A 229,167-nucleotide genomic window follows, 5' to 3' on the forward strand; every position below is an offset into this window, starting at 1 on the left:
CTTGTGCCTGATTTTAGGGTAAAGACTTTCAGTTTTTGGCCATTTAATATTATGCTAGCTGTTGGTTTGTCATAGATGGCTTTTATCATATTGTGGTAAAGACCATTTATTCCAATTTTCTGTAAGGTTCTTATCATGAAGAAGTGTTGGACCTTATCAAAAGCTTTTCTGCATCTACAGAAATGATCATGTGATTCTTACTTTTGGCTTTATTGATATGGTGGATTACATTTATTGATTTACGTATGTTGAACCATCCCTGCATTCCTAGGATGAATCCCACTTGGTCATGGTGAATAATATTGATGACTTGCTGCATTTTGTTTGCCAATATTTTATTGAGAATTTTTGCATCTGTGTTCGTTAGGGAGATTGGCCTGTAGTTCTCTTTTTTTGGTTGGGTCTTTCTCAGATTTTGGTATTAGAGTAATATTTGCTTCCAGGAATGAGTTAGGGAGAATTGCTTCCCTTTCAATTTCATTGAAGAGTTTGAGGAGTGTCAGTATTAAATCTTCTTTGAATTTCTTTTTGAATTCTGCAGTGAATCTGTCTGGACCTGGGCTTTTCTTTGTTGGTAAGGATTTAATTACACTTTCAATTTCATTAATTGAAATTGGGTTATTCAGCAGATTTACATCTTCTTGACCAACTTTGGTAATTTGTATGTTTCTAAGAATCTGTCTATTTCTTCTGTGCTATCAAGCCTATGAGAGTAGAGGTTTTTGAAGTAGGTATTGATAACTTTCTGTATTTCCTCAGGGTCTGTAGTGATTTCACCCTTTTTATTCCTTATTGCATGAATTTGAATTTTTTTCTTTCCTTTTTTAATAAGGTTGGCTAAGGGCTTATCAATTTTATTTATTCTTTCAAAGAACCAACTCTTTGATGCATTAATTCTTTGGATTGTTTTCTTAGTCTTTATTGCATTGATTTCTGCTCTGACCTTTATAATTTCTTCCCTTCATTTGGCTTTGGCCTTGACTTGCTCTTCTTTTTCTAGATGTTTGAGATGTAGCATCAGGTTGTTTATTTCTGTTTGTTCTGTTTTCCTGATGTGGGAATTCACCGCAATAAATTTTCCTCTGAGGACTGCTTTCATTGTGCCCCACAGGTTCTGGTAAGATGTATTTGTATTTTCATTTGCTTGTAGATATTGTTTAACTTCTTCTTTAATTTCCTTTGAGACCCACTGATTGCTCAGGAGTATATTATTCAATTTCCATGTATTTGTGGGGTTTTTGCAGTTTCTTTTGTTGTTAATTTCTAGTTTCATGGCACTATTATCTAATAACATGCATGGGATAATTTCAATTCTTTTGCATTTACTTAAGCATGTTCTGTGGACTATTATATAGTCAATTTTAGAGAATGTTCCATGTGCTGCTGAGAAGAATGTATATTCTGATATTGTTGGATGGAACACTCTGTATATGTCCACCAAGTAAGTTCATTTGTTCACAGGTGTGATTATGTTCTGTTATTTCTTTGCTGATTTTCTGTCTAGTTGATCTGTCCCTTTGTGTCAATGGCATGTTAAGAGTTCCTGTTATAGTTGTGTTATTGCCTATTTGATTATTTCTCATTTCTGTTAGTATTTGTTTTGTATAGCTGGGTGCTCCTGAATTTGGTGCATATATATTTAAGATTATTATCTCTTCCTCTTGAAGTTTTCCCCTAACTAGTATATAGTGACCTTGTTTATCTCTTTGGATCATTCTTGGTTCGAATTTCACATTGTTTGCAAACAGAATAGCTGCCTCTACTTTTTTTTGGCGGGGGGGGGGGATCCTGTTCCATGGAGTATTGTTTTCCATCCCTTGACTTTCAGTCTACGAGTTTCCTTTTGGGTTACATGGATTTCTATATATACAGCATATTGTTGGGTGTTGTTTCTTGATCCATTCTGCCAGACTGTTTCTTTTAATTGTTTTCCTTTAGGATCTGAAATACTTCATTCCATGCTCTTCTTGACTTCATTGTTTGTGTTGAGAAGTCTACTGTTGGGGGCTGGGGATTTAGCTCAGTGGCATAAGCACCTGCCTTGCAAGCAGACAGTTGTGAGTTCAATCCCTGGTACCAATAAAAAGTTAAAAAAAAGTAAAAAAAAAAGAGAAGTCTGCTGTGATTCTGATAGGCTTTCCTTTATAGGTCTCTTCTCCCTAGCAGCTTTTAATACTCTGTTCTTATTTTGGATTTCTAGGATGTTGATTATTGTATGTCTGGGTGTAGTTTTATTTTGATTATGATTATTTGGAGTTCTAGATGGTATGTCAGTTTCCATTCTCATGTTTGGGAAATTTTCAGCTATTACTTCTGTAAATAGCCTCTTGTTATCATTTGTGTTGTCACTTTTTTTGTTTATATCTATCAATCTTTAAAAAATTTTTTTTTATTATTTTGAAGGTAGTAAAATATGAACAGAACAAGACAGGGCAAAGCCAACTGAGACAGTGCAGTGAAATTGGTACAGGACTTCACAGCAGGTTACTGAGATAATAGTAATAGGTACTACAGTGTATCTCATTATCCTCACAATAGTTGTTCTTTGAATCAGGTATAACAAAATCAACCCAAACACAGAACACTATAGAACTTATCAAAACAGAATGTTAAATAGAGCAATACAATTAATTGGAACAAAGCAAAACAATGATAACAATATTTGCCTTCAAAGAGATGGTAGAAGGAAATCCCCCATATGATCAACTCCCAAGAGATGCTCAGACCTCTGGCTCCCATTTCATAACGGAGGGAATGGGATGTTTGATTCTCAGCCCATGCCCGGTAGGTTCATGGCTGCTTACCAGGGAGGCGAGCAGGTTGCTTGGTTTCTCAAAGCTGTAAGTCCCAACATGGTGTGGATCTTGGAAGATGCTAGGTGGTTCTCCCCTGGGGTGGCCGCAGCTTGCCTGAGCCATGGCTGGTTACCTATATCTATCAATCTTATGTACAATTCAACAGCTGCAAGATGATGTAAAGAAAAACAACATATACCTATAAATTCTATATTGTTTTTCTTTGCATCATCTTGCAGCTGTTGAATTATTTCCTGATTTCTTATTTTATTTTTTGTCTTTTTCGTTTTTATTGGTACCAAGGATTGAACTCATGACCACCTGCTTGCAAGGCAGGTGCTTATGCTGCTGAGCTAAATCCCCAGCCCCTTAATATGGTTTTTTTTTTTTTCTTTTTTTTGTCTTTTTCTTTTTTATCGGTACTGGGGATCGAACTCACAACTGCCTGCTTGCAAGGCAGGCGCTTATGCCACTGAGCTAAATCCCCAGCCCCCAATTTCTTATTATTTTTAAAAGATCTTTCCTTTCCTGTTCACTAGCTGCAATCTTATCTTCAAGGTCTGAAATTCTATCTTCACTTTTGTTGAGGTGGTTTTGCCAACTTTCAATGGAATTTTTGATTTCCTGTATATCTCTTTGAATCTGCTTCATACATTCTGTTTGTTTCTTATATTGTTCATTCAGGATTTCCATCTTTTTGCATTCTTCCTCTAATTTTTTTAGCTCTGTCTTCTTTAGATATGTTCAGCGTTTCTTTCATTACATTTATCATTTCTTCTTTTACCTGGGAGATTATTTCTGATATAAGTTCATCTGAGTGTCCATGTCTCATAGGCTTGCTTGGGTTGGGCTGGAAGCTTGAGATTGCATTTGCTGTTTCATTTGGTCATTTTCCTGTATTTTCAGGTTTCCAGTGATGTTCCAAAACTTCCCCTGTGTGCTAGGAATCAGCTGGCCCACTTTTGGCTACCAGGACAGACTGTAGGCAACTGCTAGTGCCTGGAGGTTGCTAGGCATGGTCCAGTTAGTCCTGAGGTCGGGACCTCCTGTATATCCTCTGGTGATTTGGGACACTGGGTGTGGTCTTACCAGCAGGGAGCCATGTTCCAAAGCCCACCCCCGCCAATCAACTCACGCATGTTCAGCTCCCAGGACTGAATTCAGGCCCCAGCTAGCTGCTTGGAGGTCACCGGGCATAGACCACTTAGGCCCTTGGGGACCTCCTGTGTGTCCTCCAGTGATTTGGGACACTGGGTGTGGTCTTACCAGCAGGAAGTGATGTTCCAAAGCTTCCCCGGTGCGCTGGGGATCAACTTGTGTACGTTCAGCTACCCCGGGAGTCTTTTTTAGTTTTGTCTTGGTGACTTTGGCTAGGGGCTTATCTGTTTGATTTATTTTTTCTAAGAACCAGCTCTTAGATTTTTTATTTATAGTTTTTTGTTTTAATTTTATTGATTTATGCTTTCATTTTTATAATTTCCCTTGGGGGCTGGTTTATTATTGTTTCTCAAGTGTCTTAGGATTTCTCATAAAGCTATTCATTTGGGCTTGCTCTATTTTCCTAATCTGAGTATTAATTGTGATGAATTTTCCTCTTGAAACTTTCATAGTGTCCCTCAGTTTTATTAAGTTGTTCAGTCACTGTAAGAAGAAATATTTCATTCACTGTAAGAAGAAAAATTTCATTTCTGAAATTTTTACATTTTTTAAAATTTCTTCTGTCACCCATTAGTTTGTTAGGTTAGGTTAGGTTTCCAGGAGCTTTTGCCTTTTCTGAAATTTTTTCAGTCATTGATTTCTGTTTTCATTGTATAATGGTCTGTAGTATGCATGGGGTAATTTCAATTTTTTAATATTTACTTAAGCTAGTTTGCAGACTGGTATGTCACCTGTTTTGGAAAAGGTACCTTTTGCTGCTGAAAAGAATGTATACTCTGTTGTGAAGGGGAGGAACACCGTGTATATGTATCTATAAGTATATAGGTTCAAGGCTGTGGTTCAACTTTGATTTCTTTTTTTTTCTTTTTTTGAGACAGGGCCTCACTATGTAGTCCACACTGGCCTTCAGCTCACTTATGTAGCCCATGGTGATCCTCCTCTCTCAGTCTCCCCAGTGCCAGGATTACAAGTGTGCACCACCTTGTCCAGCCAGCTTTAGTTTAGTTATCTATGTCTTCATAGAAGTGGGGTAGTAAAATCTCTCACTATGATTGTGTTAGTGTTTATTTGATCTTTTAATTTCAGTAGTTTTTGTTGTATGAAGATAGGTACTCCAGTATTCAGTGCATATGTGTTTATCGATGTTATTTCTTCTTATTGGATTATTATTCAGAGTAGCTAAGGTTACAGGCATGCCTCATCACATCCAACTTTTGTCTTGTGACAGTTGAATACGATGTGTCTAGCTGTGAATCTCTTTTTGTTTATTACACCTGGAGTTCATTGAACCTTTTGGGTATATAGATTAATAAAAGTATTTCATCCAACTTGGGAAGTTTTCAGCCATTATTTCTTTAAAAAAAAATTTTTTTTTTGTCTTTTTCCTTTTTATCGGTACCGGGGATTGAACTCACGACTGCCTACTTGCAAGGCAGGCGCTTCTGCCGCTGAGCTAAATCCCCAGCCCCTTCTTCAAATATTTTTATTCCTTTTTCTCTTCTATTTCCAAAACTTCCATTATTTATGTTACTTTGCATGGTAGTATTTTATAGGTCCTATGGGCTTTGTTCATTTTTCTTCATTTTTTTTGTTTTCTTTTGTTCCTCAAATTGAGTATCTTCTAGTTCACTGACTTTTGTTCTGCCTTCTCCATTGTGTTCTTTTTTTTCTTTTATTTTAAAGAGGATAAAACCAAGGAAAATAAAACAGAATAAAACCAATAAAAAAAAAACAGTGTAAGTGATACAGGACTTCAAAACAATACAAAATCAACAATAGTTACCACAGTGCCTCTTGTCCTCAAAATAGCTGCAGATACTTTCAGGCATAGTAAAAATCAAACAAAACAGAACAGAATAGAACCAAGAAAAACCAAAACAATGAATGCAGTAAAGGACTTCAAAACAATGAAACTGACACAGGACTTCAAAAGAAGATAATAGGGAATTAACAATAGCTGCCACAAAAGAAGATAATAGGGAATTAACAATGGCTGCCACCTTCAGAAGGGGGAGCTATCCCACTAGATACCCCACTGCATACCCTATCCTCTGAATAGATGATCAGACTCCTGGCCCCAGACGTGCAACGTCAGTGAAACATCAAAATACCACAAGCATCAAATTGCATTTCACCTCAAAGCTATCATGGTAGTCTGTGTTTCTCCAGATCAGCTGGTTGCTTGGGCGGGGGGGGGGGGGAGATTGGCTCTTCTTGTCTGCCAGCCTGCGTGCTGGAGGAGGCTGCGGTCTGGCTCTTCCCCTGCCAGCAACAAACCCACGTGGTACTGGTTCCCAGGGAGGACTTGCTTCTTGGTGAAGCCTTGTTTTCTCTCCTCACAATGTGGGAATGGTGCAGAATCATGGGTAAAGGCTGGAGTCTGGCTGTCCCCAAGTCTGGTGGTGACCCATGCCTGGTGCAGGTTTGCGGGGGGGGGGGGGGCTTGCTTCTTGATGAATCCTTGTTTTTACAAAATTTTACATTTCAGATATTGTACTTTTTAACTCCAGAATTTCTGTTTGGTGATTTAAAAAATATTATCTTTGTCTCTGTCTTTTGTGTGTGTACTGGGTATTGAACTCAGCGGTATTCTATCACTGAACCACATCTCTTACCCTTTTATTATTATTATTGTTTTTTCAAGGAATTACTAATTGCCCTAGAGTAATTTGAACTTGCAGTCCTATCTATCTATGTATCTATGTATCCATCTATCTATCATCCCTCATTTGTGTATCATCTATCTACACGTCTACCTACGGCTATCTAGTTATACCTATCAATCATCTGTATCTATCATCTATCAATTATCATCATCTATTTGTCTATTAATCATCTATCTATATCCTTCTAGTTCTCCTCCTCCTCCTCCTCTTCTTCTTCATTTACCTCTCATCTATCTTTAACTATCTCCTGAGATTATCAGAGTCACTGCGGACAGGCAGGATACCACAGGTTCCCAACTATGGTGGAACCCTGAAGAGAAGCCAGAACAGCTACACAGTCCTTAACAGCTCCAAAATTCAAAACCTTGGGAGCCTCAGGGGACCATTTATAGCAGAAATGGAGTCACCTATTCTTGAGTTTTTCTGCTTGCTGCAGAAGTAGACTGAAAAGTTCTGAGTTTTACTCTTTGTAATACAGAGGTCTTAGGAAGCATTTAGTTTTTCAGCTCTCAACTTTTCTTTCTCTTCCTTCCTTTCTTTGGCATTGCTTAGGATTGAGCCCATGACCTTGTACATGCTAATAAGCCAGTGCTCTACCACTGAGCTATATCCTAGACATTCAACCTGTTTCAGCACAGCCTGACCTCATGGGACTTTATGCCACTTTCCATGTTTCCAAGAGAATTTCTGTAAGCAACAATATTTAGAACCAACTGGAGTATTGTCTTTAAGAAATTCATGCAACACTTGTGAGCTATGGTCTTCAGGCTCCAAGAGTCTCTGGAATGCATGCAACCTCAAGACTCTTAACAGAGACATCTCAGATAAGAACAAGGATAGAGTCTCATGGCCCTCTAAGATGTCTGTAGACTAAAGCAGAAGGGATCTAAGGAAGAGTTTGTTGGTGACTCAGGCTTCCATGAGAGATGCCTGGCAAAGTTCCAGCTAGACTTTCCAGCTAGTAAAGTCTGAGGCATAGCCTGAGAAAGGACTCCAAGGCAGTCTGCCCATCAAGGAATTTTCAGGTACCTAGGTTTTGGGGGTTGATTCTTTAGATGAGACAACAACAAACAAAACAAAACAACAAAGTTCCCCAAATAAACAGAATTACTGAGTCCCTTAGATAGTGGGTCATGAAATGAGTTATAAATGTGCTCAGGAGAGAACCGAGACCAAAATTACACAAAGGCGCACGTGCATACACACACACACACACACACACACACACACACACACACACGAACGAAATAACATTCAGGGTTTTGTTGAGGTAAGAAAACCCAATAAAGACCCCACCCCTCAGGACTGGGCACTGGGATGAACCAGTATTTCCCCCAGCTCCTTTACCCTCTTGACTTTCAGGTCTATGCATATGGTCTTTCTCCCTTTTCCTCTCTCTTTCTCACCTCTGCTCGCACCCAATATGGACATTCAAGGACCAGAAATTCTTGTGTACCTTCTAAGAAGGAAAAGATTCAAGTTCCAGGGGAAGTTGGAGAGCCCCAGGCGTCACACTGAAGGACTGCTTGCCTCAGATGGCCTGGTGTCTCATGAGTATGTACTTGAGTCAACTTCTCAAGTCTATGTGTCCACATAAGTGCCAGAGGGAGAGGCCTAGGCCACCAGACCCAGATGCCAAAACTTCAGGCCTCTGGGAAGAGCAAGGGCAAAATTTTAGCCCCATTTTGAAAGATAGACTACCCTAGGCACCCCAAAGTAGGAGAGTGTGGAGCAGGGGATGCAAGGTTGTGATCCCCCAGGCCAGAGGATTAGCAGATACCCTTGTGCATGAAATCCCCTAGTTTCCGCCTTAACGGGAACAGCCTCTGGCAAAACATACCTCATATAAGGACAAGACCTTTTTTAGTGTCTCTGTCCTGGCATGAAAAGCAAACAGGAAGTCTGCTGTGAAGCCCAGTCAGTAGGCACGGTCTTCACTCAGAGCTCAGCAGGGCATGCCTGCAATAGCCTCATCCTGGGATGCAGCTGTCATGCGGGAGGAAAGTTGGTCCAGGAGGAAGGCAGTCTGAAACCCCAGGGCTCCTTCCCAGCCAGGCCCAAGGGAAAGGATGGAAATCACAGTGCAGAATCACTTCCCAAGGGATCTCAGCAGAGGGCCAGATTTATCTCAACAGGGACAAGCAGGTCAGGTTCCAGAGTAGCTATCCCCAGAAAAGTGTGTTCAGCATCTTGTTCAGTGTCTCCGGGAGCTCAGGTTCCCATTCAGGCCCTGGACTCTGAGCCAAAGATGTTACTAACCTCTAGCTACTGTCTCTACTCCCATGCCTGGCCTTTGAGGGTGTGTCAGCCAAAAAAAAAAAAAAAAAGAAAAAGTAAAAATTCCTCTTCTAAGAAGAAAATGTCTTTAACTCAGAGAGATGCTTTAGACAAGAAAAGAAAATCTATTACAACAGATCTCACATTGACACGTTTTCTGAAGAAGATGGTCTCTGTCAGGACCAGGGTTATGTTTTCTCCCACATGGCCTGTTTATTCTAATAGATGAATGGTGTTGCTGGTCTTGGTCATATTTGGATGCTTTTGGATTCCAGGAGTCTGAGCTTACAGGAAAGAGTCAGCTTCTCCTTGTAACTGAGGGTCTGCTTGGCTTCTTGAAGGTGACCAGGGTCCCGACCGAGGCTGGGAGCAGCACACACACCACCCCTCCTATGTTCCAGGTTTACTGTTTCTGCTTAGATGCCATATTTTTAAAATACTTTATTTTTGATAATACTGTCATTACAAAAAATACAAAAAAACTACTATAAAAACATTCAGGGGCTTGTCAAAGTGAGAAAACCTAAAGACCCCACCCCAGGACCAGCTGAAGCAGTCTTCTCCCAGCTCCTCCACTATTGACTTACACAACTGGGGGAGTGGGGTGGGATCACACAGGCATAAAAGGGCTGGAAATTCCCCACACAGCCTCCAAGAAGGGTAAGAAATAAGTAGCTTCACATATCACAAAAGTGGGACTTGGAAGTTTGGGGTGGCTAGGCCCTGAGTTCAGAGGTGTGGAGAGAAACCTGTGACCCTGAATCTCTTGTTGGGGAATAGCTGCCACCTGACCCCAAAGCCCTTTCCCTTCTTGATGAGGGCTGGGAGATGGGCCCTGGCCCACCCTTAGCCTTAAAATCCCAAGCCCTTCCTCCCTTTCTCCACCCTCGAACATTCCTCAGAGCAGCAGAGAAGGCAGAACCTGTCTGTGAGGTGTAGGCTGGGGGCAGCTGTTGGGGAGATTGCTGAGGGTCAGTTTATCTCCCTCCCCCAAATGAAAAGTGTCTCGTGCTCAATGGCCCTGTTCGAGGGTTGCGGACTTCCCCTTTCTGTCTTTGCCTCTCCTGCCTCCTGGAGAGTACACATAGCTCTGGATGAGTGCTTCATGTACGTGGATATGTGTGCGGCAACCATGGACACTGTGGACCAGGGGTGGGGGTGGAGACCAGTGTCCTTTGTATCCTCTTCCTCCCCCACACAGGAGGAGCTCAGAGGGAAGGGAAAGGAAAGGTATCAGCAAGGCTGAGGGAAGGAGGACATGCTATTTACAGGCACAGACAAGGGATCTATATCTTCAAGTAGCACTCAAGTCACTCCCCAGCCACTGGAGTGGAAACTGGATTCAAAGCTAGTGACAGAAACACTGACCCCTGGCCTGGGCTGGCTCTCCCCACCTCCCTCCCACTCCCCAAGGCAGCCCAGCTCTGAGAAGGGTCAGGGACAGGAACGTTATCCTGAAAACCAGTGGCTTTTTTTGCGTTTTAGAAAAAGTTTCCAGTGTCCAGTGGATGTCAAGCTGGGTGTACACTGGACGGGTGAGTGTGGGGTATTGCTGTGGTAGACTCTGGGCTGGCTGGGGCAGCGCCTAGGAGCAGGGCAGGTGCTGCTTCAGGATCTGTCGAGTCTGTGGTGTCAATCTATCCGGGAAGCGGACCTTGAACTCCACAATGAGGTCTCCCCGCTGCGTGGGGACCTTGGGAAAGGGAAGGCCCTCCCCTCGGAGTCTCTTCACTGTGCCAGGCTTGATGACATCATTGCAGGGCAAAGGAATCACTCGGCCATCAATGGTGGGAATGTTCACGGTGCAGCCGCACAGCGCCTGAGGAAAATGAGGCAAAGAGTGAGGGAAGGGAAGCAGAAACGGGGCAAGAGTGTGCCAGGAAGGAAGGAAGGGGTGTTTCCTATCACCCCTCCAACACACGTTCACCACACACACCACACACACCCCATACACATACCCGACACATACACCTCACACACCCCAGGCAGCCCCACCTCCTTGAGGCTGATCAGGGCGCTGTAGAGCACATTGGTGCCATCCCGGCGAAAGTGTGCATGGGGCTTGTCCTTGAGCACGAAGACGATGTCGGCAGGGATGTTGTCAGGTGTGGCATCGCCCTCTTTGGGGAAGGTGATCTTGGTGCCTTCCTTCCAGCCACGCTTGATGACAATGTGCAAGATTTTGTCCTCGGTGCGCACAGTTCGCCCGTCAGGGTTGAGGCGCCGCCTTGTGATCTTCATGCGCTTGGTAGAGCCGTGGTAGATCTCCTCCAGGGACACCCGCAGCTCATGCACCACAGGTGGGTCCTGCACTTTGCGCCGGGGATACAGAGGTTCTGGGGCTCGCCGAGGACCCCTACTCAGCCCATTGAAGCCAAAGCGGCCAAAGGCACCAAATGGGTCCTCATCTTCATCCACATCCATGTCATCTGGGTCAAAGCCACTGAAGGGCCGAGTGGAACGGCTGCTGGCAAAGAAGATATCGAAGGGGTTGGAGCCACCAAAGAAGGAGGCAAAGGTGGCGTGAGGGTCCCCATGAAAGGTGTAGTGAAAGGAGCCACTGGAGCCACCTGACGTGCCACCGCCGGTCTTCAGGCCTAAAGGGGAGGAGAAGTTAGGGGCAGTGTGGCACATCTTGGAGCCACCCCAGTGTCTCCCCCACTGCCCTCTAGTTTTTGGGTTTGGGCCTGAGAAGGAAGCAACCTTTAATTCCCATGGAGGGACCACACTAACAGAACATGGAAAGCTTCTGGGGGGATTGATTTCCACTCTTAATTAATTACATATTGGAGCACAATGTGAATCTTGGTCATTACCAAAAAGCTGGAAAAGCCAGGACCAGGGGATTTACGGGAGGTAACTTCTGGTCCTGTAACTTTTTCCACATACTCATGGCCCAGAGATGTCTCACAAAGCCTTGAATGACTGGTTGGGGTCACACTGCAAGTCATAGCTGGCTCCGCTCTTCCTCAAAGACACATAGGACAAGAGGCAATGAGGCAGGATTTGACCATACAGAGGGCTGTGAGTGACCTCTCCGGGATGGGGTAACATAGTTCAGGAGGAAGCCCACTGTTTACTTTGCTTCTAGTAATCCTTCTTCTTTCCCAGATCCTTCCCAAATAGGAATCAGTAGAAGCAAAAGCAGCAGAGTTAATTTGAAGACAAGGAGCTATTTTTCTAGGAAAAGTTTTCAAATAAGCTGTGCACAGTGTGGCACGGTCTCAGTGAATGTCACTCACACTTTGTATCGACCCAGCCTGCACACTGCTAAGCTGTACCCCCACACCTAATGGTGAGCAAACACCACTCATGACCAGGTGGGCGCAATGCCGGTGGTGCGCCCGGCTGTTTGCTTTGCAGCCCAGTCCTGTCTAGGAGAATCCCACTCCGGGATGTTGCCTCCAAGGGGCAGCGGTGGTGATGCTGGAGGTCACTAGGGTGGGGTGAGAGGGGATTCATTCAGAGTGGATACAAAACTTGTAGACTCAGGAGTGGACCCCTCTCTCTAAGGCCTTTGATCTAGAATTTTAATGGGCTATGAAAGCCTGAGCCTACATCAGCCTGCTACTTCTTGGGGCTGCGAAGCTGGATCTGGGTTTCACCAGTGAGGCCAAGCAGCCCACAGCTCAGGGACCTGTGCAGCTGCCTCTTTACCCTCCCCCACGCCCTAGGGTCTGCTTTTTCCTTCCGTCCAGGGGTGACTGTCCAGAGCTCGGGGAGGGAGGGAGCGTCGACTAATGACAGGAGGGAGTGACTCTCACTGGGCATCCTGTGCTACCACCACCACCTTTTCAAACTGGGAACAATGGGTGTCCCAAGCCGGAGAAGCCCAAGCTGGAGAAGCCAGGGAAGTCTGTGTGCACCATTGTTCTGGCTGTGTGCACCATTGGGGAGGAGGCAGGGTGGGCCAAATGTAACCGTTTCCAAGGCTGCTTCTCCCTCCCGAGCCTGGAGGCCTGGAGAAGGCTGTGCAGCACCAGCAGGGCCTTCTGGGTGAGGGTCTGTGCCTGAATCCAGGGTCCAGGCCCAGGGTCTGAGAGGGACCCTTTGCAGAGTGGGGGTGCAGTGTCAGGGTAGCCCTCCCTGTCCTGGCTTCTTCCTGAACAAAGGGGAGGCTGAGGGGAAGAATGAGTGCAATTCCAGTACAGGTCACAGGGTGGCATGGTGCCCACACTGCTTTCTGCTTGCCCTGCCGGTCCTTCCCTCCCATCCCTATATCCCAGAGAGAAAATGCTGGGGCTAATGCTGGGGATTCCAGCAGGTTCCCGGTGAATCTGGAAGGCGGTAAGAGCCAGAGCGGACAGGAAGAAATGGAGGGAAGAGAGAAAGAGAGGGGGCTGGGAATATTGGGGTGCACAGGGGACCGGGGAACACAAAGCAAGGGCTGGGGGAGAAAAGGACAGACACCTTTTGACTCCTGCTTGGTGTCCAGCACGGTACACACCATGTTTCATTTTGAAGACACGGTAGGCAGGGTAAAGTGGAGGATAACGTGAAAGGAAGGTGGATGTGTTGGAGGAAGGACAGTTCTCCCAGGAAGGAGAGTCCTCAGCCATGACAGCGTCTCTTAATATAGCCTGACAGGTGCCTGTGGCTGGCGGGTGGCAGGCGGCCCTGAGGGGCAGGCCCAGAATTAGCAGCTACATCATGCCTGTGGGATGCAGGGGGAGGGGCCACCTCTCAGAGGCTTTATTTGGGCTTTTCCTGCCACCCGCCCCATGCTTGGCCACCAGCTGCCCCGGGGAGGGGTAAGATGCCAGCAGCAGTTCCCCAGCGGCCTTGGATCCTTGCCATTTTCTTGGTGAGGCGAAGCTCCTTCTCTGTGCTGCCGGCCTGAAGGGGCAGGGGCAGGGGCAGCAGGGGACAGCCACTTCCACTCAGAGCTACCGCCCAGGGCCAGACTTTTATGCTGATGAATGTAAATGCCCTGTCCTCAGTCATCGGGATCCTCTCCCCAACTTTCCTCACCAACCAATGGGGCAGCGGGGCCTGCAGGCAGGACTAATAAGGCTGGGAAGGACTGGCTCTGACTTCAGAACTTCTTAGAGCCTGAACGTAAGAGGGCCAGGGGAGAAAGGCGGGAGGACCCCAGCAAGCTGAGGCGAGGCCCAGAGGCAGCCCAGGTGTCCGCCCTGCTCACCTCTCGGCCTCCATGCCCTGCTGTGACAGCCGCGTCCCCAGAACTCCAGACAAGCTTGGAGCTGGCCTGGGCTCTCTTACTCTCTTACCTTCCTCCCCATACTGGTCATACAGGCTCCGTTTCTTAGGGTCGCTCAGCACATCGTAGGCCTCTGCAATCTCTTTAAACTTCTCCTCGGCGTTGGGCTCCTTGTTTTTGTCAGGGTGGTACCTCAAGGCCATCTTCCGGTAGGCTTTCTTGATTTCATCTTCATTGGCCCCTGATGGGATCCCAAGAATCTTGTAATAATCTTTGCCCATCACAGCCACTGGACCGGTGCTGGTCTCCTTGTTTCTGAAAGAAACCCACGGCCAATCCTTGGTGCCCCAGTCTCTATTTCCCAGCCCTGTTCCTGATGATCCTACAATTCTAACTGATACCCTGTGTGAGCTTCAGTGGGTCATGCCTGTTCTGGGGGCCTCTGTCTCCCCATCTGTAAAATGAAGGTTCAGACTAGATGATCTCTTCCAGCTCTGACATCCTGGGATTCTGTGATTCCTTCCTCAGCTTCTTGGGGTCAGACTGGGGACTTCTGAGAGCCCCTTCTGAGGGAGGTGGTGGCACCGTGGACTGACAGACCCACACACAAAAGCTACAGAAGGTCGATGGCCTGGTGAGGTCACCTGAACATCATGGCTCCTACGCCACACCTCAGGCATGGTGCCCAGGCTGAGGGCAGCTGGGGCAGTGCCTAGGGCTGGGAACAGGTCTGGGTTTTCAGTCAGCTGTCCTGGCCAGCCAGGCTGAGTCAGGGTATGAATGCCTGGAGTCCTCCCTTCCTTTGGAGACCCCAAGCCTCCCTGCTCCTGCCCCCTAGACGTGCTAAGCTTCACATGTGACTCAGATCACAGGGTGACTCACAGCCTCGCTGTTCCAACGCCCTCATTAACTGGGGGTGACACTGTCCTTCCCCCAATCAGGGCGAGAGTTGCCTGTACTCGTTTTCTAATGTCTACACACAAACTGTGCAGACCTGTCTGTAGTGCTTAACACTGTGCAAAAGCTTCCCCAGGAGAGGGCCGTTTTGAACCCTAAATGTTGGGAGACACCTGGACTCTAACCACCATTCCTGAGCGCTTTCCCTGCAAGCCTCTCCCTCTTACCTGTCCATGTGGCTTAGGATCTGGCCCAGCCCACACACCCCGACAACCCCTTCTAAACAGGTGCTGGGGCATCCAATACAGGAAGAAGAAACACAGGCTCTGAATCTTCACTGCCCCATCCCTGGCCCTGCAGTGCATCTGTGAGGGGTATGAAACAACAGGGGCCTTCCTCTGTCTAGAGCTATTTGGGGGGATGGCTAGGAGCCATTCTCTGGCTCTTCTGAGGCTCAGCCAACCCCTGCCGAAGCTGGGAGAACCAAAGTCTTTCTAGCAATGTCCTGGGCTGGCAGCCACAGTCAAATCCTGCTTTTTTGCTATGACTGCTTCAAACCAGTGAGGTGTACAGTGTGTCCTGGCAGGAACTGGGTAAAGGGGAAGTGTCCAAGGCCCCAGGTAGGCAATGACAATGACCCTAGATCCTGTCCCCCCCCTGGGCCTGATGCAGTAGGTTGACTCATGGTGCCAGGAGTCACCTCATTCTGACGAAGACAAGGTGCCATAAAGGCAGGTACTCCCTCATCTCTCCACACCAGCATGTCACGCCTGTGGGGGAGATGGGCTGGGGGAGGCAGAGAAGAAAGAGCATCTGGAGGAGGGCAGCCATTTTCGGAAGCAGCGGTAGAAGCCGTCTGAGAGGGTGCTGGGGGTGGTCTGCCATCACGGCCTCAGCCCACATCTTTTTTCCCCTGGGACTGGGAAGGAACCCCAGCACTCCATGGGTGCCCCAGGGAATGCTAGCAGCTCTAACCGCAGCGGGAGTGGAGCTGCTCACCATCCACCCACCCGCCTTTTGTTGTCCCTGCATCACCTTCTCTCCCAGCCAGCTTCCTCCCTGGCACCCACCTGCTAGCTATTCTAGACCCACATCGCTCTTGCCTCCAGACACAGGGCAAACTGTTTCAGGACATGCCTCCTTTCCTTCTCTTTTCCACCCGCCCTCCCCTCCCTACCCGCAAGCAAGCCACGTGGTGGGATGACAAAGGAACCCCATGGCATGCCACTGCCTCAGATGGAGCAGAGTGACAGGGGATGTCAACCCGTGGCAGGAATGAAATATGGGAAGAAATGGCAAGAGGGACTGTTGGGGCACAGGGCTGGGGACGGCTGATGTGGAAAACAAAGTGCTGATGGAGGGGCTGAGAGACGACAAATAGAAATGGCTGAGGTGGAAAATGGGGCCCTGAAGGGTCAAGGGGGAGAGCTGGAGAGAAACCTGAAATATTGGGGGGATGGAGAAAACAAGGTTTGAGAGATGAATGATAAGAGGTGAGCTCATTCACATGTCTGGGAAGGAGAGGACGCGAGTACTCAGGCTGAGATGAGGTGGGATGGAGTTGGGTTGGCCATGGAGGCGATGGCTGATGTGGGGGTCTGACTTCGGATGAGAGTGAGTGCCCTTCTCTGGAGGGACTTACCGAAACTTTACAAACCCATTCAGCGTCCACGCTCGAAGTTTTAAGGGCTCCAGCTGAATTTTAAACATCAAGCTGGCTAAGAAGTCTTCTCCCCAGAAGTGTGGGAAGCTCCGGAAAGCTCCTCGAGCCTGGAGTGGGGGTGCTGCTGGGGGTGGGCAGGAGAGCACTGTGCGCTTAAACATGCCCAGCCAAGCCCCTCACCTCTGATCGCTCCACCGGAGCCTGCCTGGAAAGCTGCTGCTCTGGAAGCCACCTCCTCAGATTCTCGGAGGCCCTTGCCCAGCAAGACCTGTCTGGTGTTGCAGGAGCCAGACCTGATCCTCAGGTGCCAAGAGTGAAGAAAGAGGGTCCAGTAGCCACCTGCTTGTGCAGGTGCAGCAGTGTCTGGAGGGTTGTGAGTGGCTGTGTGGCAATGTGACAGCGAGGTGGCGGCCGCAGCGTGTGCTGGTGAGTGGCAGCGTGTGTACCTGTGAGTGGTGTGACAGTGAGGGGTGCGAGGCAGTGAGCTCCGTTCGCCTGCGTGTGGGGAGGACCCAAGCCCAATCCCCAAGAACCTACTCAATGAAGTCACTGACGGAATCTCCTCCTCCGCAGAGGGCGGGGAGAGGCGGGGCAGAGCGGAGCCCGGCGGCCGGGACAAAGGCGCGGCCAGCGAGCAGAGGAGGGGGTTTGGGCGGGAGGGGAGGTGATGTCACCCCGCTGGCTGGCTGGCCTGCTCAGAAACGGTTCCGCCTGGCGGACCCAAGCCCACCTGGCCCACCCGGCCCACCCGACGCTCAGACGCTGACTGCCCTCTGTGAGACCCACGCCTGTGCCGCGGACCTACTCGCAGACCCCGAGTCCCCAGTCCCCGCATTTCCACAGCATAACACCCGAGGGGTCCTCTGTGTCCCAGTCCCCCTTCCCCCCTCCCACCGACACCGAGATCCCTGGCTTCGCGACACCCCCGCTCCCGGGACCCCCGAGCCCTAGCTCGGCGCCCTCACCAGTGAGGAGCTGCGGGCGCCGCCGCGGTCCGTCACACAGCCGCTACCCCCTCCCCCGGCTCCGGCTCCGCCGCCTCCACTCGGGACAGGAGTCGCCTGCCCGCCGGCCGCAGACAGCGGGACCGGGAGCCCGCCCCCACGGCTCCGCCTCTGCACCGCCCATTGCGCCGTCGGCCCGTCACTCATCTCAGCCTCGTCTATGATTGGCCCTTTGTTGAGGAGCGCCTAGGTGAGAGCCACCCCTTCTCCGCCTCTGTCACCCGGCCACACGCGCACACATTCCGGGCACTGATTGGTGTGGCTCTGATTGGTGCCCTCTAGGATCAATCAACCACGCCTCTTCTCCATCTCGTCTCGTCATTGGTGAAAAGCACAGAAGGTGGCAACTCCTTGCGCCCTTTGATTTTATTGGTTTGTCTGTGAGACTCTGACCTGAGCGGGAGGTGGGGGGTGGTGGTGGCAACTATATTAGTCCAATCTCCGGTTTGCGAAGGTGGGATGGACTGGTAACCGCTCGAATCCCAGCAGAACCTTCTGGAACCCGTGCAACGTCAAAGGCAGCCTTAAAGGAAAATTACACCTACCAGTTGGCAGTGACAAGGGGCATTCTTCCTTTTCTTCATTTAGTTGGGAGATAGAATAGTGTACTCTGGGAGATGTAGTCTCTGGACCAGAGCCAAAAGGTCACCGTTTCTTAGCTGACTTCCGCTGAACTGTGAACTAACCTCGATCTGACTTGATTTAGCTTCACTTTACCTTGATTTAGAGTTGATCTGACATCACTTAATTGGATCCCAGAACAGACATTAAGTGGCCTTCCGTTCCTCCGTCTGTAACCAGTGTCGCTCTTCCCAGGAGTGGCACCTTCATGGTTCTCCTTTCCAACCTCTTTCCAACCTCTGAATAGTACCTTCAACCCAAATCCCTCATGAACAGACTTTCACCATTTCTCTCACAGCTCCCATTTAGAGCTCCTCATAACCAACCTTTCGTTTTACTTCAATGTGAGTTCCTGAACATTAAACCCCTCTTGCAGTGATCTCCTCTACACCCCAATCTTTTCTTTTCTTTTTTCATTCTTTTTTTTCTTTTCTTTCTCTTCTTTCTCCCTTTTAAAATCCGGTCCTGTTCTTTATCTTGTGCATCTGTGGTCTTCTCTATTATAGCCCCCCCCTTACATTTTCATTACATTTCCCCCTGCACTCCTTTCCTAACACCCTCAGACTCTTTCATCTCAGCTGCCCCCCCCCCAAGTAATTAAATCTCAGCCCCAGTGTCCCCGATGCTCAGAGCAGGCGGGGCTGCGGAGGCGGTCGCCAGCGGAAGCCGCCGCTCCAGCAGACACGGAGCCTGGCGCCCACGTTACTGTCTCCCAGGCCCATCTGTGCTTCAGGGAGCGGGGGTGGGAGGGGGTAATCTGGGGGTGAAGAGGGGGAAGGAGTTCTTGGGGAGTTCGACGACAAAGGAAGGGCCTGGGAAGAAGTTCTCACCTTTTTCTTTGCTGTTTCCTAGAGACAGAGTTTAGACACCGTGAGGTCAGGCAAGCTGAAAACTGAAGCTTAGAGTACTTAGTCCACAGAGTACAGCAGGACAGAGGCCCAGGAGCCGAGTATTTCTGTGTATTCTTGATTAGCTGCCTCCCTTCTGGTTCTGTCCTTGGGGGCACTCTCACCGCTCGTGTAAAGGGTGTGAGTTTAAGATCAGAAAACGAATTAGGATGAGAGGAGGATGGAGAAGTGCAGCTGGAGGGAAGAGGGGGTGCCTTGGTCAGTATGGAAGACTGAGGTAGAGATGCTGGGGCCAGAGGGGAGAAGGTGGGCAGTAAAGCGGGGGAGGGGGGATACAGGGATGAGAAGGGGATGGGGCCTAGCAGAGATGGAAGATGGCACGAACAGCGACCTGCTGGGACAGAGCTGGTAGGGTGAGGGAGAATGAGGAGGGGAAGAGATGAAGAGTGGTGTGGACATGGGTAGGGTGGGATGAGGGAGCCTGCATTGGTGCTGGCTCCCCAGATTTCGAGGCTCACACCCCCCACCTCATGACTCGTGGGGGCCTGGGTTGTGGGTGGCTCTGCCTCTTCCTATTCCACTTCTGTCTCTTGCCTCCCCCAGCCTTGCCTGTGCCAACATAGAGGCAGGGTTTAGTCACCAGCTCTTACCTGGCCCCTGCTAATGCCAAAGTGTAGGCTTGAACCCACAGGCATGCAGGGTTATGCCTTAGGTGTTGGTGGCTCACATTGTCGTGTTTCTAGACCACAGCTGCTGCCTGTTGTCTCACTGTCCTGGCATTGGGTATGTATCATGGGAACCAGGGCACACAGTGTGGTGTAGACTGCTAGAATGTGGGTCTTAGAGTCAGGCTGTCAACACTGTGGGGCTGTATGCCATCCTAGGGCCTCATTTGTCTTCTATAAATGCAGAGAGGCCAAAGCAGTTACCTTACAGAGCTGTTGGCAGGGATAAATAAGGTAATGCATGTAATGTGATTAATTATGAGATTAGTATATAGTTAATGCTTTACCAAGTTAACTAGTGCTTTATATTCACAGGTATCTGGGTGTGTGACTGCGTCTGTAATTGTGTGTGTCTGGGATTGGGAGTTATGTGACTGCTATATTTGCAATTCAATTTGTGAGTGACAGTGTGTCTGCATAATTGATTTTGTATGGTAATGTGCTTGCTCTCTTATAATGTGGTTGTGTGTCAGTGTACATGTGTGATTAAATGTGTAAGTATGTGTCTACCTAACGCAATGTGGGCGAAATATGTGGCTGCTGAGACACTGATACACTGACACTGAGACATGTCTGCCAGTGAATGTAGGGATCTGTGATCATGCCAGCCCCAAACACCTCCGCTCACCCTCCCTCTACGTGGAGACGTCATAACCCTAGGCGTCCCTCATTTCCTCACCCTGAGGGAACCGGAACTGGTGGGCAGGAGTAGGGGTGGGTGCCACTGAGGAGGCGTTTAGACAGGACACATGTCCCCTCCTAGACTGTGTATGGGAGGGGAGCACCCTATCTTGCCCATATCTCAAAGCCTCCAGAGGAAGTGCTGCCCCCCTCCTGTTCTCAATTCCCCGACTTGTCACCATGGCAACAGTTGCCAGGGGCTCCCACGGTTGCTAAGATCTGGGTGTGGGAGGCTGCCAGGCCCAGTTGCCAGTAGAAACAGAGAATCCTGGAGCAGGGAGAAAGACTACCCCCACAGCTGTCTGCCATTCAGTGACAGGACTGGACCTTGGGTTTCTCCTCTCCCTAAACTGTTTTTTCCTTTTCTTTCTTCTTCCTTTTCTTTTGGGAGGGGGGATACTGGGGTTTGAACACATGACCTTGCACTTGCCAGGCAAGTGCTGTGCCACCGAGGTGTATACCTGGGCCCTCCTCCCTACATAGTATCTATGATTTACTGTGTGGTAGTACAGGGCAGGAAGCTTTAACAGGAATTTGGAGCTAGGATACTTGAATCCACTTTTGAAGAGAAAGGGGATGCTCATTCTGTCCCTGCCCCTCCTGCCTCTCCCCTGGACAGTATGTCTTTGTGAATCCTCCAGCAACTGGGTGCCTGTTAACTGGAATGCTATGCGAACCTATTAACTCGGACGCAGGCCAGTTTTTTTTTTCTGTGGTTATGCTCAGCATCACACCTGATTTATACTTCCCACAGACACCTGGCCCTAGGTTTTGATTTCATACTGAGTCCCAACTTCAGGGTGAGTCTGCGTCACGGACTTTGGTTATGAGGAAGTCCTGGATGCAACAGCTCCCCAAATCAAGCCATGGCCTAAGCTTTTTCCTTACACATGACCAAGCCCTAATTTTGATACCAGACACACTAACTCACTCAGGTTAAATTCTGATCCTGTACTCTGGGCACTGGTCAGGGTCTAACTCCCTGGTACCAGTGGCTCTGTGTGTGTTCTGAATCTACACAAATCAGTTTCTTAAGAACTTTGATGTGTTCTTGCTTTGGGATGAAATGGCAGTGCTAGACCAGCAGAGGGCATGCAGTGCCAGGTTCCAGAGGAAGCTTCCAGAGCGCTGCTGTGGATGAAAAAAATTGAAGTTTCCACGTGTTTGATGCCAAAACATTATGGTCATATGGTCCTTGAAGTTAGGAGACTGCTTCCAGTTCAACCAGGGTCTGGCATTTTAACACTCATGTGCCAGGGTTTGGCATTTCAACACTCAGGAGGACTCAATCCCCGATAAGGTATTTTCCTCTGAACACAATGTTTCTGTCATGTTTACCCAGATTCACTGCCATCCCCGGTATCCAGTTGTCCTTTGATCCTGTTGAGAAGAAGCCTGCGTCCCCACAGTGTTCCCCTTTTGTCTTAGCTCTCTCCTTGAGACCACCTCGACCTCAACCCCTTGTGCCATGTCAACCCTCTGCATCCCTCATGTCTGTCCCTCTCCGGGATGCCTGATTTCATGGGGTTCCCCTCTGGCTTAATCCCAGCCACTAGAACCACGTTCTTCTTTACAGAGTTCAGCTTGCGGTACCTTCTTCTCGGGTGCTTTTGCAGTGTGTAAATGAGCTAGCCCGCCTCCCTTTCTGACTCTGAGCTTCTCTCCACGCAGCCTCATATCGCACCGGTTACATTAGCGGTAGCCACCTCTGCGGTTCTCCCATCTCGTTAAGACTTCATGCTCTTCCCGAGCTTCTGAATCACTTGCTGCCTGTACTTGCTATGGATTTTGAAAAATAAAAAAATGAAATAAAAATTTTGACAACTTCTGAATTTTAGGGCAACCTTTTGAGCTTGAAAATTTCTGCCTTTGATGTTTACTTTAAAGGTGGGACAAAGACAGACTGCAGGTACTCTGCGGGCTTTGCTGTGACTTCAGCACTGTGGACAGAGACCACGGGCCATGCCCCCCCCCCCCCCCATGAGGGAGTGGAAGGCACAGCTGGAGATGGAAAGGAAATCCTTGTGCTCACTCAGTGCCTTACAGTGTAGTGAACTCTTTCTCTCTCTCTCCCTCTCTCTTAAATTTTGTTTTGTGTTTTTGAGGCAGGGTCTTGGTATGTTGCTCAGGCTGGCCTCGAACTTAGTGTAGCACTGGCTGGGCTTGAACCTGCACCCATCCTCCTGTCTCGGCCTCCCAAGTGCTGGGGTTACAGGTGTGCATCACCACACCCAGTGTAGCTCTTTCCTCTTACCAGTCTCATTCTGCCTTTACTCAACTACCAGCTCTGGAGGCAGATAACACAAGGGCAGTTTTTCAGATTTTCAACAGATTAAAGCAAAACCAAAAAGAAAGCAAACAAATCCAGATCCAGGAAGGGCAAACTCTAAACAATCCTTGGACATGGTGGGAGAGAGAACACTAATTACTCCATGTTTAGCAAACTTAGCGGCTGCTGTGTCCCTTTGAGAAATGAGGTTCCCTGGGCACAGAGGAAGCATACTTGGACCAGTGCAGGACAAGCTGGTGGAGGTGTGTGTGAGGCTGAGGCTCTGACCAGCCATGGGAGTAGGTGACAGCTGGTGGGACCAACAGTCCCAGGAAGACACAAGGGGCAACCAGGATTGCTGGCCAGAGGGTGGTGTAAACTTGTTCTACTCTACAGAGCCTTAGTCTTTATGTACCTTTTTCTGCCTTGATGTTCAGCTTTCCTGGAGACAAGAGGGCAGTGTGATGTCACCAAGCTGCCTCTAGGTCTGATGGATTCCCCACCCCACTGGGAGTATTAAGATCTTCGACATCACTACAGGCTTGGCAACTGTCCAGGTCTGTGTCCAGGCATGATGAGGGAGGTGTGGGTCATACTGCAGCGTTTCCTTTGAGGGGTACTTTGACAGGCAACACAACAAAGTGGCTAAGAACACGGGTAATGAAGACGGATTAACCGGCTCCCCACTTCTTATGTGATCTGCAGGACAAATCTTACAAGGGTTTTTGTTTGTTTCCTGTGGCACCAAGGATCAAACTCAGGACCACATACATGTTGGGCAATGTGCCACTGAGTCGCATTTCCAGATTCTTTATAGGGTTTTTCTGAAGTTTACTTTGTGAGCCACTTAGGACCACCAAGTTAACAATGTTAGCAATTGCTTGTACCTTGTGATTTCAGATGTAATGCCAGGATCTGATCTATGGAAGAAATGCTTCACTCTGCAGGAACTGGCTGTGTTCATGAGGTAAAGGTATGAATGGAAGCTACACAGACCTCCAAATGCTCTCTGTACATGAGTTCTTCAACTCTGTCAAATCACGTTAAAATGGGTAAAAGTAGGGAGAAAACTCCCTAACCAGGATGGTCCCAGAGATCAGGAGAAAATATCCGACTTGCTTCCCCACTTTGCAGCTCACCTGGAGCTAAGAGGAGTCTCTGAAACTGGTCCTTCATGAGGGTACAATACATAGCAGATGGGTTGGGAGACCTTATTCCCTCTTCTCAATTTCCAAAGCTTGGATTCTCCCCTTTACTCGCTCCCCCACTTCCTTTCTGTACATGCTGGAATGATCTTCATATCACCCATCTGCTGCTGACACACGGCCATCACTGGAGCCTTGGGAAGGTCAGGGCCACTGTATACTGTGTTCCTCTTGGAGGCTACTGTGGCTCCTGTCTTATCCCAGAAACTGGGCAACAGTGGGAAGCCACAGATAAATGGTAGGTTCCCCAAACAAAAGGAAGCAGGAAGCTTAAGTAGTGTCACAATCTTTATTATGGTTTCTGTTGTGCTCTGGGAGCTCTTCTTGGGAGTGCCATGAAGGCTGGGGCAGAGGGAGGCGCATGCAGCTACAGACGGGAAGACAGGGCTTGGGGATGTTCTCCTCAGCTGTCAAGTTAGCTTCTGCAGAAAGTGCACAGAAAGGGCATGAGGGATTAGGGGTGTCAGATCCTCCACTGTTACCCAAGTGCTCCCCTTCTTGTGTTTAGTCGGGAGACAGATCATGGCCATCCCTTAACAGTGGGAGGGAAGCTTGCAGGCCTTTGCCATAATGGATATAGAAAGGCCAATCCAGTGCTATACAAACTGGAATGTGATTTGGCTCCTTAATTGTGAGTCCAAGTGAGACTTGACCCCCTCTGTGTCTAGGGCAGGTGGCCTAGAGAGAGACAGCTTTTCCTGAGTGCTGGTTGCATCTAATGGAAATTCTGTAATCTATTCATTTTCTTTTCCTTTTAAGGTTGCCAAAAATAGGGGCAGCAGGAAAGCAACAGCAGGGAAATTGCCCAGCCCCACTCCACTCCAGGGTTGAGCTGTTGGGAACAGGCGTGATGCACTCGAGGTGCCCACTCAAGATTTCTGTTGTCTGGGTTGCAGCTGGGGGACCAGAGATATATTAGCAAACTCAAACGAAGTGGCAAGAGAATAGCAATTCTGGCCCCCTGTAAATAGGGAGGATAAAAAGGGATGGTTACAGACACTGAAAGAATGTCCTTGAAATTCTACCATCAAGGTTTATCGAGATTTTAGTGCCAAGTACAGATCAGTCATGCAGTATGTAATGATCAAATCCCACCAAAAGTGCACTACGTGGTCCCGGAGGACTGTCTGACCTCGTCATGTCCTGTAGCAGTGCCTTACAATGTTCATACTACAGAGAAGCCACAGGGACACGGTTCACAGGATGTGTGCTCACTGTTAAGCAATGCCGGACTCCAGTGTGCCTCTGCCCTTATCCTGCAGGTCTGAAGTACACATGCTTGCCGGAACTCAGAGAGCCTGCCGCCAGTTCTCAGTCCTGCCTAGAGGTTCCTTTTGGCTCTGGGGTGTCCTGGTTGGCCTAGCTGTTCTGTTGAACCTTTTGAGATTTGGGGCTTCCTGACCCATTCTTACCAAATTCTTGGTGCTTGCAATGGTTGAAGTTGTGCTTTGGGTTAAAAGTCACTGGTAACAACTCTGGGGCTCATTGGTTGGCGAGGAGCCCTCTTCTCAGGCAGTCTATGGGCTTCCCATACTAGTACAGAAACAGGGGAACCGTTATCCCTGGCCACTCAGATACAGCTAGGGTGACATTGCATAGGGTGCACCAGGGCCCGAAAGGTGGGCATCTTCCCTCTCAGTCCATTTCCTGGGTCACAGGAAGAGGCAACATATTCATGGCTTCTGCTGCAGCTGTCCTCGAAGAGCACTTGAGAATTGTACCAGTACCCAGGAGTTAGAAATGCTCCCTCCTTGGGGTACCACAGGAGTCACTGCTCAAACGTTTTGCTAGGAAGGGCTGCCAAGGGACGGAAGCCAAGGCGCAGGCCTGGGGGGACTGTGCGGCCAGAGCCACTCCTTCAGTAACCATCTATCCTGCAGCCCCACACTGTCGCTTAGACGCCCCTTCATTTAAATCTGAGCATGGAGGTCTTCAGGGTGAAAACAGGTTTAGGGGAAGTGGTCTTCAGAGGAGTAAATCACAACCCAAGCCTCTCATGGTTGGGATTTGGGATGGGAAAAGCACTGATCTCAATTTTAGGTAGCCAAGAGTAAAAAACATTGAAATATTTTTATACCCTTAAGGGGCAGACATTAAGTTTTGTATCGGGCAGAATTTCAGTCACAGTGATGGAAGGGCTGGAAAAGGGAATGGGCTTCATGGGTCGATGGAAGTTTGGGTATCTCTACACATACTGCATGGAGCTCTAGGGATTAGGGCACTGCAGGATTTGGGCTGGGGGCTCTGAAACTCTGGACTGGGGAGCAGTGGATCCTCCCTTTGGTAAAAAGCTGGATGCTTACACAGAAAAGGCTGGCTGCCTGTGTGCTTTTCCACAGGGAACTGGGAACTCTCTGATTTTCTGGGCACAGTGTCCTCTGGGCCCTCTACAGCAGAATCCCCATCAAGGAAACTTGCTGCCCTGAGACAGAGAAAAGAGTGACCCTCCGTGGGTCTGCTCCCACCATGGAAGGACTCGGGCCTACTCTGCAGATCCTGGGACACAGCCAGCCTGGTCTGACCGATGGTCTCTTACCACTCACCCACACAGAGCCAGCAGCAGCAGCTCCAGAGTGGTAGGCATCGCCTTGATCTGTGAAAGATTAAGGATCAAGATGAGGGCCTTCCAGTCCCTGTGATTAGGAAAATGGCAGGAGAAAAAAACAAAGCTGTTCAGCTCTCAAAACTCTGATCTTGTTTCTACTCAAAATCTACCGTCTCTGAGATACAGCGGCCCACAGCTGCTGGTAAGCAAGAAGCCTGTGTTTAATGTTTCAACCTTCTCCATGTACCACCTCAGGCCTGGCTGCTTCAGACGCAGTGCTTAGGCTCAAGAGTATGCTTTCTTTCCTTTTTTGTAAATTATAAACTGAAGAATGGACTCTCTTACTGATCTGTCCTGTGAATACGGCTAAGGAGAAGCCATGGGTTTTGAAATGTTCAGAACCATACATATGAATGCACACGTGCCTCCCATTTCATTTCAGTCCTGAATAATCTCTTCTGCACAGTCTATCATCCTCCCTATGCCACTCTTACAGAAAGAGCGCACAGAGGGCTCTTTCCAGCCTCTGGCCATAGCTCCTCCCTCTTCTCTGAGGTTATGTCCTTCTGTAAGTATGCAGGCCTCACTCAATGGAGACACACTGGCCTCTGTGTGGCTGAGCTCAGGTCCCGCCTGAATAATTCTTGGTAGTCCTACCTGCCTGTATCTGACTAAGTCACGTGCTGGAAACAAAAACACAGAACCTGGAGCCCTGGGCCAGGGCTGACCCCTAATACACCAAGTTGAGAATCTGATGGAAACTTGGGAAGAAGGTGCTCACAGGCCAAGCTTGGCACCAGTGGTGCCCCTAACGTCCCTCACGTCCGGCCCAGGCCCTGGGCTGGAGAGTGAGGCCATGCAGTGAACAGGGAGAAGCAGCGAATGAGGCCTCACGGTGATGGGGGAGGGCTAGATTCTTCTAGGTGATTTCCCTGGGACCTTTTGTGCTTGAGGCAGTGAGATGAGACCTTCTTCAGACGCCCAGATGTTTCCCGCCCTTCCTGTTATGGCTGAACTCGATCCCTGCTCAGGGCCCTCAGAGCTGCTCTGTCTTGCGATGTGGAAGCTGGATTTCTTCTCTGCACAATGGCATACTTTTCTAGGTCTGTGGCTGACCTGGAATGGTGGAGGAACCGGAGTCCTCTCCGCTTCTCTTCCATGCACAGCTTGTTCTCACTGGTCTCTGTGGTAGTGGACTCGGGTTGAAGTCTAACTCAAGAGGGCGTGGACGTCTGCCAACATTATTTGTTCCATTCAGGTTGTTTGGGCTTGGGGACATGAGCTACCATCTGGGAAACAGGGACCAGGAAGGTTCACCCTGGTTTTTGGCTACTTTGCTGAAGACTTGTGGCTTGGATGACTTGGCTGAGAGGTTCCTAGAACCTGGGTCTCTGGGACAGGTTGCCTCCCCATTGCGGGTCAGCATTTCATAAGCTAGCTTCTTTCTCTGTCATAGGGAATCAAAATTTGAATAAATAACAGGTGAGGAATAAACCGCCTGCACTGTTGACTTCCGTTTCCCACCCCGCACACTTGAGGAATACAGCAGACACCCAGTAGCTCACTGCTGAGGGGGCCCTCAGTGTGGGCAGGAGAGGCCTCTCAGCATTTCCAGGAGACAAGGTGAGGCTGACAGGCTTCCTTCTGAAGAAGCAATCATCAGAGTCTTGTCTACTGGAAGTCAGAACTGAGCAACAGAAGAGCTGAGCAGAGACCACCTCATCTGCCTGGGTTATTTTTTTTTTTTTTCCACAAAAGGACTTTGGTCCTTTTCAGCTATAAAGAACCAGGCTTCTACAGGCGTGGACAGCCAGGCATGTGTGCGCACATGCACATGTGAGCATGTGGTGGCAAGTTTGGTCTCTGATGTGAGAGTGGGGTTGGTCCGGGAGTGGAGTGGGTGCTGCCACAACTCTCGGGCCTTTTCCCGGTGGCAGTGCACTTACTGCTTCTGCGGTAGGGGGAATGGTGACTTCCGTGCCACGATGCTTAATGAGAAATTAAGATATTGGCAGTGCTCCATCCCCGTGAGTCTTGGTGTCAGAGGTTGGTGGAGGAGAGGCAGAAAGGAAAGGAGGGAGAGGAAGCCACTGTCCTTGAACCACGGCTCTCTGTTCCACACTATCCCGGGGGCTTTAGGTGAATGGCCGCACTATTGGGGCGAGCGGCCAGGATGTAGATGATACTCTGCCGCAGGAAGGTCGGCCAGTCCACAGACCTACAGCAGAAGACAGATGTGTGCTGCTAAGTGCAGAGCCTAAAGGGGCTGGACAAAACTCAGAGAAGAAAAACTCAAAACAAAAACAACAATAGCTTATGTCTAATTATGGCTGGCTGTGTTACCAAGACTGCAGATCAGCTGCCCAGCTCTATTTTGGAGGTGGCAGTGGGGAATGCCCTTCCCTCCACATGTGTGATTTAGGGGAGCAGAGAGTGCAGACACCAAGAAGGGGTCCACTCACCTGGACTCCTGCTCTGCAGGCAGCAGGGCCTTATCCTGACTCCGGCTGCCGCTGCTGGCTGGGCTTCTGTCTGCTATAGGACCGACGTGGCTGATGCTGCTAGATGTAAGACCATGTGATTAGGAGGAGGATGGTGGAAGTCCTTGTCTCTCTCACACTGTGGTTTATCCACAGCTTGGATACACCTGCCAAGACTTTTCTGACATGGGGCAACATACGGTTCAGAGTAGAGGCCACCTATGCCCTCGCTAAAATAAATCAATGTCCTCTGCCTTACACACAGGAGGGCCCTCTCCTGGCTGTTGGTAGAACCAGGGAGATACCTTTTACACCAAGAGCCACTTGCATGGAAAAGGGGAAAGAGGCTGGGACTGGGAAGGCACGGACCTGACGTTGCAGGAAGCAGGCTCTGCGGGGTGTTTGCAGAACCAAGAGTGCTGGGCTTGGCGACACTGTGCTTCACTGATGGCGTTCCCACTGCCCAACGCCAGGAAGGCAGCTCGGGCTCGTTCTCGCTCCTTGACTGTCAAAAGCCTCAACAGAGAGTTCTGGGGAAGAAGAGCTAAATTAAGATCTTAGAGGTAAAGAGACCTTGTAAACTGTCAGCCACAGAGACCCCTACTTCTAAGACCTAACCATTGCAACCTCAGAAGTTGCCAGAGCTTTTCTGATAGCACTGTTCTCAGGGGAGTGCAGTGTAAGAAGACCGTCAGTGGCAGCCAGTTGGGCACAGATCAGCTGTCACCACACAGAAGCTTCACCCATTCCTGACAGCTGGCTGCTGTTCAGAAACTATTTCCTGTTCCCCAACCTGTCCAGTACGTTTCCCAGGCCTCTTCTTCCCCCTGCCATGCACAATCATCCCAGCTGCCTCTTACCTGAGGGCGCAGCTGCTGCAGAAGTAGGAGGGACTCGTGGGACAGGAAGTCAGGCCACTCTACATGGCCTTGGTGTTCAGGGTCTAGGGCTGCAAACTGGCGAGCTGCCTGCTCCTCCTGCTCATCACTCAAGGCTCTGTTACGCTCGCCCCGCTTTGCTGCTTGGTGGCGGTAGCGCACGAAGTCCTCCAGTGTCAGGGAGCAATCTGTGGGAGGCATCCCTTGCTGGCCATGCCCATGCTTCCTCAGCCCTGGACACCCATACTCACCTCCAAGGCCCCCTGGGCACAGCTCAGGGTGTGATAAAGGGTGGGTGGGTGCCCCTCCGGCCAGCAACTCAGGAATAAGCTCCTTTTACACCTCATCCCACAGTCCCAGAACACTCCTTCCCAGCTGATCCTCAAGAGAAGGAAGGAGAACTCTGCTCGTCCCATCCCATCCCATCCCGTTCCGTCCCCCTCCCGGCAGTGCCACTTAGCCTTACCAGGGATGACTTTACACTGCTGGAAGGTCTCTGAGAGACTGTACATTTCCTCCTCAGTAAGCAGCAAGTTGAGATTGTCCTGAAAAAAGAGCAAGGGCTGGGGATATAGTCAGTGGTACAGCACTTGCCTGGCAAGCATGAAGTCCTGAGTCAGATTCCTGGTACCCAAAAAAAGGAAAAGTCGGTCAGTGACCACACAGGCTGGTAAGAAGAAAAGAGGAGGATGGAAATAATATTTCAGCTGGAAGGCAATTCCAAGACTGTCCTATCCTAGCCTTCAATTACCAGGTAAAGAGACCAAGGCCCCAGAAAGGGCAAAGGTTTTGCTCCAAGTCTCCAACTCCGAGGTAAACTCTCCCCTAGAACCCAAATATACTGACTCTAGCTGAGTCCCTTTTACTAAAATACTGGTTTTTGGCAGTATGTGGTGGCACACTCCTATTCTGGGAACCGAAGCCAAAGGACTGAAAATTTGAGCCCAGACTGAGCAATTTAGCACGATCTTGTTTTTAAAAAAAGGACCTGGGGATGCACTTCAGTTCAAAGGTCCTGGGTTCAATTCTCAGTACAGCAAAAAAAAAAAAAAAAATCAAAATAAACAATAACAGAACACAATTGGTTTTCAAGTTCTCCTCTGAGATAAGGAGCAATTTCTCGGGACTGCCTCAGCAAGCTGCGGCAGAGGACGAGATGGTAGTGAGTGGGCTGGGCCGTCTCTGGCACCCACAGCAGCTCTGCCTTTGTATATTTTATGTGTCTGCATTCTGTGTTAGGCTATGCCCAAGAGTATTTTAGTTAAAAAGATTAACTCTAGCTCTGCTCTCAGTGGACTGCACTGCTTTAAATGACTTCAGAATGATTTTGAAAGAGATGCTATCCCAAAGCCAAATGATTTTTTTTGTAGTACAGTAGACATTTTAATTCCAAATAAGCATTGCTATCTTCTTTCAATGCTATCTTCTTTCAATACTATTAATACAGTCTTTATCAAAGATTCTAATAGTTAACTTTTTTCTTTAAAATACCAACCAAGAACACAAGCATGAATATTTCATGAATTTTCATTTTTAAAAGAACTGAAAGCATCCTTTCAACAAGCTTACTGAGAGCCTTGTAAATGCTGAGTATCACTGGGTTGTACATGCAACCCTGAATGATAAGAGGGAGGGTAGGTAGTCTGTGAGGCACCTGAAATGTTCTTGATTGAGCTCTTCAAAATGTTCTTGATTGAGCTCTTCTTTGGGCCGGAGATATAGCTCAGTGGTACAAGCATCCGCATGGCAAGCGCCAATGGCAAGGTCCTGAGTTCGAGTTCTGGTGCCAAAAAAGAGACCTTTATTCTGAGAGCAAAGGGCAAGCACCAAAAAGCTTTTAACTGGAGAACACCTTGGTCAGATTTCTGACTGCTGTGAAAAAAAATGGATTACAGTGGCAGAGACTGGAGTCATGGGGAGCCGTTATATGGCCGTTGCAATATGCAGATAAGACAGGCTAATTCTGATGTAAGAACAGAGACACATGATTGTAATCCTAGAACGCTGGAAGGCTGAGGCAGGAAGATGACAAATTCAAAGTCTGCCTGGGCAACTTGGTGATTTAGTGAGACTCTGTTTTAAAATAAAAAACAAAAAGACCTAGAGATACATCTCAGTGTGAAGGCCCTGGGTTCAATCAGCAGCAGAGGAAGAGAGTTAACAGTGTGAGCACAGAAGGGAGAGACAAGAGAACTGATGACTTACTGCATGTGAGAGGTGAGGCAGAGAAATGCCCTGGGACTGGGGTGAGGGGAGGAATGAGGGATGGAGGAACAGCAGGTTCAGAGGGAAAGAGGCATTCATCTGGGGGCAAGGTGAGCACGAAGTAACTGTGAGACAGGATGCGAAGTCCCAGAGACAGGAAGCTTCAGTCAGCTGTGGGAGTCACTAGTGTTTAGATGGTGGCTGAGGGATGACGTCGTCCGAAGAGAGCGCACAGTGAGAAGTTTATCAGTGACAGAACCCTGAGAAACACCAAAATTTACGACTAAGACGAAGATTAAAGGCACTAAGGAAGAACGGTCAGAGGCTTGAGGAAGGTTAACAGAGAAGAGCATTTCCAACGTCAGCAGAAAGAGAAAGTCGCACCAAGTGGGCCATGCTACCAGTGGTACCACGAGTGTGGAGGGATTTTATATGTTCTCTAGTTTCCACGTCTTGTGTAATAATTCGCTAAAAATACTCAAAACCTAACAACAGAAATAAAAAAATGCTAAGTACTTCAGAAAATCAAATAAGATGCTTAAGAGAGAATCACTGGACTTCATTAGGAGGGCACTGGTGACCTCAGGAGGAGCCAATTCAGTGCAATGATAGATACGGAGGTCAGGTTGTAAGTGGCCAAGAAGGTACAGGAGATAAAGAGGTTCTCTCAAGAAGCCTATGGGTGAAAGAGAAGAAAAAAAGCGAATGAACTTGAAAGAGGCCTTTGTGAAACATATGGCAGACAGCTGCAGTGGTGATGGTAAGACCATGATACAAGCTAAGAGGGAGCAGTGCAGTTCTGGGGGACAGAATGCAGACTCCTTCAACTTAGTCCAACACTGGCAGGAAATGGCAGCAACAGAGTTGGAAAGGTTAGCACTCTGAGTACCTTAGTACTAGGAAAGCTGTCTGTAGAGCAGGTTCTCCTGCAACAAACCCTACAGGAAGGACATTTAAGTGGCTGAAAATTAACTGTTCTGTACTTCATTTAAAGGGCAAGACAGAGACAGACAAGGGAATGTGTCTCTGGTGTTTTTCTAGGCAGTAGGGAGAAGAGGGCAATCATCAGATGTCCCTTACTCCGAAATCAGAGAACAATGACATTATCTGAAGGACAAGGTACCAGGAAGCAAAGACTTGAATCCATTCAGGTATGGCAGGGAGAGAGAGACAGAGAGAGAGCAGAGAGAGAGATAGAAATAGAAAGAGAGAGAGAGAGAGAGAGAGAGAGAGAGAAATGAATCTGGATTTCAATGAAAATCTTAGATTCTGTGTTTCAGTAAAAGATGGAAGGCATTTATAAGTAATTTGCAAAGTTCTGACTCTACAGTTTTGTTATTTAAATCACATGGCGATCACTTCAGAGATAAACAAATGTTTCTAAGAGTCAGGAGATAAATCAAACTAGGATCAAAGGTTAGATGGTTTTTCAGGGATAGAATCTATTACTATTGGAAAAAAGTTGGTTGGTTTTTCAAATGAGTACCATACGTGACAAGTAAGGACAGTCAGAGAAACTTCAAGTTACTTCTGAGTACTGAGGACCATTCTGTCCAGCTTAAGCTCAGCTCTGTGGCTTTCCACTGGGGATGATTTTGCTCTATCCAGGACATATCTGGTAACATCGAGACACAATTCTGCTTATCACAACTTGGGATACTGGCATCAGAGACCAGAGATGCAGCTAAACGTTCTATAATGTCCCCTCACACCAAAGAATGACCTAGCCCCCATACCAACAGGACAGAACTGAGAAACCCCATTCTAGTTCCAAGATCTTTGTGAGTACTTAGAACACTCTGTAGGCCACTGCCCAAAAAGCAGTGTTCTAACACTGGGCCTCTGGGAGAAGTGCCAAGGCCTCTGTCTTTTCTGCAGCCCACTGTCCCTGCAGCCCATGCTCACGCAGTAGTGGCAGCTCCAGCCTGTCTCCGTGTGGGCCATCTCCATCACTGCTGCTGAACCATCTTCTTGGAGGTAGCCCATGCGGCGCAGGCAGCCGTCATGGAAAACCCTGGTACAGACCCTGCATGGGAAGAGGCTCTCGGCTGTCCAGACCTCACAGATGTCGCACATCTCATCGTTGACAACCTGGGGAGAGATGGTAGAAGGGAGCTGGTACGTGGAAGATGGTGGGGGTAAACAGGCAGATGGCAGGAATGTGCAAGCCCCACGGCTCCTGAGCAGAGCTGCCTGCCTAGGGCAGAGGCTCCCTGAAGCCAGCATTCAGGTGACAGAGCTTTCTTCCTGGTGGGTGAGGACCAGGAGGCTCTTCTAGCTGCTCAGGCTTGGGGACGTTTCTGAACAGGAATGCTATCGGGGGTTTAGAAAGGACAATGTGCTGTAAGTGCTTTCTCAGGCACTGGAGTAAACTTAGCATCCCTAGTTCTCTTGGCATTGAACACTAGTATGTTCACTAGTATGTTCAGAGTGGGGAAGTGCTCAATCCCTGTGACTCCCTCCTCCAGATTTCTATTCCAACTTTCCAATGCATTCTTTTTTTCTGTCTTTTTGAGACAGGGTCTTGCTATGCAGTACAGGCTGGCCTTGGGTTCCCTTTGTAACTCAGGTTAGTCTTGAAGTTGCGAGTCCCCTGCCTCAGCTTCCCGAGTGCCGGGATTACAGGTGTGTACCACCATGCCCAGCTCCAAATGCATCCTCTAGGGGTTTTTACTATCCACCATTGAGAACCTGCGTGCAGGCGGGTTGACAGAAGACCCTCACTACCTATCACCCTGAGTCTTTCACTAAGTCAAATCCAAGGTGTAATCTGAACTCAGCTCCATCTTTGTGGTTTTGGGTCTCACTTAACCGTGCCCAGGTTTCCTCTGAAAGCTTGAGACTGTAGGACCCTGCATTCCCTGGACACTTACGGGTTCTCGGGGCTCCAAGAGGATTTCTAGAGGCTTGTCGTCGTCCAGCTTCCGGGTGGGGCGGATGAAGGCAGGCGGTGTGAATCGACTGGTCTTGTCGAACTCTTCGGGCTCTACTCCACGCCCGTCTCGAAGCCGTTCCCAGGCTGCGCGGTGGACACTGCTCTCTTCCTGGGTCACTGGGGTGCCTGCATCTGGTTCTTTCTCCTCTTGCACCTCCTGGACAGAACCCTCTACAGTACCACGGCGAGACTGTGGTAGCTCAGCTGTACGTCGGATGGAAGGCCTGTCCCGCAGCCCATCCTTGAAGGCAGACACAGCCAGGCTCACTTTCTGCACCTGCTCCACAGTCTGCCGCTTGGACATCAACACCCCCATGGCTCTGTGGACAGGAAGCAAAAGGCACAGACTCAGCACAGAGGGCCATGGGTTCATCAGAGTGGGGAAGTGCTCTTCAGTCATCTTTTCCTCCTGTGGAACTCAGGGGCACAGTAGGAAGGAAGGAACATGCAGTAAGGAACTGGAAGAACTTGGTTCTACTTCCGACCGGCCTTGTGACTTTGATTTTCCCGTTTTGGGGTGGAGATTACCTCCTCAGCCCACCTCGTAGGATCATGGCTAACACAAGAAAGTGCACTGAATAGTGTGAAGCATTCTGCCTGTGTTAGTGATGCTTCTTCTCACTCCAAAGCCAATCTGGTTCAGGGATCGCAAGTCTCTGCCACTCTGAGGTAGTTGAAGATGTCAGAGCTTAAATTTTTCCTGTGCTCCACAAGAGGACTCACGGGTCATAGCAAGCCTGCAACCACACATTTCGGGCCTTCTGATGCAAGGAAAGTAACTGCAGTAAGCACTGTGCGCAATCCATCCTTGGGTCATCCTCATCAACCCCCGGAAGACACCTGCATCAGCTGGGAGACTCTGCCACCCTGTGAATATGGTCACGACCACAAATAACCTCCTGCCTCTCCTGGTAGGAGCCACAGCTCTGTGAATCTCGTCCCTCACAGGCCATTATATGCTCTACAATGCACTCTACTATTCTAAGACTTCACTACGTCACCCCCATTTTCAGCTATAATTTTCTGAACTGTTCCAGAAAGGTCCACATTCTTCTACAGGTTAAAGATGGACGTTTCCCTTGCCCTTCTCCTCAAAACCAACGTCCAACACTGGGAAGTGAGTGTATAACACGGCACATTCAAGCTCTTCTGCAGCCTCCTAGCCTGAGGACCCTTAAGGAAGTGGATTGGACAATTCCTGTTCTAAGGGCAGCAGAGTCCATGTTACACTCACTCCATTTGAATCAAGGTTCACCGAGCAGTGTTCTCCGCAAGCTGCTAAGTGCAGTGCTCATCATGGGAAACAGACAAAGGAAAGCAGGATCTCACCATGCAAACTTTTTAATATCAGAATTCAAAAAATTCAAATGAAACGCTGGGAGGGCGTAAAGGAGGACAAATCTACATTGCAGGCAGTGAGAGTGGACCGGGGGTATGGATAAAAGTTCTCAGTCTAAGGGGAAACGGTGACAGTGGGGAGGAAAAGAGACTGAGCCAGCTAGAAAGCTACCACAGCAGTCCAGGCAAGAGGCAGAGGGCTTAAGCACAACTCTCTTGTCTCAGCCTCCTCAGAAGCTGGGATTACATGTCCCCTCTATTCTTGGGACCTCTGAACATTCCTCCACCCTCTGTTCATCTGTTGAGCTTGATCCCAGTGTGACTTTCTTGGGGAAGTCACTGCTGACTCCAGTCCAGGAGGAAGTGCTCATGATATCATGCCCTTCTGTTCTGGAGCATCATTAAACATTTCATAGTATGATTATCTGATCAAAAGAAAAAAAGAAATTTCCTCTAACAGATTGTTTCTAGTACCTACCTCTAACAGACTGCTCTAGTGCCTAGCAAGGTATTGGAACAAAATAGATGCTCAGTAGACATTTTCAATTAATTAATTATGGAGAAATCTTGCCTTTTAACATAAAACCTTAATACACAGCACAACTGATGATAGCCACATATTTTTGCTAGAAACACTGTTAGTATGCGCTGCAGTGGTACAAATTTCTAGTCTACCATTATTGTTACCAGGGAAACTAACAGTCTTAAATTTCTACACTGATAAGAAGGAAAGACACACCTCCCCCATTTGTAGGTTTGTAAAACTGACCTATATGACCAAGCAATATTTACGTTGAATAAATAACTGTGTTACAGGGTGGTGGCAAAGATTTAGTGAGCAAATTTAGTAAATCATGCCTCAGTGGACAATTTATAATAAACTATCATTAAAAATATTTTCCTCCTCAATCAGAAATAAATGTTGGATAACAGGAATAAATAATAGTACCAGGAAGACTAAACAACATGAAAACACTGAGGCAGAAGTGCAATTACTGGTGAAGAAAGATATTCAAATGTGATGAAAAAGGCAAGTCACAAAAATACTGTTATGAACTAACTTTAATGATCTAATTTATTTATCTTTTTTTTTTTTGGTGCCAGGGATTGAACTCACGACTGTGTGCTTGCAAGGCAGGCGCTTATGCCACTGAGCTAAATCCCCAGGCCCAATTTTTTTTTTTTATCTTTTTGTTATTCTTTTCTTTTTCTTTTTTTTTTTTTTTTTGTCTTTTTGAGACAGGGTTTCAATATGTAGTTCAGGCTGCCCTCGAACTCATTTTGTAGCCCAGGCTAGCTTTGCCCTTATAGTGACTCTCCTGCTTCAGCCTCCCAAGTGCTGGGATTACAGGAGTGTGCCACCACACTCAGCGTGTATTTTTTTATTTTCTAATTTTCCTACAATGCAAATTAATTACATTAAAAAATCCTAGAGTTGCCAACCAAGTGATTTGTTGCTTTAAGATATGCTGACCTATGACCCAGAACATGTTGCTTTTTGCTTTAGGGTAGGGGCACACTTATAATACCAGCCCTCAGAAGGAGGATCGCTGTGAGTTCAAGGCCAGCCTGGAATGCATATTGAAATCCTGTCTCAAAAGAAAAAAAGAAAAGAAAAGAAAAGAAAAGAAAGAAAGACCACCTTTGTGGGGATGTGGTTTGGTGGCTGAGTGCTTGCCTAGATTACTGCATGTAAACACCTAGGTTCGGTCCCTATGACTGGGGGAGAAAAGATGGCATCTATAAAGACAAAGTTACAGGAAAGCTCTGCCCTGAACAGTTTCATGCAAGACAAACAGCTCACTCAGGCATAGCCGAGGTCTCTGTCACTGGAGGCTTACAAAGGTGAACACACCTTTCACTAAAGAATACCTGCTCTGTGATGTGAGAAAGACTTGAGCTCTACTGCTGGCTTCCAAGGGAGAGGAAGGGGATCTGAGGCGCAGGTGGACTCTGTCATCAGAGAGGCCAGGAGAACAGACTGGCCTCTAAAAAGGAGTGCAGCTCTGCACACGCTTTGAGTTAATCCCGGTGAGGCTGGACTGGACTACTGCTCTCCAGAACTGTAAGATAATGGGAGCAAGGGAGGAGAAAGGCAGGAAAGAAAGGCAAACCTGCTCTACAGAAGCGTCTGCGTTTCTTTGGCCTAAACCTACAGACTACTCATTGCTCTCTTTGTGGCTGGTGATCATCCTGCCCTGACTCTTTCAGCGCTGGGATTCCAGGCATGTGCCACCATGCCACCCTTATTCCATCACTTTTTAACAACGATAAAAAGATGAAAACATTCTCAGTGGGGAAACTACTTCATAATTTATGATATATTCAAGCCATGAAAAAGAAAAAAATTAATTTTTAAAACATGATGACCAGAGGAATGATTTTCGAGTGGTCATCTGGCTAGACCCCAGGGCAGATGTGTACGAGGGGTCTGTAACAGAAACTCCACAAGGAACACAACGTGAGTGTGTCAAACATTTCATTGAGAATATGTTTATACGTGGAAAACAAACATCAAAAGCCAACGTTTTTAGTATAACGGCAGAGCTTGACAGTACCATCTTGTATTCTGGGGACACAAAGAAGGTATTAGTTCTCCAAATAGGTAAGGCAGCCTCCTCTCTGAAGTATCAGAAGTTTTAGAAAACAGTCATAAGACCTTTATGCTTATCAGAAAGAAGGCATAAACTGAAAAAAGTTCAGAAAAGAGTTACATGGAGATCTGGAATAAGTTTAATAAATTCACTTTTCTCTTTTTTGATTTTGAGACAAGGTCTCTCTGTGTACTTCAGACTGGTCTTGAACTCACTTTGTAACCCAGGCTGGTCTCAAACATTGACAATCTTCCTGCCTCAGCCTCCTGAGTGCTGGCATTACAGACATGTGCCACCACACCTGGCCTAAATTCACTTTTTCAAGATTGATTCAAGAATGGAGGAAAAGCAATAATATGCATTTAGTTCTTATCCCTTTTTCAGATGATGTAATGACAGTTACTAAACAAAGGCCATCAAATCAGGATGCTTATTCTCCAAGAGAACGGATCCAATAGCATACCAAGAGACTAACCACACAGACACCCTCTGACACATTGTGGTCCTGTCCAACCCATTATTTACCATGAGGATACCATTATTCTCTCCAAGGGTACCAGGAACTACCATTAAGCTAGCTCAGTTGTTAGTGATGTCATCACAATGACTGGGGAAGTTGATCCCTTAAGGAATTTCTGTGAAGACTAGAGTTGACACCCAATAGAACTCACAACCTCATGCTTGCCAGGCAGGTGCTTATGCCGCTGAGCTAAATCCCCAACTCACTTTCTAATTCTGACCACAGACTCTTTCAGCACTCCTATTCCTTTAAGTTGAGATGGTTCAATTTTCTAGACCACTTTATGCTGTAAGAACAGAAAATGTGGAGCCATTAAAAAGAAATCATCAAAATCCAACAAGGGCCTGAGTCTTTTTAATTGTTTTTGTCTTGTCATTTTGAACTGATAAGGTTTTGATTCCATCTACAAACTGTGAGGACACAAAACAGAATTAAATCTTAAAAGTGAGCACAAATCCCTTAATGCTTGAAGGAGGGGACTGAACCTGTACACGAAGACACAGTGATGGAGAGTGAGTGTGCTGAAACAGCCACGATGCCTATCCGGGTCATCTGAAAAATTAACACAATGGGCTCTAATTTCTAGAGCTCAAGTAAACCTGATTAGCTATGAGTAAACATAATGCCTGCTGAGAAACCCTGGCCTTTCCTCTGCTGAAAGAAGTCCAGAAGAAGAGCAAATTAAAAGGAAATCAAGCTGCAAAGACTCCACAAATCATTCCTAATGACTATTTCCTTGACTGGTGTGTAGAGCTGGGGTTTTGTGCACTGTAACAAGAATGAAAAGGGGACAAAAAAGATGCTGTCCCTAGACAGGTGTGGTGGCGCATTCCTGTAATCCCAGCACTTGGGAGGCTGAGACAAGAGGATTGTTGCAAGTTCAAAACCAGCCTGGGTTACAAAGTGAGCTCAAGATCTGTCTGAACTGCACAGCGAGTGAGACCCTGTCTCAAGAAGACCAAAAAAAAAAAAAAAAAAAAAAAAGGATGTTGTCCCATTTATTATTAATAATTTGTGGTATACAGGGAAAGCTGGGGGAAAAAACACCTTGGAGAACCGAAACAGATTGTGGAAAGTAACAGTGGCAAAGAAGGTAGAATATATCCTCTGACTATATGAACTGGAAGAAATTAAAACAATAACCTGAATTCATTTTTCACTAAAAGAAGCCTGTCTAGATGTATTTGTCAGGCAGTAAGACATATGTGGGCAGCTGGAGATGTGTGTGCAGGACACACCCATTCCCTGCACAGCACTGCTTACAATGCAATGAGATTATTTATAAGAGTAAAGTCGTGGGAGTGAGGAGGAGGTTGTTCCACTGCAGGAGCTGGTGGAGAAATAAGGAAGACAAAGGCAGCGAGGGAACCTCCATTCGCAGGCTTTCTCCACACAGATTTGCAGTGTGGAGAGCCTGAGGAGCAAGCCTCATAATAGGCAGGGGTTTCCTCATTCAGCGTGCTAAATGCAAAAGACATTTACTCGCTTTAATCTGATCCTTGGTACAAGAATGACAGTTGTTTGAAAGGCACAAAAGTAACTAAAAGGGATTTTCCTAGAGGTTACGAGGGCTTTCCTAGGCAGAAACAAGAAAAGATACCTTCTGAGTAGGAGCGTAAAATAGGAAAACTATGCAAGAGTAGGGTTGGCAGATGGAAAAAAAGATCTCAGTTTTCACTGAGGTCAAGAGGGAAAAAATCTAGATGGTTCTTACTGACTTCCTTCGAGCGTATGTTCTGCACGTCTTCGTTAAATGAATGTTGCAGAGATAATGAACAACATGAAAAGTATACTCGAGATCAAAACTGGCCAGAAAATTGACCAGACCAAATCCTTGGAAGGCAGTTTTAGAAACTATGCAGTCATCTCCTCTTATCATATCTGTTCTGATGCCCTAGAAATGGATTCTGAATGGTGAGCAAGGACTTGCCAGGATGAGACTAGGGATCATAGTAACTGGGGATGATTTCTCTGTCTATAGAGGAAAGCTATAAAATTTTTGGAATTTACTTGGTTTCCACAACAGTGCAAGATAAGTGTCCACTGTTACCAAAACCAACAGTCCTCTGCATTTATACAGTGTCCTACATACTGCAGCCTGGCCCACAGTAGGTAACTGTCTTAGAACACAAGCAGGAAGCTTAAAAATTCATCTTTCTCTCTTGGATTTGAGATGGAGAAATTTAGCACAACCAGCATTTGCACATACAAGTGAAAACTTTCAAAGTGGTCAACAATGGGCTTCTGAAAGGAGGTATCTGAAGGTCTAGGAGCCTCAGAGAAAGCACACACTCAACACAGAAGGTGACCGGTCCACCAGAGCACAGCAAAGCAGAACCAGGGCGGGCAAGAAAATACAGAACGCACAGCAGACCCTGTGCATTCACATCTCACTGTGTACATCAGTATCAACTCCCAGACTTTAAGCACAAATATCAGAAAAAGCACCCTTACCCTCTGCTATCTTTGAGGAATTCACACCCAAGCGGTCCAGTTGTTCTCCACTCACTGACTGCTGCTGTAGGAATCCAACGCCTCACTACAGTGTTCTTGAAGCCTGTTTGCCCACTCGGCCATTCTGGTGCCTGGCAGTAGACTATGTACTATTTTTAGTTTTCATGCCCATATTCCCTGAAGGGGTCCACCCAGGAACCTCTCAGCCCCCTGTATTCATCCTAACTACACAGAGCCTTTCTGGGGTTTCCAGGGAGCAGTCAGCAAAATTATCTTCTGCTTCTGCTCAAGACTACGAGGCATAAGGGAGGTCCTGCTGTGGTTTAATATGTATTGGAAGCTTACACAGCTCTAATATACATGAGAAGAAAATTATGGCGTGATCTTTAGCCTCTAGGGGTCTGGGCTGAGTCTTCATTAGAAGCTACTGCGCTGACTTCCCACAGAAGCAGGGCAACAGGGAAGGAACATCACGCCATCAGTGCCTGGCTGATGTGATTGCACTTAGCAAGCACGGCTTTCGGCAGGATGTGAGGCACTCCCCGTGTTCTGCTCTAGGTCCCCAAAGCACAGACTCAGCCTCATTTAATGCAGTTATTATATTTTAATTATCACCATTTACTTGTTTATTGATTCTAAAAACATTTGCTGAGCGCATTCTCCTGTGTTTCGGGCACAGATCAGGTACTAATGACTTAGCAGACTGAACAAATGGAACCTCCCAAGTGAGAACGCAGTGAGTATGTTACATGTGTAGGGGGCACGAGTGTGGGACTTAAAAAAAGGTGTTGCTTGAGCTAAATTTTGAATATGAGTGGGAGTTACCCTGGTGGATTAAAAAAAAAAGGAAAAAAAGCATTCCAGGAAGAGGTAAGAACGTATGCCAAGGCATGCGCTATCTGGGGACTCCATCATGACTTGGATGGTATGAAGCCGGCCTGGCTGCATGGTAGAAACAGTAGAGAAAAAGCTGCTTTCACATATGCATTAGCATCAGCCCCAAGAACTGGTTTGAGGTAGAATGCTTAAAATATTTGTTGAGAAAAGAATTTTCATTTGAATTTCAGGGAGATAAAAACTCAAATAATTGAATTTCCTAAGACCAGGAAGAGGGATAACCCTGATAACTCCCAGCACTGATCAATGAATGCTTTGTTAGGTTTATGATCCAAGAGGAAACTCTGGTGGATGTGGTGACACAAGCCCATAATATCATTACTTGAGAGGCTGAGGAAGGAGGACTGCTGAAAGTTTGAGGCAGCCTAGGTTACAGAGTTCAAGGTCAGCCTGCACTACAGAGCAAGACTTTGTCTAAAAAATAAAAAAAACAAACATACAAAAACAAAAAACCAGGAAACTCTGCTTTACAAATTAAGAGCTGGTTAAGTAGATTGTAGTAAATGAGGCTTTCTCTATGCGAGACTCATACACCTCAGATGCAAACAAACAACAAAAATTAAAAAGGAGGGAAGATTCCAGTAAAAGGAAATATTTTTCAACATCAGAGAGCTCATATCTGTAAAGTATAATGTTAACTTTGTAAACTAGTAACATGCCATCCAAATGTATGGCTGTGTGATTGCTGTCACAGGGAAGCAAAGGGTGCCAGTGCACCAAAAAAGCACATGGACAAACTAAGTTGGGCAGAGGGGCCAGCATGTGGCTGCATGAGGAGGGACAGAATAGAGCAGCTTTCACTGATGCCTCTACTGACTGCTTTAGCTACCCGCAGAGCTCATTCCCTTCCTTTCCTTTCCCGTTCTTTACAGCAATGACTAGAGGAATACAGACTGATGCTAAGGGCAAGAGCGCTCCTATTTATGTAGCTAAGTGCTGTCAAGTAAGTGGCACTTAGTATGTATGTGGGTCCCTGAGGGGACTGCTGGAGTGGGTGTGGAAAACAAAGACGCTATAATGGAAACGATAATCCTGTCTCCAGCTGGACATGGACAGTTAGGTTTCTTGGCCCAAAGATGGTAGGTAATTCCCATCCGAACTTGGTCATTAAGATTGAAGGGTGGAGTATAGGATGATATTCCCATCAGAAATGAATGCATCTATTTAAGAAACGAAGATAGAAGAAATCAAGCAGCATTTCTGGGGAGATGCCGTGGGGCTGAAAGACAACAGATTCTGTAACTAAAAAGATGGGAAACTGTTTGCATAAATAAGATCCACTTACGAACAGGTGTACTGGGAAAAACTGCAAGGAGTGTGGGAAATGGGCCTGGGAAAGTTTTGCCATCCATGTTTGCTATCCAGTGGAATCACTGTGAAAAACACAGCAAATGTCGGAAGAAGAAAACCTAAGAACGTGTTCACAGAACATGTGGAAGATCAAAGGCCAAGCAATTCAGAGTAAATGCAGACACATTTCCACACACTCAAGTGAAAATGAGTGAGCCGGTCTTTTCTTTCCCTTTGAAGAGAACATTTCTTGAGCAGATTAAGGCCACCTGGTGACATCCTTCACGCGTATTATGGAATGATTTGATTTGCAGACTCATACTGTGATTACTGGAGAGGTAAGCACTTAGAGAAGTTTTTAAATCTTAAATGTTTACCCTATGCTAGACATGAAATAATATCTGAAATCCAAGACCTGGGGAAGCATCTGAATTAGTCAAGTGATTTTTTTCAGGGCATGAGGTGGTGTGAGTTGAACAGCCGTCAAAAAAAACACAAATTTAGGAATAAAAGACAAACCTCTAAATTAAGAGAAACGATCATACTTGCAGCTTGGTATTTCTGATTTTCCTTAAAAACAGTACATACTCTTGTGTATTCTGACCTGGTAAACTGATAAGAGGGGTCTGAACTGAGAGGGTCATAAACAACTTTATAATGGAATACGCAAATCACCATGAACCTCTGTCGGAGTTTAGTTCACCGAGTTCATGAGGTACCACACCCATCCCTGAGCAAGTTATTAAATCCAACACGCAACCAACAAATTGGTAAACTAGGTTGTTCTGTTTCCTCACTAGCTTCATCTCACCCTTTCACTGTGTAATCCCAGGAGCCAGGGAAGCCAGTTTTATTAAAGAAGGATGCTACTAGGTGGCTGTGTGGGAAGGAGAAAGGGGATGGCTTTGTGGTAAATTCTACTACTTGGCCCACTCATCGCTCTAGTTTTTGACAAGAAACCAGTGTATCCTTGGGTCCAATCTTAAACTCTTGGGATTTAGCTTGAATGAAAACACTGAGGGCATGAGCCAAGATGGCATCACTATGTCAGATATAGAGTCTTTGCTGTTCCCGGATGACAAACTCCCTCCCAATACACCTCCCCTACTCCACCCCCACCCCCCAGAAGCCCTACTTGGCAGGTGACCTGAGTGAGACTTACAGACCACCTTCAAGGTACACACAGTCAGACAGCCACAGGGATAGTGTGGGTCAAGCTTTCCTAAAAGTGATCATTTCTTTCCTCCTCCTCCCTCAAGGGTTCTGTAGCAGTGAAGGTGGGCTCAGAACACTTCTGAAAGGTTTCTCTAGTTTCCCTAAGTGCTGTTAAAGCCCATACCAGAGCCTGCTTCCAGATCCAGCTGTGTCCAGAGGTACTTCCAGTGAGGGACCACCAACCAAGGAAGCAATATGTTGAAATATGGGACTAAATCTGTTCCTGCAATATTCGCATCTCGAGTTAAATAATCCTGCCCTATTTGTCTGATCATCACACTGCCTGAGCATGGATTACTGTAAAGTCCCATGCAATTTATTAAGGAACATCCATTCTTGTTTTTCCTTGACACTTCTTCCCAAATAAAACTTGAAGAACAGGTTTCATGATTCCAAGCTTGTGATCATGGGCAAATTGCTGTACCTGAGTCTATAGTACCTTATGTTTAAAAGGGGGGTGATTTCAAAAGGCTGTAGGGATTGCAGGATATGTGTAAACATACCCAGCATAGCGCCTGGCACTCTGGGGCTCAACAGTCCTTTATACTCTTTCTTCTTCCCAAGACATCCCAAAGTCAGTTATTCCAGCTCATCTTAGTGCCTCTGAATGATCAAGGTTCTTCTATGTTCGCTTGAGGTCTCACGGTCCTCCTCTCCTTAGGCCCTGTGCTTACAGCAGTTTCTACCTCACCAGAGTCAAGCTTGGAGCCAACTGGGCTATTACAGAAAAAAATTCTAATGTGGGAGGATGGGGTACAAAGTGAACACCGGCACCACCCCTCTGGAGTCTCCTCTTAACCATGTTGGAGGCGAATATAGGGAGCCAAAGGAGAGCACACAGAACCCTGCAGGAGGTCAAGGCCAAAGTCCTCTGGGCCCCAGGAAGTCACTCAGGGATCGGACAGGGTGAGTACCCTCTCCTCAGTCACAGGTTCCTTGAGGCAGCTCTAGGACACCATCTCTCGTCCCCTCTGGGATGCACCATCATGACAGTTTCCAGAGGCGCCCCTTTGCTCCCACGTGGTCTTCCTGGGAGCCACCCTGGCTCTGGCTTCCCTAAAGACCCAGAAGATCCCCCTGGGGATGGTGCACCCACACCGGGGCGCCCCACGGCGGCAAGGACACAGCGCTCTGGGCGCATAGGGGCTCGGTCGTGGGGCGGCTCCCCACATGGCCAGGAACTCTCCCGTGGGGGTGGAGGCAGCGCCCACTCGGGGCTCACCCACTTCCACCGGGCACCTCGGGGCCCCAGAACCAGCCGGACCCACAGACCCGCCCTCTGGTGACGGCCTGGTCCCTGCCGTCCCCGCCCCGGCTTACCGGGACCGTCCGGGTGCGGGGCGCGGGTCCGGGGCTGGCGGACTCTGCCCACGGCCGCGCAGGATCCGACGCCGGGAGCAGGCGGCGCTGCAGGCGGAGCGCGCACCCCGAGCACACCCAGCGCCCCGCGCGTCTGCGGCGCGTGCGCCCGCGCCCGGCGCCCTGGGCCGACGGTGGACGCGCCCCGCCCCGCCCCCTGCGCCTCTCTCGGGCCTCGTGGCTCAGCGGGCGCGGGAGGGCGCGGCTCTGCGGGGCTGGTGGCCCAGGTGCGGCGTCGCCCCCTCGAGCCGCGGGGCGGACCAGGATGCGCCCCAGGCCGCCTGCGGCAAGGTCAGGGCGCTCCCGCAGGAGGCTGCCCGGGGCGCGCTGGAGGGGCCTCTCGGGGCGCAGGCGGGGTTGCGGGGTGTCGCACCAGTGCTGCTGGGGAAGGGAGGATGACAACGCACCCGCCGCGCCCTCCGCTCTCCAAGCTCAAGACCCTGGAGCTGGGCACCTGTGTGGTGGCCCCCAGCGGCGTCCGGAAACGGGCAGATGAGGCTTGGCAGGGCCCTTGGCTGGCCCGACCCACCCTGCACCCCGTTTCCCACATCCAACACCAAAGCTGAGCTGTCATGTAACCCACTTTATGCCGCAGCATCCGCGTCTCTCGGTGTCTCCAGACAGCCAGTGTCAGGAGGCCCGCAGTTTTGAGGGCTATCATGTGCATTACAACAAACTCCATCCGCTGAAGAGACTAGGACGACATCAAGTCATAAAGAGTGCAGCAATTAATTATAGGGAAATAGCAGAAGATATGCATACATGCTGAGAACCTTTTTAACTTATTTATAACACCTCCATTTTCTTGTGCATTCAATTTATAGTTATCAAAATATACATATCACCATTTTTGGATCGTATAATATTTTTCCCAGGTCCTGTGTGTGTCTCTGTGTGTGTATCTGTGGTGGAGAGGAGATAGGAAAAGAGCTCATTTTGTCCTTACGGTGCACCTTACCAAGAGGGGATAAAAGCTGGTTAATACATTCATTTAAAAGTGTATTGTGCAGCTATCAAGGTATTTATAGTGCTATCCATTGCTATCGCTTTCGAACACAAAGTACCAGGTACTGTTTTAAACACTTTATGTATCATCAATAATTTTTATATATGTTTGAGGGATAGACTGTTAGTGTTTACATTTTTCTGTTGATGAAACTGAGGCAGGTTTACTAATTTGACTGAGGCCACATAGCTGCACGTGATGGAGGTGAGACTGAAATCCGGATATTCAGCCTAAGACCTAGCCATTTTACCGAGCTGTCCCTGAGAAGGGAGAGGCTGCTAACCATTAGTATAGGGAGTTCTAAAATTAGCGCTTTTTTTCAGGAGCTAGGGTTCTTGTTTGTTGTGAAGCTAACAGTAAAGAGCAGATTGAGCTTTCCCTTGGTGGGGTACTTCACCTTCTTCAGAATTACATCAGGTCAGCAGTTTCACAGATAGGGCAAGACTGTTCTCTGAACTGTTCTTTGAAGAGTTTTCTTTGTGGAACGGGAGGCAGTAATAATATCCAATATGGTCTCTGTTGGTAACACATTCATTTAAAAATGTGTACTGTGTAGTTATAATATGCCAATCGTGGTGAAAACTAGAAGTTGTGTACTTTCCCTTGAGGATCTATAATATCAAACATGGGGTCCAACTTTAATAACTATCTAATCTTAAACACTTCTCCAAACCCTGACCTCTAAACACCCTAGTCAGTTTCCATTCCATTAATATCTTACAATGGGAATTAAATTTCAACACACAAAGCCTTGGAGACAATATCCAAATCATAGATCTATTCTTTCTCTCCTACCCTTCCCTCCCCCTCGTCTTGCCCTCCCCTCCCCTTTCCTCACCTCCTCTCCACCTCCTCTCCTCTCCTCTGCTTCGCTCCCCTCCCCTTTTCTCCTTTTCCTTCCATTCCCTTCTGTCATGCAATAGTTGAGATTAATCCCAGGACCTTGCATATGCTAGGCAAAAGCTCAACCACTGAACTACACCCTAGGCTCCCATAATAGTACTCCTGCCTACCTACAAGTGTGTGTGCCTGTGAAGATAGGCAATTATTATTACTTTTGACAATACATGTAAGTTTTCTTAAGTAGTAAACTTCAGCATCTCAATAAACTTGAGTCGTTTGTAGGAAAATGCATGCACCTGGAGACCATAATCTTAAGTGAAATAAACCAGGTACACAAGATGTTTTTATTTTAAAGAGAATAAAGCCAAACAAAATAAAAACAGAGCCATTCAAAACAAATCAGTGAACATAATATAGTATTTCAAAACAAGATAATAGGAAATCAACAATGGCTACCAAATGTCTCTTATTATCCTCAAAGTAACTGTTTATACCATAGGACATAGTAAAATCAAACACAACAAAACAGTATAAAATCAATCAAAAGAAAGCAATGAAAATGATACAGGGTTTCAAAACAAGATAATAGCAAATTAACAATGGCTACTACCTTTCCCTTTTATTTATTTTATTTTAAAGATTGTAAAATTAAAAAAAAAACCCAAACAAAAACAAAACCAAGCAAAACAAAGCCAATCAAAGCAATACAGCAAAATTGGCACAAAACTTCAGAGTAGGATACCAGGAAAACAACAATAGCTACCATAGTATATCTTGTTATCTTCACAATAGTTGTCCATTCCATCAGGTAGAGCAAAATCAAATCAAAAACAAAACACCAATCAAAACAGTGCTGAATAAAGCAAAATAGTTAATCAGAACAAAGCAAAACAGCACAAACAATATAGGCTTTCAAAGAGAAGACAGAAATCCTCCATATTTGCTGTCATCCTCCCAAGAGATGCTCAGACCACTGGCCCCAGGTCAGTGCAATCAACCCAACAATACGAGCATTTAGTTGCTATATGCACCTTACTTGCTATCAGCTCAGCCTGTCCTCTGCACCATCCAGTTGCTTGGGGGCGACTGGAGGGAGGGGACACACGAACTGTGTTTGATTCTCAGCCATATAGGGTCATGGGACACCTCTCTGACCTTTCTCTTGCGTGGCTTACCAGGATGGATGGCTAGTTGATTTCTTGGACATTCTCTTTTTAGACATTTCCTCCTCTTTCACTTTCACAATATCTATTGCACATTTTGAATCTTTATACTAGGGAGACAACACAATGTTCACCCATGTGAGTCCAAACCATTTCACCCATGAACATGATCTCCAGTTGCATCCATTTACCTACAACAACCTCATAATTATCCTGCTTTATAGCTGAGTAGCTTTTCTTTGTATAGAGATGCTGTATCTTTCTTCTCCGTTCTGCAGTTGATGGGGAAGCTATCCCTGCTTTTTTCTGCTTCCCTGTTGCATGGAGCATTGTTTTCTCTCTAACTTTCAGTTCATGAATTTCCTTTCAAGTTAAATGTGTTTCTTGTGTACCACACATTGATGGATCTTGCTTCTTAATCCACTCTGCCTGTGTTTCTTTTTATTGGTGACCTGAGGCCACCTACATTAATGGTCAAGGCCAACGTGTACTGGCTCATCTCGGCCATGCTATTTTCCTGCCGTTGCTGCCTACTTCCCCCTCTGTTCTACTGCCTGCCCAGCTCAGCAGTAACCCTCTGATGCTGGCCCTGGAACCATGGTCATTTTTATCTTTCTTTAGCATGTCCTTCAGCACTCTTTGTAGGGTAGATTTGGTGAATTCCTTCAGTTGTTCTTTGTCATGGAAGTATCTTGTTTCTCCATTAATTTTGAAAGATATTTTTGCAGAGTGTATCAGTCTGAGCTGGAAGTTGTTTTCTTTCAGGACTTGAAATACTATACTCCAAATTCTCCTTGACTTCGTTTGTGTTGAGAAATCTGCCATGATTCTGATGGGTTTTCCTTTATAGGTGATCTGTTCCTTTCTCTATCAGCTTTTAATGTCACGTTGTTTCTCTTGGGAGAGAAGCCCAAAGTGTAAACAAAGGAAGGCTAAAGGGGAAACGGAGGGGAAAAGGGGAAAAGTAGAGAATAGAAGGGAAAAAGTGGAAACAAAACTTTTGTAAATGTGGAGGGGAAGAAGGGTTGAGGGAAGACAATGAGGAAAAAATAAGAATTGAGAGGTATTATGTACAGGTACAAATTCTCTACGATGAATGTGATGTATGTATGACAAATATGTACTAGTAAGTAATATAAAATCAAAAAATAAACTTTGGATTCTTGTGTTATTTTGTAAAATCATTTAATAAGTTAAAATATGAAAGAGACAGTTTTGTTGTTTATGTACATTAACTATAATACATATTTTTTATGTGACCCAAGACAATTCCTCTCCAACCCAAAAGGTTGGATGCTTTGCCTTAGCCTGAGGAGTAAAGGCAATAGAACTCTTTCATTTAGAATTCTTCTATGTGAGAAATTTGCCATTTCTACTTACTAAAATTACTCTTAAATCATGTATGTAGTGAAATCTATTCTTTTTTGTGTTTTCATTGTTGTTTGTTTGTTTTGAGACAGGATCTTACTATGCAGTTCAGGCTGGTCTGGAACTCATTACACAGCCCAGGCTGTCTTTGAACTAACAAGTGATCCTCCTGCCTCAGCCTCCTAAGTGCTGGGACTACAGGCGTGCACCACCACATCTGGCTGAAGTTCATTCTTCTTTGGGTGTGTTTCTATGAGTTTTGACAAATGAATTCAGTCATGCAACTACCAACCAAATCAAGATGTAGAGCTGTTTAATTATCCCCAGAGACTTGTATTTGTTTCTTTGGACTCAGCTACTCCCCTATTCATGACTCCTGCTATGATAATTATAATGTGTCAGCTTGACTTCAGTAGGAACCAACCAGCAGGTTAGGTTAGCCCCAGCCAGCAGGCTCAGAGTCCAAATGGAGTAAGAGGGGAAAAAGAAGGAAACCTGCCCTTTTTTTGGGGGCGGGGGGAGTTCTTTTCTTTGTGCCTTCAGAGGTTGGCCTGCAGTTCCTTCAGCCTTCGCACTGGTGGCTCTGAAGTGAGTGTTCAGGCCTTCGAAGTGCATTGCTGAATCCCCGGCTCTATGCGGTGCTCAGGCAGCCACTGCGGGTTCTCTTACCTCTGATTCTGAAGATGACATTGAGGCTCCGGCCCTTCACAGCAGTACCTAATGAATCCCTTGTAAAACGCTACATTTTTAAATGAAACTTTTATATTGAGTCTATTCCTCTAGTGAACCCTAAATAATACACATTGTAACCTCAAAACGATTTTCTGTTCCTTTTATTTTGCTTTATCCAGAATGTTCTCTATGTGGGTTCATTCAGAATGTAGCATTTTGATTCTGGCATCTTTCATTTGTAATATTTTAATTCATCTGTTGTGTGTATCAGTACTTTATATCATTTTAATGAGGGAGTAGTACTGTATAGATAAAGTATAATTTTTCCATTCAGCACTTGGAGGACATTGGGGCTGTTTCTAATTTTTGGTGCTTATGAATAAATGTTTATATATGGATAACATGTATGATAACTTGTTTTAGAGCAGATAGGGAAACCAAATTTTGCCTCTGCTATGTATTTTTTCTTTTAATTTTATTGGTATATTTTAAAGATATGAAGTGATAACATTAATCATAGGGAATTTGTACCTATACCTGGTATATTTTGCTTTCTCCCCCCCCCACCATTTTCCTCCCCTCCCGTTCACCCTCTTTCCTTCTTTACTTACAGAAGCTTTGTTTCCATTTTTACCTTCTATTCTTTTTATCTTATCTCTTCCTTTCTTCCCCCCTTTCTCTTTCTCCACTTCCCATTTGAACATTATCTGTTATACATTTTGGTCCTTATTTATACTTTCTCACACTACAGAAAGACAACAATGTTTAAATGTACGTGTCAGGTTTATTTCACTTAAGAGTATGGTCTCAAGGTGCATCCATTTAATCAGAAATGTCTCAAGCTTTCTTTGTGACTGAGTAGAAATCACACCTCTTCTTTATTTGCTTGCCCGTTGATGGGCATTTTGGGCTGTTTCCAAGATTAAACTATTACCAGCTATGCCGCTTTAAGCTTGGGTGTGCATATGTCACTGTGGTAGGACGGTTTTCATTATTTTGGGAAGCTACCAAGAAGGGGAATGGCTGGATCAAATAAAACCTCTAGTTTTAGCATTTTGAGGAATCTCCATGCTGATCTGCACAGTGGTGGCAAAGTGTCTAGACTCCCACCCACTGCAGAGAAGGGGTCCCTTTTCCCCAGAGCCTACCCTTATTTGTCATTGGTTGGTTTCTTGATAATACTCGTGCTTTTGTGGTGAGATGGAATCTTAATGTTATGTTAATCCGCATTTCTTGAATGACCGCTGATGTTGAACATTTTTTTCATATACTTATTTGCCGTTTCTATTTCTTCCTCTGAGAAGTATCCATTCACTTCAGATGCCCATTTTTTGATTAGGTCTTTAAATTGGGTGGGGGCAGGGTCTGACATTTTGAGTTCTTTATCTATTCTAGATGGTAGTGTATTGTCTGGGGAACAGCTGCCAATTGTTTTTCCAGAGACACTATGGGTTGTCTCTTCACTCTGTTTGGTGGTTTCTTTTGCTGTGAAAAAGCTTTTTAATAAGAGGAAATCCAAGTTGTTGATTACTTGTGATAGTTCCTTGCATACTAACAGTTCCTTGCGGTACTGTTAATAAAGTCTTTGACTACAGCTATGTCTTCAACAGTTCTACCTTCCAGAAGACATAGTGTTTCTGTTTTAATATTTAGATCTTTGATCCATTTTGATTTTAGTTCAGTGGATGGTGAATGATATGAGTCTAGTTTTAGTCTTCAGCATGTGAAAAGCCAGTTTTTCCAGCACCATTTATTAAAGAGGCTGTCTCTCTTCCAGTGAAAGTGTTTGGCTTCTTTGCAAAGATAAGGTGACTGAGTGTGTTTGCAGTTGATTTTGCATCCTCTAATCTGACCCATTGACCCTCAAATTTGTTTTTTTTTTTCTGCCACTGCCATGCAATTTTTATCACAATAGTTTTGTAGTATGATCACAAGGTCAGGGATTGTGATGACCCTTACCTTGTCTTTGTTCCCCAGAATTGCTTTTGCCATTCTAGGTGTCTTCTGGCTCCAAATGAATTTTAGGTTTGTTTTCTATAATTCTGTGAGATATGCTATTGGAATTTTGAATTGGATTGCATTAAATCTGTTTAGCAATTTTGGAAGTATGGATATTTTCACTATATTGGTTCTTCCTACTCACAAGCAAGGGATATCTTTCCATTTTCAGATATCCTCTTCAATCTTTTTTTCAGAGTGGTGTAGTTTTCAGTATAGAGGGCTTTTGCTTTCTTCATTACATTGACTCCTAGGTATTATTTTTTTGGATGCTATCACGAAAGGTGTGGCTTCCATAATTTCTCTCTCAGTGAGTTTGTTATTCGTATAAAGGGAGGCTACTGATTTTTGAGTGGTGACTTTGTATCCAGCTATGCTGTTCATGTGGTTATTAAATCTAGAAGTCTTTTGGCAGAGTTTTTGGGGTCTTCTGAGTACAGTGTCATGCCATTTGCAATTAAACTTCTTCCTTTACTATCCTTATTCCTTTTGCTTATCTAATTTCTCTGGCTAATATTTCCAGGACTATACTGAATAAGAATGGTGACAGTGGACATCCTTGTCTTGTTTCTCATTTTAGACTGAAATCTTTCAATTTTTGTTCCTTTAGTATGATGTTGGTTGTTGGTTTGTCATAGATAGCTTTTTATCAGATTGAGATAAAGATTATATATTCCAATGTTCTACAAGATTTTTCTTTTTTACCATGAATGGGTGTTGCACTTAGGCAAATACTTTCTCAGCTTCTCTTTAGATGATCTTATGATTTTGTCCTTGGTTCTGTTAATATTGTGTATTACATTTATTAATTCATGTATGTTGAACTGTTATGGTTGATATATTGTATTAACTTGAGCAGTTTAGAAATTTAATTAAGAGACTCAGCGGAGAACCAGGGTTCTTACTTTGTAAACATTCTCATCTTTTGCAAGAGGAGGGCAAAGAGATTTTGGGAGTGCTACACTCATCCTGGAAGAGGAGATGGCCTGTACACAATAAAAGGAGGAAAAGATGCTTATCCTCTCTCTTTTTGCTCTGGCAGATTTTGCTGGCTGTTGCCTTGAAGTGTTTGCCTGGTGCCATGCCACCCTGCCTGGGAGCCAGCTGATTATGGACTAAAACGTCCACAAATTGTAAGTGAAATAAACTTTTTCTTCCTTCATTTGAGATACTGGGTATTTTGTCCCAGCAATGAGAAAAGTAACCAAGACGTGAAGTATTCCTACCTCTCTGGGATGAATCCTATTTGATCTATATAATCTTCTTAATTTGCTGCATTCTACCTGCCATTTTTTTTTTGTCTTTGTCTTTTTGAGACAGGGTCTCACTATACAGTTCATGCTGACCTTGAACTCACTTTGCAGCACAGGCAGGCCTTGAACTTGCAGCAATTCTTCTGACTCAGCCTCCTGAGATGTGAGATTACAGACATGCTTTGTGATGCCTGGCCCAGAAGTATCTTATTGATGACTTTTGCATCAATGTTCATTAGGGAGACTGGCCTGTATTTCATTTCTTTGTGGGATCCCTCTCAGGTTGTGGTATCAGGGCAACGCTTGCTTCCAGGATGGACTTTGGTAGTATTGCTTCTCTTTCATTTTCATTAAAGAGTTTTGAGAAGTAGCAGGATTAGGTCTTCTTCATATTTCTTGTAGAACTCATCAGTGACTTTATCAGGACCTGGGATTTTCTTTGTTGGTAAGATTTTTTTTTTGAGACAGTCTATGTGTAGTTTAGGCTGGCCTTAAGTTCACTGTGTAACACAGGCTGGCAGTTTTTAATTGCATATTTAATTTCATTGACTGGCATTGGTTTATTTAGGATTTTTATATCTTCTTGATTCAGCTGTGTTAATTCATTTGTATCTATAAATCTGTCTATCTTCCATGTTTTTCATCTGATCAAAATACATGTTCTTGGAAGTAGATATTGATGATCTGGATTTCTTCAGGATCTGTTGTGATTTCACCTTTTTTATTCAAAAGTACATTTGCTTCGTGTCTTTATTTCCCTGTTTTTGATAATTGGCTAAGGGCTTGTCAATTTTATTTAATTTTCAAAGAACAAATTCTTTGATTCACTGATAGTATTGTTTTTGAAATCTCCGTTGCATTAATTTCTACTCCAATCTTTATAAATTCTTCTCTCGTGCAAGCTTTGGGCTTGACTTACTCTTCTTTTTTTATTTTTATTTTTTAATTTTATTTAAGGAGAGAAAAAAAAGCAGAGAAAGGGTACAAGTTATACAGATTTACAGAAAAAAATAAACAGTAGGAAATCACTAGTTAATGGATTACATATTGTCATCTTAGAAATAATTGTTCAAGTCACAAAATTAAAGCTTGTAAAGTGGACATTCCAACATGAGACTGCAAACAGTTCTGTTCAATGATCCAATAAAACTCAGTGATATCATTTTCTATCTTATACACTTAAATATACATGCAGTTATATCGTTTAGAGCACTTTCTTTTCCTCTCTTTTGTACAATGACAATTACACATTTTGGGTTTTGTTGCTCCCACAGTTCTTATTACTTTTTTGGAAGGGAGTAGAACCAAATGTGACCTAACAGAACATACTCTTCTTTTTCTAGAAGCTTTCGGCTCAATATTAGGTTATTTATTTGAGCTTACTCACTTTTCCTGATACGGGTATTGACTGCTGTAAATTTTCCTGCTAGGACTGCTTTCATTGTGTCCCATAAGTTCCAGTATGCTGTTTTGGCATTATCATTTAATTGTAGAGACTGTCTAATTTATTCTTGAGCTTCATCTGTGACCCATTGGTTGTTCAGGAGGGTGTTATTTAATTTCAATGTGTTTATGAAGTTCTTGTGGTTTGTTTTGCCATTGTTTTCCAATTTCATTGCACTATGGTTTGATAACATGTATGGAATAATTTCAATTTATTTATTTATCGTACTGGGGATTGAACTCAGGACCTCACGCTTGCCTAACAGGCATTTATACCGCTGAGCTAAATCCTCAGCCCCATCCTTTTATTTATTAAAGCTTGTTTCTATGAACTAGTCTATTTTGGAGAACATCCTTTGTACAGCTGAGAAGAATGTGTATTGTGATGTTGTGGGTTGGAACACTCTGTAGATGTTTACTAAGTCCATTGGTTCAAAATTTGGTTCAGTTCTGATATTTCGTTGTTGGTTTTTTGTCTAGATGATCTGCTTATTTGTGACAGTGGGATATTGAGTTCACCCACTGCAAGTGTGTTAGTGCTTATTTGATTTTTCATATATGATAATATTTGTTTTATTGTTTATTGCTATATATGCATTGGTATTTGGTGCACACATATTTATGATTATCTCTTCCTCTTGGATTGTTACCTTTACAAGGATGTAGTACCCTTCTTTGTCTCTCTTAATCCGTCTTGGCTTGAAAATCACTTTGTCTGCATATAGATAGCTACTCCTCCTTTTTTTCTGGGTGCTACGTTTTGTGTCTAGAAGTCCTCGCCAAAGCCTCCTGCAGTTATGGGGGCAGGCTTCTAGAGTTTGTGATTGATTTATGGTTCAATGCTAGGATTATGGGTGTGAGTGCTGCACCCACCCGTGGGTAGGCAGCCTATGCACAGTATATGGGACAGAAAGAGCCTTCTTGTACTCTCTTCCTATTTTTCTCTTGCTGATTTTGCTGTTGCCCACTACCATGAGCCACCCTGCTGTGGAGCTAGCTGAGTATGAACTGAAACTTCCACAAACTATGAGCAAAATAAATCTTTTGTTCCTTAATTTTGGGTCAGCAATGAGAGAAAAGTAACTTAATATACTGGGTTTCTATCACATAGAGTATTGCTTTCCATCCTTTGATTTTCAGACTATGACTTTTTTTGAATTAAATGTGTTTCTTGTATGCAGCATATTGTTGAATCTTGCTTTTCTTTTTGGAGGCAAGGTTTAGTGAGAAGATATCTTTGAGAAGTACTCATTCCTGGAGATCCTAAATACTAGTAATAAAGCTACTTCCCATAAGCAATTTATGAGCATCTACCCAGAAAGGAAACTAAAAAAAGTAGAAAGTGAGAAGACACTCAAATGAGGTGCAACCCCAGACAGCTAGTTAACCAAAGGCAAGGTCTAGCTATGCAGTTCAGACTGGCTTTGAACTCACTATCTAGCCTGTGCTGGCCTCAAACTTACAGCTTCCTGGGTGCTGGAATTACAGGCATGTACCACCAAGCCTGGCAGGATCTTGCTTCTTGAACTATTCTGCCAGTCTGTTTCTTTTGGTTCATGAGCTGAGACGTTTAACATTGACCTTGAGATTATAATTTGAGTGCATTGACTTATCTTTTTTATATTATTTTCTTGTGATACTTCCTTCCGCTCCCTGTTTAACTTTTACCTTTCCTGGTGATACATTCTTTTGAGTTTTACAGATTTGTAGTCCTATCTCTTTCTAGAGTATCCTTCAGAACTTTTTTTTGTCATTTTGAGACAGTCTCGCTATGCAGTTCAGGCTGGCCTTGGGCTCACTAAGCTGGTTTTGAATTTGGAATGATTCTCCTGCCTCAGTGCTGGGATTACAGGAGTGCGCCACCATGGTTGACTTGTTATGTTACTTCTGCTAGTCCCACTCCAGAGAGTCCAGGTTGGAGGCTTTCACAAGTTGTTTGAATTCAATGACCTCTGAGTTTGCCTTTGGCTAACCAGATGCCTGGGGTTGCATCTTGTTTGAGTGTCTTCTCATTTTCTATTTTTTCGTTCAATTCCTGGATAGATGCTCATAAATTGTTTATGGCGAGTAGCTTTATTGCTAGTATTTAGAATCTTCAGGAAATGAGTACTTCTCAAAGATATCTTCCAGTTGTAGCTGGCTTTTGGGTTTTGAGTCTGTTGCAAGATATTACCTCTTAAGTTTATGGGGATGAGAGGTTGCTGTTCTCTGATTCTTCGGCGCTGGCCTATAGTACTGTTTATGACCCTTAGGCAATCTTGGTCTCCGTGTACCAGAAAGAACCACTGGTTAGAACAATTATGTCACTTTGGTTAAAGTAGTAAAATCAGCAATACCAATAACATCAAATACAGGCTGGAAAATGACAAACTGTGGTAACTATGAATTTGCCACTTTTAACCATGTTAAATAGATTTGTAGGGGTGTTGGATTAATTAAGGGTCAACTTGTAACATGCAACTGAACTGAATCAGCATAGTTCTGAATGTAGAAGACCCACCTGAGGATTGTTGCCAATAGCATAAAAATGAGAGCTGGAGAGAAAGAGGGTAAGCTGTTGATTCTCCTGGGGAAGCTCATTGTACTGGCTTTCCTGGTATGAACTCAGCTGTTCTCATTGTCAGAAAAGCTCAGCTCCTTACTATCACTGAGGATGACTGTGGTTCTATTTGGAGGACCTCTGGTCCTTACTTTGAGCATCGCTTCCTGGCTCCAGCGCAGATCCCTCAGCCTTCTGGCACAGATCCTTCATCCCGCTGGTGCAGACTTTCTAGTTTCTACCACTGACCTTTTGGGCTTCCCCAGTGCAGATCCTTGAAACAGACTTGCATGAGACACTGTTGTGGGCTCTAGGCCTCCAGCTGCCACAGCCTGTAGATCTTCAACTGGACTCAAGCAAGATATTGCTTTGGGATCGACTGTATTCTTTGGGTCTCCAGTATTTGGCCAGATCTCCCGCATTTTTTGCATTTGGCTTTTTGGGTGAATATTATAATATAATCCTATAAAATTTGTGAATTGTATTAAATATTTTCCCTTGTAAACTGACTACAACAGTGATTATAATAACAAAGTCTAAAATGAAACATATATATATATATTTTTTGGTACCAGGGATCAAACTCACAACCACACGCTTGCAAGGCAGGCGTTTATGCCGCTGAGCTAAATCCCTGGCCCCAACAAAGTCTAAAATGAACCAGAAAATTGTGTACAATAAATAAACATTCAATATGGTAATTTTACCATGAGGGGAAAACTTCAAAGGCGTTGGAGCAAAAATAGAAAAATAAAAGAAGAAGAAGAGGTTAGAAGTAAGGCTGGAGGATAAAGTATGAATTATGCAAATTTGGGGAAACTGGTGATGAAGATAGGAGGGAAAGAAAAAGAAGAAGTAAAAGGATGTACAGAACAGAGTAACAACAGTAACAAACCTGTGTTCACACTCAACGAAAAAGAACAATCAAGAAAACAAAACAAGCAAAAACAAGACAAGAAAAAAAAAAAAAGAAAAAGCCAAAAAAGGAAAAAAGAATAAAAGAAAAAAAACAGTCCACTTGAAGATGTGTCTCTGCTGTCATAGGTAGATGCCCAGATCTAAGTAGATTAATCCCAGAAATTCAGCGGTAGCATTATGCTGGGGCAGTGGATAATCCCAGCAAGCCTGCATTTGCAGTTCTTCGAAGTCCAGGCTAGCTTCTGGCTGTGAGACTGGAGCCCAAATTCTTCAGCCTGTCACACTGTGTGCCCCTCCTACCGACTTGAACTCCATAGCCTCATCCTCACAGCTCAGTTGGCCCCTCTCCAGGGTGGCTACCACCCACTGTTTCTCCGGGGGACCTCTGCACCCAAATAACTCACCATCCACTGCAGCACTGTGACCACTGCTGTGCTCCACAGCAGGCTTCTGAGGCTGTCAGCAGTCACTTTGCTCCTGCAAATTCAAGCTGCCCCTGCCACAGAGTCCAGGCTCAGGGAGAAAGTGCTGTCTGAGACCTTTCTTCTTCACTGAAGTCTCTCTCTTCCGTCTCCCTGTGGGCTTCAGCTCGTGCTTCAGAACCTTCCTGGGTCCCAGAGACTCACTCCCTTCCTTCACATTGCTTCATTCTGGAGTCCGAACACCAAATCTCGGAAAGTTGCTTTCTCCGATGCCTACCACTGCTCATCTTTCCAGCAGTGCCTGATAACGTTTCATTTCACCTGGGTGTGATTTCTTGTGTGGTAGGTGTATGACTGACATTAGAAGAACTTCAAAATGTTTTCCAAAGTGGGTGTATCATTTTGCATGCCTTACACCAATGTGTGTATGTTCCAGTTGTTCTGTATTCTCTCTAGCATTCTCTAATATTTTGTTTTAAATTATTATAATAACTGAGTATAGGTTTATCATTGTCTTTCTTTCTTCCTTCTCTTTCTTTCTTTCTTTCTTTCTTTCTTTCTTTCTTTCTTTCTTCCTTTCTTTCTTTCTTTCTTTCCTTCTTTCTTTCTTTCTAATTTGAGACCAGGTCTTGCTATATAGTCTAGGCTTGCTTTGAACTATGTAGCTCAGACTTGACTTGAACTCACAGTGATCCTGGGCTTACAGGCATGTGCCACCATGCCCAGCTAGGTTTGTCATTTTCATTGAGTTTTTTTCTCTTAGTACTGAGAATTAAACCCAGGGCCTGTAGCATACTGGGCAAGAGCTCTACCACTGAGCTATACCCCAGCCCTTGTTGAATATTTATAGTGATTAAGAATGCACATTTTTCCTATGTGTCACATTTTTAACCTTTTTAGTAAAGTGTTAAAACTTTTTGCCTATTTTTAAAAACTGGATTGCCTGTCTTTTTATCAATGAGTTTTGAGTTATTTATATACTTTAGAAACAAATCCTTTTTATTCTGTTTTGTTTTTGTTGTTTTTTTGAGACAAGGTCTTGCTATGTAGTTCAGGCTGGGTTTGAACTCACTATGTACCCCAGGCTGGTCTCATACTCACAACAATCCTCCTGTCTCAGCCTCTGAGTGCTGGGATTATATGTTGTGTCACCATGCCTGGCACAATCTGGTTTCAATTGTGTGATTTACCGTTTTTCCCTCCATCCGTGGCTTGTCTTTTCATTCTCTTGACAGTGTCTTTTGCAGAACAATATTTTAATCTGATGAAATCAACATATCAATTTTGTATTTTACATTTTGTGTTCCTGGTATCATAGCTAAGAACTCTTTGCCTAACCAAGATCACTAGAGATTTTGCCTTTTGTTTGATAAGAAAATACATTGTATAGTTTTATACTTTACATTTAGTTCTATGACCTACTTTGAATTAATTTTTGCATAAGGTATGAGGTATGGATTACTGTTATGTTGTAGTTGGATACTGTACTGAGTTGTTCTAGCATGTTTTGTTGGAAAGACTTTCTTCACTGAATTGGTTCTACGCCTTTGTCAGAATTCAATTGGATATATGTTGGTGTTTGCATGTATGCAACCTTATCACATTGTACAATTAAGTATGTGACGTTCTGTTTACATAAATTATACCTTAATAATGTTGTTAAAAATCAATTGATGGCACATGCCTATAATCTTAGAGCTCTGGGAGGCTGAGGCAAAAGGACTGAAAATTCTACCCTGATCTGGCCCACTTAGAAATATAGTGAAAACTTCTCTTAAAATTAAAAACTAAAAGGTCTGGGGATATAGCTTAGCATGAAAGTCATTAATCCAATGCCCAGTACTGAAAAAGAAATTAACTGACCTGTTTTGTGTGAATCTATTTCTAGACTGTTACAGAATCATACCTGTGATAGAATCATACCTGAAGGTGGTTTTGACCACATTTCCTGGCTTAAACTTCCTCTCCATAAGTGAGTCATAGAACCTGTAATTGTCACCTGCCTTTAGTTGACTATGAAGAAATTCTCTGACCTACTTTGTTTGATAATAAGACCTTCCACATTCCGAAGGGTCCTGCCCTATACCCTGGAGGAGGGAATGCTGCACAAGGAGCCCAGGAGGACTCTGAGCAGATTAGCCTTGTTGGGCTTCTCTACCCACTCCCTGAATAATCATGCCTATATTGTGAAGTCTCCCTAAAACCCCAAAAGAGCGGGGCTGGAAGAGCTTCTGGACAGTACATGGAGGCTGAAAGAGGGGGTTGAATAAGGACTTGTCGTGTGCTAGGAGTATCATTTCCTCAAGTCCATGGGAAACCCCTATACTGAGATCCTCTTACACTTCCCCTTATGTACCTCTTCATCCGGCTGCTTAGTGTAGCTTTTAAAATATCTTTTATTAGAAACTGGTAAAAGGAAGGATAGAGTTTCTCCGAGTTCTGTGAGCCAGTCCAGCAACTTAATTGAACCTGAGGGAGTCATGGGAGCCCCAGTTTGTAGCTGGTTGGCCCAGAAGTTCCAGAGAGCTGGATTTGCCTCTGGATCTGAAATGGAGGCCACATTGGGATCTCAGCCTTTACCTGAAGAGTGTCAGAACTGACACTGCTGGTGCCTTAGGGTCACATAGTGGGATGGGTAGGAGAGCATGTGCTTAGCTGTATTCAGGCTCCAGTACCAGGAAGAAAGGAAGGGAAGAAGGAGGGAGGGAGGGAGAGAAGGAGGAAGAAAGACAGAAAGACAGAAAGAAAAGAAAAGAAAAGAAAGAATAGATGTACTATTGATAAGTGATTGGAAATTGAAACTATAAAAACTATACAAAAATATACAATCAACCTCTAATAATGTCATATTCCGGGAACAAAATGTTTAACACACAAGCCGAGAGATCTTAACCTAACAGTTTCCAATCTCTGTGTTGTTAATTTCCTTTTCTCGTGGAATAGGGCTTTTAGCATGATGTTGAAGAAGAGTTGGTGATAGCATACATTCCATGTTGGGGAAAAGCACTCTTTTTTCAATGTTAAATATAGTGATAGCTGTAGAACTTTAAAAAAGAGACTCTTCATCAGATTAAGGGCCTTTGGGAGCTAAAGGTGGCCTCTAGCCAACAGTCAGGAAGAATTCAGGGTCTTCAATCTTACAGCCACAAGGAACTTAATTCCTCCAATAGTGTGAATGAGTTTGGATTCTTCCTTATCTGTGATAGTTTCCTAATGCTCTGTGACAGGTTACCAGGACTTAGTTGCTCAGGGCTCAGAAATCCAAAGCTCTGCTTACGGGAATAAACTCAGGGTGTCAGCAAGGCTGAATCCCTTCTGGAGGCTGTAGGGAAGAATCTATTTCTTGTCTTTTATAGCTTCTGGGACCACCAGGATTGTGTAGTGAAGTCTTTCTCATATCACATTGTTGTGGCTTCTTTCACCATCAGCTTCCTTCTCTGCATCTCTAGCCTGATTCTTATATAAAGATTCTTTGGATTACACTCATTCAGATAATTAAGAATAATTCTTTCATTAAAAATCTCTAATTTAATATCTGCAGAGGCTCTGGTATGGTTTGGATTTTAAGTGTCCCTGAAGGGTTCATTTGGTTAAAGTCTTGGTCCTTAGCATAGTACTGTTGGAAGGTGGTGAAATATGTAAGAGGTGGAGCCTAGAGGGAGGATTTAAGGTCACGGCGGGGGGCGGGGAGGGATGGCAGGGGAGGGGGAGATGTCCTTCAATGGGAAGGAAGGACTGCAGAAACTCCTCTCTCTGTCACCTCTTCCAGGTGGTGAGCAGTTTTAATCTGCAATATACTCCCTGATGACAGATTCACAGTGTCAATGGATTGATTCTAATATTATTGCTTAGATTCTCATGTGGGTACAGAGTCTGGTGTAAGGGCGTTGATTCTGGTATGAATGGATTGATTTTCATGCCTGTGGGTAGACTGTTACACCAATGGTTGATTTCCACAATATGTAAATTCTTGTGCGAGTGGGTGTGCACACTCAGTGGTTAAAAACACAGCTTTCCAGTCACACAAGATGTGCAGCTACTCCTATTTCATTAATAAGAACTGTTAGGTAGTAGTATTTGGTCTAGGTCATGATAGTACTAGCTATGCTAGAGATTCTGTAGGGAGCCGTTGAAGCTGGAGATTGATCACGTGTGTGGGGTTAAAGCCAGGCCAAAGCAAGCTATGCAAACAAGCTGTCCCAGCACCAAGAAGGCAAGGGGCCAGGCCTGCCAGGCAATGGGTTGCTAGGCAGAGGGGCTGAAATTGACATCATCTTTCCCAGTACATAAATAAAGGGGCTACAGTGGTCGACCAGTTTCTTCCCTCTCATCAGGAGGATGAGGGCTCCACCTGACCCCAGCTCTGTCTCTTTATTTTTCTCATCCTCTCGCTGGTTCTTAATCCCAAGAACCTCAGGAGCCACAATGGCAAGATTCTACACTGAAAGTAATTTAATTTTATGAGAGAGTCAGATGTCATAGTAATAATATATTCATAAGTAAAATGTTCCATGACTCAATCAGCATATCAAAAAAATAAAAAAACAAGGATGTAATTAGAGCACAAAAACATAACAAATTTTTGCTTGAGATAATCCAGCAAAGATTCACAGGTGAGCTACCATTTCACCTGGCTGCTACAAGAGGAGACATGGTTTGCAAAGGGAAATGAACAGGAAAGAGGGAACTTCCCTCCAAAAGTACATGTGCGAAAAGCTGGGGGTGGCGATGCACACCTGTAACCTAGCGCTCGGGAGGCTGAGGCAGGATCACTGAGAGTTTAAGGACAGCCTGGGCTACAAAGTGAAACTCTCAAGCAGCAAACAAACCAGAGTATGTGAAAACAAGCACAATTTGTCAAAGGAGCACAGTAGGTTGGGAGAATGGTTAGAAATTTGTTATTAACCCATGGAGGGCTGACTTGACCTGACGGGGTCAACTGATAGGACTGGGAGCCTCCCAGGGGATAGTAAAGTGCACTTTGTGTGTGTGTGTGTGTGTGTGTGTGTGTGTGTGTGTGATGGAAACATGACCTTGGGAACTGTGTCTTGTCCCTGGCCCCTTCCTCTCTGCCACTGTTCCACTAGTCTGCTTCAGGTTGCCATGAGCTAAACATGTCTGCTTCCCCAAACCCTTTGACCACGGAACTTCTTGGAGCCAGCCAGCCTTACCCTGAAGACCTTGAAACCAGGAGTCAGACCAAACCTTCCTCATGAACACGGTGGGTGTTTGGTATTTACAAATCGGTTCATTAGTTCAGCGATGGGAAAGCAGAGAATATAGGCAGGATAACTGACAAAAACACCAGATTAGAAAATATTCAAGGTTGTAATTTAGAGTGAAAACTCTTAGTAATCGTAGGCAAAAACTAAGCAATGAGACACAAAGTACTTATTCGGAAGTCAAGTCATGAATCTGGTGAATTAATTTTAAAAAATTTTGTTAATGATCTACAAACAATAAATAAAAGCTCAACACTCCTTTCTGAATTCATAATTTGTTTTTATCATCATCTAAATTAGTTTTCGGTAGAAAAAGATCTTTGAATTAACCTATCCCAGTTTTATTCTTAGTGCCATCCTGACAGATAATTTCCTAGCTGATATTTGGGGACTCTCAGGTGAAGCTATTCATTTTGTAGACAGTCTGTTGCATATTTGTTTTTCCTCATATTGTCACAGAACCTATTCCCAGGAGCCTTGAGCAATATTAGTCCTTCTCTGTGGAGCTTGGTAGACTTAATGGGCCATCTACATAGCTGTCTTCTGGAAGTCTATGGGTTGCAGGTATATTTCTAGCAACTTCTCACTTTTTCAAGTGAGAAATTTTCAACGGATATATCCACTTATCTTAAGCCTGTTTGCCAGAAATGCTGGTTTTCTACTTCAGCTCTTCTATACATTTCTCAGTATGTTCTTTGCTTATTAACTTTTACAACTTGTATCTGATATGTTGATCACAACAGAGATTTTAATGTACGTGGTGTTTCTTTTACTATTTACTCTATTAGTTCATACTTACTTTTTCTTTTCCTTCTGTCTGTGGTTCTGGTGACTAAACATAGGACCTCATTTGTGCAAGACATGCGGTCTACTGCTGAGCTATTTCACCAGCACTTTTTACTTTTTTATTTTGAGACAAAGTTGCACTAAGTTGCCTGGGCTGGCCTTGAACTTACCGTCCTCCTGCCTCGGTCTCCAGAGTAACCAGGAAGACAGGTGTGTACTCTGCAGCTGGCTCAACATTGGCTCCAAAAAAGGAAGGAAAGTGATACTTAGTTGCATCTGATATGAAAAGTGGTTTTTCCTGCAATCTTTGTTAATTTTTAATTCCCACAATGTTTACAGATAATGCAATGAGATCTCAGAAAGAGTGAGGAAGCAGTAGGAATCCTGATACGGCTCTTCATGACTGCAGAGTTTATGTCGTCTTCATTATGCTAACCTCAGTATTTTTATCTCAGATATTAAATGTATAGTCAACTATAACTTACTAATATTTTGGATTATTTTAGAAGTCAGATTTCTTGAGATGATTTTAAGCAAATGCTGAAAACTTAGGCTTTGCACTTCAACTTGATGTTATATTATATAATACGTCAAAGATTTTTTAAGCATCAGTCATTGTTCATATCCTGAATTTAATCAGTATTATCTGCTAATTTTGTAGGTAAGTATTCTACATCTACATAAAAAGTAACTAAAATATACTTCAAAATAAGTTTAAATCAATAACTATATTTATGTTCTCCTTAAAAATCAGGTTTATCCCTTTAACAACATATTCATTAATATTGATTAATAATAAATATGTTGAATATAATAATGATGAAATCATAAGTAATAAATCCTTTATTCAACCATTTTGCATATATTAATAAGAACTGACACACAGGCCAAATTCTTGAATAGTAAATAGAGAATGGCTCAGCATTACAAGACCAACACAACAAGTATAAACATTCTGTTGCTTATAAAATATTTTCTCTCCAGCAAAAATAATTTGTGCCAGGCATGGTGGTGCATGCCTGTAATCCCAGCACTCGGAAGGCTGAGTCAGGAGGGTCTTTGCAAGTTCAAAATCAGTGTGGGTTACAAAATGAGCTCAAGGCCATCCTGAGCTGCAATGGCAAGCCCCTGTCTCAAAAAGATCAAAACCAAAACAAACAACAACAAAAAGAATAGCTTGTGCTTGGGCTGGGGATGTAGCTCAGCAACTCAGTGCCTGCCAGGCAAGCACAAGGTCCTGAGTTCAATTCTGGTACCAAAAAACAAAGGCTAATTTGTGCTCGCTGTTATTTTCTCTCTGAACTAATGTATAGCCTCTTTGAACTCTTCTTCAGAGTCTTTGGAAAACAAAAGTAGCTGTGCCAGACCCTGCATGCTTGTAAGCATGCCCAGTGCTTATTCAGGTCACTGAGCTTGCTTGATTCAATATGCTGGTCCACAGGCATTGCATGCTATTGCCTTTTTAAAGGACAAAGTCTATTCTCATAAATAATTCAGTTTAAATGTTTGGTGATTATGAGACAGGAAATATTGGAAATTAAATTATTTAAAAAACAATAGAATAAGTATTTTTACTGGAATAATCCGAGCATTTACTCGTTTAAAAATGCAATTCCTCCCTTTAGTGCTTGCTTGGCTCACATGAGATGGAAACTGCTCCAGAAGCTTTCAATAAACACAATTCATTTATTTGAGTGGATGTTGTTTGTACAGTAATTTACAACATGTACAGTATTATTTGCACTTCTTTTCTTACTCTTTGCTTCATAGTTGATCCAGAGCTTTTGAAAGGTAAATATCTGGGCTTTTTTCTGCCTCCTTCCTGGGACTTAAATGCCATTGTTCAAGCATTTATTCCTGTTAGGACTAATTCAGTTTCCACTGAAGAGTTGAAGGTATTAGTGTTTAATTGCTATGTCTAATGCAACATCTACATTGAGATCACAGTTATCTTCCTAAAAATTAAAAGGTGTACGAAAAACTTAGATTGTGTAAAACTCACACAGGACCAGGATGGCAAAGCAAAGCTTTATGAATTTCTTCTGCGCTGTTTCTCTTACTGTTCCTCATACTCCTTACACTCTTGTCCTGTGTGTGAGGGGACATACTTGCACACAGGCAGTACTTCCCTGCTCTTCGCGTCCCTGCACAGAATTCTCCCCATTCCGGCTTCCATGGGAAGATATAATTAAGATATAATTTAAACTCCCCCACTTTGGCTGAAAGATTAAATTATTTTCTCTAGACATACTAACTAAAACTCTTCCTACCATTATTGTAAAAAAGTCTTTATTATAGTTAAATATTAATGTGCTTCTTTTGTCAGTTAAACATTTAATTTAATTAGAGATTAGGCAAACTGGCTTCAAAGACAGAGTCCCTGGAAACAACCATTCCATCAACTGAGGAATGGATAAAAAGGATGTGGTATTTTTATACAATGGAGTACTACTCAGCTATAAAGAATGATCACGTTGAGATATTTATAAGTAAATGGATGCAGCTTGAGACCATACTCATAAGTGAAATAAATCAAACTCACATGTATAAATACCGAATAGTTTCCCAAGTGTAAGAAATGGTAAGAACACATAAAAGTATGTGGTAATCATGATTCCAAATTATATTGCTTTGAAGCTTTACAATATTTTCATTCATTAGTTGGAATGGTTTTATTCTGGGTTGTTTGATTTTATGGTCTGTGATTTATGAACAGCTATTTTGAAGAAAACAAGACATTATAATAGCTAGTGCTGATTTAATATCATCTTGTTTTGAAGTCTCACCAAGCTTTTGTTCTTCTGTCTCCATTGGTTTTAATATAAACAAAATTTTTTAAAGACAAGGAGATAATATAGTAACCATTGTTCCTTTCCTGTTAGTTGGTTCTGTAATACTTTCATTCTCTTGAATGGTCTTATACTGTCTTGTTATGTTTGATATTATAGTATATGAAGGTATCCTCAAATATTTCAAGGAAAGAGACACTATGGTAGCTACTGTGATGTTGGGTTGTCTTGAGGTGAAACAGTATGTTGCTTAAATTGTTCTGTTCTGGCCTGTGTTGTTATGTCCTCTTTTATCTTAATCTTTTTTTAAAATAAAAAAAACAAAGGCAGAGTCCCCAGGTCCCTTACTCCTCTCTGTCAATATCTGTGTACATGCATGGCAAGCTGCTGAAATGTTCTAAGACTTATTGTTACAGTCAGTAAAATGGGGATCATAAACTTCCCTTCCCTGTGGACTTTTAAGGATTCAGGGAAACTACATAAGACACTGATAACAGGCTACACAGTAAGCCCTTAGTAAATGAACATTAGTTAAGGTTATGGATTATCATGGCAAGTTTAATTCTGTATGCTTATTACTTAACAGATTTGTGATATATACTATATGTAGTGTCTATATGTGATTTAGTATACATGTGATATATGTAAATAGTAGTTTAATTTGTATGGTTATCAAAGTTATCGTCAGAGTAGGAATTAGTCTGATTTTATAGATGAGGAATTAGGACTCACAGAAATTAAGTACTTTGCCCAAGACCGCATAGTAATTAAGTAGTTCATTCTAGATTTGAGGCAACATGAAAATACTTCATCTCATGTTTAGGTACCATATTTATGTATGTTTTGTTCCTAAGGCTCCTCAAATTGCATGTATACGTATGTTCCATGAATGATTTTTAAAGAAATAAAAAAGCCAGAAGATACTTGGATTCATTTATATACATATTTTAAAACTCTTATTAAGGTAGTATTATAATTAAGCTTTATGAATTAAACCCATAAAGAATTCTTTTAGTGATATTTTGTAAAATAGTGGGAAAAATACCATGAAAGTAGGGAGAGATCTCTCTCAGGCTAAAGAAAAGAAAATCACCTAGAGAACTTTAGAATTTTAGGACTGTTGACATTTTGTTGGCCATTTCCCAATGATGACTTGCTAACTCTGGACACTTAATTTATTTTTTTTTTCTTATTCTGAGTCAATTTATACTTCCTGAAAAATATAGATGTTGTTTATATATTGGATTTGGAAATACAAACTAAAGTATTAGTACTTACACATTATTTACCAATGACTATAAAACTAGAAATATTTAACAAAAACAACCACAAAATTAAATCCTTGAAAACTCTCTATTAAATTGTAGCAGAGAGAGAAGATGTACATATTTTTATACATTCATATCACAAATATTTATGTACTACACTATATTCTGATGTCAAACGAACAAAAGATAAATCCACTTTAGGGAGGTTGCAGTTTGATTGAGATTACTTGTTATATTCCAATGTGTAATCATGGTGTTATTAAGGAGAAGTTAATAAGTTTCTCTAAAGGTGCATAACATGAGCTTTTTATGTGGTCTGAGAAATCAAGGAAATGTCCCTTGAAACTGATATTTAAACTGAGTGCTAAATGGGAATTTACTAGCTGAAGGAAGACAGACATATGGAAATGAGGTTGGTGATCGTCCAAGGGGAGAAAAGGATGTGTGAACCAGTGGTATAACTTTGGATTAAGGTGACACACTCTCAGAGTCAAAGGAACCCACTTGGTGGGGGTAGAGTTCCGAGGATGAACTAAAGAGCAGCTTGAGTAATACAGGGTAGCAGCCTGTAGGGTAGAAATTACTGGTCAGCTTTCTCATTGCTGAGACAAAAAGCCGAAACATAAAGACGGAGACGTTTGTTCAGAGGTTTCAGTCCGTGGTCAGCGGGTTCCAAAGCAGAGGATGGAGCTAAGCTGGTCACTTCTTGCTGAGCACTGGAGAAGCAGGCCAGTGAGAGAAGTGTCCCTCCCAAAGGGATGCCATCAATGACCCATCTCTGGCTGGACAGCACATTCAGCTATGAACACCAGATTGGTCCACTGGTGAGTACAGCTCCCCCATCATCCAATCACTTCTCCAGGAGACTTAACCCAGTCAAGCTGACAGTTAAGGTTAACTGGCATGGAAGTACACATCAAGTTCACTCAATTTTACCCTAAAAATATGAGGGTCATTTTTATGTACAGGAGGGATCATGGGCTGAAACTGCAAAACTGTGAGCCAAAATAAATCTTTTATCTTTGTAAATGGACTGTCTGGGGTATTCTTTATAGTAATGGAAAGATGACTGCACAATTCCTTTACCTACAGTAGGTAGCGCACATCTACGTGTTCCAGAGATTAGAGTACTGACATCTTGGTGGGCTGCTTTTCTACCTGCCACACTAGTCAAACCCCTAAATGAGAATGTAACCTGGTAAACACCTTAATTATAGCCTCGTGAGACCCTGAACTAGCCCTCCACTAAGTCACGTGTAAACTTTTGAATCACAGGAAGCATTGATAAGTGTATTGTGTGAAGCTGCTACATTTATTGTAGTTAGCAGCAATAGGAAACTTATATAATGGGGCATATGTAGGTGGTCCCCAACTTCCGATGGTTCAAATTGCAATTTTTCAACTTTATAACTGTGATATACATATATATACATATATATATATATATATATATATATATATAGAGAGAGAGAGAGAGAGAGAGAGAGAGAGAGTTGGATATTTGAGGAGAATCTGTACCTCACATTCAGACCCTTTCTTGGTCTGGTGATGGGCTCTTGCAGTACTCGGTGGTGGCCATCGGTTCTGGTCAGCTATGCCATCAACATCGTGAAGGGAAAAGACTGATAAACTACAACGTGACCGTACCTCTAAACTATTGTGTCCAGTAAGTATTTCCACTTAATAAACTTTTCAAGTTATGGCGAATATAATCCTATTGAAGGTTGAAAGTCACCTGTAGTTTTCCTAATATTTTCTGTTTATCCTTTTAATATCGTATTTTATATGGGATTTATCCCAGAAATGCAACACTGACTTAATACCTAAAAATCAACCTGTGTAATATGTTGTGTTAACAGAATAAAGAACAAAAACCGTATGGTTATCCCAACAGATGAGGAAATATTCAATGAACTCCAATACCAATTCAAGAAAAGCAAATTCCAACTAACTCGACATTGAAGAGCACTTCCAAACGTGATGAAGGATAGCTGTGTTCATGCTGTTTAATTCTTTTCACATTTTGTAGATTCAGTTTCTAGTAGTTTTGAAAATTTTGTGTCTATTAATGAGGAACATCCATTTAAGATTTTTTCTTTTGATGTCTTTGTCTATCATTTGCATCACAGCAATACTGACTTAACAAAATGAACTAGGAAGTGATACTTTCTCTTATTTTCTTGAAGTGCTTTTGAAAGATTGGTATCATTTATTTGAGTTTTGGTGGCATTCATTGAAGTTATCTAGGCTGGGTTTTTACTGGTGAAGAGATTCTAAATTACCATTTAAATTTCTTTACTTGTGGGTCTATTCAGATTTTCCTTTTCTTTTTAAGTTGGTTTGATAATTAGTGACTTTCTTGGAATTTGTCTTTTTTTACGTTACCTAAATCATAGGCATAAAGTTATAGTCATAATAAAAAATATAATTCTTTAAAAATTTTTTTATTTTAAAGAGAATAAAACAAAACAGAACAAAGCAAATCAGAACAGGACAATGCAAGCAACACAGACAATAGGAAATCAACAGTGGTTATCATAATGTCTTTTGTTTTCTTTGAAATACTTGTCCATGTCTTCACACACAATATAATTCAACAAAAATAGTATAAAACCAATCAAAACAAAAGAATGAAAGCATTATGGGACTTCAAAACAAGACAATAGGAAATCAACAATGGCTATCACAATGTCTCTCGTTCTCTTCAGAATAGCTGTCCATACACTCAGACACAATGAAATCAAATAGTAGAAAGCAAACTAAAACCAATTAAAACAAAAGAATGAATTCATTATAGGACCTCAAAACCAGATAACAAGAAATGCACAGTGGTTACCATAATGTCTCATTTTCTTCAAAACAGCTGTTCATACCATCACACATAATAAAATCAAAATAAAACAGAGTAAAACCAATTAAACCAAAGAATGAAAGCATTATAGGACTTCAAAACAAAATAGGAAACCAACCATGATTACCATACCACATCCCATTATGTTCAAAATAGCTGCCCATACGATCAGACAGTAAAATCTAACAAAACAAGATACAACAGAACCAAACCTAACAAAAATGTGAAACATTACTAGAATTCAAGTTAAGACAATAAGAAATTAACATTGGTTATCATCTTCTCCCACTAAGTGTCTCCTCCTCTATCACTTTCATAGTATCTATTGTGTTTTTGGATCCCACTAACTCCTGTTTTCTTATGCTAGTGTTCACCTGTAGAGTTCAAACTGTTTTGCCCATGAACAGGACCTCCAGTTGCATCCATTTATCTACCAAGCCTCGCGATTATCCTACTTTTTAGCTGGGTAGCTTTCCACTGCATGGAAATACATATCTTTCTTAATCATTCTGTGGTTGATGGGCAAGTTATTCTTGATTTTTTCTGGTCTCCTGTCACATGGAACAATTGTTTTCTCCCCTTTCATTTTTAGTCTATGAATTTCCTTCCCAGTTAAACGTGTTTCTTGTATACAATATATCAATGGATCTTGTTTCTTGGTCCACCCTCCCTGTGTTTCTTCTTATTGCTGACCTGAGGCCATCTACATTAGTGGTTACAACCAGCATGCATTGGGTTGTCTCTGCCCTGCTGTCCTCCTGTTGCTGGCCCTCCACTTTCCCGCTTCCTTCAGTTGCCTGTCCTGTTTGGTGACCCTCCTCTGCTGCTGTTCCTGGAACCACGGTCATCTTTCTCTTTAGAATATCCTTTAACACTCTCTGTAGGGTTGATTGGGTAGTCTTGAATTCCTTCAATTGTTCTTTATCATGGAAGTATCTTATTTTTCCATCAATTTTGAAAGACAGTTTTTCAGAGTACATCAGTCTAGGTTGGAAGTTGTTTTCTTTCAGGGTTTGAAACACTTCACTCCAAACTCTTCTTGACTTGATGGTTTGTGTTGAGAAGTCTGCTGTGATTCTGATTGGTTTTCCTTTATAGGTGATATGGTTTTTTTTTTTCTTTGACAGCTTTTAATGTTCTGTTCTTGTGCTGAATTTCTGGAATCTTGATTATTGTATATCTGGGTACAGATTTAGTAGCTGGAGTTCTATATGCCTCACTTATCTGTATACCAGATCCTGTCCCTATGTTTGGGAAATTTTCTGTTATTATTTCTGAAATAGCCTTTTTATTTCATTTGTGTTAAACCCTGCATCTTTATTGATATCTGTCACTCTTAAGTTATTTCTCTTTGCATCGTCTTACAACCATTGAATTGTTATTTCCTGGTTCCTTGTTATTTTTAAAAGATCTTTCCTTTCACGATCACTAGCTGCAATCCTGTCTTCAAGATCTGAAAGTCTGTCTTCAGTCTCTTTCAAGTGGTTTTGCCAGCTTTCAATCAACTTTTCAATTCCCTGGATATCTTTTTGAATGTTTCATGCATTGTAATTCCTATCTTGTTCATTCAAAGTTTCCATCATTTTTCTATGCTCCTTTTTTTTATCTATGTCTTCTTTAGATATGATGAGCAATTCTCTTATTATGTTTTCATTTTTTCTTTTGCCTGAGACATTAATTCTGATTTGATTAATTTTACAGTCTCACAAAGTTATTTCTTTATTTCAGTTGTTATTCTCTTGGAGATTTCAGGAGTGACTTCCCTTTTCTTCTATGACTGTATCTCCCAGACTTGCTTAGTGTGTGCTCTGCGATTGCCTTTTGCTCCTTCATCTTGACATTCTCCTGGGTTCCTCCCAACAAGCTGGTTGTGGGGTTCCAGGCACTTCCCCTGTTGGCTGCCCCTCTGTGGTGTAGGGGAATGGGACAGGCACCTGGGTTCCACCAACCCCAGGTTGGACCTCCAACAGGGAGGTTGCAGGGCGTGGGGAGGCTTCTCCAGACCTGTGCAGCTACACTGGGGCTTCCCCAGTGGCCAGGGGTGTATGGTTGTGGCGTTGCTTCTTTCAGCCTGTGTGTCTACATTGGTACTCCTGAGATGGTGACAGGAACACAGGGGTGTATTTATCTGATTCTCCCGGTGGGTGATGGCTACCAAAAGAAGTGGGGGCCTCCAGTGGTGGCCTGTGGATGGGGTGCATGGGGCTTACCTGGCTGCATGGCTCTGTTCCCATGGGCTGCCCGCAGGAAGGAGCCTTCTGGTGGCTGGGCTGGAAGGCAGAGGTGGATCTACTGGCTCTCTCTGTCCACACTGGCCACTTGCAGGAAGGTTAACCCTTGTTTTTGAGACAGGGTATCACTGTGTTGCCAGGCTGCTCTTGAACCCTCAGACTCAAGTCACCCTTCGGCCACAGCCTCCTGAGTAAGTAAGGCACACTCTCCCACATCTCGCTTATGACACTGTTTATTTCTCTGAAGCTGGTAGTTAAGTCTCTTTTATTTCAGTAATTTGTGTTTTCTTTCTCCGTTTTTGGTGAATTTACCTAAGGATTTGTCAATTTGGTTATCTCTTCGAAAAACCAACTTGTGGCTTTATTGATTTAATTAACTGTTTTCTATTTCATTGATTTCTGTTGTTTCCTTCTTTCTGCTTGATTTAGATTGTTTGCTCATTTTTTTCCTAATTTCTTAAACTTCAAGCTTACTTTATTGACTTGGGATCATTCTTTTTCAATAGAGGTGTTTACCTGTCTTTTTCTTGACTTTCCAGCCTCTTGGAATGTTTCTTTTTCAGCTGTTAGCATTAGAACCTCCTTCCCAAACCTTCAGCTTATTTTGTCTTTTTTGTTTGTTTTTGGTGGTACTGGGGATGGAATCCAGGGCCATCATGCTGAACAGAAGCCCCACTTTTCTTTTCTTTAAATTTTATGGCAAGGTCTTACTGCCACGAAGTTGCCAGGCTGGGCTCAAACTTGTGATCTTCCTGCCTCAGCTTCCCAGAGTGCTGAGATTTATAGGCATACAACACCGCGCCTAGTCATTTTATGAGTTTTAGAGGTTGCAAGGGGGGCAGAAAGTATCTTGCTCTGGGCATCCCTTGTCCAATAGCAGTGTCCAGTGTCCAGTGCCAGCAGCACTGCCAATGCCAACTGGAGGATCCAGGGCCAGTGACAGTGGCAGCAGCATCTTCATTAGCCTGGGTTTTCTGGGGTGACTTTGACTGTGTTTATCTTGAACAGTATCCCTTTGTTTCTCTTTGTTTTTTAGTTGTCCATCTTTAGCCTTCCCAGAATTCTCTCAGTTACAAAGTACTCACGCAAAAAGTTCCTAACTAAGGTCAGCCAGGAAAGTTATTTTCGCTCTCTCTCTCTGTCTCTGTCTCTGTCTCTGTCTCTGTCTCTCTCTGTCTCTCTCTCTCTCTCTCTCTCTCTCTCTCTCTCTCTCTCTCTGTGTGTGTGTGTGTGTGTGTGTGTGTGTGTGTGTGTGTGTGCGGTGATAGGGACTGAGCCCAGAGTGTTATTCATGCTAGTGACCACTGAGCAACAATCCAGCCCTTTTTAGTTTGAGGCAGGGTCTCATAATTTGCTGAGACTGGCCTGCATACTGTAATCCTCCTGCCTTCACCTCCCAGGTATCTGTGGTTACAGACATGTGCCACCGTGCCTGGCTAGTGCTTTCTGCTTTTGATTGGTAATAAACTGGCACAAGCACCCTTAAACTGACTCACAGTTTTGCTGTCTAAAACTTACCTTCTTTTAAAGGCAACAAAAAATATAAATTTGTATATATATATACACAAGAGAGCTGAGATCATTGCATTATTAATTCTCTTAGTTTATGGAAAAGAACAGTTAGTGTGCATATTGTTTAATAAATTTTGCATGCCTGTATCTGGTAATCTGAGTGTCTCTTTTGAAGATAACAATATGCAAAATAACAACCATTATTAGATTCCTGTCATCATGTTTTGAAATCCTATATCGCTGTTGTTTTGGGGGTATTGTTATTGTTTGTTGTTGTTTTCTATGTTTTTTTCTCTCTAAAATAAAATAAAACAAAAATAAAGGTAAGCCAGAAATGATTAATTCCACACCAGCGAGGCTAGTGCCTCTCCTCTGGACATATAAAAATCCTGTGATTCTCTCCACAGCATCTCTCCGGTTTCGTAGTGTCATTGTTTGCTGTACTTCTGTCTGTTTCACTACAACATGAGTTTCTCAACTGCAGGGAATGATTTTTATCTCCAGTGCCTGAGATTTAGTGCAGAAAGGCACGAATGTAAGTATTGGTAGACGATGCTTTTTTATGTCCTTAAATTCTTTGTCTCAATCCTGGATTATTTTCAGTGTGCAACTCAAAAGTTATGCAGATATGCTAACATAGTGGAAGACCTTGGCTGTCCCTTAGAACTCAGTCGCTTAGTTTCTAGCTAATGAAATTTCGCTAATTTCTAGAATATGCTTCTTACTTTAAAGCTATTAAAAAGGCAATTTTCTCTGTTTGAGTGTGTCTACCACTTTAGAGAGGAGTTGCTAGAGTGCTATTTTGTCTGCAGTTATTTCTGTGCTAGAAGCCTGTGACTTATTAATAGGATTGATTTAAAGTTCCAGTAAAACTCAAGACAAATCAAATGTTCATAGCTGGAGCAAGGAGGAAAGTTTCATAGTATTGGTAAGAAAATTTTGACCATGAAAGATTTTTTAATATTGTATTTGAGAACTTGGATTTTGTATTTCTCTTCTTTGTAGTCTTTATAATAGCCCATGTATAATAGACAGGCGAAGGCAATAGCTACTCCTTCTCACCTTAACTTTTTTTTTATTCTATGACTTTGGGCAGTTTAGGAAATATTTGTATCCATAGAATATATACTTCTGAAGGAATCAGAAAAAGTAATTTTGGACCAAGAAAACTATAGACTTAGGTAGCTTGAAAGGCTTGCGTAGACTGAGCGGGGAAGCTAGAAAACATTGTTCAAAGTCTGGACACTGTATCTGATTTGTACATGTGACAGCTCACAGTGTAAACGGTTTTGAAATCATATGGTGAGTTGGGAACACTCATACATGTTCTCAATCTGCTTTAAGGGGTTCTGTACCTTATGGGAGTAGACTGAGAACTAAACAAAGCTTTGTGGAAGTCCCTGGAGTTTCAGTGCATGGTTCTCTGAAAGCATTCCCATTTATAATAAAAGCTGAAAAATTGGAATGAAGTGTTAGAATTGATGTTTCATTAGTTCACGAGCACTCTCCAAGACCTTGTTACCCCAAGGAGAAGACCCCTAGACCAGCGCCTGGGCAGAATTTTTGTTCTGTAGAGACTTTGTAGGCAAGTGGTAAACAAAGACTCTAGCCCTCAGAGGAAGGGTTCTCTGGGCTGGCATGCAGTATGGCTAGAGTGGGAACACAGAAATGAAATTTTCACCCTCCACTGGGACACACAGGTAAGTTGGATTGGACTTACTGTGAAATGATTTGCTCAGTCACCTCCCAACACCCTGGGAGAGGTTTAGTAATACTATGTTGTCATATTTTCTTTAAATAAGCCATCGCTCCCAACCAAATTGTGTAAGCTTCTGTGTGTCCACAACCAAGACAACCACTGCATTTAAGCATAATAAACAATCACAGTGTGTGGTGACAGCATATCATAAGAATTGTTCTTATAGTTCTGCAGAAGCATTAAATACAGGCCTCCGTTCAAGGTGGCATTTGAGTAGAGAGAGGAGGACAGGAATATTTTTCTTTCTATTCGTTTGTATTTCCTATTCCTAGAATGTTACCTGGCACATTACAAGTGGTCAATAAACGTTTTGTTGGACTAACAGACATGGGCCAATTAGACAGAGAGCGCATGGATGATGGGACCGGTCACAGGTGCTCTGCGGGGAGTGGGGAGAGGTGTGACTGAAGAAGAGGCAGGAGCCGAAGCACTGAGGTTTGTTATTTCATGCTCAAAGTTTGAACTGCTCCACAGGCTCTAGTGAACTCACTGATGCCTTTCAGTTTGGAAGTAATGTAATCTAATTCTGTATCTGAAAATTCATTCTGGAATCTGTATGGGGAATAGAGTAAGGGATTGAGATTTGAATTGGGAAACTAATGCAGAGGCTAAGTCAAGAAATGAAGCTGGGTGTGGTGGTGCTCACTTGTAATCCCAGCACTTGGGAGGCTGAGGCAGGAGGATTGCTGGAAGTTCAAAACCAGCCTGGGCTACATAGTGAGTTCAAAGCTAGCCTGAACTACATATGTCGAATCTGGCAGAAGGCTTAGGGATTCATTTGTCTACTCCTTCAGCAGATATGTATTGATTACTTACTGTGTTCCAGGGACACATTGACATTAAGGAGATGACAATGAAAATTTATATAAGGTTCCTGCTTGGGGTCTGAAAGGCAAATAACCTGAAGATTACAATACTATATTATAACAATAACTTATCAGAGGGGAAATTTAAGGTATTTTAGGGACATATAGGAGAGCTATCTCTTGTAAGTTGGCAAAAAATTGATCCAAGGTGAATAAAAGTTTAGATGAGTGAAGCACTGGTGTAGTGAAGGGGAGAAAGGAGGGACTAAACTTACCACCCAAGACCATACTGGGATGACCAAGGCCTGTGGGCCATTTACAGAGACATGGGCTGAAGCAGGTCTAACAGTTTGCGAGAGGTTAATGTTAGATTCAAGAGGCCTGTGGGACATTCAGATAGACAGGAAGGAAATCTGAATGGGGAGTCACACGGGCCATCAGGCTGGAGACACAGATTTGGGAGCATCGGTGTTGTTTTTGAGGCCACGGACATAGCCATGTTCATTTGGGAACAGTAGATAGAAAGAACATGAAGAAAGCCAAGAAACGAACTCTTTTTTGAAGCCAAGAAAAGGAGGACAGTCTTAGAGAATATCAGAGTGTCTGAGAAGAAAGAAGAAAGAACCAGAAGAACATGAAACTGGTAATGAAGAGAACAAGGAGCCACAGTAAGGCAGAGGAACAGGGCAAGAGGTAAACAGCTCTGGAATTGTTGCTGAGTTCCAGAATGATGGGCATTGAAAAGCATTCACTGGGTTAAGCCATGTGGGTGTTCTGGGGACCAGGAAAGCATGATTTCAGCGGAGCATCTGGTGGTGGAAAGTAGACTCCACTGGTTCTGGGAGGTAATCAGAAATTCTGAGATGTATCCTGCCATCTGGCCACACAAGAAATGTTTGTACTAGAGGGAACAGGTAGACACTTTGCCCAAAGCCCAGATTTTTCACATGCCTACTGGATTCTTGAAAGAAAAATGTCTCTTTTGAAATTATAAATGACAATGATGACTTATACTAAATATGTTGGAGAAAGGGAGGAAATGATAAACTTTTTCTTGATCTGCCTATTGAAGACCTTATTAGTCTCTGGGTTTTTTCTTCTATTTTTTATAAATTGTTTTAGATACCCTATCAAAATGATTGTGGAGTGTTGGGAAAGGGAGCTATTTTCCAGGCTTCTTGGGGGTGAAGAGAGATTCTAATGAAAAACAAGGAATAAATCCCTCAGGAGATAACTGTAAACCTGCGAACCGTGGGTTTCTTATCTTCACACAAGATTTACTGTTTACATTAAGTCAGTTTGTGCTGCCTGTGCACAGTGGTATTAGATTTAGGAGGGAGGTAAAGTACCCTAATCTAGCTCTGAAGGTATAGAATGTAACCAGAATTTTTATAATCTGAAAAGCAGATATTTATATTCATTCAATAGTTTCCAAGAACTCCAGGGAGTAGAAGAGTTATGAATGTTAGTCAGAGGACATCTGTAAATTTGAAAAGCATTGTAGCCTTGTATATTAGCCATAAATTGACCACCAGGGAGACCTTATAATGCAGTAGCAAAGGGCATGTGATCTACAGGGAATGAGATCTGTACTCAAAGTTGCAAAATTGCCTTTCGCTGATCATGTGTCTTTAAGGATGGTTTCTTAATATTTCTTCTTTAAAATTTTATTTTAAGGAGGATAAAACAGAATAAAACCAATCAAAACAAGCCAGTGTAAGAGATGCAGGACTTCAAAACATTACAAAATCAATGATAGCTATCATAATGTCTTTTGATGTCTTCAAAATAGCTGCAGATAACTGCAGATAGAGTAAAAATCAAACAGAACAGAAATAGTAAAAAAACAATGAATCAATAAAGGATTTCAAAACAAGCCAATAGTAAATCCAAAATTGCTACCATAATATATCTTGCTATCTTTGAAACAGCTGCTCCTGCCATTGGATTTGACATAAACAAAACAAGAGAATAAAACTCAACCCAGCAAAACAATGGAAACAATATAGGGCTTCAGAACAAAACCACAGGAAATCAACAATGGCTGCAACCCTCAGAAGGAGATCCCCCTAGCTGCCACACTGTGTACTGCTATCCTCTAAATCTATGATCAGACTACTGGCCCTAGACCTGCAATGCTAGCGAAACACCAAAGCACCACCTTTGCCTTTCACCTTTATAGCTGTCATCACAGCCTGGGTTTCTCCAGCTTTGCTGGTGGTGGTGGGGGGCGGTGGAATGATCGGTACTTCTTGTCTGCCAGCCTGCGTGCTGGAAGGGGCTGGGGGCTGGCTGTTCCCAGTTTAGTGGTGGCCCATGTATGGCACTGGTTCCCAGAATGGGCTTGTTTGCTCCTTGTTCTCTCTCCCCCAGTCCACAATGGTGCTGACTCACGGTAAGAGCCTTGGGTCTGGCTGTTCCCAGCCCGCTGGTGGCCCACACATGGTGCTGGTTTCCAGACTGGGCTTGTTTGCTGGTGTGACCTTGTCCTCTCTCTCCCCAGGCCGCAAATGTCTAGTTTCTTAATATTCCTGACTCAGTGTCCTTTTAAAGTGTAAAATGGTGATTAAATACCATGATACATATAAACCTATAAGCATATGCTTAACATAAAGAATGTGCTACTATCTGCCATTACTATATTGCCTAAGATTACAGAGTTGTTCAGTGCTGAAATTCAAATTTGGAAATGTTGCTATGTTCTTTATATAATACTCTTTTAACCTATAGACACAAGGGATCATAGAGGTGGTATGTGGTTCTTTGGACTGGTTATGACTATCTGTTGGTTTGGAAATACAGACTTTCTTATTCTACCACTGATTACATTTACTATTCCTCCCATTGCTTCAATTTAATTCATCACATCAATTTACTTGCTAGATATCTGAGTGTTCTTTCACTTACAAATGACAGATACTCAGTTCCAACAAATCTGAGAAAAGGAAAATAAGTTGAAATATAGTTTATGTAATTGGAAGTCAAAGGGGGAGCTGAGTAGATTCTCAAGGAAAAACACCATCTCTTAGGCCTGCTTTTGCTTCCTATGGCATTTGTTTCGTTTCTACGGCAACTTGGTTTTTTGCGTACAAGATGATAGTAGGAACATGGCTAGAAAGTACACAGGACAGTTTCAAGATTATGTCATCCTAGCTTGGCAGCTCCAGGGGACAGAAAAATAATCTCTCCCCCATATTCCATCTAACATCTAAGGGTAGGGGGCAGAGAGAAGTGACTTTGGTCACATGCTGACTTACTGGGTCATCCACTGGGGCTAGCAGGAATGGGTTCTGCCCTGTGCCAGAACTGGGTCTCACACCCAGCCTATGACTCTATATTGGCATTAAAACCATGTGGAATGGGGTAGGGATTGCTCTCCAGAAGACAGGCTTGCTGTTTGTAAAAAAGAGGAGAAAGCAATTAATGAGAAGATAAAAGAAAAACTTGTGGAAAGAGGTGTCTTAGTTACTTCTCTTGTTGCTGAGACAAAATACCTGGTGCCCACAAGTTAAAGGAGGACAGTTTTAGTTTGGCTCACAGTTTGTAGTGGCTTCAGCCCACAGCTGGGTAACTCCTAGGCAGGGTGGCTTGGCAGAGGGCATCGCAGAGGAGAAACAGTTCGCGGCAGAGCAGGTAGGAGGCAACAAGTCCCAGACAGTGAAGCAAGCTTCCCTTTTCCTTTTATCTCATCCAAGATACAAGCCTTTGGGTGGTGCCACCCACACCCGGGTGGGCCTTCCCATCAGCCACACCCAGAGCTGTGCTAAACCAACCAGTTAGCATCACACACCTTAGACCCAGCCAACTCTGGAAAGCTTCACCTATGAGCACATGAGGCTTTAGGGGGACACCTATATACAAGCCATGATGGGAGCGGAACTAAAAATAGTTAAGTGGTAATATCTATCTGTATGTACAAATTCCCTAAGATGAATGTAGTGCTTATGTGTCACAAACATGTACTGATAAAAAAACTTCTGTCCTCTCCATGTCTCCACTGCCCATCTTTCTTATGACAAGAAGGCTTTTGTATTTCCTTTTGTTTTATTTCTCTTCCTTATCTACTAGAGGAAATTAATTACTGTCTGATAATGTTTCCTACTGAATATTTTTCATCTTCTTTCTTCTGCAAATGTATCCTAGTCTTGATCCTTATGACCTTACTTCTGCTATGTTAATAAATTCCAAATTGGCTTCCTTGACTCTGTGATATAAATCTCCATGAGTTCTGTAGCTAAATGCAACTTCTTAATTTCCAGCTTCCCAATTAATATAAAGCTGACAACATCAGAACTTGTTTAACTTTTTTTTGAAGACAAGATCTCATTCTGTGGTCTAGACTGGGATTCAATCTCATGATCCTTCTGGCTCAGGATACCAAGTGCTTGGATTTAGGCATGGACTACAGTGCCTGGCCAATTTTTATATACTTATAAAGGTACTTTTACATATTGCCAAAGAACAACTTCACATACATGTATAATTTTTGGATGTAAAATATATTCAATTTTGTTACATTAATCAAAAATTATTCTTTAAAACCTGCAAAGCAGAAAATTCACATTTTTGGATGGGTATGGAAAGTACATAAGAGATTTATTATTACTAGAATAATCACTTATCAGAAGATCTGTCTTATAGGCTAAGAGTTGGCAAACAACATAGAAGGAATCTGTATTGTTCTTGACCATGAAGATGTCAAGAAGCAGGTAGCCTCTAAATGATAACACAATAAGATAGTGTCTTTTCAGTAAAGCAGAGCAGGAACCACCTACCATCAATAAAAACTTATTAACAAAATGTGTATGTTAAGTGCTTGCTATTTGCTAGAAAAAAATTAGCATATACTATTTTTATCTAAATCTCAAAGTAATTCTGTAAGGTATTGTGGTGCCATGAAAATCAAAATTTCTATCTCTCATTGCAGAGTGTGATTGGAAACTTGCTGCCACGCTCTGAATTCACTGCATTTTCACTAAGATCACACTTTCTGTGGACAATTCTCAACCAGTGAGTCACCGCAGCAGGAAAAGTAGGGTCCGTTCTTGTGAGATACGACTCCTTGACAGCTACTTTAACTTGAAGAGTTTCCGTCACCTTGCTGAAATTTTTTCACAACTGCATGCAATCCAAGATTCTTCCTAATAGATTTTTATGGTTTTTCTCTTTTATAGGGGTCAGACTTGAATCAAGTTCTGACAGCTCTCTAGCCTTCTCTGATTTTATCTCAGTTTTCCTCACAGGAATTTACCCGGTCTACATCAAAACTCTCTTCTGTATCTAATTTTATTTGGGCATATGCTTCTTAGATGTTCCACATGGTCCAAGATAAGAGGTGCTAAGAATCTTGGATGCTTCTCTCATTGCCCAGTGGGCAAAGATTATTCCTTCTTGGGTGGTATACGAAGCATTGATCATCCTGGGCACACAGTGGCAGAGCAGGTGCTAAAGATTTCCCTGAGTTGGGAAACTTCATGGTTAAAAATATTGCTTTTGCTAGTCTGATAACAAAATTGTTTAGAAGAGTTGAGAGGAACAGTGCATGCAAGGACAGTAGAACTGGCCAGCTATTGTACACTGAAATGATCCTCTGCAGAGGGATACTGAGAATCAGATGACCCTTTATGTAAAGAGTTAAAGTTTAAGTATGAGAGCTTTTATATGGTGCAGTGAAGAAAGGATGCTGAGATGCGCTGATAAAATGGCTGAGCTCCAGAGACTTGTCAGCCCCAGAAATATTAGTAAACCTTTGATTCTCCTACTAGGAGCCTGTACTCCAGGGAGGGCTCTTATGCTAAGGTCAAAGTCCTTGTTGGGAAAACCTTGGACTCTGACATATGGGCTAAAGACATCTGGGTGGATCTTTCTGGGAATGAAAGCTCTGAAGACCTTCTAAATGTAAGAATTTCACAAGTGACTTGGTTTGTTCTAGTAATTGCTAGCACTCGTGCCTTAAAAGATGTTGCAGAATCTTTTCTCCTACGAGATGACAGGTAGTCTCACAAGAGCCCTACCTCATCTCTTGACTGTTATGTCAACAGCTCAGGGCTAAATATCAGCACAAAATGGATTTGAAGTACTGGGTCTGATGTGGGGGAAAAGGTGAAAGAATTAACTCGAACATAGGGAGAAGAAATATGGTGTACTTCGGTTTATATTTTAGGGGGTTTTTCTTTCAAAGGGGCTAGAATATAAGACTGAATAAACAAGAATTCATTGACTTGTGGACACACGCATGAGATTTAACATCTGACAAGAACCTTGGGGATGGAGTATTTCTTAGAGGCATGAAGAAAGTTACTGCCCGTGTTGAGTGAAGTAGAAATGCTTGAGCTGTCCACACAAATGGCAGGAAGAACAGAGGTTGGGAAAGTGAGCGATCGTGAATGGCTACCTCCTGTGAGGCCACAAAAGGACACCAACTGGTTCTATTCCCTCGGAGAGCCCAGGAGATGCACCTTTCACCCAGGCCACGTGGAAAGCACTGGTGGGAAGAGTGCCAGCATCTTAGTGGAGCTGTCCTCTGCAGATCGTGTTCCTGGTAGGAGAATAAAAGGCCTGGTCTTATTAACACCCCTGAGGATAAGGAGCTTTAGTGTAAGCGGCCACAGTAACTTTAATACTCTTCAAGGTTTGAGGCATAACCAAGATATTTGGCCTTCAGGGAACCATGGAACCAGGATGGAGCATGGTGCTTCTAGAACAAAAGTTGACAGCAACCCCATGACAAATATACCCTGTGATGTCTTTCTAGTTCCTTCCCCAAAGGGGCCTGCGGCAATTTATTTGGGTAATTTTATACTGGGAAAGGGAAAACACCTAGACATTTTGAAAACTTTTGGGTGCATATTCTGAGTTGACACTGAAACTTGGAAGTGCTATTATGCCAGAGCTGGTTATCCATTAGAGATGGTAAGTTTGAAGGGGCAAAATTAAAATTTTAAATAAAAGCCTGCCCAGAAAGCCCACTGAGACCAATGGACATGTATGGCAGGCCTGATGACAGAACACTTCTTCCTCTGTGCAAACTCTTGGGTAACTGATAGTCTTACAATGTAACTTAAAGTGTAATAGGGTATTTCTTCCTTTTTGTATAACCCATGTTTTGAATAACTGAGACTTATGATGTAACCTGAAATGTGTAAAACTCTTCCAGCAGCCCATGATGTCCCCAACTTTCCAATCATACGCACCAAATCTGCCTATATACTCCCCCACCCCTGCTCACTTTTCCTTTAAAAAATCCTCAAATTCTACTGGATGGGGTTCTGGCCCCATCCAGAAGAACTCCTGGTCAGAAGCCCACTGGTATAATAAATCGCCTCCTTAACCTCTTCAGGGCTGTTTCTTTCCATGTTTGGCCTGTTTTTCCATAACATTTCTCGGTTCCCAAACCAAGGAAGACCACATTGACTGCTTAGGTTACTGGCTGAGGCCTGGTAGCCAAAGCAGGACCTCCCCAGGATCCTCAGTGGGAAGGTATGCCCTCTGGACTTCTTGGAGTCCTCTTGTGGAGCCGGGAGCTGATATTCTGGCTTGGCACTAATGGCTCTCATTGGGCCCAAAGAGGGGGAAAGGACAGGGTTGGCTCAGGCATTCAGATAAGGTATGATCCCATGGGTGTGTCCCTGTCACTCTGGAAGTCTGTTAGTCAGTCCTGCCTGGACTTAGGCAGAAGGAGAGCCTGGTCACCCCTATTAGTTGTTAGTTAAGGTCACCCATGAGAGAAAAGAGGTTGGAATGTTTAACCTCTGAGTGCCTGCTAAATGACTGTGTAACCGTTGGTAATGGACAGCAAAAGCAGTAGGCCATTCCAGCTGTGCTCCAAGATGAAAACCTTGTGGGATCTCAGAGCTACAGAGCTCAGTTGGGCTCCAACATATGGACATTCTAATCAGGACAAAATGGATAACCTACTGAAGTTTCTCCATAGTCTGGAGCGTCCCAGCATTGCCAAGAGGCAAGGGCCAGGCAGGCATCTGAATGGTCTCTCTCTCTGAGGGACACCTACCCTTTGTTTGTTGCATCAGGAAAGGCACATCACATACATTGCAGGAAGATGGTCCTAGATTTCATGTTAAACAAACAAAACAAACAAATTCAAAAGAGGATTCCCTGGTGACTATGGAGTAAAAATGAAACCAAACTGGCTCTATTCTCAAACAAGACTCCCCGAATAAAACCCCTGTCCTTCCCGAGGATTCCTCCTTGGTTGTTGTATCATTTCTTATCGACCACCAAAGTCCCTGCCAGAGCCTACAGTTCTACCAGGCCAGCTCTCCACTCCTCCCATTCCTGGTTCCTTTACTCTCAGCTAATTGTACTGGTTCCAGCCACCAGCCCTTCTGCTGCCAGCGCTCTGCCAGGTCATCTGATACCATGCTGGCCTATCTCTCCACCCCAACTCTGGAGAGTCCTATCGGTCATTGCCTGTGTTCCCTCACCGAGGCCCTCCCCACTGGAACCTTGTGTGGTACAGCTGCCCTTACACGCCTCTCCTGGTCAGGTGCTGCCATCAGCGCCAACTTGGGATGATTGTCAGCAGCTCCTTCTGACTCTGTTCAACACTTAGGAGTACTGCCAAATTTTAACAAGCTGAGAACTGATTGGAGGGAGAAGTCCTTGATCTCACTGTTAACCCTGATAGGTGAGGAATGTCAGCCTTTCCAAAGGATCACCCCACCTGAGATTACAACACCCCAGAGGGAAATAAAGCAATCCACAGGTACCATCTAGTGCTTCTAAAAGTGGAAGAGGAGGGCAAAAAGCCCTTCGATATGTCAAAAGTTACTACTGTTACTCAGAAGCCTGATAAGGCCCTTCAGATTTTTATGAGAGTCTCTGTAAAGCCTACAGGGTCTACACTTCATTTGACCCTGAGGCCCCAGAAAATCTACAGATACTGAATGCAGGCTTCAGTGCATAAGAATCACCTGGTTATCACAAGAATGTCCAGTCTGATAGATGACCATACTCTTTGGTCAAAGACCAATATATAAAATGTAAGGGCTATGGACATTAGAAAAATAAATGCCTATTCAGACTAAAAGGTAAGGATTTTCAAAAGCTTCTACATAGATCACATGACAATCCTTTCATCAGTCTGATGGGCTCAAACTAGGCCAGACTGGGCTCCCTTCTTTAGGTAGGCTACTAGGAACTCAAAGTCCCTGTACACATGGGGGCCAACCCATGACTTTCCTGGTAGACAGTGAGATGCAACATTCAGTAGTTACCCAAACTATTTCCCCAGGGATCCCACTGGGATCCCTGCAGCCTACCCCTTCTTCCAGGCACAAACTTGCACTCTGGGCAGACATTAGATTACACATAAGTTCCTCTATGTGCTGGAGTGCCCAATCCTACTCCTGGGAGAGACTCCTATCTAAGTTAGGGGCCACCATCACCTTCTCTCTGGGCAGTCTGCTTCTCTGTCCCTCCTACTCCACAATCACATTTGCTGCTTGCTGTCAAATTCCCCAGGGAAGGAAAATGGCAACAGATTGACACATGCAGAAAAAACCAACCCAGGAATTCTCAAGAATCGCTCCCTGAGTCAGGGCCATTAACCACCTGCCTCTGATTGTGAAACCATCCCACCTGCATCAAACAGTATTCCATGCCACGAGAGGCTCAACTGGAAATTCAACCACATATCTAGAGGCTTCAGAACTGTAAAACACTCACAGACTGTCAAAGCCCTGAAGGATTTAAAAAATCACTTCTACTCTCTTTGGAGAAGCCCTCAAAGCCGGTTTCCCAGCACAGAATATCACTGCGCTCTCCCACAATACTTTGATCTTCTGGCTAATGACACCCAAGTTGTCTGCTGGAAAGGCACAAAAACCGCTGCAGCCTCTGACAGGAAATGGCTACAAGGTATCCTGAAAAGAGGCACAAATCTGCAAACACAAGCCAGATATCTGGGATTTAATTAAAATTAGGAACACCATGCTCTTGGACTAAAAAGGATATCACCTGCTCCATCCTGGTCCCAACCACAAAAAAGAAACAAATTCCTTGCAACTGTGGCTTCTACAGAATCTGGATCTCTGCGTTCACTGAAAAAAGTAAGGTCTCCACATAGTGGCTTGTCTAGAAGACCCTGACACTTTTGGCTAAAACTCAAAGCAAGCTAAAGCCTTTAATGACACTAGGAAGCCCCAGCCTTGGTAATGCCACCTGTAACTCGCCCATTCAACTTGCTTGCTGATCATACATGTGGCTTCCAAGATGCTCACTCAGACTGCCAGTCCCTAATAGCACCTAGTGGCCTACCTATGAAATCACTTAGCTCTAGCTGCTAAGGGCGGCCCCCCTGATCCCCAAGCTCTGGCAGTCACTATCCTTTTGGTCAAGAAAGCTGACAAGCTCATCATAGGCCAAGCCCTAACCATCCCGGTACCCATGTGTACTGGGCCTTCTAATAATCGTGGACATTGCTGGCTCTCCAGCAGCCAAGGCGCCCAGTACCGAAGATGTTTGTGCAAAATCCTCAGCTCATCTCCCAACTGACCGAGCCTTTAGACCCTGCTGCTTTCCCCTCCCCTGCTAGGTTGCCCCCTCCCTTACCATGACCATTTAGCTGTGACTCATGAGCTCTTTGCCAGCCACCTCAGTGTACAAGACGGGGCCCTTGTCAGATACTGGGTGTGTGTGTGTGGGAGGAAGGAGCCCAGTCAAGAATAAAAAATGACAGCCAGATAAACCGTTGTCACTGCAGAAGAGTGCTCCTGGCTGGGCCTCTTCTCCAAAACTGGTCTGTTCACTGGGCTGAGCTACAGCCTTCGTACAAGTTCTCAACTTGGACAGAGAGAAAAGGGTGAATGAACATAGACACAGACTCCAGGTGTGCTTTTACCACCGCTCCTGTTCACGGAAGGCCGCACAAGGAGCACGCACTGCTGACAGCAGAAGAGAAACAAATTAAAAACAAGGATGATATTTCCCAACTCCTGATTACAGTTTGGAGACCTAAGAAGGTCTCTATCATCCATCGTAAAGGAAACCAAAAAGTAATGGCCACTGTCACTCTTGGAATCACAAAGCAAAGGCCACCACGTTGGAGCAGAAGGCGCCACCTGGTGGTCAAATGATCCAATACAGAACCTGGAAGCCCAACATGAAATACTCCCTAAAACAGTCCCCTTCCTCCACTGCTGCCCCTCGACAGCCCAAGGGATAAATTAGATGAGCACAACAGGAAGGAGCCTACGAGGACCCAAATAGTGCTTGGGCTCTACCGGGTGCCCAGGTGATAGTTCCACAGAACTTGGCCTGTGCTGGGTAAAGCAGAATCATGACATCACACAGGGGGAAAAGTGGTATGAGTCAGCTTCTAAGCCACTGCTATTACATCCCAAAGTCAGTCTCCATCTGTGCCTCTGTTAGAGATATCAAAGCTGCTCAGGGCCTGAACCCTCATCTGGGCCTGAACCCCTGCCTAGTCTCCAGCAGCCAAGATTTTAAAGTCAAGCCATGTAGAGGTTACAAACATCTCCTGGTACTTGTCTGTACTTATTCTCAGTGGCCAAACGCATTTCCCACTGAAAATGAGAAAGCCACTGAAGTATGTAGGGTTTTTCTAAGGGAAATTATTCCCAGAAAGATATTCCCTAATGATACACAATGATAATGGACCTGCATTTATGGTAGAAATAACCCAGAATCTGACTAAAAAATTTAAAAAGGCCACACAGTTCTGGAAAAGTTGAGAGAACAGGACTTTCAAGTCAATACTGACTAAACGTGATCAAGAAACTCAGGCATTATGGGTAGATTTGCTTCCCATGGCCCTTCTCAAATCCAAAGCTCACCAGGGTCCACGGGATACTCACCCTGTCAAGTTCTGTATGGGAGACCCCCACCATAATTAGAGGTCTCCTACAGCAGCTAGGTAACATCTCTGCAGGAACAGTTTACACGATTAGAAAAGATCTTTTCTCAACTACACACCAAAATAGCTGAGAGGGCTACACACCTGTCCACACATATAACCCTGAGCCTGTGTCACTTGCCTGTCTCCTTTCTGACCTCTCTGTCCACTCAGATCAACAGGGCCCACGTATGCCTACTAGCCTCGTCAAAAGCACGGTACTGCCAATTGTGGCTGGGATAGCAATAGCAGAGAGTCTGACTCTCTGTGCCACTGCCCTGGGCACAGGCCAGCAGCAGTACTTCCAACTGGGCACCCAGACAGAGGATGATTTTGCAGCAGTGCAAGGGGCACACAACACACCCCCAAGACCACATTGTCTCCTTGGCTAGAGGTCCTCCAAAACTGCAGTGCTCAACAGGGAGGCACTTGCTCGTTCTTAGAGGAAGGATGTTGCTACATGCAGATAAATTTGGTGTTGGTAGAGAAACTGGCTGCCAGTTTGAATGCAAATAAACCAAGGGGCCTGAGACAGATGGGCACCTACTGGTAGAGCTCCCTGGGAAACTGAGAGTCGCGGTTAAGAGCTCTGTGGGGACCAGCAAGTGGCCTCCTCCTCATAGTCCTTTTCATTATTACTCTTAATTTTTATTTTAAAGAGAATAGAGCCAAGAAAAATAAAACAGAATAAAGCCATTCAAAACAAACCAGTGTAAATGACACAGGACTTCAAAACAATAGGAAATCAACAGTGATTACCTGTTGTCTTCTTGTTGTCTTGTTGTCTTGTTGCCTCTTGTTGTCTTCAAAACAGCTGCAGATATCTTCAGACACAGTAAAAATCAAACAAAACAACAGAATAGAACTAATAAAAACAAAACAATGAATGCAATAAAGGATTTCAAAATAAGATAATAGTAAATCCAAAATGGCTACCATAATATATCTTGTTATCTTTGAAATAGCTGCCCATGCCATTGAATATAATAAAATTAAACAAAACAAAACATAATATACCCAATCCAACCCCAGTGAAAATGATACTTCAAAACAAGATATAGGGAATTAACAATGGCTACCACTTTCAGAAGGAGCTCCCCATAGATGCTATGTTGCCTATTGTTATCCTCTGAATAGATGATCAGACCACCAGCTTTAGTCCTGCAAAGAAGGTGAAACACTAAACACTACAAGCATTAAATTGTATTTTCCCTCAATAACCGTCATCACAGCCTGTGTTCCTCCAGATGAGCAGGTCGCTTACAGTGGAGCAGGGGGTGGGGTGTCTCTCCTTGTTTCCCAGCCCATGTGCCAGAAGGGGCTGTCATCGGAGTCTCCCCCTAGTGGCCTATGCATGGCGCCAGTCTGCAGAGAGGGCTTGCTTCTTGGTGACTTCTTGGTGACTCCACAGTCCGTGAATGGTGCTGAGTCAGGGGAAAAGGCTGTCCCCCAGTGGCCCATGCATGACACCAATTTGCAGGGCAGGCTTGCTTGGTCCTCCTCATATTTCTAATAGGGCCTTGCTTACTAAGTGGGCTCACCTCGTTCATTACAAAACAAATAAATAGCATCAGCCTTTGATGACTCTGAGATCAGGTCCCTCCTCCATAGCCCGAAATGCTGACATCTCTGCAAATGACTTTTCTGATTAACTAAAAAGACCAGGAAATGAATGGGGAAGATTAAAAATGTAAATGAAAAACATGCCCAGCATGCCCTCCAAGACCCAGCGGACATGCCCGGCAGGCTTGATAACAGAATACTTCCTCCTTTGTGTAAGCCCATCTTTGCTGCCTTGAGGAACTGACGTCCTTACAATGTAACTTAAAATGCAACAGGATGTTTCTCTCTTTGTATAATCCATTCCTGGTGTAATTGATAGCCTTATGATGCAGCCTGAAATATTTAAACTCCTTCAGCAACCCATGATGTCACCAAACCTTCTAATCATCTGTGCCAAATCTGCCTATGGAGCTCATTGCTCACTCTCCCTTAAAAAACCCCAAACCCTGCTGGGTGGGGCTCTGGATCTTTGGAAGAGATCCTAGTCAGAAGCCCACTGGTGTAATAAACTGCCTCCTTAACCTCCTTGGTAACAAGTTTCAAGTATGCAGTATATGTTCAGTATATGACAGAATCATTCCTCTCCATCCCAATCAGGAGAGAGAATCAGGACGTGTTTATTCATGTGGGATGGCTAATATTTATTTACATTTGCCCTCAGAGATGTGTTAACTTTCCTGGGATCTGGACCACCAGGCATCCTGCAGCCACTCACAGTGGTCCACTCTACCTATAGCATATTGATGGTCTCCAGAGGGTGGGAGATTCCCCTATAAAGATCCAGGAAGCTGTATTTAGTGACGTTTTCAGGAGTCCAACGGTTAGAAATAGGTTGGGATAGCTCTCCAAGTTAAAAAAGCACATTACACTATCCCCTAAAAGATGGAAGCACAGTGCCAGGAGATCTTTTTGGGATCTGAGAGCAACTTATTCTACACCTAGAAAGATTACTCTAGACCATATACAGGGTGACTCAGAAGGTTACGAGTGTTGAGATCTGGAAAAGAAAAGACCCTGTGTTGGGTTCCAGTTGTGTGCAAGCAGTCCTGCCAACAGAATGTGGAGGACCTTCTGAGTTGGAAATGTCAGTGAGAGGAAAAGATGCAGCAGAAGCTTGCATTGAGTTTCAGGTGGAAACCACAGTGCAGGCCTCTGCCAGGCTGGTTACTGCTGCTTCTGAGCACCCCACCACGTTTGCTCTGAGGCTACAGTTCCCACGGTCTTCTCCCACCCAGTAACAGCGCATAGCAAGGGTGTAGTGAAAAGTACACTCTCCAGCGTGTCAGCAGTAGATACAGTACCCCTCCTCCCACCCTGTTGTGGTACATTTCCTGCCTTAATGGCTCTGATTCCCATTTCTCTTTCTCTTTATTTTTTACAGTACTGGGGATTGAATCTAGGGGAGGAGGTCAACCAGGGAGCTACATCTCAAACCCTTTTCATTTTTTATTTTGAGACAGGGTGTCATGGGGTCTTTTTCTCATTGCTGAAACAAAATACTTGGGGTGGGGATTTAGCTCAGCGGTATAAACGCCTGCCTTGTAAGCAGGCAGTTGTGAGTTCGATCCCTGATACCGATAAAAACAAAAAAGACAAAAACAAAAACAAAATACTTGATACCCAAAATGAAGGAAGGAGAAGTTTATTTACCTTACAGTTTCTGGAGGTTTCAGTCCATATTCAACTGGTTCCAAGGTGGGGTGGCACGGCTGAGGGGCAGCCATTTATGGCGGTCTTAAGCCACAAGGGGGAAAAGGGCAAAAGGGGGAAGCTTGCCTCCTTCCCTTCTTTATGTCATAAGCCGGCTCCCTGCCCCTGGGTGGGAGCAGCGCTCACATCCCAGTGCTAGATGAGAGGCTACAAACACTAGACTCATCTGCCTTCAAAAGACACCCCCTCCCCCATGACGGCATGGGGCTTTGGGGGGCATTTAAACACAAACCATAACCCAGGGTCTCACTAAGTTGCCCATGCTGGCCTGACATTTGCAATCCTCCTGACTCAGCCTCCTTGGTAGCTGGGATTATAGATATGTGCCATTGTATCCAGCCCTATTTATTTATTTACTGAAAGAAGTCTCCACCCTACATATTTGCTGTAGAATTAGGTATCACTTCACTCTATGGCTGAAACTCTCACCCTTGCAGTATGGATACAGCCTTCTCAGAATATGTGTGTCATAGTTTAACATGCTTCTTTTTTTACTGTGCACCCATATCTCCGTCTCTATGTTCATCACCATCTTTATTCTGTCGGGTCATTTCCATATTCTTGTCAGCACACAAAGGTGCTGTGAGGCACCATCTTTTAAAATCCCATGCAAAACAAATCCCCTTCTTTTACTGTCTACTCTTTTCTCTTAACGGGCTTTTCTCTGTTCTCTTTTTTAGAAAAAAGTCCCTCTTGTCTATGGCAGCTCCTGGAAGGTCCCCACTAACTATCAAGTTATGAAACTCAGCATTTAATTCTCCCTGCACACCTTCCAGGTCCTGCAGGCAACATTAACATAGTTAACCATTTCCTCTTACTTTTAGAAAAATAGCTTCCTTAGTGTAGTGGTTGGTTGATTGTGTCAACTTGAGACATTTAGAAGCCTAACTAACTGGGTTTAGCAACTCTAAATCCAAGACCCAGAATGAAACTTTCCTGTTTTTGAGACAGGCCGTTACCATGTAGTTCGGGCTGGCTTTGAACTCATTACGTAGCCCAGGCTAGCCTTGTACTATGGGGGATCCTCCTACCTCAGCCTCCCAAATGCTGGGGTCACAGGCATGTACCGCCATGCCCGGCTCCCTTCTTTCATTTCTTATCTCTAAGGGCTGATTTAGGACACAGATCATCCTGGTATCTATATTCATCTCCTGTGAGGAGTTGGCAACCTATGTCTGTAGAGGGCCAGAGAATAAATATTTTAGGCTTTTCAGGCCATATGCTTTTGTGTGTGTGTGTGTGTGTGTGTGTGTGTGTGTGTGTGTGTGAACCAAGAACATACAGAATCTAAATGAACGTTGGACTGACCATTGTTGTGATAGCTACATTCAGGCAGTGCCTATTGTGTGCCTCACACTGCTAAATAATAATCTGCAACTTTGAATTTTACCATACTTACTGTGTTAGCTTTCCATTGCTGTGAAAATCAGCTGAGAGAATAAACTGTTGTGGTTTAGATCTAAAATGTCCCCCAAAGTCTCAGGTGTTTGGAAGGTGCCTGGGTCATGGGGTATTATTCCCATCAGTGAATTCATCCATTGGTCAGTCCAGTAACAGAATGTGCTGTTAGAACTGGATAACTGGGCCATGATCTGGCAGTGTGTGTTCTTACTCATGGTCTCTGTCTCTGTGTCTCTGTCTCTGTCTCTCTCTCCCCTTCCTGGATTTCAGCTACCCTTGGCCATATCCTTCTACTGTGCCCCTTCTGTCCCCCAGCCAGCTGACCACAGACTGAGTCCACTGGACACTGCGAGCCAAATAAACCTCTCTGCTTTGGGTTGTAGTTGTCAGATATTCTGTCCCAGTGACTGGAAACTAGCTGATATGCAGTCTTAAAAGGATGAAAGTTTCATTCTGGCTCATAGTTCCAGAGGTGTCAATCTGTGGTTGTTTGGCCCTGTTGCTCGGGGATTGTGGTGGCGAAGTCCATCATGGGCAATACTTGGAGAAGGGGGCTCCTCATGATGACTAGAAAAATAGGAGGAGGCTAGGGTTCCACTGTTGCCTTCACAGCCCATCTCCAGAAGTTTCACTTTGTTCCAACAGAGCCCCAGGTAGAGGACAACGCCTTCAGCACATGGCCCTTTGGGGGACACTAGGGCAGTAGGAACTAAGGCATTATCTGAGCATTATCTTCAGGGAGGAGAATTTCCCTTCCTGCATAGTGCAAGGCTGGGAGTTGTGTTTTGAAAGGTCCATGTGTTTCTCCAGCCCCTTGTGCCCAATTTTGTTTGGAAGGCAGGAGTTTGAAAGGCTGAAGGCTCAGGCAGACCCCTTTTTTGGTATTAGTATCAGCATTAAGCCTTCAGATGCCACTGGGGTTAGGGAAGGGAGCAGCAGGGAGAAGGGTGCTCGGCAGGGAGTGGGAGAAGAGAGGACAGCTTCTCAGCGGGAGTGAGGAGGGAGGAGGCTATTTATTTATTGATGTGGGTTATTAAACTCCCAGAGTGAATTTTGAGAGACAGCTGCACCCAGAGTGGAGAGAGCGATTAGAACTAATTACTGTTGTCATAAATGTTTTGCATTTCTGTAGCACTCTGTATTTACGAGGGATTTTGTAACCGTTTATTAACTCTCCCCCACCACAGCCTTGTGACACAGGCAACATTTGTAATCATCTGGGAAGAATCTGAGCTTCTTGCAAAGGACTGAGCAGTCCGGATGCTCACTGAGGGCCTTTCGTGTACTTGTACTTTGAGAATTCAAATAATACGAACTTGAATATTATTTTACTCTGTAATTTTGTTACGAAGAATAACTTATGAAGACGATTCAGGTTTTGCTAAGTTGAAAAATATGTGGGCACCTAATCACAGTGCTGACCTCCCTAAACTTCAATTTCCTCTAAGATATTTTAGAAATAAAATTGACAGTAGTTTATATTATAGAATTTTTTCATGTCAAATGCTTATTATAGAGCCTAGATATTTGCTTAGTAAATACTAGTCATTATAATTACCATAAAAGTCTGTATATGTATTATTTCCTTGGCTACATTTCTTTAGTATCCCTAACTTTAGGTAATGTTTTGCACCAATTTTATTCATTTATTTAGCAATATTTAACAGGGAGGTAGGGATTTACATTCTAGAGAGAGGTAGGATGGGATAAGGAGGAGAAGACAGTGATTACAGTGTATTTTAAAAATGTGGAGAATTTTTTCAGAAATTTTCTATAAAGTAGTATTTTGTGATAGTGATAGGCAAGTATTTTCTATCAATTATTTAAGCATATGTGTAAATATTCTCAGATATTCTTATGAAATATAAAATATATGAATGCAGTATTATTTTATTTATCAGCTAATAACACCACCGCTGTAGTTGGGATCTATAACGGCCCCCAGAGGGTCGTGTGTTAAGGGCCTGGTCCTCTGCCTGGCACTCCTGGAAGTGGTAGAATCCTCAGAGGCGGTGTTAGTGGGGTCTCAGGTCACTGGTGACGGCGCAGCCCCAGAGGGATTTGTTGAACTCTGGCCTCTTCCTGCCTCTTTTTCTCCCTGGTTATCAGTGAGTGGTTTTGCTCTGCCATGCATTCCGGGGAATAGAGGTCACCCCCAATGGATGGGAACCTCTGAACCAGTGAGCCAACATGCACCTTTTTTATTTCTAAGTTTATCATTTCAGGTGTTTGTTTTGGTAACAGATATCTCACTAACAGAACCACTGTACTGAAGTTTGTAAAAAACAGGAAAATTAACATTCTATTACTGCTATCATTGCTTTTAAATTATACACAGGTTGTCAGCACATATTTACTAAGCATCTATTTTGTGTCCGGCATCTAGTCCACGTGAAGTTAAACAATAGCCATAACAAATGCAAAGATTACTACTCTAAGGGCAAAAGACAAACTCCTGGATGCTTGACCTAGCACTTTTTTCTTGTTTTTGGTACTGGGCATCAAACGCAGGGCCCCACACCTGTCAGGCAGGTGCTGTGCTGCTGACCTACACCCCAGCCCACCTTTATTCATTAAAAGCATGCTTTGTATTTTCTTGTGAGGCAAGCAGGGGCTTAACAGTGGTTTTTTTTTTTTTTTTTTTTTTTTTTTCCTAAAAATCACGACTCTTCACTTGGGCCTACAGATAGTTCACAATAGGTAACTAAAAGGAGAGCAAAGCTTGACCTTCATTTTTTCTGTATCTTTTTCTATCTTGAGTTTTTAGGTGTAGATATGCTAGTCAGTCAGGAAAATCAGCAAGCCAGGGTTTAGTAACCCTGACTTTACATGGCTGTCACATGTCAGGGAGGGGTTTGCACGCACCACGCCAGGGCTCTGCTGGAGCTCACAGGTGCTGGGATCCTGCTGCGATCCTGAACTCTCAGTATCAGTAGTGCCTTACAAAGGCAGAGCTTATAATAAAAGATGAGTTACTGGGGAAAAGATGGAAAAGAAAGGGCTGGACAGTTACTTCAAGAGGGTGAGGCGCATCAGAAGTGAATATCCCTGGACTTTTGTCCTAAGCTCCTTTTTTAGGAGGAGTGATTTCTTCCAGCTCTTCATGGTCCCTGGAAGTCGTTGCCATCTGATTGACTCGCTGTCTTTGAGTCTAACTGAGCGCCTCTTGATGGCACCAGGCACCAGCCCTGTCCTTCTTTAATCAAGGTTACTGAGATCCTATTTGATCCTTTTTCCTGTCTGTGGCCCGTTAGCTCCGCATAGCCTACCTCGCCCTCTTTAAGATGGAGGCTGCTAAGAGAAAATGATGTAATTTTCAGCACTTACAGGGATACGAAATTACCAGCTTTTATAACATCTAGTTCTAGATTCATACCTCTGAGTGAGACCTAAAAGTCTCCAGCCGTCGTCTGGAACCTGTGATCACCTGGACCCCAGGAAACACAGACTCTCGTGACTGAGACCATGACACACACAGAAATCACTGGAACTGCCCCTTACAACAAAGGATTCCTCCAGAGCTGTGGGAACCAAAACTGAGGCGCTGACTGAAGACCCTGGCTAGCCCCCTTCAGCTAACCCTGGAAATCTGGCCTCCTGCTTTTGTGAGCAGGCTTGAGCAGGAGAGCAGGGCGTGGCTAAGGCTGGCTGGGAAAGTGGGCTGATCTGTTAATTACAAGACCCAAGAACGGGGGTGGGGGGGTGGGGGGGCTTGTGTGGGCGTCCCCCTAGAGCTCCAGCAACCCTCTGATAAGATGGCCTAGACCGGAAGCGAGCCTCAGGGTGGGAAACACAAAAAAGACAACTGGCTTTGAGCTCGAGGCTGCTGTGTCCTTTCACTCTTGTGCTGTGTTTACTTTCCTGTTTTTACCTGGCCCTAACTTACTCTGCAAAGCCTGTTTCTTTTCCAATATTTAGTAAGTGTGAAACCTTGTTACCAACCTTGCCTTGACCAGTTTTTGCTCAAGACAGAAAGAACAAAGAGACTCTAGCACCCCCAAACCCATCTGATCTGCCCCTCTTCATTCAAGCGCGCCCGCTCCAGCTACCCACGCTGGAGTTCTTTCCCTATCTTTTCTTTTACTTCCTGATGAAAGCTTTTGCCTGTAAATTCACACTGTCACTTCAGTTTCAATTTCCATTTACTTTCTACTAAAGCAGGGGCCTCCTTAGTCAGTGACAGGTTAGACTACTGCCTGCCTGTACAGTGGAATTTACCGTTAGGTAACTGTGATGCTCTTTTCCCTGGCATCCCATACAGGAGTGAGGTAAGGGAAAGACTCTCCCAACCGATGTCTGGTATGAGTTCATGTTCTCTAAAGTCGAATGAATTCTAGGAACAACAGAGTTTAAGAGCGGAATATACTTACGGGGGAAAGAAAGCTTCTGTCTAAGAGACAGAGACAGAGGAAGTCTTTCCCTTTTCGTAAATTTCCCTGAAGATCAAGCACAGTCTCTCTCTCTCTCTCTCTCTCTCTCTCTCTCTCTCTCTCTCTCTTTTTTTTTCTTTTTTGAGACAGGATCTTACTAGGTAGTTTAGGCTGGCCTTGAACTCTCTATGTAGCTACGCCAGCCTTGAACTCACAGGGATCCTCCTGCCTCAGCTTCCCAAGAGCTAGGACTATAGGTGTGTGCTACCATGCCTGGCCATACTGTCAAAAATTAATTATCAATACAAACATAAGTATACAAAGCAAATTCCAAAAGAAAGTGTTATTGTAAGCCATAAGCAACGGTGCCGGCCAGGAATGGTGGCACGTGCCTGTAATCCTGGCACTCAGGAGGCTGAGGCAGGAGGATCATTGTGGTTTTGAGAGAAGCCTGGGCTGCATAATTCAAGGTCACTCTAAACTACATAGAAGATTTTGCTTCAAAAAAATCATTAAATTTACCAACATATAAATTTTAACGTTGGTATAATGTTACTATAAACAATAAGCTACAGATTGGGAGAAAGTATTTGTAACATGCTTAACAGATTGATTTAATTACTGTGGTAAGCAGGATAATGACCTCCCAGGATGTCCATACCCTAATCATTGGAATCTGAAAATATTATTTTACATGGCAAAGGACAGTTAAGATTGTAGATAGAGTTAAGGGTTGTTAATTGACTTTAAGATAGAAAGTGTGTCCTGGATGATTACCCAAGTGGATCCAGGTCACAAAGTTCTCTAAAAATAGAAGAGGAAGAGGCCAGAGTGAGGAAATGTGGGAACTTGCCTTGCTTTTACTGGCCCTGAAGGGACCAGAGCTGAGGAATTCGGGCAGCCTCTTGGGCGAATCCTAGCTAGAGCTACCGAAAAGCAATGTGGCCCTGCCAACTCCTGGGCTTTATACCTGTGAGACATCAGATTTTTGACAAAATAGATATGTGCTATTTTGTGGTGATTTTTATAGCAATATTAGAAAGCTAGTAGATAAATGAGTAATTGTTATGAATAGGCAATTATAGAAGAAAAATCCTGGTGTCACTAAACCTGTTAAAAGCCTCTTGTTTTTTAAGCCTTGGGAATAGGTGAGCTGACCAGAGAAGAGGAGGAGGAGCAGGAAGAGGAGGAAGAAGAGAAAGAGGAAGAGGAGGAGAACAGAGCTAAGAAGAACTGGTCAAAACTATTACAGAGAGCACGTTAGGAGTATTAATAACATTGTTCAGGACCTGATTCTGAGGGGATATGGCTGTACCAGACGCTAATAGGGAACTCACATCCCACTGCCCCACACTCCGCAGTGGACAAGAGTGAGACTTGTGTAAATCACCTGGTTTATTAGGATTTTCTCCTTCCTCCCTTCTTCTACCTGGTTTAGCTTGATGTCATGAGGTACCGAGTGTCAGTGCTACCAGACTTTTCTCTAACTGACTGGAATTTGTTGGCAGGCTCCATGATGACCCAGAAACTTGGCTGACACCCTTCAGAGATCCCTGGTGACGGGAGCCTGTGGGGAAGCAGTTGGGAGGTGCCTCTCCATGCGGGCCCATGGGCAGTGCTTGCAGTGCACCCTCTGCTGAGGGTTCTTGATGGCACCAGGCACCAGCCCTGCCCTTCTCTGCTCCTCAGCACCGGCAGCCTTGAAAAGCGGCTGGGAAAGGGCAGTGTGTTGAGAGGGCCGGGCCTGCTGCTGAGACCTGCAAGGAAGTGTGCTCATAGAGGCCTCTGCTGGTCTCCGGGCCTGATCCCTGTGGCTCTTTCCCATGACTGTGGGTGAGCCCAGTCTTGCCTTCCCTTGTGAACCTTCTGTTGCTTTGGGTTTTCTGGGACTCTCTTTTTTTTTGGTCAAAGATAGGACCAAAGGCTTGTTTTGTCTCTTGCCTGAGGCCGGAACCTCAGTGTACGAGGCCTTGCCCGCCTCTGGACACTTCTCACCAGCCTTTTTGTGAAAACCTAGCATGTGGGATGGGATTTGAGCCACCACCTTCTCTTTTGTTCTCTCCTCTTTGTGAGACCTTGGCTCTGCCTGGTGAGAAGCTTCTGGCTGAGGCACCTGAGAGGAGAGGAAGTGATGACAAGGGGAGGCTTGGACAGGCTGAGGTGCTCTGAGCTGAGCATTCAGGGGATGACGATGTGAAGAGTGGAGGTGCGGATTGGGAGGGTGGGTTTTCTGCAGCGCCCAAGGAAGGAGTCTGCGGGGGTCTAGGTGAGTGGAACTCAGGGGATCGAAGCTGCAAGCTGGTTGACTCGGGCCAGGGGATCTGAAAGCGGGGTTCTGCTTCAGTTTCTTCAGTTTGTGCTCCAGCTCCCTACTCCATTGCCAGGTGGGGACCTCAGGGTGGGTGAGCACCACTGGGATGGCCTGAGCCTGGGAAGATGGGGCCTCTGCCCTAGCCCCTGCAAACATTTCTCCTTCCTGTAGGGCATGTTGGGCAGGCTCAATCCCGAGAACATCATCTAGGATGGGAGGCCAGGATACTGGGTGTAGGAGATCTCCTATGGGAAGACCAGGGACCCAGGGGACCTCGTTTTGCTGCACATTTTTATACAAAAATTTAAGGTCAGTGTGTGGCTCTGGTAGAGAAGCAGAAAGTGAGCTGGGAGCTGAGAGTTCAGCGGCCTGATATTTCCCTCTTGGCTCTGCTCCTTCCCTGGCAGGCTTGTCTCCAAAAGTCTCGTTTATGTGAGACTCTGTAACAGAGTTTGCAAGTGAGCTGGGACCTTCAACTGGAGACACAGGGACACAGTCATTTTCTTTCTGTTCCATGTCTCCTGTGACAGGCTCAGAGTCAGATACAACCAGAGGCGTTGCTCCATGTAGGTCTTGGAGTAAGCTGGGAGCTGGGAGCTGGGAGACCCACGAGCTCTTTTTTCTTTGTATATTTCCACATGTGGCTTCATCAGACAGAACCCTGACTTTGGGAGGTTCAAGTACAAGAACAGGGGATGGGCTGAGGGCCACAGATGGGGGCTCAGAAGCCTTGGAATTCCTCGAATCTTCAAAGTCCTTCCCTGTAGTTTCTAATCTAGGGAGGCCACCCACAGTATTAGTTCTGTGTTGTTCTACAGGGGGGACTAGAGGTGTTCTCTGAGTTGTCTCTGAGGAATCAGGCAGCCGGAAGTGCATTTTCTGCCCCTTGGTGTCCCACAAAGCTTTGGACTCTGACAGGAGCCTCTGGGGGCCCATTTCCTGAGACTGCCGCAGAGAGGCTGAGGGAAGGCTAGCAAGCCTGGAAGATGAAACTAAGTCAGCAGAGACCCCAAGATCTTCTCTACTCTGCATGCCCTTCCTTGGAGTCTCAGATCCTGATGGGACACACACAGGGCTGGTTTCATAGAGTTCTGGATTGAGGTCCAAGGAGAGGAGCTCAGCGGCATGGGGATTTCCTGGGTTTCCTCTGTGTCCCCACTGGGGCTCGGACCCAAGTGAATCTGCCGGGGGATTCCTTTCCTGGAATTTTGAGGAAGAGGCTGGGGGAGAGTAGAGGGCTGGCACTGCAGATTTAACCTGAGGTGTATCTCTGTATCCCATGTCTTCCTGGAAGTTCTTAGGAGCAGAACGTCCTCCTGTAGGGCTGACTTTCGGGGGTTCTGACAGAGAAGCTGGAGGTTGGCAGGGGGCTAGAACTGAGGGTTCAGAAACTTGGGGTCTTTTTTTACATCCGGTGATTTCCCACTGAGCTTCATCCCCAGCTAGAATGTTGGGGGGACTAGATCCTCGAGGCTCCATCACGAATACTGTGGCTTGGTGAGGGGCCAGGATCAGGGGCTCAGAGAGCTGACGATCCCCCTTTTGTTCTCTGGTTTCCCCTTCCCCGAGGTCCTCAGACCCAGATAGGGCTCCTATAGGGCTGACTCTCCGGAGCTCTGGTAGAAAAGCTGGGCTTGCACTGGGAGCTGGCATTGCTGGCTCAGAGTCTTTTGGGTGCTTATTTTGTTTCATTGTTCTCAGTGGGGACTCAAACCTGGCCAGGACTCCCAGAGGACTAGAAGGATTCAGCGGGGAGATAGAGGATGATTCTGGATTATGTTGATGGAGTCTGGGGTGCCATACCTCTCCACTGCAGGCCTCTGATAAAGACAAGCACTTCGAGGCTCTGATTCCTTGGAGTTCCGGCTGTGGGTGCAGGGCTTGATCATCAGACTCCCAAAGAACCTCTCTCTCCTGTGTAAGCCCCGGTTTGTCTGCCTCACCACCAGATAGGTCTGCATGGTAGTCCACAGGCAAGGGCTTGTGACGGAGAGATGCAGGTGGGACAGGAGAGGGAGATGAAGGCCGAACTAGCTGAGCATCAGGGGTCATCCCTCCCAGGTCTTCCCTAGTGTGGGCTTCACGGGTAGGAAGCTGTGTTGGGGAGCAGTAGCGGAGAAACAAGAGATTGTACCTGGGCAGGCAAAGAGGCTTGTTGAAGACGGAAGAGAGAGATAACTTCAGGGGAGAGCAGCTGTCTGAGCCCAGAAAGATAGTCTCCAGGGACTCACTGTGCTGAGAGGGGGGACCATAGAAAAACTGGCTTTTTCTGTGTTGCAGGCGGCTCTCTGGTGCATTCCTGTTTCTGACAGGTAAGGTGGTAGGGATCTGGAAGGCGGGGGAGGAGCCGAAGGAGCCTGAGGGCTGTGAGAGTGTTTGCGATGCTGTCCCTGGGGCCTTTGAGAGGCTCTCAGAACCACAGGGTGGCTGGGGCGGGCCTGCACTGCTTCCATCGCCCCTGGGAGCATCTTTGGGAGGACAGCACGGTTTCACCGGATCCAGAGATGATGACTGGGCTCTCTCACCTTGCCCCTCTTTTCTTTTTTCTTTCTCCTTGGACTTTCGCTTCTGCAGATGGCTGAAGAAAGCAAAATCATACAGAAGTGGCAGGCCCTGGGGAACAGAGAAAGATCCTCTCAGCAGTGCACTCAGTGATGCGAACAGTACTATGAAGTCCTCACTTTCTGCTCTGTCTCGGGAGTGAACAACGTCTCACCTAGCCTCTCCTCTCTCTCTGGTCAGCAGCCACACAGCTCCTCATCCGCTGTAAGTGGTCATCACCCAGTCCTCATCTGGAGATCATATGCCCTTCCCTAACCCTACATCTACTGCAGGCTTCCGATCTTTTGTCAAAGGACCCTCAGCCAGCCTGAAATCTAGTGTCCCAACGGGGGCCGCATTCATACCAGCGCTCCCTCACCCAACCTCACATATCCACCTGTATATCCCTGGTCAGTCACCCACCTTGACTGTCGTCATGTCCCCAGAGCACCAGGACTCACACTGTTGCCATCTTTGAATCTGCCAAATAGCGAATAAGAAAAGTACCACCAGGTACCCTGGACTGTGGAGGCAGCAGTGGCCACAGTGGCTGCAGGCTAGAGCTTGTGTTAGTGGGCCCCAGAGGAATCCCATGTCTTCTGTGGTCCCAAGCAGATCTTCAAGCAGCCAGGGCATTTTCTTCAGCCTAGTGGCAGTTTGTCCTGAGATCACCATTGCATCATAGAATAAAGAACTCCCATCCCCCACTCGGGCCCAACACCTTCTCCTTGCATGCCCCCTCGTATTTCATACAGTAGAATCTAGGTCATCCATCTCCTTTTGACTTTTTGTTGTCGTTGTACCAGTTGGTTGAACCAGGGCCTTTTATAACCTAAGCAGTACCTTATCCCTGAGCTATATTCCCAACCCTTTAAAAGAAGTTTGAGAGCATAGACTGATATCATACTGCGAAAATCAGTGTGGAGATTCCTCAAAGACTAGGATTAGAGGTCCCATTCCACCCAGCATTCCTCTTCTGGGTGTTTTCCTAGGAGAATTAACAACATACCACAGCAATATATGAGCACCCATGTTTATAGCAGCACAATTTGTAATAGCTAGATTTTGAAAACAAGCCAGGTGCCCATTAACCAAGGAATGGAAAAAAAAGATGTGGACTTTTTTATACAATGAGATACTATTCAGCCATAAAGAAAGATAAACTTGAGACTTTTATAGGTAAATCAATACAATTTGAGACCATAAGAATAAGTAAAATAAATCATATGCATACTAATGAATTCATCAGACAGGGGCATAGAAATTGTATTGACTCACTAGTGTGAGAAACTGAACAAGTAAATAGGATAAGAAATATATAATAGATACAGTGAATTGAGAAAACACTGTTCAAAAGAAAAGACAAACTGTGATGGGGAAAAGGGAAAAAGAAGAAAGAGAAAAAGAAAAAAATTATATATATGCAAGACATTGCATAAATTATATATATGCAAGCTAACTTCTCTTTCACCCTTGAAAAGAATGTTTTGTGCTAATATTGTTTACACAAAATCTCATGCCTAATCCTGTACTTTGATAACTACTAAGAAGACAATAATATCAATGTATCAATTATTGTAACTGTCCTCCTAAGCTATTTTGAAACTTGATTTCATTGTTTATCTTTTTTCTCTTTTAAAAAAGTTTAAGAAAACGTCTTAAAGAATTGCCTAGGATGCACTTGCAATCTTCCTGCCTCAGCCTCCTGTGTATCTGAGAATAGAGGTGTGCACACTTGCGCCCAGCCTGTTTTGTCTTGCCAGTGTCAGAGTTGCACTTCTGGAATTATGATTAAAGATAGGAATTCTAACACTGAACTACCTTATTCTGATCCTAACTCTACCACCTCCTACCAGTAAAACCTCAAACTACTAAATCTTTCCATGCCGCAGTTTTTTGATTTATAGATAGATAACAGGGATATAACAGGGATGACATCAGAAGAACCTCCAAATATGATGTAAGGGAAATGTAACTCCCAAGTTGATGGACATCTATTACGTCTCCGAGTTTGTGGTTTTTAAAAATTGATACATTCTGGGAACAGTGGAGGCCAAGAGTAGGAAGATATTTATTGAGAGACAGAAGGCCTCCTCCCTGAGGAACAGGAGGGATCCCAAATGGTAGCTGAGGACCCCACTTTATAAGGAAATTTTACAGAGCAAAACCCATATGGGTACAGTATAATTTACAGCTATGACCAGTAAGATTGTAGGTGTAGCTGCTTAGGTAATGTTGACCCAGTGGGGAAGCAAGGCACGTAGTGGGGGGACATGGAAAGATCAAAGAACTTTTCAGGCGGGTGACTGTACCCTTGGGGATGACTGATGCCGAGTTAGACTGTTAATTAGACCAGGTGTTGTCACTTTCCTCGCCCCCTGGGGAATGTGCAGGCCTGGTCCTTCTGTTGTTACCCTGAGGCCTGGCCTCCAGCTGATGCATCTTGGCCGCATTCCAGGTGTATTTTCACCTTTTGTCCTGATTCCCTGGAGGACCCAGCTCTACCCACTGCCTGCTGTACCTCACTTAGCCGTCTGTAATATCCCAGGCGGGTTCTTGCCTGGAAACACCTCCAACTGGAATGCAGTTTCTCAGTTTAATTCTTTCTCTTAACATTGTAAGTAAGTTATGAAGAATGTTTAGGTTCTTTCTTTTTTTTTAAATTTTATTTAAGGAGAAAAGAAAAAAAAAAGCAGGGAAAGGGTACAAGTTATACAGATTTACAGAAAAAAAAATGAACAGTAAGAAATCACTAGTTAATGGATTACATATTGTCATCTTAGAAATAATTGTTCAAGTCACAAAATTAAAGCTTGTAAAGTGGACATTCCATCAATGATACTGCAAACAGTTCTGTTCATTGATCCAATAAAACTCTGTGATATCATTTTCTATCTTATACACTTAAATATACATGCAGTTATATAGTTTGGCGCACTTTCTTTTCCTCTCTTTTGTACCATGACTATTACACATTTTGGGTTTCATTGCTCCCACGGTTCTTATTGCTTTTTTGGAAGAGAGTAAAACCAAATGTGACATAACAGAACAGAATCGGTCAAGTCAAAAGGGTGGACATAATAGATAATGTAAAAACATAATACAAGGTGATCAACAATGGTTACCATAATGCCTCCCGCTATCTCTAATAGAATTGCCTATATCGTTAGTTATAATACAATTGAACAAAACAGTAAAGAATAAAACTGACAAAACCAAAACATTGGAGACATTGTAGGTCTTCAAAAGTAGATAAAAGTCAACAAGAATGGGCGTCATAATGAATCTCATTATCTTCACAGCTGATGCCTAGACTTTCGAACCTGATACTATCCAGCAAAACAGAATAGGGGAACATCAGTCAAAAACAAGATGGTGAGAGTAATACAGGGCTTTAAATCAAGGTAATGAAAAGTCAAAGTGGGTTACTATAATATATCCTGCTATTTTTTCCCTTTAATTAAAAGGATAAAGATAAAAAAGTAAATAATGGAGTGGAGATTGAGATAAAAGAGGGCATAACAAAGAAACAACGCAGATCAAAATATAACCATTTAAGCAGAATAGTGTTTCACCACCAGATAATTCTAACCTAAAAGTAGTTTCCATATTGTCTCTTTCTTTGAAATCCTTGAGTACAACTTCGTATACTGTAGCATTAAGTATATCAAAACAATGTAAAACCATTCAAGAGAATGACAGCATTACAGAGTATTTAGAATCGACTAACAGAAAATGAACAATGGTTTCTGTATAATCTCCTTGTCTTTAAAAGGTTTTTGCTTATACCATCATACATAATAAAATCCAATAAGATACAGCCTATTTAGACCATTGGAGACAGAAGGACAAAAGCTAGATGAAACTTCAAAACAAGATGATACTAAATCAGTATTACCTATTAAGATGTCATTTTCTCCAAAATAGCTGTTCCTATCATCCAATCTTCTCTGCCTCATTTCTGTTGAGCTCTTTTTCTGTCAGTAGCTGTCAGTTTGTCTTCTTCATTTTGTTCTCTGCTCCACTCATTGTGGCCTCTCTGCCATTATTTCTGGATTCTTTGTATTTTTCTTTTTTTAGAATATCCTGCAATACTCTCTGTAGAGTTGAATTGGTGGTTGCAAATTTCCCCAGTTCCTCTTTATCCTGGAAGCACCTTGTTTTTCCATCAATTTCCAGGGACAGTTGTGCAGGATATCTCAATCTTGGCTGGACATTATTATCTTTCAAAGCTTGAATTATTTCCCCCCACACTCTTCGTGATTTGATGGTTTGTGCAGAGAAATCTGCTGTAATTCTGATGGGTGTTCCCTTGTAAGTGGTCTGTTTCTTGTCTCTGACAGCTTTTAATATTCTGTTCTTGTATTGAATTTCTGGAATTTTTATTATTATATGCCTGGGTGTTGCTCTGTTTGGATTGTAGGTAGCTGGGGTCCTGTATGCCTCATACATCTGAGTATCTTTACCTTTTGCTAAATTAGGAAAATTCTCCTGGATTATTTCTGTGAGTAGCTTTTGTAGTTCACTTGTTTGTGTCCCTACTTCTTCTTTTATGTTCTTAATCCTTAAGTTATGGATCCTCTTATCATCTTCTTGTCTTTGTATTATTGCTGTTTGTTTCTTTGTTATTTTTAAGAAGTTTTTCATTTCATTCTCCCATATTACAAGTCTGCCCTCCAGTTCAGATAGTCTGTCCTTAGTTTCTTTCAAGCTGTTATGCCAGTCTTCGATAGACTTCTTAGTATCTTGGTAGTCCCTTTGAACCTGCTTCACGTATTCTATGCTTTCTCTGTTTTCTCCATCAAACAATTCTCCCCTTTTTTTCTGTTCTTCCATTCCACCACCTGTTTTTTCTTGGGTGGTTCTTAGCATTTCTCTAACTATTCTGCATACTTCTAGCTTCAGGTCGTTGATAACTTCATTCCTGAATTGGTCTATGAGGCTCTCTATATGGCGCCTTATGTGTATTGGTGCGGTGTCTGCTATTGCCTGTTTCTCAGAATTGGGGGCCGAGGAGCCTTTCTTGTTGCTGCCTCTTCCCATGCTGCCTCTTCTTCTCTGTTCCTTATATATGCAAGCTTATATAAGAGACCCAGCTTCTCTCCCAGTCAGCCACAGCCTGATCGAATTGCGCCAGTTAGGTGTTCCCGCTCACTGCTGCGCACCAGGGAGTTATGGACCAGGCAGCCTACGCGTCTCCCCTCCCGGCCACTGTCAGGCTCTGGGATCTGGGTTGGGACAGCCTACCAGGTCCTCCGGCAGTGTCACGCAGGCCAGGCACTTTTCACCAATCCCGCCCGAGAGGGGGATGTGTGGCTGGAGTCGCCACCGCGCCCTGCTCCCGCAGGACTGCTCGGGCCCAGAAAGTCCTCTGCTGGAGTCAAACCATGGTAGAGTGTCAGTTTCTCTCACTCACCTCACCACAAGTCAGTGCACGCCTCCCTGCCGTTCGCAGATTGCTGTTCTCAGAGCTTCTGCGCATCTCTCTCCTTGCCGAGTCACTGTAGAGGCAGCCAGCCGCCGCGCGGCGGGAAACCCAAATTGCGGCTTATAATGGCGTGGAGTCCAGCCTCCACACTGAGGCTTTTCTGTTCCTGTTTTAGCGCCAGGACTGCATTCCAAGTTGGTTTCTCTCAGCCCAGTTCGTTCCTGAATCAGCAGAGCATATCTCCACCTGCTTATGTCTCCTTAGTCCGCACCATTCCTGGCTTCTGAGCCGAGTCTTTCAGAGAGCCTCCGGTAGTTGCTGTTATCTGTCCGCCATGTTCTCCCGGAAGTCCAATGTTTAGGTTCTTAAAGTTAGCATTAGGTTCATAGATTTGTAAAAGATGTCAACAAGATCTTCCACTTATTCTCCTGGTCTCTGCCCCTGTCTGATGAGTTAATTAGTATTTGTCCTGCTTAGATTGTCTGTTTTCTCATAACAAGATTTCATAAAAATGACAGTCTCAGAGTTATTAGAGGTCTTCATAACTATTAAGAACAGAAATCTCTGGATTTTGGAAAATGAATTTGGGACTCTTTCTTCATTCTAGGTCCTTGCTTGACACAGTCCTTGATTCTGCTCTGGAGGTGAGACCTAACATAAAGCTCTCATACTGGTCCTGAAAGATTTTAGGTACATCCTTTAGTGAGGAGGCGTCTGCACCTGCTGTCCTGTAGGAAACTGTAAACAAAGGTGATAAACCACATCAGGAGCCAGTTCTCATGGTGCGCAGGTCAGGTTTCTGTGAAGGAAAGTCTGCCAGGTCATCCTCACAAGAAGAGATGCACGGCAGGCTGCACCGAGAAACCTGTGCAAAATTTCCCAGACGCTGAGAACTTAAATTTCAGGCCTGGCTGAGCCCCAGACATTTTAAGGAGATGGCCAACAATTTTTATTCTTCATGTAATGTGAAAATGCTAATTTCGCTTGATAAAGAGAAGTGCTAAAATAGAATTCTTCATTCTCATAACAGTAGAAATGTAGGAGTGTGAAGTTTGTAACATTATAGACAAATTATGCATGAAATGCAAATATCACAGGAGAGGGGGCCGAGTATCCAGAGGACAGCTAAAATTCTCTGCAACGGTTACAATAGCGAGACAATTTAGGTAAGTTAGGGCCCCAGTGTTAGGGAAGAAGAGTGTAGTAAGGAGAGGTGTAGGAGAGGGAGGCGATGTGAGATCTGTGCTGTCTCCGCAGCTCTCGGGAGGCTGTTCACAGATCTGAGTGTTTACAGTAGTGAGCTTTCCTACCACAGTTGAGACCTACTTTAATAATTATCTTGGAAGGCTGCTTATGTGACTGTGCCAACTGGAAGACCTGAGCGTCTACGAAGCTGATCGCTTCAGTCCACTGGATGCCAGTGCCAATAGAATGAATTTCATTTATTGTTTGTGTGTGGCAGGACCCTTCTCCCAGGAGTGTGGCTGGGCCCCTCTCAAGGGATTTGGGAGGGGGGGGACCTTCTCAGAGTCAAGAATCCAACACAGCTCAATTAGTTCCTAGATACTCATGTGCAGGTTTAGCACTGCTCCCTAATACAGACTGTGCCCAGTCGGGGCTGTAGTGGGTTAGATCTAGGTTTGATCCCCCGCACCACCAAAAAAATAAATAAAGATTTAAAAACCTGCAGTTTCAGGATACAATAATTTCTCAAGCCTTCCTCCTTTCAGGACACTCCAAAAAAAATTCCTAAGGCTCTTAAAGACACAAGAAAGCCTGTAAACTTGGCCCTGGGCCCATGCTTTTCACCTGTAATTGGGCTTTCTTCCTCAGAAATAGGCAGCACAAGCCAGCTTTGAACACATGTAGATGGTTTGCATTCTGGCATAGCCTACTAGATGGGTAACCTGATGACAGTAGAAGCTTATATCCTGGACTCCCATCTTGAAGATACCCTCGGGACCACGTAAGAACCCCCAGTCCCTGACTGTGATGTGCCCTGCCTGTGAGAAGTCTCTCTTTATTCCTCTTAGTGTGTGAATAAACCTCTGCATGCATCTCACTGACATGCCTTAAAAATTATTTTTGTGTGATGGAAGTGAGTTGAAGTCCCCATCTCCCATTTGAGGAATCTCTTCAGCTCAGCTGGTGACAGTAGTCTTAAGAGACAAAGCCTTTAGGAGGCAATCAGGCCATAGGGGCTCCCGTTTCGTGATGGGAATTGTAAACAGTAGGGAAAAATGGAACTTTAAAAGTCACAATTTTGTCTTTAGAGACAACTTGGTCTTTCAAAATTCTTCAGGCCCAGCACAAACTACCTCAATCCAGACGCACAGACAATACGCAGATGCTGGCTCCAGAAGGCGGGGTCCTGGGTTTTCCCCCCATAGGGAAGGGAGGAAGAAAAAAGGGACCTAAGGGATGAAACAAGTGTAGTTACCTGTCGGCTCACTGTATTCCCTCTCATTTCTCTTCCTTATTATCAACAGATCCTTGCGCGCCTGGACACAGGAAGGTGGTGATCTGTAGAAGCACGGTACTTATTTTTGGGGGGTGCTGGGATCAAACCCAGATCCTAGTGCATGCAAGGCAAGAACTCTATCGCTGAGCCACATTCCCAGCCCTGCAGTTTTTAAATGTATGATTTTCCTTGTCTCCTTTGTACTTCACTTTTTCCATCGTACTTCACTTTTTCCATCATACTTCACTTTTTCCATCCTACTTCATCATCACATTTGCAACATCTGAGTATTGGGGGAACACATTTAACCCATAGTATTCCACACCTGGCCTCCCCAAACTTATATCCTCACACACAAAATGCATTCACTTGGTCTCAATAGCCCCAAAAGTCTTTAACCTATTCTATCATCTACTCAAAAGTCTAGTCTAGATTCTTATTTAAATAACATACTGACGAGACTCAAAGCTGTGTTTCATCCTGAGGGAAATTGCTCTCATCTGTGGGTCTATGAGATCAATGAAATATATATTTACAAAATACTTTAGTGAGACACAATTAGAGCAGACACATCAATTCCAAAAGAAAAAAAAATAGGAAGATATGGCTGTCCCATTAACAAAAGAAAGGGGCCAACTTTTATGGGGTTTACTGGGGTGGATGAGGGTCTGGTGGTTATTATTTCAGTTCTGGTTCTGCTAGATGGTTCCAGAGAGGTCTTTATTTCTGGAGGATAAATCTAGTTCTCTTGGGAGATTGCTTCCTTCGCCATTCTCCAATCTTATTAAGAGTTCATGCATAGGTATTATATACTATGTGTATAATTAAGAGCAGAGTGAATTCCAGGATAGGCCTGCAGGTTAAGACCCCTGAACTGACACAGCACCCTGTCAGTCACTCCTGTCAGTCATATCTAGAGATTCAGGGAGAGAACCTGGGTTGAGGTGCACACTCTTACCCTTGGGGGATCCTGGAAATTCTGTGTTGAAGGAGCATACTAAAGGGTGCATAAAAGTCACACGTATTCTTTAGAAGTATTTCTATTGATGAGTTAATAATTTTATGAGTTTTGTTATATTAAATAATGAATACTTAACAGGAAAACATATCAAAAATAAAGTATTGAATTTTTAATATTTATTGTTCATAAAAAAGTATCAAAATTTTCAATATTGATTTACAAAGTCTAAAAAATAACAACAGAAATAAATTCTGTATAAACTGTAATGAAAATACCAATATAACTCTGCAACCAAACTAATCTTTACTTCAACTGTCACACCGAAGGTAGTCTTCACGCAGACAACTGCACATTCTGTGCAAGAGTCTCACTCACACTGACACCATGTGTTTAGTTCTCCTGTCTTTTTTGCAGGATAAACTTTACATCTCAGTAGTCTTACAGTTTTATTAGGAGCTTCTTACTATATTGTAAAATGTGCACTTAGCAGGAAAATAAGATCAATAAAATAAAATATCAAATATGTAATGAGGGCTTAGAATAGACACCAACATTTTCATATACTGTGTACCTGCTTACAAAACCCAAAAGGTAACATCAGAAGTAAATATCTACATGAATGACAATATAAACATGAACAAAAGTCTACCGCAGAACAATCTTTGCTTCGGTTGTCTTCATACACGAAAACTGCATGCACTGTGGGCAGCATCACCTGAACTGATAGCCCCTGTTTTGTTTTCCGTCCTTTTTTTTTAGTAGGGCACAGCTGACATCGTTCTGGTTTTCCTGTTGTCACAGTGGGTCTTTGTGATACTGCACCTGCCTGTTCACCTGTCAGCTCAGCAGTGTGCTCCACAATTTTTTTTTTGGTGTATTTCCCTGGGCAAAAATATTTTGCTCTTCCTCTCTTGTAAATGATCTCTTATGAGTGCCCCATGCCAATCCTCTAATAAAATTTCTCCATGATATTTTTTATTTGCTATTTTCTTTGTAAACTATCAAATGACTCATGCCACACATGTCTAGGACGAAGTAAAACACAATTGGCCAGCACTTTGTGTTTCGAGGAGCATCAGAGTTGCTGTGTAAACTCAACAACAACTTGGTTTGTTTTTGTTCTAAAAAGTTTCCATCTCAGGTTCCATTTCAGGTTTGTTGAATTTTTCCATCGTGGTGTAATGTGGCCATCAGCAGTACCAGTGTGTTATTCTTTCCAATGTTATATCTGTCTGAAATTCAAAGATTGTACTACAAAATTCTCTGTTTTGAAATTGCAGCACTTCATTGGGAATTTTTGCCTTGTGATTGTGTGCAGTGCCTATGCTGGGCAACTTGTGCTTTGTCAGCAAATGTAACATCAGTCTGACACTGGTGAACAAACTGTTGAATATCACTTTCCTATTGGTTTGGGGAATGGGAGCAACAAATTTGTTCACAGCATCATTTGTTCATTACCACACAAATAAAGACCTGGTAGCTGAGTTCCAGAATAATTTCTAAATTTAAAGTATATGTCTTTGTGCCCTAGAATACCAACAGAGATACTGGGCAACAAAGGGAAGGCAGGGGCATCACAATCCCTGACTTGAAGTATACTATAAACCTACTGTGATAAAAACAGCCTGATACTGGGGAAAACCCCACATGGACCCGTGGTTCAGTGGAACAGATTAGAAGGTTCAGAAACAGCTTAGCCACTTCTCTAATACAGATGCCAAACACATTCACTTGAAGAAAGATAATTTCTGTAATAAATGATATTGGAAAATCTGGCTTTCCACATGCCAAAGATTAACACTAGACCCATATCTTTCACCATCCACTAAACTAAAATAAAAATTGATCAAATGTCTAAATATTAAAACAGAAACACTAATCTTCTGGAAGATAGAATACATAAAACTCTTGAAGACATTGGTGTATACAATGACTTTATAAACAAAACTCCAAATGCACAGGAACTATCACAAATAATCAACAACTTGGGTCTCATCTTATTGAAAAGCTTGTGCACAGCAAGAGGAACTACCACCAGAGTGAGGAGACAACACACAGTGTGGGAAAAAATCTTTGGCAGCTGTTCCTCAGACAAAGGACTACTACCTGGAATAAATAAAGAACTCCCAAAAGATTAGACCTTCCCCAAAACTTAAAGACCTAATTCAAAAATGGGCATCTGAAACGAACGGATACTTCTCAGATGAAGAAATAGAAATGGCAAATAAATATATGAAAATACATTCGACATCTTTGGTCATTTGTGAAATGCAAATTAAAACAACTGTAAAATTCCATCTCACCATAAAAAGAATGGCTACTATCAAGAAATCAATCAATTCAAATGCTGGCAGGCTGTGGGGGGAAAGGGACTCTTTTCCACAGCTGGTGGGAGGGTAGACACAGTGTAACCACTGTGGAAATCAGTGTCAAGTTTCCTCAAAATACTGGGACCAGAGATTCCATTTGATCCAGCTATTCCCTTTCTTGACATCTTCTTAAAAGAATTACAAGCATCATACCACAGCAATACATACACACCCGTGTTTATAGTGGCACAGTTTGTAATAGCTAAGTCTTGGAAACAGCCCAAACGCCCATCAAAGTGGTGAATGAATAGAGAAGATGTGGCTTTTTTATACAGTGGAGTACTACTCTGCCCTACAGAAGGATAAACTTGAGATAATTCTGGGTAAACAGATGCAGCATGAGACCATACTCTGAAAGGAAATAGATCAGACTCACATGTGTAAATACCACATTGTTTCTCTGATGTGAGACACTGAAAGTGTGAATAAGGGCCAAAATGTATAATCAATATTTTGAAATAGGAAGAAAATACTCAAATGAGAAGAGGAACCGAAGAGGGGAGAGAGAGGGGAGTGGAAAGAAGGAAGGGGGTAAAAGGAGGAAAAATGGAGACAAAGCTTTTGCAGATAAGGAGGGGGAAAGTGGTTGAAGAGAGGATAGGGGAATGGGAAAAAAAAGAACCAAGTCATATCATGAACAGGTAAAAATTCCCTGTGATGAATGTGATCATTATGTGTAGCTAAAATGTACCAATAACAATCATTTTCTTTGGGAAACATGGTATATGTCCTCACATCCAACAGGGCATATATTTTCATACTGTGATATTCTTTTTTAGTACTGGGGATTGAACTCACAGCCTTGCGCTTGCCAGGCGAGCGCTTATGCTGCTGAGTTAAATCTGCAGTGCCTTCACACTGCATTTTGAAGCTTTCTCGCATAGACAGCTGGCAGCTACAGACCAGGCTTTTCATGTGCTGTTGTATTGAATTGGGCTGCTTCTACAAGAAAAAGGAGACAGAAATCTTTTTAAGAAAACAAATCCTAAATGCAAGCAATTCAACACTGAGCATTTCAGGGGTAAACTCACCTGGTACCTCTTCGGAGCTGCTGCACACACCTTGCCGTCCGTCTGCCTAGTGGGTACAGACTGGTTCCTGCTTTCCCTGGTGGGGCTACTGTCAGCCACATCTGGATTTCATTATGGCAGATTAGATGTCTGCAGAAGACAAGGGTGGTTGGTATATTTTAACCCCTATGATGCTTTAGAACAGACACACAATACATGGAGTGTTGTGTCAGTAAACATCTCGAGCTGACTGTTTGGTACAGTTATACACACCTTGCCGTTCACAGCACCGAGGGGTGAACACAAAGATTGGCTTTTGATCCATCAGGCTCAGCCCGCTGCCTTATGCTGAAGTACATAATTTCATTAGGCAAGAAAAGGGTTGGTTATGGTGCCCCACAACAATGCCACATCAAATTCTGAGAACCTGGTCATATGCGAGCTCTTCTGTACGCAGTGATTTTACTTTCCCGTTGCCCTGGTACCACTTTTGTTCGTGCTGTGTTCCTGTCAGCATGGCCCTGCCCTGAGCACATCTTTCCCTGATGTTCAGTAAGTGCAGCTAGTTTTCACTTGCCATTTGGATTGTGTGCTTGCAATTCTTTGCTCCTCGTTGAAAGGAGCCTGGAATTTACCTGCTGAATTTATCACACTGGTAACACTATGATGAAGGCATCCTGGCTTTAATGAGGAGCCAGATTTTTGTGGGGCTTTTTATTTTGTGGAATGAAGGTAAAACAAAATTTCATAACAAACTAATAGAATAATAATACATTGCCTATTGTTATCTTTATAGTAATTAAAAGATATGGGCATATAAGCCAGGTTTCTGAGATGGGTAAAATCCCCTAGAATAGTGAGGGGGTAGGAAAAATCATCTACCATATTTTAAGGGGTGACAGGCCCTGTAATAAAGCCCTGGTGTGTACCTGCTCTTTGTCCCCATGGTGTTTTTTTGTCTCTGTTTCAGTGGGGTAAAAGTCAGGTGTCTTCAGCTTTCCCATGCTGATAATTGCACACTGCAAGTCTGGAGTATGAGGGGCAGCCTTGCTTCCAAAGCTCTTCCACAGTACCACCAAAGTGGGGGCTCTGTGGCGGCCCCACCCCTGTGGCAAGCCTCTCCCTGGACTACTAGGCTGTCTGAGATACCCTTTGATGTCTGGGTGGAAGTAATCTGGCCTCAGGGGCTCTTGCATTCTGATAGCCTCATGGTCAGCATCACACAGATGACGCCAACCTCATTACCCTTCGTAGTAGCATCTCGAACTGAACATAGGCCCATTCAAACCACACATGGAGTGGCAAAAGAGGAACTCTGTGCCTGAGTATGGGGAGCAAACCTTGAAACACCACAGGCGCCCTGGCCTCTCCCCCAAACTATTCTGCTCCCATTCTGGACCTACCTGGCAAGAACAAACCAAAGATCAAAGATCACTGCAGCACCTTCAGGGTCATTTTTCTGTTGCTGTGGGGAACAGACTTGGTTTAACTCTTATCATGCTAATCTCATTATAAAATTATTACTTGGACAGAATTTCGATTTTCTTTCTTAAACATACCTTTCTTCCTTTATGTGACCTAGCCATTCTGAGAATTTTCCAAATCTTTATATTTTGTTTCCCTTTTAATTATAAATTCTATCTTTAAGTGATTCTTGTCTTTCTGCATTTTACCGTAAGCATTTGAAAAGTGGGCAGAATCCTGAAGGCTGTGCTGTTCAGTATTTCTTCTGTCAAATGTTCTACTGCATTACTCCTAAATTACGACTTCCACAAAATCCCAGGACATATACTTCGGCTAAGCAAAACCTTGTTACTTCATAACAAGAATGGTCTTTCCCCATTTTCCGATAAAATAGCCCTCATTTCCATCTAAAATTGCTTCATAACCATCTTCCCTCTCCATATTTCCACTGACATTTTGATCATTATCACTTAAGTGATTTTTTAACCACAATGAACAATTTCCTGTAGCTTCTCTCCTCTGACAGCAGAATTGCCCTTAATGCTGGGTTCATAGCAAGAGGCTTTTCCAGTCTAGTGTGTGGCACATGCCTGTAATCCCAGCGTTCAGTAGGTGCTGGTAGGAGGATCTCTGTGAATTCAAGGTTGGTCTGGGCTTCATAGTGAGTTCAAGGCCTGTCTGAACTGCATAATGCAATTCTGCCTCAAACAAACAAACAAACAAGGCTTTCCAGCAATGGCATCCAAACCATTTCAGCTGATCGGTCCGTAGTCCTCGCCTGGAGAGGGGACGGAGATGGAGGGCTGGGCAAGAGAAAAGAGAGACGGAGACAAGGCGGGATTCCATTCAAGTCTCATTTATTCTTAAAATGGCTACAACTTATATAGGGTGGAGGCGGGCCAATGGGGCAGGAAGAGGGCATGGAGTGTTATCTGATAGGTCATCGTCACATCTGGATAATGACGTAAGCAGGAGAGGATTATGGGAGATGTAGGCTGAAGCAGGAAGTTGCTCACATCATGTGCACTGTAGGCAAGGGGAGGATCATGGGAAATGTAGGCTGACACACAAAATGCCCTCAGGTGGGAGGGGCAGGGCAGCAGCAGCCATTCTGAGCCGCTCCCTACATCTCCTCCCTTATTATTATATATTTTTTAGGAATATGGCAGGCTCTGGGAGGACAGCGCCTATCTTGGGTCAAGGACTCCTCATATGAACCCAATCAAGCCTTACCCATCATGGGCCTGCAGGACAGCTGTTGGCCCTGGGCCTGTCTTAGGTGGCCAATGGCACAATATATGTGTCCTAGTTGCCAATCTCTGGCTGCCTGTCCAGTGCCTCAGGGCATTTGGGCCACAGTATCATGTGGGCCGTCAGTGGGTGTTCTTTCCCGATAAGTTTGTTGTTCTGCCATTTCCAATCGGTGGTAATGTACCTGAATGGGCTTTGCCATAAATGTGTCAATCCTGTTATTAACGTTATTAATGAGCGTCATGATCCTCTGAAAAATACAAGGTCTTACAGTAAGCAGTAACAGCAAGGCGGCTAGGGGTCCCAAGAGGGGGGCAATGTAAGGGAAGAGACCCCCCACATGGAGGAGAAGGTGGTTTCTCCAAGGTGCTCTTTTTCTCTCTTTGAGACGCTCCCTTAGTTTATTCATGGACTCTTTAATGACTCCTGAGTGATCAGCATTAAAAACAACATTCTTCCTTGAGGGCAGCACATAAGCCACCCTCCTTTAAAAATAGGAGGTCTAGCCCTCTCCTATTTTGTAAGACTACTTCAGACAAGGATGTTAAGGACTTTTGTAGGGCCATTATAGATGTTTCTAATTCTTTTAGATCTTGGTCTACTGCCGCCTGTAACTGGGACAAGTGGGCATCTTGTGTCACCAGTGCTGCAGTTCCTGTCCCCACCCCCACCACGACCCCCAGCCCTAGCAGTGCAGCCAAAGTTAGGGACATGGGTTCTCTTTTGACTCTGTAAGCACCCTGTAAATCCTGGAAAAAGAGATTGTCAGAATGGTAAACTATACGAAGAAGGACCTAGACAAGAACGCAAAAGTCAGCTGATTGATTAAAGACATTGGTTGGTATGCAGGAGGAAAGGCCAGTATTACAGGCCCAAAGTGTTCCTTGGGGTGGGATATGGTATTGGTTACTAGGGAAATCTGTGTGAAGTCGTGCACACAGTTGTCTTTGATGTTGGGGCTAGTGATCTTTCTTACCAAGACAGGTACCCTGTCCAGAGATGTCGGGGAAGGTTATTTTATTGTGGACAGTCCAACTGCAGGCACTCATGTCAGAGAAAGTAATGAAGGTCACATTGAGTGCCTTTCCTTCGTAATATGGAGGGGCAGCCAAGCACAACCAGCAAGACTGGGTCAAATTAGGCTGTGTTAGATTTAAGGCATGATAAGCTCCTGAAATTAAGTCAAAGAGATTAGAACCTGAAGGATGAGTGGGGTCCTTGGATGGGGATGCATGGGGGGGTTTTAAAGTGGGAGTCCGAATTGGTGGGGGATTGGTTTGGGGATCATGAGCCCTTGGAGGGTTGGGGACTTTAGCGGGAGGGCCTGACTTTGGTTTAAGGGCTTTATTTGGGCCCACTTTCATAGTAGGTAAGGGTAATGGCTCTTTTTTATGTAAATAAGGCCTCCCCTGTCTGTGGTCTGTTCATAATATCGAAAACCCCAGGTTCGTCCCTGTAGCCAGGCGGGGTCATTGGGTGTGGTGACATTGATTTCTAGGTATTGACAGGTCACTACTCCCCCATACCACCAATAAAATGGTTTGCACCCCCATGGCCACCATCCTAATTGGAGGTCTTTGTCACAAATAGAGGGGGTCCAGCCTGTCGCTGTGGTTTCGCAGCCCCAGTAGGCACAATAATAGTGTCCTGGGTAATTGCAGTATGCTCTACCCCCGGTGGAAGCAGGGCAAAGGTATACAGTTATTAAGTTGGGGCATGGATCCATAGGAACAAGGTCACAGGAATAGGCTTTAAAGTTTGGGTTTCCTGATCCTGTCCAGGTGGTGACAACCTTATGGTCTTCCCAACGTCCAAGAATCCACTTCCAGGGCTGATGTGGGTCACTGTGCTCTTTTGTCAGGTGCAATTGCATTAGGAGTCCGACAGTGATCCACAGGGAAGCCAGCATTGTCTGTAAGAGAGCACAAAGGGTTTGGGCCTCAGGAGATGGCATCACTCCTGGGCATCATATGGATTTTTAGATGAAGGACTGTCTATTTGCTTTACAAGTCATTCAGGTAGTCATCGGGCTCCCTTTTCCTGTTTGGAGTAAACACAGACTGAGCCTCGACCCCAGATGAGAACAGGGTCAGGGCCATCCCAGGTATTGGTTATTGGATCTCGCCACAACACAGAGGCGAATTGTGTCTGTGTCTGTGTATGCCAAAAGTGAGATGCTGCTGAGCAGCCTAAGGCATCCAGGGATAGAAAATTCAAAATAAAGAGAGCATGTGAAAGAATATTTTTAAGAGACCCTTGGGTTGGGTACCATATTCCCCCTTTTATTTTATTTATGGTAGATTTGAGGCAGCGATGTGCACGTTCAACAATACCCTGTCCTTGAGGATTGTAAGGTATACCCATGGTGTGGAGAATATTAAGGCATTTACAAAATTTGGCAAAAGAGGTACTAGTATAGCCTGGGCCATTGTCTGTTTTGAGCTGTTGGGGATATCCCAGAACTGAGAGAGCTGATAGCATATGGGCTATAATATGCTTACTAGCCTCTCCATTCTGGAGTGTGGCAAAGATGAAACTGCTGTATGTGTCAATAATTACATGTATATATTTTAAGCTGCCAAATTCATTAAAATGAGTGACATCCATTTGCCATAAGGCATTGGGGATTAAACCTCTTGGGTTGACTCCCAGATGTTGAAAAGGCAAATGAACAGCACAGGAGGGGCAATTTTTTGCAATTTGTCTGGCTTGTTCCCGAGTAATTTTATGGAGGAGGCAGAGAGTCTGGACATTGAGATGGTGTAACTGATGAGCCTGTTGGGCCTCAGATATCTTGGAGTCATCTATAGGCTCAGAGTGGGCCATGAATACCTGTGTCCGTGTGGCAATATCAGCCAAATGATTTCCCTGAGCAAGAGGACCTCGGAGGCCAGAATGAGCTCGTAAGTGGCCAATGAAAAACTTATGACTGCGAAGCCAAATCATGTCTTACAATTGTTTGAATAGGTTTGTAGCTGGGGAGGCATGGCTTATGGTTGCAACAGTTTCTAGTAACGGAACAGACTGGGTGAGGTAGGCACTATCCGTGAACAAATTGAAGGGTTGATTGGGGTAAGCGGTAATTGGGGTAATGGCCTGTAATTCAGCTAACTGTGCAGAAGAGGTGTCTGTCTGGAGGGTAAAAACATTGTCTTGAGCTACATAGGCAGCCTTACCGGAGGAGGAGCCATCAGTAAAAAACACTGGGGCACCAGAAAGGGGCTGTGAAGCTGTAATTTTGGGGAATACAAATGGGTGACAGTTAGCAAAATCAACGAACTTATTTGGAGGGTAATGATTGTCAATGGTCCCTGAGAAGGAGGCTATAGCAATAGGCCATGCCTCAGTGGTCTGGAGTAGCCAGTCCACTTGATCTTTGGTGAAGGGTTGAATGATGACATCTGATTCCTTTCCAAAATAACATTTTTCTAGCCTTCTGCCTTGAATTATCAGGTCAGAGACTGCTTGGTAGTAAGGCAATAATACTCTCTTTGGGGAGACTGGCAGATGAAGCCACATAAGAGGAGCTTGTTGCCAAAATACTGCCATGGGAGAGAGTTTTGTGTTAAAAATGAGATATTGTAGTGGCCTATTATAATCTATGAAGGAGACAGTTTGTTGAGTGATAGCCTCTTCTACTGTATGGAGTATTTTTCTAGCATTGGGTGTAAGCTCTCAGGGGGAAGTTGGGTCAATGTCTCCACAGAGGACCTCATAAAGGGGTTGTAGATCATGTTTAGTCAATTTTAAATAGGGTAAAAGCCAATTAATATCACCTAGAAGCTTTTGAAAATCATTAAGTGTCTTAAGGCCATCAAGCCTTAGTTGAGGCTTTGGAGAAAACACCTGAGTGCCTTGTAACTGAAAACCCAAATATGTATATGGGTCAGTAAGCTGGACCTTGTCAGGGGAAGAAGGCAGAGGGCAAAAAATATCTGGATGTTTGTTTGTTTGCTTGTTGTCTTTTTTTGTAAATTTTTTTACAATTTTATTTAAAAGGAAAAAGAGAAAAAACAAAACAAAACAAAGCGGTGTAAGGGCACAAGCAACACAGAACCACAAAAAAAAAAAAAAAAAAAAAAAAAACCAGTAAGAAATCACCAGCCAACAGACCACACACCATCATCCCAGAGACAGCCGCTCAAGCCACAGCACCAAAGCATACAAAGTGGACATCCAAACAGTGAGACCGCAAACAGTTGTGTTCAATGATCCAACCAAAAACATTAATATGGTCAGCTGTTTAACACCCCTAAACACACTTGCTGTTGTATCTTTTAGAGCACCCCTTTTGCTTCTCTTTTTTACAACAAAATTTACACATTTTGGGTTTTATTACTCCTTAGTTCTTATTACTTTTTTGGGGGGAGAGAATAAAGTCAAATATGGCAAAACAAAGCTGTCAGTCAAAACCAAGGATAGACATAGCACATGATGTAAAAACAGAGTACAAGGTTATCAACAATGGCCACCATAACGTCTCTTGTTTCGGTAAAAAGAATTGTCTATCTCATTAGGTATTATAAAGTTGAACAAAACAGTAGAGAACAAGACCAATAAAACTTAAGCATTGTAAACATTACAGGACTTCCAAAGGAGACAATAGTCAAACCAGAATGGGCATCTTAGTGAATCTTATTGCCTTCAAAGTAGTTGCCTATACCCTCAAACTTGACACTATCATACAGAATGGAACAGAGTCTAATCAGTCAAAACAAGATAGTGGGAGTATTACAGGATTTCAAAACAAGTTAATAGGAAATCAAAAAAAGTTACTATTATATATCCTGCTAATTTTTAAAATTTTTCCCCTTAATTAAAAAAAACCATAAAAATAACTAAATAATTTTTTAATGAATAAGGGAGAGATTGAGATAAAAGAGGACATAACAACATAACAATACAGGTCAAAGCATGACTGTTTCAGCAACCTAGTGCTTCACCACCAAATATCCCGACTTAATAGTAGTTACCATAGTGTCTGTCCCTTTCCTTGAAATATTTGAATAAAACTTCATATACTATAGCTTCAAATATTTCCATATCAGGAAGCCCAGAACAAAGCCTTTCCAATTAATAAGTGAAAACTTTATAAGGCTTCAAGGCCACATAATGGGGAATCATGATTACCACATATTTTTATATGTTTGAATCATTACTTACATTAGGGAAACTATTCGGTATTCACACATGCGAGATTGATTTATTTCACTTATGAGTATGCTCTCAAGCTGCACCCATTTATTGGTAAATATCTCAATGTGGTCCTTCTTTATAGCTGAGTAATACTCCATTGTATAGAAATACCACAACTTTTTTATCCATTCCTCAGTTGATGGACATGTGGGTTGTTTCCAGATCTGGTGATTACAAATTGTGCTGCTATAAACATAGGTGCACATATATCACTGTGCTATGATGCTTTCAGTTTTTCTGGGAATATGCCTAGAAGTGGAATGGCTAGAATAAATGGGACTTCCAATCCCAGCTTTTTGAGAAATCTCCAGACTGACCTCCACAAAGGCTACACCAGTCTACACTCCCACCAACAGTGTAGGAGAGTTCCTTTTCCCCCACAGCCTCTCCAGCATTTGTTGTTGTTGGTTATCTTGATCCTGGCCATTCTTTCAGGAGTGAGATGATATCTCAGTGTGGTTTTAATTTGCATTTCTCTAATGACCAATGATGATGAACATTTTTTCATGTATTTATTTGCCATTTGCATTTAGAAGTGCGTATTCATCTCAGATGCCCATTTTTGGATTGGATCTTTGAATTTTGGGGGTCTGAGTTTTTAAAAATTCTTTATATGTTTTAGACAAGAGTTCCTTGTCTGAGAGAGAGTTCACTAAAATCTTTTCCCAGTTTGTGGGTTTTCTTTTCACTATGCTGGAGATTTCTTTTGACATGCAGAAACTTTTTAATAAGAAGTGGTCCCAGTTATTGATTCTGGGAAGTATTTCCCGTGCGATTTGAGTCCTGTTCATGAATTCTCTACCTACTCCTATGTCTTCAAGGTTTCTATCTAATTTGTCTTCCAGTAGATTTAGTGTTTCTGTTTTAATATTCAGATCTTTGACCCATTTAGATTTTAATTTAGTACATGGTGATAGACATGGGTCTAGCTTTAGTTTTTGGCAAATGGAGAGCCACTTTTTCCAGCACCATTTATTAAAGAGACTGTCGTTCTTCCAGTGAACCCGCTTGGCTCCTTTATCAAAGATAAGGTGGTTGAGTGTGTTTGTAGTTGTGGTTGTATCTTCTAATCTATTCCATTGATCTTTGGCTCTGTTTTGATGCCAATACCATGTTGATTTTACTACTATTGCTTTGTAGTATAACTTCAAGTCAGGGATTGTGATGCCTCTTGCCTTGCCTTTGCTGCTTAGAATTGCCTTTGCTATTCTAGGTCTCTTCTGGTTCCAGATGAATTTTAGGAGTGATTTCTCTAGATCTATAAAGTATGTTGATGGTATTTTTATTGGGATTGTATTGAATCTGTGTAATAGTTTTGGGAGAATGGCCATTTTCACAATGTTTGTTCTTCCTATCCATGAGCAAGGGATGTTTTTCCATTTTCTGAGATCATCTTCAATTTCTTTTTTCAGTGTATTATAATTTTCCTTGTATAGGTCTTTCACTTCTTTCAGAGGAGTAATTCCTAAATATTTCATTTTTTTGCTTGCTAATGTGAAGAGTGTGGTTTCTCTTATTTCCCTCTCTGTGATTTTGTTGTTCGTGTATAGGAATGCTATTGATTTCTGAGTATTGATTTTGTATCCAGCTACATTACTGAATTTATTTATTGTATCTAAGAGTCTTTCAATGGAGTTTAGGGGGTCTTCTATGTAGAGTATCATGTCATCTGCAAACAATGATAATTTAACTTCTTCTTTTCCTATCTTTACCCCTTTTATTTCTCTCTCTTGCCTAATTGCTCTGGCCAGTACTCCCAGTACTATATTAAATAGGAGTGGTGATAAAGGACATCCTTGTTTTGTGCCTGATTTTAAAGTAAAGGCTTTCAATTTTTGGCCATTTAGTATGATGCTGGCTGTTGGTTTGTCACAAATGGCCTTTATTATATCGAGGTAAAGACCATCTATTCCAATTTTCTGTAAAGTTCTTATCGCATATGAATGTTGGACCTTATTGAAGGCTTTTTATGCATCTATAGAAATGATCATGTGATTCTTACTTTTGGCTTTATTGATATGGTGGATTACATTTATTGATTTACGTATGTTGAACCATCCTTGTATTCCTGGGATGAATCCCACTTGGTCATGATGTATAATCTTCTTGATGATTTGCTGCATCCTATTTGCCAATATTTTATTGAGGATTTTTGCATCTGTGTTCATTAGGGAGATTGGTCTATAGTTCTCTTTTTTAGTTGGGTCTTTCTCAGGTTTTGGTACTAGAGTAATATTTGCTTCCAGGAATGACTTAGGAAGGATTGCTTCCCTTTCAATTTCATTGAATAGTTTGAGGAGTGTCGGCATTAGGTCTTCTTTGTATTTCTTGTAGAATTCTGCAGTGAATCCATCTGGGCCTGGGCTCTTCTTTGTAGGTAAGTACTTAATTAAGTTTTCAATTTCATTAACAGAGATTGGGTTATTCAACAGTTTTACATCCTGTTGATCTAGCTTTGGTACTTCATATGTTTCTAAGAATCTGTCTATTTCTTCTGTGTTATCAAACCTTTGAGAATAGAGGTTTTTGAAATAGGTGTTGATGATCTTCTGTATTTCTATTGGGTCGGTAGTGATTTCACCTTTTTCATTTCTTATTTCATGAATTTGAGCTTTTTCTTCCCTTTTTAAAATAAGGTTGGCTAGGGGCTTATTGATTTTATTTATTCTTTCAAAGAACCAACTCTTTGATTCATTGATTCTTTGGATTGTTTTCTTAGTCTCTATTGCATTGATTTCTGCTCTGATTTTTATAATTTCCTCTCTTCTTTTGGCTTTGGGCTTGACTTGCTCTTCTTTTTCTAGCTGTTTGAGGTGTAGCATCAAGTTATTTATTTGTATTCATTCTGATTTCCTGATGTGGGAATTCAGTGCAATAAATTTTCCTCTGAGGACGGCTTTCATTGCATCCCACAAATTCCGGTAAGTTGTATCTGCATTTTCATTTTCTTTTAAGTATTGTTTAATTTCTTCTTTAATTTCTTCTGTGACCCACTGATTACTCAAGAGTGTGTTATTCAGTTTCCATGTGTTTGCGGGATTTTTGCAGTATCTTTTATCATTAATTTCTAATTTCAGAGTGCTATGATCCGATAACATACAAGGGATGATTTCAACTCTTTTGCATTTGTTTAAATATGTTCTGTGAGCTAATATATGGTCTATTTTAGAGAATGATCCATGTACTGCTGAGAAGAATGTGTATTCTGATGTTATTAGGTGGAACATTCTGTATATGTCTATCAAATCCATTTGTTTGCAGGTGTGATTCAGTTCTGTTATTTCTTTGCTCATTTTCTGTCTGGTTGATCTGTCCCTTGGTGTCAATGGCGTATTAAGGTCTCCTGTTACAATTGTGTTACTGATAATTTGAGTTTTCATTTCTGTTAATAGTTGTTTTATATAACTGGGTGCTCTGGAGTTTGGTGCGTATATATTTAAGATAGTTATCTCTTCCTCTTGGAGTTTTCCCCTAACGAGTATGTAGTGACCTTCTTTGTCCTTTATGGTCATTGTTGGTTTAAAGTTCACGTTGTCTGCAAACAGAATGGCTACTTCTGCCTTTTTTTTTGGATTCCTGCTGCATGAAGTATTGTTTTCCATCCTTTGACTTTCAGTCTGTGAGTATCCTTCTGGGTTAGATGGGTTTCCTGTAAACAGCATATGGTTGGATTTTGTTTCTTGATCCATTCTGCTAGTCTGTTTCTTTTGATTGATGCATTGAGACCATTTACATTAATGGTTATTACTATTAAATGCTGGTTTATTATTGACATGTTATCTCTCTGCTGTTGCATCTTTATCTTTCTGTTCTGTTTAATTATCTGCTTTGCTTAATGGTTTTTTCCTTTGTGTATCTAAACTGTCTTTCAATATTTTTTGCAAGGTTGGTTTGGTGTTCATGAAGTTCTTCAGCTGTTCTTTGTCATGGAAGTATCGTATTTCACCATCAATTTTGAATGATAGTTTTGCAGGATACATCAGTCTAGGTTGGAAATCATTTTGCTTTAGGATCTGGAATACTTCACTCCATGCTCTTCTTGACTTTATTGTTTGTGCTGAGAAGTCTGCTGTGATTCTGATAGGTTTTCCTTTATAAGTGATCTGTCTTTTCTCTCTGATAGCTTTTAATAATCTATTCTTGTGTTGGATTTCTGGGATGGTGATTATTATATGTCTGGGTGTAGTTTTATTTTGGTTATGACTATTTGGAGTTCTATATGCTTCACTGATGTCGGTTTCTGATCGCATGCTTGGGAAATTTTCAGCTATTACTTCTCTAAATATCCTCTTGACATCCTTTATGTTGTCTCCTTCTTTTTCATTAATCCCTATCATTCTTATGTTATTTTTCTTTGCATCATCTTGCAGTTGTTGAATTGTTGTTTCCTGATTCCTTGTTATTTTTAAAAGATCTTTCCTTTCCTGTTCGCTAGCTGCAATCCTGTCTTCAAGGTCTGAAATTCTATCCTCACTTTCATTGAGGCGGTTTTTACAACTTTCAGTGGAGTTTTTTATTTCCTGTATATCTCTGTGCATCTGCATTATGTATTGTTTCTTATATTGCTCATCTAGGGATTCTATCTTTTTGTTTAGTTCCTCCAATTTTTTAGCTGTGTTTTCTTTAGATATATTCAGAATCTCTTTCATTTCTTTTATCATTTCTTCTTTTACCTGGGAGATTATTTCAAGTTTGAATTTCTTTAAAGCTTCCTGGAGTTGCTTGTTAATTTCAGTAGCTATTGTGTCCGATATTTGAGGTGAATGGCATATATTTTCTTCTATATACATTGCTCCTAGGGTTTCTTGAGATGGGCTGGAGGTTTGAGGTTGTAATTTGGTCTTTCGTTTTGTCATTTTCCTATATTTCTGTTTCAAGTGTTATTTGAAAGCTTCCTCAAGGTCTGTTGGAAATCCCCTTCTATGTTCACAGCTCCTGAGACTCTGGTACCCTGTTACCCCAAGCCACTGGGCCTGTGGAACCAATGGCCCTCTTCTGCCTGTTTAGAACTCCATAGTTCCAGATAAGCTGGGCTTCAGGGAAACTGTGCGCCCACCTGCTTGTTGGAAGCTCCACAGTTCTCCAAGCGCAGCTGGGATGGGGAGGCGGATGTAGATGCCTCAAACCCACTTATCCACTTCACTGCACCCAGAAGCCTGGAGGGTCCCGAACAGTGTGGGCTTTGGGCAGAGTGCACTGAGCACTTACCACAGGCCACGCGGCCTCTGGAACCTGCGATGCTCCCCTCCTTGCTGAGATATCCACAGTCCTCCAGACACATGGGGAGGCGGATGCAGGCGCCCCAGATCCGCCCAGCCCCTCCTCTCCCTTGTTCTCTTTTGAGACAAGATTTCACTGTGCAGTTTAGGCTGGCCTTGAGCTCACTTTGTAACCCAGGCTGCTCTCGAACTCGCAATGATCCTCCTGCCTCAGCTTCCCGAGTGCTGGGATTACAAGAGTGTGCCACACCTGGCAGATCTGATGTTGCACAAAGCCTCTTTTTTAGAGTATCTTAATCTCTTCACAAGGAAAGAATCTCATGGCAAGATTACATGTAAAGTCCCCACCTCTTAATGCTATCGAATTTGCAACCTGAATTTTAGGGCAGAAAAAATGGAAATGGTGGCAGCCGGCTGCACAAGGAAGTCTGAGAACTGCCCCAGCCAAGGGGAGCCTCGAGGCACCTATTTTTCAGGTAGACATGAAAATTAGGTATAATATGGCATCTTGGGTGGGATTCAGAGCAGAAAGAGAAAACCGAGTAAAAACTAAGGAAATTTTAACAAAGTATGGATTTGAATAAATAATAATGCATTAGCAACAGTTCATTAATCATAACATGCTATATTAATGTAACAGCAATAATGATACTAGTGAGGTGGGGGTAGCAAGTGTGAGACACATTCTGGTTTTGGGCTCCCAGCAGACAGGATCCGCCCAGGTCTTGGGAATGCAGGGGCACCTTCTCTGACTTCAGCATGGGTCTGAGAGACTTGCTCCTGCTTCAGTCAGACTTCCTTGACACCTGGCATGCGTGAGGAGCATGTGCTCTAACTATGTAGTAACTGGGGTAACACACGGTCACTGTAATGTCATTAGGATCAGGGTTTTGCCTGAAGGGCTTTGGAGCCAAGCTTGTTCCATCTAAGGTTAGCTAAGCTCAAAGCCAGCCCTCCCAGTGTGAAGGTGGAGATTCACAGCTGACTGGGAAAAGCCAGGTTAGTTACCAGCCCTAGTCACTCCCCAAATTGTAGGAAAACAAGAAAACCGGCCCTGCAGCCTATTGTAGCTGCCAGCTCTGAGCTGTTCGTGCCCTCGGTTCTTGAGGGAGGCCCATGCTTTCACCGTGGGCAGTTGGCATCTCTGGGCGCCGTGTGCTTGAAATTCTACCAAGTGCACTTTAACCCAAACCTGAGAGACAGGGTCACTCTGAGTCAAACCTCCACTGAGCTCACTTGTTGGCTCACCCCCTCTGCAGAGTGCACTTTCCAGATAGTAAAATCTGTTTTTCTTACTGTTTCTGTGTGACCTGCTACTTATTTGTTCAGGATAAAGACTCAAGGTATTGGGTGAAATAAAGAATACTTGATAACAATGATAAGGTAAATTGTGGGACAAACGAGAGTTACTGAAAATTTTCAGCAAACTTTATTCACTTTTTCTGTAAATTTAGAACTATTCTAAAAAAATTCTATTAACTTAAGCTATGTGTACTAAATAAAATTAAAAGCTAATATTTGCAAAGTGTTTGAAAGCCTTGAGCATTTTAACAGAATAAATAAGAATGATCTAATCAATGTAAATTATTCTTAGGGGAATTGCATTTCTAGCACGGGAGTGCTTATTGTGCAGGGTAGTATAAATCTCCAGAAAGACTGTGCAAGTTAAAACCGTGCAAAGTGATTTCAATAATCAATGTAGAAATTACAATTGTTTAGTGCCCTTTCAACATTTTTTCATCAAAATGTTAATTGTCTTGTTGCGCCAGGTGTGGTGCCCATCCCTGTAATCCTACGGGCCCAAGAGTCTGAGCAGGAGGATTGCAAATTCAAGGCTGACCCGGGCAACTTAGTGAGATAAGGTCTCAAAGTGAAAGATAAAAAGGGCTGGAGAGCCTTGGGTAATCACATGTGTGCATGTGTGCGCGCCACACACACACACACACACACACACACACACACACACACACAGTCTTGTTGTTGGTTATAATGAATGGGAAAATGAGTCTTGTTGGTTATAATGGGAAAATGAAAAAAAGTAGTTAAAGTAATATTTAGCACACTGCAATTTAAAATGTTAGAATACTGAAACAAATTTAAGTGGATTTTTTTTTAAGTGGGGTACATTCAGGTTGGTCTTTCCTACTTACAAGAGATATTTTGGAGGTGTGTTTTAAAATTCTTTTTTATTTTTCAACATCAAGAAATTTTATAGATGTGAACAATAAAGAAAAAATCTCTACGATTGTTCTTTATGAATCTTCTGTTCAAAAGCTTCTATGTTTTACACACAAACTATTCAGTGATATTTTAAAAATTTCGAAATTGACAAAGACTTACATAAAAAGAATGAATTTACTTTTTCCAGTGCAATTGCATATGGCCGGTATGTATTTCTCTTTGACAAACTATTCTTTTAAGAAAATTGTATAGTATAATAGTGGAGATAGTGCTGCCATACTCTTCTGAACTAAGATTTCATAAAACTTTCTAAGTAACCCTCCCGTGTCCTTGTCACTTTCCTTGTTGCTGGGACAAAATTCTCGACCTTCCCCACCTTCAAGGAAGAGAGGGTTATTCAGTCCATGGTCTGCCACTCCTGGGGCAGAAGCAGCACAGGGCAGAAGTCATGGCAGCTGCTGTGGTCCTGTGACCCGGAAGAAGACAGTGTAGGGAGGAGCCAAGAAGGGAGCCACATCCTTCCAGGTCGAACCCAAGAGACCCACTTCTTTTGTCTGTTGCTGAGACAAAACACCTGACCCCTAAAACTAAAACTGGGGGACAGTTTTAGTTAGCTCACAGTTTGTAGAGATTTCAGCCCCTAATTGGCTGGTTCCAAGGCAGAGTAGCTTGGCAGAGGGGCAGCCATTTATGGTGGCAGAAGACAGCAAAAGCAAGAAAGGAAGGGGAAAGACAAGCCTCAACTGAACTTTATAAAGCTTAAGAATCTATTAATTCTTCTAATTTGCTGGATAATAAAGGTGACAGAATTTCTAAGCAAAAAGCAGAAATTTTACAGAATTCTTTAAGGACAAATTCTATGAAATGTATTCCTTTATCACTAGGGTTAAGTTGAAATTTTTTTGTCTTTTTGAGACAGGGTCTAGCCATGCAGTTCAGGCTGGCCTTGAGCTCACTTGGTAGCCCATGCTGGTCTTGAACTTGCAGTGATCCTCCCGTCCCAGCCTCCTGAGTGCTGGGATTATAAACATGCACCACCACACCTGGCTAAATTGGGAACATAAAATTAAGCAAATTGCTGCCCTTACTTAGGGCATGCATGATTTATTGCATTTATTGAATCTGTAAAGTTCTCAGATTCATTAAATTTGGGCAGATTTCTGCCATCATTTCTTCAAATACATTTTCTGCTCTAGTTTTTTCTCTCCTGTAATTTCACGCACATGAGTATAATGTTTTGATAGTGTTCCAAAGGTCCTTATGATTGTGCTAATATTTCTTCAATCCTTTTTTCTCTGTTCTTCAACTTGAGATTATTGATCCAAATTATCTCCATTCTGTCCTTGAGCCTGTCAAGTGAATGTTTTATTCCATATGTTGTATTTTTAAAATTTCTCTCAGGATACTTTTCATAATTTATATCTGTTTGCTGAGATTTTCTATCTTTCCATTCATTTCAGGAAGGTTCCCTATCACATTCTGGAGGATGGACATAAAGCTGGATTAAAGTATTTGTCTGATAATGGCAATATTGAGGTTGATTTCTATCTTGATTGTTTTTCATTTGGAAATTGTTCATATTTTTAATTCTTAACATGTTCAGTAGCATATATAGTAATTTAAAGCTGTATTTTAGACTTAAACGAAGCTGTGAGACTCCAGGTTCTATTTAAATCGTGTGGAGAATGTTGGTTGCTTTGCTTCATCTGGAGATTAACTTTGTAGAGTTAGATTGGAAATTTTGTGTCCCTTTCTATGGGTACTAATTCCAAAAGCTTTAGTTTTCAAAGTCTTCACTATGCTGTTTGGGTCTGTTTCCTACATAAACTACTCAAAGATTAGACTGGGAGTTGGCCGTGGCTTATGTGGAAATTCAGTTCTCAAAGCTTTTGCTAGACTTCTTTTATGTGTTCTGAAACACCCAGCTTATTATATGGACTTGGTGAAGTCATACAGAATTTGGAGAGCCTCCCTCCTCTGCAGGATTTGCTCCATGTTCTTTGTTTCTTGGCAGCTCCTTTCACCAGTCCTTTGATAGAAAGTTGGAGTTTCCCTTATACTTGTAACCTCCAACATTGTATAATTCCGTGTGATTGGGTCTACCCTTAGGGAAAAGTGGTTATAGAGAAAGAGAAAAAATCAATAAAGGGAATTTCCCCTTCATTCTTTACACACCGGGGCTTTTTCTGGTTCCTTCATCCAGACAGACAGGATTGTTCTAAGTTCTGGATTCCTACATCACTGCCGTGGGGGGCAACTGGTGGGCAACTTGTACCACCCAGCGGGACTGAATCAGCGTGGTGGTGTGTGGATGGTTATCATTAAGGTTTAGGTATGCAATGCCCTCCAAAATTCATGCATTGAGGGTTTGACCCTCAGCGCCCTGGTGTTCAGAGGTGATTGGATCCTGCAGGCATTAAGTTCATCATTGAATGAGCTGTGATAAGATAGGGCCCATGAGAAGGGCTGGTCATTGAGGGTGTGCGTTGGCCCTACGCCCTTTCTGTCTCTGTGTGAGTCTCTCTTTCTCTGCTTTCTGGTGACTTTCTACTGTGCACTTCTTACCAAAATGCTCAGCCTTGCCTCAGACCTATGGTAATGAGACCAAATGACCATGGGTTGACACCTCTGAACCATGAGCCAAAATAAACCTTTCCTGCTTTTAGTTGTTTTTCTCTGGTAGTTCGTCACAGTGGTGAAAAGCTGACTTGCACATTATTAGAAATAACTTTTATTAAAATTCAGGAACTATTTATTTATTTTATTTTTTGGTACTGGGGATCGAATTCATGACTGTGAGCTTGCTGGGCAGGCACTTATGCCACCGAGCTAAATCCTCAGCAGGAATTTTTTTAAAAAATGATTTGAACAATGTCAGAAAGCACAATGAATTTTATGTAGCCATAAGGAATTTCTATTATTCTGCACATGAAAAAATTTAGTCAATTTACAGAAAAAAGACCCAAATTCCAATTTTATTCCTTTCATTCATACACTTAATGACATAAAGAATCTAGAAATATATCTTATATATAAGCACCCCATAAGTACTCAAACACACAATTGATACATCTTAAGCTTTTAATATATTATCAACATACTACATAAAACATATCATAATAAAATTACCATTTGGGAGACTTCTTAATTTTCTTAAACATAAATTATGACAGTTCAATATTTATTATAACTGAAATATCAGAAGCCAGGTAACTTCATAGAAAAGAGGTTTTGGAAGAATAGGGTAAAACTCAGTGGTTTAATGTATGCAAGTCTGTAAGTTTGATTCACATCCCTAAAAAAAAATGAGAGAAAGGTTTATTTTGCTCATAGTTCTGGAGTCTAAGTTAAGGGGTCACTTTTAATGCTAACATTTTCACTCGCAGAGTCCTGATGTGGCAAGAGACAAGAATAGATAAGTTTTCCTGTGTATTTCTGTGTGTCTCTGCTGGTCCCGCTCCTTATGAAGCCACCAGGACTCCTCGCTGATGGTTGTACTGAATCTTAATCAGTTCTCTAAGCCTCTACTTCTAACCACCACAGTCAGATTAAGTTTCTACTCTCTTACTACTTTATAATTGAAATTAAATAGCCTGAATTTTTGGAAAACAAATCTTAGCAATTATCTATTGTTTTATTTTTATTTCTCTGTAATAATACATAGAATTCTCAACCAATTTATTTTAGATATTTGGGATTGCACCCAGATTCTCGTGTATGAGAGGTAAGCACTCTACCATTAAACTACGTACCCACACCCTTTTAAAACTTATTTTGAGATAGTTTCTGACTAAGTTGCTCAGGCTGGCCTCAGACTTAGAATTTACTTGTCTCTGCCTCCTGCACAGCTGGGACTACAGGTGTGCGCTACCACGCATAGCTATTAATACCATCTTTAACTAAAATAAATGGCTTTTCTGCAGACATAAGAAGAGACAAAAAATCCAGAGCTATTTAGCCAGTTTGTTTCATGGGCCTCCATTACACATTGTCTTAACAAATTTGAAGCAGCAAATAATCCTCTAATGCATTTACATATTTGTTAATATATGTTCATGCTAAGAAAGAATAAACCAAAATTATGTGTATTAAGTAGTGTTTTTGTATCTGTTTCTTAAGAATAATTCAGGTGTTCAAAGATTATTTAAAATTATCTTATTTAAGATCTTAAATTTAAACAGCTGAAAATTATAATATTTGCCACATATATATCTGTGATTGCTAAAATGTAAGAATTTCACCAAAAATTAAACGCTTTGCAAAGATATCCATGATCATGATTTTATATATACATACATATATATATAATATTTTAATTCAAAGAAAGTTATGGAAAAAGTGATAGTTTACTTAATTCATAAAAATAGGATTGGAAATTTAAGTCATGGTAAATTTAATTCTGATCTTGTTAAAAGCCAAAATCTTGTGTTGCTGTTATATTTTATAAGGTAAGATAAATTTTAGAGGCTTTGAATCATTCCTAATGCTCTTATTTTAGCTTTGAGCCAATTCTATTTCTTTTTATCTCATAGTGATAGGCTCTTATGTAATACAATTTGTAATGCTCATAAGGAGAAATGCAATCAGGTAACTCATTTAGACTTTTAAAAATTATTTAAATTGACCAAATGCATATATTTATTGAGGAATCAATGCTTTAAAATATGCATACATTACAGAATGGCTAAATAGAGCTAACATATGAATTACTTCACGTATGTTCATGGTCAGAAAATATGTCCTCTCAACAGTTTTCAAGATTTTTTTAGCTACTTTTACTCTAGTAATTTCTAGAGTGCACACATAATAACTCTATTACTTTTTCTCCAGTTAATCCTTAAAAGAGGAAGAACGCTAGAGAGCAAAACTGAGATGGACCAGGCTTCAGATCCCATGAATACTGTAAGACGATGACTTTTCTGCTGCCAGGAGAGGAAGGAAAGTCTGGATGCGGAAAACCTCTCTTTGATGTACAGAGATGCAACAGAGAACGGTTAGGTCTGGTTTAAACTGGATACTTGCCTTTCGGCAATTTTATGAAATAGTATAATGAAAAACAGGCCTTATTGATCCCTGAAGTACAGAAAAGAAGGGTGTAACTCCTACAGCAAATAAGATCACTCCATTTTAATCAAGCAAGAAGAAAACTTCCTCCAGAGGGTTTCTTCCCTTTGAGTTCTCAGCTGGCTTTCAAACAAGCAATTGTGTTTATATAATTAGGAATCTTTCCTGATAAAAGTGTGCCCAGTAGAGACGCATGCAAATTAATATGATGGTGATGAACCACAAGGATGAAGCATGTGTGTTAGAGGAGGCACAAATAAATTTATTTATTTATTCTGAGGGTTGAAGCTATGGGACTAATATCACCACAACCACCACCTTTTTTTGGGTTTTGTACCCAGAACTGAACATAGGACCTAGTGCTTACCAGGCAGCGCTGTGCTGCTGAGCTACATCCCGGCTCTACCACCCCTTTTTATTTTGAGACAGAGTTTTACCAGGTTGCCCAGGCAGGACTTGAACTTGTGACTTCTTGCCTCAGCCTCTCAAAATGCTGGGATGATAGGAATATGCCATCTATCCAGTTTAGAAGCCTCGAGTTTTGATAAAGACGACCATAGGAAAAGCCAATGGCCATTAGGGTGCTCCTTGACCATAATTTGGTCAAAGGCCGACCTTTGACAGACCAGCAAAACCTTCCAAATCTGGCTGGACAAAACTAAACAAATTAGTTTCCAAAGACGCAAAGATATAATCAAGTAAGACAGTGGAAAGATAATGTACTGGCAAAGAAGTCCTGGTACAAAATCTGCCCAAGAGACATTACTCTGAGGAGGCCTTCTGAGCACCTAAAACTCTAAGCAATGGCTTGAGAACGGACTTTCTGAGCTTTATTTCCATCTCCTCCCCAGAAGTACTCCTGGTCCTCTTTTCCTGGGGATCCCAGCAATTTGCTTCCTCATCTTCTACTGGTCTTTAGGATCATCTTTTCAGACCTCTCCTGGTCATGCAATTTAACAGAACAAATCTTGCTTAATTTCTTGATTTGGTCCTTGCTTTATTTTTCTCCATTGCATTCATCACCAGTCAACTACCACACTTTCTGCATTTGTTTCCTTACTTTCTCCATGTGAGTGGAAGCTCCCTTAGGACAGGTGTTTTGTTTTGTTTTTTCTGTTTCTACTTCTGTAGTGACTAGAACACTGCCTCTAATATACAGGCGCTAATTTGAGCCACAGTGAGGCAGGGCCCGGGAGCGGGAACAAGAAGCCAGTTTGCCTTTCCATGAGCCAGTAGCAGCCAGGCAAGGGCTGGGAAGAGAAACAAGAAGCTGACCTGTCCCTTCCCAGAGCCAGCCAGTATACAGGCGGGAGACAAGAACCACCCATCCCTATAAGCAACCAGCTGATTTGGAGGAACACAGGCTGAGTTAATAGCAACTGAGGTACAAAAATGACTTAATGCTTGTATTGTTTGATTGACTTTGCAGACTAAAGACAGTAGTCTGAGCCTTTATTTAGAGGATAACAATATGCAATATAGCAACTATGGGGGATTTCCTTCTGTCTTGTTTTTGAAACCCAATGTTGTTCTGTTTTGTTGTTTCATTTTATTGTTTTGCTTTCTTCAATGTTCTGTTTTTGTTTTTTTTTTTTTTTTTTTTTTTGTCTTTTCGTTTTTATCGGTACCAGGGATCGAACTCACGACTGCCTGCTAGCAAGGCAGGCGCTTATGCCGCTGAGCTAAATCCCCAGCCCCTCAATGTTCTGTTTTGATTGGTTTTATTCTGTTCTGTTTTGATTGATTTTATTATGTCTGATGGTATGGACAGCAATTTTGAAGATAACAAGAGATATTATGGTGGTCATTTTTGATTTCCTGTTATCCTGTTTTGAAGTCCTGTATCACTTTCACTGTTTTTGACTGGCTTTATTCTGTTTTATTTTCTTTAAAATAAAATTTAAAAAATAAAGGCACCAACATAAACTTTGTTTAATCAGTGAATAAACTGACTGTACAGATAGAGTGCAAAGTCTAAAATATCTTTACAACATGTAATGCTCCCTCCATGAATAAAACATTTGTTTCTTGGGAATGCATACGCTAGGTGTTAGTTCCATAGGTTGGAAGAAAAAGGGAGAACTTACAAAGGGAGAAAACTCCATAAAGAAAAGTAATAGAACTGGAAGGATAAGGAAGGAGAAAAAAAAACTGAACTAATTAATTAATTCCAAAATAAATCAAATCAAATAAAGAAAAAAAAACACGTGAAAAGAGACCGATTGCAGTGGAAAAGAAAAAAAGAAAGCGTTTGAACCACTAGCCCTGTACCAATACCTGTTATGCTATTAGAAAAAGAACTTCTGAGATCTCTGGAACAGTTATCAGCTATGTGAAACACAAGGATGTGAAGCCACACAAGCTCCGGAGCAGAGGTCCCCTCAACAACGTCTCACTCACGCTTCTCTCCCTCCTTCTCTCCTCTGATCCTTCCTTTTTCTTTCTCAGCCCCTCAGGACTGCATGTGCACACACCCACAAAGACCAAACAGCCTGTAGAGAAATGCACCCACACAGACGTTTATACCTAGAAACACATATGGTCAGGTCCAGAAGACCCATATCCACAGTCATGTCCACGTGATACAGGAAAATCTACCCACAAGGGTTTATCCGCAACCCGTTTCCACACAAAGACAAAATGAAACCTAAAACTTGAGATCAGATATATACAAAGTGAAATGTATTCAGAGAAAAAGATGAATATTTCAGGAATCCTTCTGTTATCCCCACATATCATTAGACAGACACCAGCAGCTTATGCATGCTGTTGCCTACATTTGGATCACTCCCTTTTCTAATTCCATATATGAAAGTCCTCTCTCTGATCTAAGTACCAGTTCACTTGACACTTTGTCAGATAATTTCAGCTAAAATAATCTCTCTCCTCTTTACAGATTTATACAGCAGTTCATCTACCAAGATGGGAGAGATGGCAGGTTAGGAGGGACTTAGTTCTGTTCTGAAGGTGAAGTCCTAATTTTATTACTACTGGGATCTCAAGGAATCAGGATGTTGTCCGCTGATGCATCACAACATCATGGGACCATTGAGGTCTCAACTGTGACCTGAGGCACGAGGAATTGCGTTTCCCCATGTCATAGCTGGGAGGCACAAAAAATATGTTCCCACATACCACAGCGAGATCCACATGGCAAGGCAATAGGCTTAGACAAGCCCTAATCACAATTTGATTATGAAATTATTTTCCCCAACAATTATATAGAATGGTCCTGCACAATATCCTTTGCTATGGATAGGAAGAACTAACATGATGAAAATGGCCATATTTCCAAAATTGTTATATAGATTAAATATAATTCCAATCAAAATACATATGTCACAGAATTAGAGAAAACAATCTTAAACTTCCTTTGGAACCAGAAGAGACATAGAGTAGCAAAGGCCATTCTGGGTAACAAAAGCAAGGCAGGGCACATCACAATCCCAGACTTGAAATCATACTACAAAGCTACTGTGATAGAGATGGCATGATATAGGCAAAGCAAAACAAACAAACAAATCAGATCTGAGATCAATGGGACAGATTAGAAAATGCAAAGACAATTCCTGACATACATAGTCACTTTATCTTTGACAAAAGTACCAAACACCTTTACTGCAAGAAAGACAGTCTCTTTAATAAATGGAAAATCTGGCTTTCCATGTGCCAAAGATAAAAACGAGACCCACCCATATCTTTCAGTATCCACTAAACTAAAATTGAAATGGATCAAAGATCTTAATATTAAAACAGAAACATTAAATCTCTGAAAGAATGGATAGAACTCTTGAAGACAGACATTGGTGTAGGCAAACACTTTATGCATAAAACCCCAATTACAGGAATCAAAGAATCAACAACTGTGATCTCATCTTATTAAAAAAGCTTTGCAGCAAGGGACTCAACTAACAGAGTGAGGAGTCAACCCATAGTGTCTCTGGAAAAGAATTTTTGCCAGCTGTTCCTCAGACAAAGGACTACTCTCTATATTATATAAAGAACTCAAAAATCAGACCCCTGTCCAGATTTAAAGGCCTAATCAAAAAATAGGCATCTGAAAGGAATAGACACTTCTCAGATGAAGAAATAGAAAGTAAATATATGAAAAAATGTTTAACGTCATTGATCACTCATGAAATGCAAATTAAGGCAAATGTGAGATTTCATCTCACCCCAGAAAGAATTATTAAGATTATTAACTTTTATCAAGAAATCCACCAACAACAAATGCTGAAGGGGTTGTGGGGGAAAAGGAGCCCTTCTCCACTGTTGGTGGGAGTGCAGACCGATGCAACCACTGTGGAAGTCAGTGTAGAGATTCTTCAAAACACTAGGACTAGAGGCCCCACTTGTTCCAGCTGTTCTCAGTATATCCTGAAAGAATTAAAAGCACCACACCCAGCAATATATGCACATCCATGTTTATAGTGGCACAGACTATAAAATAGCCAAATCTTGAAACAGCCCAAATGTCCATCAGCTGGTGCACAGATTAAGAAGGTGTGTTTGTTTTGTTTTGCTTTTGTTTTTGTTTTGTACAGTGAAGTACTACTCTGCATAAAGAAGGGTAAGTTTGAGACATTTGTAGGTAAATAGCTGCACCTTGAGACCATACACTAAGCAAAATAAATCAGGCACACACGTGTAAATACCATATTGTTTCTCTGGTGTAAGAAACCAAAAGTGTAAATAAGAATCAAAGTGCATTATAGATAGTGTGAAATAGGACAAAACTGTTCAGATGGAGAAGGGTACATGGTGGGAAGGGGAAAGGAAAGAAGGGAAAAGTAAAAAAAAAGAAGGAAAAACCGGAAGCAAAGCTTTTGTAAATCAGGAGTGGAGGAGGGGTTGAAGGAAGGGTAGGCAATAGGAAAAGAAAGAAACAAGTTACATCGTGTACAGGCACAAGTTCTTTGTGATGAAAGGGATCATTATATGTATACCTAACATGTACCAATAAAATATGATTGAAAAAATGCACACTTTAAAAGTGGACCAAGTTGTCATTATTAAGTCTAGAAAGAGCATAATAATTGCCAAATATCATTAACTATCCAGTCAGTGTTTAAATTCTCAATTGGTTTATAAATTTATTTTTATTTTTAGTTTGCAGGACTCAGAATACAAATACAATCCATAAACTGTAATTAATCAAAATGTCTTGTCTCTTTTTTACATCATTTTTTTTTGTCTTTTTGAGACAGGGTCTCACTATCCAGTTCAGGCTGGCATTGAGCTCATTTTGTAGCCCAGGCTGGTCTCGAACTTGCAACGATCATCCTGCCTCAGCCTCCTGAGTGTTAGGATTACAGGCGTGAGCCACCACGCCCAGCAATTGCTCTCATTTTTTCCCTTAAAATTGTGTTGTTAAAGAAACCAGATAATTTGTTTACACAAGATTCTCCTAGTTGCATCCCTGTGGTTTTAGAACATTTATTTTTCCTCTATGCTTCCTGTAAACTGTAGCTACATCCAGGAATTCGATCAGATTTAAGTGCAATCCTTTTGAGCAAGAGTACTTCACAGGCAGTGTTCCGGGGTACATTCCTTTAGAACGTACAGAATATCTGGCCAATATTTATTATACTTGTAATATCTGGTGCTTAGTTGTTACAGTTTTCAAAATTTCTACTTTGAAGTTTTTGCTTTTCATAAAACCAAATTTATCCATGTTTATTTTATGGATCTTATTTTTGGTATAATGTCTGAGAAATCTTTGCCTAAATCAGGGTCACAGAGATTTCCCCCTGTTTTCTTCTACAAGTTTTAGTTATTTGACCCTTTAAAAATTTTTTTGAAAATCACCAGAGCTGCATCCAACAGAACTTTTTTACACTGATGAAAAGCGTTGATTTTTCTGTTCTACTGATAATACAAAATTTCAGCAAATGCAAATGTCATGACATGAATAATTTAATAAAATGCTAATAGTAAATGTTTTAATTTTAATTTTAATGCCCCTTGCATAAAACTCTCCATTTATATATTTAATGCTGACTTTTAAGAAAAAGGAATATCCTATATTCTCCAAAAGTTTTTGTAGACTTTAAAAAGCCCCAAAATTAAAAAAAGAATTGCAAATACTGTTTCTTATTCTGCTATCCTTTACAAGTATCAGTACAAGAATAGCATTAACGTTTATAAATATTTGTAAATGCTTTTTACAAATGCCTATCTTTTGTGGTAAAATGTATAATATATGTATAAAATTTACTATTTTAGCCATTTTAAATTTACAATTTGATGACATTAATATATTTACATTGTCATGTCTCTGGTTCTTTTTTTTCCCTTTGGTTCTTCTTCTTCTTCTTTTTTTTTTTTTTGGTACTGGGAATCAAGCTCATGACCTTGCACTTGTCAGGCAGACACTTGCTAAATCCCTGGCCCTTGTCTCTGATTTAGAGGGCATTGATATTCATGTATGGAGAGAGGAATGGGCTGACAGGAATTGCTTTTGCCTACTGATATCAGTTGTTTCAGAGTCATTTGCTGATGGCACTAACTTTTCTCACTGAACTGATTTTGCACTGCTATCAAAAATCACTTGTCTGGATATGTGTAGGTCTATTTACGGATTCTCTGTTCCAGTCCACTGATCCATTTGTCGCTCTGTATACCAGTACTGCACTGTTTCAATTAGTACATCTTTATTAGAAGTACTACAGACATCAACTGTAGTATTTTTAATACCTTTGGATTTGTGATGTTACCTCTGTCATTCTCAATACTGGTAATTTGCATCTTCTGTTTTTTCTTCATTTTCTCACAACTTCTGAGAAAATGAGGGACTCTGGCTTTGATGAGGATCCCGTTTTCTGAGCAGGAGTCTTTCACTAGACATAAGCCGTGTGCAATTCTTTTACCAGGTTCCTTGTATCTGTAGGGTGCCTGTAAGTAAAGACCGCACCACTGAAACTGAAGTTTTAAATGTAAGAGGAATACAGTTTCCTTCATCACAGGCTCAGCAAGGACTAGTAATCCTGAGAATTATCACTCCTCAGAGGTTAGTCATTCCTAAATACTTACAGCTCAGGGTGCTACTGCTTTATGATTAATTTTAATCCTTAATACATCGGTTGCTGGACTCTGCTCCTAGAGAATTCTTATTCTTTAAACATGGGGTGAGCCCAAGAAACCCACATTTTCACAACTCTCCCAGTAATTCTGGTTTAAGGCTAGGACTGGTATGGTTGAGAGCCCCTCAAGCAAATCATCTTGTAAAGTTTCTGTCACTCCTGGGACTGGACACATTGAGTGGGCAGGTGCTGCCCTCTAGTGCCACTGGCTGCTGCTGACCAGTGCCACTATACTACCGCACAGTGCACTAACCAGTTTGTGAGCTCTGGTGGTCTTCCTGCCCGACACTACTCTAGGGCTTCTTGTCCAACTCCAGGAAATTTTGGCTCTTGGGCACTAGCAAAGATGTTCACGTATAAAAGTGTTGCTGCTGAATGGAAGAAATTATATATCTTTGTTCCCATATGCTGGTACCTCTTACTCGCTCAACAGTGTCATCTGGGGATGAGACAGTGAAACCTTCTACCGGCTGCTATAGGGGCATAAGACTCATATCAGCGACATTTCAGGATGTTTCCTTGCAAGGCTTTGTGATTCATAGTGTTTATAAATAAGTAGCCATGAACAGGTTCCTGAAGAAGTTCAATAACAATAATTTGTGGCTGTAACATTCCAGTGGAAGCAGGGTCTGGCTTTAAACAAGCTTCCTATAAACTAATGTAAGAATCTTTTACAGTTGAAGAGTTCACAGAGCCTTTTCATGGACATCTTTGTTTGCTGATCAAGCCTTAAGGCAGGAAGGGCAAAGGTGATGTATGTAATATCCCAACATTAAAAATGACAGGCTGTGTGTTCACTGTGTGAATGTGCCCCTGTTTAGACAGACTGTCATCCCAGTGGTCCTGTTGAGCACCAAATCAGTAAACAAATTTATATTAAAGACTTTTAAAAAAAAAAAAGGCACCAAATCTTCCGGGGTTAGCACCCTTCTCTAACTCCTCAGCTCGGAGATGGGAGCAGGAGCTGGGCAAGCTGCTGGAGAGGAGTTCTTAGCAGAGAGTTTTAACAGCATAGTGGGATAACAGTGTCCGTGTTATCCACACGGTAAAGAGCACATTGGTTGGCTGGGACAAGTTTTTCTGTGCTCCTTTTGCTTGAATGGGAGCTGTCAGCAGCAGCCTGGAGCTGGCTTCGAGGAATAAATGCGACACAATGGTGCCGACAGTTCCAGCACAGAGGCTGGGGTAGGAGGAGGTTTGAACCCAGGAGGCGGAGACAGGCCTAGGCAACATGGTAAAACACCACTTTTTGAAGACGTTACAGGTTGAGTATCTTTTATCTGAAATGTTGAGACCTAGAAGTATTTTGGGCTCCAGCTTATTTTCTTTTTGTAATGTACATAATGAGGATCTCGAGAATAGGACCAAAGCCTAACCCTGAAACTCACCTGTGCTCTATATATACCTTTTACACATAATCTGAAGGTTATTTCATACAATATTTTAATGTGCCGGTGTTTTGAGAGTGACATGTCATGTGAGGTCAGCTTTAGAATGCTCCATGTGTAGTATCACTTTGGCATATCAAAACCTCAAAATTCAAATCATTTGGGCTTTTATTCTGCTTACGGTCATTGCTTGTGGTTTAGCTAACCTGTTATTGAAAAGCTGACACAAGCTGTTTTTCCCTTGACTTTCAGTAACTGGTCTTCAGTGCTCTTTGGCTGAGTAAGCTCCTGTATTTTGAAACTTGTATGCTCAGAAAAATAAGTTGAAATGGCTCAAAATCATTCCATCTTCATGTGGACCTTTTCTTAAATTATCTCTAACGTAAAGACCTATTGTATTTTTGTAACTATACAAAGGATATTTAACAAAACCAGTGATCCATTTCTTTGTGAAATAATTTTCAAAATATTCTTCCTTATAGCTAGTAAAAATGATGAATCTGAACCAGGGGTTTAGCTCAGCAGCATAAGTGCCTGCCTGGCAAGCACAAGATTGTGAGTTCGATTCCCAGCACCCCCACCTATAAAAAGATGAATGTGCCTTTTTGATCGCATGGTTTTGTGTTAAAATATACTTAACATAAAATTAACCATTTTTGTCTCTTTTCAGTGGTGATGAGGGTTGAACCCAGAAACTTGTACACACTAGGTGAGCGCTTTACCACTGAGCTACACCTCCAGGCCCACTTCAACTGCACAATCCAGTGACACGTAGGCCACTTACCGTGTTGGGCAATCACTACCACCATTCATTTCCAGAATTCATTCACCCTCCAAACAGAAATTCTGCACCCATTAAACACCAAGTCCCTATTGCCCACCTCTCCAGCCCCAGTAAGGCTGGCTTTGATTCGTGTGAATTAGTCTAATCTTCAAAACATCTTAAGGCACCTTAAAAGCAGGCCATACAGTTCAGAAGTCTTTCTGTCTTTACACCTCTGACTCAGCATTGAGCACATATTGAGCAGTCAGTGTGCCTGTTGGGAGGAATGCTGGGAACCGGAGGAAGGTTAAAAGACCTTTTCAGAGATTTGGGGCCTAGGATTACTCTTTAATCATGGCAAGAACTTCTCATGGAAACTAGAAACCTTGGAGTGTTGGAGGCAGTCTATCATGCTGTGAGAGGCCACAGGGTTAACACTAATATCTGAATCAGAATGGTAGGTGCTGGTGTTGAATGGGGAAAGATTCTACCATGCTTAAAAATACGCGTTTCCATAAAACACTCTTTTCAATCACAGTGGATTCAACCAAAGAGGCACAAGTTAATTAACAGTCTTTCTAAATATCCTATTTCTATGAATAACCTGGATGTGACAAGATCTGTAGAGGCCAATTCTGGAAAATTGAGCCTTAGGCAGAGTTCCAGAAAGTAGCCTTATTCCCTTCCTCCAGGGAAGGCAGTGCTAACAATCTCTTCCCACCAGTCTCAACTAGACCACACAGCAAGGAGGAGTCTTTTTTAACTTTCAGAACACTTAAAAGGACCCCAGAAGTTTTGTGATTTCCTTGACACATTTGCCATAATTCTCTTCCTGAACCTCTCAATCCTAACCACCCACCACCACAATATAGTTTTGAGACTTAACCCTGTGATGCCCGCTTTACGCTTCTGAGTAACACCCAGGATACACTTCATGGATTTCCTCCGACTTAGGCACTACTTCAAAGTCCACATAGTGTACACAGTCACAGTTACCTGGGGGAACAAGTGTCACACTGTTGTAGTAGTGGAGAGAGAGATGAGCTTTGGGATCAAGGAGTAGAAAGAACTTGAAAGGGCATATATCGCTGTGACCTGGGAGCGTTTATCTCAGGCCCTGCAGCCTATACAGACAAACAGAAATTCTCATCTGAACCCCTGAATTTTTCACATGTGCTTCTCTAAGACAAACACAACTCTGTGATGCCACCCTGCCTTGTGAAATAGGAGGGCTTTATGATGTAGCCCAGTTGTCTGGACCCATCATCTGTGAGGCACAGATGACAAGGTATAGAATCTGGGAGCACTAGGTTCCAAGACGTGGAAGCCTAGGCAGAGGGATGGCTAGAAAGGCTTAAATCATGCAGAGCCCTGCCTTTCTTCTGTGGGATGTGGACTATACCATATACACCTGTGGATCCATCTTAATTATTGTACTAATAATTTGGCAAGTGAAAAAAAGGCACCAAAAGTTAATGTTGACACCTAGCAAGAGCTGTTGTCAGGTAGGGAAACACTGGGACCATGACTGAAGGAACAGCATTCAGGAAGGTTTTATCCTTCACTTTCTGCTGATGCCCTTACTCCTCTCCTCTCCTCTCCTCTCCTCTCCTCTCCTCTCCTCTCCTCTCCTCTCCTTTCTTCTTTTCTCCTGTCTTGCTCTGTTCTCCTCTCCTCTTTTCTTGTTCTTCTCTCATCTCCCTCTTTCCCTCCTCTTCCTTCCCTCCCCTCCCCTTTCCTCTTCTTCCCTTCCCTTCCCATCCCTCCCCTCCCCTCCCCTCCCCTCTCCCTTTCCCTTCCCTTCTCTTCCCATCCCTTCCTTTCCTAGCCCTTCCTTTTTTTCCCTTCCTCACCTCTCTCCTTCCGTCCCACTTCTTCCCTCCCCTCTCCTCTCCTTTCCCTTCTCTTTCCTTTCTGAGTACTGGGGTTCAAACCCAGGGCCATTGCACTGAGCTACATCCCAGGTCTTCATTTTGTATTTTGAGACAGGGTTCTACTAAGTCACTAATTGCACAGCCAGAGCTCTGAGATTACCTGTGCACCACACCAGCTCCCTCATCTTCTAACAGCTGTGGTGTTCTTCAGAGTCCTGGACAGCCCCCAGTTTAGTGATCATTTATGGCCTTTAATGCTTGGGACCTTTTGGTGACTAGTACCACCCCATTCTTTAATCGGCTGCATTTTCCTCCTGTCTCAGCTAGAGCTTCCTAAAGAATCTGTCTACGCAATGAGGGTGAAAGGTATAATGTATGGGGGAAACTCCAAGTGAGTCAGAAGCAAACAGAGAAGGAAAGGTCGGTGTGAAAAGGATAAGGCATGAAAAAGGTAGAAAAGCATAAAAGTGGACTAGAAGAAAAAGACTGGGAAGTTTTTATACAATTTTAAACATCAGAAAATGGTAACCCAGCCTCATGTTCTAATGTTTTTGTCTTTAAGCATCAACGAAGAGATAAACACAGGTCTAGAGAGAAAACACCAAGAGGTAAAGTTTCAATTCTCCTCTGATGCCCCTCCACTGTGAATGAGGTGTCCACAGATACTGACAGGACGCTGAAAGGGGCGCCACAACCTGGGTGCTCTCACTGTTTGAAGACTTTAATATCCCCAAAGATAACTGCTGACAGAAGACTTACTTGGGTGGGCAATCAGAGGCTGTGAACATCCCGAAATCCTCTCCCTGGGAAGGAAGAATGAGGAAGTACAGCAAATGTTGTAACTGTGTCATTTGCTGGATTTACTCCCCAGGGAAGTCACTGCATCTCTCAGTCTTGCTCTCCATAAGATGGGCATGGCACCAATGATCCTGCCTCACACTCAGTGGTTGTAAAGATCAAATGAGGTTAGGTGCACAGCACCTTGTAAATGGTTAAGGGATCACAGCTATGACATGGAGGGTTAATTTCAGGTTTTCAGTCCCTCTCATTCAAAAACCTTCAGGCTGTCTGTAGAATGCCCCTGAATCCTCTGCTGGCTACTCACCCTTATATCTTGGTTCCTCAGCTAACAAATCCTCCCAGAAAGAAGCTGAGAAGCTGCAGAAGCTACTGTCCACCATGAAAAGGTGACTGGTTTTGCTCTCTAGTCTCCCAACTCCAGTCTGTACTATAATGTCTCGGCCTATCCCTGGGCCAGGGATGAGAAGTTGGGGTTCATGGCTTGCAAAGGAGACATCAGTGTGGTTGAGGCTGTTGCAGTGATTGAGTTGTCAAGGTACAGGGTGGTTTAGACATCACAAGAGGGAAGAATCACTCAATTCTGCATTGTGCTAGTGTAGTTCTACAATTCAAGATTTTTTCTGTGCATTGTTCATAAGAGATGCTACAAGGAGCCATGAAGCAAATTATCTAGGCAAGAGAATCTTTTGGCTGGATGTGATTGTACATGTCTGTAATTCCAGCACTCTGGGAAGACCACAAGTTTAAGCCTATTCTGGGGCAACTTATTGAGACCTTATCTCAAAAAACGAAATGTAAAACTGGACTGGAGATGTGGTTCGGTGCAAAGGCTCTGGAGATAACTCCCAGTCCCCTGGTCCCACAAAATAATGCATTTTACATGAAGAAAACAGCATTTTCATGTACTCTTTCAGCTACAGACTTTCAGAGGAAGAGTCCTGGGTCTGGCTGGACCCTGCAGATGCTACCTCCTCTGGTCTGTCTCCAAGGAGGCCAGTTCCAGGGACACTATCATACAATAGCTGATCATAAAATCTCAAGATTTCTAGAGAGTAGGCCTAATTCCCGGGAGATGCTGAGTGTCATGGCAGGGATACCTCAGAGGTCTCAGAATTAAGGGTTTCCAAAAAGATCTCAGTTTGCATATTGTGCATAGGCCCAGGACTAGGACTTGGGGTGAGAGGCAGTAATCCCTAGGCCACATTCTTCCAAGGAGAGAGATGTCCCCCATCATTAACGGTTTCCATCTTAACCCTTTCAGCCAGGGGTGGCTTCCCCAGAAAGGAAGTGTGCGGCGGCTCCTGTGCAGGGATCCCTCCTGCCAGATCTGCAACACTGTCGCTCTGGAGATCCAGCAGTGGCTCGTGGGTGAAAACAAGCAGATCTCTCCTACTGTAGCAAAACCGTCACACAGCTGTTCTTGTCTAAGAACGTTGTCCACATCAAGTGTGCCTTTTGAACAGAGTCATAGACGGAGTTTCCAGAACTCCAGAGAGCTTTTCCTGACACCTGGTGCCTCATTGACACAACTAATAGACCAGAAATCTTTACCTCAGTCAGCTTCCCAGTCGACTGGTGGAGTCAGCATCGAAGAGCACTGGTCTGATCCCCTCCAGTCAATTCCAGCACCACATGCATTCCAGGATGTAAAAACTCTCTCTTCACCGAACCTTGAAGAACCTGAGATTCCTGTGAACTGGAAGGAGAAAACAAAGAGTAAGCCAACTCTTGCCCTGATGAACTCAGGTCAGCAGCCCTTGAGTACTAAACTCCTCCTCTTTCCCTGGATCCAGGGCTCCTGCACCTAAAACAACACTTTATAATCTTGCATTCCTTTCACCAGCTGGTTCTATGTCTAAAAGGCCCTGAGGTATCTTTAAGTAGAAAAAGGTAAATGCATGTTTTCCCACGAGGGCGCCCTTGCTCTTGGGGGAGTTCCAGTAGCAGCTTACATCACACTACCCCCAATATTTTCAAAGCCTGGAAAACAAACATACATTTCTCTCATCCTGAATACCACCTCAGAGAACTCTGTTGAAAAGACGAGACTTTTATCTCCTTGACCCTAGGACTAATGGGAGGCCAGCCAGAGCAGAAATAGCGGTGTAATTAAATTCCAAACCTCAACCCATGGTTCTGGTTCTACTGTCACCCACCTTTCAGCTTTCACTGGAACCTGTCTGTTCTCTGGGAGGCATCCTGAGGCTCCAGGGTACCCTTTTAAGACAACTTTGTTACTTCTCTCTTCCTTGTGATGAGTTTCTGGTCTGCCTCTAGAGATTGCTCTACGACAGAGGCACCCTGGGCCATTTAATTCCTCCAACTCTGTATTGTCTAAAATTTTCTCCAATTAAGTTAGCCTCAATTTCTTTCCACATTTCCAAACTTGAACCACTGGCAAGCCCAGATCAGTGTCTCACTGGTGACTCTGGCCAAATGTGAAGCTTTGGTGTAGCAACTGCCACAGAGGCAGCTCCAGCTCCAGTGGGGTTTGCTAGCTATTATCCAGACGTCTCTGGAGGTCAGAAAACCACACAAAGCAAGCCCTGAGATGATGTTGCAACTGACCCACCAGACCCAGGGCCTTCTCTGAATAGGAGATCCCATTTCAGCCTTCAGGATGGTCATAGCCTTGTCCTGGAATATCCTAAAGGCTGCTGCAGTATGAACTCCAGAGTGGAGGACGTAGTAGGTTTATTTGCAATTGCTGGAGATGCCCCCACAGATTCAGCAATTGCTCCTGTCCCTTCTCTGAGCAGCTCTTATTTTGAAGCAGCACAAAATTGACCTGTATAGTTTCCCCCATCCTGCAGCCTGAGTCCAGTGAGATTGGGCCATACTGCCATAATAGTGTGGCAACAGGTGCTTGCTCGGCCCAAAGCAATGTTACAATTGGGGGAAGATCTGCTGGTGTGCCATCCCTGCCCACATCTGTAGCTCCTAGAATTACAAATTACTGAGTCTATGGCATTCTCAGGGTCCTGACAGCAACTTGGCTCTCCTGTTCTCTGGAAAGCAAGACTCTAGACCTGTTGGTAACAATCAGGTCACACACATATCAGGAAGTGGCTCCCTAAATACATACAGGCCTTGCCAGGAGTGACAGATCTTACCCGACTCTGTTACTGATGACTGTGAGATGCCTGGGCCCAGTTCCAAGGAATCACTGAAAAAGGAGAGACATACATACCTTTTGTACAGGGCTGCCTGCTCCCTGATTTGTGGCTCGCTAGGCCATGGACCCAGCAGTCATCAGCCAATTTGTAGTCATAAAAAGTGGTACTTGGGCCCATCATAACCTCTGACTCAACTTTACCTCAGAAGCAGGGTATTAAGTCCTAGGCTATGTTTTCAAGGTGCCAATGAACCTTGTGCAGTATGCAAGTATTCACTGTACCTTTAAGTAGAGAGGTACCAGCCTAAAGTGCATGGCAATGGAGATGGTGACTCTAGAGAGTGAGAAAGATCTTGTCTGTCCTTAATCATTCAGTGCACCTGTCTTGCCCAAAATCTATTTCATCGTAAAAGGAAATTCCTGGAGATGCATTTGGGGAAGTCCCATAAAGAAAAAGGCATACAGGAACAAATGTTGGCCAGCCAAAGTATATCTTTATCAAGGAAACCTTTTGGACTTAAACAACCAAAGGAAAACATTGCTTCAGAAACTCTTTACCCCACCAGGTATTCCATGTGTCCCAGATACAGAGGAGTTTACATTTGAACTAAAGATAGGGCAGCAGAATCAAAGCCAATCTAATTCCAGAGCAATAAATAGCCCATGATTCTGCCTAGTGCACCTCTGAGATCTCAAAACCCAGTGGGGATCGGGCAGAGGCAACAGTACTTTGTATATAGCTAAAGCTAAAGTGAACAACTAGCCTGGGTCATTCCTGGATCCCTTAGCCCAGGCCTTCCTAAGAGTGAAAACAAGTCCCTACCCAAACAGAGAAAACACAGGATCAAGGGAAATGCAAAGCCGCTGGGAAGCATGGGGAATTATAGCACTGGAGTTCTCCCCAGCCAGAGAGAAAATCCACTGTTCTAAGGTTCAGGGGTCAACAGAGGACTTCTAAGCAGGACTGTAGAGCCCTCACTTCACAAATGAATCTCCAGGATCTTTCTCGTATGGAACTTCACTTTAGCTGACACGGTTGCCTTGAGTACATAAAGACTGAGGAGGATTTGTCTAGATCTGTAGAATCACCATCTCCATCCACTCAGCTTGCTCTTCCATGCCAGCACCTTCACCAGCTTCTCCCTTATCTTGGGTTCCCAGAGCATCCTCTGGGGCCAAAAGAACAGATACTAATGATCTGGAAGGTGGTAGACTAATCTGAATAATCTTCCTCAAACAAAAATGCCTGAGGGTGTCAAACCTGATAGGACTCCAAGATGCAGACATTACAGTGCCAACTTATTGGACCATCATTTACTGGGCCAAATTTGGAAGTCCAGTATTTGAAGGGGCAACATTTTTCAAATCCAAACTTTCAGGGCCAAGTGTGTCAGGGCCACACTGTAGGGCAAAACTTGATGTTGGGTAAGAGTTTGGGGGGCCAGGAGATGGAGATCTGGTAAGCAGATCCCATACTCAGAAGATCTTCGCTCTTCCAGATGCTCCAGAAGTGGATTTGGGAAACACGATGACATTCTTTTCGCACTGGATTAACCCTGAAGTGAAATGTCAAAGGCACGAGGAACTCATTCTCCACCCCAAATCTGAGGCAGTGGCCGACTCCAAGACAAAAGAGGTCAAGAAGGTTCCAGCTCCCACCAAAGACCACATCAAAGGAGCTAACTTGAAGGTGACCGGAAAGGAGCCTGAGACCCTGCCGTGCTGTACTAAGGAGGAGCAGGACTTGACCTCTTTAGATGCCTGCACAGTCAGCTCCAGCAACGCTTCCTCCAAGCCATTCAAGCCTGGGGCCCCTGCCATTCCCACAAAATCTTCTCCAAAGTCTACTCCAAGATCTGCTTCCAAATCTGCTCCAAACTCTGACTGCGATTGACTCCTGGCACCCAACCAAGAAATATATCCCAGGTCTCAACTCTCACATCAGCAGAAAGCACTGATTGACACAAAGAGAATACTTATTTCAAGCAAAGGGCATTTGTAAGTTCACCAGCCTCTGCATCCCCCACGAAAAAAGCTTCAAAAAGCCATTTTTGTTAATGTGAAAGTAAGGCATGGCATCTCCAAATATACTCTATACCGTACACAAATGGCTGTTTGTGTTTCCTTCTCTTCAATATGGGTGTGATGATGAGAACAGAGGGAGTAGAAAATGTCTCTCGTGAGACAGGAGCTTAAAACCAAATTTCATTTCAGATGGTTCAGCACCTACACGCTCCTCCTAGCCCCACCCTGGGCTCTTAATAAGGGACTTGAGCAGGAAGGAAGCCCTTGTTTAAGATGAGTCCTGTGTTCAGAAATTCAAATATTTAAATATTTGCTATTTCCAAGAAATACTCCCAACACTGGGGAGACACCAGTGACCAACAGCCAGCTCTTCTTCACACAGAACTCATAGGATCTAGCTCAGACAAAGACTGAAGCAGTACAAGAGTTAGAGGAAACAGATGAATACACAGGACCCCACTTAGCCTAATTTGGGGGTTGAGGGGCTGTTCATGGAAAATATCCTGAAAGAAATGATATGTAGTCTTAATCTGAAAATTGTAAGGGACTCAAGAGTTGGAGGAAGTAGGGGAGAGGGTAGAAGATGGGGAAAAAAATTAAAATGCATCTGGTCCCTGTACCAACTCCCCACAATAGACGTAATTATTATTTACTGCAAATATGTACTAACAAAAATTACAAATTTTTAATTTAAAAAAAATATGAGCAGGAGGTATCCAGGGGAGGTGGAGGAGCTGACATGCTTCCCCAGGCTCTGAGCAAAGGAGCAGCATCAAACACAGGGTGCCCTGTGTCAGAGAGCGGTGACTGACAGGCTCACTGTTATACTGAAATCCCTGTGTGATAAAAAGAGCACATTATAGAGGAGGAGGGGTCCCGGGTTCCTGGGGCACCTCGGCCCGTACCCAGCCGCGCCTGGCCGTCGGTGTGCGGAGGAGGAGCTGCGCGGATCCGGAGAGCCTGCAGAGGCCCCTTCCTTTGTCTGGAGGAGGAGGGGTCCCGGGTTCCTGGGGCACCTCGGCCCGTACCCAGCCGCGCCTGGCCGTCGGTGTGCGGAGGAGGAGCTGCGCGGATCCGGAGAGCCTGCAGAGGCCCCTTCCTTTGTCTGGAGGAGGAAGGGTCCCGGGTTCCTGGGGCACCTCGGCCCGTACCCAGCCGCGCCTGGCCGTCGGTGAGCGGAGGAGGAGCTGCGCGGACCCGGAGCCGCCTGCAGAGGCCCCGTCCTTTGTCTGGAGGAGGAGGGGTCCCGGGTTCCTGGGGCACCTCGGCCCGTACCCAGCCGCGCCTGGCCGTCGGTGTGCGGAGGAGGAGCTGCGCGGATCCGGAGCCGCCTGCAGAGGCCCCTTCCTTTGTCTGGAGGAGGAGGGGTCCCGGGTTCCTGGGGCACCTCGGCCCGTACCCAGCCGCGCCTGGCCGTCGGTGTGCGGAGGAGGAGCTGCGCGGATCCAGAGAGCCTGCAGAGGCCCCTTCCTTTGTCTGGAGGAGGAGGGGTCCCGGGTTCCTGGGGCACCTCGGCCCGTACCCAGCCGCGCCTGGCCTTCGGTGTGCGGAGGAGGAGCTGCGCGGATCCGGAGCCGCCTGCAGAGGCCCCTTCCTTTGTCTGGAGGAGGAGGGGTCCCGGGTTCCTGAGGAACCTCGGCCTGTGCCCAGCCGCGCCTGGCCATCGGTGTGCGGAGGAGGAGCTGCGCGGATCCGGAGCCGCCTGCAGAGGCTCCTTCCTTTGTCTGGAGGAGGAGGGGTCCCGGGTTCCTGAGGCACCTCGGCCTGAGCCCAGCCGCGCATAGCCATCTGTGTGCAGAGGAGGAGCGGGGTAGATCCGGAGTGCCCGCAGGAGGCCCTTCCTTTGTCTGGAGGTTTGTGGATATCTCTGCAAGCAGGGAGGGATCACAGGCTCCTGAGGCACTGCGGTCTGTGGTGAGTACCCTAACCCGGCTGTGATCCAAGAGCTGTGGATCTACCAAGGGGCAGGTGGGCGCACAGTGTCCCTGAGGCCCAGCTTGTCTGGAACTGCGGAGTTCTGAACAAGCAGAGAAGGGCCATTGGTTCTGCAGGCCCAATGGCCTGGGGTAGAGTGGTGCCAGAGTCTCAGTAGCTGCAAACATAGAAGTGGATTTTCAACAGATCCTGAGGAGGCTTTCAAATAACACTTGAAACACAGAAATATAGGAAAATGACAAAACGAAAGACCAAATTACAACCTCAAACCTCCAGCCCATCTCAGGAAACCCTAGGAGAAGTGTATTTAGAAGAAAATATATCCCATCCTCCTCATATATTAGACACAATAGCTACTGAAGTTGACAAGCAACTCCAGGAAGCTTTAAAGAAATTCAAACTCGAAATAATTTCCCAGATAAAAGAAGAAATGATAAAAGAAATGAAAGAGATTCTAAATATATCTAAAGAAAACACAGATAAAAAATTGGAGGAATTAAACAAAAAGATAGAATCCCTAGACAAGCAATATAAGAAACAAACAGAATACATAATGCAGATGCACAGAGATATACAGGAAATAAAAAACTCCACTGAAAGTTGTAAAAACCGCCTTAATGAAAGTGAAGATAGAATTTCAGACCTTGAAGACAGGATTGCAGCAAGTGAACAGGAAAGGAAAGATCTTTTAAAAATAACAAGGAATCAGGAAACAACAATTCAACAACTGCAAGATGATGCAAAGAAGAATAACATAAGAATGATAGGGATTAATGAAAAAGAAGGAGACAACATAAAGGATATCAAGAGGATATTTAGAGAAGCAATAGCTGAAAACTTCCCAAGCATGAGATCAGAAACTGACATCAGGATCAGTGAAGCATATAGAACTCCAAATAGTCATAACCAAAATAAAACTACACCCAGACATATAATAATCACCATCCCAGAAATCCAACACAAGAATAGATTATTAAAAGCTGTCAGAGAGAAAAGACAGATCACTTATAAAGGAAAACCTATCAGAATCACAGCAGACTTCTCATCACAAACAATAAAGTCAAGAAGAGCATGGAGTGAAGTATTCCAGATCCTAAAGCAATATATCCTGCAAAACTATCATTTAAAATAGATGGTGAAATACGATACTTCCATGACAAAGAACAGCTGAAGAACTTCATGAACACCAAACCAACCCTGCAAAAAATATTGAAAGACAGTTTAGATACACAAAGGAAAAAACCACTAAGCAAAGCAAATAATTAAACAGAACAGAAAGATAAAGATGCAACAGCAGAGAGATAAGAATCCTACAATTAAACAACATTTAACAGTAATAACCATTAATGTAAATGGTCTCAATGCACCAATCAAAAGAAACAGACTAGCAGAATGGATCAAGAAACAAAATCCAACCATATGCTGTTTACAGGAAACCCATCTAACCCAGAAGGATACTCACAGACTGAAAGTCAAAGGATGGAAAACAATTCTTCATGCAGCAGGAATCCAAAAAAAGGCAGGAGTAGCCATTCTGTTTGCAGACAACGTGAACTTTAAACCAACAATGACCATAAAGGACAAAGAAGGTCACTACATACTCGTAAGGGGAAAACTCCAAGAGGAAGAGATAACTATCTTAAATATATACGCACCAAACTCCAGAGCGCCCAGTTATATAAAACAATTATTAACAGAAATGAAAACTCAAATTATCAGTAACACAATTGTAACGGGAGACCTTAATACACCATTGACACCAAGGGACAGATCGACCAGACAGAAAATGAGTAAAGAAATAACAGAACTGAATCATACCTGTGAACAAATGGGTTTGATAGACATATACAGAATGTTCCACCCAACAACATCAGAATACACATTCTTCTCAGCAGTACATGGATCATTTTCTAAAATAGACCATATATTAGCTCATAGAACATATTTAAACAAGTGCAAAAGAGCTGAAATCATCCCTTGCATGTTATCGGATCACAGCGCTCTGAAATTAGAAATTAATGATAAAAGATACCGCAAAAATCCCACAAACACATGGAAACTGAATAACACACTCTTGAGTAATCAGTGGGTCACAGAAGAAATTAAAGAAGAAATCAAACAATACCTAAAAGAAAATGAAAATGCAGATACAACTTACCGGAATCTGTGGGATACAATGAAAGCCGTTCTGAGAGGAAAATTTATTGCACTCAATTCCCACATCAGGAAAACAGAACGAATACAAATAAATAACTTGATGCTACACCTCAAACAGCTAGAAAAGGAAGAGCAAGTCAAGCCCAAAGCCAAAAGAAGAGAGGAAATTATAAAAATCAGAGCAGAAATCAATGCAATAGAGACTAAGAAAACAATCCAAAGGATCAACAAATCAAAGAGTTGGTTCTTTGAAAGAATAAATAAAATCGATAAGCCCCTAGCCAACCTTATTAAAAAAAGGGAAGAAAAAGCTCAAATTCATGCAATAAGAAATGAAAAAGGAGAAGTCACTACAGACCCAATAGAAATACAGAAGATCATCAACACCTATTTTGAAAACCTCTACTCTCAAAAGTTTGATAACACAGAAGAAATAGACAGTTTCTTAGAAGCATATGAAGTGCCAAAGCTAGATCAAGAGGATGTAAAACTGTTGAATAACCCAATCTCGGTTACTGAAATTGAAAATGTAATTAAGTCCTTACCCACCAAGAAGAGCCCAGGCCCAGATGGATTCACTGCAGAATTCTACAAGAAATACAAAGAAGACCTAATGCCGACACTCCTCAAACTATTCAATGAAATTGAAAGGGAAGCAATCCTTCCTAAGTCATTCCTGGAAGCAAATATCACTCTAGTACCAAAACCTGAGAAAGACCCAACTAAAAAAGAGAACTATAGACCGATCTCCCTAATGAACACAGATGCAAAAATCCTCAATAAAATATTGGCAAATAGGATCCAGCAAATCATCAAGAAGATTATACACCATGACCAAGTGGGATTCATCCCAGGAATGCAAGGATGGTTCAATATACGCAAATCAATAAATGTAATTCACCATATCAATAAAGCCAAAAATAAGAATCACATGATCATTTCTATAGATGCAGAAAAAGCCTTCGATAAGGTCCAACATTTATTCATGATAAAAACTCTACAGAAAATTGGAATAGATGGTCTTTACCTCAATATAATAAAGGCCATTTATGACAAACCAACAGCCAGCATCATACTAAATGGCCAGAAATTGAAAGCCTTTACTTTAAAATCAGGCACAAGACAAGGATGTCCTTTATCACCACTCCTATTTAATATAGTACTGGAAGTACTAGCCAGAGCAATTAGGCAAGAAAGAGAAATAAAAGGGGTAAAGATAGGAAAAGAAGAAGTTAAGTTGTCATTGTTTGCAGATGACATGATACTCTACATAGAAGACCCCCTAAGCTCCATTGAAAGACTCTTAGATACAATAAATAAATTCAGGAATGTGGCTGGATACAAAATCAATACTCAGAAATCAATAGCATTCCTATACACAAACAACAAAACCACAGAGGGGGAAATAAGGGAAACTGGACTATTCACATTAGCAAGCAAAAAAATGAAATATTTAGGAATTACTCTTACGAAAGAAGTGAAAGACTTATACAGTGAAAACTATATTACACTGAAAAAGGAAATTGAAGATGATCTCAGAAAATGGAAAGACATCCCTTGCTCATGGATAGGAAGAACAAACATTGTGAAGATGGCCATTCTCCCAAAACTCTTATACAGATTCAATGCAATCCCAATAGAAATACCATCAACATACCTTATAGATCTAGAGAAATCACTCCTAAATTTCATCTGGAACCAGAAGAGACCTAGAATCGCAAAAGCAATTCTAAGCAGCAAAGACAAAGCAGGAGGCATCACAATCCCTGACTTGAAATTATACTACAAAGCAACAGTAGTAAAATCAACATGGTATTGGAATCAAAACAGAGCTGAAGATCAATGGAATAGATTAGAAGATACAACCACAACTACAAACACACTCAACCACCTTATCTTCGATAAAGGAGCCAAGCAGGTTCACTGGAAGAACGACAGTCTCTTTAATAAATGGTGCTGGAAAAACTGGCTCTCCATTTGCCAAAAACTAAAGCTAGACCCATGTCTATCACCATGTACTAAATTAAAATCTAAATGGGTCAAAGATCTGAATATTAAAACAGAAACGCTAAATCTATTGGAAGACAAATTGGGTAGAAACCTTGGAGACATAGGAGTAGGTAGAGAATTCATGAATAGGACTCAAACTGCACGGGAAATACTTCCCAGAATCAATAACTGGGACCACTTCTTATTAAAAAGTTTCTACATGTCAAAAGAAATCTTCAGCATAGTGAAAAGAAAACCCACAAACTGGGAAAAGATTTTAGTGAACTCTCTCTCAGACAAGGGACTCTTGTCTAAAACATATAAAGAATTAAAAAAACTCAGACCTTCAAAATTCAAAGATCCAATCCAAAAATGGGCATCTGAGATGAATACGCAATTCTCAGATGAAGAAATGCAAATGGCAAATAAATACATGAAAAAATGCTCATCATCATTGGTCATTAGAGAAATGCAAATTAAAACCACACTGAGATACCATCTCACTCCTGAAAGAATGGCCAGGATCAAGAAAACCAACAACAACAAATGCTGGAGAGGCTGTGGGGAAAAAGGAACTCTCCTGCACTGTTGGTGGGAGTGTAGACTGGTACAGCCTTTGTGGAGATCTGTCTGGAGGTTTCTCAAAAAGTTGGGATTGGAAATCCCATTTATTCCAGCTATTCCACTTCTAGGCATATTCCCAGAAGAACTGAAAGCATCATACCACAGGGATATATGTGCACCTAATGTTTATAGCAGCACAATTTGTAATCGCCAGATCTTGGAAACAACCCAAGTGTCCATCAACTGAGGAATGGATAAAAAAGTTGTGGTATTTCTATACAATGGAGTATTATTCAGCTATAAAGAAGGATCGCATTGAGATATTTATCAATAAATGGGCGCAGCTTGAGACCATACTCATAAGTGAAATAAATCAATCTCGCATGTATGAATACCGAATAGTTTCCCTAATGTAAGTAATGATTCAAATATATAAAAATATGTGATAATCATGATTCCCCATTATGTGGCCTTGAAGCCTTATAAAATTTTCACTTATTAATTAGAAAGGCTTTACTCTGGGCTTTTTGATATGGAAATATTTGAAGCTATAGTATATGAAGTTTTATCCAAATATTTTAAGGAAAAAGACAGACACTATGGTAACTACTATTCTTTAAAAAAAATTATTTAGCTATTTCTTATGTTTATTTTAATTAAGGGAAAAACTTAAAAAATTAGGATATATAGTAGTAACTCTTTTTGATCTCCTATTAACTTGTTTTGAAGTCCTGTAATACTCCCAAGATCTTGTTTTGACTGATTAGACTCTGTTCCATTCTGTGCGATAGTAGCAAGTTTGAAGGTATAGGCAACTAATTTGAAGGCAATAAGATTCACAAAGATGCCCATTCTGGTTTGACTATTGTCTCCTTTGGAAGTCCTGTAATGTTCACAATGCCTAAGTTTTATTGGTCTTGTTCTCCACTGTTTTGTCCGGCTTTATAATATCTAATGAGATGGACAATTCCTTTTAAGGAAACAAGAGACAATGTTGATAACCATTGTTGATGACCTTGTACTCTGTTCTACATCATGTGCTATGTCTATCCTTGGTTTGGACTTACAGCTTTGTTTTGCCATATTTGACTTTATTCTCTCCCCCCCAAGAGAGTAATGAGAACTGAGGAGTAATAAAATCCAAAATGTGTAAATTTTGTTATAAAAAAGAGAGGGAGGGGAAAAAAAAGAGCTCTAACGGATATAACAACAAGTGTGTTTAGGGATGTTAAATAGCTGACTATATTAATGTTTTTGGATCATTGAACACAGCTGTTTGCAGTCTCTCCGTTTGAATGTCTACTTTGTATTCTTTGATACTGTGATTTGAGCAACTATTTCCAAGATGATATTATGTAATCTATTAACAGGTGATTTCTTACTGTTATGTTTTTTTTTTTGTAGTTCTGTATTATGTGTAACCTTACACTGCTTTGTTTTGTTTTGTGTTTTTCTCTTTTTCCTCTTAAATAAAAAAAAAAAAAAAAAAAAAAGAGCACATTATAGCACATACAGGATCAGAGTAAGGTTGTAAGCAGGAGAATGAATGGCGATCATTTATCCATTCTTTCATTCCTTCACCAAATATTAAGAAACTGGCAATCCTCCTGCCTCAGCTTCCTGAGTGCTGAGATTACAAGTGTGTACCACTACGTCTAGTTTATCAGGCACTGTCATAGGCATTTGGAATGTTGCAGTGAACCAAAGAAAAAAACCTGCTCCCAGGTAACTGATATTGGAAATGTGCTCAAAAGGGAGAGCAAAAGTATTAAGTAAAGAAGTGTGCAGAAAGTGACCAGATAATCACAAAGAGTCAGAGGGAGGGGTTTAGGGAGACCTCGAATGGGAGCACAGTTTTAAATGCAGAGTTCAGGGAAGTGAACTCAGAATTTTCACTTTCCCTGAAAATTAACAGAACAAGGACAAGGTGAGGTGGTGAGCCAATGGATGACTAGGGAAGAGGAATTTCTGAGGAATTGCCGCTGGGGAATTAGAGCTCAGACAGATGTTCTGAGGGTGGAGCACACCTGGTCTGTTAGCTGGACCAATCAGCCTGAGGCAGGGCAATCAAGGGAGAAAGTAACAAGGGTGATGCAAAAGCAGTTAGGGCCCGAGGTAGAAGGCCTTGTCGGTCAGTGCAAGGATCCTGGCTCCTGAGCAAGAGCATGGGGCTAAGGTCAGAGGAGCTGGGCAGGGCTGGCGTCCTGGAACTGTGAGGGATATGGGAGAATTTGGGAGGGGACACGGGGAGAGGCCCAGAAAGCAGCCAGGCGAAGAGGCTTCCCTGAGTGGATAGAATGGACTTAGGTTTGGCCACCTAATATCTTTCACATGGTAGCTCTGCATCCTCCTTCCAACAAAGAAGCCAAGACTAACAAAAGCAGGGTGTGCTGGGCTTCCTTCATGCAGTACAGGGACAGGGCTGCTGAGGAAACCCAGGAGTGCTTAGCCTTCCGCCGAGCTGGGAGAAAGTGCTGGTCAGACTTGCTTCCTCTGACAGGACCCTGCTGTTCAGCAGAGCATGTCCACTGCCAGGAGGACGCAGGAAGCCAACATGGGAAGAAGTGTGGTTCCTTCACCAGAAAAGGTGGTTCTGTGCCTCAGCAATAGAAGTCTAGCCTCTGGCTGGCCTTTGGAGCAGAGCGACCTGCTGAGCCAAACCTCTCCAGATGTTTTCCTGAATATACCCAGAGATCAAAGGAGACTTGCGACGAGCACATCCTGCCTGCCCAGGGAGAGTTGGGCCCATAGCCACAGGTGAGGAGACCAGGAGGAGGCCCGGAATGAAGGGAGTTGACTCAGAAGAGTCCATGGCAGCAGGTGGGAAGCTGGGTTTGTGTGCACACATCCTGGTTTAAGCTGGAACAGGTCTTTCCCATGACCCCACAGTTGCCTGTCTACCTAGGAGATTTCTACTGTGGTAATCTTAGGCAGCTGACCTCCACGGTGGGTCCACCTTTTATCTGCCCATTCTGCACTAGTAGGGAGATCATGGAACATGCTGAGCACAGGCGTGAACGTGTGAGACGTCGTCTTGCTTTGATCTTTTGGTGCCAGTCTGTTGGCAGCCTGAGGCCACGGACTCCCTGAGTAGGGGCAGAAAATCCCTGCCTTGGTCAAAATCTCAGCTTCAGGTAGGTCTTCAGATTCAGATGCTGCTGCCTCCCCTCCGTGTGGCCTCTCCCTCGGCAGGCTTGGTGTAAAGTACCCCTGCCCCTAAATTCCCATACCCTCCGAATCTCATCTTTTTCATGCCTTCACCTTATCCTTCAGCTCACCTTCTGGTTGCCACCCTCTCCTCATCCCTGCCAGTCTGGACTGCTTCCCTGGAAAGATGTCAACAAAGTGCAAATACGGTCATTTAAAAAGCAAGTTACAAACATATTCATGGTATGCTCTTTTTCAAAAAAACTTTTCCAGAACAGTTTTAGGCTGCAGAAAAACTGAACGGAAAGTACGAATAATTTCCGCTAAAATTCTTTTCCTGTGCCAGAACCAAATACAGTTTCCCATTACCATTTGGCATTAGTGTGGTTTCTCTCTTACAATCGGGGAACAAATGTCCATACACCGTTATTCACTAAAGTACACCAAGTCCATTAGCGTGCTTTTGTTGTTTTAAAGGCCACTTGCTACATTGATCTAACTTTTTTTTACAAGAACAGTGACCATTCTGCCCAAAGAGGACCCAAAAGGCATCAAAGAGACCAGATGCAAAGGTGAGGGTCAGGGAAAGCGCCAGGAATCTGCTGAGGAATGCTGGTTACTATACCCACAGAACTTGCAGAGGAACCAAGAAGGGAGATGTGTTCAGGAGGGAGAATTCCAAAAAGACTAAAATAGAGGGAAGAGAAATCCCTAAAGGACCTAGAGTAAGTCAGAGGTGAGTGCAATGGTGTTTTCCTTTGCAGAGGACCGGGAGGAGCCTCCGCTCAGCTGCAGACTCTGGAGCCTGGTGACTGAGTGTCTGCCCGGGAGTCTCACAAGGAGGCATCACGCCACTCTCAGACACACAAGGCAGCTCAAGGCTTCTTGGCGTCTTTGCCACATGTGTCCTTCAGTCACCCCTAGTAGAGGTCTTCATCTTTCTTTAGCACTAGAAGCTGGCTAAGATCCTCATAGGCCTTGGGTAAAACCCTTTCCTCCAGTTTCTTGCTCAATACTTCACCAGTGCTGGTCAGGCTTCCCCCAGCTTCCCCCAGGGGCGCTGCCAGGAAATGTTAGTAGTTTTGAGAGGTTCTCACTCAGACTTAACCGGCAGTTCCACTGCCCACAGTGGCTCCTCGGCTGTGCAACTGCCCCTAGCTGATCAGGGTTCCCTGTCTGTGTTATGCATTCTGTGGGTTTTGACAAATGTGTGTGTCTTGGTGACTTTTACTTGTTGTTGAGACAAGACACCTGGCACCAAAAATGAAGGAAGGAAAGGTTTATTTAGTCTACTATTTGTGGAGCTTTTTCAGTCCATGCTCAGCTGGCTCTAAGGCACGGTGGTGTGGCTAAGGGGCAACTGTTCATGGTGGCTACAGCAGATACCAAAAGTGACAAGAGCAAACAGGAAAAGGGACAAATCTAGCCTCTTTCCCTCCCTTATACTGTGTGCAGGCTGTTTGCCCTAGGATGGGTACAGCACCCACACCACCAGTCCCTCTAGACAATGAACCAACCACAAATGCCAGACTCAGCCACCTTTGAAAGGCTTGCCCCACCATGACTGCATGAGACTTTGGGTTGTTTCCAACTCTTGTGAGCAATGTTAGTGCAAACACTGGTGTGCAAAGTACCTGTTTAAGTTCTACTTTTTTTCTTTTGAAGACACAACTAGGAGTGAAGTTGCTGGATCATTATGGCGATGCTATCTTTAACGTTAGTAGAGTTGCCAAACTCTTTCACACAGCAGCTGTTTCATTTTTCACAGCAACTGCTAGGTTTCACCACCAGCTGCTGCACCAGCAACTCACCAGAGTTCTAACTTGGCCCAATCCTCCTCAACACTTGGGTGTGTTATTTTTTAATAATAGCCATGCTAATGAGTGTGGAGCAGCACCTCCCTGTGGTCTTGATTTGCATTTATTTAATGCCTGATGATGCTGTGCATCTTTTCATATGCTTATCGGTCACTTGTATCTTTTTTGGGGGAAATGAGCTATACAATGACCAATAAACACATGTCCATTGCCCACTTTTTAATTGGGCTGTTTGGGATTTTTAAAAATTGTTGATTACTGATCTTTTGATTGTTTTCATAGTTGCGCCCTTTCTAGAATGTTATATCATTAGTAGTATAGAATACGTACCCTTCAAATGGCTGTTCCACTTAGTAATACATATTTAAGATTCCTTCATGTCTTTTCATAGCCTGAGACTTCTTCTATTTTTTGTGATGCTAGGAATCAAACCCAAGGCCTTGTACATGTTAGGCACTCAGTTCACACTGAGCCAACTAATTCCTTCATTTCTTTTCCATGTTGAGTAATATTCTGCTGTATGGATATGTCACAGTTTGTTTATCAGTTTATCTACTAAAGGATATCTTGTTTGCTTCCAAACTTTGCTAGTCATGAACAAAACTGGTATAAACATCTGTATGCAGGGTTTTATGTGCATATTGGTTTTCAGTTCCTTTTAAAACTTGTATTTGTTATTATTGTTGTTGTTGTTGCAGTACTTGGAATTGAACCAGTACCGAGCTATATCCCAAGCCTTTACCATGTACATGGAGTTATAGATACAGAGATATAGATATAGATATAGATGTAGATATAGATGTAGATGTAGATGTAGATGTAGATATAGATAGGTAATTTCTAGGTTGCCATGCTGGGCTCACATTTGCCATCCTCCTACATTAGCCTCCCAAGGGCTGGAATTACAGGCCTTATCATGCCTAGCAATTTTCAGTTCATTTAGTCAAATACCCAAAAGAAAAATTGCTGGATCATATGGTAAGACTATATTAGATTAGTAAGGAAGTGCAAACTGTCTTCCAAAGTGGTTGTAAGTGCAAGGTCATGAGTTCAATCCCCTGTACCAAAAACAAACAAACAAAAACAACAACAACAACAACAAAAAAACCAAAACTGGTTGTACCATTTTGCCTCCCCACTAGCAACAAGTAAGAGTTTCCATTTCCTTCATATTGTTGCAAATTTTTGATGGCATTAGTATTTTGGATTTTAGCCATGTAAATAGCTGCATGGTAGTATCTTGGTTTCATTTTCAATTCCCCAATGGCAAATGATGTTGAAAATCTCTTCATATGCGTATTTAACATCTGCATGTCTTCTTTGGTGAGATGCCCAGATCTTTTGATCATTTTGAAACTGAATTTTTAGAATTCTTGTATATTTTGGATATCTGTCCTTTATTAGACACATATTTTGCAAAGATTTTTCTATAAGTGTGGCACGTTTTTAACTATTTTAACAATATCTTTAGAAGGGAAGAAATTTTTATTTTAATGGTTGATTTATCAGTTTCCACTTCATGGGTCATAATTTTGGTGATTTACCTAAAACATCACCACCAAAACCTAAGGTTACCTGGAATTTCTTATAATCTCATTCTTGAAGGAAAAATATATGTACCTGTTTGCGTTTATCATCTTTTTTGTTAGTCAGTGCATTTTTTCAGTGCTGGATTCCAACACAGGGCCTTGTGCGTGCTGTGCAAATTTTTTCGACCGAGCTACATCTCAGACCCTAATCTGTGCATTCTGATTTTTCTACAGTGTGACTTAATTATATACTTTAGTATATAAGTTTTTAAAATGCTAGAACTACAATACCATGACTTAAGCTAATCTTTTGTGACTCAGAAAACATAGCTACAGGACTCTTAACTTTCAGTTTCTTTGTCAACTGAGTGGTTGGGTCAGAGAGAAGCCTTTCTGTCATAAACATCTGGAATGCTTATGTTTTCCTTCAAGTTCTTTTATAAGTCCATGGACCTAATTGAGGATTCCAGGTGGGGGTAGCCTGTGTGGGTGTGTGTGTGTGTGTGTCTGTGTCTGTGTGTGCGCGGACGTGTGTGTGTGCATATGTGTGTGTGCGTATGTGTAAGAGAGAAGAGAGAAAAGCCTTCTGCTTGTGCTATTGATGTAGAAGGGTCTTGGAAGGCTAGTTCTGCTGTCCCCAGACATGCCGGCGGAAGCCATTAACTGTTATTAAGTGGGAAAGCATGTATGTCCCCAGCTGAGAGGGACAGACTATGCGAGACGGACAGGCAAACTGAACGTGAGCCTCTGCTGCACATTTTCCTCATGACCAATTACTTTTTTTTTTTTTTTTAAATCGGTACCAGGGACTGAACTCACGACTGCGCACTTGCAAGGCAGGCGCTTATGCCGCTGAGCAAAATCCCCAGCCCCACAATTCCTATTTTCAAGGCCATATTGTTTTTTTCAGAAACAACTCATGGTATGTTTTCAAAACTTTTCACTGTGAACGTAGTGAGAAGCATAGTTTGTAATGCGGCCCGATACATTTATCTTGTAAGCATGTGTTTCTGGATCTGCAACTGAACTCAAAGTTTTCTGAAACAATCCTACTTTTATGACGTGTGAAGCTTCCTAATGTTTTCTATCTTCTCCACTGCATTTCACTCAAATAACTCTGATAGTGACGCTCTCCAATAATTTAATAATGTAATAATGGATCTGGACTCGTAATCTGAAAAACATAGGTTCAGAATAATTTTACATTTTTAAAAAACATAAGAATGAAATTTTAAGTAAAATCCATATGGAATTTTTTTTTTTTTTTTTAATCAGTACCGGGGATCCAACTCACGGCTGCCTGCTTGCAAGGCAGATGCTTATGCTGCTGAGCTAAATCCCCAGCCCCAATCCATATGGAATTTGAATGCTTGTTAGTTTGACCTATGTGATAGACAAAACATAGCTGAATATCTGATTCTATTACACTTTATTTTTAATTAATATATTTTAATTGACACAGTCAATTAAATGTCTATAAATATACATATTTAAAGTGAACACAGTGGCTTTCTAATACATGTATAGAATACATAATGATAAATCAAGATGACTGGTAGATCTGTTACCTGAGACATATATAATTTATTTCTTTGGGGAACATTCAAAATTCTCTCTACTAGCTATTTTGAAATATTTCATTAATTCTTGTTGGGAGCCGCAGCCCCGAGCCCGGTCGCCTCACTTGGCGGACGTGAGGCCTGTAGTAAAGAGTAAAGCCTGAGGTAGATTACCCCTCCCATCGAGCACGTTAGTTTCCTGCTTACCGCGTAAGCAACCCGCTCAACAATATAGTCTGCCTGGCAACTGATGATGTTAGCCAATCAGCTTGCCTTGCTTACTTTAACATGATTGGACACTGTATCCGTATATATACTGGTGCCACCCCTGGGGGGGAAGAAGAAGCCCGGAAGTAGAAGCCCAGAAGGAGCCGCGGGGAGCGGACCAAAGGAGGCTTCGGCTGGGAGCGATCCCAGGGCAGGCTGTACGGAGAAGGAAAATAAAAGAAAAGGTTGTCCACTGCCAGACTTTGTCGTGTGTCCTTCCTGCCGGCCAGGAGCGACATCGACAAATTCTTACATGTATATCCAGCTATACCTCATTGTACAGTTTTGATAAAAGGGTTACTACACTTTTGTCTTTTGATTTAAAGAGGGTCACTGAGAAGAGACAATTTTGTATAGTGTAAGGTAAATTTTGTCTTTGATGCCAGTGATGCAGGATCAGAAGATGAAAGGGCTTTGTGGCTCGAAGGCCTAACAGCTGCTGTATATCTTCGACTGAATAAAACTCTGTTTGAGAGGCCAGTGCTCTGTGACCTGCAGACACATTTTTAGACAACACTTATTAGAGCACTGTTTTGTTTTGTTTTGTTCTGTTCTGTTCTGTTCTGTTCTGTTCTGTTCTGTTGAAATAAGATCTCACTATGGAGGTCAGGCCAGCCTGGACTCACTATGTAGTCCATGTTGGCCTCAAACTCACAGTGATCCTCCTGCCTCAGCCTCCCAAGCACTGGGACTTCAGATGTGTGCCACCATACCTGGCCATATTGGAGCATTGTTTATAGTGACTTAAAGGTGGAAACAACTTTAGGGAATTATTAAACTGTAATATAGTCATATTATAAGAAGAGAAAACAAACCTATTGATCCAAAAGGACACTAAATCTAGAGGAATAATACTAAATGGCAGAATGGCTAGATCATAGGCAAGTGCAGAGTACATAGAAGAAACTGCAAAAAAGGAGAGAAATAAGTGAATTGAAAATATATATCAACTACAATATACATACTTATGTTTGGAAAACAAACATTAAAAGTTGTTACTTTGGTTTTCTTCATAACATACACAGTAGGAGAGTAGAACTTCATGCTATCTTCTTGGTTCTTGGGAATATAAAAGATACCAGCTCTTTAAACTAGGTCACAGCTGTCTTCTCTCAGAAGGTGTCAGAAATTTCAAGGAGCAGTCATAGAATTTGTTTGAAGATCTGGAATAAGCACCCTAAGTTTACTCTTTAAAGAATTACTCTTTGGAGGAAAACCAGTGATAGATGTGTGGTTCTCGAAGTCTTTTTTTCAGACAACATAGTAAGAGTTATTAACAAAGATCAGCCGGTTAGAAAGGCTGCTACGAATAAGCAACCTCAGTCGTAGTAAAGTAACCACAAGCATCTGTCATGCTATAGCATTGCTTCACGCCATTGTTTACTGTAAGGATTACGAGAATCATTGTTAGGCAACTTTAGCTGTTAATAATGTCATTGAAGTAATTCAGGGAGTTTTCCATTTAGAAATTTCAAGGAAGATTGTAGCTGACATAACTATCAACAAAACACACACTGCCAAGGCTCCCCCACCCCCACAAAAACTAATCCTTTCAGACTCTAACCCAGGCTCCAAGAGCACTTCTAGAGCCTTTATGATTCTGAGGGCAGGCAATGTAAGAGAGAACAATTAAGAAAAAAAAATCAAAATCCCAACAAATAAATAATGTTAGACTTAAATATAGTCATTCAATTATCACAGCAAATGTAAATGATCTGTTCATACAAATAAATGATAGAAATTATCAGATTGAATTTTTTTTTGTCTTCTTCGTTTTTATCAGTACCAGGGATCGAACTCACGACTGCCTGCTTGCAAGGCAGGCACTTATGCCACTGAGCTAAATCCCCAGCCCCTTTTTTTTCAGATTGAATTTTTAAAGACCAAATTATACGCTACCTTCAAGAAACCCATTTTAAACACAGTGTGTACATATGTACAGAGATATCAAAGTTACAACTGAGACACATCATACAAACACTAAACAAATGACTGAATCTAGGCTCAACTCTCTCCACATGAGCTAAACTAAAGTCAAAATGAGTCAAAGACCTAAACGTTAAAACAGAAAACAATCTGCTAGAAGATAAAATATGTTAAATCTTGAAGACACAGGAATAGGCAAAGATTTTCTGACCAGATCCCTCATTGGACAAGAAATACCAAGAATCAACAAGTAGGATCGTAGCTAATTAAAAAGCTTCTGCACAGCAAGGGAAACAACAGCATGAAGAGACAAACTACAGAATGGGAAAAACCTGCCAGCTGCTCCACAGACAGGGTGTTAATACCTATAAAATATTAATTATTAATATGTTATTATTAATATTAATCTATAAAATATTAATATCTATAACAAATTTTTAAAAGAAAATCAGACCAAATACAAAATCAAAACTAAAATGAACAGATACTTCTCAGAAGAAGAAATACAGATAGCCAATAAACACATGAAAGTATTTTCAGTATCTCTAACCATTAGAGAAGTGCAAATTAAAACAACACTGAGATTCCAATTTATGAAAAAATGGCTGTCAACAAGAAATTAACAACAAAGGTTGGCAAGGCTGTGGGGGAAGAAGCTTTAAATGCTGTTGATGGGGATGGAAACTAGTACAGCATCATAAAAATCAGAATAGCGATCCTCAAAAAGTTCCCATTCAAACTAGCTATTCCCCTTCTAGTCATCTTACAAGAGTTAAAGACACTATGTTACAGAGGTACTGGCATGGCCATTTTATAGCACAATTTATAAAAGCTAAATCTTGTCCTATATGTCCATCTGTAGATGAATGGATTAAGAAAATGTTTTATACACAATGGAGTACTACTCTGCCATAAAGAAAGATAAATGAGTCATTTGTAGGAAAAAGGTAGATCTTGAGACAAAAAAGTTTCAAAAAAGCAACCTGATTGCTTCCCTAGTAAGCAACTGTGAGCCTACTGGTGCGCGGGCTGAGACTCAAACATCCCATTCCCCTTCCCCGTTAGTAAATGGGAGCCAGCAGTCTGAGCATCTCTTGGGAGGTTGATCTTATGCAATATAGCAAATATGGGGGGTTTCCTTCTACCATCTCTCTGTAGGCCAATATTGTTTTCACTGTTTTGGATATTTTCTTTTTTCTCAGTAGAATTTTAATGATAGCCACTCCTGCTTTCTGTATTTGAGAAGAGTTCATATAAAAGCAGTCATGCAATATTTAACTTTGTGTGTTTTATTTCACTGAATTTTTTAAATTATTGTTTTGAAGGTAGTAAAATACAACAGAACAAAGCCAATCGAGACAAAGCAGTGAAATTGGTACAGAACTTCACAGCAGGATACTGGGACAACAGTAATAGGTACTACAGTATATCTTGTTACCTTCACAATAGTTGTCCATTCAATCAGATATAGCAAAATCAAACCAAAAACAATAAACTATAAAACCTATCAAAACAAGAGTATTGAATAGAACAATATAATTAATCATATTATATATATAATATGATTAATTAATTATAATTAATTAATTAATTATATTGTTCTATTCAATACTCTTGTTTTGATAGGTTTTATAGTTTATTGTTTTTGGTTTGATTTTAATTATAATTATATATAATTAATTATATATAATTAATATATTAATTATATTTAATTAATATAATAATAATATATATAATATATATAATAATATATATAATATATATAATAATATATATAATATATATAATATAATAATTAATTATATTGTTCTATTCAATACTCTTGTTTTGATAGGTTTTATAGTTTATTGTTTTTGGTTTGATTTTAATTATAATTAATTAATCATATTATATATATAATATGATTAATTATATTGTTCTATTCAATACTCTTGTTTTGATAGGTTTTATAGTTTATTGTTTTTGGTTTGATTTTGCTATATCTGATTGAATGGACAACTATTGTGAAGGTAACAAGATATACTGTAGTACCTATTACTGTTGTCCCAGTATCCTGCTGTGAAGTTCTGTACCAATTTCACTGCTTTGTCTCGATTGGCTTTGTTCTGTTGTATTTTACTACCTTCAAAACAATAATTTAAAAAATTCAGTGAAATAAAACACACAAAGTTAAATATTGCATGACTGCTTTTATATGAACTCTTCTCAAATACAGAAAGCAGGAGTGGCTATCATTAAAATTCTACTGAGAAAAAAGAAAATATCCAAGAATGAAGAAGGGTAATACATGGTGAAAAGGGTGAATTAATCAAGAAGAGATAACAATTCTAAATGTTATATACCTAGCAGCAGAACTTCAGAGCACATGAACTAAAAAAGAAAGACCTGAAAGGAGAAGATTAATGTTTGAGGTTTTAATACACTCATCTTTATAACAGGCAGAACTAGTAAGTAGAAAATCAGTAAGAATATAGAATATCTGATCAACCAGCCCAACAAATTGACTTTCATAGACCAACATACTTAAAAACAGCTCATGAAATATTTGCCAAAAGAGATCATATTCTTGGCTGTAAAACAAAAGCCATAAGACCAACTCTCTCATACCTCTTTAGTAAGTTCATTAATACTATCTTCCATTAAGGCACAGCCCTCACAACCTAACACCCTCCTCCAAAGCCCCAACTTCTAATACCACCACCTTGGTGATAAGGTTTCAACACATAAATTTTGGAGCGACACATACAGTAAAACCCCCACTTGTGCATGATTCCAGTTCTCAACATTTCAGCTACCTATGGTCAACTTTGGTCCAAAACTATTGATGGAAAAGTCCAGAAAAAAACAGTTTATAAGTTTTTAAAGTGCTGTTCTAAGTAGCATCTTGTGTTTTCCTGCTTTGTTCCACCAAAGACAAGAATTCTCCCTTTGTGCAGTGTTATTCACCTGAATGTGCCATCAACCCCTTTGCAGAGAAGAGAAACAGAGACAGAGACAGAGACAGAGACTAGATTCACATATACATGTTACAGTATAACTTTCTTGTGACTGAGTCTCGATACTTGACAATATGCAACTTGAAGGACAATTTCTAAATTTTTAATTTTTATTAGTATATGTTTGCAGCACATAGTGATTACATCTATGGTGGGAAGGTGGAATAGGCACATAATACATCCTAATTTTCTTTACATTTCCTTTACCCCATCCTTCTTACTCCCTCTAACTCTTGGTTTCTTTTTCATTTGCAAAAGATCTCCTTCTTTCCTATTGTCTGTCTTTCATTTTACTCTTTAATTTATTTGTACTTTGGGTTTTTCATGTAAGATATTTATGTTTGTGTGTCTGATTTTTTCAAAGTTTTGTTTTTATTAGTATATATTAGGATTACATAATGATCACATTCATTGTGGGGAGTTGGTACAGTTTTTTTTGGATCACTGGTTTTAGAGGTTTTAGTCCATATTTGGCAGGCTCCAAGGTACGAGGGGCAGAAGGGTCTGCCACAGAGGAAGCTGCTTACATTATGGCTGCCAAGAAGCAAGGGGAGGGAGGGGTTGGAAGGGGGATACTCTTCCGGGTCAGACCCCAGTGATTGCTCTCCCACCAGACCTCCCCTCTTAACAACTCGTCAGCTTTATCATTCCATGATTCAACCACCTTCACACCTACCCACCTGCACCTCTGTTATGGACAATTTCCATTTCTTATAGTCAAGTGAACTCCATGGCTCATTCCTCAAAGCTTTGCATTTGTAAGCAATTTTCCCTCCTACCCATAACAGTTCTGTACCTCACCACTTGTACCTCTAGAACAAAACCTCCAATGTTGCTATCCCTGGAAAATTTTTCTTTAACCACATTGATCCTACCTGAGCATTCTTTCTCTTGAGTTTTTTTTTTAAGACCTGAACCTTAAAAATTAGTCCATAAAATGATTTGGAATAAATCATTGGCTCTTGATTCATGTGAATTAGTCTTGTCTTGGAAACTAGACTTTTAATAGTCTAGTTTTAAATGTTTCAAAATGTCTATACTTGATTTTAACAGCTTAGAGAAGAACACAGAGTTCTTACCAGTTGGATGGAAGACTAGATGCTGGAGGAGTGACCAAAAAGACTTCCTAGAGATTTGGATCCAAGGACTTTGGGGGGTAAGGGGGTGGGTGAGATCATTCATAAGAGGACAAGAAGTTCTCAGGAATACTCAAGATCCTCGATTTACAATAAATTATAATGTGCAAGGTCAAGTTAGTTACATAAATGCATAGATCAACGGGCAGGGTATAAGAGTGAAACGTCTAGATGACAACTGAGATTTAAAGATTGTTTTAAAGATTTCCACCCAAATAGATCAAAGATCTAAATATTAAAATAGAAACACTAAGTTTACTGGAAGAGAAAATAGGTAGGAATCTCGAAGACATAGGTGTAGGCAGAAACTTCACGAACAAACACAGACTGCAAGGGAAATATTACAAAGAACCAAAAAATGGGATCTTGCCTTATTAAAAAGCTTTTGCACAACAAAAGAAATCATCAACAGAGTGAAAAGACAACTTAAACAGTGAGAAAAAATTATAGCCAATTGTCCCTTAGACAAAAGACTTATATCTAGAGCATATAAAGAATTGCAAAAACCAGACTTTCCAAATTCAAAGATCCAATCCAAAAATAGACATCTGAGATACATCTCAGATGAAGAAATACAAATGATAAATAGATACATGGAAAAATGTTCAACATAATTGGTCATTCAAGAGATGCAAATTAAAACAACACTGAGATTCCATCTCATCCCAGAAAACATAACTATCATCAAAAATTCAACAATAACAAATACTAGCAGGGGGATGAGGAAAAAGGAGCCCTTCTCCACTGTTGGTGGGGTGTAGACTGGTGAAACCACTGTGGAAATCAGTGTGGAGAATCCTCAGAAAACTAGGATTGGGAGTCACATTCAATCCAAGTATTCCCTTCTGAGTATCTTCCCAGAAGAATTAAAAACATCATACCACAGTGATATATAAGCAGCCATGTTTGTAGTGGCGGTTTGTAATAGGTAAATCTTGGGAAACAACTCAAATGTCCATCAACCAGAGAATGGATAAAAAGATGTGATATATCAGTTTATATATATTATATATATCATATATATGTATGAGTCATAAAGAAAGAGACTTTTATAGGTAAATAGATGGAGGCTGAGACCATATTCTTAAGTGAAATAAATCAAACCCATATGTGTAAACATCATATTGTTTCACTAATGCGAGAAACTGAATGAGTATACAAAAATGTACAACAAATATTATAAATTGTGAAGAAACAGTTCAAAAGAAAAGACAAACTCTGATAGGGGATAGGAGAAAGGAAGGAAGAGAAAAAGAATAAGTATATTTATACACAAGATAGTTAATATAGTTATATAGTTAGTTTCTCTTAGAGTTCATTGCAAAGAAGAGTTTGTGCTAATATTGTTTGGACAAGATATCATGCCTGTATCTTGCACTCTGAATAACTACTATGAGGACAGCAATATGCAATGTATTAATTATTTTAAGTCTACTACTAACCTGTTTTGAAACAATTTTTTTGCTCTTTAAAATAAAAAAAAAACCAAAGATTTCCAAAATCCAAGTCAAACAAACAAAAATCCTACAAGCAAATAGCACCTATCTCAAGCAGAGAAGATACACCCACCAAGAGCAGATAGGCTGAGTCCTGTAGTCAGAAGTGGCTACTAACCTAGCTCTCTGTCTTTCCTCTCCCTGAGAAGGCAGAAGGCTATCACATGGGCAGAAACAGCTCAGGAACATCAAACCTTGGACAGAGCCCCAGACATAAACTATATTAAAGGGCCTTCCTGGAAAGCAGCGTTTACAGACCTCACCCACACAGACAGGAGGATTCTTTTCTTTCCTCCTACGGTGTCATTTAAAGATATGAGTCAGGCTTAGTGGCCTAACTCACATGGAATCCCAGTGTTGATCAAAGGCTGAGGTAAAAGTATCACAAGTTCAAGCCCTGCATGGGCAATAATTTATCGACTAATCAAGACCCTAAATCAAAAAATAAAAAATTCTGCAGATGTAACTTAGTACAAAGGTCCCAAGTAACATGCACACACACACGCATGCACACACACATGCACACACAGAGCCACCTAGGCCCTTCCTTGCTACATAGTCATGGTCTTTTCTTCTCTCACTTCTGATTTTTGATCAGCTGTTGTCTGAAACATCCAAGCTCTCCATCCCCAAGCTATAATCACTCTCTGATCTCCCTTAATGCTGTGTGTTTCTCAAATGTATTTCCAAAACGGAGTTGGAGAATTGGTGGAAGTTCCTCTGTCCCAGCCATTCCTTCTCACAAGCTGCCCTGTGGTAGTCAAGTTATCTGAGAACAGGGGAAGGAGAGCGCTGCACCAACAGTCTGATGTGGGAAGTTGAGAGTGAAGAGAATGGGACATAGACGCTGCTTTTGAATGTGGCACATAGATCCAGGCTAAGTAACTTTTACTGATGTCCATCAGTGTTATGGCTTATATCTAGATCTCCCCCCGCAAAGTCTCATGTGCTAATGGGTGGGGCTTTAGAGAGATGTTTGGATCATGGGGTTGTGAAACTTATCAATGGATTAGTCCACTGATGAGTTTACAGTTAAACATAATTTAGGAGGTGAAGCCTGGTTGGAGGACATGAGCTGGAGATGCAGCCTAGAGGAGTCTGTGTCCTTTCCTCCTCCCTTGATCCCTCTCTGCTTCCTGCCACCATGTTGTGAGCTGTTTCTCCTTTGCCAAGCCACCCCGCCTTGGAACCAGCTGAATATAGACTTAAACTTCTACAAACTGTGAGATAAAATAAACCTTCCTTCCTTTAAATTGTAGATATCAGGTATTGTGTCCAGGGACAAAAAAGTAAGATTTTCATCTACAGACCACATCACCACATCTGCTTCTCTTAGGAAACAGAAGGGCTTTGTGATGAAGTTTCGTGGTCTGGTTCTGTCTTCTGTGAGGTGGACATGACAAGGCCTGGCACGTGGCATCATTGGTCACTGGAACTCTGAATGCCTACATGTAGGGATGGCTGGTCTCCTCATGCTAATGAGGTTTAGACCATGATGATCCCTACCTTTGTTCTGCGGGATATCTTGTACCTCTTATATACCTATGGATCTATCTTTATTATTTTCCTAATTATTTGGCAAGTGAGCTGGAATTACCATGGATTGAGATTTGAATATAAGAGGAGCTGCTGCCAGGTAGGAAACATTGTGACCACAGTTAAATTAGGTTAAGCCGTAAGTAGGGAGTCTTCAAGCTCCAGAGTTCCTCTGTATGATCTCATTATCCTTCTCTGCCAGTTTTAATACCAGATCTTCTTGTACCTTTTTCTTGCGGGCTAAAAGTAATTACTTACTACTCCTTGCCTGTAGGATATTGTAATAGAAAAACCAATAACCTGCCTGTTTGGTTTGAGTAAAGACCTGGATATGGGATCCACTACACTGGATCAAAAGCCTCAGAGGTCTTTCAGTGTGAGATAACTTTCTGGTTTACAGTCCTTGAAGGCATTACAAGATGAATTCTTGTGACTGTTAGAAGCATACCTTCTCATGTGTATTCCATTCTTCTTCTAGCATTGTCTTAGGTCTTTAGAAAGACTTCTGCTGGTACCTGGATGGGGAGATATAAAGTTTTTATAAAGCCTTGGGATCAATCATAAATAAGTTGATAAAAGGAAGTGTTGGGGTAAGAAAATGTGGAGTAAAGATTTTAAAAAGTGGGAACATAATTAAAATATAAATAAATGCAGGAAGTGGGCAATGTATTTGGGCTCTGTCTTAATCTGAATATGAAGAAAAAAAGGCATTCCAGATTCACATTCTAATATTTTTGTCTTTAAGCGTCACCAAAAAATCAGGCAAAGGGCTAGAAATGCGGCATCAAAAGGTAAAGTCCCAGTCTCTCCTTAACTGCCTTCCACTGTGGAATAGCTTTCTGTGATTTCTGCCCCTCTATGATACCTGGTGCCAGGACTCAAGTGCTTTAACTTTGGAGTGTCTAATTCTCCAAATTCATGACTTTCACAGACGACTTGGGTGGGTGGGAAATCAGAACATGGAAATGTACCAAAATTACCCACCCAATTCCCCTGAAAATAAAGAATTGAGGAAATAGTACAAATGTTTCTAACTCTATCGCTGGTTAGTTTCAAAATCCTGCGTAAATTACATCTGATGATCCCTCAGAGCGCACTTGTGAAAACCAGATGAGAACAGTTGGAGAGTAAGCAAGTTTCAGATGATTAGAGTGTGCCCACACGTCTCTAGAATAGTGACCGCTGGGCTTTCCAGTAAGTCCCTTCTCACTGGGAGTAAAGGCCTCCAGCTCCCTAGAGAGTGAGCACTCACATGCCATAAACTGTGTCCTTACTCCTCAGCCAGGAGACTTTACCAAGAAGAATCTGAGAAGCCGCGGGAGCTGATCTCTGTCATGAAAAGGTGATCTTTTGTTCTTCATAGTTTCTCAGTTCTTAGCTTGTAAGGTAATGATTTCTCGGCTTGCCTGAGGCAAGGGCGAAGAAAGGGATAACAGGTGGGAAGGAGGCAGACATGGCAGTGGAGAGGGTTGCCAGAGACAGAAGGCAGGTCAGACATCTCAAAAGGGAGAATCGTGGTTGAGGATTTAGCTCAGTGGCATGAGCACTTGCCTAGCAGGCAAAAAGTTATGAATTCGATCCCAGGTACAAAAGAAAAGAAAAGACAAACTGGGCCTGGGTGCCCACCTGTAATCCCAGTACTCAGGAGGCTGAGGCAGGAGGATCACTGTGAGTTCGAGAACAGCCTAGGCTACAAACAGCTCAAAGCCAGTCTGAATTGCATAGCAAGACACTGTCTCAAAATGGCAAAAAAAAAAAAAAAAAAAGTGGTGGTGGTGGTGGGAAGGAATCAACTAATTCTACCCAGTGCTGGGGTCACATTAGTTCTACAATGCAATATTTCATCTGTGCATAATTTTAAAAAGATACCACTTGTATCTCAGCCACAGGACAAATCTACTTGAGAGAATGGATTTTGCATGAAGTCATCATGGTCATATTCTCTCAACAGCTATAGATTTTCAAGGAAAGAGTCTGGGTTTGTCTATATCTGGCAGATTTTCTTTCTGGTCTATCTTCAGGGAGGATCTGATGTGGGAAACCCTCATACAGAAATCTATTACCTTATTCTCTCCTCAGAATAAGGCTGATTCCCAATAGATGCCAGTTCCCATAGCACAGATATGCTGTGGTTCTCAGAAAGACTTTCCTCAAGGACTTCCTTTTCCAGTGAAGGTTCATAACTTGTAGGGTTGGGGTGGGCAGCAGCAATACCCAGACCACTCTCTTCCAAGGAAGCAGATGCTACTCTTCACTAACAATCATTACACTTTCCTTCCCAGCCAGCACTGGCTTCCCCAGCAGGAAAGTGTGAGGCAGCTCCTGTGTGCGGACTCCTCCTGCCCAACCTGCAATGCAGCGGCTCTGGAGATTCAGCAGTTGCTGGAGGATGAGAATAACCAGATCTGCCCCGCTTTATCAGGGCCACCCCAAGTTCCTCAGGTGGAGCTGTTCTCCATGTCAACTGTGTGTTTGGGGCAGAATCTGGAGCTTTGTTCTCAGCATCCTGGAGAAATTGCACTGGCATCTGTACCCCCAACACTGGCACAACTGACAGAACACTTCATGCAATCTACCAATGCAATTAGCCTCCAAGAGTACTGGGCTGATCATGTCCAACAAAGACAAAGATTTCAACTGGAAGATGCACCTATGGGCCCACAGACTATCACTTCATTGACGGTGGAGGAGCCTGTGGTTCCAGTGAATGAACAAGAAATGGGCAACCTTCACTCTGTCCAGGGGAATCAGGACCAGCAGCCTGTGGACTCTCAGCAGATCTCTTTTATATACGTGGAGCCAGAGATCACTAACTTGACAAATCCAGAGGCCTTCCATATGGTACCACAGGTCCACTTCCCATTCCTCAGTCCTGAAGTGCTGAGACTTCTTGAGGTACACATGAAAAAATGGATGCATTTCCAGAGATGGGGGCTTCCCAGGCGTGTGGAGGACTCCCTGAGGCAGTTTATGCCACACACACCAATGTATTGTGTCTCGAATAATAATCCTCAGGTCTATGTTCATGGATTTGACCACAGTGCCCACCAAACTTGGTGTTCATATATGGTTGGGGAACCCACCCAGGCCTTCTGGGTTTCTGAATGGCCTGATATGGACCTGGAACAAAGACACCACCAGGAAAGATTAAATGCTATGGGTCTATCCATACCCTCTCCTTCCTCAGAAGTCCTGAATGGTTTCTATTCACTGCCTGCGAGACAGGCTAAAGACTCAAGGAACGACCTGCATCAGGAAGACAGGCAGCTGTTCTGTGGCCTCCCCTCTCTCCACAGTGAGTCCCTGGCTGCCACTTTCTTGACCTCTGAAGGCCTCTCCAAGAGCAAGAACATGTTCAAGCCCCCGTTGAAGGAGTCCCTTCTATTCAAGGAGCTCTATTTCCACCCTTTGCTGCCCAAAACACCACCTGAGATAAATTCGCCCTTTGCTACACCTTCTCCAAATTCTGTGTCTCCAGCTGAACATCAACAAGCTCACATCAGTGTCCCGTTTCTGACGCCAGCTGAATGTGAAACCCTGGAGTGGCACCTGCTGCAGAGGCAGTTCCAGCCTCAGTGGGGCCTGCCAGCTGTCACCCAGAGGTCTCGCCATGCCCACAGTTCTGTGCGGTCTGAGCCATGTGACAAAGCCCAGGCTCCCAAGCCTATGAACATGTCCTGGCCAGGGAAACCGGTCTCAGTCCTCACCAGGAAACTGCACTTCTTCCCGGAGCATACCCGCAGGCTGCTGGAGTTTCACTTCCAGAAGCAGCTGATTCACCTCCGCTGGGGCCTGCCTGAGAAGATCCAGCAGTCCTTCCAGCTGCTCCTGTCCTCTGCTGACCAGAAGACCCTGTCCCGTAGCAGCCCAACCCTACCCAACATGAGTGTCCCCCAACCTACGGGCAAGGGGGATGGTGACCCATTCTCACCTCTACTGGCCCAAGTGTCCATCCCCATGCCACACTTGTTTTCCCAGGCCAAGGCAAAACTTCAGAACCACATTGACTCCAAATGTGGGCAGATCCACCAGGGCAATGTCCCTTGCCGTGTGTATAGCTCCTGGGAAGGCATAGTTCCTGGGGTCCTAGCAGTGGCTCCCTTCCCCTGCACTCCACAAGGTCAGCCCCTGGCGCTGCAGGCAGCGAGTGACCCTGACCTCCATGACGAACTTATGCCCAGGATGCCAACAGCCCTTCATCAGCAAAAACAGGCCTCACCAGACACTGGCACTGAACATCCTAAGCTGCACCAAACCCTGTCTCAAGGAGCCATTGAGAAACTGGAGATGACTTTACGGCACAAGTATCTCGCCTTCCTGTCAGGACTGCCTGCTCTTTACTCTGTAGCTCTCTCTGGAGCTATGGCTCCAGCAATCACTAGCTGCTCTGTAGCCGCAGTGATGGAGCCAGGGCCTGTGGAAACCCCAAAGGAGCCTCTGACTCAAAAGATCTCACTGGAAGACCCAAGTGGGAGGCTCGGGCCATGCTCTCAAAATGGCAAGACTTGGGCAGACAGTGCAGAAGATTTCCAGCCTGAGGTGCAGGTGAAAGGAAGAACACAGTCAGTGCCTCTGGAGAGCCAGACACGTCCTGGTGTCCCCTACTCATTCAAAACACGTACCTCTAACAAGCTAAACTTCCACCTGAGAAAAAAGGCCCTGGAGATAAAGTTGGGACTTTCCATAAGGGCAGTGGAGGCCAGGAAACTAACTAAAGCCAGGCCAGAGAACAAGTTCTCCCAGGCATCTCTCAGTAGTCTGAACAACCGTGGAAGCACAGTGCTCCAGCAGCCGCTCATCTTGCCAGACTCTTCTCCTGCTCCAGACTCACAGCAGGCCCACCTTAGAGACCACCTGGCCCCTCAGCCGAAGGCTGTGCAGCACAACCCACAGTCCTCTAGACCCAAATCAGCGTCCCCTGCTTCTACCAACTGGCCCTCCAAGATCTCACAGCCTGTTGGGGATATGACTGAGGCCCAGGTGCTTTGTGTTCAGGTGGAGGCCAGTGTAAACCACCCCAGCCTGGAGGAATCCTGGAGCCCTGAGCCTCAAAACCCAGGCAAGGGCTCAGCCCAGATCCCCATACTGGCTGAAAAGAGGGAGGATGTAGGGAAACCTCAAGAATCAGTTGACCTCGGAGAAGGGGATGCAGGGCATGGGCTGTCTTTGACCAGTGCAGAAAGACACTCTGATGATGCTGATGAAGATCAGAAGCCAGAAGAGATGCTTTTGGAGACAGAACTCCAAGGCTCCTCGCAACAGACCCATAGGTGTCATCTTGTGGATCCCCAGCAAAGCAGTTCCCAAGATCACCCTGAATGTCAGCTCCCAGAGCCACACACAGAGGTCCCTGGGGGGAAAGAACCTGAGCATGACATGCAGGACCATCAGAGCAAGTTAAATGTCCTCCTCAAACCTGCAAAGATCCCTGAGAACTTCCATCCTGCAGTGGCCCGGATCTCACAGGGCCAGCCAACTCAGCATAAGGGCCAAATTTTGAAAGGTCAGGTTTTTCAGAGGCAGGTGATGCCAGCCCATTCTTCCAAGAGGCCCAGCCTTCCAGAGTCTGGCCTGATAAATAAGATGAAATCTTTTCTGTTCTTCCTTGGTACTCTCCACAACCAACACAAAAATACCATGACCAAAGGCAGAGAGCACGGGAACTCTATCTTCTATACACCTGGTAAGGTGGCCAAAACCAAAAAAGAATATATGGAAAAGAGCCTGGTTCAAGCCAAAAGTCCCATGGAAAAAACTAAGCGTGACACACTGATGAGGCACCCCAAGAGCCAGTCATTCCCCATACAGCGGAGAGTGGGCCCGGACTCAGATGTTTTCCATGCCCCACGCAATAAGCTTCCGCTACGCTCCCAACTCCGTGGATCTGCCTCCGTCCCAGGCCATCTCCACCACTGTCCTCGAGTGGCTTGTTCCTCCCAATGAGGGAACCCGCTTAGCCCCCATACGTCACCTCAGAAACATTGTCTTGCTCAAGGAGAACAATTCATGACTATGAGATTCTAGCCTTCCCGTTTCTGCATTCCTTGAAGATCATTACTTACTATAATCTCTATCAATGATCAGGTATGGCAGAATGCCAGCCGAAATCACTGTGTCTATGCATTCTTTTTTTATTTTATTCCTTGTTTCCATTGTACTTCATTAAGAAAAGGCATGAAGGAGGCTTTTTTAGAAAAGCCCATCTATCAGATAGGGATATTTAACCCACAAGTTGAATGGACATTTTAAAGGAGTCCCAAGGGTCCCCATGAAGCTAAATATGACAAATGTCAAACCTAAATGATGGAATTTCTCCTGTCAGCTTCCTATTGGTACTGACAGCACCTTTCCATAGAACCCACCTGGGAGCCTACTGTAGCCCTGTTTCATGTTTCTCATCTCCACTGACTGACTGAGTGTGAAATAGATCATAATAGGAAGTGGTGGGGGCTGTCCCTCCCGCAGAGACAGTTGGGAGAGTGGGATCATGTCATCGGAGGCCTGTGTATCTGGGACAACAGCTGACATATTCCTGAGCAGGGTATGATACATGATAAAAGCCATTTTGCTTGGCCCCAAAAGGAACCCAGATCCAGGAGAAGAAACCCAGCACCCAAATTCCTTGGGGGAAGCATGGGTAAACTCTGAGCTTGGGTCTGCTCACCCTTAGGATGTGTGATGAAGGGTAGCAAATTAAGCACTGAAGTTTTTGAAGTAAAAAATATCACAAACACAAGTTTCCTAAACCTATTTGAGCCTGCAATGTTACTTGCGCTGGCCCTATTGCTATGTCCAAATTCCATACCACGTCTACCTGGGGTCCTTATCTATTACTGTTTTTCAACATCCTTACTCCATGGCAGGATGTTGGAAACGTCCATACTTCCATGGTGACAGTGCTGAAATTATCAGCCTAATCTCTGCACAGGATCTGTACAGTACCTTCCCCTCAGAAGGTGACTCTTGCTTTTGTCTCACCAAGGACTGCAACATGCAAGCCTCACAGCTCCAGCCCTTGGTTCCTGGGCCTGCCCTTCCATCTCTTCATCCCTCTGTTTCTTAACTATTTCCCCATTACATTTCAGAAACCACCAAAATCACTCATTTTATTGTTAAAAGAAAGCTTTAGGTCTTTAGAAAGTATCCTATCTATTAACCACCCACAGAAAGTGATCAAAAATCTACAGTTTATTGCCACACATAAATCTCTTATAACCTGATTAAATTTCTGGCCCATTTGCCTCTCTTGTTTGGAATGTCCAATATTTTCCTATTTCAGAGAAATATCTGTTTATCACTAATGAAAATATTATGTGCAATTCTCTGAAATCCTTGTGTTAGAGAAATCCAAGAAGGAGGTCAAGAAGCATACTGATATATGTAAGCAACTTCCAAAAGAAATAAGTTCCTCCAAACTGTATCCTGTCTGCGCTCTCCCTCACAGACTAGATGAAGTCCTCCTATAGAGCTGCTTTACATGGCCTCTCCAACAACTTGCTATCTGAGACATTTCTACAGCACTGTTGTAGCCAGGGTTTAATATAAGACATATAATTTAATGTGATGATTTTATAATATTCACCCAAAACATAGAAAAGCGCAAGCGGTCTGTTCGTGTGCTAGAGACACAATCCAGTCAAGGGCCCAGATCCCTCAGCAATGTTCTTCATGAGTCCAGTTGAAGGCCTAGAGCCCATGGCAATGTCTCACACAAATCCCTACCAAGGTTCTGCCCCAGGAAGACCTAAGGGCCAGTGGCGGAAGCTAGAAATTCTGTGCTGGTAGGGTGAAGGATCTGTGCCAGCAGGGTGAGGGATCTGCACTGGAGCCAGGAAGCGATGCTCAAGATGAGGACCAAAGCTCCCCCAAAGAGAACAACTACCATTCCTGGAGATATGGAGGGCCTGAGCTGCTCTTTCAATGAGAATATCCCAGTTTATGTCAGGAAAACCAGCCAGGGCAAGCTTCTCCAGGAAAATAACAGCAGGCCATCTTCCCTTTCCAGTATGCTGTTCCAGCAGTAATCCTCAGCTGGGTGTTCCACACCCAGAACCACACTGACTCAGTCCAGCTGGATGTTCCCCACTTAAATTGACTATTAGTTAATCCACTGCAAGCGCTTACCTGGTCCCTGTTCAGTCCAGCCTGCCCTCCCACTCCCACCAGTAACTCAAGGAAGCTTCAAGACTCCTACACAGAACTATTAATACACAGAACTATTAATACACAGAATTATTAATGAAGGCCAGCATGCTCATATGCCCTTGAACCTCTGAGAGAAGTGGACCTGGTCTTTCCTTTTCTAGTTACCTGGGTTGGGGCAGGCATTGGTCTCCCTGGAAGAAAGACTGGAACCCCCAACCTCTCAAGGAAGCCACAGCAGAGCAGCATAGCTTAAGGTTATGATTGCTTCATAAAATGAAAGATTTGGGTCACTCCCTTCCCTTTGGTGGAGACTTCTTGTTGACATGGGTAGATTATAATTTAAGGACAAGACAAACATGATCAAAGAGCAGGAAATAAGGAAAAATGGAAGGAATGGAGGAATGAGAGGGGGGAGAAAAGGATAGGAGAGGAGACAGGGAAGAGGAGGGGAAAGAGAAAAGAGAAGAGAAGAGGAGGGGAAGAGGAGAAGAAAAGAGGGGAGAGCAGGAGAGGAGAAGAGAGGAGAGGAGAGGAAGCAAGCTTGCCAAACTACAGCACAAGGAAAACATTACGAAAGTTTTGAGTAAGTGTTTTTACAACGTTCAGGCCAAATGTCTGAACCTTTGGAGAGGATGCATATTTTAAGGTCAAAGTCTCAGGAAAGGAATGTAGACCATCATGAGGGTTAGAATCTTAACTCTGGCATTTGACAAGTTAATCAAGATTTCTAAGCCATAGTTTGTCAGTGAGTGATGACTGAGCACACACTCTGACCTAAACTGTTAGAAGCCACTTCTCTGTCGTAGTCTTTCCCTTGCTCCAAACTGTACAATCAACAACTGAGGAAACTATCTTGCTCCAGAAATGCAAATTAGGAAATAGTGTCAGCATCGCTGTATGCTGTTTTACTCAGTCCATGTATCAAGACCATCACTGGGCTCTAATTTTGATAATTCTCAAGTTGGTCCCCTCTCGTCCATTTTTCAGCTCAATTTCTCATCTTTAGCTTGCCATAAGGGTTAATATCTTGTAACCCCAGAGCTCACAACAGTGGCTAGCACACAGTAATACATTCAAAGTAATTGAATGCAAAGTTTGGGCTATGAAGTAGACAAATCACTGCATCAGAGCGATGAATGGTGTAAGTGTGGGGTCACGCCACAAAACAGAGCATGAGAAAGACTTCAGAAGGTTTGCAATAAAATTGGCTTTCAGAAGCAGCTTGCATTTGATGGTTAAAATGTTTGAGTATTTACTATGTACTAAGTACCATGACAAACACAAGACACAGGCCTGGCCACAGCAGAACACCTGGTCTCGTGATGAATCTTTCACATATCCAAACTGCAGGTCATCATGACCACTTGGAAGCCAACATTCATCTCAAACTATCCAGTGCTGAATCCCTGACCCATCCATTCACACATAACAAGTCTGTTCCAATCAGGGATGACAGCTCCATCTTTCTAGTTGTTCAGACCATGAACAATGGTGTCGTCGTTGAATTTTCTTCCTCCTAACAGTCCACATCCAATCCATCAGCAAATCCTGTTTTCTCTATGTTCGAATAGGCACCTACACTGCTCACATCCTTCTGTTCTTGACACAGAGACAATGGTGTTTTCAGAGAGCAGAGAGACAGTCTCTGACTGAGAGACAGAGGGCAGAGATAGAGACAGAGACAGAAGGTGAATAGGAGACACTTGGGAAGCAAGAAGACAGTAGAAGTGCCCCAGGTAGAGGGAGAGGACCTGTGGGCAGATACATAATATCCCTCAGTAAACGACACCAGAGCACCCTTCTAAAAATGTTTCATAGAAGAGGCAAGAGCTGGAGTAAAGGCAAGAACTACAGAGCCTCCTTTGGATGTATTACAGGGAACAGGGCTCCTGGTTCCTAATTCCTGGACCCTAATTCCAGAGTCAGTCAGTATCCCATCAACTAGGAAGAAGTAATGGCAGGACCTGCTCCTCAGATAGAACTTCATTGTTTAGCACAGGGTGTTCTCAGCTAGCAGGCTGTGGAAAGCCCAGAAGGGAAGAAGCATGAGTACATCTCCCCCTCCTCAGTGGTGATTCAGTGTCTAAGGGACAGAGGCACAACTGTTAGTTGGCCTCCAGAGCAGAGTAACACAAAGCCCTGGCCTGCTGAGCCAACACTCTCCAGGCGGTTTTTGGAACCATCCTCAAAGATCGTGGAAGGTCTTGTGACAGGCATATCCTGTCTGACTCAGGGAGCTGGGCACACAGCCACAAGTGAGACCAGAGGGAGACACAGAATGAAGGGAATTCAATCAGAAAGGTCACAGTGGCAGCAGGTAGGGGCTGGGTCAGCGTGCACACATCCTGGGTTAGGGTGGAGCAGGCCCTTCCCATGGTTCCCCCAGGGTTCTACCTCTCATACCCCAGCGTGAATCCATGCCCCTCTCCGAAGTCCTGTGACACAGAGCTGGAGCAGAGAGAAGAGCTGGAACAGAGATGTTCAGGATTCGTGGTTCTCAGCAAAGTTCTAAGCAAAGAACTGAAAGAAGGAGGAGGGTCTAGGACCCATGCAGGGTGCTGACGGAGGATGAAGCCCTCTGACTCTGTATCACAACCTGAGCATAAACCCGCGTTTCACCTCCCCTGTGCTTAGGACGGAAAACTCAGACGAAACAAAAGCCTCATGAGGGCACATGCTGAGGGATTTGCTATTCCAGAATCAGGGGTAGATGCTAACAACATCAGTGCTTTGGGGGAACAGTGGGGTTCACCTCTAGGGGCTGTTCATGGTGAATGGCTCTGAGTGTCTAGAGTCCTTTCCCTACACCCATGAGAAGAACACTTCAGAATGTTCTGGAAGGGATTCCAAGCACGTGGTCACCAGCAGAGGGAGGAGAGTGGCCCTCTACACCACCACTTCTGTGAAATGGCAGCTTCTCTTTCACATCTTCTCACTGCAGTCCAGGCAGGGAGGGAAAAGAAACCAGGCCACACACTGGAACAAGCCACATGGAAACACTGCTTCCTACCCCTGGAAGGGGGAAGGTGGGCCTCTGCTGTGTTACCAGCCACAAATGGGCTGAATTCCGGAGCCCCTGGTCTAGGCCAAGCCCCCCATAGAAAGGGAACAAGAATTGTCCCTGTGTCCACTGCAAGGAGAGGAGTAAAAGGAGAATAAGCCTAGTCCACTGGAGACACGAGAAGCAAGCACAGTGCAAGCGTGTATGGCGACACAGATGATGGCCGCTCCCCAGGTCTGACTGGGCTTGTAGAGGACTATCCGTTCCCATGCCCAGAGAAGCAAGGCCAGGACCCAGGATGCTTAGTCTGGACAACAGCTCAGGGAGAAGGGGGCCTGGGAAGGGGCTAGGGGAAGATTCTATTTCCAGAAGGAGGGGTAGGTTCTGCCAACTGTCCCCTTCCCTGCTTTATCCCTTTCCTCTGCCATGATTTCTCTCAGTCCAGGGTCAGGGAAGGAGCACACTGGGGAATTTCCAGAACATAACACTCTCAAGGTCAGACTTGCTACTGACCTTGGAGCAGGGTCCTGGGCAGGCAGCCTGATGCATGGGAATCCAGACTGCGGGAAGGCAAACTACTCTTGTGGTAAATAGAGCTAGCAGCTGGGGTGTGTCAGGGGAAAGGAGAAAGGCAAAACCAAGGCCAGAGAAAACACACACACAGAGTCAGAGGCACATCAGACATCCAGCCACACAGGTACCTACAGAAAAAGAAAATGTGCCACTCAGGAACTGAGACACAAGGAAACACACGCATATATAAACATAAGAACAACCTAAATGAACATGCTTGAGTAGACACAGAAAGGCACAATCTTTGCAGACACAAAGACCATACCAGACACCCATACCTGACACAGCCCACAGACACAAATGTAGACCAAACCCATCCTTCAAACTTCTCTCCTCCATTAAGCCTCCAGGCCACCTCTAACCAGGCCTCCCTCTCTCTCTCTCTCTCTCTCTCTCTCTCTCTCTCTCTCTCTCTCTCTCTCTCTCCTCTCTCTGAGCTTTGAATTATAATTTCTCTCCTATTGCTTGTCTTTTATCAGGATATTCTTGGTTTCATGTTCATACCCCTGGTTTCAACAACTTGGCTGTGGGCTCCTAAAGAATCGTGAGAGTCTGAAGCAAACCCATTGCTGTCTTTGGCAGTCCTGCCCTTCACTTATGATAACACAGGCTCCCAATTTACTGCTGGCTGTATACCTGCAGGGTCCTGACCCTGAGGCTCTTTGACACAATAGACATAAAGGAAGAAAGAACAAAACAGACACATTCAGTGCAGGTTATTCTCAGAGTACCCAAAAACCAGGTTCCAGGTTCCCAAAAGGGAGCCCCTGACATAGGATATAACCACTTGGGTAACTCTGTCCCAAAGTATAATTAAGGCTAATCACAATCGCACCTCTATGAAACCTAACCAAGCTGTTCCAGCCTCTTTATTGTTATTGGGACAAAATACTTGAATACATAAAGAATGAAAGGTTTATTTTGGCTCAGAGATTTCAGCTCACAGTCAACTGATTCCAAGGCAGAGAAGGAGAGGGGGAGAGAGAGGAAAAGAGATTTAAAAAGTTATACCCTTCAAACACACAACCTCAGTGAGCAATTTTCTACAACTAGATCCTACCTCCTAACTCCATTTAGCTGTGAACTCATTAATCCATTGATGAGGTTAGTGCCCTTACATCTGAATCATTTCTAGGCATCTATTATCCCAGTCAAGATTAACTGTCACACAACTTCCACCCCATCCCCAGAAGTAACTTCAAAGGGGACTCTTGGAACAACTGTACCTCATAAAAGTATTACTGACTAGTACTAATCAGATATGTTTAAATGGCCAATTAATTTTATGTAGAAAACCATTCTGTTCCGACTCCTCAGGAGCTGGAAACTTATCTGCTCAGCTGAATAACTGTGAGGACACTTATATTCCTGAAGTGTGAAGGTCCGTGTTATGGTTTGTGTCTGGATGCCTCCTCAAAGCCTCATGCAGCCAAGGGGGCAGGCTTTTCAGAGGTGGCTGAACTGGTTTGTGATTGGTTCATTGCCTAGTGCTGGGAGTGGTAGTGTGAGTGCTACACCCACCCTAGAGCGAGTACCCTGCTTAAAATATAAGGGAAAGAAAGGGGCTTGCTCCTCCCTTTTGCCCCCTTTGCTCTTGTTGCTTTGCTATCTTCTGCCTTCATGAATTGTTGCCCCTCCGCCATATACCACCCTACCTCAGAGCCAGCAGATTGTGGACCAAAATCTCCACAGACTGTGAGCTAACTAAACCTTTCCTTCCTTAATTTTGGGTGTCCGATATTTTGTCTCAGTGGTGAGAGAAAAGTAGTTAAGACAATCCAGAAAACAGCCAACAGTTTCTCACCTTATACATGAACCTAAGCCTCTCTCCAGATAATCTTAGAAGTTTAAAACTAATCTACAATGCAGACTTCAACACCATGGCTGATCTTTGTTCCAATCCTAAATGCCATCAGTACCTTACTCTAACCCTAACACAATCTTTGTGCACATGATACTGTAGACTTCCAACAAGTTACATCCTCTGCTCTTTAATTTACTTTGAGAAAAGGTCTTGCTAAATTTCCAGATAAATTTGTCATTCTCTTGCCTCAGCCTTCTGAGTAGCTGGAATTACAGGTGTGTGCCACAATGCCTGGCCCCAGCACAAATCTTAATCCAAACATACCAGCTCTTCTCAACAGAAACCACAGCCCAAGTCCATCTTTAAAATCACCAGGATTCCACGTGCTCCCCACTGTCCAACTCCGATCTGTAGCCACATATCCATGGTGTTCTAAGGGAAAGCCAGACTCTCACCCCAGGCTTAGACAGCTGCACATTAGATAATGTAAGCCTTCATAATAGGAATGTGAATTTCACACACACGTGTGAGGGTTTGTGTCACCTGTACCCTCATGGTCGCAGTGGCTTCTTTAGGAAAAACTGCACAGTCCGCAGAACACTGTGTTCCTGGAAGGCTGAGAGCTCTTCACGGAACTGTACCCCAAAGTCCTGGTCTTTTGATTTATTGGATATTACAGGCCAATGGGTTCTGGCCCATCACAAGTCCTATTCCAGGACTAGCACAGCCCCATTGACTAAAACCCCTGCCACCATACCTCTCCCAGATCTTGGCTGTCAATCTGGGAGCATCTGCTGCCTTTGAACCCTCCACTGAGCAGAAATAAACAGGCCCAGAGCTGAAGGCAATGTGGCCATTTTCAATGTGAGGATTTTCAACACTTGTAATGCTCACACTGGGATGTTTACCCCAGAATGGGCCCAGGTACTGGTGTCTAAGGGCTAAGGGGGATGCCAGTAACACTGCTGTTTTATCTATGGCTCAGTACCCATCATCAGATAGAGCTGACATCCACCATGTGTACCTCCCTACCCTTCACCCCAAGCTATCAGTGCAGCACCCCTCCCCACCTTGGCCTCCCTAGAGTACCCTCAAATACCACTAAGTCAAAGTCTTTACAGACCAAAATTCTGGTGAATGCTTACATCTCAGAATGTGGTTATCAAGTCTTTGTGTCCCTTTTCCAAAGTCTACATCCAGCCTTATTTGAGGATCAAAAGACACTTGGGCTCTGAGTGCATGCTTGAGTCTCCCACAGGCTGATTGGTTCAGGCAGGACTATGAGGTGAGATGGGGCCAGGGCAGCATCAGGGCAGGATGATGGGGATTGCAGCCCTGTGGCCCCCCATTATCTCAGCCTCTCTGCTGGGCACGCTTGTCTCTACCTGGGCTCATTTCCTCCCAATCTGCCTCAGCACCTTACTCTCCCATGCCTCCAGATATTTTCATAGACAGCAAGGAATGGGAGGAAAGGGAAGAGAAAGAGGAAAGGGAAGGGAAAGAGGAAAGGGAAGGTAGGAGTAAAACTAAGGTTGTTATTTTACATAATGATCTTTAAAGCTTCCTCAGATCACCATACAATAAAATGCACAATTGTTCCAATCCTATGAATGTTAACTGTCTTGTTCCAAGAACATACAGAATTTGTAGCACAATCATTTTAGCTATCCTAAGTGTGTTTATATAATTTTAGATATTTTTCTTTTCCTTTCCTTTTTCTTTTTCCTCATATTCCCTGAGATATTATTTTTCCCCTTTAAGCAGATTCTTATCCTTTCACTGTATTTATTGAGTTTCTTGTGTCTTATGTACTCTTAGCATTTCTTACACTAGGGAGACTATACGGTGCGATCCTAGGATTTTTTAGGAGGTGAAGCACGGCATCTCTCTCCTCTTCCCCCTACAGCCCTCCCTCACTTTTTCCACAGGGTGTGCTAGCTGAGATGTCTCGTACTTCTGAGCATCCTGTCAGCTCCTTCAGACCAACTCGTTCCCCTCCCCCGGGCCTGTGCACATCTGATGTTTGGCGTGAGGAGAGCATAGACTCACACTGCTCTCTCCCAGCTGTTCTGCACCAAGTGCTGGGTGTTTCCACGTCAGAATGTCATGGGCGCTCTGGTAAAAATAAAGATTTTTTGGCCCTGCTCTGAAAATATTCTATGTAGGGACCAAAATAGCACCTCAATTGGGTTTTCTTGTAGCAAGCTCAGTAAGTGATTGTGGTGAGCAGCCAGTGAGAGACTGGCTCACTGCAGTTTCTTCTGCCATCACACACTGCCATGGATTAGATCTCAGCTGTTTCCCACAGCTCTCACGTTCGGAGGTGGCTTGGGGAACTGTGACCTGGAGGGGTGTATTCCTGTCCCAGGCTTTCCTCTTCACACTACTTTCTGAAGTCCGTGGGTCGAGCAGGTTTCTTCCCCCATGGTCTTCTACTACGTTGCTTCTGCCTTGGAGCCAGCTCACCATAAAATCCCCTACATCACGAGCTGAATTAAATCTCTCCTCCTGTAAGTTGCAGATGTTGGCTACTTTATTCCAGCAACGGGAAAGCTGAATAATACATGCCTACACCCTAAGCACATGCCCTTCTGTTTCTTGCATGTAGGAAGTAAGGGATGGCTGCCTTTATACCTTGGAATATATCCCAGAAGTTCATGTGTTGAAGGTTTATTCCTCAGTCCATAGCATTAGTAAGAGGTGCAAGTAACTTTAAAAGGTAGAGTCTATATGGGGGCTATTGAGGGTGTGTCCTTGAAAAGGACAGTGAGACACCATCCTTCCTTCCTCCCCACCCCTTCTTTTCCCAGATGCCATGAAACAGCAACTGAGCTTTCAAATGAAAGCTTGTGAGGCCAGCTGTGGTGGGGTTAGATTCGCTGTAAGCCTACTGCAGAGCAATGTGTCAAGTGAAATGAAGTCAAAGGGTTGATGGAGACACCAGGAAGGATGAGGAGCCATGAACATGAAATCCTGCCAAGAGAGCAGCAGAAGTGTGAGGATCCAGGTCCAGTGAGTGACCATAGGGCCCACAATGGGCAAGGCCATACGGGCAGGGTTGCCCAAGCCTTTGGAGCCCACATTCTGCCAGTGTATCCCAGACGCCAAGTATGGACATTAAGGTTTAATGTTTGTTCTGCTAGGTTTCAGTCTGGCTTTCACTGCATCCTTCCATGCTATTTTCCTGTCCCACCCTTTTTGAATAGGAATATTTATTCTATGTCACTGTATCTTGAAAATATGTAATTTATTTTTTGATTTTTACAGGAGGTCACTGCTGACTTCCCCTTGACTCTCAGAGGATAATTTGGACTTGGGCTTTTGAGCAACACTGGAACATAGCTTGGATGTTTTGGCCTTATGTGGTGGACAGGAGCCAATTCATTTTGCACTGGGTGGTATACATGAGGCTTTCGGAACCAGAGTGGAATGATATAGTTAGGATTTGCAAAGTTCTCCCAAGGCCCAAGGATCCAAGCATTGGTCCCCAAATCATAGCACATTAGGAGATGGTAGCAACCTTAGGAAGCCTGATGAACCTAGTGGGAGGCTTTGAGTCACTGGGAGAGAATCTTGAGAGGAAGAGTGAGACCCACTGCTTCCCCGGCCCCTTTGCTGCCCAGCCATAATGAAATGAACAGCTCAGCTCCACCATGCACTCCTGCCATCAGGCTCAAAAGCAATGAGGCCATACTGAAACCTCTGAGAGAACAAAAGTAAACCTTCCTTTTTCAAGTTGATTTTGCCCGGTATCGTTGTGATTGCAATGAACAGCTGATTAGCACAAGTGCTGTTGGGTTCTGGGTTCCACCTGGTTCCTGAAGGCTTGTGTACATTTTGAGGGTATGGGGATGTTCTGGAATTAGACAATGGCAACAGTTGCCTAATTTTAAAAAATCATTGAATTGTACACTTTAAAAGATTAATTTTGAGAATCAAAATGGTGGAGTAGAAGCTGGCAACAGATCACAACCTCGCTGTGACTTAGAATTAAGACGCCTAGAAAACAACTAAGAAAAGCTTCAAAAATCAATAAACAGCCAGGAGAGAAGTGAGAAAAGAGAAGGAGGAGGAGGAGGAGGAGGAGGAGGAGGAGGAGGAGGAGATAGACATAATCAGCACACACATAGGTATGGAAATACCATAATGAGATAGACATAATCAGCACACACATAGGTATGGAAATACCATAATGAAACCTATTAACCTGTATAATTATATACATTAATAATCACAATTTTAAAAAAGAAAAATTAATCTTTAAAATTTCTAAGAATTTTGAATCATAAATAAATACAAATTTCATTTAAGCTAAAAAGAAATTTTAGTAATTTTTCATTTAACTCAATAAAGTACATCTGCAGTTATTCATAAAAAAACTAAATAAAAGTTACCAATATAGTAAAGAAACACAAGTGTTCCTATATATTGTGACATTGTCTATGTAGAAAATCCCAAAGATAAACAGATTTCAGAACTAGTGAGTTTAGCAAAGTCACAGAGTAAAATTAAATATACAATGATGGTCATATATTTATGTATTGTCAATGAACAATTATAATACCTCCAATGTGATATTGATTTTAAAAAATAGATGTATGATAGACAGAGTTCAGAAATAGATTCATATATACAGTCAGCTCTCTTTTGGGGTTTCACATCCTCAGATTCAGTTGGCTGAGAGTTATTTGCAGATATCACACTATTCTGAACAAAAGAGTTGAACATCTACAGATTTTGGTGTTCGTGGGTACTGTGAATTCCACATAGATACTGTGGGATGAATATATAATCAACTGATCTTCAACAAAGACACAAAGCTATTCCCCTTCTTGGTTTCTTCCTGAAAGAATTAAAAGCATCATAGCACAACAATATATGTACACCCATGATTATGGCACCAGTTTGCAGTAGCTAAATCTGGGATACAGTCAATATTCCCCACAATAGATGAATAAATAAAGATGTGGGTTTTTTATACAATGGAGTATTACTCAGCCATAAGATAAACCTGAGACATTTCTAGGTATACAGATGCTCCTTAAGACCATACTCTTGGGGCCGGGGAATTAGCTCAGTAGCATAAGCCTGCAAGTGAGGTCATGAGTTTGATTCCCAGTACAAAAAAAAAAAAAGCCACACTCTTAAGTGAAATAAATTGGACACACTAGTGTAAATATCACATTGCTTCTCTGGTGTGAGAAAATGAAAGGGTAAATAAAGACCAACATGTATCATAGCTATCAAGAAGTGGGAAGACAATGTCCAAATGGGAAGGGGAACTGAGGAGGAGGGAGGGCAAAAGGAAATGAAAAGAAAAAACAGAAAAACCCCTCTTTCTCTCTTTACTAAAAAGAGAGAAAGAGGGGTTGAAGGGAAGAGAAGGGATAGGAAAAAAGAATCAAGATACATCATGTAAAGGTACAAATTTTCTATGATGTATGTGACCGTTATATCTAAAATGTACTGATAAACTTAATTAATTAAAAATGGTACCACATTTTGTCTGACTCAATGAGAGCTCAGCTTTGGAGCACTGTGTTTATCTTTAGTTATCATTTTAAAATTTATTAGTAAATTCCCAACAGGAAAAAAACAAAGTGTCTTAAACAAAGTGCTAGAAAAAGTTGTATATTCTCATAAAAGAGAATCACAATCCTGTATTTTTCACTACATACAGAATTACTACACAACATCAAAATTATGATCCATAAAAGAAAAGAATTGAGAAATTTGATTTCATCAAAACTAAGAACTCATGTTCTTTAAAAGACATAGTTGAGAGAATAGAAAGACGAACCACAGACTAGGAGAAAATATTTGCAAATCACCTTATCTGATAAAGGACTTGCATCTAGAATACATAAAGACCTTTCAAAAGGCATTAAAAAGAAAACAAATGGCTGGAGGTTTAGCTCAACGGCACAGGTACCTGCCTGGTCACGAGTTCAATTCCAGGTAACAAAAAAAAAAAAAAAAAAAAAGGAAAAAGAAAAGTAAACAAACAATAACCCTTGCAAAAAATGAGTAAAAGATTCTGCCATTTCACTAAAAAGAAACAGGAAAATGTCAAAGAATCATGCAAAAATTTCTTCCAGCCAGGTGCAGAAGCAGAAGGCCTGTAGTCTCCACTATACTGAGGGCTGAGGCAGGAAGAACATTTGAGCCCAGAAGTACAAAGCCAGCCTGAGCAACACACACTGACCCATATCAACAAGGAAGGGAGGAGGCAGGGAGAGGGAGAGCAAATGAGAGGGAGGGAAAAAGAAGCAGAGGTAGAGGGAGACAGACAGACAGACATCCAAGAAGCGAAAAGGTGCTGGGTGCTGTCCCCAGTACCAAAAGCTGCACAAAACAAGATAAAAATGTTAAAGCCTCAACATTGTTTATCACTGAGGACATTCAGTTTAAACCATAATACCACTTCATAACTATTTGAAAAGCTAGTATTGGAAAAAGTGACAATGCCAACTGCCAGAGAAGATGCAGAACAACGAAATTCTTGTGAGAATTTCTACTGGGGAGGAATGACAGCACAGTCACATGGAAAAAGTCTAGCAGTTCATGATAAAGTTAACAAAATCATTAACTATTTACCAACCCCAGTTCACTCCACAGAAGTAAATGTTGCATGAAAACAGTTGTGAGTTTCGTAACAGTATTATTTATAATAACCAAAAGCTGAAACTACTTAAACATCCTTGTGAACTGATAAACCGACACAATAACAAATATATAATATTCAGAAAAATTAAAATGAAATAATCCAGAGGAAAAAATCTTTTTAAAAAAATACCCTAGTAGAGGGAGAAAACAAAAGGTGGTCAACCTAGAAATTCGTTAGTTCTCTATCCGCTGGTGCCCCAGATTATGTAGCCTCATGGCTCTGGGCTTCTGTCTAATGGTGTTGAAGCAAAGTATCAGAGCTCCTGATCCTGTCATAAGCACAGGGAATTCTCACGCTTCCTTTCAAAGTCTCTTAAGAACTCATGGACATAAACTGGAAATGGGAGAGATGTGTGCGCGTGCTTGTGTAAACTCCGCCGAAGCCCAGCCCAGGAGACCCCGGTAGTGAGGAGCTGGCTCTGCAGCCCTCAGGTGTGCCCGCGTGGCTCCTGAGCACCAGCTCTGCCTTAGGATTTGGTGAGAACAGGATAACCAAGAGGGGAACACAGAGCTGCATACAACCCCTCACTGTGCTGCTTGCTCTGGATCAATTACTATTTTCTGGGCTGCAGTGTTTTCCTCAGGAATCTTTCATCTTAGAAACATCCAACAGTCAAGTTTAAAAGAGGAGGGGTTTACCGTGACCCACAATTTCAGGCTGTGAGGAGCGGGCTCCAAGGCAGAAAAGGCACGGTGGAAAGACTTTGCAGAGTAACTCTAGGAAGCAAAATGGTGCTAGGAGAAAAGAGGAACTGGGGAAAAGAAATCACCCTGCCAAGTCAGGCCACAGTAATCCCCACCTTCTGGCCAGGGTCCACTTGAGAATTTCAGGTGGAAATTTTAATTCTAAACCATAACACCATTCATGGTGTGCTCCAAATTGTTTCACTGTGACTCAGTGAGAAATAGTTTATAATTATAGTTTATAATGTGCCTATACACACACACACACACACACACACACACACACACAGTCTCCATGAATTTGTAACTGAACTCAAAAGTATTTTTGAAACAATTCTAATTTCACTATTTGATATTCTCTGATTTTTAAAATACTATTTTGTCTCATTAAATCAATCCTAATGATTCTAAAATGATTTAGGATCATTTTAAAGTTTTGATGAAAGAACTATAGCATATCTTTTGATTTAAAGATAGCCACCTCTAAAAGACAGTGGTGACATAGGAGTTATAAAAAAAAAACCTATGCCTTTGAGTGTCAGGCTCATTCTAAAAGTCTCTGTGTTTATAAGTTTCTAGCAGAGATGGGTAGCTACTAAGATGCATTTAAGGGCTGGGGATTTAGCTCAGCAGCTCAAGTGCTTGCCTGGTAAGCATGAAGTCATGAGTTTGATTCCCAGTACCCCAGTCCCCCAAAAAAGATGCATTTGAAGAAACTATATTCAAGAATCTGACGACTGTGGTCTGAGTATACCTCCACAACACTCATGTATTGAAACTTCCATTGTGATGGTATCAGGAAGTGGGGCTGTCTGAGGCTGTAGCCTCAGAAATGGGATTAGTGCTCTTACAAAAGAGGCTTAAACTCTTTCCTGATATGGGGACACAGCAAGGAACTGCCATCTGTAAATCAAAAATCAGACCCCAAATCTTTCAGTGCCTTGATCTTGGACTTCCTAGCCTCTAGCACTATGAGAAACACATTTCTGTCATTGATAACCTACTCGGTTCAGGGTACTTTACTATTCCAGCCTAAACAGACCAAGACACTGACCTGTAGGAATGAATATATGTATCAGCATTGCTTATAGAGATACACAGCAAAAACCAAAAGAAGGAACTGCTTAATAAATTCTGATATGTGCATACCAAGGAAGAGAAAAAATGCTATCATCCAATAAGAACACAGTGATTAACCAGTGATTCTATTTGAGAATCACGTTAGCTAAAAGCTTAGTGTGGGATGTGCACTCAGAAACTCTAACAGGAGGTTAGAGGAACGGGGGGACTAAAAAGGTTTGTCAATGATATATTTGAAAAATATTTTTAAGCTTTTGTTTTTTTCCATAGTGCAAACTATGAAAAGCACAACTCAACCTTATGTTGGCTGCATAGGAAGGAAGATGCAGAAAGTTCTAGCCATTTAAATAGTAGGGCACACATGTCCCAAAGGAGCAGCAGAATTTGGAGGGAGAAGCAGCTGTAAGACTTTTACACCCATCAGAAAGAGGGCATGAGATAAAAAGATTAGAAATATTAATTTGGAGACATGGGAAGAACTAATATAGTAAAAATGGCCATACTTCTAAAACTGTTATACAGATTCAATACAATCCCAATCAAAATCCCAATTGCACATCTCATAGAATTAGAGAAAACAATACTAGAATTGAGCTGGAATCAGAAGAAACCTAGAATAGCAAAGGTAGTCCTGGACAACAAAAACAAGACAGGGGACATCACAATCTCTGACTTGAAATTATACTATGAATCTACTGTGATAAAAAGTGTGGTACTAGCAAAAAAACAGACTTGAAAATCAATGGAACAGATTAGAAGGTGCAGAAACAACTTCAGACACACTCAGCCACCTTATCTTTGACAAAGGTGTCAAACATTTGCTGAAAGAATGGTGCTGGAAAAATCGGCTCTATACATGCTGAAGATTAAAACTGGACCCATATCTTTCACCGTGTACAATGCTAAAATCAAAATGGATAAAAAAATCTTAATATTAAAACAGAAACGTTAAATCTGCTGGAAGATAGAGCAGGTAAAACTCTTGAAGAAATTGGTGTAGTCAAAGACTTTATGAACAAAACCCAGAATGCACAGGAACTGTCACAAAGAATCAACAACTGGGATCTTACCCTACTGAAAAGCTTTTGCACGGCAAGAGAAACCACTAACAGTGTGAAGAGACAACCCATAGCATGGGAGAAAATGTTTGACAGACATGAAAAGAACAGAAAAAAAAAATCTGTCCTCCGAGATATAAAGACCCAATGCAAAATGGCAATCTGGATACACACTTCTCAGATGAAGAAATACAAACAGCAAATAAATATGTGAAAAAATGTTCAACATCACTGGTCATTCAAGAGATGCAAATTAAAACAACACTGAGATTCCACCTCACTCCAGAATGAATGGTACTATCAAAAAATCAAGCAATAACAAAGGCTGGAGGGGTTGGGGGGGAAAAAGGAGCCCTTCTCCACTGTTGGTGGGAATGCAGATTGGTGTAACTACTGTGGAAATCAGTTTGGAGATTTCTCAAGACTAGAGGACCAGAGGTCCCATCTAACCCAGCTATTCCCATTCTGGGTATCTTCCCAAACGAATTAAAACCACCATACCACAGTGATATATGTGCACCCATGTTTATAGCAGCACAGTTTGTAATACCCAGATTTTGGAAACAAATGCTCATTGACTGAAGAATAGACAAAAATGATGTGGTGGTTCTATACAACGGAGTACTATTCAGCCAAAAGGAAGGATAAACTGGAAATTTTTATAGGTAGATGAATGAAACTTGAAATCATACTCATAAGTGAAATAAATAAGACACAAGTGTAAACACTATATTGTTTCATTAGTGTGAGAAGCTGAAAGAAAAAAACATATGAATATGTATATAAAAATGGTTAAGATTTTTAAAGAATGTATTAGTCACCAAATGAACTATATATAGCATATACATTACAATATTCAGAACAAAGAAATGGTCAAAGGAAACTCCAACTTGATGGCTTTGCTCTTATCTGAACAACTCTTACATGTAGTACAGTAGCATATAACATAAAACTAGAATACTGCCCAGTACAATCAGTAAATATTACCGTACTGTATAAACAAGGTATATACTTTACAAAAAGTAACATTGAGGCTCTATAAACAAGATGTACAGAATTGTACAGAAAAACAAGATGGATTTTAAGTCTGAACAGTCATTAAATAGGTCCTTAAATGAGGAATATCTGTATGTCTATTTATTACCAGGAGCCGGAACACAATCTTCCTCTCCTGTTGTACACAAGAATTACTGGTTCCCCAGCTGCTAGACTCCAGCAGGACTTACAGCAGCAGTTCTCTGGGTTTTCAGGTTTCTGGCCTCAGATTAAGAGTTGCACCATGAGCTTCCCCAGGCCTAAAGCCTGCAGACTTGGGCCAAGCCAGGCTGCTGGCACCTCCAGCTTGCAGACAGCCTGTGTGGGACTGCTCGGCCTCCATAATCATGTGAGTCTATCCCAGGAAGTCATGGACCTGTGTTTACGCTCCCTCTGCCTCAGTATCTCTGAGGGCACTAACAGACCCAGTCACTTTAAAGTTGACAAGGCTTTAATTCTGAGAGGAAAGTGTGAGATGCAGCCAGTTAACATAAAGCCCTTAATGCTTGAGACACACATTTAAACCTGTATTACAAAAGACACTTAGGTTAAGAAAGATGTTGCTCACATACATAGGATATGCACCCGAGGTGTTTGAAAAATTAACAAAAGCAGCTTTAGTGTCAAGAAAAACAGGTGGTAGTGACTGTCAAAAACCACGCAGTGTGGTATTTTCTTGGCAAGTTAACAAGCTATCCTGTTACTGTCTCATGAACTCTGGCAGAAGATACAGGACTCCCAAATCAAAGATAAGGGATTTTATTCCTATGTGACTCAGAGCGGAGCCACAGAGAAGCTTCAGCATGGTGTTTTGCACCAGTTCTCTCGTGCCTTCCAAGTCCTCAGAGACAGCACGGGGCCAGCGGGAGATGCCTGCACATGGAGGGATGCTGTACGGGAAGAAACAGAGCTTTGGCAGCTTGCTCTTACAGTACGAAGCAAACCACATTTCTGTCCAGGGGTAGACATTACCTTAGCCCTCAAAACTCCTTCTTGCAAATATATCCTTGAGAAATGCCCTGGCTTAAAAAGTCAAGACCTTGAATCTTTGTCATACCTAGTAAGAAAATTCAAGGATACTAAGGGCCCGGAGTAGGTTGTCTCTCCCAGCAGCAGTTTTTGACAGGCAAAGACAAAACATTAGTGAGAAAAAAAAAAAAAAAAAGGCTGACCTCCTCTGCGACAGAAGTTCTGGGACAGAGACTGGGTTAAAAAGAAAGTCAGGAAGACACCACAAGTCAAACTTATTGGTTACTTAACTGGCAGGGATTTCTTTTTTCTAAACTTGGATTTCTTGTGTCTTTAGTAAAGAAGAAAAGAGCCACAGAAGGTATCACAGGGAAAATGTGAACTGAGAATGAAGAATTTGTGGTAACTTGAGAAGGGTTTGGGGAAACTAAGAGAAAGTGATAGTGATAACAATGGGACAAGAAAACAGAATGGCCCATCCAGCTGGATGAAGTGGAAGAAAAGAGACTAGAGAATAACCTTTGGTACTGTTTGTGGGGACAGTCTCACCCACAGGATTCTCACCTTCTGGTGTTCACGTTTTGTGTAATCTCATCTTCTTGAATATGGGTTAACTTTTGAGTTGATCCCAATGAATTTGAATTAGTAAAAGTGATGGCAATTCTGATTACAATTCTTCTAGCTCACTCTCAGAGGGGTGTCTGTTCTGATTGATGAAGCTGCTGTGCTAGGAAAATCCACATGGTAAAGAACTTCAGTGGCTCCCATGAATTGCATATAGCTTTTCATCATCAAGGGTGGCTTCCAGCTGACAGCCAGCAAGAAGCCAGAACCCTCAGTTATGTAACTACAAATAAACTACCAGCAATCTGGGTGAGCTAGGGAGATTATTCGCCAGTCAAGTTTCCAACTGAGAACACAGCCCAGACAACATCTCGATTATAGCTGTGAGACTACAAGCAGAGGACCAGCTGGATTTCTTACTCAAAGAAATGATAAGATAATAATTGCATGCTGTTTTAAACTAGAACATTTGTGGTCATTTGAAACAAAAAATGCAATGCTGTAGCTACAGTGCAAGACAAGTATTTCTCAAGTGATGAGGCTTAGGTGAGCAGCATGAAATTTGCAACCCATTATCTATAGAGCACCTGCTTAAAGTACAGCGAGACATTATAAGAACAAGCAGAAGTAGAGGAAGAGAAGGCTGTCTACAGCACAAGCCAGAGAGGGCCCAGCACCTATGGAGAGAGCCGTCTATGGAATTCCTTTCCCTCGGCTCATGCTCCTGACAAGAGAGACAGAGACAGACAGAATCAGAGGCAGAGAAGTCTTCATTCCGATAGGCTAGAATCACTTTCGCCTGCATGTAAGATGTGAAGCTACTCCTCTGTTTTCATTGATTGTTTGATTCGGGAGTGGTAGAAATTTATAAAAGTTTCAAAACATACAGTGATCTTGAAAAACATGTTAGAGTTTGCAGGGTGGTAGAGGCCAGACGGTAACAAAGCAAATGAAAATTCTGAAAAGGGGAGGCAACTAAAATTAGCAGGTATCACAGACAGAGGAAGTCTCAGATTTTCTTTGTGCTGAAGATCAAGATGGTTCTCAGAGCTTTACACAGAGCAAGTGTTCAGTATATCTTTGTTGAATAGAGGTGTCAGCAACCTTCCAAAGTGAGGCAGAGGGAACTAAGGCCAAATCTAAATCTTCAGAACTCATTTCTGGAAACTGGAGCCACAAACACATCACATGTTTTCTGCTTCTCAAAGGTGGTACCTGAAATGGTCAATTGAGTTTAGTTGGGACGATGATAGTTAAACAATACAACAGAAATGGCCTATTTTTCTGACAACAGGGAAAAGCTAAACTACTAAGTTTTGGAATTTAGATCATTTCTATGCCACATCATTTTAACTACATAGCAGTATATAGTTGTAGAATTGTTAGGGCATATTCTTTTTAGTTTTGGGGGGTTTTGTTTTGTTTGGTTTTGATTTTGAGACAGAATCTCACTATGTAGTTCAAGCTGGCCTTGAACTCGCTATGTAGCCCTGGCTGGCGTCAACCTCACAGTGACCCTACTGCCTTGGCCTACCAAGTGCTGGGATTACAAACATGCACCACCACATCTAGCCTTCTTTTTAACTTTTTGAGGAGCCATGAAATGTTTTCCACAACAGCTGCACCATTTTACATTTTCAGTGCAGTGAGCAGGGTTCCAATTTCTCCATATTATTTACCTTTTGTGTGTGTGTGATGGGAGATAGTCATCATAGTAAGTACGAAATGGGACATCACTGTAGTTTTAATTTGCATCTTCCTAACAATTTTGAGGATGTCTTCATATGCTTTTTGGCTGTTTGTATATCTTCTTTGAAGAAAGTCTATTCATGTCCTAGGCTATTTCTGAATTGGGTTGCTTTTTCTTGTTGGGTTGCAGGAGCTTTTTATATATACTGGATATTAATTCTTTATCAGAAAATGATTTACAAATGCTTTCACCCATTCTATGGGTTGTCTGTTCATTCTCTTGATGGAGTCCTCTGATGCACACTTTTTAAAAAAATTTGAAGTTCAGTGTATCTATCTTTTTCTTTTATTATCTGTGGTTTCAATATCATACTTAAGCAGCCATTGCCAAATTCAAGGCCATAAAGGCTTCCCCTATGTTTTCTTTTAAGAATTTTTTACGATTTGCTCTTAAAGAAGCACACAGTCTTGCTTCTGTCTCTCCATGATGTTTCTTCTCAAATAAAATCTGAAAAACACATGTCATAATCCCAAGCTTTGTAATCTTGGTCAAGCTTAAACTGAGTCTTATTTTAGGAAGTATTTTACAAGTCTGCCGTAAGAGTTACAAGATCTACACAAACCTAATAATACAATGCCAAGAACATCAGTACTCAGTGTCCTTTATTCCTTCCCACAAAGGACTTTCTCTTCTATTTCATGCCAGAGTCACCTGTTCTCCCTTATCCTGCTGCTTCCTTGTGGGTAGCTAAGGCCTAAATTCAAAATCACCCATCTTTAGCAGCCTTACAACTCTCCATTTCACCCAGTGTCTGCCTCCTGTAAAGTCCAGGTCCCAGTCAACTGGACTGTTGGAGAAAAGAGAAACTACAGGGAGACACAGGAGCAGGAAATGAATGGCAAAAATACTACTACAGGATCCGCACTTCTCCGCAGCGCTTCTGCTGGGAAACGAGGAGGGCACAAGGAGACCCACAGGAAGGCAAGGCCCAGTCCTCAGCGCTATGGGAAATCACCCAAGGCAGGTTACCCTCTCCTCAGTCAGAGGTTCCTCGCGGCAGTTCCACAGCACCACCGACAGTCCGTCCCCCTTTAGCTACAGGACCTATCTGGGGTGCACCTCCCTTCACCTAGGGGCTCGGCTGTGATGCGGATCCCCACACCGCCTCAGGGGCTCCCCCATGAGGGTGGAGGCAGTGCTCACTCGGGGCTCACGCATTCCCACACGGTGACCTCAAGGGACTGTTCGGGTGCGGGGTGCGGGACTCGAGGTTTGGGGCTGGCCAGCTCTGCACCCAGCTGCCCAGGAGCCACCGCGCTGGGCCGAAACACCGCCCCCTGCCCCGCCCTCTGCCCCGGCCCCGCCCCCGCCCCGCCCTCTGCCCCTTTCACAGGGCCGGCGTGGCTCTGCGGGCGGCGCGCGTGCACGTGCACGTGCGGGTGCAGGAGCACAGTGGGAGATCAGGGCGCGCCCGCAGGAAGCAGCCCGGGACGCGCTGGAGGGACTTCACCTAAGCGCTGGCTGGGTCGCAGTGGGTGTCTCCGCCAGTACTGCTGGGGGAGGGAGGATGACTCACCCAGCGCACCCGCCGGCTGTCACCCGCTCTCCAGGCTCGAGACCCTGGCGCTGGACATCTATGTGGCGGCACCAGCGGCCTCCGGAATAGGCAGATGGGGCTTCGCAGGGCCCTTGCCTGGTCCGACCCACCCTGCGCCCGCTTCACAGATTGTGGGTTTTCTATACCCAGCACCAAAGCTGAGCGGTCATGCGACCCACTTTCCCCAACAGCATCCGCATCTTCTGACTCTCCAGTCAGCCAACCAATACCTAAGCGCTGTAAAGAGGTGAGAGCTACCAGGAGGAAAAAACACACAACCTCACGGGTCATCAAAGCTGGGCGTGTGGCACACCAGTAATCCCAGCTAGTTAGGAGCTTGAGGCCAGAGGCTCGCCAAAGCCAGACCAGCCTAAGCACTTTCATGAGACTGTTTCAAAATCAAGTCTGAAAAGAGATTTGAAAATGTAGCTCAGTGGTAGGGTGCTTGCCTAGCACGTGCGATGTCCTGAGTTCGAAAATCGACATCAAAAGATAGAGAGAGGACATTGAGCCTCTAATAATAGTTAATAATGTAATAAATGAAGAAATACAAATGACATGCTGTGAGTTTTTCTCTCTTTTATTTTGGCTTTTTTAATTTAAATTATATTTTATGTACATTTTAAATATTCCTGGTGTTTCCAGGTGATCTCGAGTTCTTTATCAGGAAAACAAGTCACTTCACTGTGTGGGAGATGCAACTAAGAACTAATTTTGACCTTTCTGTCGTGTAGTTTACCCATAGGGGCCCAGCAGTCGCTATGGCTTGTCCCCTCCAAAACGCCTATTAACATTTAACTGCCATTTTTAAGCAACCAAAAGTGGTGAGGCCTTTCAGAAGTGATTAGGCAGCGAAGGCTGCTTCCCTAAGGAAGGGCTTAATGCCTTTAAAATTTTTCCAGAGCTGGTTAGCTCTCTGAGCTCTTCCTCTCTTTGCAGAGTTCCACCCTCCCAGAAGAGGATCCGTTCATGGTGAGCTGCTGGAAGCAGACACAACCCCTCAGACAACAAAACTGGCTCACCTTGATCTTGGGCTTTCCAATCTGCAGAACTGTAGGAAAAGAATTTGTGCTTTTTATAAATTATTAAATCTCAGGATCCATTACACCGGTACAAAATGGACTATTATACAAGTCTTTTCTTCCTTTCTTCCTTTCTTCCTTCTTTCCTTCCTTCCTTTCTTCCTTTCTTCCTTTCTTCCTTTCTTCCTTCTTTCCTTCCTTCCTTTCTTCCTTTCTTCCTTTCTTCCTTTCTTCCTTCTTTCCTTCCTTCCTTCCTTCCTTCCTTCCTTCCTTCCTTCCTTTCTTTCTTCTTTTAAAAACAGGGTCTTGCTGTTTTTAAAACAGGGTCAGGCTGACGTTCGACATTCTCTGTAGTCCAGGCTGATCATGAACTAGTGCAGTTCTCCTGTCTCAGCCTCCCAAGTGCTGGAATTATTGATGTGTGCCACTATTCCCATCAACATTGATACATTTTAAAATGTAAAATGCTAAATACTAAACACTTTAAGCTAACTCCAGAGCCCAAACTCCTAACCAGCTTGTACTGTATTTCCTCCAGGACTAACTTTAAGGTTTAAAGGATCTCAGATAAATATTTTTGTAAGGATCTTGATTATGTAAACAGTCTTATTAAAGTAAGCACTACATAATCCATGACCCGTATGAGTGTAATGTTTTATTACCAAAGATTTGAAACAACGGTTATAAAAGTGGCACTGATATATTTTTTTTCTTCCTATCAGTGCAGATAAAGATTCTGGGTTATATCTAGGTACTATCTGTTCATATGCAAGTCTAAGTACCATTTCTTTCTGTCTTTATTTTGAATGCACAACTCCTGAATAATTCCAAATTCCCATGTAAGATAATGATACTGTTATTACTCACAAAGCTATGACTCTTCAGAACCTGTTTGTCTAGGAGTAATATAGGATATAGTTCTTCCTGCCTCTGTAGTTTCCTAACATCTTTAATTTAATGTAAGTGATATTGTTACTTACACTGCATCATCCACTTTGACAACTGTGAATACTAACTTCTAGAGATTCTCTCAGTTGTTATTATTGTATTTCATTAATAATGACCGCAAATGCAAGACTTATCCAGAGTAAGTCAAGTATGAATGATAATTTGCATTCTGTGTTGTTAAATTTACACTACCGAATTTTATAATGTAAACATAATATACCTTCCAACTATGCTTCTGCTTAAGTTTGTTTTTTTTTTTTTTTTTTTTTTTTTTTTTGTACTAGGGATTGAACTCACAGCTTCACACTTGCCAGGCAGGTACTTGTGTCCTGAGCTAAACCCCTGACTTTGTTAGACAGTAATTAGTGTTCCTAGAATGAGCTCTGACAAGGGTAATGGTTGATACATTGTGTCAACTTGAGAAGTTTCAGTGACTCAGCAGGGGGCTGAGGTCCTCACTTTATAAATACCCTGATCCTGTGCAAGAAGAAGCAGAGAGCCAGTTTGAGTGCTACACCTGCCCGAAGGGGTGGGTACCTGCTTACAGTGTAAGGGAGGAGAAGACACTTGCTCTCCCCTCTTCTGCTCTGCTGCTTTTTATCTTCTGCTGCCTTGAACATTGTCCCTCAGCGGTGCCACTCTGCGTTGGAGCCAGCTGATTACAGACTTCGCAAACCTTCACAAACTGTGAGCTAAGTAAACCTTTTCTTTCTTAACTTGGGGTGTTGAGTATTTTGTCCCAGCAACAAAAGAAAAGTAAACAACACACAAGTTTACTACCACCATGAGGGAGAACAGGTAAAGGGAAATCAGCAGAGTGAGAAAGGCCATACCAATAACACAGAACATCTAATTCTGTAGACCAACCAGGGAGTAACGGAACTTCTGACAGAACAGAAGGGAACTTCCTCAAAATGAAAAAGTCCCAGCACTCAGAAGACTGAAGCAGGAGGATCTCCATGAGTTCAAAGCCTAGACTATGGAGTGAGTTGAAGGCCAGACTGAAATACAAAGCAAGGCTTTCTCACCAAAAGGAGGAGAGGGGAGACTGGAGACCACGAATTATAAATTGACACAGTAGCTGTCAGAGGTCCTCCATGCCCTACCTTGTGGGCCGGTTTTGGAATGTAACAGTCCCTCTTCCTCTGGGTCACCCCTGAGATCTTGATGGTCCGTGAGGCTGTCACTCACAGAGCAAGGATGAAGTCTGTTGAAGACAACACAAGGAAAACTAGCAACCAAGTATGGGGGTAAAGCTTAACTTGTTTCCTTTAGGATGTTAAACCTGTCCCCACCCTCCTTTACTGTGCTCCAGGAAAAGCGCTGTAACCCTTCCCTGCACTGGCTCATGCAATGGTGACCAGCCCAAGATTCTTGTCTTTGTTCCCAGAGAACACTGATCACCGCAGAGCCCTGTTTCCTTGCAATTCTTGTCTCTTGTTCTTTTTCTTTCTCTCTGTGCCCCACAGCTCCAGGCAGGACATTAGGGACTCACTACAGGGATCCCTGATAGCTGGTGCTGTGGAAAGGATCTCTGAATAGGGGGGAACAGAAAGGAAAATATAAAACTATCTTTATCTGATGACACTAGGATCTTGTGATATTCTAAGAACTCCTCCAAAAAAATTAGTGATGAATGAACCTTCAGCAAAATTCCAAGCTAAAAAAAATCAACATAAAAAAATAAATTTTAGCCAGATGTGGTGGTGCCTGCCTGTAATCTCAGCACTCCAGAGACTGAGGCCGTAGAATGGTAGCAAGTTCCAGACCAGCCTGGGCTACAAAGTGAGCTCAGGGCCAGCTTGAACTCCATAGGGAAAAGCTGTCTCAAAAAGACAAAAATAATAAATAAATAAATAAATAAAATTTAATTCTATATACTTGCAATGAACAATTCAAAAACAAATTTTTAAAAAAAGTAGTCCTGGTCTTTAGGGTGTTGTAGCTTGGTATAATTAACGCCATCTTGTGCCCTGTATTTGACCCAGAAGAGTGAAAAATCACTCAGGGTACAAGTCCCATGATAAAAGCAGAATGAGCTGCATCCACAAGAAGTTAATTTTTATTAACCTGCTCAACAAAGCAGCAGGATACAGGTGTGTAAGATCCTTGCTAAATTGTTTCCAACAGGATGTCTTTTTGTGGTTTTCTGTTTTAAAAGCTCTGTAACCCTCCAGTTCAGGGCCACTTGTTTGGACTCTGAAACAGGAGTCCACCGGTGGTCACTGAGCTCAGCTAAAAATTCCAAAATTTATCATTTGGCTGCTTGAACTCCCACATTGTTCACAAATCCACCTCATAGAGGTGGTGTACCAAATGCTTTCTGACTCTTTCATGTGTACATTGTTCATTTTGAAAAATAAATGAACCCATTTCCTTAAAAAATTTCATATAATCAAAATACTTGTGGTGCTACGAGGACTCAGATCAGCTAGGGCATGCAGCTCCTGGGGGCTGCCCCCAGGTTGAGCTTACCCTACCAAAGAGCCTCTCTCTGTTTCTCTCATCTCTGTCTGTGCCATTACTAGCCTCCATCTACCACTGACCCACCTCAGTTTTCACAGGTTCTCACAGGTGAGCCACCTCTCGCTTCATGGCTTCTGTCTCATCCACTGTGGGTCCACGTCAGGATCCTCTCTCATACACGTTCTGCAAGAGGACCAGGTCCCCTAACGGACCTTCCTGTGTTCCCTCAATGATGACTGGAAGATGCAGGTGCTGGGGATCTTCTTCTCATTCACATTCCTGAAAAGGGTGACAATTCTTCATGGGGATTATGACACCACCTTTGTGATCTTCAGCTCACCCCGAATTCAGCCACAGTGGGAAATATTCTTCTCTGGCCACAGAAAGACACTTCACTCAGGTGCCTGTTGAGGCAACTACTCACTCCATAATCTCCAGGCTCCAGACATTCTCAAAGACACTTCGTAGCTGAAAAAATTAGTTTTTAACTGCCAGATGGCTTGGCCTCATCACCAGGTTGATAATGGCCACACCCTCCATGACTTAGACAATTTTTGCTACCCTAATGGCAAATGGTCAGAAATTCCTTAGCTGCAGGCTTTTTTCACTCTGCAGGAACGTGTGTCCTTCAGTCGGGCATGTGGAGTGGCCCAGAAATTTCTGGCCTGCTCCACACCGCCAACCCCCTGCCACCATATCCCAAAGCTCTCCTTATTCTCCTCCACCAATATCTCCTCGTTCACCTCCCACCTATCCCACTATTCCTCCACTGCCATCTTCTCCTCCTCACTTCACTACCCTCCCCTTCCTGCTCATCCTCTGCTCAACCATCACCATGTTCTCCACCAACACAACACACCAGGTCTCACTCCTCCCACCAGCCGCCATATCACCCCTACCCCACCCCAACCCTGTCCCCATACCCCTCACCACAAGCTCTCCTCCCCTTCACAAGGTTGCAAGCTTGTTCATGTTCCTTCCACTCTCTCTGACCTGTGTCAGATCTCCCATAGACCACACGCCTTCTCAACACACAGCTACATAAAAGAGCTCCACTTCATAGTTAATTTTAAAAACTCATATTACAGACTTCCGGGAGAACATGGGGGACAGATAACAGCAACTACCGGAGGCTCTCTGAAAAACTAGGCTCAGAAGCCAGGTATGGTGCAGACTAAAGAGACATAAGCAGGTGGAGTTATGTCCTGCTGACTCAGGAATGAACTCGGCTGAGAAAAACCAACTTGGAATGCAGTCCTGGTGCTAAAACAGGAACAGAAAAGTCTCGCTGCTGAGGCTGGACCCGGCGCCATTGGAAGCCGCGATTTGGGTTTCCCGCCGCGCGGTGGCTGGCTGCCTCTACATCAGCTCGGCAAGGAGAGAGACGCGCGGAAACTCTGAGAACGGGAGTCTTCGAACGGAGTCGAAAACAGGACGGGCAGGGAGGCATGTTCTGACTTGTGGCGAGGTGAGTGAGAGAAACTGACACTCCACCACAGTTTGACTCCAGCGGACTTTCTGGGCCCGAGCAGTCCTGCGGGAACAGGGCGCGGTGGTGACTCCAGCGACACATTCCCCTCTCGGGCGGGATTGGTGAAAAGTGCCTGGCCTGCGTGACGCTGCCGGCGGACCCCGTAGGCTGGCCCAGCCCAGATCCCAGAGCCTGACAGAGGCCGGGAGGGGCGGGCCCCGCGTAGGCTGCCTGGTGCGCAGCGGTGAGTGGGAACACCTAACCGGTGCAATTCGATCAGGCTGTGGCTGACAGGGAGAGAAGCTGGGCCTCTCATATAAGCTTGCATATATAAGGAACAGAGAATATGGGAAGAGGCAGCAACAAGAAAGGCTCCTCGGCCCCCAATTCTGAGAAACAGGCAATAGCGGACACCGCCCCAATACACATAAAGCACCATATAGAGAGCCTCATAGACCAATTCAGGAATGAAGTTATCAATGACCTGAAGCTAGAAGTATGCAAAATAGTTAGAGAAATGCTAAGCCCCACCCAAGAAAAAACAGATGGTGGAATGGAAGAACAGAAAAAGAGGGGAGAATTGTTTGATGGAGAAAACAGGGAAAGCATAGAATACGTGAAGCAGGTTCAAAGAGACTACCAGGAAACTAAGAAGTCTATCGAAGACTGGCATAACAGCTTGAAAGAAACTAAGGACAGACTATCTGAACTGGAGGGCAGACTTGTAATATGGGAGAATGAAATGAAAAACTTCTTAAAAATAACAAAGAAACAAACAGCAATAATACAAAGACAAGAAGATGATAAGAGGATCCATAACTTAAGGATTAAGAACATAAAAGAAGAAGTAGGGACACAAACAAATGAACTACAAAAGCTACTCACAGAAATAATCCAGGAGAATTTTCCTAATTTAGCAAAAGGTAAAGATACTCAGATGTATGAGGCATACAGGACCCCAGCTACCTACAACCCAAACAGAGCAACACCCAGGCATATAATAATAAAAATTCCAGAAATTCAATACAAGAACAGAATATTAAAAGCTGTAAGAGACAAGAAACAGACCACTTACAAGGGAACACCCATCAGAATTACAGCAGATTTCTCTGAACAAACCATCAAATCACGAAGAGCATGGGGGGAAATAATTCAAGCTTTGAAAGATAATAATCTCCAGCCAAGATTGAGATATCCTGCACAACTGTCCCTGGAAATTGATGGAAAAACAAGGTGCTTCCAGGATAAAGAGGAACTGGGGGAATTTGCAACCACCAATTCAACTCTACAGAGAGTATTGCAGGATATTCTAAAAAAAGAAAAATACAAAGAATCCAGAAATAGTGGAGGCCACAACTAATGGAGCAGAGAACAAAGTGAAGAAGACAAACTGACAGCTACTGACAGAATAAGAGCTCAACAGAAATGAGACAGAGAAGATTGGATGATAGGAAAAGCTATTTTGGAGAAAATGACATCTTAATAGGTAATACTGATTTAGTATCATCTTGTTGTGAAGTCTCATCTAGCTTTTGTCCTTCTGTCTCCAATGGTCTAAATAGGTTGTATCTTACTGGATTTTATTATGTACGATAGTATAAGCAAAAACCTTTTAAAGATAAGGAGATTATACAGAAACCATTATTCATTTTCTGTTAGTCGATTCTAAATACTCTGTAATGCTGTCATTCTCTTAAATGGTTTTATATTGTTTTGATATACTTAATGCTACAGTATACGAAGTTGTACTCAAGGATTTCAAGGAAAGAGACAATATGGTAACTACTTTTAGGTCAGGATTATCTGGTGGTGAAACACTATTCTGCTTAAATGGTTATGTTTTGATCTGTGCTGTTTCGTTGTTATGCCCTCTTTTATCTCAATCTCCACTCCATTATTTACTTTTTTAATACTTTTTAAAAAATTTTTATCCTTTTAATTAAAGGAAAAAAATAGCAGGATATATTATAGTAACCCACTTTGACTTTCCATTACCTCGATTTAAAGCCCTGTATTACTCTCACCATCTGGTTTTTAACTGATGTTCCCCTATTCTGTTTTGCTGGATAGTATCAGGTTTGAAAATTTAGGCATCAGCTGTGAAGATAATGAGATTCATTATAACGCCCATTCTCGTTGACTTTTATCTACTTTTGAAGACCTACAATGTCTCCAATGGTTTGGTTTTGTCGGTTTTGTTCTTTACTGTTTTGTTCAATTGTATTATAACTAACGATATAGGCAATTCTATTAGAGATAGCAGGAGGCATTATGGTAACCATTGTTGATCACCTTGTATTATGTTTTTACATTATCTATTATGTCCATCCTTTTGACTTGACCGATTCTGTTTTGTTATGTCTCATTTGGTTTTACTCTCTTCCAAAAAAGCAATAAGAACCGTGGGAGCGATGAAACCCAAAATGTGTAATAGTCATTGTACAAAAGAGAGGAAAAGAAAGTGCTCTAAACTATATAACTGCATGTATATTTAAGTGTATAAGATAGAATATGATATCACAGAGTTTTATTGGATCATTGAACAGAACTGTTTGCAGTATCATTGATGGAATGTCCACTTTACAAGCTTTAATTTTGTGACTTGAACAATTATTTCTAAGATGACAATATGTAATCCATTAACTAGTGATTTCCTTCTGTTCATTTTTTTTCTGCAAATCTGTATAACTTGTACCCTTTCTCTGCTTTTTTTTCTTTTCTCCTAAAATAAAATTAAAAAAAAAAAAAACTCATATTACAAAGATCTTTATATCTTCCTCACAGCCACCCTTTCCCCTCAACAAAAAACTCAGCTATAAAAATCAGCCCAAACCAAGGCTGACTACAGACATCAAACAAATCTTGACCTTCAAACCCCACAAAAAGATCTTGCCAATCTGGCTTTTCATGTTCTCAATAATAGAGGCAAACAACACAAAACAAGATAACCTTCAAAGACCAAAATCAAAGCGCTTCCTCCCAGATCACCAAGCCTTAGACATCATTGCTGATGTCCATAACTGCTCTCATAGACATAAAAGCCTTCTATAAACTTCGGACTCCAGTCAATACTCATCCCTCTCTAGAAAATATTATTTGTCAGGTCACTCAGAACTGTGATTTTTGTACCTAAACCTCTCCTCAGGGACACTCACTGCTTCTTTCCCAACCCACCAACATTGTGGACACACTCCAGGTAAAAACTAGATTTTACACACACACCTCATCCTAAGACCTAGCCCACCTCTGCCACCATTCATAGCCCCAGTGGTCTGTAATTCTCCTTGCTTCCTTGTCATTTCTTACTGCTGGTTCTCATCCACTATCCCTTCAGACATTCTCTCCCTACAATACCAAGACTCTTCTCTTCCTTACTACAATTTTAGGCTCAAACACCTAACACTGCCTACAATAAACCCTCAATCTTACTCCCTCTTCCACGATTCCTGCTCATTCTCCTTCTATGACACAACTAAACTGACAACTTTCAACCTCACTATTCCTCTCTCCCATATATACCCCACCCTAAAACCCCAAGTGCAACCCAAAGTTCTCCAATACTACAATATGCAATAAATAACCCCAAACTAACCCAAAACTAAGCTTCTCCCTACCCTTTCTAAGAGCTCCCACAATGCCCTGGCCTTCACCATCTCCAAAACCAATAACAAAACCCTTGAGACTACATGGCCATCAACACGTCCATCACTCTTTGTTTCCCATACTGTCAGGTTTACCCCTCCACACAAACATGAGACATAACTATAACAACTAACAAAAGACATCACTTTACACACAATCATCAAAAACACCTCCTTCCACCGATACCCTTAGCCAAAACAAGGAGATACACCCTTTATGATGGGTGGGTCCCTCCTCAGGACGAAAGAGTCCTCCTGTTTTGCTCAGTGCCTATTAGGGCCACACTCCTCATACTCTTGCTGGTATTATCTCTCCCCCACATGCCTAGACTCCCCACACCATAGCTCTCCATTTCTTCTCCCCTTAATCACCATCCAAGACTCTCTCCAGCAACATGAACATCACAGACAAGGTTTTTCCATCTGGTCTTCTCTGAGGGGCGAGGCCCCTGTCTCCTCCCCTGGATGGGACCTCTTGTACTATATTTTTCTTATAGCTTCTTTCTTCTGAAACGTTTTTTCCAAGCTTTCTTCTATCCAGGATATGGGCCTTCACTGTCAGAGAGCTCCCTGTCCTGGCTGAGCCTCCTGGCACCAGCTTCTACATGGGCCTAACCCATCATCCTGACAACTGCAGCAGCCCCCACCATGACCCCCTCACCAGCAGAAAGCTGTCTAAAACGGCTACAGCCCCTGTTCACCCAGAAATCACAAAGGTGGGGATGATAGATTGTGCCAGCCTGGGGCTCAGCTATCTCTAACATGAGATCCGCCAACTTGGCGCCAGCCAAGAAACAATTTTTCTCTCCATAGTAACTTCTGTGTTGTTGTTCTGCTTCCAGAAAGAAGCCTCTCACTCCTTTTTCCCACGTGCACTGAGCCCTCTCCAATCCTGGGACTCCACAATCACACAAGTCCAACTCAACATAAACCAGATTTCCCTTTGGGATCTTGCACTCTTCTTGCAGCCCTCCTGTGCATGCAATAAGGATTCTCTCCTCTCTCTCTCTCTCTCTCTCTCTCTCTCTCTCTCTCTCTCTCTCTCTCCTGCACCAAAGAAACCTAAAACTTTTTCAGAATGCTTTAGTTTTCAATGTAGAGGTCTTTACTTCCTTTGTTAGATTGATTCCTAAATATTTCATTGTTTTGGATGCTACTGTGAAAAGCATTGATTCCCTAATTTCTCTATGAGTTTGGTAGCTGTGTACAGGAATGCTATTGATTTTTGAGTGATGACTTTGTATCCAGCTATGCTGCTGAATTGGGCTATAAAATCTGTAAGTCTTGGTGGAGTTTCTGGCATCTTCTAAGTAGAATATCTTGTTGTCTGTAAATAACAACAATTTGACTTCTTCCTTTCCTATCTTTATTCCTTTTGTCTCTTTCTTTGGTCTAATTGCTCTGGCTGATGTTTCCAGAACTATATTGAATGGGAATGGTGATAGCCTTGTATTCTTTCTGATTTTAGAGTGAAAGCTTCCAGTTTTTGTCCATTTAGTATGATGGTGGGTGTTAGTTTGTCACAGACAGCTTTTATCACACTGAAATAAAGACCATCTATTCCAATTTTTTGTAGGGTTGTTATCATGAATGGTTGTTGGACTGTGTCAGAGTCTTTTTCTGCTCTATTGAAATGATCATATTATTTTTGTCCTTGGCTTTGTCAATATGGCATATTATATTTATTTATTTGCATATTTTGAACCATCCCTGCATCTCTGAGGTGAATCCTGCTTGGTTGTGGTTTACAACTTTCTTGATGATTTGCTGTATTCTGTTTGCCAGTATGTTCTTGAGGATTTTTGCTGCTATGTCCACTAGAAAGATTGGCTTGTAGCTTTCTTTTTAGGTTGGACCCTTTTCTAGTTTTTGGTATCAGAGTAATTCTTGGTTCCAAGAGTAAGTCTGAATGTATTGCTTCCCTTTAACTTTAATTAACGAGTTTAAAGAATAGTAGCATTAGATCTCCAAATCTCTTGTAGAATTCAGCAGTGCCTCCATTAGGACTGGGGTTTTTCTTTGTTGGTAGTTTTGTAATTGCAGTTTGTACTTCATTCCACTATTGGGTTATTTAAAATTTTTATGTCTTCTTGATTCAACTTTGGTAATTTATATATTTCATTGAATCTGTCCATTTCTTCTGTGCTTTTTGTCTTATTAAAATGTAGAGTTTTTTGGAGGGGTTCTTTTTGAGACAGGATTTCACTCTGCAGTTCAGGATGGCTTGAACTCACCAGGCTGGCCTCAAACTCATAGAATCTTCCTGGCTCAGTCTCCCAAGGTGCTGAAATGGCTGGCTATGAAATTTAGATTCTTGAAGTAGGTATATATGATCTTCTGGATTTCTGCAGGATCAATTATGGTTTCAACCTTTTCATTCTTAATTGCTTGAATTGTTTTTCTTTCATTATTTTGGTAAGGTTGGCTAAGGCTTTTTGGTTTTATTTAATCTTTCAAAGAACTAACAAGTCACTGATTCTTTGCATTATTTTTATAGTTTCCATTACACTGATTTCTGCACTGATCTTTATAATTTCCTCCCTTGCATGAGCTTTGGGCTTGATTTGCTCTTCTTTTTTCTAGAAGCTTGATGTTCAACTTATTTGTTTGAGCTCACTCAGTCTTTCTGATGTGGGAATTCAGAGTTGTAAATTTCCCTTGTCATGGGACTCTTTCCATTGCATCCCATACGTTTCAGTGTCTCGTACTGCCATTATTATTGAATTGTACAAACTGTCTAATTTATTATTTAACTTCATCTGCAACCCACTGGTTATTCAGGAGGCAGTTACTGAATTTATTTTTTAAAATTTTAATTTAAAGAAAGACTAAGCAAAACAGAAAATGGGTAGAAATAATACATACTTTCAAAGAAAAAATAAACAGTAAGAAAACACTAGTTGATGATTACATATTATCCTCTTACAAATAATTGTTCAAGATACAAAAGTGAAACATACAAGGTAGGGATTCAAACAGTGAGACTGCAAACAATTCTGTTCAACTATCCAACAAAAACTTAGTAATATAGTTATCACATACATGCAGTTATCCATATCTTCATTTATGTTGAAATTAAACAAACCAAAGCAGGCTAAAATCACTCTTGACAAAGAATAACAGTATTGCTAGGTTTCACATCATGACATTACAGGATCAGCACTGAGTATTGTTGTGTCTCTTTTTCTTCAAAGTATTTGTTCATTTCATCATGCATTGTAAGATTAGCTCTTGTATACTGTTTATAGGTTCTACGCAGGCATGAATCTTAACATGTATTTCTATCCTTTCTATATTAGAGAGAGAAATAAAACAAAGCAAGACAAAACAAAACATTCCTATAAACACATGAAATGAAAAAGACATATAAGACTATTGAACAAGGAGTTTTACCATGGTTACTGTGTTGTCTCTTGTTATCTTCAGTAGAATTGTCTATATCATCAAATATAGCATAATGGAATATAGCAGTACATAACAATATTAATAAAAACAAAAATTTTGTAATAGTGTAAAACTTCAAAAACAGGTAATAATCAAACCAGAATGAGTATTATAGTGAATATTGTCATCTTCAGTATAGTTGTCTATATTCTCAGACTTGATACTATCAATCATAACAGTTTTGAATAAAATCTGTAAATACCAAACAGCAATCAAACAAACTAAATTTAACTAAGATCAGTCATAGTAAAACAGTATAAGTTATACAGGGCTCCAGATTAAGTTAATAAGAAAGTAAAGATAATTACTGTGCTATATCCTGTTATTCTTGGGATAGCTATCTGTGCCCTCAGATCTAGTTCAAGTAGATAAACTGGGACAGAATAAGTTCTATCTAAGCAGATCAGTGTGAGTAATATGGCTTTTAAATCCTGATACACTATTAACAATATCCTCTGCTGTCTTTTTTAAGATTGTTCCTCCCCTTTCACTCCCCCAAGGTGTACTGTGCATTTTTGGACCTCACCTTCAGTTTTTAGTTTGGGGGGCAACCTGCTATTTACTTAAGTGGTTCCAAACCTTCTCCCTCCTGGACTTGATCCCTAGTTGTATTCCTCTACCTGTTAAGCCTGTCTTTCCAACCTATCTACAAATACTGGTCAAGTTGCCCCTATTACTCTCTAGCTCCCTGTCACATAGAGCATTGTTTTCTCATATTTGATTTTTGGTCCATAAACCTTTTTTCAGGTTGATTATATTTCCTATAAAGAGCATCTTGGTGGAACCTACCTCCTGATCTTTTCTGCCTGTGTTTCTCTCTCTCTCTTTTTTTTTTAGTATATCAAGGCCATCTATATTAGAGATTATAGCCAACCTTCTCTCCTTTCTGTTGTGCTCTTTTTCTGCCATTAGTTGTCTGTTTTTCTTTTTCATTCCACTTTCTGCTTCATTCATTGAGGCCTCTCTGCCACTGTTCCTGGAATCCTGGTACTCTTCTCTCTCTCTAGAATGTCCTGCAGTATTCTCTCTAGAGTTGGATTGGTGGTCATGAATTCCCCCAGTTCCTCTTTGTGTTGGAATGATCTTGTTTCTCCATTAATTTCTAGAGACAGTTTTCCAGGATACATCAATCTGGGCTGGAGGTTATTTTCTTTCAGGACTTGGAATACTTTGCTCCAAGCTCTTCTGGATTTGATGGTCTGGGTCGAGGAGTCTGCTGTTATTTTGATGGGTCTTCCTTTATAGGTAATCTGTTTCTTGTCTCTGACAGACAGAGTATTCTGTTCTTATATTGAACTTCTGGGATCTTGATTATTATATGCCTGGGTATAGTTTTGTTTTGGTTGTAGGTGGCTGAAGTTCTGTATGCCTCATACATATGAATATCATTTCCTTTTCCTATGCTTGGGAAGCTTTTAATTATTTCTGTGAATAGCCTTTGTAGTTCCTTTGTTTGTACCCCTCCTTCTTCATTCACATTCTTTATTCTTAAGTTATAGATCCTCTTATCATCTTCTAGCTTTTGTATTATTACTGCCTGTTTCCTTGTTATTTTTAAGGAATTTTTCCTTTCATGATCCCACATTGCAAACCTGTCTTTCAGTTTGAATAATCTATCCTTAGTTTCTTTCAAGCAGTTTTGCCAGCTTTCAATGGAGTTTTTTATTTCCTGGTAATCTCTTTGAACCTGCTTAATGTATGTTTTCTTTATATTCTTCATCAAACATTTCTCTCCTTTTTTGTGCTCCTCCATTCTCCCATCTGTGTCTTCTTGAGAGGTGCTTAGCATTTCTTTTATTAATCTACTTATATCTTGCTTCACTTGGGTAAATATTTCACTTTTGAACCCCTCTGTGAGGTCCCAAAGATATCGCTTTATGTTCACTGATGCCATGTCTGGTATTGCATGTTTGCTGCCCTTAGTCTCTTTTGTATTTACCTCTCCTGGATCAATGTTCTCAGGGCTGGGGGCTGGGGACTTTTTCTTGTTGCTTCCTCTTCTCATATTTTTTGTTTCTTCCATACAGGTGTATAGAGGAGGTCCCAGTCCCTTTCCTTGTTGGTTACAGTTCTTCTGAAGTGCACTGGCTAGGTCCATCCTGCCCACTCCAGTGTTCTACTGAGGTACAAACAGGGTGGCATATTCTGGCCCCTCTCCTTCGGGTCAGTCAACCGCTGAGGTCTTCACTGTGTTAGTGTGCGCAGTGCATAGGGAATTGGTTTGGGACAATTTATTTGGTCTCAGCCAGGGCTGTGACCCAGGCCAAGCATACTCCACCAATCTCGTCTGGGAAGGGAGCAACTGACTGAAGTCACTGCTGTTCCTTGTTCTTGCTAGTCCTGCCCAATTCCAAAATGTAGTCCCGTTGGTGCCCCTTTCCCGTGGAAGGGTCTTATTCCCAGCAATCACCGCAGGTCAATGCAGGTCCCTTGCCAGCTCCATTCTCCATTGGGCTTGCTGACCTCCGACTTCAGTGCAACTGCACTTCAGTGCAACTGCGGTTCCAGTGAGTCAAAGCGGTGGGAATTCGGGCGGCTTGATGAGTTGCAGCCGTGAGAGTTCAGGCACTGCAGCAAGAGCTCAGAATCTTAGCTTCCTCAATAGTAGCCCTGGAACTGCATATTTGACTGGTTCTTTTCACTTTAGTTTCTTCCTGAATCGAGAGGATCCATCTCCCTCTGTCTAGGACTCCCCACGCTGTGTTATTTTGGCATCTGAGTTATCTTGTCTCAGGGAGCTTCTGTATTCTGTTCTTATCTTCTGCCATCTTTACTGGAAGCCATCATAAATTTCTATGTGTTTATGAAATTCTTATGGTTTCTTTTGCCATTCATTTCCAATTTCATTACACTATGGTCTTATAGCATGCATGATATAATTTCAATTCCTTTTCATTTACTTAAGCATGTTATTTGCTCTCTGTAGAAATCTAAGTCTATTTGCTTAAAGGTTTGATTCGGTTCTGATATTTATTGATTTTTCCTAGCTGATCTGTCTATTTGTGACAGTAGAGTACTGAGGCCCTCCATTACAATTGTATTAGTGCTTATTTGATTTTTCATGTCTTTTTATATTTGTTTTATATAGTTGGGTGCTCTGGTATTTGTTGAATGTATAGCAATATGTATATATGTATATTATAATATATATACATATATATATAACATATATATATATGTATATTGTTATCTTTTCCCCTAGGATGGTTCCTTTAACAAGTATGTAGTGACTTTATCTGTCTCTCTTGATCAGTCTTGGCTTGAAATTCACTTTCTCTGCAAATAGACTAGCTACCCCTGCTTGTTTCCAGGTTCCTATAGAATATTGTTTTCCATCTTTTGACTTTGTCTATGCATTCTTTTTAGTTAAATGTGTTTCTTATATTCAGCAGATTGTTGGATCTTGTTTCTTCATCCATTCTGCCAGTCTGTTTGATTGGTAAATTGAGGCCATTTACATTGATGGTTATACTGATATGTATTGACTTATCCTTGTCATATAATTTTCCTGCTGTTGGTTCACTTACTTTCCTCTCTGTTTAATTGCTTGTCTTGCTTGGTGAATTCATTCTTTTGGGGCTTGTGGAATTGTAGCTTTTTCATTATCTCTTTCTAGAATATCCTTCAGAACATTTTCTCTGGTTGATGGTCTTTAATTTCTCCAGGTTGTCTTTTCAAAAAATAAGATAGTATTTCTCCACCAATTTTGAAAACTAGTTTTGTGGGTACATCTTTCTTGGTTGGGTCTTGTTTTCTTTTAAATCTTAAAATACTTTATTCCAAGTTCTCCTTGACTTAAGAATTTGTTTTGAGAATTCTGCTGTGATTCTGATGGGCTTTACTTTATGGGTGATTTGTTTCTTTTCTCTAACAGCTTTTAATATTCTGATCTTGTGTTGAATTTCTGGAATCTTGACTATGATATGCCTTGCTTAGATTTTTTGTTGGAGTTCTATATGCCTCAATTCTTTTTTTTTTTTATTTTCAAGAGGCTAAAACAGAATAAAACCAATCAAAACAAACCAGTGTAAAAGATACTGGACTTCAACACATTAAAAAAATCAACAATAGTTACCATAATGCCTTTTGATGTCTTCAAAATAGCTGTAGATAATGTCAGGCATAGTAAGAACCAAACAGAACAGAACAGAATAGAAACAACAAAAATGAAATAATAAATGCAATAAAAGGCTTCCAAACAAGCCTATAGTAAATCCAAAATTGCTACCATAATGTATCTTGTTATCTTTGAAATAGCTGCTCCTGCCATCAGATTTGATGTAGGTCAAATTCTTTTTTCATGCTTGGGAATTTTTCACCATTACCTCTGTGAACAACTTTTTTATGTTGTTTCCTGCTATCTCCTGCTTTTTCACTGATTTCAGTCAATATTGTAATATTCTTCTTGCATCATCTAGCAGCTGTTGGGTTGATTGTGGCTCCTTCCTATTTTTAAAAATCTTTCTTTTCATGGTCACTAATTACAATTCCGCCTTTTACATCTGAGACTCTGTCCTCATGGTGGGTCATTCTGCCACATCTACTTTCAGGAGAATTTTAAATTTCCTGGATACCTGTGTGAACCTGTTTCATGAATTTCATTTCTTTCCTATGTTGGGCATTCATGGTTTCATTCATTTTCCTAAAACCCTCTATTTTTTTATCTATATCTACTCTAGATTCACTTTATACCCTTTATTATGGTCATCATTTCTTTAGTTACCTGAGAATTTATTTCTAATTGGATTTTTTTTCTAGAAAAAAAGTCATTCATCTGCTTTGTTGCTACCACTTTACCGTTTCAGACAGTTCATGTAAATATCTTGCTCTTCTCATCTGTGAAATGATGGTTAATAAAATAATGCATATTAAACACTTATAATAACTGGAATGAAGTAGGTATTTAATAAATGCCAACTATTATGTTGCCCAAAATTACAACATTGTTCAGGGCTGGAATTATAATTTGCTGTGTTCTATATACAATAACTTCTTTAACCCAGTAGCCCCAAGGCCACTGTAAGGGTGATATAAAATGAAGTTTATAACCTGTATGTGATAATGTGTTAGCTTGCAAATATAGAGTTCCTTATTCTGCCATTGATTCATTAAGTTTATTCTTCCTCAGTCACTTCACATTTATGCAGCAAATCAATTCACTCCAGATTTCTGAGCTCTCTTTCATTTGCAAGTGAAGGAACCCAACTCAAGCAAATTAGAGAGGGGAGGGTAAAAAGGAATTTATTGATTCATGTAACTGAAAGTTGGAACGTCCCGGGCAGTGATGAGTTCAATTACACAAAAAATATCATTTCTCTTTAGTCTCGGGTCTGTCTGTAGCCTCTTTCACTCCTACTAAGGTTGAGTTTTGCTGGGAGAGTAAGAACAAGGCTAAGAAAGTTTCAGGATTATGCCATCCCAATTTAGCAACCCCAGTATAAAGAAAAAAATCCTTCTCTCTCTCTGAATCCATTTTAAAACTTGGAGGGATTTCTTGTGGAAGCTATGTGGATTATGTATTTTCTAAGCCTTGGAAAATTTTATCAAGACAGCGTGCATAGCCAAGCATGGTAAACATGGTGGTAATTCCAGCAACTAGGAGGCTGGGGCAGAAGGATCACAAGTTTTGAGGTCAACTGTGAAATTTAATGATAGCTTGTTTCAAAAGTTAAAAAAAATAAAAATAAAAGGGACTGTGGATGTAGCTCAGATGTAGTGTGCTTACCTAGCATGTATAGAGAAGCCTTGAATGCAATGCCCAGTACTGATGAAACACGAGAAGCCATACTAATTATGCATATTATTATTTTAGACTATAATTTTCTCCGTAGCCCTAAGAAGTATGCTTTGGCTTAGTACTTATAAGGGTCTGCTCCACAGAGCTGGTCCTTGCAGAGAAAGTAAAAATATAAAACAAGCTTATTTCAGTTGGAAGTAACATTCTGCCAGTCTCTTCCATCCTAAAGCATTTTCAAAGCTCTTAGACTATTAGACTGTTTGCCTTAGTCTGCCTTCCTTTTTAACAGAATAAGAATATGCTGAGCCTAGCAAGTCACTGAACTGCTGCTTTGTTGTTTCTGTTTTAGAATTCAGCAAATGAATGGCTTTCTTACTAAAGAAGTTAGACTTTGACTCCATACCTTTAGCTATTTCAAAGAAGATATTCAGAACATACTAAATAGCTGTTCTATGCTTCAAGTTACCCAGAGCGTTTTTGGCTGGGAGTCTTTGAAAGACATCCACCTGAATTGATGCTAACACTTGTCACCACCTGGAATGTAGTTCTTGATTGGCAACCTGAATCTAATCCAATTCCTCAGGCTCCTCTTTGGTGTCCTGGAATGCATTTGTCCTCACTGCATGGTTTATGCTTAAAATATAGAGGAAACGTTTTCAGATGACTCACTGCTAGAAATGTGACATGAATATCTCCTGAGATAGAGTCTGAAGAAAGGACATTTGAAATTGGGACACATGGGTGGGGGAGCAAGGATTTGATTTTTTTTGTGTTACATCGGGAGCTGTATGAATTCTGTTGGCAGAAACCCTACAAACAAGATATTTGAGAACAAGAATTTTTAGAACAAGACAGCAAAATTCAAAGTGAAACTCACCCAAGGACAATAACATTTTGTTGTAGACAGCCAGATCAGACAAGGGGGCATTTAAGATCCTACATGGAAGGATAGAAAAATTCTGTCCATACAAGTGAGTTTCTTGACTCTCTGAACAGCTTTTGCAGATTTTAAAGTGGATTTTTTCCTTGTTATATAACCTCAAGAGAAGTCAGGCACACTAATCCAGAAATAAGCATCACTTGGGAGAGAGCTTGCAGATCTGTAAACATTATTTTACTCAGGTTAAATTCAGTATTTCCAAAATATTAAATGATACTTCTGTTCACAAAGTTAATTCATTCCATGATCTGGTTGCGAACCAAACTGAGCATGAACAAAAACAAATTTCCCCATAAGATTTGGTGTAAATAAGTTTATTCTATTCTAAACTATATGTACTTTTTAATCACAAAAATATGAAGCAAAGTATAATACCATACATTACTGTGTGGAAAGAGAGAACAAACACTGCTTGAGGCAACTTCTGGTATGCAGGACAGGAAGGTGGGTATGGAGGAGTGTACTGCTTGGGGAGAGAGAGAGAGAGAGAGAGAGAGAGAGAGAGAGAGAGAGAGAGAGAGAGAGTCCTCCTCCATAAAGACATCAGGGAGGGCTAGGGATATAACTCAGTAGCACAAGCACTGCCTGGCAAGCTCGAGGTCATGAGTTTGATCCCTGGGACAAAAAAAAAAAAAAAAAAAAGACAGTTGGGAAGATCTCTTTCAGGGATTTCCTCTCTTCTTTGTTTCTTAGATGTGGGGTTAATTTTGATGAATATTTTGTCTGATGTCACTTATTTTGTCCTGTGCTACATGGACCTTCAGAAACGACAGACAACATTATTGTTTATCAGATTCAGCATTCTGTTATAATTATGTCGGGTGGTGCTTCTCAAAGAAATCCTGGCACTTGGTTCCATTTTCCACAATGGACTTGATCACATCACTGCTAACCTCCTCCCTCTTCCTCTCCCTCAGCGGGTGCTCCTCAACAGGCGCCCTCTGCTGCCCACTCTGCAGTTCAGCAAGGTCTTCAACAGCAGCGCCTCGACAAGCTCCTCTGCGTCTGCACCATCAGTGTCCAGACCCCTGCTCTTGCCCATGGACACAGTCTCCTTCTCTACCTGTGCCCCAGATCCTTCAGAGTCATGTTCAGTGTCCTCCAGGCTGAGTTTAAGGTCCAGTGTGTGGCATCTTCCCAGGCTCTGTCAGTGAGGCCGACGCAGTGGAGGAATTCTCTCTGCATCAGGGATGTCTCCTGAGTGTCAGACACTGAAACATCCGGTGAATTCCCCTTTAGTGTGCAGCTTCTTGAAGTTGCAGGTCACGTGATGGTCCCTGGGCTGCAGAAGAGGTGGCACGTTGTGGGGAGGAACTCGACCTTTCTGAAGTCACACTCAGGGTCCACATCATCCACCAGGGCTGGAGGGTGTGAGGGGCAGTGTCCGTCAGAAGAAGGCACCTTCCAGGCACTTGGGTGTCAGAGAGATATTTCTTAACAGTGAACATGAGCACCCTGTGCAGCCATTCCGTGGACCCCTGCCTTGGGACCCAAGGTTTCGCATTGGCTCCCCACGAGACAGGCAGTCTGACCTTATTCACATTCTGCTCTTTGAGTGCACGAGGGGACTTAATCTTCAAGTGTGGCTTGCATTCACACAGCACAAGGGTCAGTCTGTCCTGTATG

General features: G+C 42.8%; 5 protein-coding genes and 3 long non-coding RNA genes across 11 annotated transcripts; 4 read left to right on the forward strand and 4 right to left on the reverse strand.

Annotated features, from left to right (window-relative positions):
* Window positions 1-9,322: 9,322 nt before the first annotated feature.
* On the reverse strand, window positions 9,323-16,791 carry Dnajb5 (DnaJ heat shock protein family (Hsp40) member B5). Its single transcript, XM_013153568.1, has 4 exons — window positions 16,597-16,791; window positions 14,128-14,372; window positions 10,892-11,493; window positions 9,323-10,715 (listed from the first exon to the last, which is right to left on the reverse strand). The coding sequence occupies exons 1-4, from the start codon at window positions 16,776-16,778 to the stop codon at window positions 10,482-10,484; spliced, it is 1,263 nt and encodes a 420-aa protein (XP_013009022.1). The 5' UTR covers window positions 16,779-16,791; the 3' UTR covers window positions 9,323-10,481.
* A 6,416-nt stretch (window positions 16,792-23,207) lies between these two features.
* LOC134470681 (uncharacterized) lies at window positions 23,208-24,595 on the forward strand. The gene is made up of 2 exons (XR_010039732.1): window positions 23,208-23,322; window positions 23,666-24,595. It is a non-coding gene; the product is annotated as an uncharacterized LOC134470681 (long non-coding RNA).
* On the reverse strand, window positions 24,246-46,801 carry Phf24 (PHD finger protein 24). Of its 3 annotated transcripts, none has more exons than XM_003470845.5 (8): window positions 46,642-46,801; window positions 34,952-35,333; window positions 33,984-34,169; window positions 30,340-30,418; window positions 29,856-30,061; window positions 29,365-29,525; window positions 28,978-29,073; window positions 24,246-28,733 (listed from the first exon to the last, which is right to left on the reverse strand). In XM_003470845.5, exons 2-8 carry the CDS (start codon window positions 35,327-35,329, stop codon window positions 28,637-28,639), a joined length of 1,203 nt encoding a protein of 400 aa, XP_003470893.1. In that variant the 5' UTR covers window positions 35,330-35,333; window positions 46,642-46,801; the 3' UTR covers window positions 24,246-28,636. The 3 variants fall into 3 exon arrangements, with proteins under 3 accessions (XP_003470893.1, XP_005004133.1, XP_005004134.1); XM_005004076.4 differs by having other exon boundaries at window positions 28,978-29,076; XM_005004077.4 differs by lacking the exon at window positions 46,642-46,801 and adding an exon at window positions 41,920-42,077 and having other exon boundaries at window positions 28,978-29,076.
* On the forward strand, window positions 46,088-116,393 carry LOC134470680 (uncharacterized). Its single transcript, XR_010039728.1, has 5 exons — window positions 46,088-46,227; window positions 54,773-54,863; window positions 105,334-105,525; window positions 112,562-112,694; window positions 113,218-116,393. It is a non-coding gene; the product is annotated as an uncharacterized LOC134470680 (long non-coding RNA).
* On the reverse strand, window positions 101,826-106,225 carry Spata31g1 (SPATA31 subfamily G member 1). The gene is made up of 2 exons (XM_063225968.1): window positions 105,724-106,225; window positions 101,826-105,372 (listed from the first exon to the last, which is right to left on the reverse strand). The coding sequence occupies exons 1-2, from the start codon at window positions 105,973-105,975 to the stop codon at window positions 101,992-101,994; spliced, it is 3,633 nt and encodes a 1,210-aa protein (XP_063082038.1). The 5' UTR covers window positions 105,976-106,225; the 3' UTR covers window positions 101,826-101,991.
* Window positions 116,394-144,199: 27,806 nt separating the features above from the next.
* Window positions 144,200-208,034, reverse strand: LOC134470686 (uncharacterized). Its single transcript, XR_010039745.1, has 3 exons — window positions 207,852-208,034; window positions 151,364-151,508; window positions 144,200-144,798 (listed from the first exon to the last, which is right to left on the reverse strand). It is a non-coding gene; the product is annotated as an uncharacterized LOC134470686 (long non-coding RNA).
* Spata31f3 (SPATA31 subfamily F member 3) lies at window positions 148,444-155,021 on the forward strand. 2 transcript variants are annotated; one of them, XM_063226001.1, is made up of 5 exons: window positions 148,444-148,642; window positions 149,574-149,619; window positions 150,138-150,198; window positions 151,074-151,558; window positions 154,427-155,021. In XM_063226001.1, exons 1-5 carry the CDS (start codon window positions 148,499-148,501, stop codon window positions 154,819-154,821), a joined length of 1,131 nt encoding a protein of 376 aa, XP_063082071.1. In that variant the 5' UTR covers window positions 148,444-148,498; the 3' UTR covers window positions 154,822-155,021. The 2 variants fall into 2 exon arrangements, with proteins under 2 accessions (XP_063082071.1, XP_063082075.1); XM_063226005.1 differs by having other exon boundaries at window positions 151,074-151,528.
* On the forward strand, window positions 178,669-185,113 carry LOC100725845 (protein SPATA31F1). Its single transcript, XM_003470693.2, has 4 exons — window positions 178,669-179,106; window positions 179,752-179,797; window positions 180,288-180,348; window positions 181,289-185,113. Exons 1-4 carry the CDS (start codon window positions 178,963-178,965, stop codon window positions 184,947-184,949), a joined length of 3,912 nt encoding a protein of 1,303 aa, XP_003470741.1. The 5' UTR covers window positions 178,669-178,962; the 3' UTR covers window positions 184,950-185,113.
* Window positions 208,035-229,167: the final 21,133 nt, after the last annotated feature.

The sequence above is a fragment of the Cavia porcellus genome, unplaced genomic scaffold (assembly GCF_034190915.1).
Source record: "Cavia porcellus strain 051 isolate PalLab524CR breed Dunkin Hartley unplaced genomic scaffold, mCavPor4.1 scaffold_1, whole genome shotgun sequence".
Classification (NCBI taxonomy): Eukaryota; Metazoa; Chordata; class Mammalia; order Rodentia; family Caviidae; genus Cavia; species Cavia porcellus.

Bases quoted from the DNA above. Each gene is read 5' to 3' on its own strand.
- Dnajb5 (XM_013153568.1), bottom strand. From the start codon at position 16,778: ATGTTTAAGCGCACAGTGCTCTCCTGCCCACCCCCAGCAGCACCCCCA. The intron at 11,494-14,127 runs GTAAGAGAGTAA...CCTCCCCTTTAG, and splicing joins TGACCAGTATGGGGAGGAAG to GCCTGAAGACCGGCGGTGGC. The intron at 10,716-10,891 runs GTGGGGCTGCCT...CATTTTCCTCAG, and splicing joins CCCTGATCAGCCTCAAGGAG to GCGCTGTGCGGCTGCACCGT.
- Phf24 (XM_005004076.4), bottom strand. From the start codon at position 35,329: ATGGGGGTGTTGATGTCCAAGCGGCAGACTGTGGAGCAGGTGCAGAAA. The intron at 34,170-34,951 runs GTAAGTGTCCAG...ATCTCTCCCCAG, and splicing joins TCTTGGAGCCCCGAGAACCC to GTTGTCAACGATGAGATGTG. The intron at 28,734-28,977 runs GTGAGTGGACCC...CTTCTGCTGTAG, and splicing joins CCTGCAGAGCAGGAGTCCAG to GTCTGTGGACTGGCCGACCT.
- Spata31g1 (XM_063225968.1), bottom strand. From the start codon at position 105,975: ATGGTGATCTCAGGACAAACTGCCACTAGGCTGAAGAAAATGCCCTGG. The intron at 105,373-105,723 runs GTGGGTGACTGA...TCTGTTCCCCAG, and splicing joins GGGACATGACGACAGTCAAG to GGCCTGCCACTTCTGTATGA.
- Spata31f3 (XM_063226001.1), top strand. From the start codon at position 148,499: ATGCAGAGCCCTGCCTTTCTTCTGTGGGATGTGGACTATACCATATAC. The intron at 150,199-151,073 runs GTGACTGGTTTT...TAACCCTTTCAG, and splicing joins CTACTGTCCACCATGAAAAG to CCAGGGGTGGCTTCCCCAGA. The intron at 151,559-154,426 runs GTCAGCAGCCCT...TCGCTCTTCCAG, and splicing joins TCTTGCCCTGATGAACTCAG to ATGCTCCAGAAGTGGATTTG.
- LOC100725845 (XM_003470693.2), top strand. From the start codon at position 178,963: ATGATGATCCCTACCTTTGTTCTGCGGGATATCTTGTACCTCTTATAT. The intron at 179,798-180,287 runs GTAAAGTCCCAG...CTTACTCCTCAG, and splicing joins TAGAAATGCGGCATCAAAAG to CCAGGAGACTTTACCAAGAA. The intron at 180,349-181,288 runs GTGATCTTTTGT...TTTCCTTCCCAG, and splicing joins CTGATCTCTGTCATGAAAAG to CCAGCACTGGCTTCCCCAGC.